The sequence below is a fragment of the Gilbertella persicaria genome (genome assembly GCF_025201335.1).
Source record: "Gilbertella persicaria strain CBS 190.32 chromosome Unknown B0P05scaffold_43, whole genome shotgun sequence".
NCBI classification, from domain to species: domain Eukaryota; kingdom Fungi; phylum Mucoromycota; class Mucoromycetes; order Mucorales; family Choanephoraceae; genus Gilbertella; species Gilbertella persicaria.
The window spans coordinates 1-230,082 of NW_026252004.1; the positions used below are offsets into that span (position 1 = coordinate 1).

Consider the following 230,082-nt stretch of genomic DNA (forward strand, 5'->3'; position numbering starts at 1 on the left):
CCATCGTACAGTGCTCCTAAGCGAGAATGGCGTAATCTCTTGTTGGAAATATCTACCCAATCATCATCTTGATTGCGGGAGACAAGCGATGTATTTCTTTTTGCTGGTTTTGTAGGTGTGCTGACTAAGTTGGCCATGTCGGGCTTCGAGGCGGCATGTTGATGTTTGCAACTCGATTGATTGCAGCAGTTGGCTGACTTTTCAATAGACATAGTTGTATCTGAGTGTCCCAAAGTACTTGAGGTTTCGTTGGGTGTGACTGAAAGAATAGGCATCGTATGCTTAAGATAGCAAAAAAGAAAAAAGAAAATAAGAAACAGAGATACTTGGATCTCATATCAGTGTGGCTTATCTGGATATCAAATCGCTATCTGGTCCAATTAAAAACCTTGCTTATTGTCGGACCAATAAACAATGCTTTACTTGTCTCTACATTTTGAATACAGACGATGTCAGTTTTTTGGACAAATCAGAATCAACTTTTAGATGATCAACCTACCTATTTTGAACGAAACCGAAAAGGAAATTTAGGCATAAAAGCGTTGTTATTTGGATGTGTATCTGTAATTATCTAAATGCCTCTGAGACGAATTGTGTAAGTTTCAGTGATATAAGTTTTCGAGCTGTCGCTGAAAAATAAGCAGACGTCCGCTACCTTTCCAAGTGGATAAAGCAGTTGTCATCACATCTTTCGCAGGAACGACCAACGGTACTTTGATTTCTCTTTCGGTATAAGCTAATGGTCTCCACTTATTTGATCTATTAAAAAGAAAAAACGACCTGATGATTGCTTTTTTGGTTCATTTCTTGTTGTGTTTGGAACATTTTCCACTCTTCTTTTTCTTTTTCTTTTTGCTCGATTATATTCTGAGCTACCATGAATTAGAATGTCCACTAGTCTTCGTTATAGCTGAAAGTAAACAACGGCTTATTTTATCTGAATTGTGCAAGTACATCCTAAATGCATGCTTTTTCTCATTTACTAATCGTTGCTCTATATATCGATGGTTTTGATCAGAAATATTTATCCTTGGAGTTGATGCTCTCTTGATGTTAACTTATTATTCCCATTATAATAAACTGGATGTCAAGAGCATAACTATAACGGACAGACTCAGATCTTTTGTCTCTTGATAGGAGATAGCTATGCCTGTGGATAATGCTTAAATATATTCTCCTGATGTTGTTTATTACGCTATCTTAGAGAGGAGCTACGTACCATTATACGCTCTTTTTTATTTGTCTGTCTGATTTTTTATGATTGAATAAAAAGTAATAATCGATATAGACAAAGAGAATACAGCGAGGCTGTTTAGAATGAGTTTATTATGTGAAAAGTAGAGATTTAACGATCAATATCTTTACATAGATATTCTATTAACAACTATTTATATTTTTTTCATGCCAAAACCCAATGTCATTATTGCTGTAGTTGTTGTATTAAATATATAATGTTATGTGCAAGTTACAAAACTTATTTATGGTAAGTAACCATATCCTTCATTTTTTTATAGAAATGGAAAGAGTCAAGGTTTTATACGCTTTCCTCAAATGTAGTAAGTAGCATCCAGTAGATACATCTGAAATTTCTGAAGAATATTGCTATCAATACATCTACAGAAGAAGTCCAAGATGGCCAAATTGTGCGTCAGATTGACAAGAAAATCAGCAATCGAGAACTAGAAAGAGGTTATTAAGATTAAGATTCCGATACTGACGTATTGGTGGTGGGCCCACTGTCCTAAGTAGCCTCTCTTTGTTGAAGCATTTCAAAAAACATTTAACAGAACGAGAAACAAAGCCATTGAAATCACTTAAATATAAGCTATCACATGCCTCACTAATTCTAGTCATCAACAATTCTTTTTCCAAAAACTTATTTCGTTTGACTTTACTCTTAACAACTGACCAGAACTGCTCAATTGGATTCAGTTCAGGGGAATATGGAGGAAGATATACATACTGATATCCTCGAGAGTGAATATATTCTACTATATTAGTTGAGCTATGGATAGGAGCATTATCCATGACAAGATAGTATCCCTTCATTTCTGGATACTTGTCCATTTCATCAAGAGTAGCCTTTAAAAAGCTTAGATAATGGCCTGTCACTGTTCCTGTGCTATAACCATCAGTCTCACGTCCAACCTTTCTCTTTTTGATACGCTTTGGAACTCGCAAGCTAATATTAATTAAGCCATTTGCAAATATTGCACCTAAAATCGATGTTGCGTTTGCTTTCGTTGTAGGCACTGTAACTATTGCAGGAGTGCCTTTCTTTGACCAAGCCATACCCCGTTTCAAATTAATGTGAAAGGCTGACTCATCAAGAAAGACGCAATTTGTTGTGAAATCCAAGACAGTTTGTTGCCACTTTTGAACCCAAGCGTACCTTTGCTGAATCTTTTCCTCGCTGTTCCTTTCTACAAGTTGAAACTGTGCTTGCTTAATGAATAGATTGCACTGAATTGTCATGAAGTTGTAAACAGTACTACGAGAAACGTTGAGACCTACAAAGCTCTGCAATAAATGTTCTACTACTTCAGTTAAAACAACAGAAGGATTCTCGTCAATGTAATTTAAAAGAAAATGCTCATGCTCTTCTCCTAGGATACGATGATGACCTGATTTTTTCTTTTCGAAAATGCTTTCGGGATCTTCGTGATAGCGTTTGACCCATCGCTGGGCTGCCCGAACATGAATACCTAATTGTCTTGCAGCAGCAGAAGCACTTAAGCACTTGCTAAAAATAAATGAAAAAATCTAGTTTTCTCGTCATCAGAGTAAAATGTGTATCGTCGCTTATTGCATAACTCCATATCAACATCTTAACTATTTCTTTCATCTGTAGCTGGATGCATTTTAGGAATAGGTCTTTCTAGAGGCTTATTCATTAGATATTGACTACGAGAACTTATTGTTTCGATAGAAAATAGCACTTCATCAACAACAAGGTCCATGGGGTTCAACTCCGTTCTCATCAACAACATGTCCTTGTCCATCTTCGTATAAAAATTGCATACTCATTTGAATATCTGTAATTTTAAGTTCAGGGTAATTTCCCGGAAACTGCCCACCGCCATATATCTTTATCAGATTGGAACTGTACCCAGTACTCTCTGTAGGCTGTGTAACTCGACAAGCGAAGACTTTGAACACTTTCTTGTTTCTTGCCCAAACAAGAACTCTGTTTGGTCCATGGTACTCAAATACCATTTCCCCACTTATCTGTTCTCCAATCGTGACATTCTAAATGCATTGCTCTCTATCAAGTCTCCCTTCCATCAAAAATCTAGCCTCTATCGATTTTTCTTGGTAATCGTTTCCACTACACAATTTTACATCTGGAGAGCTTACTGGCAACTCATTCTCTACAACATACCTTTTACTGCCGATACAATCCTCATAACTATCAATCGACAAATCCATATTCTTACGAATGGGATTCCCGATTAATTTTAATTTTATTATATTCTACCTTTCCTCTTTTCATAGCAAAAAACAAATATCAAGTTCCACCTTTAGGAGTATGTGTGACTAAACAAGTTAGCACAAATAAAAAAATATTTTGGCACAGGTTATTTGGCACAAAGAGTGCCAAACTTAAAGAGGTTCTTTCTTGAGACAAGTTCCAAGTTTTGAAGCTGAATACCTGCAAAAGCCTTTCAGATCGCTAAAGCGAATATCGTTGCAAGCATCCGATATTCTACTGGTGTGTGTCTCATTGTCTAAAAGATGCTCTCTTTTCAACTTGCTCTTGACAATTGACCAAAATTGTTCAATTGGATTGAGTTCAGGAGAGTAAGGTGGAAGATAAACACAACCATAGCCACAACTCTCAATATACTTTCGGAAATCATCCGCTGTATGAATTGGATCATTGTCCATTATAATATAATCACCTTTGAATTCTTCGTGCTTATCCAAAATGTCAAGAGTACAGGCAATAAAATTAAAATAATGGCCAGTAACCGTACCAACCGTCTTTTTGGCCTTCGAATTTTTTGCTTTTCTTTTCTTTGAAGGCGCTACTGGTCTTCTCACTTGAATATTAACAACGCCAAAAGGTGAAATAGCACCCAGAATCGTTGTTGTTTTAGCTCTTGTTGGTTGAACAACTTCTGCACGAGTCCCTTTCTTTGACCAGGCCATCGTTCTTTTCAAGTTGATGTGAAATGCTGACTCGTCAACGAAAATACAATTACTTTCGAAGTCCAGATCAGTTTCAATCCATCTCTGGACCCATTCGTAACGCTTGAGAATGCTTGAGGGTGAGTTCCTTTCTTTTGAATGAAAATAAGCTTTCTTAAATGACAAAGCGCACTTCTCAGTCATGAATTTATGGATTGAAGCCTTAGAGACTCTCAAATCTTTCAATTCATTTATCAGACTCTCCATAGCCGGATCTAAGGTTGCTGAAGGGAAATCCATAAACTATTTTTCTAAGAATCGCTGGTGCTCTTCGTTGAAATTGCTTGGCCGACCTGTCTTAGCTTTGATTTTCTCTTTTCCATCACTCTGCTCCTTCTGATCTTTCTCAAACCAGTTGTAAGCAGTACGTCGAGCGATATTAAGCTGCGTGGCTGCTTTACCAGATATCAGGCCTTTTTCATAGACTAAGTAGAAGAACCGCTCCTTGGTATCGCTACTGTGCTTAACATACGATTCTTTGCCAGAAGTTTCTGTTGCCTGGATTTTCTTTTTTTGTTCCTCTCGCTTTACTGCTTCGCGCTCAGGAGGGCTTTAGATCTAAGTATTGATCGAAGTTGGTGACGTTGTCCAAAGGATATTGTTTTTTATCAACTTTTATATCAATAGGCTCGTTTCCAAACTCATCAACAACATCGCCTCTTCCATTTTCATAGTATACTTGAATATTCATTTCAACATTTTAGAAAAATGTGCCAAAACTTGAAGTAGAGACGTGCCAAAATATTTTTTTATTTGTGCTGAACTTAAAAGAAAAAAGTGTGCCAATTTTTATCTCTAAGTGTGCCAATAGTTTTTACTGTTATTGACTGCCAAAATAACGAAAATCAAGTTATGTTTACAAGGACTAAATATTGGGTACATTAACCAATGTACATTTTAACGATTCCTTGCACTTGGCCTTTAATTCATGCAAAGGTGAATTTGGGTCTCTGATATCTGTTGAGTGATGAGAAGGCTGATCCATGGCTTTTTGATTCTCTTCTTTTGTTCCAAACTGCAACACAAACTCTTGTAACTGTGGTCCTATATGCTCTACGAACTCATTCAAGTATCGCTTGATTCTCCAGGTAGTTGCATCTTCAATATCTTCATATATTTCAACGCAATTAACTTGATGCCACAATGCCTTTGGTATCTGTGAAATCGATGTCAAGAAGCCCTCTGACTTCTTTTTCGGCACAGTAATCATGGACTTGTAAAACACAATGCGTTTTAGATTGGGCTGTGTACTAGCCAAGATATCAAACAGATGGGAAGATGGCAATACATTGTGTAGCACTACAGTGTCTAACGATACAGACCGAATAATGGGGTAGAGATACATGTCCCAATCTTTACTAGCACAACAAGGGCATCGCTGAATTGGATTATAGCCTATAAAATCAAGCCGACGAATACGGGTGAATGTTTTTAAAAGAGCTTTTTCTAACATGAGTGAAGTAGAGAGAATACGATTATTGTTGGTATCAACCAGCGAGGCAAATGCAGCATCACATACTATATCTAGGCGCTGTGTATTAGCCAATTGAATGAGTTGTAATACATCATCTAATGCGGAAGCATGATGCACTATGTAGTCAAATTGAGATGTCTCTTCTTTTTGACTATGCTTACCTTTTTTCTTAATCCATGTCAATCTTAATTTTTCTGGCTTGATGGTATCAAATGACGCAAAATCAATCATCAGGTGACGCACATGTTGAGCAAGAGCTACATTCATCTTTTGTGACTCTTGCAATAACTGAATCAATTTTGATCGAAAGGGAAAGTTCCGTTGATGACTGGCATAATTCAACAGTGATGGCCATGGCAACAGGAAAGTAGCTTGGTGTGACTGCATGGTTTCCATGGAAATCAGGTACCATGATTGACATACCATAGCAACATTCAACATATCAATTTGCCAGCATGTACAATGGCCATCTTCGCCGTACCGTAAGTGGCGAGTATTGGAAGTGTATCGGCATGCATCATGGCCATGTTGAAGTAGAATATAGCTAAATATTTCTCGAGTAATTTCGACAGGAAGTTGTTGAATGATGCTCATTGTAAGAAAAGAAAGAAATAAAGAAGCGGTATATTATCAAATTTGCATAACGGATACCAGGCAAAAATAAAAATGGGCCACATGTTAAAGGCTATGCTTACCATATGATCTAATTTGAGAGGAGTTCCTTTTTCAGGGCACGTTGGATTTGTACGATGACCCAAAATGGAAAGTGTCTCGAAAGGGCTTTGACTTGGCAAACTATTCATGACTAGATCTTGTTTATGCTCGGAATACATATACATTATTCTTTTGAAGGTTTAATGATCTATTTGCAAGCCCCCTGTTAATATGATCGAATTGATGCGTAAAAAATGGTTCGTATTCATGTGTTTAACGGAACAATGAGAGCAAAACTTCTTGAATTTAAAACCCAAATATTTGTTGATTAATATGTTGCATAAAAGATATTTTTTGTAAATCAATCCATATATCGATTCCAAGAAAACACAAAGAGAATCTATTTTCACTATTCTTTATGAGAAAAAATTGCCCTATGCGATTAATTATCATATCTTTTCGCGTTTTGGGAAATAAATGTCATGTCGAGTCAAGTAATCTCATCATTCACATATTGGTCTGTACGCACATTAGTCTATAGACATATCAAACAAGCATGGTGGCAAGCGAGTACTGTTCAAGCTCTTTCTGAATTCAAAATAATATATAATTCAAAAGAAACATAGAATTCATAAAGCATATATGTGCGAAACTCGATGTCGTTTTGTTAATAAAAACTATAGTTCTAACACTTAGAAGATACGGTAGAAAATACATATATCATCATTTCTGTACATAAAACAGTCTAAAGTGCTAAATTGACGGTTTTTTATTCATGTTTATAAACAATAATAGTCGATCATTGTAAACGCACTACAACTGTTTATCATAAACTTTTTTTTCACTAACGAATGCTGACTTGAGACAAACCAATCAACGTTTACATTATAACTGTCTTTATTTGTCTTTTATTTCTAGGCTAATCGTTTTGCATTATGCTAGATCTATATGTTGATTCAGAACCTTTTTTTTTATTAAAGCATACGAAAAACAAAACAAATACTAGTCTCGTTTAATGTCATATCCGTTATTCTTCATTCTCATCAAAAAAAAAAAAAAAAAAATGCGTGGCCTTACTTTGATTGCAATTGCCCTCTATGGTATAGGGTTTTCAAGTGCTACTGTTATTCCAGCTATGGAAAAGCATTCTCCTGATATCGGAAATGTGCCTGTATTGCAATGTGCTCCTGGCTCAAGAAGTGACATCTTAGAAACATGCACCCGGCCAACGGGAGTATTTAACAAGCGTTACATTGGTGCTAGTGTCAACGTTCCTTGTGAAGACAGTTTGGTCTACGGTTCTACACACGGTTTTGTACGTCCTTTTGACTTTAAGAAGCGTCACCTCGATTAATACTATTCAACCTAATTGCTTTTTTAGCTAATGTAAAAGCTAAATAATAGGGGAATCTTCTATAGGGTTGCCTCAGAGACTTTATTATTTTAAGTACAATCAATATGAAATACAACTCTCTTGTGTGGTTAAAGCAGCGTAGATAGTGAGTTAAGAATAATATTTGTGGCTGCAGTATTCAATTCCTTTCAAAACGACTGATGAGATTGCTAATACTGGAGTTATCTTTTTAGTTGACGAGACATAAATCTTGAGGATATTATTGTAATGAAGAGAGACAATAGTGTTTATAGATCACACTTTTTATAAACAAACTGTTTATTCAAATAGTTTAGGTGCCATTATTTGTTTTACTTAATCTACAAGTTGATAGTACAAGAGCTTTTTATGAAAGTGTTCTTGTTATGCCCATTGATAACATTCTAGGGACTCAATATATATATACAAAGACGAAGCATGTCACTATTTTACTTTTAAAATCAAAAGAAACGATATCCGAGAGAGCGCGACCATATGAATGCCTAGTTACACAACCAATGTTTATCTTAGACCGTATTATATTTACAAGTCGCTCTATTACAAGGTCACGGTGGTTTGTACTACTTTTTGTGGATCCATTACAAGCACAGGCCTAAATTCATTAAAGATCTCTTGATGCAGATACATATTGATAAACTCAATCGAATCAAACACAATATGAACTGTCAGGTATTCTTGTTCAAATCCTTGAGATTCTGGTATTTCTTCCAGGCTTAAATAATCCAAAGCAACACGATAATAGCGAGTGTTGGTTGTCGTTACCTTAAGTATGAAATAAGCATCGGCAAACGCCATTTGCTTGGTCAGTAATTTCCCTGTTTGTACACGGACAGGCGTGACATCCAAATGAAGCCGTTCCAGCTTTGTCTGAGGCATATAGATGACAAATGCTTTTTGAGCGCTCTCCCAAACCCCACTGCAAAACCAAAGTGAGAGATACTTGAGGGAAACAAACGTTTGGGACATTTGCCTAAATGTCTCTGGGTGTATCCAAAGTGCATGACCAGCAGATACCTCTAGTTTCATCACCTGAGGATAGACTGTATTATTGTCCATGAGAGTATCGTCGTAGCAACAATGCCTAGGCAGTAAAATAACTACTTTCTCCACCTTTACTAGTTGCTGCATCATTTGTTTAAAATGACTGGATATCATCTCTGTGTATTGATAGAGACCACCTAAGTTGAACGTGATGGTATCAATTGTGTAAGGCAAAACTTGTGTCAATAAAGAAATATCACTTTCTGTTTGAGGATCAAAGTAATGCGTCATTTGAGCTGTGCGTTCATTTATATTGGATGTCAGCTGAAGTAGAAATTTAGACGCATTCGCAGATGCATTGTTGTAGTCAAATCCAAACTCGGAATTGTTATTGTAAAGTACGATCGTCAAGTGCTTCTCAGCCGCTCTGTGAAAATGCTTCTCTAATATGGATCTTATATAGTCATTGTTGTTGTGATAGCTGATATTGATAGGACGAAGAAGGTAGTGTTGACGCAAGCATAAAAAATCTAAAAATTGACAAGCGAAAACAGTCCGTTGAATCTCTGTCCATTCGTCTATGTTGGCCACCACAAATCCAATCGTCCATGTCTGTAAACCAGTCATATAGCGTATAATAAACTCAATTGTATTGATACAGAAATGCGTCATGGTCAGCTTGAGTGACTGAATACCCATCCATCTCTCTTGTATCGCAAGTCGCTCATGCCATGGCTTTTTTTGTAGGTATCGCTCAACGAATCCATCTTCATCTTCTCGCTTTGTGTACATATCCAATGATACCAGGTGCTGACAACTTTCCATCACATCCAAGCATTTTTCCATGGTATCAATATTATCTTGAGGAATAATCTTGAGATGTTCCAGTCGTGAAAACCCGCTTAAAAATTGAGTAATACCGCCCATTTCACGTGTGATATAATCATGATCATATAGCGCTAATTCAGTTGTGCAATGCCGTAGTTTGTAAATCGTTTGCAGATATGTTTTTCGTTTCTCGGCCTGTAACAATACCCAGTCTACGCGAAACACATTGAGAGAAGGCCAATAAGCCAACATGGCATTGGTCATATCGTCTTTTCCAAAATACTCGAGATCGATACAGTTGCCCGAAATGACTAGTTGTTGAACATGAGGGAAATGAATAATCAAGTTCTTGACAATATCGCTTGCTAAAGAAAGTCGAGCTCGACTTGGCATGGTGTAGTTGTGACCAATGGTAAATTTCTTGACACAGCCAAATGAATGTGTGTTCACATGTGTCAAAAAACATTGAAGGAATTGTTCCACATCATATCGACTTTTTAAAAAGACATGTTCGAGAAAAACTCGCTGCGCAGGTAAATACCATGCTTTGCAAACCTTTTGACATTGAAATACGTTGTGTGAGGATAAGAATCGAAAGATATACTCCCATATTTCAGGTGGTATCAGTGAAAAATCGTAAGGTCGTTTGTTGGTCATTTAGAAAGAAAAGAGAAAGAAAATAGAAAATCATTACGCATAACTATTCTCATTGGCATTTTCAATAACCGCTTTGTGTCAGGTTGCCTGATTTAGTTACAGACATTCCGCACAAGAGATATACGACAGTTGGCATTCCAAAAAGTCTGTCTCGGGTGCGTCAAAACAAACAAACAGTTCAAAATTAGATCTTCAAAATGCATCAATATCGTCACTTTATCAAATAAGCAGGGAGTTTTATATACTTTTAATCCTCATCCCAATGGATTCTAAATTCTTGATTTCCTACCATGACTTTGCTTGGTATATAACCATGATCTAAAGGCTTAAATGGTCTCACACCGTCATCTTGAGACAAACGTTGTAACAAAAGTGTAGCATTAATAGTCTCTATGATATCTTTCTCACACGAAGTTTCAAAAGCAGGAGACGCAGGAAGAAGAGGAGGAGGTGACTTGGGCGACCAAGAGTCTGTTGAAGATGGGCTATAAATAGGTGTAATACGAGGCTCCGAAAACCTTCTCTCCAACTGAAAGATAGGAGGCAATAAGCTTTCTTCTTCAAATGAAAAACTGGGAACAAATGTGGGTGAGGGTGTTGTATTCGGTGATTCACTGAATCCATACTCTACATCATCATTCAGCAACCTTGAGAGCGACATGCTCGAGACAATTTTGCTTTTCTTCTTTCGCGGCAACTGGGCTCCTGCTTTATCCCGTGGGATTTTGGTACGCATCAACTCGCGCTTATAGGGGCGTTGAGAAGATTGTCGCATCGTTGCCGGTAAACTGTCTCGTCGATTGGAGGATTTGAAAGAAGGGGCATTCTTTGGGTTAAGTAAAAGGCAACCGTATTCGGGATGCGAAGGGTCAAGTGCATCTGTAATAAAGCGAGGACCAAATATGGCTGCTAAATCTTTACGAATAATCCATGCTGTTCTCTTACAGAGAATATAAGCAAACTCATAAGGGATCCTAACAATTGTGAGTATCATGGTTTTATTTGTCGGTTTTTACCAAGTGCCTTGAATCTTAAGAAAACCTCCTCGAATCTTTTTGACTCTCAACTCGGGATTAGAGTCGACCATTTTTACAATATCGGCTTTCGAGTTGCCAAGTGATTTCCAAATACCGGTAAAATGGACATATCCTTATTTAGATTACAACGAAATTTAGTACAAACAAAAACGGATTCATCAACGGACTTTACCCGATTCTCGATCCCACATAATAGGCTGCCCATTGATGGTATATTCATATACTGATCTTGTTGTTAGCCTATATTGAACAAGATACGCAGTTTATTACCTGGTATATAGCCTCTTGGGTCCAAAGAGGTAGAGTATTTAGCTTTTTTTACTTTAATTAAACGTTGTGTAGGAGATGCAAATGGCCTGAATCTCGGGCAATCATTCTCTGTAGCACAATTCATGTTGAGAAAATTCAAAGAAAGAAGAGAAAAAAAGAAATAAAGTAATGGTTAAAAAGAAAAGAAAAGAAGAAAGCTGGAAAGAGAAAGGAGCTTTTTTTTTTATGTGTGGATTTTTTTCTGCTAAATTTATTTGCTAGAGAGGGATCCGAGAAATGTTTAATTTATGCTCTTTTGGAGAATGTAATGCAGCATGATTTGTTTTGTCGATCATCATAAAAAATATACTTGTTACGAGTGGCATCATTTGACTCGCTTTTTTCTTTCTTTACATTAACATTCATTTTGACGAGTATCACTTTTCGTAATTTTGTTGTCTATTGGATATAAGCATTTAATAAGCTTTTTTTTTTTATTCATTTTTTCCAGGTCCATCACAGTGTAAATTCCAGTAAAGAAAAGAATGTTGCAAGTTGAAAAGCCACCTGCTATAAGCACCTTATTGTCATATTTGAGAAACACAGTAGACATCGGCTGTTGTTTTTAAGTAAGAAACTTTATTATCCTTTGTTTCCTGCTTGTGTTTGATAAATCTAATCGTCTTAGTTGAAAACCATTGTATAAAATAGTACAAAAAAAAAAGAAATAAGAAATCCAAAATGGACCAACTCTAAATGTTAATTCTACCTCGATAAAAATGACTCAACGATGCTAACGAAAATGAAAACAAATCTTGTTTACCTCTAAAGATCATGCCCCTTTTCACATCAATAAAGTTTATACTTCTTACTGACTATTGATTGCAAATGTGGGCCAATTGAGTAACTTGAATGCTTCAAAAACTTTATTATGGGTCCTTTAAATAGCTTCATGATCTAGAGATAACAAGAAGCATTTTCCCAGTTTCTTGGTAAGACACAGTAAATTCTACCCAAACTGCCTGACAGATCATGGATGGTTTTTTTTTTGTGTGAATCACTCAAAAACTCGAGAAAGAAAAAACAGTGATAGTAAATGTAGAGCGGTGTGCATATCTTTCAAAAATAGGCATTTGATATTATCTTTTGGACTGGAATTGATGCTATTCAGAAGCTTCTTTTTGATGCAAAGTTCCAGAACTCTTTTTTGAGACAAGAGAATTTGTCTCTTTGTGCAACCAATGCATCGAAAGCACAATGTCAATAAAAAAAATGAAATGATATGTCAATGACAAACAGTTTCATACTTAAATATTTTGTCACATGATACTTCTACCTAAAATGATGCCCCTTGAGCGTTTACATTTTGCATTTATCGTCAGACAACACAAACATCGCAAGTAACTTTTTATTTAACTACAAATAACTAAATGAGATGATGTATACTATATCCGGAAATGAGCAGGGTGTTATCAAATCTAAGCTCAGAGTACGTTACAAAGTTCTAAAGAAAAAGGTTACAGGCAAACCAAAGGGAAAAAAGAAAGTAGAAACTGTTCTTGACCTGACTTCGATTTCATTTTTTTTTTGAATTAACAATTATGTTTCTTATTTTGTATTCCTATGTCAACAAAGAGCCCATCTTAGACTGCAAAGTTATGCAATCTATAATTTCCAAGTGTATAATTTTAAATATGCTATTTTTATTGTTTACTGGTGCAATATAAATGTTTCTTTATGCAATCTATTCCTGGAAATGGTGTACAAGAGATTTAGTGATTGGAAGTAGGAGCAGTAAGATAATCGCCGTATTTGGCTTCTTGAACAGGCTGAAGTTTAGAATCGTTTTCTTTTGGTTCATCGTTGGTAAAGTAGTTTTCCAAGACTTCAGGTGATTTAGGAGCACTGATGGATTGTCGATTGATGTCGCTTGGCTTGATATGAGTCACCACAGCATCAGCTTCTTCGCGCAAGATTTCTCTAGCAGCAATAGTGGATACGCGACGACGAGACAAGGCTTCCAATTTTTCAGCTTCAGACAACTTTTCTTCTTCAGCTTCAATCATCTTCTTGAACAAGAAGTCTGGATCTGTCAAAGTGCCTAGTGCTCTTCTTAATTGTGTGCTAAGATACGTCAAACCCACTTCAAAGGAAGCGTTCATCCACCCAAATCCTTCACGAGACACAAACTTGAAATCAACACCTACGTTACCATATTCCACTTGAACTTGATGCGACAAGTTAACCACATCAAATTTCTCGGGCACCACACCATTAAAGTCCACAAACGACTTGGTGATGGTGTAAAGGAAACGGTACGCCAAACGAGCGGCAATATCATCCATGCCATAATTCTCAAAAGCAGCCCATGTCATGATTTGATGAGGAGCCCAACCAAAGGGGAAATCCCATTGACGATTAGGACGGTCTAGACTAATTTGGCCTCGCGATCGCTCAGTACCAGACACAATACCACCTTTGACTTCAAACTTGTAGAGACTCATGGCCAGTTTTTGAGCTTGATCTTGAGATGCACAGCCTGCCCACATCATCCAGTAAGCAGTAGCGCTTTCGTACGTCGTCATTTCTTCTTTGACAGTATCATAGTCATAGTAAAGATGTTCTTTTTCGTTCCACAAGTACTTGTCAATACGCTCTCTTCGTGCAGTAGCTCGGTCAGACCATACTTCTGATGTTTGCTTGTTACCGTCAAAGTCTTCCAAGTCGTCATCCAAAATATCTCGGATACAATCAGCAAGGTCGGTTTCGTACTTATACAAGAGAGCATTCAAGTCAACCGTAGCCAAGTTAGCACAGATACCATCAAAGCGATAGGTTGTATCATGGCCGGATTCTCGCACAGCGCGATCATGCAAAAAATATTCATCCAATTCGGGTTCTTTGACGTCGCCATTGTTGTACAAGGTATTGAATTCGGGAATCGAGACGTTGTATTTTTTAGCATATTTTAAAACGACATGATCGAAATGAGAGGCTTCTGTCTCAGGAGGAATACCAAGTCCTTCAGGGCGGTAGCGAGAGAGCATGGTTTTTTTATCTAGACGAGGTTCAGCCATCCAAACAGTATGATATTCTTTGATAGCGGATTTTAAAATTTCTCTTAACCAAGCCTTGTTTTCTTTTTCTGTAGCAGGATCCATAGCTTCGTATACTAGAGAAAGAGTTAGACAGAAAAAAATGTTATACACACTTTACCTCGAATAGCAAGATCTGTTAAAAAGGGAGGTTGTGAGCGAGACAAGTAATAAGAGCGATTGGCATTCAGAATTTTTCCATAGTGCTTGATCTCATATGCAAAATTTTCTGCCATGCTTTTCGCCAATTCAATTCGGCCATCAGCCAACAAACCCAATGATTCAAAATACGAATCCCAACCATACATCTCATTGAATCGACCGCCAGGTACAGCAAAGGGAACACCACGAAAATCAACCTTGCCATCTTTATCCTGAACCTTATGCATCGCAAGTGCCAAAATACCAGGCTTGTCATTGATACTCTTGACATATTCAGGTGTAATCTCCTTGGGCAAGTACTGCACATCTAAATTAATATGTTTCTTTTCCTCTGAGACACGCTTATAGTAATCATAAATCTCAGTTTCATTATAAGGAATATAAATGCGATTGGTGATATCCAGTTGTCGGTTTTTGGGATCAGAGCAAATGAATTCCAGACCCTCGCCATCAATGCGTCGAGTGAGACTGTCCCAAAATAGATGGCGAATCATTTTGGATAGTCGGTCCACTGGGTTTTCATTTAAGCGGTCTTCATCCAATACAATGTATTTACGGCCATAGTCTTTAGCCAATGCGAGTTCTTGAAGCAAGTTGGATAACATATAGTTACCTCTGATATGGAAGCGTTTGTATCCACCAGAATCAGCTGTACCAAGAGAAAGCGTTTTGGGGCCAAGATCATTAATAGTAATTTGAAAATCACCATCCGTGTCTTCTTGTTCCAAAATTTGTGCAAGTGTTGAATCGACTTCAATCAAGAAACGACGGTTTTTTCCTTTATCCTCTATAATAAAGAATGAGTTATGCTTCATGTCTAATGCATGTTATTTACCATAAGATGCTCTTCGTTGAATGCCAGAGTTGGAAGGATCTCTTGAGTCACCAAAATTGAAACTTGATGTACCACCTCTCTAAAGAAAACAATCAATACAACCATGTCATATTTATTCCTTTCTATACATACTGTGTAAGTTCTTGTTCTATGTCTAGGTCCATTTCTGCCAGAAGTATAGTAAGTAGCAGCTGGGGCAGTAGGATCAACGGATTCTCTTCTATTATCAATCATTTGTTATATATTAAGAAAAGAAAAAAAGAATAAAATGTCTTGTTTTTCGTTATTCAATACCCTTGGAGATTATAAATAATTTATTGCTTTTAGTCTTGATCTTATCTAATTCATCTGGTTTTGCATAAAGTGTAATGACGATAGGCGTAAAACTTCTAGAAATTAAACGCCAGATTTCAAACCTGAGATAAGCTTTTTGGCCTTCAACTCAAACATGGCCTCTATAAAAACACGTATTGGTTTGAATGTCTATCATACCAATGATGTGTATATATGTACAGTAGGATTATGCCATCAGACCATAACATTGACACTTCATATTTTTGATTTTTATGTTCTCCTATTTGAGTATCCGCTAAACTACACAATGACGAAATAATTACTTGTACGATTTATGTCATTTTCTCTAGAGAATCTTTGTCTTTAGTGTATAAACTTTAATACTTCTTAATGTCTTATTATCAACATAATTCTATTTATCATATACACTGCTTTTGGATTTATTTACCTCCTTTGGCAAATGCTGGCAAATCTAGACTGTAAAGCTCTGGAATAGTACTTGATCATGCTATTCATTTGGCAGTCTATTGCTTCTCTGTAACCAAATAGTAGCAATTTTCAGAGAGATAGAGAGAAAAAGAGAAAGGATGTGTTGCTTTTATCAACACTGTGATCAGAATAAAAGCCTGAAGCTGAAAGAAGCAAGTTTTTGGCCAAGTTCAGGTGTACAAGTACCTTGAGTAATTAAAACAATGGTCTTGATTGAAATATGGAAGCATTCTTTATCTAAAATCAAAGTGATAAACATATATACCATTCAAAAATCTGTTGTTCCAGAGATATTTTGTAGTGAAGACTTTTGTCCAAGCCAGAAAGTATCATGAATAAACGCTGACCGTCTCAATATAACACAGGGAAACCTACTTTACATTTATCAGTGAATCGCATCTATGACAATGAAGATAGCCTACCAATGAAGAAGAGGGCTTTGGTACGCGTATTTTTTTTTGTATTAAGTGATTACTTTATTTATGGTGCGCGTAAACTTTAGTCTACTTTGGCTATATATTATTTAAACAACCGATTCAAGACGAATTGAGCAGATTGCATTTAAAGTTAAGGTTTTTAGCATTTAACTTGTCATCAAAATTAAAGAGAAAAAGGAAATGGCTCTATGTTTCCCATGAATGACTTTCTGATGCTATTCCCACATAAAAAAGAGTTCAATGTATTGACACTATCCTACACCAAATTGAGTGGCTTTGTACTACACACGTTTTCTTTAAAGACAGAAAAGAAATGAAAGACTTGTTTTTCCCCTTTTTCCATTATTATGTCTTACACAACACCTTTATCTGGTCATGTTGGCCATTTATCTGTCAAGGAAACAGACTTATTGAAACAATTATGGGCTCGTCTGTTTGAGTTATTTAAGCAACAAGGTACAGAATATAAGCCTAAACAAGAACAAGAACAACCCATTCAAACAAAGAAGAGTTGGTTTGGTAAAAAGGAAACATCCAGGGAAACCAAGGAATTGTTTATTGGTACAACCACAGATCCCTCATGGCTCAGTTTGCCTCTTGAAAAGGCCTTGCCTTTGATCCCTGGTGTGGATCTTCGTGGCACGTTTTGGAATATGGTCGCTACCGATAATCCAGATGCTGTTCTTTTGCGTTTCTTACGCGCTCGTAAATGGGACCTAGAGGCTGCTTATAACATGTTGGCCAACACCTTAAGATGGCGATTGGTGATGCGTATTGATGATATTGTGGCTCTGGGTGAAAGTGGTATGCGTGATGAACTTAATCGACTCAAGCCCGAATTGGGTGATTGTTTTGTAACTCAACTGAATTCCGGTAAAGCTTATCTTGGTGGACCTGATAAAGCCGGCCGTGGTATTTGGTAAGTGAACTGAAGTGAAAATGGTCTCCTAATAGGTGTTTAGTTTCATCAATGTCAACTCGCATCATAAAGACGATCAACCTCTTGAAGTGATCAAACTGTTGACAATGTACATTATGGAAACATCACGTGTCGTCGTGCACCAACCTATTGAATCAGCTTGTATTGTCTTCAACATGGACGGATTTACACTTAAAAACATGGTACATTGCTTAAAAAAAAAGCGAGAGAGAGAGGGGGGGGAGTATGTGTCACTATGGACTGATAAAAAAAATAGGATTTTGATTTTGTGAAATTCTTGGTCACTTGTTTCGAAGCCTATTATCCCGAAACGCTTGGCTCATGTTTGATTCACAAAGCACCTTGGGTTTTCTCTACTGTTTGGAACTTGATCACGCCTCTTTTGGATCCTGTTGTGGCCAGCAAGATTCATTTCACAAAGGATTGCGATGAATTAACAAACTATGTGAGTTTGGCTGCTTTGCCCGGTAACATTTCTGGTGACAAAGAGAAAAAGACATTGGATGAATCTGTCAAGGTGGGGCCTGTTGCTCCCGGATCTTTAGCCAAGCCTACTACACCTGCTTATCAAGAATATCAAGCCATGATTCAGAAATACGAAACCGAGACAGCTGCATGGGCCAAGACAACTACATCGGAGGAAGAGAGCAAGGATTATAGTGCTCGTCATGAAGTTGCTAGACAATATCGTGTTGCCCGTTTCAAGGCTGAATTAGATATTCGTGGTCCTACTAGCTACCAAGCCAAGGGATTAGTGACTATCAACCCTGAAGGTCGCATTATCCTTAACTATGGTAGCGAAGGATTTATTCCCTTAGATATTACTGAAACTGTTTAAGATCTCTTTCTCTCTCTCTCTTTTGGAAAAGGAATGTACAGTTTTCATACCCTCTTCTACTTTTATTAATATAAAATATACTTAATATGTTACAATCAATGACGAACACTTTGAAGTGATCTGAGCAATGTATGACTTGAGTCATCCATTTCCAGAGACCAGATCATGGCACCACCTAGTTTCTGACTTTTGACATAATTTACTTTCGCTTGAAGTGATTTCACGTTATCAAAGGTTAAAAATTTCTTATCATTGGCATGGAAAGCATAAGGTGTGACGGATCTGCTGTCCCAGTATGTCTTCCATCCATCCTTGTTACTTTGAATACCATTAGCATGGATTGATCTCCATTGATAACCACCAGTATAACTCTTGGCAGCACCAGGACAAGGATCAGCAGCATATTCGTCGTATTTATCACCCTTGATGGCGTTGTTGTTTGCCAATTTGACATAAAGACCAGCAGCATGCACTTTGGATTGTGTCTTAAGTACAGTACCATAGAATGGTACACCTAATGTTAATTTAGTTTTGGGAATACCAGCGTTATACCAAGCGGTGATGGCTTGGGTTACACTGGTTTCATAATACCGAGCACTAGCAGGTTTGAGAGGTGCATTAGGACCTGCTTGTACCATCCAACTACCACTGATATCATAAGCCTATCCAACATGAGTTATCTTCAAAATCATTGTTTGACCTACCATGACATAGAAAGTATCGACAGTCTTGGACCAGTCTTGATCGAGTTTCTTGATCGAATGTCCCTTTTCATCATTGAAGGGTCGAGTAGTGACAGCAAGTGTGATTATTTTATGGATCTTGGGATATTTAGCATCAAGTTCTTTACGTAAATGTTTAATAAACAAGAGATAATTAGCAGTATCTTTTTGTCTCTGTTACAGTTGTTAGTCAAACGTCTTTATGTATCTTTCTCTCACCTTTGATTACAAGACATGCCATTAGGATCATTTGGATATTCTGTTTTGTATGAGTAAATTCATAGTGATACTTTGTCTTCACTTACCCCAGTCAAGATTGACACCATCAAGATTATATTCAGCGACTAGTTTGACGATATTATTGACAAATGTCTTACGTTTAGCTTCAGTCTTGACCAAAGAACTTAGGTATCTAGATCCACTCCATCTAATTCAAGATGGTAAGTCTATGTGTCACCTTGTTTAATAAACTCACCCCCCTACACTGATACTCACACCCACATGATGTTGATGTGCTGTCTTTGTAACTTGAATTGAAATAAGTAAACTCGTATTTTTTTGACATTAATGTCCTTACATGATTTCAATGAACTACTGGTGATTTCTTTCAAATTGCCATGTACATCAGGTTCAGCAAATGCATAGACGACATGATCCATTAGACTCCAATTGATGGATTTAGGTATTTCCCAATCAACGACATAAGACACTAATCGATGTTTTCCATATGTTTTTTTGGTTGTAGAGGCACAGACAAGTGAAAAAAAGATCAACAATAACAAATAAAGACGCATTGCGATGTAAAATGACAAAGAAAGGGGGAAAAAAAGAAAAAGTAAGACAGGTCCGTATTTATAGCCTGTGTAAGGAAATTAATTTCTTTAATATATTGGCAACATCAGAAATAAATTGAGCATAAACATTAGGTAATGCACTAAAGAGCAAAAGGAGAAGGAGAAGAAGAAGAAAAAACAGTGCCAATGGCTTGAACAATATCTTCATTTCGTCGATTGAATATCATACTAAAATAACTAAAGTATTTCTCTTTATTCACAAGATATCCATTCAAATTGAATGAGGTTTGATGCTTCTTTGTCTCTAACAATAAACCAAATACATTGTTAGTCTGCTGATCTCCGCTTGAACGGCAAATGCTTTCTGTCTTTGGCTTGGTTCTTCTTACGGCGTTTCTCAAGAATACGATCCACGCTTTTAGCACCCAATTTCTCGTATCTATCCATGAGGTCCAATTTGCGTTTTTCAGCTAGATTAAATTTGATTAATATAAAAATTATAGACGGTGTTACCAACTTACATCGCTTAAGGAAATAAGGCGTCTTGCCTTGTTTGACCAATTCTGCTTCCTGCTTCTTTCTTTCACGCAACAAGGCTTGTTTTCTTTTCTTTTCTTGTTCTTGTTTTTCTTTCGAAACCTAAGTGACATGCTTCAGTTTTAAACATACATCTATATGTTGTATATACCATTTTAGTCAGCAATGCCTTTAGTTTTTCTTGCTCTTCAGGATCCTTTTCTTTCTTTAAACGTTGTTTTAACATGTCCATTTCTGATTTTTTATAATCATTCAAGAAACCATAGGATTTTTCAAATAAATCCTGATTTAATTGACCTGATAATTTATCAAAACGAGGATCACGTCGTTTCTATCCATGTCAGCCAAGATGTTTGCTATCTAAATCTTACCTCTGCTTGGATTGGCACTACTTCTCTAAAGCGACCCACAGCACGCTTTGATGATATTTCCATAGGTCTATATGATTACGTTTGTGTCAATTTAACGCTACAGGCAAGCTATGTCTTACCTATGCTTATTTTCACGCTTCATTTCTTCTTTTGATAATTTAGATTTAGGTTTCTTTATTTTACTAGCTGCACCCTTCAGATCTTGAAGAATTTGAGCTTTGGATATCTTTTTCTTTTCATGGTTAGGCTCCATTTTGCCCTTGATTTCAGTCAACTGTTCAAATGAGACATGAGCAAGATCTATAGCATGTCAGATCGTGTTCAATTACAAAATGTGTGTTGTACCTCGTTTGATTTTTGCCATTTGAGCTGCTTTGTCTTCTTCTTCATCTTCGAGTTCTGATTCCTCGAGATCCTCTTGTTCTGATGCATCAAGATCTTCTTCGGATGGATCTTCCTAAAATAAATGAATAATGGTTGTTTTTTTTTAAAGAAAAAAGACTTGATCAACTTTACTTGTTCTTCTTGACTATCATAGTCGTAGCCATAGTCTTCTTCTTCCGATTCAGACTCGATAGGTTGCTTCTTTCTAATGGACATAATAATAATAATAAAAAAAAAGAAAAAAAAAGAAAAAGCCACTCTTTTTTATTCCGCATAGAAATCATTTTATGCACAATGCTAAAAAAAAAAGGACTGTGTGTATTCAACAAGTCCAACTTTATTTACATTATGCTGCTTTTTGCAATCTTCGCTTGACAAAGCTCTTTACACTCTCATGACCACTAGAAAAGAATTGAGTCAGTTTCTATGATTGATAGACAAACTAAAATTACCTTTCAGAGATTGTCATCTTGCGCTTAGAAGGATTAGACCATAACAATACACCTAAATCCTTTGCATATTTCTCAGCCGCATCAAAATCAGCTTGAACATTGAATTCATGGTAAAGATAGGCTATTAGAATATCAGTATACACAGCACAATGAAATGCATAGTACTTTACATGCAGTAGGCTTCAATCTGTTCCTCTCCATTTCCCATAAACGGATTTGATCTATAACCGTAAGAGGCAAAATAGGTACCTTTTTTCTCATTTGGGGATGGGCATGCGACTGCATATAATAAATGATCTAGTACAAATGTTAACTAGACTATGGTTTTACCTTCTATCTCACCTGTTCTGCAGTAATGCCTTTCATAAGAGCATTTCGAATACTATCTCTTGTGATTACACCTGTTACCATGTTCCTGAATCGAGACTGCAATTGAACAAACAAGTTCAAGACAGCAATTTGAAGCGGTGAATCTATAGCGATGTGAGTACAATAAAGTGTACCTCTATCCTATTACCAGTGTAAGCATAAATCTTGTAATTAGTTTCCAAGATAATGAATCCTTGATCTGCTTGTTCAGCATCATTGGTAGCTGCAGTTTTGATAGGATCATTTGTATTGACAATGGTTGTACCAGCAAGTGCAGCATTGCCCGAAGTTAACGTGGTGGCTAATCGCGTAGGATAGTATCTTTTGGACACTTTCTATAGAAACATAGAGATCAGACAACTTTTAGTTTGCTTTAGACATTACCTTTCTTTGGTACACAATGCCATAATCACGTAAATCTTCCAACATTTGAAGTTGCGTTTGTGTCAAGGTCTCAACAGAATAGTTCTATAGGATCTGCCCTCAATTGTAAATTCTTGCCTAATTTTTTGTTTACTGCATTGCATTACCTCTCCTAACTCCAATGATCCAAGTTGAAACAGAAAGTTAAGGACTTCAACCAGATCCATTTGAAGTACTTCAGCCATGTCCAAGTATTGCAACAAAAATGCCCATACTTGTGTATTGACATCCTGAAGTAAGAACTGAAAGCCTTTGTTAGTAATCTGTAGCTGGCCTGTCTCTGAGCTAAGGACATGTGAGTCAAATAGTCTATGTTTGATAGCATACCTTGTCTGCATCAGTTTACTTCGTTCCAGTAGATTCAAGACACCTCGACTAGGTTTCTTTGTAAGTGAAGTGCCTACCATGTAGTGAAGAATAGCTTCCCATTGTGTAGTAGCATAATTGTCCAAAAAATGGACATCGACTGCATGCTTATCAGGAGAAGCATAAGGTAAGCCAAATGATTGTTGTGTGCCACTAGGTTACATGAGTATTCAATACATAATGAAAGCTTTATTTACCCTCCTGTCAAAGCATTTTGAAATTCTTGTCGAAAAGTGTTGTTCATGATTAATACTTGATCCTTTTGTTCAAGGATACGAAGTCTTGAGAGCTTTAGAAGGGATTCAGTCAACTTTCTAACAAAGTCATGAGTCATACGTAGTAGGATGCCGTAGCACTTACCTTTGACCTTCTTTGTTGACCCATGTATGTATATCCACAACGGGCATGGGCATCTCCATATACAACAAAGACATGACAATCTGTCTTCCTAGACTTGGTAACAATCTATCATCGTGTCAATAAGAAAGCAAGGACAACATGGTAAATTATACCTAAAGATAGCTAGACACGTAGCAGGCTTTTCAAATAGCCGCATAAACGTAATGGTAGGTAGAGTCTCAAGATACTCATAGATGTTGGTCTTGAAATTATCCACAGACATTGTTTTATGCTTTTGGTACGGAAAGAAGAGACAGCTTCTGTCTATAAAATCTTTTTAACGCGTTTAGCGGAGATTAGATTCGCTTGAGCAGAGGGTCACATCCATTTCTGGATATTGCAGTATTTACTATATATACTTGATCGTTATGCTTATTAAACAAAGCTCTCGCATCCGCCAATTTTCTAGTTATTGAACTAGTTAGTCTTGGTGAGTTCTTGAGCAATATGTTGTTCCCGCATCCACAGCTTGACACACACACTCAGAAGACGACCAAAAGAGAGAAACAGAAACCGTTAGTATATGTTGTTGGAAAAAATAGTAAATAACCCGGCCATTTCTCACATGGTATAAAAACATGATCCATCAATTTTTACATTCACTTACACAGCTTGAAGTTTAATTGTTTCTACGTTGGCTTGTAGAAAATATTGTGTCGTGTCAACTAACAATCGGTGGGCCAATGTATTTGTAAGCCTAATTAGTTTATACCATATATCAGTTTTACTACGCTCGGCCCTCATATACATTTGTGTAGGCTTATTTTAAAGAAAAGAATTTCTTCTAGTATATATAGCTGACTCTATGGGTAGCAACTCTTGGTGAATGACTGGATGGTATGGCTATATGAGTGCTATGTGGTATTTTTTTAGTAAGAGATGATGTTGATCATGATATCCTTTCTCTAACAATCTATACAAGAGTGTTAAAGGTATTCAAGTGTGTGGTTTATTAGTATGAGGGGTAATATCTAAATGAATTATGTGCAAACAATTCATGTTATGCTATAGCTATACTTGTACTCCTGCTCTTATTTAATAGTCAGGTCTATTTTCTCTTGCTGAATGCTGTCTTCAAAGTTGAGTTGCTGGTATGCATTGTATATATTTCTTTTCTGTTGCTCTCTTTTTTTATCGCCTTTCAATAATGTTTGGATACAATAGTATATGATTGGATTCATGTAACCAATCATAGAAGCGTATACAATATATTATGTAATGCATTAATATATAGGAACAACCAATCTCTAGTCTTCAAATTGGTTGCTTTACTTCTAATACTGTCCCTTTTACTGCCGACGTGCGGCCTCAGTGATTACATAATACTGATTCTAGTTGGACAAGTTCCTCTGAAATTGAGTTGATCTCATTGTTGATACGTTTGGTTTTCTTGTCAATTGTTACCTAGACATCAATATAGAAAAAAATATAAATATTAACTCAACCGCACTCTAATCAAGTGGCACCAATTTCCTGCAAAAGTATGCTGCTCTTAGCACTAAAGAGTACACCATGCCTTTTTTGTATGTTTCGTGCCTTTTGAAGACAAAACGCTTTGACTAAAAAAAAAACATAGTAATAGCACTTTTTTATTTTGAGTACCTCTTGAACTGCGTTTTGATTAAAAACAAGAAATTGTCTAAAATAATGCCCTAAATCCAAAAATGCAAGAAAAACGCGTTGTTTATCAAGCCCTTTGATGATCAAACGCGTAAAATAGTCTATGTTGTTTCGTACGCGTGGAGAATATCTTTCATAAGACTCTTTTGGATTTAACACTTGGAATATGTCTAGTAATATAAACTATTTTTTTTTTCATAATTCTATAGAAATAATTGCTTGTGCTAAAGGTGGATTTTTATTTTTGATACAAAATTGTAAGGGTATCATAAGGCATGATAGGCCCAGTTTTTTTTTTATGCTTTAATACTTCAAGTATGTCTGTTAATAACCACTGATGCTAAAAATCATATTTCGTAAATTCCTTGTAACTCGATTCGTTTAAAAGGCTGTTTTTTTTTCACTGAAAAACCTAGCATTATTTCCAACATAGTAGAAAACACATACGCACACCAGCTGGAACAGAGTGTAACTTGAATATGGTCATGTGTATATGCAAACAAGAGCTTTTCGTGGAAGAACTGCCTCACAAAGGTAAGAGAAGCTGTACTAAAGGGTTCAAGACAAATGTTTTTGAGTAAAATCCAAATTGACCCCAATATGCTGACGAGAAAAAAAACATGTCTGCTTTACTAATGATCTCAAGCGAGGATATTCTTGTTTGCTAAACGGAACATTTCGACACGAGTATGAGCAATCAGGCATAATGAGCTTATTTAGGTGGTCCTACACAAGAAGAAAGACGAAGCAAAACGACTCGGTATGTTGGCGAGTAAATTGTAGAAGAAGAGTCATGACGCCAAGTACTGAATGAGCGGGAAACTCAAGTATATCGCTGGATGTAAATCGTCTACGAAAATCATATCCTTCCAGTTGTAAATGAGAGATAAGGCGTATCTAATAGAAATACAGCTCTAATATTCCTTTTCTTCCTGTTTGGTTACTGATTGTTGTCAGCAATAGATGAACTAGGTACACGTTCCAGTAAGCATTGATGAATAAGTTTATAGTACTACTTGCGATTGAACATACAAATTAGCATCCGTCTTGGAGAACCATTGCTCTCTACAATTGCAACATTTTGCTGCTCATCCACTTTAACATGCCCATGGCAAATTGCTTGCATATCCTATATCATACTTTGGGATAGTAAATGCGTTACAGGGTGTCACTGTGTTCTCTTATTATATTCATTGTCGTTCTCTTAAGAGAAAGCCATGACTTTAAAAGTTTAAAAGAAAGTATGACTCTTGCAATACTTTGCTTTACCCTTTGCGATAGATAAAGAAAGTAATTTCTATATCTAACTACATAAAATATCAAAATAAACCCCATTCATGAGATTGAAACAGAAAGATCCGTTCTAAACAACAAAAGATATTCATCAAGAGTGTTCTTTTATACAGGCATCATTTATGACTGAATGAGTCGTAAATAGATCAAGACACAAAGGTATGTTTGAAGTCGACTCCATGTAAAGAGAGATAAGCTTTTCGCAGCATAAAACATTGCTAAGGAGGAGATCCGCACTCTTTTTTTTTTTTTTTTTTTTTTTATTTTTCATCCGAAATTTTATCTTGTATAAGTTGTTATCGTCTTGTCAAATGATATCATACCAAAAAATCAACAAGGAACGGATTTCATGCCACGTAATCAGGGTCCTATTTCGGGATAAACTAAAATGGCTTCTATCTTTTTGAGAAGAGAGAATAATTCCTTTTCGATAAACTTGTTTTTTTTTTGTACCATCATTTCCCGTATTCCAAGCTTTTTCCAAAAAGATTATATAATCGTGCTTTATGAAGCATCATTCAGTCTAATATTCTTGTCATACAACAATGAGTAAAACGATGCTTAATGGAGAATTTTCGCAAAAAAAAAAATTACCTACTTCCATTACCACCCGCTCGGGAAAGCGAAAAAAAGGAGATCCGCAACGTGCAAACAATGACGATGAACGACATGTCGCATAAGTAAACAAAGGCGTCCTATAGACTGAAAGCACCTCATTTCTTATTGGACAAATTCATTTTTTTGTTTTTTTTTTAAATTTCCGAGTGAGGGATGTGGATACGGAAAATTAATAGAAAAACCCTGTAAAACTTTGAATTTTTGGACAGCTCGATGTATTGACTTTTTCCTCGGTAATGTAAACAGAAAGGAGACAATAAGGAATTTTTTTTCGATTTTGTAATGGCTAGTACAGAAACAGTAGTTTTTTTGTTTATAGACTCACTTGATTCTCTATGGTTCTTTATTTTATTGTGTGAAGGAAGTTCAAGGTAAACTTTGAGAAAAGGAGGGGAACACAAACAAAAACTACAAATGTGGGGTAAACGGTATGATTGGTATACATCGGAACACACGGAGTTTCAATCTTAAAATGGAATGTCCGCTTAAAGCAAAGAAATAAAGCAAAGTTAAAGCTGGTAAACGATCATTATGCAATAACCAGAAAAAATGATCAAACATTCGATCGAGTCATTCTGATGCTTTTCATTCTAATTCTTTCTTGTCATAGACAATCTGACAAGCGAGAACAGACTAGTTTAAGCTATTCTGTGTGGACCAACATTGATTTTGGATTTAAGCTGACAAGCAAAGCAACATTATCAACTGGGTGCCATTCAATTGTGGCCCTGGGAAATGTTTGACATTCCCAGATTTTAGATTCCCGAGGGCCACATCGAGAGAAAAAAAAAGCTAGAATAAATCTTTAAGCGTATAAATAAATAAAAAAAGGTGCACCTTTTCTCTTTTTCTTTTCTCCTTTTTCTTTCTAATTTCTAGGGGGGTTGTTATTTTAAGAGATTGTTTTATGAAAGAGCGAATATGAATATTCAAAAATTGACATCTACAAAATCATACAATAATAATAATAGTCAGACAAACACTAACAATCAACTGGACAGTGCTTATTCATCGGGATCATTACCTTATTCTTCTAATTCATTAAACATCTCAACTTACTCAAAAACAAGTTCTACCACTATGAATCCATCTGTTTATACAGGCCAACCCTCTTTTTCTTATATGTGTTCTACTCAGCCACCTTTCCAACAACAACAACAACAACAACAACAACAACAACAGCAGCAACCACCACCACCACCACCACCACCACCACAACAACAACAACAACAACAACAACAACAACAACAACAAACACAGCAGTCAACTGATCTTCAATCAGTTATTACAAAATACCACACAAACCCAGAACTACTTAAGCTCATATTGGCCAGCAAAGTAGAGGAAGATAAACGAAGAACAGAAGAAGCAAAGCTCAAAGCAAAAGAACTTGACTTGTATCTTAAAAACCAAGAATTATCTACGAAAGACAAGAACCAAGGAGATCGCAGACGCTCTTCAGAAAGTAACAGCAGCAGTACAAGTAGTCTAGGTAGTCCTACCAACAGCACCTTAACAACAAATGATACGCTAATGCATCGACGCATTGCGCCTTATGCTATCTCGAGACCAGGTGTCATGTCCCCTCGACGCAATTCCTCTTCTCTTCTCTCGATGAACCAATTATCAATCAGTGGACAACCTGATATGTTGTCAACATCAGCACCTAACCCTTCACCTCAATATTTATATCCTTTGCCATCCTTAAGTAGTAATAGTCAAAAGTAAGTATGACAATATCTCAAAAATGGGCCCTAACATGTTGATAGTCATTATAAAACAACGACACCAATCAAAGTCTCACGTCGAAGAAAATCAATGCAAGCCATTACAAAAATTGTTGAAACTACTGAGTTTCCTTATGATGATCATTACTTTTGGAAGAATAATGGCAATACTGTACAAAAAAAGACTGGTTGTAGAAGTGTGTATTATAAATGTGCTAATAGCTGTAAGGTAAAGTACATAAAAAAAATCCACTACTCGGATAAAGTCGGATTCTATTGGCGTCCTTTCCGATCAAATAACACATGAAATTCATGCTTTCTGTTTTTTTTAGGGTTGTCCTGTCAATAAAACGGTTGTTGAACAGCCAGACGGAAGCTATGTAATCAAATACAGAGGGGATCATATACCTGAATGTACCAAAGTAGAACATATTAGAGACTTGTAAATAAATAAAAAATAAAAAAAAAGAGAGAGATCAATGCACATAAACTTGACGTATTTGACCGAAAAAATGTCTTGTGTTTATTTAGCGTGTTCCTATATATATAAAAAAAAAGGTGGATATAAAAATGATTTAATTTCTTCATTTTCGCTTCTTTACTTTTCATTTTATTTTCAAAATGACATTCTCTTTTGCTCTTCCAAGATTCTCTGGATCTACATTAGAACCACAATCAGAACCTATTATGCTATATGAACCACAATACTATCAGAAAGGCGCAGGAAGAGCAATGCATCTCCAATTAGTGCCTACACGGCCTACTCCACCTTTAAAACGGGCACTTAAACCACCTCACATTGTCATCCCACCACCCAATTTCGACCATATGTATATAGACGATCAAGTATTCTCAGCGTGGTCTTATGAAGAGGGATCAACAGCGGCATTGTGGGATTCGCCTTGATGCTCTGTATTTTTCTCACGATTTTGTACTACTACTACTACTTCTATTGCTATCATTCTGTAAATATAATAATAAACCATATTGTTTTTTACTTTTTTAATTTCTATTTTTTACGTTCAAAATAATCTGAATTGTTCATAAAAGTAATACTGTTATCAATAGCCCATTCTCCAACATGAAGATATTTTTCAACATATTTACGGATCTCCTCACTTTCAATTTTATCTGTCGCTGGTCTATTTTAGACTTTAGAATTTATCAGATTGTTTTAAAGCTTACTGTAGACCAGTATTACGCTTAATACCGGCAAGAACAGTGGATACAAGAACAGCATCGGCTGTAAAATGGAATAAACGGCCCCACATAATCAAATAGACACGAATACAATGGAAAGAGAGAAAGAGAGAGAAAGAAAAAAAATGAAGAGGGGAAACTATCTCTTTTTTATGTAATACAAGCTTCCCGAGTCACGTTCTTGATACCATTATGAAATTCCTTAATGACAAACAACAATGAGTCAGTTACTAAAGCTACCTCAGTTCAGGAAGTAAACTCACTCTATGTTTATACTGAATTGAAGCACTTTTATCTTCATACCCTATGATAGCATTGCGTAGATACTGACAACTTGACTTTTAATAGGTATCATTTTTGAAGGAGGGGAATGGCCTCACTTTGATAGCATGAATAGATATACTAATATCCTCTCTTTTTCTGCATTTATGTTTAGTGGACATTGTCTTTATCAGCCGCCTTTTGTAAACTCTGTTTCAACATCATATTTAGCCATACTATCCTCATCCCTCTCCTTTGTACAGGTCTATATAAAATAGACTCACTTCGTATTGTGAATCATTTTCCTATCATAACTAAACATTGTGTTATTCAAGTACACATCAGGTTGCTGGTTTACTTCATTCTCTCATGCATACACAGATCACATCAAGGGACTGCATAAATCTTTAGACTGGATTTCTTTCATAAGCCACCGCACATAAACACACTTTGTGTCTCTCTCATTAAGCATCACTTGATAAAACCTATTTGTTTACTATGACTCCCAACTTGAAAAGAAAAGCACCTGAAGAGGAAGACAAGCCTCTTAAGAGAGCCAACTCTACTGTTCAAGACCATGGTTCTGATGAAGAAGATTCTGATGACGGTCTTCAAGTAAGTCATGACATCAACACGTCGTATTTATGGTATAGGATATTGTCGATGTCGATTTCGACTTTTATAACCCTGATGATATTGATTATCATGCACTCAAGAAACTGCTAACACAACTCTTTTCTTCTGATGCCGAGTTACTTAACTTGGGTGACTTTGCTGATATTATGATTGAAGAGAATCAAGTCGGTACTACTGTGAAAGTGGATGATCAAAAGTCTGATCCTTATGCTATCTTGAGCATGATCAACATGACCCAACAAAAGGTAAACATACCTCTTTCTCTTCCTATTACTCAACAAGCCGACACGATAGGACAAAGAAGGCATTCGACAACTATGCACCTACCTTATCAACAAGTGTCCTAAAAAGAATGAATCCCTTTCAAAAGCTGTCAAGGACATTTTGTCTCTTGAGTCAGGAGATAAGCATGTAGGTTGGGTTGTTTCTGAACGATTTATCAACATGCCTGTTGAAATCATGGCTCCCATGTACACTATGCTTCAAGAAGAACTAAAGAAGGCTGTTGAAGAGGTAATGGATTGTGGTTAGTACGTGTAAACTGACGCATCTATAGAAAGAACCTTATGTGTTCGAGTGGTACATGTTCATTAGCAAGACATACAAAGAAGTAGTCTCAACAGTAGATGAAGATGAAGAACCTCAACAAAAGAAAGCCAAATCCAGTATGGATTCAGAAACCTTTTATTTCCAATCTGAAGATGAGATCATTGCCAAATACGCTGAGCACCAGTTTGATTTCAAGTTTACAAACAGTGACAAAGAACAAGCTGCTGATTCAAGACGTGCCTTTTCTGACTTTGGTATTGCTCCTTCTCGTAAACTGTTTCTTGTACACAAGTCTAAATACGATGATCTTGTGAATGAGATCATCAAGACATGTTCATCTACACCTTCTGCTTAAATTATGTAATAAACTCTTTATTAAGACATTTTGTATTCACACACTTCACGTACTTGACCATGAGTAGCAGATGATTTAAAGTCAATCACAATGTCAAGGTCTCTAGGATTGGATTTGTTGGGAGCACAACTCAATTCACCTTCAATAGTTTCACCCTTCTTTAAGGTCAAGGCTTCAGGTGTATAGAACACAGTTTGTTTCCAGTGAGTGTACTTGGAAAAGGGGCCCGTAGAGAATTCAACAGGCTTGTGACAATGGGTAAAAGCAATATCGAACCAGGCAATGAAAGCATGAGCATAATCATCGCGTTGAGCAGTAATCTTGAAGGGTGCCTTGAATGTCAAGTCTTCTTTGGTCACAGTGGCAATATCAATCTCTTTGAATGCGCATGTGTCACTCATCACACAACGAGGTTCAACAATATCAACCAAAGGTTCTTTAATCGCAATCTTCTTGATAGAAGAATAGTCAAAGCCATAGACATTATCCCAGTAACCAATCTTTTCTTCCTTGTAATCACCATCTTCAATGGCAGCAATGCACATCACAGCCTTGTCAGGGAAGATCATGCCTCCAGGAGCCAAGTACTTGTCTCTGGCAACAAGGACAGTGTCCAACATGGATTCGTATAACAAAAAGTAGCCCATCCATTCAGAAATGATGATATCGACCTTGTCTACAGGTAAAACGACTTCTTCCATTTTACCTTGAATAAGAGTCACTTTATCCTCTAAGCCATTATCTTTCACAATCACACGGGCTTGGTGAATAATGTTGGACATATCAATCTAGACAAGTATTAGGGAACACAGACAATAGAACAGACCATTCAACTTACACCATAGACATGTTTAGCACCAGATTTGGCAGCAAACATGGAAAGAATACCAGTACCACAACCTACATCAAGCACAATCTTGTCCTTGAATAGGTGCTTATTGTTATACATCGAGTTACGGTAAGACAAAGTACGGACTTCATCCTTTAACATTTCCTATACAAAAATAAACGTCAGTTGTGGATCTAGAGTGACTTGATCTATTGGATCTTACTTCATGAATACCTAGAAATAGAAAGATACACAGTCAGTCATAGTGTTTATATCTATAGACAAGAACTTACCAAAGTGAGCATAAGAATCAAAGTAGTAATCCTTGCTAGTCATACTAGCATCAGTGGTAGTAGGAGCAGACATGATTCAAGAAAGAAAGGGATAAAGCAAAAAAATTTTTGGACTGGCTTGACCCATTTTATAGAGAAACTCCGATGTCAATAGAATGAATTTGATTGGTTAAAGCAATTCAAGGCTTATTTTTTTTTATTATTATTATTAGAATTAACGACGATTGATACCATTTCTAACTTCAGGGAACTTTAAGGGCACAACCAGAGTAGCCTTCTTAGCCATCTTGTTGTTTGCTTCGCGACATTCTTCCGCACTGGCTTTGTCTACTTTACAACCCAAACTTCTAAATAATGTGGTGACTTTGGTAGGCTTAAGTAAAAGATCTTTACAGATATCATCAATCACAACACTATATCCAGATACTGAAAGAATGAGAGTAAACATGTATAGAAGGATCTTGTCAGTCATAAGAGGAGTACGGCTAAAGTATGTCAGTCTATCATATAAACCAATAAACAAACTTACTGGTTGGATTCAGTATATCTTTCAGCAAGACCATCAAGAACAATGCTTGAGGGACTCTTTAAAGCTGCCTCTACCTTTCTACGGTTCTTTAGATCTCCAGGACGAACACGAAGATAATATCCCATAAGCAAGTTAATGTACATCAGTGTACGAACACGCTTACGGTCTTTCTTTCCAGAAGATCCCAAGATAGCCATCAAACGATCATTGATAAACTTGGAATCATGATAAGCCAACAAACTCTTGACACCCTCCAAAGATGTCTGCTTCAAGAGTTCCTTATAATTCAAACTCTGGAGTTCTTCTTCAGTTACAATAGATGAAAGATCGTAGACTTGATCAGGAGATTCAGCTTCAAGACTGTGTTTGGGTACTGGTAAAGAAGTCTCCATGGATTTCTTGATTTCGTCTTTCTTTGGTATGCTGACAGTGGCCTTATTGATTTCGCTGTGTAAATGGTCCATTTCTTCCATGATATCATCACCCTTGACCATGTTTCTTTCATCGCTCTTTAATTGTTGCTTGGCCTTGGCTGTACCGAATGCTAGACCAAGCGCAGTACGAGCCATTTGACCACGAGCAATAGCACTAGGGTTTATGCTGTCGCTAGATAATGCCTTGACGGTACGTGACATCTTCATCACAGGCGCATTGCTGATACTCAATGTGTTCTTTTTTTTGTTGTACACACCGACAATATATCTAATTAGGATTAAAACGCATCCGTATGCCAATGGATCTGACTTACTTGCATTGGTTGTTACGGACAGCATCAGGACCAAAGTTGATGGCATTAAAACTGACTTTATCGGTCTCACCGGAAACAACACGGTGATCTGCTCTTTTGGAGGAGGAAGTATTCTCTGGTTTGTATGCTGTAAAGAGGGTGTCTGAAGGAGGCTTTGTGCCGGGAAATGTGGCTATATATATAAAAAAAAAGATATTAAAAAAAGAATCGAGCATGATGAATGGATTACCCAAATAAGGTGTTTCTACATCGGCTTGTTTCTCAATAATCTCAACCTTCACATGACGCGATGAATTGTGGTCGATAGAGTTCTTTCTTTTGCCCATAGTGATATTGTTTTAAAAAAAACGATTTTTTTAGTTTTTTTTCTGGGCACTTGTCAAAGTGGCTTACTAGCTTAATAGTCACAAAAAAGTCATGCAGAAAGAGAGGGAGGGAGGGGAAAGATCATTTGGGGCTAATTGGCATGGACTTTTGCATTGAAGATAGCTTGAGCTCAAGGCCATTGAAACCATATTTCTCATAAACGATTGTAGTTTGGTATTGACAAGAACAAATGAGAGTGTAATGTTCATATCAAATACAACAGCAAGAAATGCAGTGACTATCCGAAGCGACAATCAGTGAGAACTGCAGATTTAGTGTGAAACATCAGGCTTTATGGATAGCAGTTTATCATAATAGAATGACTCACACGTATGAGAATACCTTATGATAAATACTGTGGAATCATATACTCCATTGATGAAATGAAGAATATCTCATTATACAGGTGTGCCATAAGACTTGCAAAGTCTACATCAAATAAACCTGATTTGATCCAGAATTGGTTATAAAAATGAAGCCTAGCTTTGAAACTCGTCTTTAGGAAAGTAAGATACTTGATGAAGAATGAAAGTTATACAAGCTTAGGAATTGAATAAAAACAACACGTTAGATAATGATGAAATGTACGTACATTGTGAATCCCAATTGTTATGATATCTTTGCAAATCAAAATGTGAACAAGTATAAAAGGCTTTTCATTAAATTAAGCGAAAAGTAGTTGTGTGCATGGGTCAAATCAGAGGAGGAAAAGAAGAGTGAAGAAGTTATGAAGGTGCTTGTGCAGTGAAATATATCCATGAGTGGCTATATACAATATTTATGCAGAATACAAACAATTTAGTCGCATTAATGAACTGCTAATTCTCTCTGGCATAGCATACCATGCATTTGTGTAATTAATCAAGTTTTTTTTTTCTATCAAAAGATTGATTCTATGCATTTGTATCAATAAACCTTTTATCTATAAACAAACACATTCTTCATATGTTAACATTTCCTTTGGATTCAGAGGATTAGGTATCTCTTCCATTATATATTCTATTGAAATAACCTATTCAGTAGCACTTTGCCTGCTTGGATGATAGAGACACCAGGTAAACAACTGCTTCAACGATGAAACAGACAACAATTCATTCAAATTTTGTTCTTTTTCTTGAGCATATAAAGGTAGCATAAAACCTGTCTATACACGTATGAATGCTCTAAATACTTACAAACAGTGCGTACTAACATCTAAGGTATCTTTGATGTTGATTTCGACCAAAAAAGCGACTTGTAAGATTTGACCAAGAATTTCCCAAAAATAAAGAGTATTACTCATGGAAAAACTCGAGTTGACAACTCTTTGAGCTTCTTTTTGACGCTACAAGACAAAAAATAGAGTTATCGACAAGCTTAAATACTCAAAATAAGCGCAAGGCGCTGTAATTTTTGGTAAATGTGCTTGTTTGCTAATTGTACTATGAAAATAATGAGATATGAGCAAAAGACCTTGTAAACGTTTTTGTCTATTTGCTCAATATTTTAGCAGCAAAGTTGCTATGTTTTTTACATCAGTAGATTTAGAAAGCAGAAACCTCCGACTTTCATCACTGTGTCTTTGTGCAGTTGCAAGCAAAAGCTTGATTTTTGATGCGGCTGGATAAAGTATTGAGGTTGTTCTCTGGCTTCAATCTCTGATACATGACAATCTGGCTAAATCGAATGTTCTCGTATCTTATCTTGATTGAAAAGAGAAAAAGGAACATAAGTTTTGTAGCAAACAAAAAGAAAAGTTATGAATTTTTTTAGGGTCTGCTTTCAGGGAAAAGAACGATTGTTGGCCGATTTAAAATGACTATCTTTATGTGTATGCATGGATCTACGGACATAGATATGCTTCAAATGAAAAGAGATACGAAAAGAGATACGAAAAGAGATACGAAAAGAGATACGAAAAGAGATACGAAAAGAGACAATATCTTTTTTTATTTTTTTTTCTTATTTTTATTTTTATTCTGATATCCAAGTAAAAAACGCTTTGTGTTATTTCAGGTGGTTCCCAAAATGGAAAAGAAGGAGGTGAATGTCATAGTAGTCTAAAGTTCTCTGTTCCGAGGCAAATTCCTCATCTGTCCATGTCATAATTGCCACCTTTATCTGTTGTACAGCCGAGAACTCTGATTTGAACCCTATTGAAACTTTGTATGCACAAATGCAAGTGCGGTACCCACATTCTACAACAATTAGACAATGTGTTGAGCTATAAATTGGAACATGTTAATTCTCAATACATAATAGATATGTAGTCACTAATAGAGCTAATTTAGGCACAGTAGATATCGATTTTTTTGTTAATTTTACAATGAAGCATCGCCTTAACATGTATATACTTCCCAGTATCTTCCTTTTTTAATTTAATAAAATCATTTTTGGGTTCCCACTATAGATTAGATATGCATGCACACCCAATTATTAAGCAAACATACATACTCATATAGTAACGCTTTATGTCTTGTGTAACAGTTTTTGTTTACAAACACTCATGAAACGCAGTGTTTCTACTATCGCAGGTTATTTGGCTATTGATATAGCTCATTAATTGACCGCCAAAGAAAAACCCTTTTTAATCTCATACAATCCTTTGCTCTCTTCTTTCCTGCTATTTTAATCTTCTATTTGTCCCAAATTCCTATTATCTTATTATATTTTTATTGCTTAATCAATCCAATTTAAGTCTCTATCGGGAAAAATTACACATATGTTAGCTTCCTTTATCTTTCTCTCTATCTATATTCAAGGTGGAATTTATGAAAGACTATATGGCTAAAAGTAATAAAGCCAAACCAGAATCTCAAACGTATCCCAAGAAAATGATTCTGATATTGAAAAAATTAACAACAATGTTACTAAGGGTATCGCATTAAAGGGTTATTGGTCTGATGTTGTCAATGGTTTGAAAAAAGCGGGTCTTACTACAGAGGTAAAGTGCATAATATTTTTCTCAATTTATCAGCATGACTGATGGCTATCACTCTGTATATATTGTTTATGGTTTGTGCCTCATTGACTTTAAAAAATATGATTTAAAGAGATAGTTGGTAAGTGATGTAATAGTCATAATTTACTTTATCCTGTGTAATAACATAAATACATCTGTTAGCATGAAAAAAAAAAAAAGAAAATCGCGAAGTCGATTGTAATTGTGTCTTTTGATGCTGAGGCGGGTTTCTCAATGATCTGCATTTCTCTTCTAGTTTTTATCAGTTTTCTTCTCTGCTTTTGTATAGCTGCCATTTGTTTTTGTTTTGATCTTTTCTTATTTTGGTGATTTGACTAAAGCACTGTATTCATATCGTTAATTGTTTCTCAGGTTTATTCATAAAATCATGACCCTTAGATTCTCCAGGATTTCTTGGTCTTCGCCTTCGCTCCGAATCTGGTCTCAAAAGAGAAACGCATGCGTTCTCTTCCCACTCTTTTTTCTCCATTTGACTTTTTCAAATTCACCTCAACAACAAACTTGTTAAGCTCACACTGTGTAGAATATGTCAGTACACTGCCGCTATAACTAATTTTATTTTTTATTTATTTATTTATTTTTTTTTTGTAATCAATACTTTAACAGAGTAAAAAGCTTCAACAATTGAGGGCAAATTTACCAACTGGTGCATTCTTTCAATCAGGCTGAAGTCCTTAATTGCTGTAGGCACATAAACTCCATCAGCAAGAATCATCATTTGGAAAAGAGTACAATGGAGCCCTATTAGAATTCTTATGTTAAATAGCTGATTTCTCTATTTTGGACATGACAGACAAACGAGGACATACCTTCAACTAAAAGACCAAGAGACAAAGGGTTTGTCACACCTAAACAAAGTTGCTGGTCCGCAGAGTTTTTCATATGCTTCATCAGCTTTACAAAGTCGCTTTCGGGCTGGCATTTGCTTACTGTGTCTGGTCTTTTGACTTCAACAAAGAAAAAATAGCGTTCTTTTCCCTTGACCTTTGTGCCGATCATGAAACCAGGCTTTTTGCCATTTTCGTTCGGTTTGTCAATGCTATTCATGAGTATTTAATATAGGTGAATTTGCACTCACATTGCATAGCAGAGGTCATCAGTTTCATCTTGAAGCAAGAGTCTTCGAATTGCTGGCATTATATGCTTTTCAGTAAAGGATGCTTCCGAATTATATGCAATACAAGCACGGAATCGACTTTCGTATTCAGCTAGGTCTTTAACCATGCTCATCATGTCTTCTTCTTCTTTCTCATCAGCTTTCTATCTACAAATATTGTTAGAGAGAGCTGTTTTTCTGAAATGACTCAACCTAAGTCAGCCATGTTCTTGCAATACACCACTGCTTTAGAAGGTGTACGGCTTAACTTGGACTTCATGCGGATGGCCATTGACCTGAAAGCTTTACGAGTGCCGCTTTCAAAGTATTTTGCAACACATCTTTCATCATTAAACACATTGAAGGGGAAGATATGAGAGAGAGCGCTAAAGTGAGGATATTTGGTCCGATTGAAGTCAATATGTGAAAAGAAAGAGGAAGTATAGCTTTTGGATACTTACAGGATTCTTAAGCAGTTGATGTCATTATTTTTTTAGACCTCGCTTATTGAGCGCTCTCTGAATCTCTTAAAAGCCTTAGTCAAGAAACTGTGGTCAGACAAAAACAGGTTAAATGGCGCTTCAGGGCGCCATAGCTCCTTATCAAATACGCATTTGTAATGGTATCACCAGAGCACAGTTGAACCATTTCCTAATATCTTCAATGTCTTTGAGGGCAGGAGCTTATTGGATTCATCTGACAGCAAAGTAAATACAAACCACAAATCAATGGGAGTTTGAAGTTGAATAAAAGTCAATATTTGTTGCCAGTATGTCCATCTTACTGGGCAATCCACAAAAAGGTGAAAGATGCTTTCATCTACCATACCACAAATGTGACAATCAGACGAAGTAAACGTGGTAGCCCTCCAAGAGTTGACCTTGCCTCCATCGGCAACGCTATCATGCAGGAGTCGCCACCAGGGAGTAAAAGCTTTTGTGTTCATTTCCAGTGACTAAAAGAGCTTCCATTGTGAAGATGATAGGCGCCGGGTGGAAGGTGTACGGTAAGGAATATAAATTTCAACCGGGTCGCGTTGATCATTCCAATATCTTCTAACAGATCCAGAAGTAGATTCAAGGACTATCTTGGGTTGTCGACAGCCGGAAGGCAGCGCCTAATGGTCAAGCGATGGAAGATAACTGTTTCTATAAGGATATTGTGACGAAGAAGGCACCACAGGGCTAGGAGGGAAAAAGTTACATTTAGCTTGAAGTGCTGTATGCAAAATGCAACTGATAGTGTCAGATAGAGAAAGAGAAAAAAAGGGCATCAAAAATCCGCATCAGAGGTACGCCTGTACTTGATAAATGAGCGATGAGCTTCAAACGGACCAGTGGTAACATTGTAACACAATATATCTGACACTAAGAAGGGCCATTTGACGGTGGGGAGTGGTAGTGCAGAGTTTGTTTTGGCTTGTAATACTAACAATACGGACAAGTCCAAAAACCAATGTGCAGGCCATGATGAAGACAGCTCCAAAGGTGGCAAACGCTCCAGGAACCTCAGTAGTTGCAGCATGGGTGTAAAAAGCTTGAAAATTGTACGAAACAGGGTGGGAGCTACCAGTAGAGGCAAAATTGAAGCATGGTCGGTATTGATTTGTACAAAACGAACCAACTAAGGGGTTAGGAAATCGGTACTAACATGGCCTTGGGACAATTTTTTCAAGTAAATCATATGAAGTATCATAGCCTGATTTTCCAAATCGACTAATACAACACCACCTTGTTTTTTTTGGCTTGCATATCGCTGCCCAATTAGGCTTAGGCCAAAACGACATAGCTAAATCTTGGATTAGTCGTTTGATTGATGTTAGCCAAAGGAAAGGTTAATACAATGACTCGCATAATATGCCATAATTGACTCAGGATTAGCACGTCGACCGCCACAGCCATACCACGTACAGATAGATACATTTTCCTTAGATTGTCTGTGTGCTGAAAGATTTTCAAACGCAATTCCTTAAGAAAGGCGTCAAATTGAGCAGGACTGGAATAGAGAGGATAGACTAACAAAGTAGCAGCAGTATCGGATGTTTGATCATGCCATGATATACCAAATGAATTGCAGATCGACATCGATTCTGTAAAAGGGAGGCCACTCAAAGAGACCATCATCGTTTTAGAAGCATTCGTCTTCGCATTGGAGGCTTTGGAGTATAAATCAAGAATGTGTAAAAGGTGAGGCCATTCAGCAGGCAAGGACAAAAAAATTTTCAAGTCATTAGCATAAGCAAGTAATTTGATGGGAGTCGAAGAAACTAAACGATCAGACATATTCAAAGGAGCAAGTGGGTGTCGATTGCCTATGCCCAAGGTCGGTATGAAGAGGCCTTTAATACTCGAATTGGCTAGAATATATTGCAATAAAGGCTCATAGGCTAAATTGGATAGCAAAGGTGAGAGAGGATCACCTCGACGTATCCCACATGCTTGTAAAATTGAAGTGCCAGTCATTTATAGAAATTTTGCTTTTGGTCTCAAAAAACAATCTAGTCAGGCTGTCAATGAAGACGAATAGAAAATCAAATCTTTCAAGGACTAGTTGCAGATATTGCGAGTGTACTCGATCATAGGTTTTCTTAGCGTCCAACAGAACTGCAACCTCAGGATCCAAAGACTTGTTTTCACGAAGAGTTGTCATGAGCATATGGTTAATTCATCCATTATCTGATATTAGTCGGCCAGGAAAAAAACAGTTTGATATGGATTTATCAGTTTGGGCAACAGCTCATTGAGACGATTGGCCATTAGCTTGGTAAAAATCTTAGCATCTACATTTATCAGTGATAAAAGTCGCCAATTCTTCAGTAGAGTAATATTTCCTTTTTTGAACAGCAATATCAATCTTGTATGTTGCCAAGAGGATGGAAAAGATCCATGAAAAGCATTCGGTATGATAGTCAATAGAAGATATGAAAATTTCTTAGATCGAGGGCAAAGATACTTGTACAATTCGAATGGCAGACCATCGAGCCCTGGGCTTTTAGATAGAGGACTATGTTTAATAATGGTCATTAGCTCGTCTATTGTTGGCGGCTTCATGAGTGACTCTTGGTCGATAGCAGAAAGAGTACTAACTCTGGGAGTTGATTGGACCAACTGAGTAGCTGCATTGTAATCTATTGGGTCTGGCGTATACAAGGAGGAATAGAACTGATGAGCTTCTTGCAGTATATCCTCTATGTCGTGAACCATTGTACCACTGTCAGATTTTTGTAAACATGTAATTGTTTGTTGTGTTTGGTGAGATTTCAAAACTTGAAAGAAATACTTATTGCTTATTTCCTCTTGTGTATGCCAGCGAGTGACTGTTCGCAACATTGGGCAGCTTCCGTATCAGTCAATTGCTCAATCTGTTTGTCAATGACAGATAGTTCATTCAACAAGGATGGAGTAGAGTTCTCACTAGTAACCATCGGCTTAGCTGATAAGAGTTGTGTTCGTCTGTTCTGGGGTTGTTTCAGTAGGTGCTTGGATCTAACGTTTGAATTGCTCGAATACGATTGTGCTAATTTGCGTATCATAAATTTCAAAGCCTCCCTTGTCCTCTGTCGCAGAGTGGCTAGCTCTGGATCAAAATTCAATTGAGTTGAATCGGGAGGTAGAGGGTTATTCGTATCTGGAATCGCAAGTTGAAGCATATCTACATTTGTTTGAGAGAAAAAAGTGGTCATCGTACAATCCAATAACTTGAGAAAGTGGTTGTTAAGCAGCAGAGTTGAATTGAAGCACCAAGGTCCAAGGCCAATAGATATCTTTGACACCAATAAATCGACAGTCAGAAGACTACGATCAGTCCAAGCATAAGGGAAATGGTGGAGCTGCGAATTAGTGATTTTTGGTGGTTGACTAGTATTTACATAAACATAGTCGATTGTGATGCAAATGTTTATGTGAGAGGCACTAGTAAAAGTAGGCAAACCTTCTGGGAAACAATCTGAGTAATTGATCCTTAAGCCATCAAACCATGGAGCAACGAGTGGCTTCCTGACAAAGGTGTGATCGCGGAAGTTGGTGTTAAAATCCCCTAGGATAAAAGTTAGTTAAGCATCTTCATAAGATGGTTGGAAAAAAGGGATCTCTGTGACTAAAGAGTCGTAGAAGAGGCCGAGCTTCCTCCACCGCTGACGCATATAAGTTAACCACAGAACAAACAAAGTTGTCGTTCCAGTCATATATATTCGCAAAAAATACACTGTCCATCTAGATAAGTAGTTGCATCTCTGATGGAAAGCTGCGCATTAATGTAAACTATAGCGCAATATTGAGTAACATAGATAGAGAATCGAGGAAAAATGAAATTGGTGAACTTGTGAATATGTGAATCAGTGACTGGGGAGCCTCTACTGGCAAAATCATCTTGAATACAAAGAATATCGATTTTTAAGGAGCGTGATTTGAGGTGTGATAGAAACTCCTTACGGAGTTTTGGTGATGACTCTTTGAAAATGCTGTGAACATTTAAAGAGCCTATTCTAATGTGGTTACTATTTATTAGGCCTCTGGCCATCAGCACTGGGTTTGTGTGCCGCATCTGACTCAGTACTGTTGCGCTCTCCTTCAAGTGAATCCAACTCCATTCCTCGAGACTCGATCTCCTCCTCAATGTGTTCCTCCTCTTCTGTATGATGATCCTGAGAAACAACCACAGGAGAATCTAAATTCATATGAACTGCCACTGTATCTGAGGCCTATTGAGAGCGAGACGAACCATCAGGACGGAAAACCGGCACAGACGGTTTCTCTCCAAGGGCTAGTTGTGCCTTGCGACGGGCTGCCTTATCCTTGACTGCTTCATATTCAGCCAACAAGGTAGAATCATCTTTCGAGCCTGAGTCTGCCTTGCAAAATCGTCGAGTATAACCCTTATCGTCACATTCAAAACACGCCTGTGCCTGCAAAGTAGGGCAATTGCGACGAACATGTCCTGCTTGGCGACAGTGGTAACAAATTGGTGCAGCACCCTTAAAAGAGGCTGGCGCATGCTTATACCAGTAACTGAGGTGCAGTTGTTGAGTCAAATCCTTAGTATCGATGGCGTTGCCAACCTTATCCTAGGAGTGTAGCCACAGATGCTGGAATCCTTCCACTTTGCCAAAAGTGTCCTGAATTGCTTTATAAGCCGCAATACGGTTGACAAAAATACCAGGAGGGAAGAAGAACAAAACAGGGCCGGTAGTAAGTGGTTGACTTACAATACTAGCTGCTTTACGATTCGACATCTCGGATTCAAAACTATGCGATTTGAAGATGACTTCAGGCATACACTTGATTGCGTTGTTTTGGGAGCTGATTCTCGGTGTATGAGGAATGCGCGGTCTGTTGACAATCTCGGCGACCTTATTTCAAGATATTTTGCCAGATACTGTCATAGCTGGATAAAATAAAGAATTTTGTTTTAAGGTTTTACATGATGAACAATGAAGATAGTGTACAGAAGCATCTGATATATGATGAATAATGAATGTCATGTAAAGAGGAGGTCATGTATTTCAAATTCCGTTCTCCGTTTCTTTTCCTTGCGTCCAACCTGCTGCTCTCTGCTCTGACGATCGTTCTTTTTCTCTTTATTAATACTGGCAATGACTGTTTTATCAATTTGGTAGGAAGAAGAAGTCGAAACGAAAATTTTGGCAAAAAGACTCCAGGTACACAAAAGTAACGCATAGTGTTGTAGTGTGTTGAAGACAGCATCATGTAAAGCGAGAAAGTGTACTATGCTCTCAATAAAAGAACCAGTAACTTAAAGGAGTGGGGCCCACAAACATAAGTAATGGGAGACTGTCCAAAAATTTGACATCTATATTGCAAATTCAAACGAATTGGCCACATTTAAACATGTACCTTTTTGCCTGAACAAAAGTTGGTCAGGTTTTCGAATAATAACTGGACACCCGAAAATAACTAAGCTTTTATTCTCAAATGCACAAGCACCAAAAACAAAAACACGCAAACGTACTGTTAAAGTAAAGAATGATTGTCTTCAGTCATCCTTAAACGTCTATCTCAATCTTTCTATATGCGAAACTCATTTCCTTTTTGAAAAGGGTAATCAATTTTCTTTAAAACCCGACAACAAATGGATCATCTTTCTTTTCCCTTTTTTTTTTATTCTTCCTCTCTTTCTTCTCTTATACATTTTAGACTATGGCCAAGGTACTTAGCATGCGCTTAATGCTAGAACTCATTGTGTTTGTCTTTATATACGTATAGAAACTATTGGGAAAGAAAGGCGAAAAGAAAATTATTAAAGCCAACCGTCCTGCACGAGCAGACTGGAAGGAAGGCGTAAAAAAGAAGCAAGTGGGTGTGTCTGATATGACCTTGCTTACGAAAATTACAAATGAGGCTATCAATGAAAATTTGCAAAAGAGATGGCAGAATGCCGAGATTTATGTAAACTTGTCTCCTTTTCTTGATGGGCACTTTTTAACTCATTTCTATATGTAGACTTATATTGGTCATGTATTGATTAGTGTTAACCCTTTTCGAGATTTGGGTATTTATACAGATGATGTTCTTACAAGTTACAAGGGCAAGAATTTACTTGAAGTATGATATCATTTTTGGAGACAAAAAAAAACCAGTAGCTGATATACTATATTTAGATGCCTCCTCATGTTTTTGCTATTGCTGAATCTAGTTATCACCATATGAATAGTTACAAGGAGAACCAATGTATCATTATCAGTGGTGAATCGGGTGCTGGTAAGACAGAAGCTGCCAAGAGAATTATGCAGTATATTGCCGCTGTTTCCGGTGACGGACAAAATTCGTCCATTAAAGAAATTAAGGAAATGGTCTTGGCAACCAATCCTTTGCTTGAAAGTTTTGGGTGTGCAAAAACACTGAGAAACGATAATTCAAGTCGCCATGTAAGCCAAACTTGAGTAAACAAACATAGACATATTTATGGGTTATGATAGGGTAAATATTTGGAAATCCAATTCAATGCTCAAGGTGAGCCTGTGGGTGCTGTCATTACAAACTATTTGTTGGAAAAGGTAAGCATATAGAAACTATACGTTGATTGACGCATTTCTTAGAACCGTGTGGTTGGTCAAATTGAAAATGAAAGAAACTTTCATATCTTTTATCAACTCACAAAGGGTGCTACCCCTGAATATCAACGTAAGGTTTCTCCACGCTTCATTGTTTGTTGTTGACGTTTTTCTATATAGAATCCTTTGGTCTCCAAGGACCTGAAAGCTTTTTATATACAAGTAGAAGTGGTTGTTTGGATGTACCTGGTATTAATGATGTTCAAGACTTTCAAGATACTTTGGTAAGGACAAATAGGTCATTATACGGTTTTGTTTAACTGTGTATAGAATGCTATGAATGTGATTGGTTTAGAGAAGCATGAACAAGATGAAATCTTTAAGATGTTGGCTACCATCTTGTGGTTGGGTAATGTTGTATTTGTAGAAGATGATAATGGGAATGCCATGATTTCAGATGCTGATGGTAAAAGTGCACGATACAGGATATACATTTACTTATATTGTGTATAGTGGCCAATTTCATTGCTTATCTTATGGAAGTGGATGCTGAATCACTCTCAAAAGCGCTTACAAGCCGTGTTATGGAAACAACGCGTGGAGGCAGAAGAGGCAGTGTGTACGAAGTGCCTCTCAATATTGTTCAGGCAACAGCTGTACGTGATGCCCTTTCTAAAGCCATTTATGAACGCCTGTTTGAATGGATTGTGACCCGTGTCAATGTGTCGCTTCAAGCACGTACTGCTCATCAATATACCATTGGTGTCTTGGATATTTATGGTTTCGAAATCTTTGAGGAAAACAGCTTTGAACAACTCTGTATCAACTATGTGAACGAAAAACTCCAACAAATCTTTATTGAATTGACATTAAAGGCAGAACAAGAAGAATATGTGCGTGAACAAATTCAATGGACACCCATCAAGTTCTTTAACAACAAGATTGTGTGTGATCTTATTGAAGAAAAGCGACCTCCAGGATTATTTGCTGCTCTCAATGATGCTTGTGCTACTGCTCATGCTGACTCAGGTGCTGCTGATAATTCGTTTGTGCAACGTCTTGGTTTCTTGTCTTCTAATCCTCACTTTGAATCCAGAGGCTCCAAGTTTTTAATTCGTCATTATGCCGGTGATGTGCTTTATAATGTAGAAGGTATGACTGACAAGAACAAGGACTCTCTCTTAAAAGATTTGCTCAACTTGGCCACTGGTTCTTCCAACCAGTTCATTGCCAACACTTTGTTCCCTGAACGTATTGACCCTAATTCCAAAAAGAGACCTCCTACTGCTGGTGACAAAATCAAGATGTCATGTAACACTTTGGTGACCAAACTGATGCAATGCCATCCCAGTTATATTCGTACTATCAAATCCAACGATAACCGTAGTCCTTCTGAATATGATGAGAAGCGTGTATTGCATCAAATTCAATATTTGGGTCTCTGTGAAAATATCCGTGTACGTCGTGCTGGTTTTGCGTACAGAACAACATTTGAAAAGTTTGTGGAGCGATTCTATCTATTGTGTCCTACAACCGGCTATGCCGGTGAATATATCTGGAACAGAGATGCACAAAGCGGTGCTCTAGAAATCCTAAAGCACAACAATATTCCTGCGGAAGAATGGCAATTGGGTACGACCAAGGTCTTTATTCGTCATCCTGAGACCATTTTTGCCTTGGAGAATCTGCGTGATAAGTATTGGCACAACATGGCCACTCGTATCCAACGTGCCTGGAGAGCTTATGTGAGATACAAGATTGAATGTGCTAAAAAGATTCAACGCTTCTGGAAGCAAAACAAGTACAATATTGGGTATCTTCAATTACGCGAATATGGACATCAAATCCTTGATGGTCAAAAGGAAAGACGTCGATACTCTCTTGTCAGTATGAGACGATTCACAGGTGATTATTTGGATATCAAACAAGGCTCTGGTCTATCCACCATGATTCGAAATGCTATTAGCTTTAAGGGTAATGAAGATGTCGTGTTTAGTATGCGTGGTAATACTCTGGTTCCTCGTGCCATGCGTTCTAGTGTGCCCAGTCCAAGAACATTTGTTTTAGTAAGTCAATCAGAATCAAGAAGTATATATTTATCATCCCCTAGACAAATCAAAACCTACATATTGTAGTGGCCACTAAGAACGGTAAGGTATTGTCCATGGTCGATGAGAAGGTTATTAGCTTGAATGTGATAAGTGGTATCAGTGTTTCTACACTTCAAGATGACTGGGTTGTGCTGCATGTAGACTCTTCCCCTGATGGCGATACAATCCTCTCTTGTACTTTTAAGACTGAAATGTTGGCACATATCTTACAACAAACAGGCGGTCGTATCAAGGTTTCAGTGGTGCCTCAGATTCAATACAAAAAGAAGGGAGGAAAAGCAGTGACTATGAAGTTTGTCAAAGATGAAGCTGCCAAGGGTGATGGTGTTTATAAAAGTCATGTTGTCAAAATTTGTTCAGGTTCTCCAGCTGGAAGTCGTATGTAGAGTCTATCTATAATGTCTTTGTACTCAATTTTTTTATAGAATCTGATCCTCCTTGTGCTGTCAAAGCAAGACCCACACAAAGTACAACTCGATCTGCACCTCGTAATAATGGACGTCAGAAACCTGCACCCAATACAACGCATGCTGCACCTACTGCAAACCGCTCTGTACCACCACCACCTGCTCCTCCAGTCGCATCCAACGCTTCTCCACCTCCACCAGCTACACCTTCTTTGCCTCAATACAAAGCTATCTATCCTTTCCAATCGCAAGAAGCAGGTGAAATTGCGTTCGTCAAGGACGATATTTTAGAAATCTTAGAAAAGGACGAGAATGGATGGTGGTTAGCACGTCATAATGGGATTGAAGGTTGGGTACCTAGTAATTATCTGGAAGAGTATGTGCCACCTGTTGTCAGATCCACACCTCCTCCCCCTCCTCCTCCAGCACGAAGAGCACCTCCTTCTGCACCCGCTGCACCCGCTGCACCCGTTGTACCCGCTGCGCCCGTTGTACCCGCTGCACCAAGTGCCAGTGTACCTGCTTGGAAACAAGAGTTAGAAGCACGTAAATCGGCTGCTGCCAATAATCCTAGTGCGCCTGTGCCTGTTGCAAGAAGAGTACCACCTGCACCAGGACCTAAGCCTGTCATTCCTGCCAAACCTAGTAGCATGAGTAAACCTGCTATTCCTTCTCGACCTGGTGGAGCACCTACACCAGCTCCCAGAGCACCTCCTCGCAATGCCAATGGCACGCCTTCTAATGCGGCTGCTTCTTTAGCTGATGCTGTAAGTAGAATTGCTTTTATCTATTTCATACTCATCTTTTATTATAGCTCCGTGCACGTAGACAACAAGCACCTTCCCATCATGATGATGATGACGACGAGTGGTAAAAAAAACAAATAAGGAATAAATTAGAGAAATGTACACATTCTTTATTTGTTTTGTTTATACAGGGCTAAAGGCACATCATCGTCTTTTCTATTCTCTTCATCACTTTCATCTTCCTCTTCCTCTTCGTCTTCAGAAGAGGAACTATCACTGATTTGCTGTCTATTTGGACGTTGATCAAGCTTTGTATATAAACTTTTTGTAGCCTGTGTGGGTGCTTTGATAGGTCGAGCATTCTTTTGAGGATTGAGATAATTATCAGGTACAACAAACCCTGTGGGTTCTGTCTTGAGACCATTTGTAGGTGACATGAATGTGGTATGTTTAGCACCTTTTTTAGGTTGAGGGGCAGAAAGAGGTCTCTTGACCAGTCGCTTCTTTCTCTTTCTCTCTTCACTCGGATATGGATTTGTATTGTTGTTGTTGTTGTTGTTGTTGTTGTTGTTGGCAATGACTGATAGATACCAAAACATTTGATTTGAAATTAAGACTTGTTCATGAAGTGGTCGACGAGGATTGGCTAATTTGATATGTGATAGTTTATAAATCGCTCGTTCAACATGTAAAGGTAATCGTGTCATGTACATTGGATTCAATTGAAGATCTTGTTTATCGTCTTTTTGTGCAAGATTGGCTGTTGCTTGGTCAATGTTAGGAGTATAGTTGTGCTTTGGTTTTCGAGAAAACAGAGAAGAAAGTGTGAATCGTCGGTTTGTAGTGGATGGTTCTGCAGGTATTTTGGTATCTTCTTGTTCATGTGTAGTAACGGGATCAACCTTGTTCTTTTTTGATTTTTCATCTGACCAAAATGCCCAAGACCAAGCACTTTTACGATGTGGTGTAGATGTAGATACAGACCGTGTGATGACAAAAGGTGTAGGAGGAGAAGTATCTTCTTCTTCTGGAATAGGTTCTCTTGTCGCAATGCTTAAATCGCGCACTTGTTGAACTGGTTCTTCTATAACTAGATTATCAGATAGTGTAATGCCACCCTCAGTGACATGATAGTCTGATTCACTCTTTCGTTTCACTAAAGGAGGTCGTTGTTGATTGACTGGTGTGACAGACGAATTTCTTTTGAAATTAGTTCGTGCACCTCTTCTTAATAAAGGTCGATCGCCTTTTGGAACAAGTGCTCTTGATTGATCCAAGGGGGATGAATTTCGATCAAATATCAAGAAATCAGGCACATTTCGATATTCTATAGGCTATAAGCTACAGAGTTATTTTTATGTGACATTTACCTCCTGCAGGCGGAAACTGTAGACTCACACTTCTTCTGAGCGTCTTGTTTTTCCTTGCTTCTTCTTCCATGAGTTTCTGTTGGTCATTCGCTGTAAAATACTCGGATAAAATAGACTGTCTTCGTCTTGTGCTCTTTCTTCGAATCATGAGTCCATGTGCCTCTACGTATTTCTCGAATTCAGTAGGTGCAATTTCTGGATGTTGTGATGCTGGCACCCTATCAATATGGTTATTTATCTATCACACTTGTGCGATAGACTTACCAAAACAAATGAGAAGGGTTTGAAGTAAGTATATTGATCACTTCTTTTCGTACTTGTTCTTTTTCTGCAGAATGACTGAGCTGTCGAGTCAAGGAAGGTGCGCGAGTGAGTCCAGTATGATGTTCTGTCTCTGTTGTGGTGGGTGTAGGTGGTGTGTGTTCTTGTTTGAGTTCTTGTGGTTCTTTTAGCAAGTCCCACTCATCTTGTTGAGAAGGGCTGATTTCAGGTAAAGCGATCAAGGTATTAGTAGACATAAGGGAAAAAAAGAAGCAGATAGAAAAGAAAATAGGTATATATTGATATTTAAAAAAAGGAGGGGGAAGTTGACTTTCTTATGCAAATTGTATGTATGTAGTGTATTCAGGGGTAGTTTATAACATATAGAAAATAAAAAAGAACAATGATGATCAGTACAAAACAAAAAAAAAGAGTGAAAAAGGGAAGGAAGCAAATAGAAATCGAGGTTTTTTTTATGGTTCTACAATACGCTTTTTTTGGTCATGATAGGAGAAATCATATACGCACAGGTAAGAATTTCACATATAAATTCGATCCTTAGTCTATGACTACAGCTTTAATAATTTCGGTCATTCAATATCACACTAAAAAAACTGCAAATAGAATTATGTACGTTTATTCACACTAGAGAATATAAGGCAAGAACAATATGGATATTAGTTGTTTTTATTGTTCTCTTTTTTTTTTTTTAAGTAGAAGCCCAATGCACAATCATGCTTATCCAACATGAATGAAAATATGACATAGTTAAATGTCCGCATCTGCAAGAAGGTATGAAGGGTGTTGTCTAAGGGTCAACATTGAATATCCTTGATTCTTGTTTATGCTATTAGCAATGTATTGGTCATAATGACTGTTGCGTGTTTCAACACTTGTCTTATGAGGTCCTTTTTGAGTTTGTCCTTTTCTCAATGTCCTTTTTATCAATTGTTTAGTATACCAAACACCGCTTCTGATATCAGCATGAATGGTTACACGCGCCAAACAGCCTAATGCTGAGTTGATCTATAATTGTCAATGTAAATTAATATCATAAAAAAGGAGCTAAACAATTATCATAGACTTGAAACACTAGGATTTTATTCAAATGGTCAAAATCAATTATGTCTGTAAATATATATATATATATTGTCAAGCAGTAATTTGATTTCCTTTGTATGCGTTGATGGTGTTTGGTATTCTTGTCTCTTTCTCTCTATATAAACCCTATGATCCTCATTAGCTATATTATATGAGTCATATATAATGATGAATGACAATATCGTACAGCCATAACTATAGCATTCATGGTATTTGATTAAGAACACTTTGCTTTAATTCAATAAGAAGTATTGTCATTGCGAGGACTCTTCAAATCTTTAGAATGGACTTATGTACGCTAATGAATAAGGTTGAAACATGACAATATTTTTGATAAAGTATTTTTAACTTTTTCAAATAATGGTTCTAATATGAAAACTGTAACTTAAAGACTAGCTCAGAATAGCACTAATATCCATTTGAAGAATCTTTGAAGGGTTTTGCCAATTGATCAAACCCCAAAATGACTTTCTATAAAAGATGGAGAGGTTCTTTAATCAAAAGCTCATTTTTAGTTTGTATAGAGCAAATGTGTCAAAAAGTAGCATTTATGCAATTAGAAATTTTCTGTATGCCAAATTTTTACATGCTGAAATGAGTAAAGATTAACCGATACAGTCACGAAGCATAGCAAGATAGAAAAAAAAAACTATCAAAATATGTACTAATTACGTCGTTTTCTTGTTTTCTTTCTGTTTGTTATGTTGAGACGTACTTTTTTGTTATTTATACTATTTTATGCTGCATTTGTGTTTGCATCAGACGGTGATGAAAAACCAGTTTTCGTACATTGTGTCAAAAAATGCATCAATTCAACATGCCCAACACAACTTGACTTTACTTTACGTCTATTAAAATGGACATGTAGGGTAGTGTATTTACATAAAATACATAATAACATATTCTATAGGTCCTGAAAACTGTCGTTATACATGCATGCAGAACATCACTGATAAGGCTATTGCAAACCATACCACTGTTTACCAATACTATGGTAAATGGCCATTTTATCGCTTTTTCGGCATTCAAGAGCCCGCTTCCGTTTTATTCTCAATTGGTAACGGACTTGTTCAAGGCTATTATTTTTTCCAGCTTCACCGCCATACACCCTCCAATTATGCTTTGCGGCCGTTGCTCCTCTTGTATACACTTATTGGTATGAATGCTTGGGTCTGGAGCACCATATTTCACTCAAGAGACAAAAGACTGACTACCTTGATGGACTATTTCTCTGCTGCTCTTTATGTTTTGTATTCATTGTATTTTGCCATAGTCCGTGTATGTCGGATTCAGAAAAAGAGCACAATGATTGCGCTGGCCGTAGTCTGTAGTTGCTTTTACGCAGCCCATATTATCTACTTGACCTGTTATGAATTTGACTACGTATACAATATGATGGCCAATGTGATGGTGGGTACACTGCAAGTCCTTGTTTGGGTATGCTGGTATGTGCTACAGAAATTAGACTGTCATGCAATTGATCGTCCTTATGCTTATCTGGCTGTCATGTCAGGTATGGGTGTTTCACTTGCGCTGAGTCTTGAACTGTTTGATTTCCCTCCTTTATGGCGTGTTTTTGATGCCCACAGTCTATGGCATTTTTCTACTATTCCATTGACTATTATTTGGTATCGGTTTTTGATGGAGGATATGACATTTGAAACAAGTGGTAAACCTTATCAAATGAAACTCTTGCCATCCTAAACATGATCAAATGAACTTTTTCACACACACACACACATACACATACGTAGAGATTTTAAACATAAACATAATTTTTAATAATAAAATAATCGCTTTAAGCAAGATCAAGAGGGCTACCAGTGGCACGACTACCAGCACCGGTGCCTTCTCTGTAAAGTTGTTGATCCCACAAATAGACACCAAGACCTTCACCGACACGATTGAGTTGTGTAACCATATCAGCCAACTTCTTAATAGCTTCAACTTGTTCACCCAAATAATAAGCTTCAATAAAGTCACACATTTGTGGATCGTTTTGGCTATCGGCAATCTTGTGCAAGTTTAAGAGAGACTTGTTGACATCTAAAGAACATGTTAGTCTACACCAAAAAGAAAAAATAGCTTGCCTTTTTCAAGTTGAAGGGCGGATTCAACAGCATTTTTAGCAGACTTCCAATCAGTCTAGACACAAAAAAAGTTGTCAGATACATGAAATCTCACGCATGTGCACGCGTAGTCAATCATTGGATGCTTACCTCAGGAGCTTGCAAAGCGCGCAAGACAACTCTTCCACCTCTGGTGTTGACATAGTCTAAAAGGTAACTTGATCAATCACCATGAAAACAAAAAAAGGCTTACTTACCAATTAAACGTTGAGCATGTTCTCTTTCTTCTTTAGCAGATTCGCGAAAGTATTTTTCCAAACCTAGATCATATCAGAATACTGCGTAACAGAATGATCAATATACCTGGTAACGCAACAGAAGAATGTTGAGCCCAAGCAGCCATGGACAAATAGACTTGAGAGGCTTGCAGTTCAGTATTGATTTGTTGGTTCAATCCTTCTTCAGATTGAGTAGCAAAGTTTTGTTTGGCAAGAGACATTTTTTAAAGAATAAAAAGATGGGGGGTGACAATTAATATAAGAAGTTTTGTAAAGAAAAAAAAGCAAAAAAATAAAAACTGAGATTTTATAGTTGAAGGTTTTTAGCATTATTGTGTTTTGTTACACACATGTTCACACTACTATACAGACGCGTTGGTAATACGTATTGAATTTTATTTTTCATGCAACTTGAAAGGCGGTCAACTTCGGTAGCTATGTCCGGCCTTAAAGTGACATTAGTAAAAAAAAAAAAAAAAAAAAAAAATTAAAATGTCAAAAAAAAATGCTTTCTTCATTTTCCAATTTTTGGATAGGATTTCGTTTGCCTTTCTGTGTAGTTTGAAAAAGCGCTTTTGTCAAACATCAATTGTTTGTTGTTCTTGCAACAATCGCCGCTCCTAACGTAACACATACTCGTAATTGTTCCAGGTATCTTTTTTATGAAAACAAAGCTGTGATATAAGTTTTATAACGAATGCTGCAGGACAAGCGATTCAGCTTGAAAAGACAAAGGATACGATTTGATTTCTTTTTCTTTTCTTTTTTTTTAGAAAGATGCATGATGCGGGCTGAATAGTCTCTGTTTAAAATGTTGGGAATTGATTATTTGACATGTCCTCTTAATTTCTCAGGTTTTTAGATGAGTCAGAATTTTCATAATCATCCAGGAAAACCTTGTTTGAAAAGTGTAAAAGAGACAATAGAAATCAGAAGACAAGCGATTCAAAGTACTTGTTTATAGCAAAAACATTAAATACTTTCTATACATCATCTTGATCTTTCAATGCATGCTGGATGTTGTTCTTTTGTCTCAAAAATCCACATCCCTCTATATGATAAATAAAAACTTTATTGCTTGCTTTGCATAAACATTTTACAAAAAAAAATAGATGTAACACAAAACTGAATACGATCTGGTACTATTCTTTGGCTGTAAATTTTCGAATGACGCGCTCAATATGATCCAATCCAAGCTTGAGTTGATCCATAGGTGGACCAAAACTCAAACGAACAAAATGATGGCAAGGGGATTCAAACAATTCACGACGATGCGAAGGCTAAAAAAAAATGAGGATGTCTCATCAACAACAAAATATGCTTACATTCACATCAAAAAAGATACCAGGTACAACGATACTATAGCAAATGTTTAGATAACACCAGATGGTTTGTTCCACTTACACTTTTTCCTTAAGACATTCTTCAAAGAAGCAAAGACCAATGTTAATGGGTTCTGGTAAATGCGATAAATCAAGCCAGACATAAAAGGTGGCATTAGGTGGTACTTTGACATGAAGTCCCATTTCATCTAATCGTTTCAGCACATAATCTTTTTTTGTCTAAAATGACGTTGAAGTGCCTTGGCTTCATTTCGAAACTTTTCAGGGTCCAAGAAAGGAATGGCTGCTAATTGAAGGGGATGGTTTGCACCACCTTCTAAAAACGACCCTGCCATTTCCATTGCTGTAATAACTGATTTGGGTCCTACAATCCAGCAAACACGCCAGCCAGGCATCTAAAAACAAAAAATTGTTCAACATGAATCCAACCAAATCCTATGCACTTACACGAAAGTTCTTTGTAAGACCATCTACCACAATAACAGCATCTTTATTCACGTCTTCCACAAACTCTGTGATACTGACAGTCTTGCCTTCTTTTTGGTTGTAAATATAGGCGGAGTAAAATTCGTCCATGACAAATGTTGCGTGTCGTTCTCTGGCAATATCAACCAGCTCAGCCAATTCTTCATCTTTAATGACTTGACCAGTAGGATTACGAGGATTTGAGGCTACAATGACGCCTAAACCACGCCCAGCGATCTCTTTTCGGATAGTTTCGGGGTCAATATGATAATTTGATTCTTCATCTAAGGTAGCAGGAATAGGCACAAATCGTTTGAATACAGAAAGCATTTGTTCATACGCTGTGTATTCAGGCAAGAAGTAGCCTACATTCACATTACCAATCACAGAAGCAATACGAGATAGACCTGCACGACCACCAGGAACGATACAGACATTTTCGTGCGTATATTTGGATTCCTTGCCTTGACGATAGATTTCGTTGTATAAATTAGCCACTGCTGTTCTTAATTCAGTGGTACCGCTTGTAGGTGCATATTCATACGCATCGTGTGGTATGTCAATCGTTTCTGGTCTATCCATACAGCCCTCAATAGGACCCACTATACGGTATTAGCCTCTCCTTCTCTGTATGTGTGTATACACTTTTACCTTCAGGTGCGCCTTGACCAAAGTTGGACCATTCTGTGTTTGTCGAAGTATATCCATTCTTTGTAGCACGATCCATAACGTAAATAACACCCGTGGATCCAGGGTGTTCAATACCATACACATTCCCTTTGTCTTGGGCTGAATGAGCTTTATTTTCATTACCTGGCGAATTTCTTAACAATTGATGTGCATCAGAATCATGTTCTGCAAGACTAAAAACAATTAATTCAAGCCCAAGTTACATTTACATTTACATTTTGTTTCGAATCTTTTCTGCGATATCTTTCAAATGAAAGCGAGGTTTATGTTCTTCTGTTGACATGATCTGTGTAAGGAAAAGAAGAAAGAGAATAGAGCGTCTTAACCCTTGTTTTTTTATAGTCTTACATATCAATCATGATGCGATTTTTTCGTCATTTATATTCATTTCACTATCCACAAACTCGGTGTGAGCATGCTTGGCAAATTTGTTCGTGTAACTTTTCATGATATCATTCATAGCCAACAATCTCAAATGACATGTAGCTTGTTAAAACCACCCCTTTTTGATTTCTCTATTGCTCACGTTGTCGATCGACGACACAAAAATTGTTCGTAGCAGTTTGAAGCGAGATTTTTCTATGGCGTTTTGTATTGCTATCAGCTAGTTTGAGAGTAAAGAAACAATAGACATAAGAAATTTTAACTATAGACTATTTATATAGAGAAAGAAAAAAGAAATCAAGACTCTAGTCATCAAGGACATGTTCTTCAATTTTTTCTAAGGTTGTCTTCATCAATTCCTTCATCTGGGTAACTTCAAACGCGCCAGGAGAAAAAGAGTCAACTGTGGTGGTGTCAGGTATTTTAGTTTCTCTGTAAAAATAGCGGTTGGCAGTGAGCATATCAAGGGTAATGGAAACCAATTAGTTTTGTAACGCACAAAATCAACAAAAGTTGATTGTTTTGAAAAACGGAGTCCATGGTCATAAGTATCAAGGAGACGGATTAACCTGGTGATGCTGTACATCTACGCTACTAACACGGCTATATAGGCTAAATAAACACAACTTGCGCCACCATGCTTTCGCTAAGGGGTGCTAGAAGGACGCCATGAAAACACATCATGCACACTACACCTTCAGAGAAGATGCAACATTCCATAGCTCCTGTAACGACCTAAGATAAGTTATGCGATTCCTACATCTTTAACACGGCTCGTTCTTGAATTATCTTGTTCATTAAATGTGTGAATAAAAAACCCTTGTAATGAAAATTCTATTGTGCTCTTGGTGTTTGAGAATCGATGCCGTATAATTTGGGTGTGTCCGGAGATTGAATATTCGATAAAGTAAAAGCCATCACAGACCTTCTATAAAGATAGAAGCCGTCATCAGTGAATATTTGCAAAGCACCAAATCTCTAAACTTTAATGATTTTGTTACAAAGAAAGAACGAGATGTTATTAACCTATCCACCACGACTAACTCAACGAACGTGTTCAAGCTGATGACACTATAGATAAACAAGTATAATAAGACTGTCAGAAAGATTCGTCCAACAGCCCATGTGCAAAAGAAGTGAGTAGATTTCGCAGAACGTAAAGCGCATTCTACAGATCTAACTTCTAAATTTATAGGCTCAATAAGACCACGATAGCTTTCAAAAAAATCTATGCCGTTATGTGTGCCCAAGTGAGTGATTGATTGATTGAAGAAGAAAAAAACTACTTAACCAACAGTTGACGTTATAAACTGCAAAAGAAAATCGCAGAAGTAGATTCTTACAAGACTTCCGCTGCGTATATTCTCAAGACGAACAAAGCTTTGCGCGATTCAATAAATAACGACCTATTAGATAACAATGTAAAGCAGCCTTCAGCAATATAGGACAATGAACCTAATTATAATGAAGACAAGGATGAAAAAAATGAAGAACAAGATGAAGAAGGCACTGAAGTTGTTTAGTTAAAGACAATTACCACACAAAATTTCTATAAATATTCATGGGCGACTTATAGAATCACTTACCAACAGACTGAATGGGAAAGTCTTTGATCCTGTAGCTTATATTGCCCAACACAAAAACAATCTAAGTGCGCCGTTGAGTATGTACACTATTCTCCAAAGAGAACCAAAACAACCAGAGAAAATTAATTTGTGGGACAATTCTTCACTGTAAAATATAAGCAAAACCAAGTAGTTATTTGTGAGCATGTGTTGCATAAAATCTGTTAAAAGTAATACCAATTGAGGATTATGATACTGTCGACGAAACAAGGTTGGGCCAATAAAAAAAATTGGTCATTTCCAAATTAAATTGGGACACGGAAGCGAAAATGGGACAAGGATATGAAAATGGGACGACAATGTTAGTATTTTTCATACAAATCAAAATTGATTTTTGAGAAGAACTCCTGCCTGTAGAATCCTTAAGCCCTCGCTAATCAAAACTCAGGCATCACATTCGAGGTGGCGCTTTGTTGGGTGAACATGGTAGGGCGTCCTTGGCCGTTCCAAATAGATTGAGCGATTGTGAACATATTCTTTGAAGCCATAACGTCTCGATCCCAAAAAAAAAATATTGCAGTTTTTGCAAACTAATACTTGATGAATCTTCCGTTTTTCGATACCACTTCCTTGCGTAATATGCTCCAATTTATTTCAAGGCACGAATCGCAAGTCTTTATAATACAGAAGTGTCAATATTCAAATTATGACCAAGTAAACATTACATACCTTGGATGTCTTATACTCGTCTATATCCAGAAGTAACAACTCTCCGTGTGATGTTTGGGTTGTTAAATGAAAATAGAATAGAACAATAAAGAAAACAAAGAAATACAGTGAGACTGTTCAGTACTTCTTTATTACAAAAATAATTTGATTGTTCTCTAAAATATATCTTTTCCAGGTTGTCTTTTATACTACCTGATTTATTGACTAATTATGATTACTGATTATTGATTACTTAACACTTTGACAGCTTGTGCCTGGGAGTTGACTATGTAAATTCTGCTTTCATTCTCCTGGTTATCTAAAAGGTACAATCATGGTTTTCTTATTTGTAAATATCCATATTATCCCAATTACCGTTATTTACTGTCATTATACAATGCTTACTTTATATTTATGATGTATAGTGCTATAAGTGATTATTCATTTATAAGATGAAAGACTATTTATTATATTTTGTATTGAAAGTGCTCAGATCACCACAGAGGGTATAATGATCAGCTGCATTTATTTTACAAGGTATTTGATTTTAAACCGCTTAGAATCAAGTTGTAAGTACATAGTAGTAAAAAATGTTTTTATATAATGGTCATTTAAAATATGTTTATTACCAGGATTGAATCTTTATTACCCACTGGAACAAATAAGAGGCTCTTTGGTAACCTGATCAGATCAGACGGTTTTTCTGTTGATTTTGTTTTTAACAAACGAACAATCACAGAAAAACGTTTAACCAAGCAAATCAATCAAGCTGATCTGATCCTGGATGGTTTTGAGCAGCATAAAGTTGGCAGCCACTATTTACCAATAGGCATAGATCCAGGAAGAAAAAGGGTTTTCACTGCATTTGTTGGTTCAAGTGATAATATTAACAACTTCAGACAATGTTCCATCAATGAATATTACCACTTGACAGGCTCTACAAGATTCTCAGCAGAGCAAGAGAAGAAAAAGAAAGCATGCGGTATCAAGACGATTGAAACAAATATACCCACCAATAAGACTGCCAATGAATCACTGTATATAGAGTATGCCATTTATATGCTCGAAAACATTGGTCGTATTTTCAGCTTTTACAATCAAGAAACTGCAAAAGAAGCCTTTTTCTTATACCAGGGTCGTCAAAGAGCACCGGAGCAAATGGTAAAAATGTTGTTAGATGGTACAAAGAAATACAACAAGAAGTCAAGAGGAAACAAACGAAAAAGAGCAAAGAACAAAGGGAAGCGGAAAAAGAAGGGGGATAAGTCTGGAAAGAAGGATAAAGGAAAGAGAAAAATGGCACTGAAAACAACAGAAACAAGGTAAAAAGCTACTTGGGCATGGCTACGATAATTTTTATACTCATAAGTTTATGATACTTAGAGAAATCAATTTCTTTCAGTACAAACAGAAGGTACCACTGATAGTATTTGGTAGTGGCATGTTTGGGAAGGACCATGTGGAGATGAAAACGGTCCGGACTGGTGTCACTAGTCTTCTATACAGAACGTTGAAAAGAAGAGAGGACTGGTGACTTACTCGTTGTGGACATTGATGAATATTTGACGTCCCAAATATGTTCCAAATGTGAAAGTAGGACTTTGGGTGGTATTAGTGGTGCCCGCGGTAATAGTGTTCTCGTTTGCAAGACGTGCAGAACATTATGGCAGCGTGGCATCAACGCTAGTTTGAATATGATAAACATTGCCAAGTCAATTTGGAAGGATGAAGGCCGTGCAGAACGATTCAAGAGAAATTAAAAAGAGAAGCAATGATCGCCATAATAAACACGGTATTTCCTTCGGGAATTAAGATTGTTATAGGTAAAATCATCTAACATGCTATTGTACCTTCTCTAATAATTCTTCTCTTTCTGTTTAATTTCCATTCTTATTTCGTCCAAAATAGGTAAGAAGAGCATCTAAAAATTAATTTTGATTCGTCCAGAAAAAAACTAACATCGTTTGAATTCAAAGTAGAAATACTGTAAATTGAAATGAACATTTTTTTTTCTCTTATGGAAGCACTTTGTCTAAATCTATCTTTAGATGCCACCTTTTCTTTATTTTATTCTACATTGTTCTTTCTTGATGCAAACAAGTGCTTTTTCTTTTTATTTTTTTTTTATCGATGGCGAATATGGGTATTGCCTAGTTTATCTATAACTTCTTCTAAGTCTGACCCTTCATTGTCTTCTTCATTGTCTTCTTCATTGTCTTCTTCAGTGTCTTCCTCACTTTCTTCTTCAGTGTCATCAAAGGCAGTAAAAGCATTATCTCTATTATGATTTTGAAATAAATCATCATCTTCGCTATCATCTAAATCGTCTTTCTCTGCCTTTTGTTTCTTTGACTTTTCATCTTGTTCCAATTGTGCAAGGTATTCATTTTGTACAGCAATCACTTCAGTTGAATCTTTACATTTAGCATAACGCGAAAGCAATCCACTACCCAATATCAGCATACATTTTCCTTATTTTTCTTCCTCACCCATTCACGTTTTTAAAGGCATGTCCCCACTTAAACTTTGACATCAATTCATCTCCATGTTCAGGGAAACCGGTAATATGGAAAATAGCAGCCAATGCTTCAGCACAGTTTAGTTTCCAAGGCTTACCGTAATTTACTGGATTAGTAGCCACTAAATAAGGCAAGAGACGATCCGTAGGGCCTCTGATCTTACTGAAAGGTACTTCGTCAATGCGTGCCCAGGAACAATCGACTACACCTGCACCATAAAGTTCAACAATTTTTCTATCTGCTGGCGAAACTGCCTTTTCTCCAACAGGGCTAAAAAATATAGAAGTATGAGCCCCATGTATAGATATAATTAGATTTTTACCTTGCTACAATACCACGGAAACGCTGTGTTAATTTCAGAGTCTTGAGCATATCGCATCGAGCTAGTTTGACACCAGAACAACGCTTAGGATCGCAATGCTTAAAATCCTACCAGTGACTGTCAGTAACATGCTAGAGGCACGCTTTAAAGGGTTCTCCTTTACCCACATAACAACTGGCATAGGAATACTAGAACCCGAGTCTTCTTCCACTACAGTATGAATGCATTAGTATTCTCTCCTTGAGTACTATATCAGATTACCTAGGCCTTCTTGTTCTCCGAGTACACTCAAACTTGCACCTGCATATCGATCGTATTTGTTTCCTTTTCCAGATCTAGTGATGTATAAGACAAATGACAGTTCTGCGCTCATTACCCTGCATGAGGCCTTCCATGACTTCTTGTGTTTGATTTGTTTGATTTAGAAGCACTCTTTTTTTGATAATCTTCTGAATTCTTTTTACCCATCCTACACTTTACTGAAAAAAAAAAAACTTTTTTTCGTAGCCTTAAAAGGAATTCGAAACCACTGAAAAATAAATAGCGGTCCCCCTCCCCTCTCACACTATCATTTTATCATTCTATGTAAACATGCTTCGTTCTACACGTCATGCCCTTTTCTTTCGTACCATGTCAAAGCGCAAACTCGCTACTTATCATGCTGCCCCTGTTGTGAGCCGCCCATTAACTCCAGAAGAACATAAAGTGATTGAACCCATGATTCGTGTTGATCAAGCTGGCGAAGTAGGTGCTTATTACATCTACAAAGGACAGATTGCTGTCTTGGGAAAAGACAAGAAACTGAAGCCTATTCTTCAAGAAATGTGGGACCAAGAGAAATTACATTTAGCCAAATTTGATGCCTTAGTAGGCCATCATAGAATAAGACCTAGTTTCTTGCGTCCTGTTTGGGAAGTGGCCGGTTATACTGTAGGATTCGGAACTGCTTTAATAGGTAAAGAAGCAGCGATGGCATGTACAGAGGCGGTAGAGACTGTGATTGGTAATCATTACGATGATCAACTGCGTGAACTGGTAGCTATTAAAGACCATAATCAAGAACTTGCTGACCTTAGCCAGGTAAGAAAACAAATTGTATTTAATGCCTATTCATTTTATTACCATAGACTGTAGCCAAATTCAGAGATGAAGAATTAGAACACCATGATATTGCTATTGCTCATGATGCTCAACAAGCACCTTTGCATTCTTTACTCAAACATGTCATTATGCAGGGTTGTAAGACTGCTATCTGGATTGCTTCCCGCGTGTAAATGTTACTTGCATTATAAACTGACATTAAAAAATTCTTGCTTATGAGGTTTTCATATGAATGTCTCTCTATTGACTAGAAGCGTGATGCATGGGAATATATGTAAAGACCCGTTTAAATTCCGCAATTCAATTCCTATTTAACGCGTTTATTTTTCTCTTTTTCTTTTTTCTTTTGTTCGCAATGTCTGATATCAAAACACCTGGTTTCCAAAGTTCTGAAGTCTTGAATTCTGTCAAGCAATCCGTAGATGTTCTTCCTGCTGAAGAAAAGGCTAAGCTCATTAAGCAAGTCAATGGTATCTTTGAATTCGTGATTAAGAATGGTGAAGGAAAGACAGAAACATTCACTATTGACCTCAAGAAGAATGGAGATGTTTTTAAAGGAAAGGGCCCAAACAAGGCTGATGCTATTATCAACATTGGTGATGCTGATTTCATCCAGTTGGCTACTGGTAAATTGAATGGTAAGTAGTAGTTATTTTATGATGAGCAATCTGACTGACATGTGATTCTTTAGGCCAAAAAGCTTACATGTCTGGTAAACTCAAGATTAAGGGTCAAATGATGTTGGCTACTAAGCTTGATACTGTCTTCAAGAAGCTTGCTGGTGGACAATCAAAATTGTAGATAACAATCATAAATAAAGCATACGTAAGCCATTTTCTTTATTTTCATGTGATATTCTGATGAGCATCACAACATAATGCCGTTCGTTTTTTTCCACTCTAAGACAAAATCAATTGAATTCACTGTCAGTTTGTTCCACAAGCAGCATGTATTGAGCCAATGACGCGTATTGGCTTTTTTTTTTTTTCCTTTCTTTCTCTCTAATCTTGACAATGTCTTCACTTGATGGCTTATCACTCGGACAACTGTTTCTTTCAGGTCAATCAATCCTTACCCAACTGGAGGACTCAACACTCTCAAGCACTGATCCTCAATATCAATCTCAAGTGAAAGATGCCATTCAACGTCTAACACGAGCAGATGAATTAATTACTCAACTTCATATTTTCAGTGATAACGAGATCCTCGAGGACATGAATACCAATGATCTCAAATTCTTATTGACAACCGCTTATTTAGGTGACTTGACCTTGAAATTATCAGGTAAAGATCTCGATCGAAGTACTGTCCTGAACCAGTCCAAGGTATATAACTCATTTGATGAGTCTAACGTATTGACATGTGTGTACAATAGGAATACATTCAACGCTTTCTCTGTGCTTGTCAAGATCATGAGCTTCTGAACAAAGAAGATGTCACTCTCATGCAACGCTTATCTCATAATGGCAAAGCACCTTCTGTTCCTGCAGCACAACAACGCGAACAAAAGATTGCTCGGTTTAAGCGTGAAAAGGCCATTAAACAGCAAATTCAACAACTTCGACAACATATTGACCAAGCCAATGAGAAACAAGACGATGAGGATCGAGACATTGATGAAACAGAGCGTGAATGGATCTTGGCTTTGATCCAACTTGAAATTGTAGGATCTTTAGAGAATTGGCATGCTATTGAACAAGAATTGGTGATGGTGAAAGAAATGGAAATTATGCGGGAAATGATGGAAAAAACAGGACGTAGTATGTTCCTAGAAAAACCTGTCAATACAAGAGCCAATTGGGGTAACGATAAACCTCTGCTAAACAAAGAAGGTAGACCACTTCAGCCTTTTGTGATTACAAACCAACGCGAACAGATCAAATCCAAAGTGTTTGGTTATGGACATAATCTACCTACCATGACCATTGATGAGTACTTGGAGCAAGAAATGGCTAGAGGAAATATCATTCAAGGAGGGTAAGTCACATAAAATCAAGTTTATGTAACTTATTCAGGTAGTGGTGAGCCACCTGAAAAACAACCTATTGATGATAATGACTATGAAGCTCAAGATGCGGAGACGATGAAAAAGAGGGAATGGGATGAATTCGTAGAAGCAAATCCAAGAGGTGCTGGCAACAGAGGAAACAAAGGATAATAAAATTATATATGCTATTTTGCAAAAGGATGATAAGCATATTGTATCACTTTTGATAACCCCTTTTTTTTTTTTTTTTTTTTTCCTAAATGGGCACAGTCACATTATTATAAAAGAAAAATATAAATTTTTTTTTTATTTCCTTCTTTCTTTCTTTAACACCATGACCAACTACGACATTGAACGTATCAAGAACTTGCTCGGTACACATGAAGACTTCCCTAAGAAGGTATATTGAAAATGAAATAAAAACATTTTTTTTTCTAATTTAAAGAATAAAATAAAAAGGGCATTGTATTCAAGGATATGTTCCCTGTCTTCCAAGACCCCACAGCTGTTGAAGCTCTTATTTCCAATATCGTTCAACACATCAACTCTACTTATAAGGAAAAGATTGATGCCGTTGTTGGTAATATACACGATACATGATGAAATGATGTTAATGCATAAATTTAAAGGTCTTGATGCCCGTGGTTTCTTGTTTGGCCCCTTGATTGCTCTTCGCTTGGGTGCTGCTTTTGTTCCCGTTCGTAAGCAAGGTAAATTGCCTGGTGAATGTGTTCAGGCTACTTATGTTAAGGAATATGGAGAAGTAAGTAGAGAGGAGTCATTTGCTTGATATTGATTCTTGTACTAGGATGTATTTGAGTTGCAAAAGTCTTCTCTCAAGGAAGGTGCTTGTGTTATTGTTGTTGATGATTTAATTGCCACCGGCGGTTCTGCTGCTGCTGCTGGTGAGTTGATTAAGAAGTGTAATGCTAAGACTATCGAGTACGTCTTTGTTATGGAACTTGATTTTTTGAATGGTTCTAAGGTTTTGGATGCACCCGTTTACTCGTTGATTCATTTGTAATTTTTGTCAAAAAAGAAATAAAACTCTGTTAGTTTATATGTACTTGCTTCTCTGTTGGAGAGAAAATGACTGTCTAATAACACCATTTAACTAGGGCTGATGCATTCATTTATTTATTACAGTGGCCAAAAATTATCTTTGTTGTGAGATGAAGAGAGAATAGATATTCAATAAGAGAAAAGGTAAGAACACAGAGAAAGTCCGTTAGAACTTGTATAGGTTTTTTTATTTCTCTAAGAAATGTTATCTCTTTCAATTGCTATAAAATGTCAAGGTATTTATACTTTTTCTTCTCGTTCAAAATATTGTTTTGGGTTAGCTTCTTGACTACGGATTGATTTGTTAGATCAGGAGCAATTAAGAGAAATGCCTCTAGGGGAAGTTGTCAGCTCAGCCAATAGTGCATGATCTGACCTGAACTTGAATAAACTACTACATATTTGTTAAATGCCAATGCTAATGTATTTGTCAGCTCTAACTGTCACTTAATGGGGGCCATTGGTAATAATAGAGTCACTAGGTCAATAATCTCTGGCTATGAGGATGATGTAGTACTTCTAGTGGAATGAGTGAATGTCAGTGACTATAGATCCATTGCAATTGCCATAGATGTAATCTGGTCTTTTGCCATGATCATCATTTATTGATTTATACATATGAATTCATATATGTTCACAACAAGTACGAACAATGCACATTGACTGCTCCCATTTTGAGTGAGAGGGTATATGCATTGAAAGACGGCAACTGGGTGACAGGAAAAGGACAGGAAGGAGAGACAAGAGCAGAGACACCACCAGAGCCACGGTTGTTTGCACCAACTACCTTTGATCCATATAGATGGTATTGCGACCAATCTATAGGAAGATAGCCGGCGGTGAGCCAAGTTTCGGTGATAAATAGGATATTTGTACAGAGAGCATGTGAAATAACATCGTGGATGGTCGTGGTTTTTAAGCCATTCGCATTCCAGATGCTAATGGAGAAGGAGCGGAGAGGGTTGGTTGATTCTTGTGGATTTGATGGAATATTCATTAATATTCCATTTCAGACTCATTGTCTGAAGCACCAGATGACTTGAACAAGAAAGCAGCCGATTTAGGGTCTTGTTTCTCCAAACGAGCACGAGCAGCAGAGAGAACAGTCTTGAGATCATCGTGATCAATCCAACCCAACTCCATGAAAGAGCGGGCAAGAGGACCAACAACGACAGGGCGAACAAAAGAGAGAGTATCAAGTGCACGATCATGCACAAGAGAGTGCATTTGTTGAGCACGATCATCAACAGAGAGAGCAGAAAACTTTGGATCAGCAAGGTGCTTAGGATCCAAAGGATCGAAGCCACCGATCAATTCAGCACCTACCTTTTGCATGATAGCAGTGAATTGCTCCACATACTGCACATGCATCAGGAGGCCAAGCACACCAGACGCAGGGAAAGAGACATCAAGGATACGTCCTGTATCCACACCAGAACGACGAAGATGAGAACGGACTTCAGCTCTATTGATCTTGCGAGAGCGACCAAGGTACACATATGTAAAGCCCTGTGGGCCTTTAGCAGCAGGGCTCACAAAGGCACGGGCAGCAGCAACTCGTTTCTTCTGCGAAACGCGGGCAGGACGGGCAGGGAGAGAGGCAGGCTTAGCAGCCTTGGCTGCCCAAGAGGAAGCATGGATGGATGAATCACCACTGCCTGGGTGTGTGGCAGTGGGAGTAGGGGGAGAGACAGGAGAAGAGACCTGAGCGTCGCCCCAGACAGTGAAAAATTGGACTCGAGAGTCCAGACACAAGAAAGGAGCTTGGTGTTTTCTGATTCCAAGAAAAATTTTTCCTGCTCAAGGATGGAAACTTTTTCTTTCAGAGCTATGAGTTCTGAAAAAACAGTTTCGTGTTGTTGTACCTGTTGTGCTAGGGTCAGCACAAGTTGATGCAACTGCTGGATGTCCAGGTGAGTTGCCATTTTGATGGATGGATGGTTGTTTTGGACGGATGAATGGTTTTGTGGACGGATGGATGATGTTTTAGACGGATGCACTAACGGATGGATAGGATGCAGCGTTGGATTTTTTGACAGAATGATCGAATCTAATTGGTCAAAACCAAAAAAAGTGATTGAAAAGCGAAAGAAAAGTGCCTGGCTGCTCGTTTAGCTCTGGTTAAAGATTATGTTTTATTGAATAAACAATTATATGGGCTACTCTATGGAATTGTATGAACAATTTTCAAGAGAGAAAAGGAGAGAGAGCGAAAAAAAAACCTGACAGAAACAGACAACAGGAAAAAAGAAGTGGAGACAGAAAGAGTAATGCATTGATGCTGTTGTGAGCATATAGAATCTCATGGTTCTTTCACATAAAAAACAGACCCATACCATGACCCCTCGAACACGGAGCATCGTCAACCTGAAAACAATACAAAGACCTGGTCACAAGCTGCTGCTCGAAACACTGTGTCCTGGCGTAGCCCTTCGCCTAGCACGAACACTCCATCAGCCACTAACTACACAACCTCCTCATCTAACTCTCGATGGGCATCAGCCTTAGATGTTACTTTTATCAGCACTCACACCTTTTATTGTTGGGCTGGAACAAGACAGTATCTTGATCGACATCACCAACATCCGAGATGTTAACCGCAAACACCTATCATTTTTTCGGCACCCTGCTTGTAGAGCGAAAGTACTTGCAACGCAGATTCATCGAAACTTGCTGGGACCTTGAGTCCTCCATATGTCAGGCATTATTGAACGAAGGGTTGGCTCTTGATGATAAAACAGTAATTAAAGGTTATCGCAGTCTTCCAACAGACGCAAAGATTGTCAGAGTAAAAGTTGAGCGCCTTCCTTTGATTCATCCCCTACGTTTGCGTGAATAAATGGTAGAACGTTTTTCCCATTTTGGTGAAGTCTTGGATGCTGGGCTTCACATGGATGGTAGTGTCTTTTTCGGACAAGGCTATGTAGTCCTTAACCTGAACAAGCCCCATCCTACCGATCCTCAAGCTCTTAGCAGAGTTATTGACTGGGTTAATAAAGAGAGAGATATTCTTCTTACTTGGGACGAAATGCCCCCCCCTTTTGTCGTTTCTGTCAAAAGTATGACCACTGCCGAGCTGATTGCGTTGAATTGACCAACAGCCGCCAATGTTTCAATTGCAGCGAGCGTGGCTATATAAGCAGGGATTGTCCTCGTAGAAGTCATGGCAATGGGCTTCCACACAATAAACGTGTTGGAACAAGCGCCACTAAAGCAGCTACTTCAATAACTGCTCCTACTCCTCAGCAGTCAAGCGACGCACCTGCTGCAAGAACAACTGCCTTTTTAAAGAAAGACAAAGCGAAAGAGAATGCAGTTGTCTCGGCCAATGGCAAGCAGAAACAAACGTTATTACCCATTTTGAAAAAGCAGGAAATTGAACAAACCAGGGATGAGAGTGATGACGATGTGGAAATTGACGTTGATGGGGGTGATGAAGAAAGCAAAGTTGAGGAAGCTATAGCTGTAGTGATCGGCAATTCCCTAATGAGACCCGATCAAATTTTTAACACTAAGCGAAGTAATCAACCGGTACAAAAGGACAAAATGGGTTTAGGCAATCCTCCTAGTAATTCTCCAGGAGATGAAACTTACACCCAACACTAATTTAAAAAATATGACTCAAAAACAGCTACAGATAGCCACACTTAACTGTCGTGGCCTCATCAAAGCGCATGATTCAATAAAACGTTCCTTATTCTTTCGATTTATACGCTCTACTCAATATGACATATTTTGCTTCCAAGAGACCCATGCCAATTCCTTAAGATCTAAATCTATACTCGATACAATGCTTCAGGCGAAATCCAGTATATGGACTGAACATTGCGGTATTGTATCATTCAATCCCAACTATGCTATTCAACAACATGAAGAGATCACTGCTCAAGGCAATAGATGCATCCTTGCTTCTGTCTCTGGCACTCAAGATCCTTCTTCTCCTATAATGTACATCGTTAATATTTATGCCCCTGCTGAGAGAACCGGTAGACTCCACTTCTTTAGAAATTTAGCTGCCAACTAAGCTCTTATGACCCAATTACGTTCTTCCACCGTCCCAACCATCATCGTTGGTGATTTCAATTATGACATTCACAAACAATCAAACATAGACGCAGATTGGACCACTCTACTGTCTGCACTATACCATAATTGTTTTGAACATGAACTGCTACCTACCTTTGTTGGCACCATCGGGAATCGTAGCCATATTGATTACATTTTCTGTTCATCACCACATGCATCCAATATCAAATATATGTCACAATCCTTTGTTAAGTACAGTTGGACGGATCATGCTTTACTGACGATCCATTATCAGCTTTCTTCAGCCGCAATGGGAAAGGGATCCTGGAAGGGTAATCCATTTTTGGCAAAATTGGCTGCTTTTCGAGAGGGTCTTACGGATCACATAGCAAAACATATTGAGCAAGAAAACCTACTTGATCCAAACTCTGGTAAATCCGTTCAGGACATTTGGGATTAATTAAAAGCACAAGTCAAGTTATACACTCGAAGTTTTCAGTTAGATAGGCTCAATTGGAGAACGAAAACCATTAAGCGTTTACAATCGAAACGAAACAGAATTCTTCGAGAGTATAAAAATACATCTATATTGTCGTCTTTGTTACCTTCGGTAGAATCCTTACTTAGTACACTACAAGAAGAGATGGCTGCAATTGATCAGTTGAAAGCAGGCAAAGTCTGGCGTGAAAAAGGAAAAAAATCTGCTGGCTATCTTAAACGATTGGCTACTACTCGTTCTTCTCAAAGGTCAATTCTTGCACTTCGAGACCCTCAGACTCAGACTCTTGTCTCCACTACTGCAAGCCTAACTGCTGTCATGGTTGACTTTTACAAGACTTTGTACGAGCCTGACCGCATCAAGTTAAGGGATGTACGATTACTATTGAGTTCTACCTACCAGGAAATCACTACTGAGCAAGCATCAACATTGATCAATCCGTTCACTTGGGATGAAATATTAGATGCAAGCAAACGCTCTCCTCGAAAAAGTAGTGCTGGTAGTGATGGTTTGCCTTATGAAATTCTTGGTATTGTCCTTCGCATCCCTTGCCTAAAGCCTCTAATACCTCAAGTATGCAACAATGATTTGTCCCAGTCTCTTTTTCCTGACTCTTGGCTAATATCATTGATGACATTGCTTCCGAAAAAGGGTGACTTAACATCTGCAAGCAACTATAGGCCAATACAATTGGTTAACACTGATAACAAAATCTTTACCAGAATTCTTAATCAGCGCATCATGTCGATAGCATCCCCCATGATCAATCGACACCAGCTAGGGTTTATGCCTGGAAGGTTCATTGCTGAACATGGTATGTTGACTCAAATAATCATGGAAAATGCTGCCTACAACTATAAGGAAGAAGATCAAGACTTAGGGCTACTACTAGACCAAGAAAAGGCTTACGATCGGGTTAATTTAGAATACCTATCTCTCGTACTACGGCACCTTGGTTTTCCTGAAACATTAGTCGATTGCCTATACTTTCTCTTCCAGCAAAACAAGATTCGTATCAACATGAATGGTTGGCTATCATCTACTCTAGTACCCAAACACCGTGGTTTGAAGCAAGGTGATCCAATCTCTTGTATTCTTTACAACTTCACCCTTGAACCTCTACTACAAACTATACTTATGGATGATTATCTTACTGGGTATCGCTTCAAATCTAATTTGACTGATATTCAGCCAATTCTGCCACCTATCAAGCTTCTAAGCTATGCGGATGATACTATGGTGTTCCTACACGATGTTGACGATTTGTTCAGACTACAAGTGCATTTGCGTACCTACTGTGATGCTTCCAACTCCAAAATCAACTTCAATAAAGTTCGAGCTCTTTCTCTATCAGGTAGAGATATGAATGACAAGTGGATATCCGTATTAGAAGACCTTGAAATCAGCAAAATTTGGGATTCCAGCGATACTGATCCCATTATTTACTTGGGCTTCCCTCTGATACAATCATCCACTCAGCGAACATCCTTCTTCTCCTCGTTTATTGGATCTTTAAAAGCAGCCGCTGATTCTTATGCCAGCCGCAACCTTTCAGTTTTAGGACGCGCTACTGTAGCAAATACGCTCATTCTGTCAAAATGTTAGTATCTGCTAGGAGTCACACCCGTAACAAAAGCCATTGTTCAGTCGATCAAAAGTGTAATCACATCATTTGTCACTCATGGTATTTTTCCTCGCCTAAGTTGGAAACTGATGACTACACCTAGAAGATTTGGTGGTTTAGGTGCCTTGGACCTTGAGACACAGCAAAGCTCATTGTACTTCCGTTGGGTTCATCCGCTCATTCACCCAACAGCAGAACGTAGTCTAGTGCATGATTTCGCTCTCCATCATTGCTGCCAACTACTTCAAACGGACAATCTTTTGCTTCACTTACTTTTCTCTCGAGCTCGTCCACATTCGTTTAGATTCATGGCTACCAACACCGTCACAATAATCTGTCGAACTATGGACTTTATTCCACGCAATAATTACACATACATGCCTAGCTCGATTGACTGTCTTCTGCTACCTCTCTCTGTAATTGTTCCCCTCTCTGCCTCTAGTATTTTGTCTCCAAAACTACGGTCTCTTCCTGTTTCTGCTCTATATGCCTATCATCCTCAAGGACATTTCCTCCGACCCATTGTAGAGGGCTAATATCTCTGGAGATCTATTCTTTGTCAACCGAAAGTTTCTTAGAGCGGTGAATGATGGTAGATGCCAACTGGAACCCTTTTTCCAACAATGCCTTGCCTCCTCTTCCCTTGACCTTTACAATCCTGTCTACGTACCAACAATCAAGCGCTCTACTGGATTTTGTTCTTTTATTCATGCCTTGCACCTACCAATTACAGATCCTCAAAATGATACCTTTCAATATGCTCGACGTTCTTTTAAAGCCGCATTGGTAAAAGCATCTATGCAGGGATTTGTTGGTCAATCTTCTGTCTCTCCTTCTGCTTGGAAGCTCTTTTGGTGCATGACTTTTACCAGCGTATAGCGTAACACTATTTACTGTTTGCTAACTGGGAAAGTCCTTACCAAATCCCTTCTCTTCAACATGTCTCTTTCCACTGCTCCTACCCCACTTTGTTCCTTTTGTCAAGAAGTTGAAACTGACTTCTACTTTCTCTTTCGATGCCCCCAGAAATTCATCTTCTGGGATATTGTTATTCGTGAATTTCTTTGGCCTGGTACCTCTATCGATGATATCTCCTCAGCTCTTCAATCCCTAGATTTCAACAAAATCAATTTCAACAATTCTTGTCCGATTGAAGTCGAAACTTTACTTGTCATTGCTCTCTCAGAACTTTGGAAAGCTCATTGGGCTCATATACATCGAAGAGAGCCCTTCCTTGCAAGTATAGCATTCAGTCAAACCCTCCGGGCAGTTGGCCGCCACGCTGCTGAAGAGACAAATTGTCTCGACTGATTCCTTCATCTCTCCTTCTTCGTTTCATCATTGTTTCGCTTAGTTTAAACTTTTATATAGTCCTTGTCTCATTTTTAATTTTATTTTATCTCTTTTAACTTTATAATATCTCATTGTCGAGCACCTCTTTTTTGTAGCCCTATCGCGCTACAAAATATAGAATCTGTATACATACTACAAATAAATATCAGACTTTATTATCACGTACAGATATTCATGGCTAAGTGACCAGAATACAGATACATTAGCTGTAATAGATCGTATGCTCGCTTCATCTATTCATCCTAGTATCGTCATCATTATCTTTGTCGACGTTGATCTCTGTCTGGCCAAAGTTGCTACTTTTGACTTCAATACTGCTTTGCCCTTCAGGCTTGGATGCTTCTTTTCTTGGTTGGGTGGTCTTTCCAAGAGCTGATCTTTCTCTCTTTGAACGCTTGCTGGGCGTCATAGACTGTTTCTTAGGACATTCAAACGAGCGGTGTCCTAATTGATGGCACGCATAACATATAATTCTAGCTTTCGACTTCTCACATTCAAACTTTGTGTGTCCAGTTTGGTGGCAATACCTGCACCAAGTGGACATATTGTTCCAGGTTGCGTGGAATATTTGATTTTCGCTTTCGCACCAACGATTGTTATGCTCCAAAGGCTGATACTTGGGGTTGTCTGTTGATTCTGAGGGACCAGAAGGAATACCAATGACAGCATATTCTGCGCCCATAAACCATCCGGTGGTGGTTTCTGTATTGATTCCTACATCAATTACCTTTCCAAATGGAGCTAAACTCAAGAACTACCTTTTTGGGACGTAAAGGTAATTCGGATAATTTCACAGTAACAAATCAGAGTGTGGCATCTGCTGTCCTGCAAGAGAAAATTCGCAATTTTGACTTTTTAAAGACTACACCATGCTCCATAAGATCGTTGTCATCATCATCTTTTTCGATATACAATTCCAGGTACTGAGTTGGACCGTCTCTCAAGATGGAGCAAGCGTAGATCTTTGGGCGTTGAGCGCTGATTTCCTGCATACACTGGAGACCAGTGTATTCTTTCTTAACTGGAGTAATGTCGAGTAAGAAAGCATCCTCATGGCTAGCTGCTCAATAAGTTCTCGACTGAAATTCTCGCAAAGGTGAGTCTGCATCTTTGTTAGGTTCAACGATGCCTTGGTGCATGAGTGATACTCGAGTTCTAGCTGCTACACTAGCATATGATCTTAGTTGTTGGGTGGCTTTTAGGTTTGGAGATTTGTCAATCCCCGCAACCGACTAAAAGTGTTAAGAGTTGGTAAGAGCCATGTACTTTTTAGCTTGTGTTACTTCGCCAACTTAACATAAAACGCTTATTTAATGCGTGTAACGCTTCAACATTTAACTTGGCACAGGTCCACTTACAATTCGAATTGAGGCATTTCTTGTCTCAAACAATGTTTCATTTAAACGTTCCTTGTCAACGTATCAGTAAGATACGAAACGAATATAAATAGCCATAAGAAAATAAGGTATCGCACTCAAAAACCAGTAAAAAAATAAAATGTCTTATGCTGCTATTATGTGAGACTATGTCTTCAAGCCTAAATCAAATAAACTTCGCTTCATTCTTTTTTTTTTTGTATTGATACTAGTCATAAGATATGGAGAATTTCAAATAATATTATCAATCATTTCACTCATATCAACATAAGTCTTTTGAATTATTGTTGTAGCCTCATATTGTCCAAATACGGAATAAAAAATATGTAAAAAAGACTTCAGAAAATTGAATGCAACTTTGTCAAACTTTCATATATAAACACAGTTCTCTGCATATTACTTCAACAGAGATTTTAAATGCACGCTGATAGAATAATAAGGCGTTGATTTTTAATAAGGGTATTAATATTAAGAATGAGGTTAAAAATGTCGAAAATTTATGTGATTCAAGCTTTGTATATTTAGTATATTCATAATAGGTTGGTTTGATGCCTATATTCCCCTTGATATTGAAAAGATATACAAACGTTCAATCTTAATTACTAGAAATACGATGAATATAAACTCTTTGTCAACAAGTCTATTTCTAAATATAAACCTACAATGTTGAAATAGAGCTTTAAAGATAAAACGCTTCACTCTGAAGAGAATTGTAGCCATTGGTTGCAGATAATCTAGCTTTGGCTTCGACAGAGAACGGCCAGATTTTAAAACTGACTCTTGGCTAGCGACGTCTAGGGAAGCCAAGAAGAGAGCTGCATAGTATTTGAAGAAAATCAAAGAAGTCAAATCAAATTACAGTAGAAACAAAAAAAAAAAAGGTTACGGGAACTTGTTACTAAACTGCACTTGATCAACCAGCAACAGTTCAAAGTGAAAGCCCTATTTGGCTACATCACAACACTGCGACAGCAGATAAAACCGGTATACTGAATCGGTGTACCCGAAGTTTGAAAATAGGGGTAATGTTAATCTTTTTAGGATTGCCCCTTCTCTAACTACAATTGTATGAACCATACTTAAATGTTTGTTTATTGTTGCTACTCAATTTTTAGGATAGCTCATCCTGGTTTATTTGTTTCAAACTTTGTCACCAAGTTTAATACTCTAAGCTAACAAAAAAAAAAGATTTATTAATTCTTCTAATCATTATGTAGAAGTTTACCTATAATCGCTGACATTTGTATCATTGAGATTTCCTATACAATAAAAACAAATCGATAGATATAGGACAAGCTAACCAGATGTTATCTAAGATCCTTGATGCATTGCTTGATTTAGATGATTTACATTTCAGATAAATGACTATATATGGATAGAACTGTATATAAATATATCATTGTAACTGATTCCGGACGACTGCTTTGGCTATTGGCTAACTGGGATGACACTCATAGCGGTCACAATCTGATGTTTGTGCTTACACAAAAGCAACGAGTAATATGGAGAAGAACAATATCACTAGCAAATTAGAAATAGATGTAGCAAACACCAGATTTTAACGTTATGAATTATGAATACATTTGCTCGAGAATTGTATTAGGAGATAATACAATCGGTTTGATTCAAGAACAACAGAATGCTCTATTGATTGAAATAATCATTGACAAGAAAAACTATTTATATGAACTGAATCTATAATATTATTGTTTTATATGTATTTCACTACAGCTATGGTCTGTTTGCTTGCAATTGACATCTTCACAAATAAAGTGCTCTTTATAGATTAAAGACTTTTGTCACATTGTGTTGTCGCTGTATGAAGACAACGGATGCTGCCATCCTGAATGTAGTGAGTCCGCAATAAAACTATGAGCTTCAAGAGATTACTGCTTCCAAGCACCACAATTGGATGATGAAGGCAAAGAACAAGTTGCTTTCGATTTTTGAGTATCATGTACTCTATGCAGAGTGAAAAGAACAAGCCTTGAGTCACCAAATAGCCAACATAAGAGAACAAACATATCCAGCCCTTCAGCTGGAATAAGGCTAGCTTCTTACAAAGTAAACATTTGGAGCTGCACGTAGCTACTTTGCTTGCCAAGACTCTGAACGAACCAGATGTCGGCCAGAACCAGTCAAAGCAATGGCAAACAAAGGGGTCAAAAGGTTACTACAGAGCGCATGTCAGAGTCCGAACTTTTTTAGTTCTGTGATCTCTCACAGCCCATAAGACGCCACTCCCGCGGACAGTTCCTCCATAGCACTAACTTTTCTTCCGTGCCCTTGCAAGTAAGGGAACCCTGCTACTGTGCCAATTTGTAGGATCAGTAAGGATAAGCCTAAGCAAACATGGTATGTAATTAGTATCAGTCAAAAAAAAATTTTTCTTATCACTTCCCTGGTATCGACATCAGTAAGTCCAAGTTGCACGTAGCTACTTTGCTTGCCAAGACTCTGAACGAACCAGATGTCGGCCAGAACCAGTCAAAGCAATGGCAAACAAAGGGGTCAAAAGGTTACTACAGAGCGCATGTCAGAGTCCGAACTTTTTTAGTTCTGTGATCTCTCACAGCCCATAAGACGCCACTCCCGCGGACAGTTCCTCCATAGCACTAACTTTTCTTCCGTGCCCTTGCAAGTAAGGGAACCCTGCTACTGTGCCAATTTGTAGGATCAGTAAGGATAAGCCTAAGCAAACATGGTATGTAATTAGTATCAGTCAAAAAAAAATTTTTCTTATCACTTCCCTGGTATCGACATCAGTAAGTCCAAGTTGCACGTAGCTACTTTGCTTGCCAAGACTCTGAACGAACCAGATGTCGGCCGGAACCAGTCAAAGCAATGGCAAACAAAGGGGTCAAAAGGTTACTACAGAGCGCATGTCAGAGTCCGAACTTTTTTAGTTCTGCGATTTCTCACAGCCCATAAGACGCCACTCCCGCGGACAGTTCCTCCATAGCACTAACTTTTCTTCCGTGCCCTTGCAAGTAAGGGAACCCTGCTACTGTGCTGCGGAATATATCAAAAGAAAAAGAGTTTTTTTTCCCTTGGCGTATAAAACTGGTGTACTCGGACTTTGAATACGGTTAAGTAAGCCACTAGGGTACCAATTACGTTCTACACTTTTTGGTCCCTTTGCACCGTGTTTTTTAAAAACTTCTTTTTGTGATAGTTGGCAGACAGTGAATATCGTAAACAAAACTACTTCAAGGTTCGGTTTCCTGAAGGTAATCACACCGAGGCTTTCGATATTCAGTCTTATCATGGAAAGAAAAGATATTCTCGAATTGTAATAATTCAATGATTATGATATTTCGCATTACTTTGAGTGATCCGCACTAAATGAAGTAGTTCCTCCTTACTTGGTACATTTGCACTAGAGAGCAACTAGAACATAAACTGGTATGCCATAAAACAACAAGAGCAGTCAACTCTCATAAACAGTCGCTTACGTTGTAAAAGACCTTCATGCCAATACACTCACTGCTTAAAGGATGATAAAGAAACATAAGATTTAAACTAAATATAGAGTTGCTGACAGTAAAAAATGCAAAGTATTTTTCGGAATTCGACATGTGTATAATACTGTCTCATATTGAATCACTATAACAATAGCCTAGATTACCTTTCCCCTGTTTGTGTCTATATATTTTTTTTGTCTGTTTATTACATCCTCCTTCTGTTCAAATAAATGTTAATTTACAATGTATATAAAAAATGCGATATGTATAGAAATGATTAAAGAGCACGAGCAGGAAGTTGAGTAGGCAAAATCTTGAATCTCTTCTTAATAGTGACACGTTGACGAGAGAACTTGTCATCGGGAGAGAAACGTGCAGGATGAGCAGACTTGGTGGGCATACCCTTAGGATCAGTTTTCTATAACCGAGATCAGTATAAAAACCTATGTTCATATGACTTACCTTGAGAGTATAGATACGCTCTCCTTGGTCGTTTAAATAATACATCAAATACATCTTTGCCAATAGTCTTTAAAGAAAAAAGAGACAAAACAAGAAAAGGCTCTCCAAAAAAAAAAAGAAAAAAAAAAAGTCTCTTTGAGGTTTGTGACTGGCAGTTCTTAAAAGCCACGACATTGGTTCATGCACACTTTTGTTTCTTTCATTTTGATAAACAATGAAATTACAATGTCTCGACCATAAAGGCTCTACACCTAATACTTTTCTATGTAAAATAAATCAACATACAGTGCTTATCAATTGTCCTCTTGAGACACGGACGATATCAAAACCTGAGTCTTCATCGCCTGTTGAACCAACTACCCATGATCTCGCGTCAATATTAGCTACGTTCAGTACTCAAGGAAAACGTACAATGGATACACAGTACTCGCTTCTTCAGACAAGCATGAATCACTGTGACCATCTCAGCGTATTTCGTACACCTGACTTTAGTTTAATCAATCTAGACAGTATTGACTTGGTACTGATAGCCAATAGTCAATGCATGTTGGGGTTGCCTTATTTGACCGAATATTTAGGCTATCAAGGCAGAATTATTGCAACTGAACCCACCATTGAATATGCCAAGTAAGTCGAATGATGCACCTCTATCTATGTGTGAGGCTGATACAGGGATAGACAACGTATGGAAGAATTAGTCATTTACCATGGACAGACAGCCACTCAGACAGAACCTTCTTCCTCCACTCATTTCTCACAACTCGGCGATATGTTTCAACAAGCCATTCCAGAAGGCTGGCGATCCATCTATACATCCAAAGACATCGTGTCCTGCATAGAGAAAATCCAGCCTGTCCGATACACCGAAACACTCTCGCTTTTCTCGACATTGAACGTTATCCCTTACAGCTCGGGATACTCACTTGGCAGCGCTAACTGGCTTTTAGAGACCAGTTTTAAACGTATTGCTTTTCTGTCGACCTCGTCTGTCTATACACACCTTCATCCAGCACCGTTTGATGATGATATCCTGAAAGACACAGATGTGGTTGTTGTGGCTGGACTCACACAACCCTCAGAAAAAGACGCGTCGTTTGAACGAGCCAAGTCACGTCTGTTGGTCCAATTAGCACGGACCATTCAATCGCTGCATAATGTCGTGCTTGTCTGTCCAGCATCTGGCATCCTGTTTGATTTAATAGGCGACATTGAGGCTTATTTTCGGTCGCTGGGGAAAGAAATCGGACCTGAGCGACATCAGACGCCTATATATGTAGTCAATCCAATGGCAGATCAAAGTCTCAAATACGCTAATATCTGTGGTGAATGGATGAACAGTGGTCGACATGACCTGTTGTATTTGCCTCAAATGCCATTGACGCATGGTGAATTGATGAACACTGGTGCTGTACAGTCCATTACATCGTTAGAGGCAGCCTTGTTGTCTAAAAAGACCATACGTGAACCATGTATTGTGTTTACTGGTGATTCAGCGTGTATCACAAAGGGGTTTCTATCTTGGTTCCTAGAGCATTGGGGAGCATCTGAATTAAATACGTGTATATTTATAGGTAACATTTGCCCCTTTTTAAATAGACTCTGTTGACATTTAATTAGACCCTGATACACCTCATCCTATTCAACAACACATACCTCCACAGTGCAAAATGAACTGTATTCGTTTACCTTTAGATACACGCTTAAAACTAGAAGATGTGCCTTCTATTCTACATACGCATTGGCAAACCCATGCCAGTGCAAAGCATTTGCTATTGCCTAAAATGAAAGGGTCTGGTCTGATTAAAGAACAAGTGTCTGATACGCAAGTCTCTATTTATGAACCTGGGCAAGTGATTCGTATTGATCTCCAGCGTGATTGGGAGCGCATCTCTGTCAGTGAGAAATTAGCCAAGTCGATTGAACCCAACATGATGCCAGCGACAGTCAATGGTATCTCTACTGTATGGGCACCTATCCATGGTACTTTAAACTATTACAACAATCGGCTTGAGATCCAACCCAGTACAAGTGTAAGAGATGATCAACTGTTTATCCATCGATATACAAAGATCAATACGGATTTGAATATTATCATTAAGCGATTTGAAGAGGTACGTTGTGCTCAGCTAAACCATAGCTTAACGCACTTGATAGCATGCTATACCCATACAGATTACAAAAGACATCAATGGCATTACTACCATTCATTTACCAAAAGATATGGATGCAAAAGTGATTATGAATGGTTCAAGTACGACTGTGGTGACGAATAATGATCAAGTCAGAGCTTTATTACGAAAGATGACAGTAATTGAATAACCTATTGTCCGGAATAAACAAAGCCATGCTATACTCATCCGGCTTGGACTTGACAATGCTTTCTCTCCTTATTATCTATTTGTTCATTATCATGTTTGTTGTAACTCTTGTTTTTCCGAGCATAAGATACGAGATCCATGTTTGCTCTCTTTCTTTCTCTCTTTAACCATGAACGAAAAAAGAACTTCACCACCACCACCTAAATATGAACATATCATAAAAACATCGCCTCCTCCTCCCAGCTACATTCAGTCCACAGTGCGACTACAGTACAAGAACCAACCGTATATTACTGATCTAGATCAAGTCGCATTTCGATCCCAGTATCTGGAATTCCGTCCTACAGATACCATGTCCGATATAGCGCAATGGCCTTTGCGTCAACGTCTTGTCTTCTATCTCAAGACATGGGCAACGACAGCCTATGATGGTCGATTGATCTTCTTTGCGTTTTTTGTCGTGGGATCCTTAGTGACCATGGGACTTGTGGTCTCTTTTATTGCTCTTCCTAGTTTAATAAAGCATTGATGGAGCATGATGTATGAGCCAATGAAAATTATTTTTTTTAATAAGTAAAATGCAAATAAAAGGTATCTAGAATAAATAATGTAATTAGGGATATTATCGCTTAGGCTGAATAGATTCATAAGAAGGAGGACTAACGTCTGGACTTGAGGGTTGGTTTCGAAGTTTGATCCATTCTCGACGACTACAATGGCGCTTCTTTTGGTATTCTAAATAACAAGGACAGAGAAAGAAACCCGTTGGTTTCGAGGTAGCTACATCTTCATCAAGGACAGGATCAAATAACAAAGCTTCTTCATAGGTAGGAAGTGAGTTATAGTCTTCTTTTAAGCGACAGTCCAAGATGGTAATGGGTGTCTCTAAATGAATGTTGGTGCGTGTCACACTGTTGGTGTCATGACAGCTATAAGGGGATGTGAGTTCAATATGGAGTTTAAGGGTGTGCCGAATATCGATTTCGGAATACGTTGTCGAATGATTGAGATGCACACAGTTGGGCAGCGTGAATATTATTCGATGTTGAAAAGAACCATTGTTGAGAGAAATATGGGCATTCTTGACACCGAGGGCACGTTTGATTTCCTTGAGCGATAAGTGAGACACAGTGGAACCAAGGCCTGGATCGACCAAACTACTGACGGACAAGATGGGTACTTTAAAATCATGAACTTCAACCCGACGTGCTTGAAATTCAGGTAATCGATAGACTCTTTTCTCGGTCAAGATCACTGAGATACTCTCAATAAAGGCGTGTTTGATATTGGGTGAAATCGAGAGTGAAATAGGAAACTGAGTGCCGGAAGAGACGATGGATTTTTCAATACAGATAGTCGTATCACACACGTCCATGTGGCGTTCTGAAGTAATGGATGTCGTAGGTAGTGAATTGGCTGTCAATGCATTATCTGACCAATGAGGTGTTCGAAGCAACAGGATATCACGGCGTGATCGAAGCTTAGTTGCACCCACACCCACACGATGAACAGTGGCTGTCACATAATAAAACACTTTGGCCATCTCGTCTTCAATTGTCTCAATCAACTGGTTCAATAACAGGAACTGGAATGGCCAGCGATGAATACCCGGTGCTAATGTGCCTTCTTGCTTGGGACTATCGAGGAAAGATTGTAAGATGACGTTTTGCTCATGAATGATTTTTTCATGGTAGAGTTTGGTGCCTCTTGCGCCAATGCCTAGGTTGGGGTTGAATACACTGTCAGTATACTGTCTTAAAAGACTGGCTGGTCGTATACCTTCAGGCCATAAACTATGTGCCTTGCCAATGAATTGAATTACCACACGAGAAGCCAACACAGGCTTGGTAAGAACGATATTGACTTCGCCTTGAAGAACATGTGTGATTTTATCTTTGGCCCCACCACGAAGAATAACAACAGGCTCTGCGAGATCAATCGTGAGTTGCTTTGCTCCTGTAAAGAAAGGAACAACGACAGGCATATTAGGGGAGAGGGAGGGAAAAAATACAGAACATCAAGAAATTGTTCCTCTTGTATTTATACTCGAGAGCTGTCAATTCGAGTCCGAACGAACGGACAATTTTTATGGGACGATCAGACATGTGGAGGCTAGAAGCTTTCTAACACATCAAAAAATGACGAAATATAAGTATAGTACTACTTTAATTTTTTTTCTATTCTTTATACATTGGATATTTATGGTAGTAGTATATCTTGTTCCCTCTTTTTTATATGTTATTTTTTCTTCCTTTCTCCTTTTTTTTTTAATAGAATCCGTCGAAAAAATTTATACGAATGTGAATAAAACAATGCATGTTACACCACATTTTGTACGACAGACAATGTTCTTTTTGTCATTTTTCGCCTTTTGAGTTACACCCGTTTCCCTAAGCCACCAATGTTGCTTTCTTTTTTAGTCATCAGGGTTTATTTCAGGCACCATTCTCATGGATTAGATAATGCCCTTATCGTTATCAGATACCCACCATGCATCCTATGAAAAGATTCCTAAAGATCTCTAGAAAACTATAGCAATGTTTTCAACCCTCCTTTTCCTATCTATTTCATCAAGTTCCATCCTACAAACGGGACATTGGATGAGTGTGAATTCTTTGTGTTTTGATTGGTAAAGAGGAAGCAAACATGTTAAACATACTATAGAGTATTCGGTTAACATCGGATAAAGCCTGTCTCTATAGATTGACTTTGTGTTGGACGAAAACATGTTTCTATCGTTTTATTCAAGATACAAAGTTCTTTACTTGTTCATGACGAGGCACTAAACGTACACGGTAATCACAAGGAATCCATGTAGGTGCTCGAATATCTCGGGGGGTATTCACATCAATCAAGGCCTCAGACACTCGTTCAAACTTGAAACAAGAAAGTAACATGGAAGCAGCCATAAACAAACTACGTTCAGCTAAGTGAATGCCTACACACACACGACGTCCTGTCGAGAAACTCAGGTGGGGTCTGTCTTGCACACCTTGGGTGACGCGATGGTCTTGTTGTTCAACATAGGGCATATGGCGTTCAGGAAGAAAACTGTGAGGATTGGGGTATCGTTCAGCATTGGTATGAATAGCATACAAGTTCATCACAACCACCGTGTCTTCAGGAATTACCCAGTTCTTATAGACGTCTTCTTGGGTAGTCGAGTGAGGAATAGCAATGGGTGCAGGCGCGCGTAAACGTAATGTCTCTAAAATCACACATTGAAGGTAAGGCAAATTGTATTCTAGGGTACAGGTTACTACTATGTTTGTCTACAGAACGTGTCTTACCATCAGAAGCAGTCGGAAGTCGATCTAACCCCACATTGTGTTTGATTTCTTCAAATACTTTGTCTTGCACCTCAGGATGGTTGGCTAAAAAGGCAATCATCCACTCCAATGTCGCTGTGGTTGTGTCTGATCCAGCACCCACAAACAAGCCAACAAAATGCTGGATTTGAAGATCCGTCAGTTCCCCAGACTCCAGAATAGCCTTGACAAAACAGTCTTGCGTTTCGCCTTGACTCAACTTGACCTTAAAGTCCTTGAGAAGTGTACCATAGAAAGAAGTAAAGTCGTCACGCACCCGCAAGTATTTTCCACGTTGAATGGGCCATATCTTTTTCAAGACGGGAAAAAATTCTCTGATTTGGTCAGCGGGACTCATGGTACTGGCAGCGCGTTCTGTTAATGTAAAGGCGTTATGGAGCACAGGATCTCCAGGCTCAAAAGAGCACATATCGCCATAAGCAATCGTCAGGATACTGGTCATGGTGTAATGTTCAATCAGATGGGCAAGCGATACACCTTGATCGTTTGATTTGGTTTGACAAAGGTCGTACAGATAAGAAAGGAAAGTGGTGCGTCGATCGTCTAAAATGGGTTGATAGATATCAATTTTAGACTTGACAAGTCCACCATGCGCTATAGATATGAATAAACATCGATACACTACCACTTACCAATACGACGTAATCGACGCCAATTTGAACCATAAGGAAGAAAAGCAAATGAACCCCCTTCATCTATCCAAATCATCAACATCATCGCTTATCCCTTATGTTTATGTTTGTTTTTTACCTCCTTGCATAAGATCGTGAACCAGAGTGTCGGGTAGATTTCTTGAAGAATAAATCTTGCTTCGATCGACAATCAAGTCTTTAATGCTTTCTACACTGTTGAGCACAACCCATCGTTGTGTACCAAAATAACAAGTAAAGACAGGTCCCACTTCCATACTCCACTGACGAAACAGTTCATAGACAGGTACAGGGCGCAACACTTGTAATAAATGACCAATTACAGGTAAATAACCGGGTGCAGTGGGCGGTAATGGTACTGCTTGTCGTTTACGGTAAAATAGATAGATAGCACTTGCAATAGCTAATGTTCCACCCACAGAATTCATCATGATCACAAAAGAAAGAGAGAAAAAAAAATAGCATTTAAATGTCTTTTGTCACTCTTTTGTTCTACTAAAATGGATATTAGTAGGAGTTGTGACTGATTTCTTTCTTTTTCTTCTTTTTATTTATTTATTTCGAATGTTTAAAAAGATTACAAGCCAACAGAATGCAGTTGTAAAGCATTGGATAGCCTTAAGAGAAAAGAAACAATACAGATTAGATCAACAGCGGGTGGTTGTACAGGGCGCCAAAATAATCAAAGAACTCTATCAACAAGGCTGTCAAATTCGTTCACTCGCTATCACGACGGATAAAAAAGACAAGGACATTAAACATGCTGCACTGGACATGGTGCAACATCCATTACCAGCTGACGCTTATTATGAGACAGATATTCACCTTGCACGACGTATTTTAGGGACATCTTCCAGGCCTGGAAAACATGATGTTTTTGCAGAAATACCTGTACCCTCACACACACCCTCATTGAAGGACACTCGGCTACTCGTGTTTGATAAGATCAACGACCCTGGTAATCTAGGCACATTGGTTCGATCTGCTAGAGCCTTAGGATGGCAGTCAGGTCTGATCAGTGAGGGCACATGTGATTTGTACAATGATAAAGTCGTACGTGCCTCCAAAGGACTCTCAATTCTTTGGCCACATACATCTTATAAGCATATGCAGACCATGTTGACTGAACTCAAACAGCATCACTATACACCACTTGTTGCAGACATGTTACCAGCCACTTTACCTACCGATCTATGGTCTCCTGAAAATGCCCATCCAATAAAACCAGGAGCAGGTCTATGTTTATGGAATTTTCCTCAGACAATGAAAAGACAAGTACCTCAAAAAATAGCTCTTATCTTGAGTTCAGAACATCAAGGTGTACATCCAATATTAGACCAAGAAATCAAAGTATCTCTGCCCATGTATTCTCATGTTGAATCACTCAATGTGGCTAATGCGGGTAGTATCATTATGTTTGAATTAAATAAATGGCTCTAGTCTCTTTCTTTTTTCTTCTATAAAATATGGCTTATTCTGTTCGTTTGAGTGGCACTGTTTTGTCTTCCTTATTATATGAATGTGCCAATTCAGAAACAGATATAGTATGTTGTCCTAGAGTTGTCTATTGCTCATAATTATTCAGGAAGGCTTTCTTTTAGGTGTTCTGTCTCACAAAACAACACTGACTAACAGTGACTCATCAGAACCCATAGAGAAACGCCAAGATTACATCAGTATGTAAATAGAGTCATGACACACGGTTAACCTACAGTTAGTTATTCATGGATACCAAAGAGTACAAGAAAAACCTTATGATCACCATGGCAACCTAATCAAACATACGGTAGCGAAACAACAAAAAGACCTGTCTTCCTTGGTAGGTTATTTCAAGTTTCGAAGACAGACAGACACGTCTTTATCTGTACGTGATCAACTCTGGATGACTTCTTGGTCCAATACCATTCCTCATGGATGTATGGCTATTCTAACAGCCCATCCAAACGCATTGACGGACAAGTCTACACAGACATATGAATTTGCATTTTGGGATATGAAACACACAGACAAGTAAGTCACAGAATAGGGGAAGTCATTGTTCTTAGTGATAGTAAACTGCCTCTTGAGATCACCAACATGAAAGAAAGTACGACCGGATACAAGAATTTCATGTCCAATGCACCTTATCAGACAACAGCATCCTCAAGGTAAGAAGAAAAAAAAACAATGCGTGAACTACTTATTTAAAGAGCTTAGTAACAAACGATTGACTACCATGTCACCTTCTCAAATTATTATCCAGCAATTCGACAACATGTATCAAGAATCCTTTCAAGCATTACAGACATCCATTCAATCTGTCATGGACAAAGAAGCCGAGATAGAAAAACTAAAGCAGGAGATCGAGTTGCATAAATCTGAAATAAAAAAGTGACTTTTTGTGACTTGAAAAAAGTAGCTTTTTTTTTCTTTCCTTTTCTTTTCTCTGTCAGTATGAAGCGAGTCGTCGACTTTCAAGAGAAAGAACCAGCTACCGAGTTTGAGTTCAAGGATACACAACACAAAAAGCAAAAATCTAATAAATTTAATGCGACAACAAAGCGTCTGAACCATGCTGAATTTAAGCAGAAAAAAAAAGACATGTTGGCATTTCGAAAGCAACTGCCTATTTATTCAGGTAAACAACCCTCCTCACTCCTTGAAGTGTCTCGGCTGACAATCAGACAGGCAGAGAAGCGATTATCGAAACACTGAAAGCCAACGATACAGTGATTGTCATGGGTGAAACAGGGTCTGGCAAGACGACTCGTATGTATCTATACTTGTGATTGCGTTGTTGCTTATATAGGATTGAATAGAAATCCCTCAGTTTCTTATTGAAGCAGGCATTGCATCCAAAGATTTGGGTGGTGTGGCAGTCACTCAACCGAGACGAGTAGCTGCTGTCAATTTAGCCAAACGTGTAGCTGAAGAAACCATGAGTCAATTAGGTGGTAAAGTAGGTTACACCGTCCGTTTTGACGATACATCCAGCCCCCACACCATCATTAAGTACTTGACCGATGGTATGCTGCTACGTGAAATTCTAGCTGACGAACTCTTGTTGAGATACAAAGTGGTGGTGTTGGATGAAGCGCACGAACGCACACTCAGAACAGACATGTTGTTTGGTATGATCAAGACCATTCAGCGTAAACGAGCCGAAAAGGAAGGCGTACATCCACTCAAGATTGTGATCATGAGTGCTACGTTGGATGCAGAAAAGTTTAGCGAATTTTTCAACCAGGCCAAGATTTTGTATGTCTCAGGTCGATTGTATCCTGTAGACACGATGTTTACAATCGAACCTCAGGCAGATTATTTGGATGCTGCCTTGGTCTCTATCTTTCAGATTCATGTCAATAATCCCAAGGGGGATATCTTGGTGTTCTTGCCTGGTCAAGAAGCCATTGAGAGCTTGACTTCGCTTGTGAATGAATATGCAGCACAGTTACGCCCTCATCAACAAAAGTTACTAGCCTGTCCCTTATTTGCTGCCTTACCCCCTTCACAGCAACAAAAAGTGTTTGATCCAGCACCCACCAACACACGCAAAGTGATCTTATCGACTAATATTGCAGAAACCAGTATTACCATTCCGGGCATCAAGTATGTGATTGATACAGGCTTGGCCAAGTTACGTGGGTTTAATCCCAAGATTGGTGTCGAGTCACTCTTGCTACACCCCATCTCCAAGAGTTCAGCATGGCAAAGAACAGGGCGTGCAGGAAGAGAAGCAGCAGGCGTGTGTTATCGATTGTATACCGAATCTGCATTTAGAGAATTAGAAGATGATACGGTACCTGAAATTAGACGGTGTAATTTAGCAGCTGCTGTGCTTGCTTTAAAGGCCACAGGGATCGATAATGTACTTGAATTTGATTATATGGATAGACCTTCAAGGGCATCCCTTGTCCGTGCCTTGGAAGAGCTGTATGCTTTAGGAGCCATGGATGATAAAGGACACTTGTCTGAGATGGGAAAGCAAATGGCAGAGTTTCCTTTAGACCCTACATTTTCCAAAGTCTTGATTCAGTCTAGAGAATATGAATGTACCCTGGAAGCCATTGCAATCATTTCACTTTTGTCTGTAGATACTATTTTCTTTACACCCTCAGATAAACGAGACCAAGCTGCTGAAGCAAGAAAGAAGTTTTTGCATCCTGATGGCGATCATTTAACACTCTTGAATGTCCTTAAATCGTACTGGGAAGTCAAGGGAGATATTGAATGGTGTAAAGAAAACTTTATTAATAATAGAAATGTCAAAATTGCCATGGTAATCCCAGTGATTCCCATCTCATTCATACATTAACTGACGTTTTTATAGCAAGTACGGGATCAATTGATTCGATTCTGTGAACGGATAGGCATGGATACCAATGCCAGTTGTGGTTCTGATACTGACAGAGTACTCAAGTGCTTTTTGACTGGTTTCTTTCAAAATACAGCATTGTTACAGCCTGATGGTTCTTACAAGAGTGTGGCAGGTAGTCAATTAGTCAAGATTCATCCTGGATCAGCCATGTTTGGTAAACGAGTTGAAGGCATTCTATACAATGAACTTGTGTTTACTACAAAGCATTATGTGCGTGGTGTGTCTGCTATTCAGTCTGCTTGGCTACCATTAGCAGCACCTAAATACTTTAATAATGTTACATTGTAATAAAAACATACCAATTTTTTTTATAGAAAAGATTTTTCCCTCTTTTTATTTGCTATGCAGAATAACCAACTACCTCCACACATGATGCAACAATTCTCGCATCCTCAACCACGCTTATTTCATCCACAGGTGGCTTACCCTCTCATGGCCAACATACAACCTTCTGAACGAACACAAGGTGCCTTTTCCACCTATGCCTCACGATTAAAACAATCAGATAACAACGCGCTTTTACTACCCGAATCCTACGTGACAAAGAAATCGCGTTTCGATTCAGAAGACGAGTTTGATGAATTTGAATCTGAAGATGATTCAGACCAAGGCACGACACGAGAAGGCAACGAAAATGAGGAACAGAAAAAGAAGCAAGAAAGACCAGACGCTTTACAGAAACAAAAAGAACTGGTCGCTGTGCCTCCACCTGCGCCTGAATGGCAAAAGATCATTCGAAGAAAGAACGATTTTACATTTACCAATCAGGATCTAGAGACGATCGCAGAGATAGAGGAAGTGTTGGTACCGGTTCGCTTAGATATTGATGTGGACGCTATCAAATTACGTGATCGTTTTTTATGGAACATGAATGGTAAGTAATCCCATAGAGGATTTTTTGTTTATTCGCGACTTGATTAGAGCAATACTTGACACCTGAAAAGTTTGCAGAAATGTTGTGTGTGGATTTACAACTCTCGCCTCATCGATTTGTTCAGCCTATTGCAGACTCCATTCGTGCTCAAGTGCTTGATTTTGAAAGCTTTAATCAAGTCAAATTGCCTTCTGAATACACGCGTGTGGTGATCAATGTAAGATCAAATGTGCATGTATGTGTTTATGCTTTTTTACTTATTGATGGTAGCTTGATTTGCAAGTGGGTAAAGTCAATTATCGTGATCAGTTTGAATGGGAACTCAAGGAAGAAAACACAAATGCACCTGAAGTATTCAGTCGTCAATTAGCTTCTGAATTAGGTATTGGAGGTGAATATGTACCTATGATATCTCATGCCATTCGAGAGCAAATGTTTAAACACAAAAAGCAATATGCAGAAGAGGTAATGTCTATGTCCTTTTTTTTTTTCTTTGTCTAAAGTACCCTATAGCTTGTGATTGATGGTGAAATCAGAACTCAATTAGAAAGTGCATTTCGTCCTGTTGAAGAAGCTAAAGACTGGGTGCCTCGTATGGACATGTTATCGAACGATGAGCTAGAGAAACTGTTGATTGCACAAGAACGAAACATTAGACGCATGCGAAGAGAAACACGTTTCAAGCGTTCAAATCGTCGTAATTAAATAAAACCATTTATTGCATCTTTTTCTTTTTTTTAATGGTGATCATCGTGGTCGCCATGGTGATCCCAAGGATGTCTCAAACCCTACAAATAGAATGATGAATAAAAACAAATGTATAATAAACATCTTACCAAAAGAACAGGACCATCTTGTTTGGCACGGTACATCATCCAGAACCACATTGTGGCACCTAAAGCCTTGCCAACAAAACGATGAGTGAAACCAGCCATGTGTGGGTGAAAACCAAAGCCTCCTGCAGCAGAACCAGCCATGTTAATAGAGTGTGTTATTGTAAGTGAAGAGAGAAAAAATAACAAAGTATTGCCTTTGAGCGGGGAAGGTAAGGGGGGCACGTCATCCTTAAGCGGAGTGCGGACCGGAAAATGAAGGTGGCATGCTGCGCGGATGGCAAGCCAAGTCCATTGTAAATTCTTGCTTGAAGCCTAAGGGGAAAAGATCCTCCTCTTCCAGCATCACTAAGAAGGTAATGCATCATCTATTCATTCATCCATCCACTTGATACAATAAGGAACACACACACATGATGGCAGTATAGGATGGACATTTGCATGAAGATACACTACCCTACAGCTTTTTTATTTTTATTTGGAAACCGAGTTTATAGTCATAGCCAAATAGAAGAGCAGCACACCACGATAAATAAACCAAAGTAGAGAGAAAGCAAAAACGAAAAAGAAAAGAAAAGAAACGATGTAACCGAGAGAAAAAAACAACATAAATAGAGACCAGCATCTTATGTGTGTGTGATTTTACCTTATTGTTCAAGTGGTGGTTATGTTGGATTACTTTATTAACATTCTGTGATAGCTTTCAACATGGTCACTCCTGCCGTAAAGCACACTATCGTGAAGAAGCGTACTGCTACCTTCAAGCGTCACCAATCTAACCGTTTCATGCGTGTTGGTGTAAGTATCTGACGAGTAACCAAATTGTTATTCACAAGTGATGATAGGAATCCTGGAGAAAGCCCAAGGGTATCGATTGTAACATGCGTAGACGTTTCAAGGGTCAAGCTCCTATGCCCAAGATCGGTTACGGTTCCGCCAAGAAGACCCGTAACTTGTTGCCCAATGGTTTCCGCAAGTTCGTTGTCTCTAACGTCCGTGAACTCAACTTGTTGTTGATGCACAACCGCACTTACGCTGCTGAAATTGCCCACAACGTTTCTTCCAAGAAGCGTGTTGCTCTTTTGGAACGCGCTGCTCAATTGAACGTCAAGGTTATCAATGCTGGTGCTCGTCTCAGATCTCAAGAGTAAAAATAATACTATAAAAAAAACTTTTTTTATTATTATTATTAAAGTGAACCACATTGCGTGATGGTGATGACTTGTTGTGGACTTTCTTTTACTTGTAATACACGGTTGATTTGATCCAGTACCTCAAGTCCTTGAATGACTTGACCAAAAATCACATATTTACCTTGGATCTTTTCAAATTGAGGGTGGTTGTCACTGAGTGTAATGAAGAATTGAGATGTGTTTGAGTTTTTGCCTGAATTGGCCATGGCCACTAGTCCTGCCTTGTTGAATTTTTTGGCAAGGCCGGGTTTTTCATCATTGAATTTACCGTTGTAGATGCTATCACCACCAGAACCATCGCCTATACATTGATTAATCCCTTTGTTTAGCTATTCATGACTTGCCTCGCGTCACATCGCCTCCTTGCACCATAAAGTCATTGACAAGACGAAACATGCGTGTGTTCTTGTAATGCAATGGTTTTTTGGAACTTTTGCCAACCTTGCCTCCTTCACAAAGACTGATGAAGTTATCACATGTCTTGGGACATTCCTTGTCATTCAACTCAATAATCACCTTGCCGCCTGCTAAAGGTGTAGGCGCATCGATAAGCCAGTTCTCGCTGGTTGCTGTAGGGTCATTGGAGAGAATATCGCGTGCTGTCTCCTTGTCTTCAGCACCCAGTTGATCGAGATCATCTGTAGCGAAACCATACGTGGATGCCCATTGCTTGACCCAGGACTTGACACTCATATAGCGTGCATGGGCATCCTCATAGGCTGCAACATCGCCAATCTTGATCTCGAGAAAAACTTGACGTGTCATAAAAAAGGTAAAAAAAAAAAAAAAAAAAAAAAGAACCATTGTCTCTTTATTACACTGGATCAAACCAAGGCAGTTGCTCGACTTGATCTAATCGAACTCGCTTATCTGGATGTCGAACTAATATCTTTTGAACTACTTCTTTGGCTTCTAAACTAATGTTATCATCCACAGGCCATTTGACTTGTGCCATCACAATACGATGAAATAAATGAGAAATCTTTTCTCCCTTATGAGGGTCATACGTAAATGGTAAATAGCCCACCAGTAAGGCATAAATAATAATACCAATTGACCATGTATCTGTTAAACGGCCATCATAGCCTAAACTCTGTACAATTTCAGGTGCTGCGTACTCTTCGCTGCCACAACGGGTGGTCAGAATAGGTTTGATAGGATCCATTACACGAGCCAGACCAAAGTCAGTAATTTTGATATGAGGTTCACCTGTTTTTTCATCAAAATAGACAAGAATGTCTACAATAGATCAATAACACAATAGTCAGCACTTGCTATCTTACTTTCTAACTTTAAATCTCGATGAACAATATTGATTTGATGCAACCAAGAGACGACTTGGATGATCTCCAAAGCCAGCCGCTTAATTAGTATTTCATCAATGCTTGAAGGAACCAACACTTGATGAAGATTGTTATGTATATGCTTCACAAAATCAAATAATTCGCCTCCTTTGACATATTCCAGCACAATGCATAAATGTTGTTCGGTTTCCATGGTGGCCTCCAACTGAACAATACGTTCATGATTAAGGCACTACGATTGGGTAAGCATAGCATGCATCAACAGGGTGTCTATACCTTAAGAACACCTACTTCTCTTTCAATACTCGACTTGACACGCAAATCTTGATACATGCGTTCTTTATTAATCACCTTGACAGCCACATGGCCTCCTTCTTCTAAATTCTCTGCTAAAAACACTCGAGAAAAAGCCCCTTCGCCTAATAATTTTTTGATGCGGAACTTCCAAATGTGCTTGCCTAAAATACGCACATCTTCATGAAGCCCATGTGGGTGAGGCGAAGGGTATTTGTATTCGCGCAGAATACCGGTCTCTTCCATATCGCCCAACATAGGTTCTTCCTGTAAAGAAGGAATGACATTTGTCTGACTCGTTGAAAATGTAGGCGAGAGTGAGACCAAAGGAATAGCCGATGTGGGCGGTGGCGATGACATGCATGCGTCGTCAAGTATCACTTTGTCTTGCTGTATTGCTTCGATGTCGTTGTCTTGAAGGGCCAAAGAAGGTGTGGAGGGCGGTAATTGGGGCGGTGTGGCCAGTGTAGGCGTAAGGATATTATGTCTTGTAAATGTGTTTGTTCTTGCTAAAGAAGGCTGCGCAGGACTAGGTAAAGGAACGATCTCTTCTTCTGGAAACAGGGTGGTTGGAGGTGTGGTGCTGCCATCATCGCTGGTACTACTGTTACTCATACGTCTCTGCAGTGTCGCTGGAGGTCTGCTCGAGAGGGGTGTGGCCGCGGCGGTTTTTCTATTGGCCAAGACAATGGCCCGTATGCGATCGGCAAAGGTAGGCGTAGCATGAGGTGTGGGTTCGTTTTTATTGGATAGGGAATAACTTGTTTTGATGTCTTTACGGCTATTACTTTGGATGGAAGGCGGCGGTCTTACTTGGCTTGTGGTCGTGTCAAAGAACTGGTTGTTTTTAGAAAAGATCACTGATTCTTCTTGTGGGGTAAAATCAACAGCATGTGTTACAATGCCTAAGCCAATGGAGGGTTGTCGCTTATGACTCTGATGGGGACTTTTATTTATAAAGGAAACATTGAGCGTCGTACTCATGATACAAAAGTGAAAGAAGAAAGAGAGATAAGTCCCGACAAGTTTTATGCATTGCTTTGATATTATTATTTTTTCTTTTCGGGTATTATCTGTTTACAAGTATGTAAATGCTGTCCATGCAAGAACGCATGTCACTACAATGTCTACCATTTGAGCCACAATGTACAACGTCACTAATTTACCCAAGCTTCGAATATTTTGCTTCATGTCACTGATCTGTAGTCCCATACCGATACTGACAAACGACAAGGTCGAGAACCATTCAGAGACATAGAAACAAAACGAATTGACCAATGATCTTGTATCCGCCGTATCAATGGTAGTATTAAACAAGACAGCTGTGATAATAAACCCAATCACGAATTTAGGAAACCGTTTCCAGAGCAAGACATAGGCGCTTTCTTTGGGTCGCGAAGGAGCATGGATGTTTCGTGGGTGCTTGACAGATGGGGTATTGATCCCTTCCGTTTCTGTAGGTTCATCTAGTTGTGATTGGACAATGGCGTCATCTGGATTTTCATTTCGACCAAGCAGTTCTTCTTCACGTTTATAAGCAGCCTGAAGTTCGTAACGAGACCATGCCCAGGCCATGACGACAGACAATGGACCAATCAAGACATTCTGCATCATCTTAACTACAGCCGACGTATTGATCGCATCATGGTCGCCATAAATACTCGCTGCAGCAATCACAGCACCTGTGGAATCCACACAGCCACCAAACCAAGCGCCACTGACCGTGGCTGACAACGCTAAACGTTTAGCAACGTAAGGTAACGCAATGATGCTAGGAATGGTAAAGATAGAAATGATGGCAATCGGCATTTCTGTCTTGTGAGGCACGCCCATGCTGGAACCCAAAGCAATCGCGGCAGAGGAACCGCAGATAAATGTAGCACCAGACATGATAATGGCCGTCTGTGTGTCAATCTGGAGGACTTGCCATCCGAAATAAGCAATCACAATGAACAAGGTAGGTGTATCAATCCAGCTGACAAACAAGGCACGCGGTGCCAAGGGACGCAAGACACTAATATCAATACAGAGCAAGACTAAACTTATAGCAATGTACAGTTCTGTCTGTTGAGCTACTTTAAGCCACGGAGGTAAAATGTTGGACTTTGTAAAATAAGACAGTGTATTTCGGACGAAACAACCGAAAATAATGGCCCAGATAGAATCACCGATACTCGCCTTTTTCAGGACAACTTGCAATTCAAGAGTGAGTAGCCGATATGAAATGAATGAACTTACCATTATTCGCCAGTATCTTGCTAACAAGTGCAATGAAAAAGACACAAATATAGCCTATAGGAAATCTTCTCCAGTTGGGAGCATTGATGGCCCACATGGCAATCCAAAGCAACAAGCCCATCATGACACTAATGACAATCAAGCCAAAGTTGTCCGTATTAGCAAACGTATGAAAAGGGTTATTGTCCCAGAGTAAGAACTCAGGTGAGGGTATATCATGCTTGACAGCTGAAGTAATACATCCAAAGAAAATCAGACCAATCCAACACGACCACCATTCTTCTGAATTCCACCACATCAGTAAGGTTCGATACTTGACAAACAGGGATTCTTTTTGGTTTGGTTCAGTGAGAGAAGTAGCTAATGTTTCTGTGGAAGTGTCATTTGATTTTGATTGGGAAATTTCTCTTAATTCTAATGCATCTAAACTAGCTATGTCAATAGAACCTCGTTTATGAACCATCATGTCTATAGAAAGAAAAAAGAAAAAAAAAAAAAGAATCTGTCTGAATTTTCTTTTTTTTTTTTGTGACTGATGAGATGAGTCATTTATAGTAGAACAAGAAACAACATGAACAATCCAACATGTATAGCTAATATTCGTCTATTACAGAAAAATAGTGTTTATTGTCGATATACATGTATTTACTATACTTCTTTAACAAGGCATAAAACTATAAAATAAAAAAGAAAAAGGAAAAAGAGAAAAGTGTCAAAAAGGAAAACAATGTTTCTCCCCTATTTATACGAATGTTTTGCATAAATTTATGTCGATCATTTGTTTATGGATTCTGTTAAATGTGTTTATTTCATTTGGTAAAAATGGCGAGCTTGATAGCGACGATGACGAATTCATTTTCAAGGAATTCTGTTGGTCAAACAAGTACTGAGAGAGCGAATGATAAGACGTTCTGGTTACTGAGGACAAACTAGTGAGTAACACGAATGTTTTCTGTTTCACGTTGCTAAAAAAAAACAAAGGCCTTTTTTTCTTATTTGAATAAAATTTCTGCTTGTGGCTTTCAACTTCTTGTTCAAGTAAGAGAGATGTCAATGAAAAAGTCTTTCTATCTGTCGTTTAGAATGTCTGGTAAAGGTAGATAGAATTATAGCAGGTATGGAACCATTGGTTTGACGCCTGTCAAATATTCATTTCTTGATCCATGGAGGGTTCGTGGGACAAGCAGAAAAAGCGAGGGCGAATAATGGTTTGGGTGTACATGAAGTTTCAAACATCGCCTTAGGAAAAGCGATATGATGCTTTCTCAGTAGTGATAAACATCTTAGGAGATAAACAAAATGCCAATAAGAAAAAACTAGATTTCTTCTGGATAATACATAGCAAAACAGAGTCATGTTGAGCGCTTTTTTAAGCTCTGTAGGATAATCTTCATCACTATAAGCATCGGCCAGTTTTTGAACAGTTTGTCTATATAAAAGCATGAATCTTTGCCTTGTCGAGTCAGGCATTTGCCTACAAATAGAAAATGGCTATCTATTCAGGTCCAAGAATGAAGTCTTGAACATAAAATGCATTGTTGTGATAGTCCCTTTTCGGTCACATATTTGACTTTGAAAGTAAGGCTGACAAATGCTTTCTTTCAGGTTGCCATCCTTCTCCAATTTATTATTGTCAAAGTTTTTTTGTATCAGCAATGAAAGTGAAAGAAAAAGACACTTTTTGTGAGATATCGTTGCCTTTGAAAGCATACTTTTGACTATACATATTGCAATGAAGATGCTAGTGTTGAGTTTCATCGGAGTCGTGCATTGATCTTTACCTTCATCTGAATACGTTTATAGACAGTGCACGCATGAAAATCTTCATAATCAGGATATCGTGTATTCTTGCTAAGACTACTTATATTAAAGCAATTATCACTTTGACTTGACATTTTTTATATTTTAAACCATTTTTACAAAGAATAGGTTACTGCTTTTCGATCATTTCTAAGGTGCTTTCAGGCCCCAATTCTTTTTCGAAGGAAGAATGAGCCTCATTTCTGCAAAAAGCAGCACCAATACATAATTCAAAGAGGATAAATTAACCCTTTACTATCTTTTTGAGCCTTTGTTCAAAGTCTAGCCAATATTAACATTACATTTCATGAAAACGTCAAATTATTTATTGTATGATTCGAAAGTATAATTGTCTGAATGATACCCATCCGCTTATTGCGCTCCAAAGTATTTTTTTAATACTATTATTGGTATTGGATGACATTTCGTATGATGAAAGGATAGAAAGAGTACAGCTTAGCAGTTTCAAAAGTAAAAATTGTGATTTCCACCTAGGTAGCTTAAAGTTACAACTAAAGCTCAAACCATTTCACCCAAATTATCTGGCACCCAGGTACTTGAGCACAACTCAAAGAAAAAAAAACACAAGAGGGAATCCCTTTTTTTAAGGCTTTTTTTTCTATAATTTTCTTTTTTGTAATTCTCAAAAGCTAAAAGTGTCTTTGGCCCGAAATTCAAGTATAGGTCACCCTCAATTCACTGTCAGTTTTGCCTTGATTGACAAAGAAGGCAATTATCCTAAAATCACAATTTCCGTTACCATGAGGGGTAAAAGATACATAGATATCTTTTCAACGGGAGCTATATCTTTGAGCAAAATTGCTGATAGCAGTTCTGCTTCTTTTGCTTGGAACGAGTTGCTTGTCATATATATATACATAGGTATTCAACATCTTTTAAAATATTAGAAGAATAAACAGACTAGAGTGTTTCTTGGAAGGAGGGAGTATTATACTGAATAATGGATCCAGTAATGATTGCGGGTATTGAATTACTCTTTAAATCACTGATTCATGACTCTTAGAATTTTTTCTCTTTTTTCTTTTTTTTTTCTTGTGTATGGATATGTCTTGGTTATAAAAGAAAAAGAGAGACAGAGAGATGCCTGAACAACAACAACAACAACAACAACAAAACTCACCATCAGATCAAAAAGATCAGACTGAAGATAACCAACAAAATCAAGATAACAAAAAGAAACGTACAGGACCTAAACGAAGAAAAGTAACGCATGGTAAGAGAAGATACGCGCGTATATGTACTTATGTCTATTGGAGCTTGTGTCTATTGTAGACGCTCACACATGACTTGTGATGAAGGTAAATCAAGATAGATGACACCAGATGCTCATTCATAAATTAGGTCGACCTTGTCAGCGTTGTATTAAACGTAGTATTGGTCATTTGTGTCATGATGAAGTCAAACAACCCTCTAATTCTTCACAACAACAACAACAACAACAACAGCAACAACAACAGCAACAACAACAGCATCAACAACAACAACAACAACAACAACAACAACAACAACAACAACAACAAATCCATGGTAGACAAGATAGTATGAGTCAACAAGGCTTAAATGGTGGTAATTACCCTCATTTATCTACAGTAGCCAATGGTAAGCCCTTCCCCCCCTTTCCACAAATAGACATATACTGATTAATACAAAGCACCCCTTGGATCCAATAGTAATTTAGGCGGATTACCACTTCAGTTTTATGGTCAGATGGGCGCTGGTCAGCTTACGTTTGCTAGTGAACAAATGGGAAATGAAATCTCTGTTATCAGTGACTTTTTAGATTCATTAGGTGCTAGTCCTACCAATACAGACACGCAGCGAGGCATCTATACACCTCCTGCTACCAACACAACAACCACAGCCGTCAATACCACCGAACGCTTCTTTTTGACAGCAGCTGATCCATCCGATGGTAAGCTCGAAGATCGTTTAACAGAAGTCATCAATGCCAAATATGAAGCTGGGTTCTTGAAACCTTATAATTATGTCAATGGTTATGCTCGATTGCAGAAATACATGGATAACAAGTAAGTTCACTTATCCAGAAGATAATATGGCTGATTTCCTTGGCCAAGTATGTCAGCCTCAAGTCGACAACGCATCTTGAATGTCATGGGCACCTTTCGTCCTGCTTTTCGTTCTGTAGCACAGTCATTAACAGACATTGATTTGATTTTGGTGGAAGAAGCCTTTGAACGCCTGTTGTTGGTAAACGCAACCCAGTTCTTGTCTGCATCTATTCACACAACTGTTAGGATTATGATCGTGTGTTTAGTTCGATGGGTATACCTGCTTGTCTATGGCGTCGTACAGGTGAAATCTACAAGGGCAACAAAGAATTTGCTGCTCTTGTGAATGTGCCTATTGAGAACTTGAGGGAAGGCCGTCTGTGTATTTATGAATTGATGGCAGAAGAATCTGCTGTGAATTATTGGGAGGTAAAAGGAATACATCGACTATGTCTATGACTGACATCTGAAATTAGAAATATGGTAATATTGCTTTTGATCCAGGACAAAAGGCTGTCTTGACCTCTTGTTTACTAAGAAGTCCCAATCCTGAAAACACCAGTGTGATTTCATGTTGCTTTTCTTTTACTATTAGACGAGACAAATATAATATTCCAGTAAGTCTATAGCCCTACTTGACAGTATAATTAATGATGTTTAGACAGTGATTGTAGGCAACTTTTTGCCTATCCAGTTACAATAAATCTTTATTTAAATTCGATATATACATGTAATTTGCCATGCTTATTCAATCCCATCTTGGTTGTCAGATCAGTCCAGGTATCCAGAGGGTGTCCTTGACATGCAGAGCTAAAATCAATCTTGGCTTCACCAATAGTATCTTTACCAATGATGTCCTTGTCAAAGACCTTGAAATGGATTTTATGGTCATTGCCTTCCAGAGGAAATGTGAATGTTTGATTCCAAAGTGGATTATCATTGTTCTTGATCACTCGTGTCTTTTGTTTATAGCGTTCATCAATCCATAGTTCAACATAAGGATCGTTCTTTCCAATCATATCTTTACCAGTCAAATTACTGGCTTCAATCACAGTGACATACAGAATACCTTGATAGGACATGAGAAGAGAAAGAAAGATAGAAAGAAAGAAAGAGATGCCTGAGTTTATATAGACATCAAGTGACGTCAAACTGGCATACTTTGTATATGAACAAAACGCCCAAACTATAAATAATCTTTTGGCCGAGTCAAGAGTGTTACAAGAAAAGTTTTTTTTTTTTTTTCTTTGATCATGGCAAATTCGAAATTTGAATATGTTCGTCATTTCGAACTTGCTGATAATCTACTACCCAACACTTGGCTTGTTGTTCGTATTGATGGTCGTGGATTTCATAGGTAACATACAGTGACACGATAATGTATTGATCATTAGATTCTCTCAAACCCATCAATTCGCTAAACCCAATGATAAACGAGCTATTGATCTGATGAATCAATGTGCTATTGAAGTCATGAAAGACATCAAGGACATTGTGTTGGCTTATGGGCAGAGTGATGAGTATAGGTAAGTCTATTGTTGAGATGCCATGCGATTGACTGATTAGTTTTGTGATCTCCAAGACATCCAATCTGTATTCCCGTCGATCAAGGTAAATCACAGTAGCTAGACATAGGACTTGACGCGTTTTAGTAAAATATGCTCTACCATTGTCAGTCTATTTGCTTCTAATTTTGTCTATCATTGGTCCACTTATTTTGAAGACAAGTTACAGTATCCACCATGCTTTGATTCAAGAACCATTTGTTACCCGAATGATCAAGTCTTGAGAGACTATCTCAGTTGGAGACAAGCCGATTGTCATATCAACAACTTGTTTAATACGACATTTTGGACACTAGTTCAATCTGCTGGTATGACAGAAACAGAAGCAGAGAAGCATTTAAGGGTAAATGACTATCTTTAAGGGGGGGGAGGAATGACTTCATTCATGTTGTATATAGGGTTCATTTGCCAAGGATAAAAACGAAATCTTATTCAACCACGGTATCAATTATAACAATATCTCGCCTGTCTATCGAAAAGGATCCATCATCATTCGCCAAAAGACACAAGTGACTTCCATTTCCCCTCGAGATGGTCAATCTGTGCAGCGTATCAAACTGATACCGACAGCCATCCATGAAGATCTGATTGGACAAGCATTTTGGGACCAACATCCTGAGCTATTGTTTATTAAATAAATGAGGCGGTGTATTATACATCATATACTGCAGTTTAGAAGAATCGAAAATCATTTGTCCAAACAAAGCAGAGTCATTCAGGAATTCGCAGCTATTGAAATCAATATCTGTGGGTTGTGTGGTGTAAGGCATTGCCATGTAATTCACATGGTTGGCTGGTATGGAAGGTGTGTCTGTTGTAGAGATCGAAGCCATGGATTCAGGACTTTGGGTGATCTTGAGTGGGATCGGCATCCGATGATTGGCTTCAATCTCATATAGGCGAGAATGCGTAGAGAGCATGTCACGTGTTGTCAAGGCCAAGCGTTCACTCATAGGCCAATAAGGACCCAAGATCTAGAGAGCAGTGTGAACAAAACAACCTATACATATATGTATATATATATATATGCTCTTTACCTTGATGGTATCAAACAAAATAGCAAGACCTAAACTACTTTTTGTATAAGCAACAGGGTCAGAAGAAAACACAGAGGTCATCAAGACAGTCGAAAAGATATAAGCACAATAGCCCATATAAGGCAATACATTACACCCACACGTATCTCTCAAACATCGAAAGACTTCTGTGGCTGTCTCGACTTGTTCTTTACAACAGGCAACACTGGCTTGGATCTGTTTATAAACATCTGATGGTAACTCAGATGGTCCGAGATCACTATAGGCTAAACTACCTCGATGGAGTGCTAACATGCCTGTACAGTACATCGCATGAGCACAGATCCAGAAATTCAGATAGTTTTGTGTGGCTGTCTCTCGGTACTTGGCCACCATCGCTGCCGAGAATCTGAAATGGTCTGGCAAGCTCTCTTTCCAGACACGCATGGAGGTATCCAACTGACTGAACTCAGCAATGGGTGGCCATGTCACTTGAGACCCATCTGTCTTGGCCCGACTCATGTATTTACAGATCTCACCAAACCTTTCCAAGACACCAACATAATGAGGCACGACATCCATCAAAGGGTCATTGGTGACTACTCTTCGATCGACAGTAAAGTTCTGGAGTGGGTCAAGCAACAGACTACTTTCTGTGCGTGTGGGGTATTGAACATCATAATCGCCGACTTCAAATCCTTGAGGACGGTTTGTACTTGTGCTTGCGAATTTATCAATACAGAGACAACTCCAAAAGATACGTCGCCTGAGTGCCATGGCGACATAATCCACTGTTCCCTCCGATAGAATGGGTGTCCTAAGCACCGATTCTTTATTCAGACCTAACTCTTGACAGATACGGACAGCAATACCTCCGTAGGTCCATGCTCTACACTAGAGTTGAGTGCTACCATCATGATCTGTCACTTACTTTGAACCTGAGGCTCTACCGTATTCTAAGCAAGACATGATACCCCAGAATTGTAGGTTGGGTATGGTAGGTTCTAAAAGAGAAGCATTGATGGACTGAGTGGCTTTGGTAGCAAACTTTTCACCTGCCCAATAAGGAGGATCTGTCTTGATGCTTGGATGATCTGAAAATCTATAGACAACATCAATACTATGGATGAATCTTGTTTAGCTGTACCTTGCTGCAATAGCCATCAATGCCCATAAAAGAGGTTTAGACACTGTTCCATCTTGAATGGATTGTCTTAATCGACCACGATGAACAAGAGGAAAGACTGAATTGACATACTGAAAGAACAGTTCAATCAGATGAGTCACAATAGCACTGGGTGGTAAATCATCCTCTTCTTTTTCCTCTCCTCCTCCTCCTTCTTCTTCTTTGGGTTTATCTACCAATGATTTCAGTCAATGGCCTGTTTATCCTGCTTACCTTTGGTTGGCAGAGGAGGTGGTAATTCCATGCCTGTATTCACTAGTTTTCGCTCAAGTTGAGCTAGCCGTTCTTCTAATAATCGAACATAACCCTTATGAGGTCCTCTCTTTTTATATTCTGTATATTGACATGACAAGTTGGCTTCTTTACAATGAAGACATTCAGGTTTAGCACCATCACACTTTATCTATAGATGACTAAGTATATGCTGATCAACGCCATCGTATTACTTTTTTCTTCCGACACAAAATACAAGCTTGTGTGATTCTTCTTTTAATTTCTCGTTTTGTATCCATAAAGAAAAAGATAAGAAAAATGTTTTTTTTTTTTTATTCTTCGGGAAAAAGTTTAATGTTGCACCCGATGATGATCTGGAGGAGAAGCAAAATCCAACTGCCAAAATCCAGGTGGTGTTGTTGCTCTTTGCTTAAATCTATGTCGAGAATGAAGTTGAATACGGTCCTGACAAGTTATTTGGACAGGTTGACCATCTACGTGTGTGGTCAAGGGATCACCCGCATAGAAGTCAGCACATCCTTTGCATGTTTCCCCTTGTAAATGAGCTCGATCATGACGGTGGCGTGTATTAGTAACAGAAGCGAGAGGGCGGCTTGCATTCGATTCATGGGTAGGCTTTACTTTAGGAAATGATGTAGTATTGGATGATGCACTATTTACAGATGATATATTCTCAGTGTGTGTAGAACGGGTGGAGGATGTCAAACTATTATGGTCAGTACTACTCGCAGAGATGGGCACCGTAGCACGTATAGACTGTTCAATAGGCTCCAGTTTAATTTTGATTTGTTTATGAGGTCGTGGATGGGTATCTACAGTATCAGAGGCTCTCTTTTTTATCCATTGCTCATTCAGTACTGTATTGATCGATGTTTGTTTTAGTTCAGGTTTCTTTATGAATTTGGTTGCTTTTGTCGTGGTCTTTTGGGTTGCACCAAGACTATATTCATGTCAATAAGCAGGATAGAGACTTTTACTTACAGTTCATTCAGTTGCCTTGTCTTTTTCACAAGTTCTGCTTTTTCTGATCGTAAGCTCTTAACTTCAGATTCAAGTTCTTGAATACGATCTTGTTTTTGTTGCACAGTCGCATTCAATTCGGTCAATTTGATCTGAAGTGTTGTGTTCTTGGCTTGTTCATCATTCAGTGTGTGTCGCAAATCTATCGGGTGAATACACATAGAGGCAAATCAAACTTACCTTTGATCTCATTTAGATGAGACAAGATGTCTGCTTGTTGTATAGTGACTGTCTCCCTCAAACTAGAGATCGTAGTGTTCTTTGCATCTCTTAAAGCTTGATACTGCGCATCCTTCAGATGGAGATCCTCTTGTAAATCTTGATTCTTGGCTTGTAATGCATGTTCTTTGTCTTGCTGCTCTTCTAATTGTTGCTTGTATTCCTTGATTTTCGATTGTAATGTCTTGGTGGTCTGTTGATTCTGTTGAAAGTTGGCAATCATCTGAATATGATTGTCTTCCCATAACTTGAGTTTGTCATTGGTAGATTGATAGGTTGCTTGCAGTGTGTCGTAAGCATCTTCCTTGCGTCGCATGTCCTTTTTTAACTTGATGTGTTCGACATGGAGTAAACCCATCGTCGTGCGCAGATTGTTATAGAGTTCCATGGCAAGTCGTTTACTTGTTCGATAGCCATTGATACGTTTAACGAGTTCCTGTGTGTATTCTGATCAACTGTATTAATAACTTGTTATAGATATAAAACGTACCTTTTTCTTTGTCTCTTGAAGGTGGCATGGACAAAAAAAAAAAAAAAGGAAAAATGCCTAGTATTTAAATGTGACATTCTTTATATATATATGTATATTTTTACTTTTTCTTTATGAGTATGAATCAAGACATTACGTTTCAACAATACCAATCGGAATCGCAATTACCTGATATTATTCACTTGATTGAAAACGATCTTTCAGAACCTTATTCAGTCTATACCTATCGTTATTTTATTCATAACTGGCCTAATCTATGTTTTCTTGTAAGTGTCGAGATGCATCTCTGATGTTCATTTGCGTTTAGGCTATGCATCAAGATAGATATGTCGGTGTGATTATATGTAAATTAGATAGACATAAAGATAGATTACGTGGCTATATTGCTATGTTGGCAGTAGCAAAAGAATACCGTAAATTATCGATTGGTTCCAACTTGGTGAAAAAGGCATTAGAGGCCATGAAGACAATGCATGCAGACGAGGCAAGCAAACCCCCTTTTTTTTTCTTAAAAGACTTTATTATATATACATATATATGTGTGTGTGTGTGCTTATTTGATATCTATACAGGTTGTATTAGAAACAGAATATACCAATCTAGGTGCACTAGGTCTCTATCAAAAACTAGGCTTCATCAAAGACAAACGACTTTACAGATACTATCTCAATGGTGTAGATGCCTTTCGACTTAAACTATTCTGTAACATGATTCATTAAAAACTCTTCTGCTACCACTGGATCCAACATGAGTTGAGTCGCTAATGTAAAGACCGTAAAGACGCCTTCCCGCATCCCTTCTGAAACACGCTTCATGCGTGCCTCAAACTGTTCAAGTTTAGTCAACAAAGGCACGGCTGGATCAGACACATTGGCTTGCTCTTCAGGCACTTCAGTCTGAGCCATGGCGTCCATGGCTAGTTGAGAATTTGAGGGTTCTTTACGAAGCAAGGATTCTCGAGACAGAAATTTACGTAGACTGGCATAATACGAGTCTGTGTTGCGGGATGTTTGGTCTGCATGCATGGCACGTTCTGAAGTGACATCATGGATAAAGATCTTGATGATCTGGTCCGGGAATTCATGATAGATGTGTTGATAACTAAGCCATGTTAGTCTTTTAAGTATCATGTATATGGCTGGCTTACATTTCAGGGTCTATTTCACCTGAATCACCCACCAAGATAAACTTGCGATGAGGGAAATCACGCAGGATACGAGGGATCACTTGTAATTTGTGTTTGCCGGGTTTACCACGGATCAATTCCCCTGTACTCACGGCTCGCAAGTGCATACTTCCCTGAGGAAATGCGTGTTGATTGATGAACTCAGCCAAGGCAGGGTAGACTTGCCATGGTGAATTGGATACATAATGTACATGAGCACCTTCTGCAGCCCATGCCTGGTAGACTTCATTCATATGAGGCACTTGTCTTGCTGTACGGAAAAAAGTGTTTTGTAAAATGGCGTCTTTGCCATCCAGAATATCAGTGATTTTGATAGTATCGTCAATATCAGAAATAATCGAAATCCCATAAGGATCAATGATATCAATGAAACCAGAAAAAGTAGATGCTATAGAGTTAGATAAGTCATGGCTGGCATCATTTATTTACCATGATCAGCAAAACAAGCTTCGACAGTCAAGATGGATGGTGTCTGATGTGCCAGATCAAGCTGGATTTCCTGATAGAATCGACCTGTGTTGCCTGTATTTACAACAGCAGCAGCCATGTCTCTTATTTTCTCTTGTTGGTTGAGGGATAAATGATGTTGACGATGTAAAATTGAGTCTGCAATGATATCAGGCAGCTGTAATCGAATGTCTGTCATACGCATCGTTTGTGATCGAAACTGGTTCAATAAGGCCGAGAAATGATCATCTTCAGCTGAATTTCTTGTGACTCTTCCATACGTTCTTCCTGCAGCTATCATGTGGAGTGAATATTCAAACTGATGCGTTTAAAGACACCTACCTAATAGCCATCGATTCAGTCGATTGGAAGTGGGTTTGGTGAATGCCCATCCCGCTAATATGACTCTGTAATGTGATCCTTTGGGTTCTACTCGACATGCATACGTAGGAAACAACATGCATTGAGGTTGAACTACTTCGGGTGTGTCATCTTGTAAAATAGCATCGAATTCTTGTGTCTCTGATCGTTGTACTTGAGGAAGTGATGTGGAGGAAAGTGAACGCGATGATCCGTTGTTTTCATAATAACGATTCATTTCTTGTCGAAGTGTGTTTGTTTTTGACTGTACAAATGACAAGAGTTGATCTCGTTTACGTGGTCTTTGGGATGGGTTCATAATTACAAAAAAAAAAAAAAAATGAAGGCATTGAGTGTGACACAATATGATCTTCCTCTTATTCCTTACAGCCAATTGTTTCTCCCCTAAAGAAATATTCAGGAGTAAGCAATGTGTTTAAACTCAATTGACATTTTAAAAGAGACATAGATAACCTATCCAGGTTGATAAACACAACTGTGAACTGAGAACCTTATTTTTCATTAAGGCATACAAAATAGACTTTCTTGGTTCTTTGTTAGAACCTGCTGAATCTGTTTGTTTGGATTTTCATTAATGCATAAGAAATAACAAACAAAAAGTCAATATAAAAAGACTCGTTTTTTTTTCTCTCTTATCAAAAAACAAAACAATATAATGATGCGCGGCCTTACTTTGATTACAATGGTTCTCTTTGGTATGAGTCTCTCAAGTGCTACTGTTATTCCAGCTGAAGCTATGGAAAAGCGTTCTCCTGCCATTATAAATGCGCCTAACCGATCATGTCCTTATGGGTACCAAAGTGATGCTTATGGACGTTGCCGTCCAGTCTACGCCAAGCGTTCTCCTGCCGTTATATCTGTACCAGAATTGCCTTGTCCTCCTGGGGAAATGAGAGATCCAAATGGAGTTTGCCGCGTCGTCTATCACAAGCGTACTTTTCAAACGGATGATGATTGATATATGAATTGCATACTTTAAATAAAAGCAACATGGCATGAATAAACATGTGTGTGTGTGTGTCTTGTCCATTTAACTTGGATTAAATTATCAGGTAAAGAACATGTATGCATTATCATTTTAGCCGTTCAATTGGTATAACAGGCTTGGCAAGCTCAAAACTATACATTGTTGATGAAAAGCTTTGAGGGATACGAAACAAGAGAAAACAGATGCATGAAAAGCTTCTTAGTGATATCCTCTCCCCCCTTTTTTTTTGGCAGTTTACAGTAACCAACCAAAAAATATATGTTTGTCCTGACTTTTACTCGAAAGCCAAACTAAACCGAAACAGGTATCAAGAGTTGTATCTAATTATGTAAGGAGTATGCAACTCTATTGTAGAATTCTATAACCATGAATAAACTTTACTACTTTCTAGTGTTTGTATAAAGTCCTTTATTCTGAGTAGCTAATCGTCTGTTTTTTCTTGATTTTTGAATGACATAGATGTTTACATGATCCTTATTATAAAGCAATAGAGGAACTCGTCTTCCTTGACCTGCGCCAGATCACTCTGGCAAATACTCTTAAGGTAGAAAACTATGTTGATACCTTATTTGGAATATTTTATCGCTCTATCTTTATCTGTTCTCGTTTAATAAGGTGCAGAAATTAAGGGTGTTTGATATATTTGATATAGATATAAAATGGAAAAACAAACACTTCCTCCTCTTGCCCTTGTCTTGTCCTTGTCATATGATCTTTTGGCGTCCCTGAATGCTAAAAAATCATAAACTATTATGGCATCAAAAAGTGAAAAGTTTAAACATAAGCATAGAGAATGTCAACTGCTTACAGTGATAAGAAAAGAGATTTACCTTAGCATGTTACATGAAAACATTTTTCTATCGTATGAAAAACGTTTGGAAGACGCCTCAATAACTTTATTGAACACTTACCATTGTCTTGTGAATCTCAACCCTGGAGCGTACGCTTCATTTAAAAATGAGTAAAAGAAACTGTAGCCATTTGGAAAAATTCTTCAAGCCTGTATTGTTATCAGAAAAAAAAAAAGGCTTTTTTCTCCTTTTCATCCAACGCTACTGAACAATATACTGTTAATAACAACCGCAATAAAAAAAAGATCAGAAACGTGTTGTTGGCCATATGGCAGCCAAGTAGTACTTCAAAAAAAACAATGAGTATTCTTTGGCATTATTGATTCAATTTGGAGAAAGTGTACATTTAGCCACAATAATCGATTTTTTCTCTTGAGATTAAGAGATACAGGGCAACTATAGCTCAAAGTCTAGCTATGATAAACCAGCCATGCTACTAGATATTCTTTATCAAGCTGAGCACTCATAAAGTGTTTGCATGCAGATTTTACTTGTAGAAAAAGGTAAGCATACGAACCTACAATTTACATAAAAACCTCAAGGAAAGTGCCAATTTTCGCATGCTTTCATGTCAAGTTATGAGAAGCTTTGTCTAAATACTCTGCTCGAAAGTAAAAAACGGATTGCAATTTTTTGTGGATCAGAAAGAGCATATTTCTTCATGCAAAACATGTATTTCTTTCCATACTTAGAATACATTAAGGACATCCTTTTTTTATCAACTCTTTTCTAAAAGAATACTCTATGTTTGCTGCTTGTCTCCATTTCCACAGGAGTTCTGTAGAAACAAACTTTTGGATAGACCTAAGCATATTGCTATCCTAAGTACGTTACATTTCTTTTCGTTCCAAATTTTTTTTTTGTTGGAGAAACATGCTAATTGCCAATCTCTATGCATGCACATATGACGAAACGATTTGCAGCCCTAAGCGTTATGCAGCGCCGCAAAAAAGGGAATGCATGTATTGATGGGAGCTCTTTTTTTTTACACTGCATTCAATTTTAAGTTTTCTGCATTTGTTTCATGGATACATAAAGACGTTCCAAAAATAAAAATAAAAAAGTATTCCCAATTTGAAACAAAAGTATGCGCGGTCTTACTTTGTTTGCAATGACTGTCTTTGGTATTGGTCTCTTTTCTGCTGCTGCTGCTCCTGCTGAAGAAAGCCATGTTCAAGTGAGCCACAAAGGTTCTGAAGTCCTTCTCGAGCGTCGACAATACCAGCATCACTTTAAGGAATGTGGTGATGCTATGCTGAAAATGGAGAATAATGCAATGTATTGTTCTGATGGCTCTACTCCTGTGGGTCTTCCTGATATACCTTGTAAAGACACAAAAAGAATTTATACTTATCACTATGGCTGTATCAGTAGAGCACATAGTATGTTATACCAAGCGCCAAAGAACATAGCCTATTAGAGAAGTAGGTCTTTTATAATGTAAATATAAGATAAATGAGCACAGGACATACAGATTGGCATGTGTTGAAGATCGAAACTAGAGGGCAACCTCAATTCTGTATCCAGCAGCATCAAAAATCAAGCGTTTGCTTGTAACTGCATAAAGAGGCTGTTATTGGGCTTTGGTGAAGTGTTGAATGTTGGAGATTTCTGCTTTCTGAGTCTACTGATCTAAGCAACACAGCAACTTTGCTGCTAAAATATTGAGCAAATGACAAAGACGTTTACAAGGTTTTTTGTTCATATCTCATCGTTTCCATAGTACAGTTAGCAAACAAGCACATTTGACAAAAACTAACGCCTTTGACGCACATTTTGAGTATTTAAGTTTGTCGACACCTCTATTTTTTGTCTTGTAGCGTCAAAAAGAAGATCTTTTTTTAAAATGTGTTTATTGATTGAGCCGCGTACACTAAGAGTAATAGTCAAAGTGAAGAGGCGGGTGCAATTAAAATGAAAGTTAATAAAATAAAACGAAATATACTAGACAAAATAAAACAAACTAAAATAAAATAGATAGATAGAAAAAAAAAAGTTACATGATTGAATGGCATTGATCCTCTTCAATAGTCTGACGAATATTGAATCGGATGCTTGCTAATATGGCCGTGGGTACAGTGGGGGTCTTGTCAAAGATAAATCTCATATGAGCAAGCCAGATTTGTGAAAGAGTAATTATGACAAAAAGAAAATCAAAAAGTTGTCAACTTGAGTATTTCCATGAGTAGTACCCTTTAGATTAGAGCGATTTTTAGCCATTTTTTACAAGTCGCTTTTTTTAGTGCAAATCAACTCCAAAGGTATCATGGGTGTTAGTAAACATGGTTTGAAGACTCTTATTGCATTTATGCGCGTATAAATAAGCTCCATATCACCTTCATATGCTCAAGAAAAAGAACAAGCTTTGCATTGATTGTTGTCTTTTTTCATTGTCAAGGCATTTAATTGCCTAGTATCTTTATTACCCAAGTAAGCATAATACTATCGAATTGGTTCTTTGAATAAATCATCCTATGGAAGGCTCACCTGCTCTACCTAAATCAAAGAAAGGAATGTTTGCTTATGAAAAAATGTCAAAGCATTATAAAATTGCATGATGTGTGATATATGAAGGCAGTCTTTAACGCACACATTAAACATAGCATAAACTACCCTATAGGTTATAAATCCAACTTTATAGACTCCTTTTTTTACATTCAACTCAAAAGACAAAATGTCATTTGCATGATCTAATGAAATCAGTAAGATATGGTCTAGAAAAAAAAGGCCCCTCCCCTAAACATCATCTATAAGCCTAATCTAGATCGTTTCTGTGCTGTTCATACACGTCTTTCAGATCATTTGTTTGGCTAATGTCTCTGCTTTGACTATTATGTCCATTAGAATTCATATGTATATTATCTGTTTTTGGTTTTGCTTATCCGCTTTATTTATTTCTCTGTGCGTTTTGAGAGAGGCATTCTGTACTAACATTTATTTGTTTTCTTGTTTGTTCGTTTTGAAGTAATAAATCGCATCTTTTGTTCGTTCTTTGGCACATTTTTTTTTTTTTTTTTGGTTTGTAAATGCAAAAACCAACAAGTATCTACAAGTATCTACAAGTAGGTTTATGAAAATTAATCTAGCAAACTTGAACGTAAAGCTGGCTTTTCCGTCATAAATCGATGCGCAACAAGCGATTTTATGATAAATCTGATAAGGAAGCAATGCAAATACGTTACCTATCAAGCTCAAAAAGGATTATCCATGTAAATTTAGGTTTATCTGAGTCTTGTAGTCAAGCAAAAAACCATGTTGTTTAATCATCCAAAGCAACAATTGTACTTGTTGAAAAGATAGGTTTTGGTGAAACAAATGGTTTTTTTTTTCGGGAAATCACATCACAGAAGCATGTTGTACAACGAAAAAATAGCCTAACAATGATCATCGTCGCATTCATTAGAGCAGAATAGAATAGATTCGCAGCTTATAGAATGTGTTTTATATATCCATTGTTATTCAAAATCTATAAAAGAATTCTTTCGTTCAGGCTAATTTTTACCTACCAATCTTTGATCTAGCCGCAGGCCTTTATTTGCGTGTAACACTGATTACATATGACTGGTTTCCAACATTTCCATTTTTTTTTTCGTTCTTTTCTTTTTCTTTTTCATCCTAAATTATATGAATGACATTGATAGCTTGTTTCAAGAACAGCAGGACTTGGAGGACGAGATTGACTTGAAATTCATGTTGATCCAAATAGGCATCACTTTGGGATTTATTATTACTGCTATCTCCTTTTTTAGCTGTCTAAGACCGAGATTTCCTATTATTTATTCACCTAAAACAGCACTCTCAAAGACCGAGTAAGCATGACTAATAAGTCATACTAGTATCTCATACGTGTATGTAGTAATCGACGACCTATGCCACTGGGCGCTGGCTGGTTCGATTGGATCAAGCCTGTCATTAAAATCAAAGACAATACATTATTAGAAACCATTGGGTTTGATGGATTTGTGTTTATTTATTTTACAAGAACACTTCGGCGTTTAGTGATTGTCATCACTGGTTTTTCGATGACTGTCTTTCTTCCTATCAATATCATCGCTGCTTACAACACAGAGTGAGTTTGTACAACATATCCTATGTAGTTAACCTTCATAAGTTTTGGTCATTGGCCACCTAATCCAGGACTCAATTTCATGTCTATTTCAGCCATGAATTATGAATACGGCAAAAAAAGTCATTTAGCCAATTTACATTGGTATTGGTCACCTACCATAGCCACTTGTATATTTACGGGTATTGTGCTGATTGAAATGATTCGATCTTCAGAAACTTTGATTCAATGTCGAAATAGATATATAGCACGATGTCAAAAAACACCTTTAGACCCAGATCAGGAGCTTATGTCAAGAACATTGCTTGTTCAATGCGACACTCTTATCTCATCACAGATAAATACAAAGAAACAACAGCACTTAATTGTGCCTCATGCAGCTATGAAACAATGCGTGGATAGCATTGCACCTTGTCAACATGCTTTGGTCGGAAAATACAACCCTAAACTATACGATCTTATTAAAGAATACAACCATATTGCTCAATCTCTGGAAAAGAACCTCTATGACTATCTCACTCAATTAAGCCAAGGTAAATAGGAAGCACGCAGTATTAGCCTTACGGACATGCGAGTAGATTCACATGCGAAAAGACCCGTTGTGCGTCTTAATTGGAAGTTGACAGCAGATGCAATTGATCATTATACAGAAAAAGCCGTTGCTTTAGACGCACTCATCAAGCGAAACAGAATGCGATTGCAAAACTGTCATTATGGCTGGGCCATTTATCCTACTCGATCTGCTGCTTATTCAGCCTATCGCTCACTACAAAAACATAATTCTATACGTGTTCAATTTGTACCTCAACCACAAGATATTATCTGGTCAAATATGAACATTGATCCTCATCAACGACAACTCAAACGTTGGTTTGGACATGGCTTGTTTTCCTCGATTGTGTCTATCTGGGCTATTCCTATTGCAGCACTGGCTGTCTGTTCCAACTTGATCAATTTCATTCGCTTGTTTCCTCAATCCAAAAAGAAGATTGATGATTGTCAATTAGCTATGGGTCTCTTTCAATCGTATTTTACACCTTGTCTCATGGTCGTATTTCATGTTGGTCTGCCTCGTATCATGAGCTATATTTCTCGACAACAAGCTTATAAGACAGAGACGATGGTAGAGCGTAAAACTCTCGGTAAACTCTATTTGTTCTTTATTGTGAACAATATGATCATTTTCACCTTGGTCAATATGATGATTGGTATCGCAGGTCAGATTGCTGCTTTGATGGTCTTAGGTAGTTCTCAAAAATACTCGGATTATTTAATGCAGATTGCCAAAAACATGACAGATGTATCTACCTTTTGGATTAACTATGTCTGTATACGATCAGCAGGAGCCTTGTTTGATTTGTTGCAATTGCCTTCGTTGTATGCGTTGCTCAAGAAGAGGAAACTAGAATCACCACCCGTATTTTGTTTTGCTAAAAACTATAGTCTTGTCCTCTCGTTTTTTACGGCTACTTTGGCGTTTTCTGTGGCATCACCTATTGTACTTCCTTTTGGCTTGTTGTATTTCTGTTTGGCCACTACCACTTTTAAATACAAGATGACATACATTTATGTGACCAAGACAGAGACAGGAGGTTTGACTTGGCCTTTATTGTATCGTATTGTGATACTGTCCTTGCTTGTATTTCAAATCATTATGATCTTGATCCTTAGTTTAATGGAAGGTAAAGATCAACTCTATGGGCTGATTCCATTGCCCTTTGTCACATTGGTAGTGGGTGCTCTGTATATTTGTCGATTATATCGTAAGATGGATATCAAGACATGGACTTGTGCTTCTCAGCCTATTCAAGATGAAGTGGCTCTGTTAAATACTGTGTATGCTGATCCTAGTCTATCTCAACCTCTTATTAAACCTAGTATACCAAAGCATCTTGAACACCTTGTTCAACAAGTGTATCGACATCATGCACAATATGACAAAATCATCAAGACATTGTTTACTCCACCTCTTCCCAAAAGTACTGCCCAAAAAGAGCCACAAGAAGAGTCAGAAGAACTGATTATTATACCCACATCCCCTTCATCCGAACAAGTGAATGTTTTGTCTTCTGTTGATCATTATCATGAAAAGACAGAGAAAGCTATACAACCCTATCCTCATGAACCAAGTACTAGTTATCATGATCCTAACGTATTCTATACACCTATTGAACCCTCTGCCCCCATACTCGAACATATCGTTCCTCCTCCTACTTATACAGATGTAGTCATTACACCTCGTATCAATCAAATTCAAACCATGCCTCAACAAAAGAGACGCCATTCTGCATAATACCATGTTATACCCCCTTCACTTTAAAAATCATTATTTTATTCTTGTTTAAGACGTTTAACAAAATATTCATCATCTTCTTCATCTTCAGACTCTTCTTCATTGTCTTGATATAATACAGAAGATTGGGCTTTTAAAGAGTGTACAAGATCAAACGATTTTTTTCTAAGTGAAGCCGAGGCTTCTTCATTCGTTTGAATTTGATGTTGTATCAACACACGCTCCAGAAACAAAATAGCTGGATCTGCATACACGGACCGAGCATGGCGTAAAATCCGCCGCGTTCGGATCAAATTGATTCGACAGACTGTCCGAATATCTGGATTAGATGTGCTTTGTTCAATCAAGAGATAGAGATGCAGTGTAAGTGTGACACCGTAGACAGGGCTATGATGACATCCAATCGCATCTTGTGCAGTCAATGCTTCCAAAATAAGGGTATATTTGTTGAGTGTCTCTAAACAATGCACAATGCAATAGAATTCCAATGAAGGGTTGTATTCGGTAATAAAGGTAATTTGGGTAGGATGAGAACGTATAAAAGGTGAAGGTGAAGGTGAAGGTGTACTGTCATTCAATCGAATAATACGTTGATAGATATCTTCCAGATTAGCATATCGAAATCCTTCTTGCTCTGCCATAAAGGACTCGAAATACCTTTTGGGTAAAAAGGGTAGTAGAGACACAATATGTGTATGACAATAGAGTTCATGCAGTAATAATGACTCAATATCGGATTTACTACTCCACGATGGATTAGGTTCATGCCATGTCAGCTGAAATGTATCTGGGGTATTTAAATAGGTTTGGAATAGTTTTTGATCCAAGCCTACGGCTAATGCTTTGGGTGATTTGATTGAGATCAAATGGATTGATTTGAACAAGTCAAGTTTACGAATCATGATAATACGACAATACTGACTAAAGAATTCAATTCGTCTCGGGCGCTGTTCTCCAGGTAAGGTTTGTGGGAAATCAACATGCCAATTCGTTACATCAATAAGCCCTGTTTTGCCGCTTGTATTGTGTTCTGCATAATAATCTGCACAGAGTAACATCCATGCCAGTCGTCTTAGTTTCTCTTTTTGGTCTGATTCTTTATCATGTTGTGTATCCAGTTGATGAAGATCCATGGCCAATGCCATACGAATAGCCATGGTTAATAAGGGAGAAGGTATTCGTTGCGGTGAAAATAGATGCATATGGCCCTGAGGAAACAAAGACAATAGAAACATAGACTGTACTACAGAGACATGGTGCACATCAAATAATTCCTCTAATAATTGACGTGCTTGTGTATGATAGTGATGCATTAGTGCACTGGCTGCTGTCATATCCCCTCGACGGTGAATAGTACCATGGCGTATCATCAATGCTGAAATACTCAAAATCAACAATGCTTCTACACGATGTTCTTTGACAGCATCAGGCTGAGACACAATCATTTCTGTATTGGCCAAGACACTAGGTATATCTAAAAAGAATCCAAACCCACATTCAATAAAATTTTGCACACAATACCGCAACATTTGCATTGCACTGTACAGTTGTAGTGGATCTGACCGAGGTATAGTCGTGATTTGAGATAGTTGAAGCACAGGATAAATAATGGCTCTAAACAGATCCATGTCGAATGAATGGGCTGGATTGAGTTTTCTTCTTTGAAAACGCGGTGGAGGTGGGTTGACATTGATTCTAATCAATTCAAGTACTTTTTCAAGCCCTGATATTGTCAAAATACTGGTGTTTAAGGTCATCATAGTCGGTGTCAAGTTGAGTTGCCAAGTTACAGATTCATTAGTGTCGTGTGGTATGTCGTCGTTTGATAGTTGATCACAAAAAGTTTCGTCAGCGTGTTTTAGAATCTGGAGTGCATCTTTGAGGAACTGGTCGATCAAGACAGAGTTGAACCCATTTTCCTTTTTTGAGAACGATAGTGGTAGAAAGGGTTCTTGAGTTATCATAGTCGAAGAAAGAAAAAAAAAGCCTCCCCCCTTCACAATAAGTATACGGCTTCTCTTCTTTAGAGTTTAAACTCAGTTCCAAATGTCAATGCTCAACTATTCAAGATCATCTTCCTTTCGTCAAGAACTTTTTAGTACGTTAGTCTAGTCACTCTTGTTAGTGCTCCAGATTCTATAGCCCCTTGTGGGAGTATATCTCTTAGGTATCAACAATCGTGTCAAGTGCCAAGTAATTGAAGACATTTTGGAATGGTGTCTTTTACTTGTGTTGGCATTGCCATCTGTAGCATTGAACAAGACAAGATATAAAGAGTACTGACTCTAAGGAATAATGAACGAAGAATTTAATATATTCTTTTTAGGAAAGATTAAGGAGCAGCACAGATGAGTGCTTACGAACAGGGACACAGCCTTAAAAAAGACGATATACTGTGCCTTCTAGATAACCATCGGAGTCTATATCAGACAATTGACGCTTGTGAAGAGCTTCAGAGCCTTCATAGTCTGCTTGAGCAGAGCTACCTTCAGCAGGAGTAAGCAAAAGCGGAAGGGAAACCAATACCAAAGACAGCCATTGCAAGCAAAGTAAGACCACGCATATTTCTAATCTAAAATGAGAATAACGATAATGTTCTTTTCTACTTTTGAATGCATTTATGTAAATAATATGGATTGAAGCTACATCCAGTGTAAAGGAGAAACGATGTTCGTTAGAACTTACCAGTGCTCCTTTCTCTCTACAGCTTTGTATACCACTTAGATCTAGAAGTCGTTTTATGATATTTACTGATCAGTGGTACTTTTTTTTGGGAGAAACAAAGATGGTAGTTTCAATCTTCAACACTTGCCAATCTGTATGTCCTGTGCTCATTTATCTCATATTTACATTATAAAAGACCTATTTTTCTAATAGGCTATGTTCTTTGGCGCTTGGTATAACATACTATGTGCTCTACTGATACAGCCATAGTGATAAGTATAAATTCTTTTTGTGTCTTTACAAGGTATATCAGGAAGACCCACAGGAGTAGAGCCATCAGAACAATATATTATGCTTATCAAATCAATTCAATTACGTTTATTTAGTGATTTGATTTTACAATGTTATTGTAGACACACTAGAAAGAAAACTGTTGTTCATTCTTTTATATATGAATTTTGGGAAAGCGATAGGAGTCTATTACAGAAGAAATGGCAGATTGTCCTTGTATCTGACTTAGTAGAAGAGAGACATGTCGATCTGTTATATAAAGACATATCCCGCAAAGCATCTTAAATAATCATTAGCAATCTATAAAGTGACACGTATTGAAAAGCTGTTCTTCATAAAAAAAACAGCAGTTTAATGTTTCTTTTGATCGAAACCTTGTCAGCGAAAACACAAGTGTCTCGATATGACAGCAAGCCGCTTTTTCATGCAAGCCTGGGCTTTTTTGCTTCTAGTATTTGTTTCATATAAATTTAGCTTGCATATAAACCTTTTAAAATTCTTTAGCGTAACAAATAGCATTTAGATACTTAAATGGTTCGCTAGCATTTGTTGATTTTAACTTTGCCGGTCTTGATTGTCTTGTTTCTCTCAGTTTCAGGGGGAGGGGGATGTAGTCAGAATAATAACTAGATGTGCGCTCTTATGTCTTATTCTAATAAACACTACTGAAAAGATTTTTATTTATAAAGTTTACTCACAAATAGCTTCGTATTATATAACTAATAATACTCTTCTGAACCTTTCTTTACTATGTATGCATGACTGAGCAACTGTAGATGAAACGGGATGAAAGAAAAAGTCTTGCTACTAAGAGCAACATAGTGATACAGACTTATGCTAGATTATTGTAGTTATTTAGTTATCACTAAATTAAGCATGTAAATATCACTGCACCTCTAAAAATTAGCCAATATGTATTACAAACAAATCCTTGTCGTTCTTTTAGAACACTTGTTATGCATCTTGATACATCTTTTATCACAGTAGACAATTGACATTCTTATTTCAAATGCTTTAAAGAAAAAAGTGTGTTAAAAAATGGTAGTCATCCATCATCAAAAGAAATATGTCATCATGATAGGATCTGGACGAGGGATCGCATGAACAAAGAAATGTAATATGGAAGCATTTCGTCTCATTAAAGCCCCTCTCTCTTCCCCTAATTTAATTCATCTGTTTTATTCGACATGTTGAATATGTAGTTTATGCTAACCCTAATTTTGATGGCAAACTTGATACCGCTTCTTCTAGGCTTTGAATATGAAACTGTTTTGTATAGAAATACTTGTATTTTTGTAACACTTGCGTTACACAATCACATCATGCATGCTTATTTTTGTCTTTCGAAAGCCTTTTCCTTGCTTTTAACAGCTGTTTAGAAACAATCCTTTCTGTGTTTTTTTCAACTATGGTTTTATCATAAAAAAAAGTATGAGAATGTTTTATTCTATGAATAATGCGAATGTTAAAAATATATAATGAATCTTATTAAATAGCAACAAGTAAACCAAACAAGGCAGCCACAAAGAGGGGACCGTTCAAATAATGTGTGGTAGCATCTGACTTGGCTGTAGAAGAAGCACCAGGAATCACACCAGAACCAGTAGCCGTGCTGGCATTTTGGTTCACACTGGCATCAAAACTAGGGTACGTGATACTTTGCTCGAGGTAAGGATGAGCAATGTTTTGACAGGTGGCGACATCCACAACATGTTTGTAGTTCTTTTTAATCTCAGGGTAATGGTTGACAAAGAAGTCCATGGTCATGTTGTTGATTTCGTGAGAGAGGACAATGTTACCAGAGTTTTGGAAGGTACCGTTGCTGCCCATCTTGATAAAGTCTTGATATCTTTGGTTGACAGTATCGGCAGTAATGCCGTTGCTACCAGCAGCCTAGAGGTCGTCTTAGGATAAGCCTCATTGATCACTTGTTACTTACCCAGTCATCTGTATCCAAGTTCCAAAGAACAGCCGTCATATTGAGTTGAGTAGCAATCCAACGAACACGATCATCCAAATCACCAAGGGCCTATACAGAAATAAGTATACATACAAATGACTCTATGTATTGACTTACAGGACGCCAATGTAAAGGAGTCACACCAGTAACGTATTTCACAGCCTTTGCCGTGTAGTAAAGTTCAGCAAGCACTTCTTGGTTTGTCAAAGTTGTCATCATCTTATGAGACCAAGTGTGACCACAAAGATGGTGGCCGTCTTTAAGACCACGAAGAGCGCCATAAGGCCAGTTAAGCACATTCGAACCAATATAAAACATAGAAGCTCTTTGATTGTTGGATTGAAGATAATCATAAAATGCATTATGAGAACAATTAGGTCCATCATCAAAAGTCTATGGATTAAGGAGTGAGTTACTTTTTTTTTTTTAGGGAGTAGAATCAATTAACTTACAAGACCCCATGTTTGTGGTTCAGGACAAGCATAGATATCAGGATTGATATCTTGTCTCTTGGGCTTCACACATTGAGTAGCAGACCACCAACAGTCAGGATCATTGGCCGTATCATAGCCGACCAAGTTAAGACCTCCTTGAGGCGTAAGAGAACGAACAGGAGCAGAAGGAGCCTTGGACCAGTCAATCGAGTTATAGACCTTTTGGAATTCTTCAGACGTGTTCATGTTGTTACTGGTAGCAATGTCCCAGATAGTAGGCCATTGCGTCTTGTCAATCGTGAAATTGGATTGATAGTATTGACATTCGGTTGCAATGTCATGAGAAGTGGTTTGTGGTATATTAGGGATGCTAATGTGAGTGGGATCCGTCTTGGTTGGAAATTGAGACATATCAACAGCAGCCAAAACAGCTGTGCTTGCCATAGAAATCAAAAATGCCTTTAACATGATGTACAGAATGAAAGAAAGAAAGAAAGAAAGAAAAAAGGAAAAAGAGGAAACCTTTGCTATAAATATTTTTTTTAGAAGGGAGAAGATGCTGTGGTTGATAGGGGATCGACTTAACTTTAAATGAAAATGTTCTTTCCCAAACAAAGTAATTGAATTATTTAAATTTATGGTAACTAATGCTGGACTTAAAATCCAATGAATAATGGGGCTTAAATCAGTTACTATATTTTGTTTGCTAATTATAGATAACACTTTTTTTTATGAAAAAAAAAGCCCTTGCATATATAATATATATATATATCGTTTTGCATATATTTATATTGAGTTAAGTAGTAATAAAATACGCTCCACTTTTTAAGGTACGTTTGAATAAACTAGATCCTTTGAAGCCACTATTTATGTTCTAGATGCTTGTAATACACAGGCTAAAAAGTTCGGGAACATATGCATCAAAATGATCTTCGCTCTTATTTTAAAAGACAGCCATTTTTTCTTTAGAATGATATCATGTTATTTATAGTGGCAAATAACACTTCATAGTTTTATCCAAAACCTGTCTAATCATGAAAGAAAAAAGAGGGAGATTTTTAACAATAAGACAACATGATAGAGACAAGAAAAGCACGGCTCCTTAGTTTATTTTCATATAAGTTGGCTGAAAATGTATTCAGTATTGACTAAAAATAGTCAACAAGTTTAGAACAAGCATTAATAATTTCTTTTTTTAATGAATCCAGGTTCATAGTTTATCCGGATCATATCACTATATGCTGTCAATGCTGTAGAGGAATGAAACAAATTAAGGAGGGATAATTCTTTTGTTGTATACAAAAAAAATATTAAACCAAAAAAAAAAAAAGATAGGATAATCAAGCTTTGTTGTGGTATGAATGCTCTATCCAACAAACTTGTTTGACATTCTTGTGTATATATAAAGCCTTTATTCAATTATCATGGTAGTCTTTTTTTTATTTTATTTTATATATATATATGTATACAAAACAAACGGTAATGTGCCATACTATATTCAGGTACTAGGAATATTCACTTATAGCTTGTCTTTAAACAAGATATTTTTTATTCACTAGTTTCTTAAGGATGAAATCAGACACAAACAATCCAAGACAGAAAGAGCATTGTGTTAAAAAGCAAGATGAACCACTTAAAAAAAAAGACGCTCACATCTCACCAAGAAATACAAACGAACACCTTTTTCTACAGAGATGCTTGAAAAAAAAAAAAAAGTTAAACAGAATGGCAAAAAGGGGTGACGTCGAAAAAAAAAAACTTCTTTCCCCCGCCTAAGAATATTGGGTGATTGTTTTACCAATCATACTTGTTCCCTTCCTTCCTTCTTTTCTTCTTATTCACTCCCCACTCTCATGGCTTCTTTAGCTCGTACTTCTACTCTTCGTCTTGCTCGTGGCTATGCTCCTGCCATGAAGCAATTCATTGGTCTCCATAAGCAAGAAGAACCAGGTAACTAAGGCAAGGCACAGTCACCACCCAAACTAATATCAGAGTAGCTCAAGTTCGTCATCACAGCACCACCAATGTGCCTGATTTCTCTAAATACAAAAAGACCAGAGCCAGTGGTGAAGCTAGTCGTAACTTTGCTTACATGATGATTGGTACTACAGGTTTGTTGTCTGCTGCTGGTGCTCAAGCTACCGTCAGTGACTTTTTAGCCAACATGTCTGCTTCTGCTGATGTGTTGGCTTTGGCTAAGGCTGAAGTGGACATGGCCTCTATTCCTGAAGGCAAGAATGTCACTATCAAGTGGAGAGGAAAGCCTGTCTTTATTCGTCACCGTACTCAAGCTGAAATTGCTGAAGCTAATGAAGTCAACATTACTGAATTGCGTGATCCTCAACAAGATTCTGAAAGAGTCAAGGATCCTAGCTGGCTTGTTATGTTGGGTGTCTGTACTCACTTGTAAGTTGGTTCAATACTAGTGGCATGAGATTGATTTCAAAAATTAGGGGTTGTGTGCCTATTGGTGAAGCTGGTGATTTCGGTGGTTGGTATTGTCCTTGCCATGGTTCTCACTATGATATCTCTGGTCGTATTCGTAAGGGTCCTGCTCCTCTCAACCTTGAAGTTCCCGGTAAGTTTCATGATCTCGATGGCGTAGCATAGAAACTGATTTTCTGAAACCTATAGAATACAGCTTTAGCGATGATAAACTCATCATTGGTTAGACAACTTTTAATAATAAAACATGATTTGAGACAACGCCTTAGATATTTTTTTTTTCTTCTTTTTATTCATTCTTACATTCATGTCTACATTGGGCACTGCACCAAGACCCTTTTTAAAGACGACACAAGCGTATCGCATCCTCACCAAAGTTCAGAACGTTTCTGCTCTTGCCTTTTCGACCTTCACTGCGATTCACGGCACTCAAATCTTGGCGGCTAATCTAGGTGGTGCTTCATTAGCCAACCACTTGATTTTGTTAGGTAGACCGTTTTACCAAGACGAGCACTTGGAAGGCGTGTTAGTCACAGGTGCTGCTACCGTTCATGTGCTTGCTGGTCTTGGCAAATGGGGCATACGTACCTATTGGGATCCATCCCGTGTCGAAACTCATCGTCTTCGATACGCAGGGTACGCACTTATCCCCTTGGTCGGCCTGCATTATTACCTTGTGCGTATGCTACCCATAGCTTATTATGGCGATTCCTCCTTTATTGATTTTGGTTATGTGGCATGGGGATTGCAGAACAAGCCTGCCTTGACCTACGGTCTTCATACAGCATTGATCCTTACCAGTTGTTACCATCTTGTCGGTGGTCTCAAGACGATCTTTCGTACCAAGCAAAAAAAAGTAACCCGTGTGCCTATGCATGGCCATAACATTGATCAAACCCCTCACTCTATCTCATCCATCATCACCACCACACTCAGTCTCGCTTTGATCTCTGGCATGATCATCATTGCCCGCGATACAACCAAAATACCACTCCGTCTTGATTTTGCAAACATGTATTTTTATTAAATAATAAAGAAAAAAAAAGCTTTTTTTTTTTATTGAGCCATCATGGCTTCTAATCCCATACCACCTTCCATTTGTTCCTTGGCAAACATTTCAAAGTATTGGAAAATAATGGTCACACACAACAAAATACCTGTGCCAGAACCAATGGCGCCGACCATATCAGCAATCACAGACACAGCACCTAAACAAGCACCACCAAAGGAAGCAGCAACAGGAATCACACGCTTGAGTTCTTTGTACATGGAAGTATCGCGGTATCCGGCAATCACGAGTTGTTGGTCCTTGAGTTGACGAGCGACATCGCGTGGAGAAGCACCTGAGATTTCGATCCATGTCTTGCTCAATAAGGCACAAGTGGTCAACATCAGACCGACATAGACCACGGTATGAATAGGGTCTAAAAGGGCGGCTGTCAAACTACGAGGAGCAGACAAGTAGTAAGCAATACCACCCACAGCGTTCAATTGAGAAGTACCGTCCAAAGCTTCCCAGGTACCTAACAAACGCACCAAGAAGTTATCAGTGAATCGCTTATACAGCATTTGAGAGATCATGAAGATATTAGAGGTCAAGGTCGATTGAAGCATGATGGGCATGTTGGATGTATAGAACAACTTGATGGGATAAGAACCACGTTGGCCACGAAGACGGTTGGACTTGACAGGCAATTCAACACGGAAACCTTGAAGGTAAATGACCAACAAGAAAATAGACAGTGTGGACAACAAACTCATGACGTTGGGCATGTTGGCACGGTAAAAGGCTTCTTTTAAAGCACGGGTCTTGTCTTTACGTGTCATGAGTAAATGAACCAAGGCAATCAAGGCACCTTCGAATTCATCGCCACGACCACTGTCCATGGTGGTAGGGGAAAGAGCCTTCCAGAAGATAGTTTCACAGATATTGGTAGCAATAAACAAGTTGATGCCTGAACCAAGACCATAGCCCTTTTGTAATAATTCGTCCAATAACATAGTGATCAATGAAGCTACGACCAGCTGAATAATCAAAATCAAGCAGACACCAGCACCAATATCACTAGGATTACCGTAAAGACCTGTCAAGACAGACACGGTAGCATGACCAAAAGCAATAATCATAGCAAACACTAGAGTAACCATCAGTATGTGTTTTCTTTAGACTATCACTTACATTTTTGTGCACCACTGAATAAAGCTCTGTCTTCTTTCAAACTATAGTCGACTTCAATGATATTGGCACCAGACAAGAGTTGCATAATCATGCCTGAAGTCACAATGGGTGTAATACCTAGTTCCATCAATGTACCACGATTAGAAGCAAGGATGACTCTCATCCAAAAGAGAGGATCTGCTGAATCAGAAGACATGATACCATATAAAGGTACTTGAGACATGACCAAGAAAATGAATAGTGTCACTGCAGTCCACATTACTTTTTGATTAAAAGGTACCTGGCTGAAGCATCAATCACACTGTTATGAAGATAGTGGCAACTTACTTTGCGATCAGGCGTGGCGATTTCTGGAAGAATAGCCATGAATGGCTGAACCAGATGTAATATCCTGACTGTGATATCTTAGCTTTGTTTGATTATGTATTCTCTCTACTTACAACCCATGCTATATACTATGTGTTTTTAAAAGAAAAGAAAAAAGAGAGAAAAGAAGAAAGAATCATTCTTAAAGTGTGTGTGTGTATGTGTCTATATAAATATGACAACCCTGAGTTTATTAAGATCACTTATAATCATCCAATCAGCATTTACCACCTTGAGTCGGTGTTTTATTTTCTTTTCGAATGATAAAAGGACAAGAATTCGCGTTTGTCAGTCAACGCGAGATTAGTCTTTCTTAGTTTGGCGAGATGACCAAGGGACGTCGTGAGGGCATCACTTAATTCACCCAAGGGTTCAAATGAAGCCAATTGTTTTACGATCAATGTGTTATGAAACTATCGTCATGAGTTATTTATACGCAACATCATCATGTACCTGAGAACAAAGACGAAACAAGTGCATCAAGAGACTGCCTACAGTGAATGTAGGCGACATGGTACCATACTCATATCTAACCTGTTAATGCAACACACAACCATTGTCTCACTCACTTAAAAGCCATGATATGATATCGACTGGCATCGATGTGGCAGTCTGTAAAGACAGGTGCAAACTTGAGTAAAGCACGGCCATTGGTCGTGGTGCCTTCAGGAAATACAACGACAGGACCCCACTTGTGTTGTTTGGCCTTGTTTGCTAGTTCTTCCAGTGTATATAATCCATGGCCACTCGATGCAGGTGATGTATGGGTCAATTGAATGGCTTCCCATAAAGAAATCATGCGCACCTTGTTTGTGTCGGTATAGATCTGTGTAAATACAGGATTGAATCTAGTTCCAACAATCAATGCTTTACCCATACCTATCTCTCTTCTACTTTACCTGTAGGCAAGATAGAGGATATCTACATAAGAAGTCCAATTGGCAATGATCACATCACCATGATGTACATGAGGTGATACTCCATGAGTTCGACTAATGCCCATCAGTTCATGTTATCCCATAACACGTTACCTTTTACGAATAGACACCGTTTCTTTCTTAATATAAAAGAACCCCATTAGGAACAAGATAAGTCGAATTAAAAGTGTCGAGTAAAGTGTGTGCCATGCTCGTTTCAAGGGACCAAGCGGCGTCTGCTATTTAGTCTTTTGTTGTTCATGTGTTTACTTACCAGCAACACACTCAATCCATTCAACAAGACATACACAACAGACACAAGACTGATCAAGATGAGTTTTATTGAACCTTGAAGAGGTCCAACTGTCCAATGAACAACATTGGACAGAGTGACAAGCAAACTTGCATCTGTTCGAGGAGGCTAAATGACATTTAGTTGGACATATTCATCTCTCATCCACATTACCACAGGAGGAAGAAAGGGTTGAATACCCGTACTTGCATCCTACTCAACATATTAATTCATGATGTTTCTTTCTCATCATCTTTACTCTCCAACGTGAATACTTTTCCATAATCAAAATAAAAAAAAAGGTATCGCTGCTGGGTTTTATTTTTTAAAAGGGGGGGTATAAACATTAATTTTTTTTGTCTGCAAGTATCTTGAAATCATCTGTCTTGATAAACACACCACGCTGAGGAAATGTCTGAAAATACCGTTTACCATCCACAGAACCATCATTATTACCCACTAATGTCACATAAGAATACCATTAAATAATAGTTAGGTTACTTACATCTTGACTCCAATTCAACACCTACCCAAGTGCCTTTAGCAAATTCAACAGGGCCAATATACTTGATGGTACCCAAGGTAGGCAAAGGTCTTCTTAATAACTCTACTTTTTGTCCTACAGCAGGCATGATCTCGTCATCACTACTATCACTGGTACTGTACCCCAAACTCCATCTGGATCGACCGGGTGACTTACTACGCTTGTTTTTCTTGACAGCCACTCTCTTTTGAGGTCGAATGCGACTCGGTGTCGTAGGCAATGAGAACCGAAGACGTGTCTGTCGAGGCTCCATGGGTCTGAGATCCAAAGCCAATAATTCGTCTGTCAAGTCATCACTGGTATGGCGTCGAAATGAACGAAATGTACTGTTGCGTCGTTGAAGCGAGACATCTTCTGTATCTGAATGAGATTGACTTGTCGTCATGGCATAAGGGCGTACATGAGCTTGTGTATCGTCTTGTGTCTGAAGTGGGAAAGAAAGTCGTTTGACCCCATCTTCTTTTTTTGCCTTACGTGGTTTAAAGCTAAAGATGGTCGAGATATCATTTTCCAGAGGTTTTGTCAGTGTACGCATAGGCACATTGATATCTATTGGTGTTCATTCCAGATCCAGTATCCATTTGTAGAGCAACTTACCTTCAGAAATCATCCGTAAATAGTCTTTTTCAATTGTTGCAAATCCATGTTCTGCCTTGACAGACATCCATCGTTTAGCCAGGTATTGAGCACATTTGAGACGGGCATCCATCAAGACACCATCCACAGCCACATTGCGTACCATCTCTTGTCGATTACCTAAATCGCGTACAATCCCCTGATACAGAATAGCAGCATTCCCATCATGTATGCCTTCATTCAACACATGTTGCAGCACAAAACTCAAGAAATCCACTGAGAATCCAAACCCAATACCATCCACACACGACAATAAAATAGGATATTCCACACAATAATAGTCAAAATGGTTGGCGATCATCTCCACATTGTAATGAAGGAACTGGTTCAGGATCTGAATCACCGGTTGAGACCAGGTAGGGAACGGATCAGCACCACGAAGGTACGAGAGGCACAAGTGAAGTGAGTGCAGGGACCGGACCGAATTGTGTTTGGTCATGTTGGACCATGTCCGTTGCGTGATGTCAGATATAACACTGTCTTCTGTCGGTGTGGTTGGTGTGGGTGTAGCAAAGATGTCTGAAAGTTGGGTCTCTTTGGCCTGGGGTTTCTGCAGTGCACTGACAAGGATCGCAAACGGTTTTTGAGACCAAAGAGGGGCTAATGAGTCCAAAGGATCCGCATAGAGCGCGATCAAGTTCGACCGTAGCTTGGGTACATGTTTCTGATGCTGATCCGCAAACACCAACATGGACGGCAACAAGGCTGCACATTCAGAACACACGCATTTGAATTGATGGCAAAGGACGGCCATCTTGAGCAAGACGGCTTTACAGATCGTGTCTGCATGACCCAAGAAATCAGCTGCTGGAAACACTTTTTGCAGGATACGCAGTTCGTGTTTCTTTTGGTTGAGACGGGTTGGCTGAGCATCCAACAGATCCGGTAAGATCAGTTGGTCTGTATACAAGTAATGAAGGATCACATCGAGTGTGGCGGCACTAAACAAGTCCGATGGCATATGGACAGACGACGTAGAGGCTTCACGAAACTCAGTACAAAAGACCGAATAAAAATAAGGTGATTGACTGGCCAACATGAATCGATGGGCTGGAAAAGACGACACTGGCTGAACATCTTGATAGACAGTAACATCCGTACAGATCTGCTGATCCAACATGCGGCTTAAATCAGCCACCCATTGTTGTTCTGGGTCGCCTTTAGGCAACATATCTACGCCCAACTTGATCTCTAAAGAAGAGATTTCTTGGTGCAGGTTGGATTCGACTTCGGATTGTAGGTTGGAAGAGGCTTCTGAAAGAGAGAGGCCGTGAATCGCAGACGATAAAAGTGAGGTTTCGTTAGGAGGTGGTGTAAATCGAGCGGTGTACCAGAAGCGGAGAAGTTGTCGCAGTGTTGTGTAAGGGATGACAGCGCTAATATCAAACTGTGTTTGGTCCGCAAGTTGAGGTAGATATTTTTGCTGAAATGAGGGTGGTACTCGTACCATCAATAAGGCTAAAACAATATTCAGTAATTTAAAAAGTAATCATACCAACGTACCTTTATGTGCCCATAGTTTTGTATGAGGGTATTTAAAATAAACATCAGCTACATAATCTTGTGCATTTTCTAGTACAGTAAAAAGGGAATGTTCAAGTGTCTTTTTTGGACGTTCAAACATGAAGAAAAAAAAAAAAAAAAGGGAGAAGGAGAGAGAGAAAAGAAAAATAAAATAAAAAAGGTATGGTGTTCTTTCTTTTATAGATGGCCCAGTTACACCAGTGGCGTGTGTGGCCAGTAAAAAGTGATGATGATGCATGTGAATAAGCCGCATTTTTTCATGGTTCACTGCCTCATTTGCCAATATACTCAAAGGATTCGGTTAAATAGGGGCTGTCATGCTGATAGACTATGTGGCGTCACTAGCTGTCATTGTGTAGAGCCAAGAGAGCCAATTTATTAATAGATCATGGCCTGAGTCGAAAGAACAGAATGGCTCCATGTCTCGTCATACAACAAGCCAATAGATATCTCGTATGCTTCAAGCCATGCTTCATTTATGGAGTGAACATCGTTTGACTATTTCACTGACTTTAAAGTCCGTTTATTTTATTTTCTTTTTTCTTTTCTTTCTCTCATTCGTATAGCATGGAAGACACATCAACGACGCGTCAACAAAAGCACCATACAAACAACAGACAACATAGCCCTAAAAAGAGCTTGGAGACAATGATTGGCAAAACGATCAAGATCAAGACAGCTTCTAATGAACAAATAGAAGGCTTCATCTATACATATGACCGTATTACCAACTGTTTAGTGATTGATATCCTTTTTATCCTATTAACCTACTTACTTATAACATGATTGTTCCTTAACCACTAATGTATACATTGTACAACTCATACTAAACAGTCTAATTTTCGTATCATCAAAATATCCTATATCAAAGAAATCATCTCTATCAGTGGAGAAGCCAAAAAGGACTATATGCCCATTCAGCCTATTCCAGTAGACCGCCTAAAGCACCGTGAATCAGAAACAGTCAAAGAATTTAAACACCAAGTCTCCAAGATTGGTGTAGGCGTCACAAAAGAAGCACAAGATATATTTAATGCATTAAGCAAAACGTAAGCCAATCGATACACTCAAGTATACTGATGTATTCTAGATTACCATGTCGATGGTCAAAAGATACCATTGTGGTGATGGATGAAATATTGATTTCACCTCCTTATGGTGTAGAAGATTGTAAAGCCAATGCGACATCAGCAGCATTACTTGCTCGAGTTAAAAAAGTGGTAAATAATCCTTTGTATATATGACTATACTCATGCTTCTTCTATCTTAGCTTGAAGGTGAAAGAAAGCGACTTTTAAAATAAATAGTTTTTCACATGATTTCTTTCTTTCTTTTTTCTCTCTTTCTTTCTTTTTCTTTATATGCCTCATTCTTTTTCAAATTGTCCTTTACGCTCTTGTTCTTTACTCATCACACAACATACTTCACAGTCTATCATTACAGCCACAGACGATGTATTGGATAGCTTGGGTTATTCACTGGCTGATCTAAAGGGACATTCGATCCATACACTTCATATCAAACTATCCTCCAATCTAACCACCAACATACCTGAATGTACACTTCAACATGCTAATGGAAATGCACTTGTATTTCAAGTCTGTGTTCATCAAAACCCTTTAGGATTCAATAGTCTAGATTATTGGTTACTGAGGTTACATACAGATCATGTGGAAACAAACCAGATGCATACAATCACTGTCTTACGGCTAAGTCCTTATGGTACTATTGAGCAGGCAAAACCCTATCAACATCAATGGATAGGTAGACCCATAATGGCCTTTGTTTATCAGGATGATGTACAGCCCTTATGTGCTCATCTATCTCAACTGTATCATAGGCCTGTTGTTGACCCACTCTTGATTCGATGGTCAGCTACCACAGAAGAAAGTCATGGCTGGATGGCATTGGCACTCACATCCACACGTATCAATTCAGCTTTGTATCCAGTGTGTCTGATGAGACCATTACAGATACCATTTGATGAAGAAACAAGTGCGTATCCTTGTTGGGTCACAAAGGCACAGGTCTACTGGACTGAATTCTATCAGTATATCATAGACAACTGGATAGATATGGTATGTTATGTAAAATACATCTTGAAAGAACATACCTCGATGCTTCAGTTAGGGATCAAATAAAGTCACATATCTATACGCGTTTTTCTTTCTTTTTTTTTTTGAATCTTTTCTTTATGGGTGAATTAACAGAACAAGAAAAACTAGAACGTCGTAGACAAAAGCGACAACAACGTATATTACAAGCAGGCGAAAGTCGTTTAAATAAAATCACAGGCACAGCATTTCGTAAGCTTATTTCATGTAGAACCAAGATAACTCATGTCGTTTAAGCCAATCGTGCTTCTCCTACACCCTCTCCTTCTAGTTCATCAAAGCCTGTGCGAAGAGCAAGTGAAGACCCCAGTGATGAATTAGGGGCACCACCACCTGTGATGGACACCATGATGCCACCTATGGCAAGTATGTTTGGACAACCTCCTTTAGGTGATCCTATGGAACAGTTATTCAGTCAACAGGGATTTAATCCCGCCAGTATGTTTGCCAATCTGGCGAATGAACAACCGCCTCCATTGGTGGACACCTCAGCTAAATATTGGAACCTGTTACATTTCGTGATGATGATCTCGCTGGGTGTTTATGCAGTCTACACCGAATGGACAAGGGCTGGATCAGAACGATTGGCTGCTTTATTGTATGACCCTGTTACGCGTTATCCTTCTGTGCATGTGGTAAGTCAATCAAGCAGTCTGATGAGAACTCATGCAATGTAGCCTTTGTTTTGGTATTTTGTGACATTGGAATTAGGCTTACAATCAGCCAGATTATTCTATCATCAAGGCACGATGCCTTCTCAGTCTACATTGGCTCAAATAGCCACTCAATTACCCCATCCGATTGGCACAGTGGCCACTGTGTTTTTACGTTATCGACTGATCTTTGCTTGTCTTGTACAAGATATATGCGTTTTGGTCTTTATTATTGGATTGGCTCAAGTTATTTCGAATGCGATTAACTATTAAACACTTGATCCACAATCACATTGGATTGAGTACGAGGAATAGCAATCTCTTTGGAAGTACCATTGGCTATAATAAAGACAATGGTTAGTGTGTATCCATGAAGATAATATGCCATACCATAATGAATAGAAACAGTAGGCTTCGTAGAAGCATCTAAGGATTTGTTGACCATGTATTCGACATGGGGATTGTTGTATTGAATACGAGGCAAGTTTTCATGTAAAAAGTGTCTAATCAAATCAGACCATGATGTCAATCCCAAACTTACTTTGCTCCTGCACTTTCGTTTTGACCCTTGATGGCCAATGTAAGTGAGATTTTGGTGATGCTCGAAGGTAATTTAGCAGCACCTGGGCCTGATGTCAACTGTTGAAGGATATCGCGTGTTGATTTAGCTGCTCTTAATGACATGTTGTTGTTGGAACAGGGGGATTGAATTTTTTTTCTGTTTTTTTTTTTTTTTTATATGGATGGGAATTCAAAGTCAGTGTGACACTCTTTTTTTTTTTTTCTAACATTGCATATCCTAAAGCACTTGAGCGTTATAGTTTATGACAAGTATGAGCAATGAAGCTGTAATAAAAATAAGTTAGAATTATAGACATAAAGTGTTTAAGAAATGAAAAACAAGAGAGAGAGAGAGAGAGAGTCATTTTCTAATGAGTGCATAAAAGTGATCAATCTTCGGACTGTCAACAAATATCCACCAACGAAATATTCCAAAGACATATAATTATACACTGATTAGAAATAAAAATTAGTAGTAGTAGTAGTAGTAGTAGTAGTAGTAGTAGTAGTAGTAGTAGTAGTAGTAGTAGTAGTAGTAGTAGTAGTAGTAGTAGTAGTAGTAGTAGTAGTAGTAATGTAATGAGTTGAAGCAATTATGCAATTGATAAGATTATTCAACTACTTTTTCGTATCTGTCAAAAGAACAAACATAATTTTTACAAGTCGCTTTTTTTTTTTAAGTCTAGATCAACTCCAAAGGTATTATGGATGTTAGGCACTAGGAGTACTTTTGAGTGTATAAACAGGCTTTATGCTAGCTTTACATGTCTATGGAGAATTATGTATCTGTTTTTTCTTTTGACAGATACAACCTTATTCATTTGACAAGAGAATGTCTATGTTAAAAGAAGCTGCACTGACTTTTCCTTTGCTTTAGTAAAAAATGATTAACTTGTCAGTAAACAGGAAAGAAAACCATAAAATCAACCTCAAGCAAAAGGTAAAAAATGTGCCTATGAAATGATCTTGAAGAGATGATACATGTATAGCGTATGAATGGGTTGCTAAAAACATAAATGACTTTTGATTGTTACAAGCGCACAGACATATCTTTTCTCCTTACTCCCTCAGAACTAGAGCCTTTTAAACGATTTGAAGCTAATTTTGAATGATAGAAATCAGGCGATGGTTGCTCATTAAATGAGAATAACTGCCTTTCATTTCATGATACTCTCTTCCTCTTTTCTTTCAATCTTGATGCAGGTCATTTGTTCTTGACTAAATTCATTTATTTTTTTTTAAGGCTGTATGGACACAAAAGAATACACCTAGGATCCTATTTCGAATAAATGGTGTTGTCATGGAATATGCATGTCAATTCTGACCAGTCATTCATTCTTTAATTTTTGCTTTTATTGCTAAAGAATGATCCTCTTTACCTTATTCTTCTTCTCCAAGATGAAAACACTTGTGCTTTTATCCTGTCTATCGCTTGTCTTTGCTATCCCCAATATCAACCAAGCCAAACCTGAATATAATTTCGTGCTTCCTGACGGATTATTTCCTGACGACGTTGTCCATGCAGCCTCCGTCCAGTCCGACTCAGTGGTGCCTATGATCGTCATGGACGAAAAGGACTTGCCTGCACCTTCTGTTCAACCCAATCTGCATCGCAACCAAGTCTCTCAGGGATACAAACACATGGGCATGGGCAACGGCTACATCAAAATTGCACCCCTCATGCCTGATGTTCAATACGACCTCTCGCTTCAACGACAACAATGGGCCCATTCTTTGTTGGACAAAGATGAGTCTAAACCAGGCGACACACCTGGTAGGAAATACAAGCAGTTGGTCGGCATGAGCGATAAGGGACAGACACAGAAAGTCAATGTACCTGCTTATGAGAACAAATCTGTGGTTGCTTCCTTAGCTCATAAACTGTCTCAAGAAATTGAGAAAATATATCCAGAAGGCGTCTCTGAACAAAGAATGGTGGGTGTGGATCAACATGGTATGATGCGATACTTGAATATACCTCATTATAGTCGTATGGCAAACCCTCATAAATAAAGCTTTATTATAATAAAAAATCTTGAGAAGATGCCCATGCGTTGGCTAGATTTGTTATCACCTTGGCTTGATCATCTGGTATTTCACAGTAAAGAATGGCACGAAGTATCTCTGTCTTTCTCTCTTGCCAACTTGAGCCTCGCATGGGCGTGTCTTCAAATAACAGGTTCGGATCCACTAATTCCAACGCAAAACGTTCAAATAAAACGATCATTTCAGGATAAGGTTCTTTGTCCTTCGTGTATGAATCCACATAAGGCAGCTGCACAAACCGAAATCCAATGTCTTTGGCAAACGGAAGTAAGCCATACACCACGCTGTTGAACTGGATCGGTAATTGTCGCATGTATTCTGTGATAAACAAGGTTTGACACCAAAGCGGGATTTCTCCTTGAATCACGACATCATGCATATGTTCATAAGGGTTTGTGTACCGTACACCCAATGTGTATGTAAATGGCGTGAATGTGGTTTTCATCGTTGTCTGTTCTGTCACTTGTCTGATCATGTCTTGACATAGTTCATCCATCGTTAATGTACCAATGTTGATGGGTCCCGTATTCAAACTGTAAGGATCAAGAAAATCAGACAGACTCGAATCAGGTGTGTCTGATACCCCTGCTTGCTGCACTAGAAAGATACCTCGAGAAAGACGTACACATGAGCGATTCAGATCTTTCTTTGTCAGGCTATGTGTTAACCGAAACATCAAATGCTCTGAGCGAGATCGTCGATAGTCAAATATGTCTCTGGTCGATAAGAATTCTGAATTAAAGCAATAGTTATTGGTACCCAACATCTCTTTTGCAGTAGGCATTTCTTGATTGTCTTTTTCTCGCTTTGTTCTTTCATAGGCAACGATATGTGTTGCGGGTGAGGATATGGTGGCTGCTGTTGTACACATGACTGATTTTCGTACTTGTTTAATAGCATAATTCCAGTGATCTTTAGAACAACAAGGAGCGATGCCCAACTCATGATCACGTATACTTGCACAAGTACAATGACTTATGTCCAAAGGAATACTTGCTTCCATAAGAAAAAATAAAATAAAGAAAAAGAAATGCGTTTATTTAAATATCTAATGGAATCTAAAAATACATGAATATCGGATTTCAAGTGATCTATGCAACTTACCGAATCATCATACCACCATACTTTGACTGTTTGGTCATCACTGCAACTGGCCAGCATACCTTGTTTAGCATTCCAAGCAACATCATACACAACACCCGCATGGCCTCTTAGTTTCTGTAGTACTTCACCTGTCTCTTGATCCCAGATATACACAATCCCGTCCTCACTTCCGCCTACAATCAGATTATTGTCTGCAAAATTGGCTCGGACGAAATTCTTGGACGTGTTCTGGTGTCCTTTCAGTTTACGAATCGGACGCACCATGCGTACATCCCATAAACGATTCGAATTGTCTTTTGAACTGCTGAGTAACAGTGTGCCACTTGCATTCATTTCAACTGAAGTCACTTCACCTAAATGAGAAGAAATGGTGCGAATACATAGACCAGACACAATATCCCAGAATTTGATCGTATTGTCTTTGGATCTAACAAAAGAGGAACATAAACAACCTCATACAAGACCATGACGTTCACTTACCCACTCACGACAAGATTGCCTAAAGGGTTAAAAATCGTCTTGGTCACAGCCAATTGATGGCCAGGAAATGACTTGACAATGGCACCTGTATTGACATCAAATAGCTTGACTGTTCTATCATAGCCCCCTGTTACTACATGCGTCTCATTGGGATGGTACCGAACAGAATAAACATCGCCTGCATGCCCATTCAAGGTGGTCGTACACTGGGCTTTCGCATTCTTAAGGTTCCAAATCTTGACAGTGGCATCACCACTGGCACTGGCAACAAAATCACCTGCATACGTAGTCGATAGATCCCATACACGCGACCGATGCCCCTCCAAGACATCTAGGCATTCCGATGTCTCTGTATCCCAAATACAGAGTGTATTGTCACTTGAACCGGACACAATACGTTTCCCTTCAGGACCAATGAATTCAAGGCACTTTACATTGCCTGAATGTCCTTCTAATGTAGCTTCAATGGCATTGGGTATCACAAAACTAGAATAATCGTCTAGCAATGTATTGACTGTCGGTGCAATCTTGGGATGATACCGAGAGAATTCGATTTGATAGGCAACTGCCTGTCGTAACAGAGTCAATAGACGATCTGGTGGAATATGACGGTGACCTGTTCGGTCTGCTGATTCAAACTCAAGCATGTTCTGTAACTGATCCACCAGGCTTTCTCTTGAGGCCATGATACCTTCCCAGTGCTTAAAACTAGGTGCTTCATGAATCGACTTGGCTGTCAAGAGATAACACATGTCTTTGAATTCGTTTGGTTTTGTCTGGAAATGTTCAAGTGGTTTTAAGCGTTTGTTGAGAAAAGTAAAAGCTTTTTGTATCTCTCTTCGCTCAAGATATTCGAGGTATTGTTGTTTATATACAGAATAAAGAAACGATCGGTGATTCTTTACTAATGGCTTTGTACATAGTTTTTCTACTTCTTGCCAGTCCCCGTCCAAAATGGCTTTCTTGAGTCTTTTGACTTCAAGTGTACGTTCTTCTCTTTCTTTCCGTTTCACATTGGCTTCATCGTACAGGACTGATTGAGCAGCATGGTAGCCTTCATCTTGCAAATATTGCATAATGATCGCTAATACATCCTAATCCATGTCAACACGAGACCAACACATTCACTTGTTACCTCTTTTATTCGAGGATCGTTGGAATTAAAGATATCATCAGTGGGTTGTATATGCGATGCTTGCATCCCAAAGTGTTGATTCAAAGTGGCCAAACTAAGATGATAAGTCTATTTTTCTCTAAAAGCATCCTTACTTGCGCTTATGTTTGGCATCTATACTATGCGAAATACTATTTCTAGACCAACTAAAAGGTTCATTTTCTATATGTGTGCCTTCTAAAGTGGCTGCAAGTTCTTTTTCAGTGGTATCTTCCATGGATAGAAAGAGAAAAAAATATTTTTTTTTTGTCTTTAGCAATGATTGGATCTTTTTTTTTTTTTTATCTATATCTGATTTTGTAAAGGACGCATGATGTATCTTAGATAGACGCCCCTATTGTTCTTTATGCTTTCATGCAAATTCGTAACAAGAGGCCTTTATCGTATTGAGTCTTGACATAATCCATGCCCTCTGTTGATGTCACGTGATACGTTCGATGACTCAGTACGCTACATGAGAATTTACCCATCATTGCGCACGAACCGGCTACACGGCTACTTTAAAATCCGGTCATATCATTCTGCAGGATAAACAATTGAACAATAAAAAAAAACGTGAACAATTTTTCTTCTTTCTTTCTTTCTTTTTTTTATACTTTTTCTTATACGCGTATGACAGCAGGTAGAGCCATAAAGACATCATTCTTTATCACTAATAACCTGTAGAATTATACAAGGTTTTATTTGATTATGAGACTGATAAGGACGATGAGCTTGCAGTTAAGGAAGGCGATACCATTCGTGTGACTAGCAAAGACAGTCCAGAATGGTGGTTTGCAGAAACATTGGATTCAAATGCATCAGGTTTAGTACCAAGCAATGTATGTCTTCCTATGTGATCCTTTGTCTCATCATCTTTTTTTTTTTTGGCTCTAGTTTATCGAGAAAATGAAGACAGAAGAAGGTACATAATCATGTATAGGATGTGTTATTGATACCATAGCTATAGGGCATTTGGCCATTGTGATTCAAGACTATACAGCTCAATCTTCAGATGAATTATCACTTCAGTCGAATGGGATCGTGACTGTTTTGGATACACATGCAGCTGAAGGTTGGTGGAAAGGTGATTTAAATGGTAAGAAAGGTGTATTTCCAGCCAGTGTAAGTGACAAAAAGAGTCTTCCTTTCTCATCTATATCTATATATCTATATCTATATATTTCATACTGTATTAGCATGTTCAATTACTAGAGGAAGAAGAGGATGGAAAATCAAAAAGTAAGTGCATGCCATGATCATCCTCTCATAAATAAGCATCAGATAATTTCAAATTGGCTGCTTATGGTGTTAAACAAGGTGGTATTGGTAGTATTTTAGCAGGTGGATTATCTTTGAAGAGATCATCTACCGTGGGTGGTCATCGTACTTCTATGAATGAGAAACGTACTTCACAAGCATCTGAATCTCAGGTAAGTTTTTATTCAAGTTTACTTTGATCTTATTGTGTCTCTCTCTATATATAAAGGTGCCAATGAAACCTCATCCTATTAAAATGGATAGCACGACGCCAGCCTCTAGTGTCAAAGGTAAAAAAAAAAAAGGGGGGGAGGAGGGAATGCCTCGTACATGAAATTGACCATCTTAGCTCTTTCTTGTTTAAAAGCCATGGTCATCCATGACTATAAACCTGAAAATCAAGGTAAGCCCATCCATTTCTTCTTCATGTTGACTCAATGGTCATTAGACGAGATTCAATTAATGCGAGGAGAATACGTGACGGTGATAGACAAGATGGAAAATGATGGATGGTGGAAAGGCACCAGTGAAAATGGTGCCACAGGCATCTTCCCTTCGAATTTCGTACAAGTCGTGGACGATGAGAAACCTACACGACCTGTGCGTGCCAGACCAGCCACGGTCAAGACAGAAACAAACGACAGTATGGCTAAACCACCTCCTGTCCCTGTAGGCACAAGACCTATGTCTTTACTCACGCAACGTGATACCATATCTCCTCCTTCGCGACCCACCACTTTGCCTCCTCGCCCCAACATCACATCATCCACACGTCGTCCGTCTGAAAAAAACGGTCATAAGCGGATTCCTTCTATCCCTCTCGTGTCACCTGACTTACCTCCTTTGTCTCCTATCTATGATCAACGACCTACACGGCCTATACCTCGTCCTACTTCGATGGATGCACCCACAAGTCCACCTCCTGCAAGACCTTTACCTAGCATGAGCCCTGAAGCGCATATGGCTAAACCCCCAAAAGTCAACTTGGCCAATTTAGCAGGACCGGTGGCTCCACCTCGATCACCATCCACAAGCCGGCCTTGCTCTCTTAACCATGAGGCAGTACCGCCTGTGCCTAAACGATCCATGCCACCCGTACCTGAAAACAAACCGACAGAGACGCCACACAATGACACCCAACCATCCCTACCGGATAATGTTCGACAGATGATCTTGATCGAAACAGAGAAAATCCGTGTTGAATTTGAAGCTAAATTAGAAGAAGAACGTATTCAACGCATGAAACTTCAGACTGAACTTGAAGAATTAAGAGCAAGATTAAATTAAAATAAAAATGAGTGTATTTTAAGTCATGGCTTTACACAAACAAGAGGAGGAGGATGACCAGCTTGGGTTGGTAGGAAGGAAACAAAAGGATAGTAAGTAATGACAGCTAATTTTTTTTTTTTTTTTTTTTTTTTTTTTTTTTTTTTTTTTTTTACTCATGCCATAGTCTTTGATTTATAAGTTTTAGCTAATCATGAAACTTTTTCTGTAATCAGAAGCAAGTTTTGTTACACTCATTTGTGTATGGGAAGAGGTCGATCTTCTTTCTTTCTGGTTTTTTTTTTTATAATGAGGAACTGTTTTCTTTTTCTGTTTTCTTATTTACTGTTCAGTCTACGACTACGTCTTTTGTTGTTGTTGTTGTTGTTGACTACACAACTGACATGTATCATGGTTTATTTGAACCATAAAAGAGAGCTTGATCCTATAGAACAGACATAGTTTATGACACTTGTTGAAACCAAAGTCATAAATATAACATAAGCAATGTTCACCGTGTATTTCCTAGATTGCACAGGTACGTGTATTACCAAAACAAATGCATCATCTCAGAATGGAAATGGCAAAAAGGGTTTAAATGATTTTATCAAGCTTGTAATACTCTAAATAATAACAATAATAAAAAAAAAAGACGACTTTTTTTTTTTTAATCTTTACTTCTTGATGTCTTTTCAAACGTACCTTGAACCACTGGTGGATCTTTATCAATCCCATATTTTACCTCGCTTCACGACCAAGCACAAAATCGTCGGTATCAGTACCGCCATCAGTCTCTCATTAGCTTATGTCTTGCATGACCGACTTTTTCGACCTCCTAAACACTTGCGCCATATTCCTTATTTTGGCTATTGGACACTGATTCGTTCTTATCTGGCAGGCGAATCGCAATGGGACTTTGATCATCGTGTCACATTGCCTATGATTGATGCTCAAGAAAGCAATGGCATTTATTTAGTAAGTCTTTGATTGTTTTAGTCAGCTCTTTCAACAAGAACCTTAGAGACCCACAGGTCTAGGCTGGACCGTTTTTCTAACTCGCCCAGATCATGCCAAAGTACTTTTTCTCAAGACAGGTAATAATAATCATAATCATAAAGAAACATACATATACTCATCCTACACCAAGACATGTTTCCTAAAGCTGTGCATTCCACTGCACAAAACAATTCGATTGTCGGTCGATTTGTGCTTGGACCCAACATAGCGTTTCTGAATGACCATCTATGGAAATCACAGCGCAAAATAGCCAATCCTGCATTTCATCGATCCATGCCTGTCCAGTTGTTTGGTGAACTCACGCTTCAATTGTTTGATGTGATGGAACAAACAGGTTCACGAGTCAATGTGTCGGATCTCATTCAACGCTGGACTTTAGATGCCATTGGCAAAGCAGGTTTTGGTAAGAGAAAAACATATATGTGTGTCTATGCTTAAGTTGCCTAGGATTTGATTTCAAGGCACTCGCTCAAAAAGACAATGTTTGGGTACGAAAGTATAAAACGATTGTTGAAGCCTCGCAGCAACTATGGTACGCCATCTTTCCTGTGTTCGATGACCGCACTTCCATCTGGTTTTGGCCTGGTCGTCGTGCGGTTCATCAGGACATGGACGAGTTCTTGAGCATGATCGATTGTGTCATTCAACACAAACGAGACCAAATCAAACGAGGCGAGTTCCAGAACGCTCATTTACAAGAAAACGAAAAAGATTTGTTGACGCTCATGATTGAAAGTGAACACAGAGGCGAAGGTGCCATGACAGATGAAGAACTCAGAGTAAGTGCTATGATTTACTATGGCTGATTGTCAGAGTAATATGTGTGTTTTCTTTTTAGCAGGCCATGATACGACATCGAATACAGTGGCTTATGCTGCGTATCATTTAGCCATGCATCCTGTAAGTCCTACTATCTCAAACACGTCATTCATGTCAAACAAACAGGAAATTCAACAAAAAGCAAGAGAAGAAGCACTGACTATCTTGGGCAATGAACCTGTGGATATTTTGCCTACTGTAGACCATACAAAGCAATTTGTGTATATCAATCAGGTCATTAAAGAGGTAAGTCAAAGATAGATGAGCTAAACTCATGATGGTAGACATTGCGTATCAACAGTCCTGCGCCTCGTATCAATGAACGTGAGGCTGTAGAAGATTTTCTTTTGTCAGGCACATGGATTCCAAAAGGCACTTCTGTCCTTGTGGATCTATTTAGTGTGCATCATAGCAAAAAGAACTGGAAAGACCCTGAAGTCTTTGATCCTGACCGATTTGATGAAGACAATGAGAACAATGGTCCTAGACCAGGCATGGCTTGGGTTCCCTTTAGTAGCGGTGCTCGTCAATGTATTGGCATGAATTTCAGTTTATATGAACAGCGCGTCTTGTTAGCTATGCTTTGTAAGTCATGAACCATATTGACATCAACATTAATACTGTATAATCATAGTGAGAAAGTACATTTGGACACTGCCTGAAGATTCTATCCATAAGCACGGTGTGATTAGCTCAGGCATCAACATTGTAGGTCCCGTTCATTTAGAACTTGAATTTCAAAAGCGATATTGAATAAACCATGTGTAACTTGCCCCCCCCCCTTTCCTTTCTCTTGCTCAATGAAAACAAACTATGTAGAACACTTGGCTTGGTTTGAACATACTGTCAGGCCCAAGATGATCACAGCTAGTTCACACAAGACACGATGTTGGTATGGCAGTATAAGAAAACAACCTTTGCCTTATGAGTTGATGAGCGGTTATTCAAGTAAATTGATCGCGTTGGTATCCTCTCTTATTAATATGTATCCTAGAAAACTCAACTATGAGAAAGAGACCTCGCATCGAACCAGATGACTTGCCTCACAATGACTTCATATTATGTGATGCCAAGGTAACAAGGATAGACAGATGATGCATGTTGACTCATCAAGATTAGTCACCCACCCATCATTTAAAACGATCCTCAAGTGACATGACCATCTATTATGATGCACAGACGGAATGGGATTCGCTTGAGAGTCAAGTCGAGAGCCTGTTCAAGTCCAAGTTCTATGATTGCCCTTTTGTACCTAACCAACTTGAGTCCATGATAGCAGCCATTGATGGTCATGATGTATTTCTTGTCTTACCCCTGGGTCCATTACGCCATGTATGCTATCAGTTACCTGCAGTCTATCAGGCACAGAAGACCACTGTGGTCATTGTGCCTACCTTGGTATTTCTACAAGACTATCCATTGAATACAGAAGCCATCTTTGTGTCCGACATCGACAAGAAAGGATACGTTCCTTTGGATCAGCTTGAACACCGACTTTTTCATGATCCCCCTAGGCTTCTGTACATCACACATCATGATTTTCGTCTATCCAAACAGCTCATGTATGACCTGTACAGACGCAACCGACTGGCTCGCTTTGTGATTGAGGAAGCTCATTGTATCTCGCCATGGTGGACTACAGATGATTTCTCACTTCATTATTCTCGTTTAGCCCAGTCCTTAAGAGAGACCTATGTCAGCCTACCGATCACTGCACTAACAGCCATTCCCAATACGCGCATCCAACATGACATCCTGACAAGACTCGGTATGCATGATTGTCGCATCTTTAAAAAGAGTATTTTATTATAAACCATGTCTTTCACGGTTCATGACTTCCATCATGACCTGATTACACATTTTAGCATAAGGGTTTTCATTCACAGCCACATGACGTGCTAAAGGGTTGCCCAGTTTAGCACCCATCTCAAAGTCTTGCCTTGATCCTACTAAATCGCCTTGGTGTCGTTTTAGAATCGCACGCTGTGTATAGGCTTGTCGTAAAATCTTGGGTTGTCCTTGTCCTGCTTCCTGAATCACAAAATTGAGGTCATTGGTTGCTTTATCGAGTTCATTGTTCATACGATACAATTGAGCTCTAATTTATCAGTCATTGTGTGCCTATGTATCATTACCTGTTATTGTAGGCAGATGCATAGTTGGGTTCCATATCAATGCATTGGTTTAACAAGTCCAAGGCTTTTTCTGTATTTTGGTCTCTTTCAACAGCCTGAATGGCTTCTTTTTCCATGGCTTCCAATTGAGCTATTCTTTCAGATGAAAAAGTGTATTCTAAGAACACTTGGTTACCAATAATAAAAAAAAAAAAAAAAAAAAAAAAAGACTTACTTGGTTTTGTGTCGACTGTGTGTGAAATAGCATCCAAAGGTAATCCTTGACTCTCTAATCGACATGAGATAATATCTATGTTTATGACTACTTACCAGGATTAAAAAGGAATTCTAATACGGCATCATCAGAAGCAGACATGGTTGAGAAGAGAGAGAAAAAATAAAATAAAAAAAAGGAGTGCATTTATTTATATGCTGCAGGACAAGGCGTGAGAATCAATCGATGGCATTCAGGATGTAAGCGGGAGATGAACAATAGACATATGGATTTTCATTTCCATAAAATATACATACTTAAGGTTGACTTCTTTAGGGTCCTTCTTGAATCATCAAATCAAATTCTACTATCCTAACTAAACTTATCTTTTTATGTTATGTCTATATCCTTCTTTTACTACACTTGAAGAAAATAAAATAAAATAAAAAAACTCTCTTTTTTTATATCTTTGCTAAAGTCATGTATTACTCAAGAAACGGATCATGACACAGAACGGCACCTCATCCAGATTAGATTTCAATGGCAGCTCTTCATTATTAAACTCTAAATTTTTTTTTTCTCTCTTCTCTCTTTTCCTTTCATCATCTCATCATGACTACTGGTACTGTATCCACTCAACACTCTGAAGATATTGCTTTTGCTCGCGCACTTCATGGTGAAAAAGTCAAATCTGGTTTATTAGCCAATTTGTCTTCTAAGAATGCTGATGTTCATAACGTGGCTACTGATACTTACCTCAAGATGTGGAAGAAGCCTGAAGCTGAAACAAAAGAAGATGAAGATAAGCGTCTGGATGGCTATACATCGCTTGTAAACTCGTATTATAACTTGGCTACTGATTTCTATGAATACGGTAAGTGTAGACATACATGGATATAAGGATGATACTGATGGGCTCCTCTTTTTATAGGTTGGGGTTCTAGTTTCCACTTTTGTCGTTATTATGTAGGTGAAGAATTCAACCGTGCCATTGCTCGTCATGAACACTATTTGGCTTCCAACATTGGTATCAAGAGCCATATGCGTGTCCTTGATGTAGGTTGTGGTGTAGGTGGTCCTGCGCGTGAAATTGCTCATTTCACTGGTGCTCACGTGACTGGTTTAAACAACAATGCCTATCAATTACAACGTGCTAGACACTATGCTGCTAAAGAACTCTTGCAAGACCAAACTGAATTCATCAAGGTAAGCTGAACTCATTCGATTGTTTGATTAATAATAATAACAACAACAACAAAAAGGGTAACTTTATGGAAATGCCTTTTGAAGATAATTCATTTGATGCTGTATATGCTATTGAAGCTACATGTCATGCTCCTGTCTTTGAAGGTGTCTATGGTGAAATCTACCGTGTTTTGAAGCCCGGAGGCAGTTTTGGTTGTTATGAATGGTGCATGACAGAACACTACGATGAGTCCAACCCTGAACACCGCGAAATCGCTCACCGTATCGAAATCGGTAATGGTATTCCCAAGATGCGCCGTACAGATGTCTGCTTAAACGCACTCAAGAATGTTGGATTTGATGTGCTCATGAACCAAGATTTAGCTGACATGGGTGATGCTATTCAATGGTATTATCCTCTTGAAGGTGATATTCGTAAATGTCAAACTGTCAAGGATGTCTTTACCACTTTGGCCATGACCAAGTTGGGTCGTTTCACAACCACTAATTTGGTGCGTGTGTTGGAGAAAGTCGGATTGGCTCCTCAAGGCACAGTAGAGACTCAAAAGTTCTTGGAAACAGCTGCTGATGCTTTAGTTGAAGGTGCTCGCAAGAATCTATTTACACCCATGTTTTTCTTTGTTGCCAAGAAGCCTGAATAAATGGATCATATCATGTTTATTTTATAACAACAATAATAATAATAATAATAATAATAATAATAATAAAGCATATATCTATTTATATATATATATATATATATATTTATATTTACGAAGGGCATAGATAATAAAAAATAAAAAATATTTACATATGGAGAGACTATAAACATATATACTACAATGGACTGCATAAAAAAATAAGGGGAGAAGGAGAGACAGAGAGAGAGAGCATGCATCAAACCCTTAGGTGTTCCATGGATACATAGTGGGCATAAGTGGGTCATAGAAGGCTTCTTCTAAAGAATGCCATGATAATCGATTATCAACAGAGACAGGAGAACATAGAGGTGAAGTCAGATTAGAATGCCACATCCATTCTGTATCTATCGTGGTCGTCTTTTTGCAACTATTGGATCGACTGACTGGACGTGACCGGTTATGTGTCTTTTTATGCTGAGCCAGATTGTCTGTTCTTGAAAAGTTCTTGCCACACATGTCGCATGAATAAGGTCTTTCCATCGTATGAGTACGGAAATGGCGTTTTAAATGTTCCAATCGTTTAAAGAGTCGAGCACATTGAGGTAAAGGACAAGCAAAAGTCTTTTCTTCTGGCTGTTGTTGTTTCAATACTTGGCATAGAGTAGAAGGATGAATAATGTCATAAGGAGGGCAATCAAAAGGGGAATGAGAGAATGTTCTTCTTCTTTGTCGTTGCTTGTAAGTAGGCGAACCCTCAAAGAGACTAAAGGCACCAAAGATCGTTTGTTGCTTTTCATCTTGAGGAAAGTATTCAAAGGGTGTTGACGGTAATTGGGGTGAAGTACCAGCAGAGTAACTTGTGGGTGGATTGGATTTCAAGTAAGACCAGTCATTCGTATCAGTATCTAATAATAATAATAATAAAGTGTCAACATACAATCATGAAAAAAGAATTGAATAATATAAAAAAAAAAAACTTTTATTAGGAAGATGCATTACCTGCTAAACAAGCATGTGAAGAAATAGTAGGAGAAGAAGCACAGCTATCAACTAAATTTTCATCCAAAACATGAGCCACCGCCACAGCAGACAACGACATACTCTTCCTAAGCTGATCAAACAATTCTTGTGTGGTATCCAATGACAAGGACGTGGCTGGTTCAGCAATCGCCACACTCGTAGGTTCTAATCCCATCTTTTCTCGCTTCAAGTCTCTTTCAAGTGCGTCCAGAAACAATCGATCATGAGGCACAGAGAACCAAAAAAAGACCTTTTGTTTCTTTTGTGTACGAATGCAGTTGTGTTTATAGAGCATGTCGAGGAATTCGGATTTAGGTTCTTCAAGCGAAGCATCCATGCCGGGTTTTAAATTGCGTAGATCGGAAAAGATGCCTTCTTCAAATTTCTTCAGGTTCGTGACGGGTCTGCCAAACAGATGGAATCGGTACAATAAGCAGCGGACAATGTCAGTGCCTGTCACGTGAAATAGGTCGTTCCAAAACACACACGATAGGTGTTCACCTGTGGGCAAAGGGAATGCATTGACTTGACGAGAAGGATCCCAATCATGCGTAGCTGTACTTAGAAAGTATTTGAGTTGATCAATTTGTTCAAGTCGTTCTGTTGTATTATCATTGGTAGGTGGGGCGAGTTTAAGTGTAAATGTGTTTTCGTCCATGATGAAGTGATAAAGAGAAGAGAAAGAAATGAAAAAAAAAAAGAATTGGGAATTATGTGTATATATATATATATATATATATATTCAGATTTGAAGCGTGACTAAATAGGAAAATAAGGGGAGGCAATAGCTATGTTGGTACCTGAGGATCGTATCTATTTAGGTTGTCATTTTGAAATGATGTTAAAGTGCATATACCTTTCCTTTTTAAGTCAGCAAATAGGAGTGAAGCCTGGACTGAAGATGACGTCAAATAATCAAAAACGATTGGTACGTCATGGACACGTTTTTTGATTAAATTAATCAAAAGTTTATTTATAATGAATCAACATGGTATATTCAAATTACCGTATGATTTGATAGCCAATGTGAGTCTATATTTGGATTTATGCTCTAATACGAGTTTAATGGATACATGTCAACATTTTCGATATCTTTATTTGAGTGCCAATTATGTATGGAAACATATCTGGTTTGATCCTCATAGTGATCTACATCGTGTCTATTCTTCATTGCGTAAACTAGACGACCAGAATGGACTAAGGCAGCATATTCGACAAGTAAGAGAAATAACAAAAAAAAAGAGAGACTGACTTGCATAGGTCTCGATGGATGACTGTGATGATCCCAACTTTTCACCGATCATTATGATCATCAAGTTTCCTCATTTACGCTATTTGAGTGCCAAGAACAGACTCGAGAATACCAATCTAGAAGTGGACATCAAATTACTACAAGAAATGCTCAAGTTCGCATCTGTTCAACCCCATAGTTTACCTATTCAATATGTACATGTCTATCATTATCAAATGGATGTCGAACCTCATTTACAAGCCTATCAAAAGACATGGAATAAGCTATCTCAACATGGCCATGTCCAACTCGATATTCGTATCTGTGACCATATGGATGCACTGACACATCAGCCATGTCAACGTATTGTGTGTACCACAGCGCAATGTTGGTCTTGTGGATATCATTTCAACCATTGTTGGAAGTGTGTGTCTATCTGTGATGGCTGTAAAATCAAACGTATTCCTCCTTTGGCAAATGACAATCAAGCCAAGCTAAAGCATCAACGTAAGAGGATAGAACAAGAGACAGATGAATTCAGTGTGTTTGCATAACCCTATAGTAAATGAATAAAATTTTAAAAGGACGTGTCTTTTTTTATTTCTTTTTTGTATATTATTCATCATGTCAATTCGGTGGGGTACATTCCTACTTGTGTTGAGTGTATTGTATGTATGGCCTATATGGGCTATGTATGAACATCAAGCAGGCGTATTTGACTGGTAAGATGACTTGTGAGAACTTTGTTGATGATTAGGCATCATATGTGGGTAGGTCATCCGCGTGAAGCAGTCCAGATGGATCAGCAGATTATCGTGTATTCTGAAAGAAACGTACTTGCCTCTCTTGATGCAGACACGGGTGAAGTGGGTAAGTTGACTATAGGTTATTGAATGGTCACTCACATCAACAGTGTGGAGACAAGTGCTCGAGAATCAACTTGAACAGTTTGCTACCAGTGAAGCAGGTAAACATAAATACTTATGCGCCATGAGCTAATCATACAAAGGTATCTTGACTTTATCGAGTGGTCCTGAACGCGCTCAGTTCTGGAACAAGACCAACGGACAGTTAATATGGGAATATACGCCTCAGGATGCCTTTGGTAGTACGCAACCCCTCTTAACGCAAGACGGACAAGCACTTGTCATGTTGGACTCTACTCGTCTGGTCAAACTCGACCAAGGATCACCTGTCTGGACATGGACGCGCAAAGCCAATGAAAAGTAAGTTGGTTCATCATAGCTTGATCTCATTCGCACCTTAGCCAAGTGTTTGAAAAGATGCAATTGATCCAGCATGGTCATGCGATTTATGTGGTAGCTGAACCTGATGAAGATGCTGGTTCGCCTTATTTCTTTATTCATCGCATTGACAGCGCTACGGGTGAGACGTTGTCTTCGTTTAAAGTACCTTGTGGTACTGAGTATGCAGAAGTCAATGTGATTGGCCATGCTTTGTTTTGGCAGGAAAACGATATCTTTAAATGGACACCTTTGGATCAAAAGCAAGTCAAAACTGTCTCAATTGCCGTAAGTGATGATAGACACATGTCGATGAATGGATTGACATTGGTTGTATAGTCTTTAGTGAAATCATTGCCTACAGCAGACAGTTTTACACCCAATGATATTCGTTTGATTGGCCATGTTGATCATACATCGTTTATCTTGACGGCCAATGTAGAAGAAGAAGAAGGGTCGACGTCTGTCTCTGTCATGGTTCATATGGAACAAGATGGTCTTGTGCTTGGTAACTATTTTGGTGAGCAGGTAAGCACAATGAACTTGATATGCCATTGACTGATATGGATAGGCCTCCTTTGGTGCAGTTGATTTTGAGAAGGGTAAATTGACTCGTGTTGTCAAGACCTCACCTGAGGAATTGACTGTCTCTATTTGGCCTGATCAAAAGGAGTTTGAAATCAAGCATGATTTTAGTCTATCAGGCAGTATCAACTATGTTAAGCTACTTCAGTCGTCTCCTTTACGTTTCTTTGTCGTCACCGAAGGTTCCTCTGTATTTGTGTATAATGAAACCTCCGTGGTCTGGTCCAGGGAAGAAGCACTGAGCAACATTGCTGCTGCTGAATTTATCGATCTCCCTGAACAAAAACTCGAACAGCGCATTCAGGACCAACCTCCTTTGGCTCGGTATCTGTCTCGACTCACATACCACCTCTCTCAATTGCGTCATGTGCCTCGCTGGATCTTCCAATCCCATGCTCCCCCTAAACCCAACCTTATTTCTTCTCCTCAATCTTGCTGGGTCAATCAAAGTGTGTCTCCCATCCTTTACCGCGATCATTTTGGACTGCATAAGATCATTGTGTCTGCTACCAAGTCAGGCAAGATCATTGCTCAAGACAGCCAACAAGGACGTGTTGTCTGGACGCGGTATATTCGTGATGTCTCGTTTGACCAGGTCTATCTTGTTCGCGCTGCCAGCACCCGTGAACCCCCTTGGTAGTGGCTATCGGACAAACGTATGATGAGATGGAAGGACAGACAACCACAGGCTTTGTGCGCCTCAACGCCCTGACAGGCCAAGACTATGTCACTCAAATCCCCGCTATTCAAGACTACTTTGAAGCTGTCGTGAGCACCAACATTGGCGTGGACAAAGTCATGCCTTTACCGATCGAGGACCCTGATGAACGTACCCAGATCTTAGCCGTCTATGAAGCAGGCACAGGCCGAATCTACATTTATCCCGATACTCAGGGAGCTCGCCAACAAGCTGTGAAGTTCTTGCCCACATTTTATTTTACGCACCAATCGACTGGCTATCGTGTGGTCGAGAGTTATCGAGGTAGCTTAAGAGCCGAACCGATATGGAAATTAAGTCTGCCTGATGAGGAACAGGTGGTCACGACCAGTGTGTATCAACAGGGTAAGGTGGCTTCGTTGGGTCGAGCCCTCGGTAATCGTCATGTGCTCTACAAGTATTTGAATCCCCATGTAGTGGGTGTGGTGAGTCAGACACCAGAAGCGATCAAGGTGCGTTTGATGGACACGATCAAGGGTTCTATTCTGTATGAGACAGTGCATGAAGGTGCAGTGGCACCTGTGCATATCGTTCAAGCTGAACATTGGTTTGTCTATCATTTCTGGAGTCATCAAACCAAAAGTTATCAAGTGGCTGTACTAGAACTCTTTGAAGGGGCAGAACAAGACCAGCGTATTGAAAGGTAAGTCGTGCCCAGCTATCCTATTGACTGAGTTGTTCTAGTACACACTTCTCCTCATTTGAACATATTGAACCTCATGTGATTGCCTCTGCTTTTACTTTTCCTTATCCAGTTCATGCTATGGGCGTCACACATACCCGAAATGGCATTTCAACAAAAGACATTGTATTTGCTCTACCCAATCAACTTGTCGGTTTCAACAAACGCTTATTCGATCCCCGTCGTCCCCTCAAACCTACCAAAGAAGACCAAGAAGAACAATTGATCCCCTACGGTCCTATTCCTGATGAAAAACGCTTGTTTTTATCGTACCATCTACCTGTGATCGGTATCCAGTCGATCATGACCAGCCCCTCCTTGCTAGAATCGACCTCCTTGGTATTTGCATTTGGACTCGACAGTTTCTTTACCAAGGACACGCCTAGTAAACAATTCGATGTGCTGTCTGAAGATTTCAGTAAGGCTCAGTTATTACTAACCATGGCTGGCTTAGTGGTCGGTATCTTGATTGCTGGTCCCATGGTCCGTAAAAAACGTGTCAATGCCTTATGGAAATAAAATAAGGAGATACTTTTTTTTTTTATCTTGCATAAGGATCGTCCATGCCTTTATTTGATTGGTTCGTTCTTTTCTGTTCTTTTTATTAATTTTAATAACCGGAGTTTACTTTCATGCTCATTGTCTCCAAAAATAACAGAAGCAGAGAACTCAGGCACAAATAAAACAAAACTGTGCTTTTTTGTTCAGGAATGTTGCAACTCAAGCCCTTTTTTTTTTTTTTTTTTTTTTTTTTGAAAAATAAGATTTTTTGGCCAAGGATACAAAGAAAGCACACACAGAGTTCATTGTACAGAATAAAACACAATGAGTTTTCATGATTGTATGACAGATATTGCCACGTGGGCACAATTTGTTTCTATAAGCACTTTGACTGGCTTAGTGAAAAGCACTTTAAATAGCAGAGCAATTAAGAGCAATATATGTTCTGATTGGTTTAGATTAATTGCCAGAGAGAAAGAGAGAGAAAGACTATCATGGTATGATAAATTACTACTTTATTGAAAGTAAAAAGTCTATTGTATTCCTTGTTATTGACATGTATGAAATCTAGACACATACGTAATTATCTGATAATTTAAGCTTTTGTTAGCCAATGGCAACCAGTAATGAAATATAGACTACAACTCATACTGTATTCTTTATACTTTTGTTTTGATTTTGACGGTTTATTTCATAGCCAAACAAACACTCATTGTATCTCCCATAACAATAGTGTTGAGATTGTGAGTCAACTCGGTTACCAAAATAGCAAACCCCAGAAATAAATGCCGCTATTCAGGTCCTTGATTCGGAGATGAATCCATCAACAATAAGTTTAGTCTAAATTTAACAGAAATGACTCAAGAATATCTTTCTACCAAAAAAAAAAAAAAAAAAAAAAAAAAAAAAAAAAAAAAAAAAAAAAAAAAAAAAAGCATAGTTTTTCTCTTGAAAAAATTGTTAGTATGTTGTTTATTATATATCTTGTCAATAAGGATTTTGTCTATATGATTTAGCATTATCATCTGTGTAAAAAAAAAGAAAAAGAAAAAAAAATGTCAATAAACATTACATCTAAAATAGTCTGTGCTAAGCACTTTTGTAAAGAAATATCACGCGAGCAAAAAGGTGTAGTACAAAAGACATGAGAAAAACAGGGTCCTCGGGTGGTAATTGGAACATCTTCAGTGAACACTTTTGACCAAAACAAACCACGCTTTTCAAAATGTTCTATTTAAACAAAATGATTTCATTCGACACATATGAAAGTAAAGGTTTTTTTTTTTTACTAACTTATTTATGGTGCACAATTCATGGAGCTATAAAGCACTCATAACTGAATGACAAGATCAAACTATTCATCATCATCATTACCAAGCTTCAACAGGGTTACAGTCGGCTCAAATTCTTTGCAACTGTCTCTGTAGAGATACGGCTTTTCAATATCAGAAGTTGAAGCAATACTCTTGGCCATCATTTTCTAATAGAAATTAAATGTACCCTATTTCCGCCTTCACTATATCCTCTTACCTTATAATGAAACAAAGATTCTAATGAAACTGACATATGGCTAAAAGTTTTAGAGAGAGTGGGAAGAATCGAGTTTTTCAGAAGCCGAAAAGTATACTTTTTTGCGTTGTCAATTCCATCCTCGTTAGACGCTGTTAATTCTTGAGGCTTATATTCATGAACGAAATATTCAATATCATTGCCTATTTGTAAAAAAAGTCAATATAAGCCAAGCTTATATATTAGGAAAAAAAATAAATTCAGTATTTACCTGCAATCATGATAGCAAAAGTGATGAATTCTTTTTCACTCTTTGCAGCTAATATTCTTTTATGAAGCATTTTTTTGCTGATTTCCGCAAGTCGAACTCGATCTTCGTCAACTGTTTTGGAGGGAGTGTTGAATGGTTTGATCTCTACAACACCAATTTCAGTACCATCAATTGCTGTGAATTTAGCATCAGTAGTCTGTCTTTTTTGTATTTTCATGTTTGAGTTTGTATAAAGATTCAAAGGTGCGTCCCTGCACATAAAGGATGGATGAGAATTGTATCTTACACAAGAATAACTGCCGATAACAGAACAGCTTACCAATAGACAGTTAGTTTATCATGAACATCAAAAGCAGCATTCACAAACGGGACTACATATTTGATTTTATAGTCGTTCTCCATGTTTTTTAATTGTTCAGGTGCTTCATAATATTGGTAGCTGTATTGGCAAACGTCGTTTTCTTTACAGTTGTTAAAAAAGCTACAGTATCATAAAAAAAAAACAAGAACGGGTCATTATGATCAATGGTTCAATGCTTTAGATATTTTACCTTGTATTGAGTAGAGAAACAATGTTGATATGCTCAATTTTGGTCGGTAAAAGAAGCATGTCCTTTGTGTGGTATTCAATAGCCTATAAACATGTGTAAACAAACTCATTTGTCGTTGTTGCAAGATGAGACTTACGCGAATAAACTTATTTATCAAATTTATAACATCATTATCCAATGCGTCAGGTAAGAAACAAGCATTGTTGGTGCTGTCCACAAAATCAATACCAGATATGTTCCTAAAAAAAATAGTATATGCTTATTAGGTATCCTCTTGTAGCATAAGAATTGGTATGCCTACAATCTTTCAACCATTGGTAAATTGCTTGACATGTATGCCAGACTAAAAAGGTTTTCTTCAGTAATTGGGTATAACTCATCGAAACTAGTGATGTAAGCAAGAATTGGACTGTTGCTCTTGTCAACGGGGTCACTTCGATATTCGTATGTTCCGCCAGAAGTTGTCGTTATAAAAGAAATGTCTAAATGAGAAAAAGAAAAATGTTGCTTAGAAATGCTACTACTTCGAGCAGTTGTAGATTGACCAAACCATTATCATCTTCTGGTGCTGGTGACGCTGTTCTCGCTCTTGTTCTTCTTTGGTCTTCTTCCCCTACTACTTTTTCTTTGCCTTTTTCTCTTTTTCTTCTCGTTTCTTGAGATATTTGGCTTTGTAAATCGTCCTGGATTTCGAAGGAGCCTTTTTCAGCAGCAAGGTAGGCAATCATTTTTCCATTATGAAGCATTTTGGCTTTTTCTTCCTTTTCTTCTTCTTGTCTTCTGATTCTCTCGCTCTCTTTTTGCTTTGCATCTCTTGCTTTGGCATACTTGAATAAAAAACTGCTTTTTATCTTTGGGCTTAATAGATATGCTTTCATGCTTCGGCAATAATCCTTGAATAACTTTGCTTGAGGAACCATTATGACTGAATCATTAATCAAAACCAGGCGATCAGCACCACTTTTCTTTTGCTTTTTGTTGTTTTGATCAATCAATTTTAACTCGCTGAGATCATCGAGAGTACTAAGCATAGTGCTGAATAAATCATCTCCTTTGAAATTATAATCCTCAACATGTTCAAAGTAGCTATCAACAAGAAAACTTATATTACTCCAATTTCTTAGTTGCCCTACCAGCACCCCTTCATTTATGCCTAATGCTTCTCTAAGATCAGGCGAAATTACTGTAGATCCTTTGAGGGTGTTTAATGTAGGCTTTCTTGGCGGCTTCATTTTAAAACTATCAACGTGTAGTTGGGTTTCGACTTTAAAGTTGGTCTAGAGAAGTAGCAGTTTCTCAGGTGTAAGTTTGCTTGGTAAATAATGCTATATGGAAAAAAAGAGAGGATCTTTAATTATTTCTATTATGCCGCTTTGGTAACCGCATTGAGCAGCTGCTGTCTTTTAATGACGCGGTCATTCCATACGGACACGAAACACCTACGTTTGCTTTTTTTGCTAACACTTCTTCTATGTCTCCACCAGCTATCAGCTTCAATCCGACAAAAAAGATACAGGTTTTCGAAAAGTATGATTCTTAGAAGATCAGCTTCGCGCGTATTGGTGGTGTGAGGAATTATTTTGAGTGATGTCATTTGGTTGAGCTGTAAAGGCCGGCGTGTGCATTGCCGGATCAGATTTTTTTTTATTCTGCACTGAAAAATTCCTTCCTCCACAAATTTGACTAGGAAAATTTCGTAATCTGCCTCTCTTCTCTTGCATTCGTTTCTTCAAGTCCACTAGCATTCTATTTTGATAACGCATTACACTAGGTGTGTTTATTTACGTTATGAAGAAAGGCAATCCGAGCAGATGTGGTACTTGGGTTTTCTAGTAGTATCGATCACAGCCATACGTCAGTCTGATTCTCTTTTTATGCATTCAGTCCTCCAAGCCAACGGACAATGTATGATATGGTGGCAGCAGTAGGTGCATCTTGCTCTAAGCGCATATGTTTGTGTTATGGAGAAGGCAATCCGAGCAGATGTGGTGGTTTTGATGACTGAACAGCATCGCTGCGTACATACCAAGGTAAATGCTGGCGTATTTGCCTGTCCTAAAACATTGCCGACTTGATTTGACTAACTCCCCCTTTTTTTTTGTAGGCTTCTTAATAGTGGTTGAACAGCCAAGTACAGCCATACGTCAGTCTGATTCTCTTTTCATGCATTCAGTCCTCCAAGCCAACGGACAATGTGTGATATGGTGGCAGCAGTAGGTGCATCTTGCTCTAAGCGCATATGTTTGCGTTATGGAGAAGGCAATCCGAGCAGATGTGGTACTTGGGTTTTCTAGTAGTATCGATCACAGCCATACGTCAGTCTGATTCTCTTTTTATGCATTCAGTCCTCCAAGCCAACGGACAATGTATGATATGGTGGCAGCAGTAGGTGCATCTTGCTCTAAGCGCATATGTTTGTGTTATGGAGAAGGCAATCCGAGCAGATGTGGTGGTTTTGATGACTGAACAGCATCGCTGCGTACATACCAAGGTAAATGCTGGCGTATTTGCCTGTCCTAAAACATTGCCGACTTGATTTGACTAACTCCCCCTTTTTTTTTGTAGGCTTCTTAATAGTGGTTGAACAGCCAAGTACAGCCATACGTCAGTCTGATTCTCTTTTCATGCATTCAGTCCTCCAAGCCAACGGACAATGTGTGATATGGTGGCAGCAGTAGGTGCATCTTGCTCTAAGCGCATATGTTTGCGTTATGGAGAAGGCAATCCGAGCAGATGTGGTACTTGGGTTTTCTAATAGTATCGATCACAGTTATGTGATGAGCAAAAACCAGCTTCGATCGTTTATGCAGCTTCAGCTTTCACCAAATCAAAAAAAAAAATGAAAACAGCGTCTTTATGGTCAACAATCTCATGTTTGATTTGAAAGGGGTTTCTATCGTACTTGAAAAAAAAAAATTCAATCTGTCTTCTCCATGAAGACCAAAAAAAAAGAGAATACAAAGATGTAGTATCCATTCGAAATGCCCTTGGCTTAGTGTTTGGCATAAAAATTAGCTCGAATTTTAAAATAAAGTTTCTCCGTGATGATGCATCTAAACATACTTCAATTAAAAAATATCTAGCACTGTCAAAAGAAGCAAGTGTGGCCCTTATGCCAAACGCGAAGGAAGAAAATACTGGGTTATTTGGTGGTACCACGATGGTTTTTCTCTACGTGAGATTGTCGACAAGGTTGACACGCATCAAAGAATCAGAGACAACTTTGCCTCTTGCTCCTCCTGGGACATCTACCAAGATTGATGAGAGAAGATTGAGACGCCTCAATCAAATTGAGTTGAAGAGTGTTTTTTTTGAGTATTGACAGAGTAAAACTTGAGCTGCAACAATTCGGTGTCAACGTCTGCAGAGAAATCGTTGTCCATTCCCTTCGTGATCTGTGCTTCCGTTCATACCATGCAGCTCACAAACCTGCTCTTAAGGTCACTCACAAGAAGAATCACTTGGAGTGGGCTCCTGTCATCTGGTTAGATGAATCCCGCTACACTTTCGAAGGAGCTGACGGTGGTACTAGAGTTCTTCGAAGACAAGGTGAGCGTTACGAAGAAGGGCTCACAATCCCTACAACCAAGTGGGGAAAGAGCAGTGTTATAATTTGGGGCTGTTTCTGAAGAGGCGGTATTGACCCTCTTGTGGCTGTAGAAGGTTCTATGGATCAGGCTAGCTATATCGAGGTGTTGTCAGAGAAATTTCAGTTTTGGTTCATGGACATGCAAGTCTCAGAATGGCTTGCACTTCCTATTTCAAGAGGATGGGACAACATGCCATATTTGTGCTGTAGCTCGTAGTTGGAAGATGCAACGCATGATCAAAGGGTTTGAATACTGGCCTGTACAAAGTTCTGATTTAAATCCCATTGAACATCTGTGGTGGGCGCTTAAACAAAAGATCAAGAGCAGAAGACGCAGTATCAAAAATACAACTGTATTAAAGGAAGTGCTATTGAAGAAGTGGAGTAAGATCAGTAATGATTTGTTAATCCGTTTGGTTGACAGCATGAAAGACAGATGGCAGGCTATCATTGATGTCAAAGACGGTACCACACAGCACTGACTTTTTATTTTATTTATATTATCTTAGATATCTCAAAAAATCATCCACAAAGAACTGAGCGTGTTTAAGTATGATTTTGGCATATGAAAGGGCTCTTGGATTAGATTTCGAATGACAAAAAAAAACCAGGCTAATTTTTTATTTCGGGTCAGTGTATATGAACACTACCTGAAGATTCTATTCATAAACAAGGCATTATAAGTCAAAACATCGCTTCTGCTAATGTAGGATTTGATCTTTAAGAACAATACTGGACAGCCTTTTTATTTTCTTGAATCAGGAGCTAATAGAAACATAGATGTGTGTTCAACAAAACCATGACGCCTCAAGACAAAATTTAGTTTAGCATACAATCCCTTTTCACCTCGTAACAAATCCCAAATTAAAGGATGGATCCATGCTTGTTCTAATTCATAAACAGTGTCATTCAATGTCTTAATCGCATCCAATGTTGTTTCAGACATAGTGTCGAGTTGATCCACAACTAAATGAAGATACAAAGCAGTACTATACATAGCCATAAACACACTTTGTCTTGAGGAAATACCAAAAGGGCCATATTTCATAAACTAAAATAGATTCAATACAAACCACAAGAAATACAAATATACTCACATGCTCAGACAAACGCTTCAATTCTTGTAAAAAGGACACAAATGCTTGCGCTTTATCTTCCCACATCAAAGGCTTGAGTGTATGTTTCAATAACATGGTATCTAAATCCACATGAGCCCATTGAACATCCATTAAGTCCTCTTTGTAAATATTGGGGTTTTCTTTAGCAAACAACGCTTTTGAAGGATCTAATTCTTGTGCCAAGACTTGCTCTAGAGAAGACTAAGTATTTTGTTTTCTTCATGTTAATTTTGACTTACGAGTGATGGGATAATCAAGTACTTGAATAAGATCGGATTGAAGTCGGTCTGACTGACTAAACTGTTCAGCTAAGAATCGATAGACTAATTCTAGTGCACGTTCGTGATGCACAGGCGCAGATAACCCAAAAGCATTTGAGACAATAGCAGCTGTATCTTGACGTACATCCACATCATCATCTTGTAATAATTGAGTGATAGCCAAGCCAGCTGTGACGCGGGCATGGTCAATACCTTGCAATGGATCAAACACTTGCTTGGAGGTCAATTGTAATGACTTCACTACTGCTTCACGTAGAGGTAAAGTAATTTCTTTTTGGCTATATGTCGTGATATAATCACTCCATGTCACTAAGCATTGCTGGACCCAGTCATTGGATAAAGAGACTGAACCAAGGATCTATCGAGTATTAAGAAAAACAAAAGAGAGGGGGACAGAATAAAGATCAAACTTACTTGAGATAAAAGAGCACCGAGTAAAGGAAGAACGGATTCAGTTACTGACAAGGCGCGCTTTTGTTTGAACTGTAATACCAGTTGATTCCAATAAGATTCTAAAGAAAACGGCAGCGTTGTATCTAAATAAGGTTGTTTGGGATTGACAGCCATTAATAACTGGGCTGTCAAAACATAACAATTCAAATTCTCTTCGCCTTCATACGTTCTTGAGACAAGCAAGGTTTGTAATGCTTGTGTTCTATGGTATGTATTAGTTTTTTTTTTTTAAAAAAAGAAATAGCATTACCCTTGAGGTTGAGGTGTTGTCTTGTAAAAAGCCAGTAGTTTTTGCAAGACGACAAGACGTACTTCGTAATCACGGTCTTGTAACAAGTACAGAATACCATCTAATTGCACTTGAGGTTGCATCAAAGCATGATTGACAATGTGTGCCGCCATACTAGTACGCAACAAGTAAGCACCAATACCTGAAATATCCAACCCAATACGTTGCGTACAAAAACCGATAACAGCTTCGCGCATGGATGCAAAGCAAGTAGAAGCCAACTCATTTAGCGATGCATCTTTGATCCATGTTGTCTCCACACAAAATTCATAGAGAATGTCTAAGAAGAGAGCCGTATTCATGGGACACCATTCAGAACATTGCTTCAATGCCTGATGAAAGACAGAAGGCATGTGCTCTATAAATTGAGTATGCATATCTTTTGTATCCTTAGGCGAATAGAAATGACCGCGCAACAAAAACTGCACTTGAAGTAATCGACCATGGATTTCATTCTGTGTAGTGGATAGTACCAGTAACTCTTGAACTGTAGGCACAATATCTGATACAAGAGGTACAAGTGCTCTAGCAGCCATTTCGCGTGTCTTGTAGATCGCACTGGATGCACAGGGCATCACTAAAGGAATAAAAGGTGTCAAGACATGATCCTTGTCTTCTCCCATGGCAGGTTGCATACGAGACAAAAGTGTCAAAATGGGATACAGGCCTGGATGAACTTGGTGTGCTGCCTGTGTCAGTAACTGGTTGACGGCTACATCCAATTGATTCAACAGGTAAGGGTGCAAATCAGGAAAACGGACAAAGAATTCACGGCCTGTCAAGGTATTGACCTGGGCATGTTCATCCCGTGTCTTTTTTGTGCCTAGTGTACGTTGTAATAATGTCGAGAACAACATGACACTACAGTTACGAATAGCCCAACTGTGTGATGAAAATCCTTGGATGGCCAACGAGAAACCTTGGGAAGCATAGGAAAGCACATGATGTCCTAGTTTGGAGTCCATAAAAATGGTACGCATAATATTATAAGCATGGACTTGAGGTAGATCAATACGTTGGTCGGCATCAGGTGGAGGTGGATCACTAGCTAACTGGATCAAGAAGGCCATGGCATGGCGTAATAGTTTCTTAGCAGAAGGTTCACTACTCACAATAGCCAAAATACAGAGAGGCAAACCCGCACTACGACGTGTGATGGAGATATTGCTGGATACAAGACTATCCAAGTTCTCTTGAAGCCAAGCCATGGGCAGCTGAGTCAATTCAGCATTGCCTGAAGTCAATAATCGTGTATTTAAAGATACATAGGCTGGATAGACAGCAGAAAAGGCACCTCGGTGACGAATATGAGTCAACAAATGACGGAAAAGCATACCACTTTGAATCAAGTCCTGATGCGATAAACGGTCGAATCGAATCATCACTTGAAGCAAGGAACTAGCTTCTTTCACAGCACGCCAACAACAACTCAAGATGACTTGATGTTTAGGGCCTGTCATGTCGTCTTGATCCATATCGTCTTCCTCGTCCTGGTCATCATCGTCAAAACGCGAAGGCACATTACCTTCAGGTGAAGCATCAGACAGCACAGGCAAGGCGGTATCACAAGTCAATTGAATCAATCGCATAGCACGTTCAAATGTCTTTTGCCAAGCTTCTTCATGAGCATCTTTCAATTCACCTAAAACATACTGAAGTGCTAATAAAGTACCATGCATAGGATGTTGTTGAGCAGCTAGCATCAAGTTGGATTGTGCCACTTTCACTTGTTTCTCCAACATGTCCAACAACTGTTCTGTAAACACATGGGCAGCATGGCCTTCTTTTTGAGTCGCCTGTTGTTCAGGCACTAAAGGACATCCTAAATCCATCACGTATTTCGAAAAGACAAGACGGAAAATCATAGCACCACTATCACTTTCGCCTGCACGCGTGCTGACAACATGGTTTAGACCCCACCATAATAGATCTTGTGCTTCCTGTGGATCAATCCCAGGTAAAGGACTAGGAAATTGGCCCAAGATATCAAACGCTTGAACACGATTGAAATCATAAGGATTCAAAAATGTGTCCATCAATAACTTGGTCAATTTGGGGGTAGCGATAGAGATGATTTGAGTCGACTCGGTCACACCAAACACTTTGCAAACCGTAGACAAGATACGCAATGCAGTGGCAATACGTTGATAGGAAGCACCGGGATACAGGGATTGAGCTACATGGTCTAATAACCAAACCAACCATGCTTTGGATCGATGCATCATCACAAGACAATCGTGTGCATCTAACAAAGCGTTCTGTCGTTTCTCGTCTTGGTGCTTATCAGCATAAGTCAATAAAGAAGTATAGTTGCGATGTTGAGCATAAAAATGGCCCCGAAGACGCGTGAATAGTTTGCCTAGATAGGCACACATCTGTTGACGAAACTCAGGTGCTGTTGAGTTCATGTTCAGTGGGATGAATAGCTTGAGCATGTCTAGTTCTGTGGATGTGATTTCAGCCGTTGCTTTACGGGATTCACACAGTAAACCAAGCACGTCCAGACGCACTTGAGCATCTTGATGATAAATAGCACACGTCAAGGTGTTGATGGAGATAGAAGTGCCATACGCATGACCATCTACGATATCTAATCCACGACCTGCTTTCAAGACAGCAATAAAGGCATTCAGACGATAGCTAGTATCCATCTTTTGCCATACAGGATGATCTTCTTGTTGCAAGATGTCCATCATGTACCAAAAAGAACCAGTACTGATCTTGAGTAAAGGCGATAACAAAAATCCACTTGCATTCTTACGCAAGAGTTCAGACGAAGCTGTCAAGGCGTGCAAGGCAGGTAATGTCCATAATTGAATCCATGCCTCTGTGGCATTAGGGTCACTTCCAGGCTTGATTTTACCGTTATGACCATTGAATTTAGCATGACCAGGAATCGTGTCTTGAATGCGACGCGACAAGAAGCTCACAATAAAGAAAGAGATTTGAGGACACAAGATAAAGCTATCCATGGCTTGCATACATTTGTGTATTAAATCAGGTTCCATCGATAAAAATTGGCTGGTATCCATACGATCAACCATCATGTTCAGCAGTGCATATTTTACTTTACGGTGCCAGTCCATGGATAACAAACGACCCAATAAGTCCTTTGTAAAGCTGGTTTCGTCTTGTTGATAGTAGGCACATTTGCGTTGAAATGTAGACAAGACAAGTTCGAAAATAGAGCGCATTTTATGTTGAATTGAATCGGTAGGATCGTCCCAATGATCCCATACGTATTGCACCAACATGTTCATATTGTCTGTGGCAATAGGACGAGAGACAGCATCCATATGGTGAGCCATCATGGTCTGTGTTTGTTGGAGCCAAGTAGCCATGGATTCAAATGCAATTACTTTACAGGAAGGGTCTAGATCTGCTCTTGCACAAAACATATTGATACTAGCAAATAGGGCATCATTCAAGTTGTTCCATGTGCCACTAACAAAGGTATAAATCAACCATTTCAACCATGCTTTCTATTACCTTTCCTGTGTAGGGACATGAATAGAAGGACAAGTCAAAGTCAGGATTTCCTCGGAAAGACTCGAGACAAGTCCTCGAAGCACAAAAACCATGGGCGCATCACGTCCTTCCCAACTGATCTGAGGTCGAGACATGCCCAGGACAGACATCTCTGTCTGATGAAAAAACCAGGCTAGGACCCAATCACACGCATAAGCAGGTTCTGCTAAATTGATCATAGCGCCCATTGCCATGCCTCCTACTTGGTTGCATTCTTTAGGTGTAGTCGTATCCATACAGATCTGAATTAACAAATGCAAAATGCGGCCAAACAATGGATCTTGTTGCTTAAACATATCGACAGACACACCTAATTGACGAGACAAAAGCACAAGGAGCGTCTTGCTTGTAAATTGGATATCCAAAAGGGCTTCTTCAGTTGAGGCCAATAATGCTTTTTCTAATCCCTTCACAAGAAAAGCGAGTGTGTCTCGATAGTGTTGCGTGATGACAGCTTGGCCTAAAGGAAATTTAAGGGTGGCATAAATCGTCAATGCCTTCTGAGAAAGTGGCTTGTTGTTAAAACAGGCAATTCTGGAGTCGTTCGTGATATAAGCGAGATAGGCGTCGTTAAAATAACTGGTGTCTAATAGACGAGCAGCTTGTTCAACCAATGGCACAAAGGTACGTCGAGATAAGTTTTCGTTGGTAGCAAAATAGCCTACAGTAGCCATGGTATCTATCCATCGTACTTGGTCTACTTGATCATGTGTCTTTTGAAATAACTTGGCTAAAAGATAATTAAGACAAAAGCAGTGGATCTCGATGCCTACCTGCTTCTTTAATACAATTTACTCGACGATCATCAGATACGTTTTGACAAGATACAAGTTTTGCAAGAGCAGGTAATGACACTTGTTGTTGGCCTATAAGATCTCGCCAATAATCAAACAAAGCTTGAGGAAATTTGTCCTGTTTGCTCATGCTTTATAAAAGAAAGAGAAAAAAGAAAGTAGAGAAATTAAAGATTGTGGCTTATGTATTTATTCAGGAAGACATGCAGTGATTTGATCGCATGTTTCTTTAGCAACACCTGCATTACTCAACTTGAGTGCAAAACTAACCAATTTTGTGTCTGTAGTGCCATCTTCTTTTGTCTCTGTCTCAAAGCCTGCAAAACGAACAAATTTATCTTGCATCATGCAAACTTTCATGCCCTTGAATAATCCCAAATTGAGAATAAGACGATAGACAGAGTCTGTGCGCATCACAAGGCGTGCCTTGTCTTCCTTCATGTTGATACGAAAAGTGCCTACACCGCGTTCTTTCCAGTTGTTGTTATCCAAGACGAGTAACTTGGCTTTTGTTTGATAGATTGTCTGTTCATCCTCTTCTCCTGTTTTGACTAAAGAAAATGAGTGATGTGTACATAGATAACAAGTGTTACCTTCAGTGGGTTTAACACCAGGTACTTTGGTTTTGACAGACCCACCAAATCCAGTTGATCCTTCTTCTTCTTGTGTTTGTGGTTTATCAGTCGATAAGGCATTCACATTCACAGCAGCAGCCACATTAGCAAAAGGAGACACTGTTGTCTTTGCAAATGCACTAAAAGAGGGTTCTTTTTCCTGAGCCTCTTTCTTAAATCCACCAAAATTACCAAACCCACCTAAAGTAGACTATCATTGATCGAATCAGTCAATGGCCATCGTATGTATGGTTGACTTTACCTTGACGGGAACAGTTTGATGCGTCGTTGCCCAACCTTTAGAACCAAATCCAGAAGAAGCACCAAATGTGTATTTGGGCTTATCGTCTTGTTTGGGTTCTTCCTTCTTTTTTTCCTCTTCTTCGTCTTCTTCAGCAAATTCTCCCCAGTCATCGTCGTCTTGCTGTTTACCAGCAAATTTAGCAAATGCATGTGTGTTTTTGGGGGAGTTCTCTGTACTTGAGCTTTCTGACACGGTTTTATCGGTCGTGGACATGTCTTTCATGTTTTTACGAATGGTGCTGACAGTGGTTCCACTTTCTTCATCATCGCGTTTTCTATTTGGATTCAGTCATGAATTATTGTTCATCATTTGCTTACGTCTTTTTAGGCACAGTAGATAGAACAGGTTCTTGTGCCGTGTCCTAAAAAGATAAGTATCGCCATGTTCAACAGTGGTCGGTTACCTGACTAATAGGTTGATCAGCTGTAGGTTCAACGGATGTGGCTCTTCCTCTCTTTTTGTTTAAACCAGCATCATCTGAGGTAATTGTCAATAGAGGATCATATAAACAAGAAGGCATACCAATATCAGTAATGGAATCAGGTGGGGAAGACATGATGTACGAAATCTATAAGTGTGAAAAAAAAAATATTAAAAATTGGCATAGCTTTCTTAACCAAGGCCAACATCGATTTTAATACCCGCGACCTTTTTTTTTTTAATTTGTTTGCCCTGAAGAGAGACTCCTCTTTTTCTGTTTCAAAATGAAGTGGTTAAAGAGTAGGTTGATACCGTTTATCTTTACTGCTATTGGCATCTCGCTTGTTTTGTTGTCTTTTCAAACATTCTTTACCATCTCAAAACCATCGGCTCGAGTGACTCGAGATGCACCTGTCAAAGCGTGTATCGTAGTGCTTGTACGTAATAGTGAGCTCAACGGTATCTTGTCTACCATGCATCAACTCGAAAAGACCTACAATAGTAAATTCAACTACCCTTATGTCTTTTTGAACGACGATGACTTTACAGATGAATTCAAACAACAAACTTCGGCTATCACTAACGCAGAAACAAAATATGGCAAATTAGACCATCAAATGTGGGGATATCCTTCATTTATCAACCAAACGTATGCTGCTGAAACAAGAGCAGAGATGGCGCGTATGAATATTCCTTATGCTGAAAGTGAATCATATCGTCATATGTGCAGGTAAACTGTGGTCGATCCCAGTTGGTTGTTAAACAAAAACCTAGATTCCAAAGTGGCTTCTTTTTTAGACACCCTTTGTTGGATGAATATGATTATTATTGGCGTATTGAACCTGATGTAGACTATACTTGTGATATTGACTATGATGTCTTTAAGTTTATGCGGGACAACGATAAGAAATATGGTACACGCATTGCAAAATGACCTATCACTCATCATAGAATAGGATTTACAATTGCTTTTAGAGAGTACATTCAAACAGTTCCTTCTCTTTGGCAAACTGTCATGAATTTCAAAAAAGATTATCCTGATGTAGCAGCACGCTGGCCATCCAACAAAGAATCTTTGTTTGATTTTGTCACCAGTGATGGTGGACAATCGTACAACGGCTGTCATTTCTGGACCAATTTTGAGATTGCTTCTCTTGAACTATGGCGTAGTAATGATTATCTCAAACTGTTTAGTTATCTTGACCAGGCAGGTGGGTTCTTTTATGAACGATGGGGAGATGCACCTGTGCATAGTATTGCTGCTGCTTTGATGTTGAAAAAGGATGAATTTCATTTCTTTAATGATGTGGGCTATCGACACACAGCTTATACGCACTGTCCTTCTCAACCTGAATATCGCTCGAAATGCTCATGCGATCCCAAAATTAGTTTAGGTAAGCGTATAAGGAATATGCCATATTTATTGAATCTATATATTTATAGACCTGACAGACCCTATGTCTTGTTTACCTGAATATAATGCAGCTATGAAATAAAGAACTTAGCAAGTGGCGCAACAATGGTCCATGTATTTTAAGTCTAGTGTGTATCAGTCAAATCGATATGATGTAGTCTATGTTACCTGCTCTGTTACCCCACCAGGTAGGAAATGGAATGGATGTACCTGTGGCTCCTCCATAAAGAAACATGGCAATCATAAACACCATGAGAGAAGTACCTGAGTCCAAGGCTGTAGATACAAGGTAGTTATATTTGATAAACAAGGCACGATAGCGTCGCTTGATATAATATTGAGATACAACAGTAATAATGAATGAGACTGTGATCCAACTGGTGGCTGATCCTGGCACAATGGTTAACCCGACAAGTACCATAGGTATATTGACATAATTAAACCCTAGAGAGGGATAGTATTGATGCAATAACCAAAACGGAAGAGGCACAATAAAGCCAATCTATCACAGCTGTAGACAACCTTACTTTACCTAGATAACTTACCACAAATCCCCAGAGAATGATATAATAGTCTGTGCCTGGACCAAACATATGCATTGGTCCAATGGCACCCCAAGTAATAGCAGCAGCATTCACGGTCTATGAGAATAAGTGATTGCTTAAAAAAAGCACTTTAGTTTTGTATACTTGAGGTGAAGCACCATTCCATATATTATTGCCGATAGGATCCAACAAGACTTGTCTTTGAGTTTGAATGATACTCTATAAGGAATCAATAAAACAGTGCATTTCTTAAACTGTACTTGCATGATTCACAATATAGTTAAAAATACAGCCTATGGATGTACCCAAAAACTGGTTCAAGAAAATAGCTCTGGGTGGTATATTGAGATATTGACCGATCTTTAAATCTGTAGCCATCACACCTGCTTGATGGAGTGTATTATAACCCAATGTCTTAAAGTACATATTAGCCACTGATAGGGGTTAGTAGAGAATATATTTGTCTTTTTTTTTTTTTATCATACCAGGTAGACCAGGAAAGATAAACCCGCCAATCATTTCCGCAAACACATTCAAGCCAAATCCTGTGCCTGTAATAGCAGTGATCATATTTAAAGGTAAAGACAAGAAAGTAGACATAAAAATAGCAATCAAGACACCATACCAAGGTAATTGAGATTGATTGACATAAGCAACTAAAATATTAAGACCAATACCGCTTATATAGACCACATAATACCACCATGTAGGCACCTAAAAAAAAAAGAACAATTAAGAACAAGCTATCATTTGCATGATCTTTACTTGTGGATACACGGTGTCTAAAGATGGCCCTTTTTCTGCTACTTTGCCTCTACAGTGTTGATACCAGCCAAATCGAGAGAGACCTTGTTTAACAGATTGATAGATATCTTTGCCATGAAATAATCCTATATGAGTAATAGAGGCTGTCACGCCCACATTCATCATGACATATCCAAATGCAGCCACGGCAGAGAAATGAGGTCGACCAATCTGTTCTAGTGCTGTCTGGTTCAACGAGTTATCTGGATTCAAGACTTGATGTTGGGGATAAATAACAGACGTGCCATTGGCCAGCAATTGAAAAATCGAATTGGATAAGAAGGGAAAACTTTGTGCATGCCATACATTAAAATGGTACAGTAAAGGCGCAATGATCCATAACAATACAATGCCTATATAGATGTTCAGCTGAACATACAAAGGCAAGACCAAGGGACTCAAGTTAGACAGATAATTCCAGTCAAAACTGAGACTCAAGATACCCAATCCTTCATTCACTGCCAATCCACCAAACAGCCGTTGAATCCAGACAGCATTCGTATTGGCCAAGCAAGCAACAGAGACACCTCCCAGGATAGGCATCATATACTGAGGTATAAACTCATAAAAAAACACACCTGCGAATACCAGAAAAAAAAACCGAGTACGCCATCGCGACGCTTGTTGATTTAAAGTGACCAACAAACTTACCGTGGGTAAAGACGTAGGCCATATCATATGCGGTGGATCCACCAAAAACGTCTTGAGTTGTCCTGCGATACCATAACCTACCATTTGTGTGGCCATTAAGAGAAAAATCGCACCTGCAGGTCCAGGTGCATGATTGTAGTACAAGTCTTGGGCTGACAAGATATACGTGGCATAAGCAGAGGCATTGGCAGACGATACCAAGACGTAAATACATGCATGTTCTTTAAGGTTAAATGGACCTGGATTGAACCATGGATGAGGGGGTACCCATCGTGTCCATGCGTGGCAAAAGACATAAGCTAGCATGAGCATGAACGTATTGGTCAAAGGAAGTCCTACAGGTTTGAATGTCATCAATTGATAGACTGAGGACCCTAAACAAGCCAATACCTAAATCTATCAACAAACCTGTTTAATTACACCAAATCACTTACTATGCCGACCACAAGCGCACGTAACGTAAAACAAGGTAGTGAAGGATCATCTTGAATTGAAGCTAGTTCATTGACAATTTGAATATCAAGATCATCTTTTATCAATTCATCGTCTTTTTCTTTGATTACATAGTCTTCTTTTAAAACATGACTATCAGATGATTGTCGCTTCATGTTTGTAAATACAGAAAAAAAAAAAGAGGGAGAACAAAAAGAGAGGAAAAGGATAACAAATGCATAGCTTGATGCATTATAAAAAAGATCATATACACTGGATTTTCCCTCCCTCTTTTTTTTTTTCCTTTTTTATGTATCGTTTAGGAAAAAACCTATTATAGCCAGTATAGACTCGGTTATTGAGCTCGGTATAGGCTTATCGCAAATAAGGTTAAATTTCATGGTTTGGATAAATAGAGTATTTTTATTACTTTCAAGCACTTGATGGTATACTTTTCAAATCAATAAACATATGGACAAGCTACTCCTATCATTGCTCATATGCATCAAGCCAAAAATCATCAGTATCTGTTTTAAAGGCTACTTACTCATGCTTCATTGACTAAAATATTTTACCTATACTCTTAATTTTTTCTATCGTTACTAGGCAGCCAATGATATCAAGATCCTTATTGTTCCTGAAACCAAAACAGACAAAGTATTGATAATACGTTTAATTTAAGGACAAAAAAATCTTCTATGGTAATAACCAAAATGAATTAAGAGTAGCAGAACAGCCAGCCAAACCCATAGAGCCTATTCCTACTTGGTTTGATACCCTAGATTCATACGAGCTATGTCTACTAACATACACGGTACTTTTGGGGTTGATTTGCACTAAAAAAAAAAAGCGACTTGTAAAAAATGGCTAAAAATCACTCTAATCTAAAGGGTACTACTCATGGAAATACTCAAGTTGACAACTCTTTGATCTTCTTTTTGACGCTACAAGACAAAAAATAGAGGTGTCGACAAACTTAAATACTCAAAATGTGCATTAAAGGTGTTAGCTTTTGTCAAATGTATTTGTCTGTTAACTGTACTATGTAAATGATGAGATATGAACAAAAAACCTTGTAAACGTCTTTGTCCATTTGCTCAATATTTTAGCAGCAAAGTTGCTGTGTTGCTTAGATCAGTAGACTCAGAAAGCAGGAATCTCCAACTTTCATCACTGCACCAAAGCCCAATAACAGCCTCTTTATGCAGTTACAAGCAAACGCTTGATTTTTGATGCGGCTGGATACAGAATTGAGGTTGCCCTCTAGTTTCGATCTTCAACACATGCCAATCTGTACGTCCTATGCTCATTTATCCCATATTTACAATATAAAAGGCCTACTTTTTCGGCTATCCTATGTTCTTTAGCACTTGATATAACATAGGATGTCTTATAAAAGCCTATAAATGCCACATTTTATAAGTCATCTGGAGTAAAAATGTTCATAACACAGCTTAAACAAGCCAATCTTTGATGTGTCATTACTCGACAACCAGACTATTAAAACAGTCCGTTTTTTCATTTAAAACATCTTCTTTCCAGTCTAAAAATTGAATGGTACTACTGGTTTGGCGCTTGGGTAAAACTCATTTTTTGATCCATGGGGATCCACGAAGGTCTGTGAAGATGAAAAAAAAAAAAAAAAAAAAAAAAAAAAAAAAAAAAAAAAAAAAAACTCTATCGAGAATTTTTGGAATAACTCAATGTAGGTCTGATCCAACCGAAATCAGGTAAGACCATGTCTAGGTACTTCCGATGAAAAGAAAGCGAGTTTACTAAGACGAAACAGGCGATTTCATTTGAGCATTGGCTTCAAATCTGCGTTCAAAGCTCGTGGTACACTGTAATCAGTACAAAAGAGGTCTTTTTTAGTGAGTATCAGATATCAGACAAGGCTTTTTTTCTATATCATTCAATGCGCTTACTATAGAAGAGAGAGATATACTAAGGTAGTTGATTGTCTTGAGGTAAAAAGGACAACTTCGAACATAATGAAGTGTAAGTATTATGTAAAATGGGAGGTCCATAATTTAAAACACCGGCATTTTTTCCCCGCATACTCAAATCATACAAAATTACCTAGGCAGATAAGAGGGTGCAAAGCTACCAGGAATGCTAAAAGAGGCTTATTAAACAAAAGATTGGAGCATTAGATGGTGTGGAAAGAGAAATAAGTTTCCTATAGAAATATTGAGAAGAAAGCAAAAATGTCGTGTTATTCTCTGATGTTAGCATAACCTTTTCTATACCCTTTACAACATAAACACTTGGAATGCCTTTTACAGCTGTATACAAACATTCTTGTTATGAATTAGCTTAATAAGAAATTTTTATATCTTTGCTAAGTAAAGATAGTATAATTCTGAACAAAACGGCTCTACTCTCCCTTTTGAGGAACTTTCAGAATCAATTCAATCTCTGATTTGTCACTCATTCTGTATGCATGGCAGTATGATGCGCAAACTTAAACAGGGAACGAATATGTCTACTAGCAAAAAAGAAAAAGAAAATGCGAAAGCGCTCTTAGTAGAGAAAGAATCACAAAACTATCATAAGGATCGCACACACATAGCAAAAGCCTGTAGAACCATGGTTGTTTGCTTATTTACTCACATCTACATGATAAACGAACCCTACTCTTTGATACTGCAAATAGGATGCAGTTCTTTACTGCTATGATAGTAACCAAGACTCAAAAGATATTGTTTAAAGAAATTACCGACATTTTCATGTTTCAAGCTAATCCTAGAAAAGACATGATTCAAATGCTACAAATCGTACAAAACATTTGGGTCATCGCTCTCAGCCAAATTCATGATGGTTCATTACTGCACTTCATAAAATGTCAGTTTCCTTTTTTTTTAGTACTTTGCAGATATATCGTTGTTTGACTTAATAAAATACATTGATGCCAATGTTTCTTCTTTGCCAAGATTATGCTGATGATATCATGTTTTAAGGAATAACAGGAGCATTTGGCCGGTTAGAAATTCACGTTGATTGGTAGATTGTCCTTTTAATTGAATGTATCGAAAATAGTTTGACCGTCTCCACAGCGATGCTGATTCGTCAGTGGAACAGAGGCAGATCTGATTCGCGGAACAGGCTGTGCCGGCTATGTAAGTGTCTCCGTGGAATGGGCATACATGATTCGTGGACTCATAAAGCATAAAATAAACAAGAAAAGAAGTCATGATAGAAGGATTGCTTCATATGAACGCTATTAGAAGCTGTATCTAGTACAGTATATTAGAACAAACAGAAGACATATCAGCTTTACTTTGACATTTTCATTCAATTCAATACTTCAAGATTATGTAACACAAACGTATTCAAATTTCGTATAAAAACGTCAAACCAGTTGTCTCTCTTTTTTTCTTTTTTCTTTTCTGTTATGTCTCTTCAAACTCAACTCTCAGTTCAAAAACTACTTGATCTTTATCAAGCCTACATTGTGCCTCGCCTCACCCAAAAGAACAAGACAATTGGTATCAGTACTGCTGTTGCTCTGTCTTTAGTCTACTTTATTCGTAATCGTATCTTGAAACCACCCAAGTCATTGCGTCGTATTCCATATATTGGTTATTTTACCATCTTGGGCTCTTTTATACGAGGTGAATCTCAATGGGACTTTGATCATCGAGTCTTGTTTCCTATGCTTGAGTCTAAATGCAAAGACGGTATTTATATGGTAAGTTGCTTTATGTTTCATGCGATCATTCATCTTTTGTTGAATAGAAACCTACTGCACTTGGTTGGACTATCTTTGTTACTACACCTGAACATGCTAAAGTTGTCTTCCTCAAGACAGGTAAAGAAAAAAAAAGGAGGGGAATACATATTGATGGGCACCTAGCTAACTCATACTAGACATGTTTCCTAAAGCCCTACAGACGTCTAATCAACGCAGCACAGTCATGGGCAGATTTGTTAATGGCCCCAACCTCGTCTTTTTGAATGGTCCTCATTGGAAATCACAAAGAAAAGTAGCTAATCCTGCCTTTCATCGATCGATGCCGGTCAATTTGTTTGGCCAATTGACCTTGAAACTCTTTGATGTGATTGAAAAAGATGGCCCTAAGGTTGATTTCTCTGATTTGATGCAAAGATGGACATTGGATGCAATTGGCCAAGCAGGCTTTGGTAAAAAAAAAAAAAAAAAAAGCTTTTTATTGTCTAATATTTATTCTCCATAGGATTTAATTTCAATGCACTAGGTGATAAAGACAACGATTGGGTCAAGACATACAACACAATCAATGAAGGCTCCACTAGTATTCTTTACGGTGTCTTTCCTGGTCTTGATAATCGAAACTCGTTCTTCTTACCTCCTCGACGTCGTACAATTCACCGTGAACTAGATCGCTTTCTTGGTATGATCGACCAAGTCATCTTGAAAAAAAGAGAGCAAGTCGCCAAGGGCAACCTACAAAACGACGCACTTCAAGAAAACGAAAAAGACTTGTTGACATTGATGATTGAAAGTGAACAAAGAGGAGAAGGTGTCTTGTCAGACGAAGAACTTAAAGTAAACCATACCTTGTCTATGAAGTATTGTTCACCGTCCTTTTTATTTATTTAGAGCAATGTCTGTATTTTCTTTTTAGCTGGTCATGATACAACAGCAAACACATTGTGTGTGATTGTTCTTTATTTGGCTCTTTATCCAGTAAGTTGTCTTAAAAAGTAGAGCTCTTTGTTTATGTGTGATGTAGGAAATGCAACAAAAAGCAAGAGAAGAAGCCTTTCGCGTCTTGGGTGATGAGCCTAGAGATATCTTGCCTACCTTAGACCAAACCAAAGAATTAACATACATTAACCAAATCATGAAAGAGGTAAGAAACCTACTGGCAGAACATATGGCATAACAAATACATAGGCATTACGTATTCGTGGTCCTGCTCCCCGTGGTATCCCTCGTCAAGTCACTGAAGATATTGTCTTGTCTGACAAACCTATTCCCAAGAACTCTTTAATTTCAGTGGACCTGTTTGGTATTCATCACAACAAGCGTGTCTGGAAAGACCCTGAAGTCTTTGATCCTGACCGATTTGATGAAGACAATGAGAACAATGGTCCTAGACCAGGCATGGCTTGGGTTCCCTTTAGTAACGGTGCTCGTCAATGTATTGGCATGAATTTCAGTTTATATGAACAGCGCGTCTTGTTAGCTATGCTTTGTAAGTCATGAACCATATTAACATCAACGTTAATACTGTATAATCATAGTGAGAAAGTACATTTGGACACTGCCTGAAGATTCTATCCATAAGCATGGTATTATCAGTCAAGGTCATGGCATTGTTGGTCCTGCTCAAGTCAATATCAATTTTAAAAAGAGATTTTAGCCTGTATATTAAAATAAACGATTTTCTATAGTTAATTGATAGTCCTCAAACAATGAATCCAAGTGAGCTTATTGTCTAAAGAGGATATATATATATGTATCAAGAACATCAAAAAAAAATACTGTTTATTATGCTTGTTTCGTTTATTTTCTGCTTATTTAATTATAGTGTTTATGCTAGCGTCATTAATCCTATACAGAAGAAGAGTGTCCATGACCGGCTTATTGTCAATTCCACTCAAGGCTTTTATGATGATCCTAATCCTTCTCCTTCAAAAGACACCTCAATTTGGCTTCCTATTTTTCCTTGAGATGTCTTCATAATAAAGTCCGCTAATGATGACGTTAAATTCGGGGATTGTAAAAACGACGCGTATTTCTTACTGCAGATACAAAAAGCAAACGCAACATGCTATTTCTTTTTTTCTAATTGCTTTATATTATGTCTGGATACGATCGTGCCTTAACTGTATTTTCACCTGATGGTCACTTGTTTCAAGTAGAATATGCTTCTGAAGCTGTTAGAAAGGGTACCTGTGCTGTAAGTAGATGGATTCGTTACTTGGTTTCTAATGTCTTGCTAGGTGGGTGTTCGTGGCAAGAATGTCGTTGTTCTTGGTGTTGAAAAGAAATCAGTATTGAAATTACAAGATCCTCGAACTGTGCGTAAGATTTGTATGTTGGATGATCATATCTGTATGGCTTTTGCAGGTAAGAGAACACATAATGAGAGAATAGACCTCTCACTTTATTAGGTTTAACTGCTGATGCCCGTGTTCTTGTTAATAAGGCTAGAATTGAATGCCAAAGTCATCGTTTGACAGTTGAAGATCCTGCTTCTGTTGAATACATTACGCGTCATATTGCTCAAGTGCAACAAGTAGGTTAACTTTTGATAGGCTTTATGGCTCATTTTTTTTTTTTTTTTTTTTATAGAAATATACCCAAAGTGGTGGTGTTCGTCCTTTTGGTATCTCTACTCTTATTGTCGGTTTTGACAATAAGGAACCTAAGTTATACATGACTGAACCCTCTGGTATTTACACTGCCTGGAAGGTATGTGCCCTTATCTATCGATATTTTTATCTGATTAGCTATTAGGCCAATGCTATCGGTAGAAGTTCCAAGACAGTACGTGAATTTTTGGAAAAGAATTATAATGAAGATATGGATGAAAAAGAAACGATCAAACTAGCCATCAAGTCATTATTGGAAGTTGTGCAAACAGGTGCAAAGAACATTGAAATTGCTGTCATGACATCTGACAGTGTTGTTAAGGTAAGAAACAACTGTTGATATCGTATCTCATCCTCTCTATGTGATAGCATTTGGAGCAAGAAGAAGTTGAAAGTGTTGTTGCTGAAATTGAAAAGGAAAAGGAAGAAGAAGCTGAAAAGAAGAAGAAGCCTACTGTGACAAGTGCTTAAAAAATAATAAAAAAATGAAAAAAAGGACTGTACAACATGAGATCAAATTCAGCGTTGCATAATGTTATTTGATTTAGCCGGAGGGAAATCATTTTGCCATGAGTAAAATAATAATTTCTGTACCTGAATCATGAAAAAAAGCTGACAAACATAACATATGGGTTTTTCCATTTGTTTTACTCACAGCCATCAAAGTCACATTTCTATATAAAAAAACCCTTTATTTATTCAGCATTTTTCACTCGTTATCTTCTTTTTTTTTTTTAGTTGATTATGAAAGATACTTTACCTCCTGTTGGACATGCTGCTGCTGGTTCAGCTGGTGCCATGTTTGCCTTGTCATTGATATACCCACTTGACATGTAAGCCATTACTCTATAGACATTCAAGTATTCATGTTTTGTTTAGTATCAAGACAAGAATCCAAGTACAGACAAAGAATGAATCAGAACACTATGCATCTGCTTTGGACGGCATTAAACAGATCATTGAAAAAGAAGGCATTTCAGGACTCTATGCCGGTCTCGGTTCTTCATTGATCGGAACAGCATCGACCAATTTCACTTATTTCTATTGCTACAGTTTCCTCCGAGAGAACTACAATAAGCGATACAATCCTCGCGGGGGTACTCTTTCCACTGCTCTAGAACTTGTGTTGGGTGCAGCAGCAGGTGCCTTAACAACATTGATTACTACGCCTGTGTCTGTGATCACCACACGTCAACAGACACTACCACCTTCTGAACGACAAGGTGTCATGGATACTTGCAAAACTATCATTCAAGAAGAAGGCATTCAAGGACTATGGCGAGGTATTCAACCTTCTCTTGTGTTATGTGTCAATCCTGCTATTACTTATGGTAGTTTTGAAAAGATCAAGCAAATTGTTGTCCAAGTACTCAAGTTGCCCTTGACACCCGGTATGAATTTCTTAGTGGGTGCGCTCTCAAAGACATTAGCTACCATTATCACATACCCTTACATTATGGCTAAAGTACGTCTTCAATGGAGACCCTCCAAGGAAATGAAGGATAAAGTGGTTGCTTACAAAGGATCTGTGGATGTCTTGACTCGTGTGCTCAAGACAGAAGGATTCTTGGGTTGGTATAAGGGTATGAGTACACAAATCACAAAGGCTGTCTTGTCTCAAGCCTTGTTGTTTATGATGAAGGATATCTTTACCAACTATACGATGATTGCTTATGCGCTTATCAAAGCATCCCAAAAAGCAAAGTCAGCTTAGATTTTTTATTTTTTTTTGATAGAATTAAAAATTGTTCTTGTATGTTCATTGTTTGATTGTTTCTATGGGTATCTATTTTTCTTTACCCGGATGGCTTTGTTTAAAGTGATTGTGTCTAATTTGATCCTTGCTTTCTGTTTGCGTTATTTACAGCCTCATGTACTACAAGAAACTAATATGACAAAATGTAAAACGTATTTTTATTGGACAGTATTAACATTTTCATATAGCCTATCATATTGAATTCAGCAAAGTAGACCTTAGTATATTTCAACAAGATCCTTTTATATTTGACTTCCATAGGACGGGTGCTATACGTTTATCCAGTTGTGACACATTAACACCCGTCTTAAACACTTTTAGGTTTGTTCTGCTCAATCATACATTGCATATCTATGATCCAGAAAGTATGACAGATATTGTTCAACAGGTAGTTAAAGCCCATACTCTTTTAGCAGAAACAAGGCATGCCATAGCAGCCATCCACAAGACTCCAAACGTACTCCATTCAATAGATCCCAACCAAAAACCATTCAGAATGGCCTCTGTCCCATGGACTGAGTTCCCTGTACTTTTCATACGATTGGTATGGCATCATATTCAACCTAGTGAGTTTATGTTACTCGCTATCAGCCTAGCCATTTGCTCGGGCATCCACTGTTTTTATTCCGTTTATCGAATCCAAGATAATCAAATTTGCCTGTCAAATAAACCTATTCGACCAACACCGCACAATAAAAACAAACTAACTTTACCAGCAGAAAAGAAGGAAAACAAGATAGCCCATAACCCGATTTCCACAGCACAACGCAGTGAAAATGACATCGACAGTTCAGTCCGTCGTGTTTGGGTAGACATGTGGGGAAAACTAGGTGATAAACCCTCTTATGAATTTCCTCAGTCAATCTTTGGACCTTCTTTTAGACCATTACACATGTCTAAAAAAAGACTGAGCAAGATGCCAAAGCAAAAGTTTGAGAGAATCAAGTGGTATCTAGACTGTCTGCCAGAACCCCTGACTCCAAAGGATTATGCAGCAGCACAAACAAAAAGAAATGAAGCTTTGTTAAAAGACAAAGGTGTTCAAACAAGTCCTATTTATTACAAGTATTTTTATGCAAATGCATCTTCATAAGAAGCCTAATTTTTTTGTGTGTGTGTTTTCATCTAGACTTTGAGAATCATAGTAGCATAACTGATAAATCATGAAAGTCTTGTTCTTCTTTGTAGAAATAAAGTTTATTTTCTTTTCTTTCATTCAAAACAATGGCTATACCATTTGATTTACCAAGTGAGATACTATCGAGTATTTTTCAATATCTTGATACAAAGGATATTTTGCAATCCCAACTTGTATGCTACTATTGGAGCAAACCTGCTAAAATAGTCCTCTATGCAAATGTGAGTATGACTTACGTAAGTCAATTGCAATCATTTATTCATACAGTCACCACATCTTCCTATGGTACTTACACAAGACAATTGTATACGTTAGGCATGTATGAAAAAGACATGTCATATACGTTAGAGACAGAATCCATACTTTGCAAGTTGGCAAAAGCAACTCCTGCTCTTGAAAAGCTCAAGGTGTCTTTTGTCACTGATGTTTTTTGGATTTGGTTAAAGAAACAAGTACTGGAGGGACAATGGCAACACTTGAATACGATACCTTACCCAACCACACCATCGCAATTCATGGAGTACAGCCGTGTTGTATGGGCCATGCGAAACAGACTCAAAAACCTAAAGATATTTATCAGTTCACACTGTGAATTGGACCGTACAATCTACCAAGGCTATGAATTCTGGAGAAAAAAACTAGATGGATTTGCATGCTTGGAAAAACTCGTAATTGATAACCCAGCTTGGCGAACACTCTATGACTATGATAGTCTGATCGATGCCTGTCCATGTCTGAAAGAGTTCCAGTTAAGCTCGACTTTTCCTGTGGCTGTGATTCGTTCCAACCGAAAGATGCATTTGTGGACCCCAAATTACAGTGTGAATCGACTTGATTTGTTGATCTCGATTTGTTCCAAAAACGAAATCCTGTATATCATACAGAAATTCAAGGGATTAAAGCATTTGAGTGTTCATCATCCATTGTTGTATCCAATTACCTTTGAACAGGCAGTCAGGACTGACTTTGGAAACCAGGTAGCAGACCGGTTTATAATGTTTATTCATTCTTTGGAAAGCTTTCAATGCAACGGTGTATCTCCTCGTTATCTCTCATAAAATGGATGTAAAAGAGCCTTTTACGCTTTTTAATAATAATGATAAAACAAGGCGCTTGCCAAGCAGATCTTTTCCTCCCCCCCTTTTTTTTAACGCCTCATAATTTAATATAACAAACATCGCATGGTCATTGAGTGTTCTATAAAAAAGGAGGGTTGTCTGAATAACCAAACACTATTAGTTGATGGTTATAAAGCGATGGGCAACTTCTTTAATTTCTTGATTGATATTTGACTGTCTGCGGTATAACTAAAGCGTGTTCAGATCTTTTACAGATCCCTACAGGAGACAAAGAAGAAACAAACAAACTACTGCCTATAAAAGTGCGTGCCATGTTAGCTTTTTTTTTTCTTTTTTTCCCTTTGCATATCTTTAAGGGCGAACACTTTGCTTTCCGTTCTCTGTGTGGCTCTTGCCTTAATGGCACGTTCCTCATTTGTATATGCTCAAGACTGCAAAATATGTCCTTGTCCAGAAAAGTGTGACTCTTGTAATGAATGCCATCTTCATCCAAACGGAGCCTTATTGACTGTTAATTGCAAATTATGTAGAACTTACAGACAGATGTAAAAACTACTTTTGGATTCGTCTTTTCTTGTGACGATGGGAGTAAGTAATGTAGTTGTGGCGAAACGAAAATGGAAAGCGACAGACTTCGTTCTCTTCCATACAATGACACCAAATGCGATTTTGATCATGGTTTCAAATCCACACATGCGATAATGGTTTATGCCTGTGTACATGCAAAGGCTATGATTATGCTCGTTCAATATTCTATAATAAATATCGCACAAAATGTAGAAGAAACTATGCATACATATTTCTAGATGCAATATCTTCAAAAGGCTATTGCTTATGAACACATTTCAGTGGTTCCTTTTTTTTAAACATTAAAGAACAATAAATAGAGCTATTAAGACAAAGACAGAAAATCACACTTTCATGCATATTTAAGTAGAAGCTTCTTTCTAGTACATCTTTTTAAAATTTTATTCTTGGTTTGGCATGTTTGTTGTATACTATATAGAGTGAAAGGATAGAGACACAACATGCTTCATCACATGATGATCCAATACATTTAGCTGTCTCACAGGACAAATAGGTAATTGAAGAGACCAAACGGACAGAGAAACCAATTGGCATATAATAAGAAAGTTTATTATTAGAAGGTTTGACGTGTAGCTAGCAAGTGTATTTCTGAGCACACTTGCGCTTAATGAGACAAAAAAGGTCAAATCAATCTTTGGAAAATTGTAGAATAAAACAAGAAAGAGTATTTTAAAGCTCCCTAATACTACACTATCATAATCAGTGCATTTAATAATTATTTCTAAAGTGTTCCTTGAAAAAAAAATAGAATGGGATGAAAAGAAAAAAGAATGGCACGTTTTGAAGCTTGACATAGGTAGAGTGCTCCCTTAAGACAGAAGGAATGTTGATAAATACTCAAAAATTACCGCAATTACTCAGAAAGTATGACCAATTATAAAAGACAAGTTGCCACTTCCCATCCATATTGATAGTAACAGAACCATCATTAACCTTACGCACTCTTCGATTTAGAAACTGCTTGAAATCATCTTCAGTGTAGTATTGACTGAGTTTTATAGGAAAATGGGAGGAATGTTCGACCGAGCAAGATTGTAGAGACCAATCCCCAGGGCTGACAATCGGTCTAGTTGCTTTCTTATTCATTATAGAAATACAGTCCTTATACAAGCAATGGAAAGCACCTTTTACTGTTTTTGTTCCCTTCTCGGTTCTGTTCACTGAGTGTACTAATTTCTGGAAACAAAAGACACACGTCTGGGACGTATCATACTCGTTTGTGATGCATAGAATACTTGTGCTCACAAATAGTTTTTGCTTCCATACCGTCCATGTCCTTTTATTCCTGAGTCAATACCAAGGCCTTGATCTCCAACAAACAAACAAGCCTTTTTGATTTTTTAGGACCGAGTCAGAATGACACAAATAATACCGATCATGCGCCATCATGAGTAGTGATTACCTTCTTTCTGTATAAACTTCTTTTCTTGACTATAGATCCTTAGACGGACACGAGTATTCTGCAGTTCATTTCTTCTGATAACATTGGTTCTTTTACTAGAAGCATGAAAATCGCGTAATCCTTTTCTATGGCCTAAATGAACTTCATTCCTTTGTTTAAACTCTGCAGCATTTACAGGATATTGTAAGCTATTTTCAAAGAGAATACAACAGCTAGTTTGTTTTACAGGTCCACTATCGTTATAAATATCTCACGTTATGCTTTGATACGCATTGTTCGTAGCAAGGAGTGTGAGAAGGTATTCATTCACGTTTTGTTAACAGCTAGAAATCTCCCTAAGTAACTATACTTGTAGATCTAAATATCAATAGGCTTTCTTGGCTTGAAATCTACAGTACTCAGTTTTACGCGTCAAAAAGAAATAGATGAACCGCCTTCAATATCGAAGAAGACATAACTTTTGCTGACAGTAACTACTAAATTTTTTAGCATGTCAACGTTTGAATTAATATTCTCTTAATGAAAATTTGAATTCAAAAAAAAAAAAAAAAAAAAAAAATAGAATCTCAAGAAATGATGGACTAAAACCACCCAAAAACAAAGAGCTAGCAAAGAATCGTAATAACAAAGTTGATAGGAGTTAGCAAAACGTATTGAATTATGTAGAGAAACTAGTATGTATGCTAGTAAAATAGTGAGCTATTTCTTAAAACTTGTTTCATGTTTCTGAGCTATAGTGCTCACTTTATATGGTACTTTTACAAATCTAACACTTTGAGTATGTTTTATGGATCTAGAGAAGCAATTAGCACTAAGCCATGTTATGTTTAAAGTGTCTCTATCCCCCACAAATCGCAAAATAGTGAAAATTGAAGATTCTGTAAGAGTATTATAAGGGATTTATTACTTTTTCTGAATTCAAACATCAATAAACGACAAAACCACACAAAACAGTGACATTAGCACATTCAATACTAGCAGCAGCAACACTCATTGCAACACACTGCCTAAGTTGGTCCTCATCACCAAAATAAGAAATCTATAACTTGAATATCACTTATACTCAAAAGCCAACTAGCTTCCCGCAAAAACACTCGAAGTCTGATATGCTCTTAAACGAAGACAAAAAAAAGTTTAGAGAAATTAAAGCATTCAAACTAAAGACTAAAGTTACTACCAACACCCGAGATACTCCTGGTGTCCCTGACTCAATTCTCTCAGGCCTGAATTCTCAACTGGATCATGCCGCATCAATGTCTACCATTAACAACCAAGACCAATTATAATGAATGAAATTAATTCAAATAAAACTAGAATAGAATGATAAACGCTTTACCCAATTCGATCAGCATATGAAATTCTCTACACAAATTGACCGGCAGGAGGGATACTCTTCCCAATTGGAACAACTTATGCCTAACAACCAACAATTGGAAGCTGCTCTAGTAAGCGCCAGTATGAGAATTTGTTAATTGGAGACCCAATTGCAGCAAGCCTTAGAATCATAACAAGATATTGAAATGCTTACTACCCCAGCTCTCGATAACTCCGAAGTACTAGCTACTTTGGATTGGGAGCTGGACTCACCAGCCTCAAACTATGCCTCTGTAGCCGCATCCGGTCAGAAGCTAAATCCGACACCAAAGGAAGCTCAAGAGCTCTCTGTTAAATCCGCGTCCAAGACAAAAAACCCCTCCAAAAAACCCAAGAGGACTATTGGAAAACAGCGACAAGCAGCCACTAAAGTATTCACAGCACCCGCTGCATATGATCCGCTCTCATTCTCCGATGAAAATGGTAACTATGCTCCTAAATTTAAGTATATCTACCTTCCACAAATTGGACGCTGCATCTAGCCGCATTTTGGACATTCATTACCCAGCACGAGGAATTGTTGCGGTTTTCATTCATATCAGGTATTTTAATGAATTCAATATACTTTTAGACAAATGGAAGATTATGCCTCTCCATGATTTCAGTCCATTAGATCTTTGACAAGTGACGAAAAGCGTGCAACAAAATTGAAGGAGATCCACCAACAACGACTGGACCATGCTCTAGAATATATGTGAGAGCATGTTCGCCGACCAGTGGCTTTTGATTTTATTTTTCGAGGCTAGCTCACTGCAAGTAAGGCTCAATCAGCTTTCACTAATGGGGCCTTTCGCATAAAACAATAATTGCCCCGATAAAACATTCACAAGTGAAGAAAATATCTCTATACACCATTGTTTATGCTTCCTACCCTTTTTTCTATATTTTTCATAGCTTTATAGTTTTTTTTTTTTTTTTTTTTTTTTTTTTTTTTTTTTTTGCTCTTTTCTTTCTTTGAACTGATGGTTAGGTATTTAACCCATAAGGCCCAGTCTTCACAGCCATACAAATAGAAATATAAACTTTTACTGAGTATCATAAGGGTAAAATGACGATCTTTTTTACTTTTTCAAAACTTGCTATTTTTCTACACTAACATGTTCTTTGATGTATGCTCAACTATGGGAAACATGAAAAAGCGAATTGGAAGGTAGAAATTAGGACTAGTTTCGATAAAACACTCACAACTGTAGCGGGTTACCAATCCGCAGGTAGTACCAGTATGTTTGTCGGATGGATTCAAAAATAAACAATAAACAGAATTGGTTTATGTATCAAGACTACATCATATGTCGAATATTAGAAAAGGGTGCGCACTGAGGATTAGGAGCATATCCAAGTACATAATGTGCATGACTGTTTATATACATTGTAACTACCAAATTCCATTTGGTATGGTCAAAATAGATTGACTGCTGTCATCAAGAAAGAGGAACGCTTTGAATTATTCGAAAAAATCCTCGCTCAATCTCCCACGCTCGGCGCACGCATCAAGCATCTTAGTAATGAATTTCACTATTGCTTCTGTTTAAACAATCAAACTTACCCAAATTGATACCTAACCTAGAAATCCTTTATGCAGAAGAACCCGTTACCAATTTCTGAGGTTCCCTTAATGATGTCTTTGACAGAGATGAATGGTCACATCTTGTCTCATTCCCCAATTTTGATGAATGCACCCCTCATTCAAGCAAGCCTTATGAGATTTGCTAAGATCTAGTCTACCCTTGACGTGCCAAAATGAAGAAACTCAATATCTATATTGATTACCGTTACCGTGACGATGAGAACAGCATCATGGGCTATCCTTTCTGGTTCAAAATGATCACAGATTTTTCTCAGGTGGAAGAACTTACAGTCGATATCAGCGATCATAGAGATATAACAAATTACCATGACTTTATTGAGGTTTGCCCCAAGATCAAGGAACTCAGGTTGAGAATTGATCGTCATTATGTTCCTCGCAGTCAATACAAGAAACGCCGTTATTTTAGCTCATTGGTTCCAAACACAACTATCACTATACTTGAAGTACAACACAGTTTTCTTAGAAAACCTGATCTGAATTACAGCATGAAGAAGTTTAAAGAATTAAAGAGCTTATATATTATATAAGAGGAAAAAGATTATTACACGCTGGAAAGCTTACTTCACAAGGAGCTTGGTGCTGAAACTAGAGATCAATTCTATAGAATGACAAGCAAGCTGGATTGTTTTGAAGACATAAACAACTATGATTGTTAATAAACCCTATTTTACACTGTGAAAAGATTTTCATCCTCCCCCCCTTTTTTTCTCTCTCTCTCTCTCTTTATGTCTAACCCCCAGATCCACGCTTCAGTACTTAACTTCTTAATAGATCATGGTTATATGGAATCTGTCGAAGCCTTTAAGCGTGAAGCGAGGCAACACCTTGACTCTGCTTCTGGTGATGATCAACTCGCCTATGATCTATCTCAGCTTCATCTTGAAAGGTAAATTTGTAGTCTCGAATAGCGGACTCATCGAGTTAGATCCAATGAGTTGTTAGAAGGCGACAATGACTATTTCAATCAACTTAATGCAGATTACCCCTTGATTCATGACACCAACATTTTAGCTGTCGCATTTGAACCTCATACACGCGTCTTGGCGACAAGTTCAGTTGATAAATCAGTTAAAATTAGCACCATGTTAGCCAGCCAAGACTTGTATCCAAAAACCTACCGTCATCATCAAGCACCTGTACTTAGTATTGCTTTTCATCCTACATGCTCTGGACTCATGATGACGACATCTATGGATGGTACAGTAGCCTTGGTCAATACAGACCATGAGCCTGAATTTGGTGCTGATACAGAGAAAGAAGGTCTTCATCAACACTTTAAAGACCATCAGAAATATGTAGTTCAAGGCTTATTTTCCCTTGAAGATGGGCACTACATGGCCACGGCTTCGTATGATCGTACTGTCTGTCTCTATCAGTCAGACAGATCCACTCTACCTAATTATACCATGATCAAACGCCTTGGGCCTTTTATCGGTAATGTAGAAACCATTTGTTTTATGAAAAACCAACTGGTCGTGGGTGTCCGTGACGATAACTATTTACACTATACGCATCTTGACAGTCTTGCATCGTATCGTGTGAACATGAATGCCACAGGCGATGATTGGGTCTCTTTTTCACCTGTGTGTCTCTCTGCCAACCATGGCTTGTTGCTCTGTACGACAGATCATGCTAGTGGTCGTACCATCCTGTTTAAAGCTGGTTCGGATAAACAAGTTCAAAACTACTATATTTTTCCCAACGACAATACGTTTATTACACGCAAACATGTCTGGCATCCTTCCGGAAGGTATTTTTATGCGATTGGATCAAATGAACATGACATTGCTGTGGTGGAGGTCAAGACAGGGCAGATTGTTAATACTTTAAAGGGGCATCAAGGTATGGTGCGTTGTTTGGATGCTTATCACCAGGGTTTATTCAGTGCAGGCTATGATCACACAGTGAAACAATGGTCTAAACAAGAAACAGTTGCGCGTTAAAGTTTGCATGAATTCAATAAATAACTCCGCCTATTTAAACCACACCATATTTTTTTTTTTCTATCTGTTTTTTCTTTTTTTTTTCTTTACATTAAACACAATGGGTAAGTTGGTATTCTATCAAGTGATAAACTAACATGTCTTGTTTATAGTTGTAAGTATACAAAAGAAAGAGAGAAAAAATAGACTTAAAGAAACTAGAATTTTACAATTGAAGAAATTCGTGGATTGATGGACAAGGTGACCAATGTCCGTAACATGTCTGTGATTGCTCACGTTGATCATGGTAAATCTACCTTGACAGATTCCTTGGTCTCGAAAGCAGGTATCATCTCCAGTGGTCGTGCAGGTGAAGCTCGGTTCATGGACACCCGTAAAGATGAACAGGAACGAGGTATCACTATCAAATCCACAGCCATCTCCATGTACTTTCAAATGGAAAACGAACAAGACTTGAGCGAAATCAAGGGTCAAAAGACAGACGGGCGTGCTTTCTTGATCAACTTGATTGACTCGCCTGGTCATGTTGATTTCTCTTCCGAAGTCACTGCTGCGCTTCGTGTAACCGATGGTGCATTGGTCGTTGTTGACTGTATTGATGGTGTTTGTGTTCAGACAGAAACTGTCTTGAGACAAGCTTTGAATGAACGCATTAAGCCGGTCATTTGTCTGAACAAGGTGGATCGTGCTCTTTTAGAACTTCAGTTGGATAAAGAAGAACTCTATAATGTACAGTATACGCCTTTAAATATTTTTATTTACATCATATAGTCTTTTGCTCGTACGGTGGAATCTGTCAATGTGATCATTTCTACCTATGTGGATGAAGCCTTGGGTGATTGTCAAGTCTATCCTGAAAAGGGCACAGTGGCTTTTGCTTCTGGTCTTCATGGCTGGGGATTTACACTACGTCAGTTTGCTAACCGTTATGCAAAGAAATTCGGTGTCGACAAGAACAAGATGATGTCTAAACTCTGGGGTGAAAACTACTTTAATCCCAAAACCAAGAAATGGACTACCAAATCCGTCGATGCTGAAGGTAAACCACTTGAACGCGCCTTCAACATGTTTGTCTTGGACCCCATCTATCGTCTGTTCGATGCCATCATGAACTTCAAAAAAGACCAAACCTCTACACTGTTGGACAAACTCGAGATTTCTCTTGCGAATGACGAAAAGGACTTGGAAGGCAAATCGTTACTCAAGGTCGTGATGCGTAAATTCTTGCCTGCTGGTGACGCCTTGTTGGAAATGATCTGTATTCATCTACCTTCGCCTGTGACTTCACAAGCCTATCGCTGTGCTCAGCTGTATGAAGGTCCTATTGACGATGAATGCGCTGTGGGTATTCGTGCTTGTGATCCTCACGGTCCTCTGATGCTCTATGTCTCCAAGATGGTACCTACTTCTGACAAAGGTCGATTCTATGCCTTTGGTCGTGTCTTTTCCGGTACCGTTCGTGCAGGTATGAAGGTCCGTATTCAAGGTCCCAACTATGTCCCTGGTCAAAAGAATGATCTGGCCATCAAGTCCATTCAACGCACAGTGCTTATGATGGGTCGTAATGTCGAAGCCATTGATGATTGTCCTGCAGGCAACATTATTGGTCTTGTCGGTGTCGATCAATTCTTGGTTAAGTCAGGCACTATCACGACCTCTGAAACTGCGCATAACATGAAGGTCATGAAATTTTCTGTCTCGCCTGTCGTCCAAGTCGCTGTCGATGTCAAGAACGCTAATGACTTACCCAAGTTGGTCGAAGGTCTCAAACGGTTAGCCAAATCCGATCCTTGTGTTTTGACATTCACGTCGGATTCAGGCGAACACATTGTCGCTGGTGCGGGTGAACTTCATTTAGAGATTTGTCTGAAGGATCTGGAAGAAGATCATGCTCAAGTACCTCTCAAGACAGGTGATCCTGTGGTTCCTTACTGTGAAACGGTCACGGCTGAATCCAGCATTGACTGTCTAAGCAAGTCGCCTAATAAACACAACCGTATCTACATGCGCGCCTTGCCTCTGGACCCTGACCTGGCTAACGATATCGAAAGCGGTAAAGTCTCTGCCAAAGAAGACTTCAAGACCCGTGCTCGTGCGCTTGCTGATCAGTACGAATGGGATGTCACTGAAGCACGCAAGATTTGGTGTTTTGGTCCTGATGGCACAGGTCCTAATGTGATGGTCGATGTCACCAAGCAAGTACAATATCTAGGTGAAATTAAGGACTCCTGTGTCGCTGCTTTCCAGTGGGCTACTAAAGAAGGACCCTTGGCCGATGAAAACTTGCGTGGATGTCGATTCAATCTGTTGGATGTCACTTTACATGCCGATGCTATCCATCGTGGCGGTGGTCAGATCATTCCTACTTGTCGTCGTGTGATCTATGCGTCAGTCTTAACAGCCACACCGGGTATTCAAGAGCCCATGTATCTGGTCGAGATCCAGTGTCCTGAATCAGCCATCGGTGGCATCTACTCGTGTCTGAATCGTCGTCGTGGTACTGTCTTTTCAGAAGAACAAAAAATCGGTACACCCATGATGACCGTCAAGGCGCATTTACCTGTGAATGAATCGTTTGGTTTCACAGGCGATCTTCGTGCAGCCACATCAGGCCAAGCCTTTCCTCAAGCTGTGTTTGATCACTGGGCATCCATGTCAGGCAACCCTTTGGAACCAGGCAACAAGGTCTATGATATTATTCGAAATGTACGTATCCGAAAAGGATTGACGCCTGATATTCCTGGCTTGGATAAATATTATGATAAACTATAAATACTTTATTTTTAATAAACTACCAATGACTAGCTAACTGTGTATTCCACAAGACACTAGATTGAAGATGAGGGGGTATCTTTGCCCATTGATCATGCCATGATGCTTGATCTCGTTTGCGTTTCCCTAGGTTTGTTTCAAACAAACGCAAGGCGGCTTGGGAGGCAATCTTCTTTAAGCTCCAGACACGACTCGATAGAAACTCGTAAGCCAGTACGCGCTTTTTTGTAGAAACGTAAAGTAAAGTACCATCGCGAGACCATTGAAGACCGTTGATTTTAGCCAGAATACGAAGGCGTCGATTCTTTTCGCCTCGAAAAGACACCATGGTGATCTCATGTCTTGCAAGCAAATGACATGTATGATGGATTGTATCTGTGCCTTGAAGACAATGAGGATGGCATTCATGTTGGCTATGTTGATCTGATAATTTAAGGATGAGTTCGGGTTGATTTCGTAAGATACAAGTCTCTAGATCGACAGTATGAATATAACCATATCGATTTGAAAAGACCAAAACACCTTCTTGTTCAGGATGAAACTGGATTGCATACGTATATCCACCAGCATCAATGCGATAGACCATTTCCATCTTGGGCCTTGTTCTCCACACAATCACAGAGTTATGTGTATCTGAGGTATGAGCAAAAAACAAAGAAGACGCACTCCATGCCACATACTGAGATGAATACGTATAAGGACAAGACACATTGTACGGTGAGGGTGTGAATGACAACGACAAGATCTCTGGAGTCAAGCTGATCTTTTGAGGTGCACTCAATACAAATCCTGTCTGAACACTGAAATGAAAGATACACGCTTCATCACCCACACAAATCAAGTGTAGACCATCTGGACTGAGTCGAGCATCGTTGATAGGAACATGATCAAACCGAAGATGAGACTGTAGTGTAGGTGTAATTTGTCTGCATTGACGGTGATTGGGTAATCGATAAATTAAGACTCCAGCATCGTTCATGCAAGCAATCAAGTAATGGTCTGAACCATGCCTCACCATCTGAACAGCATTGGTCATCAACAGCACATTGTTCTTGCCCTTGAATTTAGTGCCCCAGATCTTGCAAGGTGGTCCCATACAACAATAGAGTTCAAATTCACCTTCGATACCACCAATAGCCATATAGCCATATTTTTCTGCTAGACACATGGGTTCAAACGAGAGAGCGAGAAATGCTTGAGGAGAAGGTGTGCGTTGAATGTATTTGGTATAAGGCATAAAGCCATTTGTATTTACAATAGGAATATAGGTGTGTTTGACAGGTATGGATGCATGTGTGCTGATGAACGTAGTATGGTCTGAACTGGTCTTGTTGTTGGCTGATTCATGGTCCAACAAGGTAGTCGTATTGGTCGTGGATATCTGTGTCTCTTGTGCGGCATGACCACATTCTATAATCCTGTCTCGATAGACTGCATGTAATTTCTCTTGTGTGCCATATTCAGAAGACACTAATGAGAGTGCATTGGCTGATTGATCATGATTTGTGGTTGAATTGGATGCAGGCAGTTGTCGAGGCCAGCCTTTTTCTTTTCTCCAAAATGAAGGCCATGGATAGAGTTCTTTTTGTCGTTTCTTGATAGACCCAGTCAGTCGCATATCATTGGATTGCCAAGTAAAGTCATTAGTGCTATAGGGGTCTTCATCCCACATATCGAAACCATCATGATAAGACCGAGCAGATAATTCTGAAGCATCAGAATCTGCATCATTCTCATTTCTATAGTTTGGTTGACGAGGTCCAAGGTACTCATAGTCTATTGAATAGTCAGAATCATCTTCATAATAGTCCATCCTTGTAAACAAAAAAAAAAAAGAGAGAGAGAGAGAGAGAGAGAAAAAGAGAGGGTGTGAAAAAGAAGAAGAAAAAGAAGCGAATTAATAATAAAAAAGAAGGTTCAGTCTCATATTCTGAATTCGAAAATGATCCACAAACAAATAAAGGAGTGAAAATGGGCCAGCATTCTGGATAACAGCGCATTGGATTGCTTCTTTATTCTTCTTTACTTGTTCTACAACACGCTCTTTCTGTTATGGTCTAGTTTACATGTATTGTAAAAAGAAAAAAACCTATAATGAGAGAGAAAGAGAAAGGGTCAAAGAGCTCCGCTCATTTCTTCTTTTTCTTGTCCTACCCACTCGTTTGGATTTAAGAAGGTTTTTTGTTTTTTCTTTTTTATACTGTCACTAGTGCTGCACTTGTCACTGGTTCGATTTGTGTCTCCTTCTATTGTCTTTTCTTTTTTCTTTTTTTTTTTTAGGAGGAGAGAGAAGGGTGCTTATATCGATACTCCTGACGAAAGCCACAGATTCAATTTTTTTCATTTTACTTCATTAGTTTTTGACATGTGGCGATATGCAACTCGGTTGATGCGATCGATCCATACCACACCTGTAGTACCTAAACGAGTGTCCAAGCTTAAACTGAGTGAGATGATGGTTGATCATACATCAGCACTTCCTCATGTCACATTACCCACTGGGTCAATTGTATTGGATACTGTTCGAGAATACACAAAAGCTTATCCACATTGTGTCTTGTTGGTACAAGTAGGTGACTTTTACGAGGTAAAAATGAACTTTATGAGACAAGCAGAAACTAATAGTCAGTTGTATGAATCCCATGCGACACATTATGCTGCTCAGCTCGACTTGAAACTCACAAAGAAAGCCATCAGTGCTGGTCATGTGGTTGATTTTGCTGGATTCCCTGTACGTGCACTCGATCGATACTTAGACATCTTGGTCAACCGACTTCAGTGCAAAGTAGCCTTATGCGAGCAACTGGGACCTGTGAGTCGACAAGATCAGTCTACGCTTGGCATGCAACGACGTATCACGCGTGTGTTGACACCAGGCACTGTGATTGAAGAACGGTTTCTTGAACCCAATCAATACAATTACCTTTTGGCTATTTATCCTCAAGATGAATGGGTAGGATTAGCATGGGTGGATGTATCTGTAGGTGAATTTGTGATGCAACAGACCGCCTTGAGTCGACTCAAAGATGATTTGGCCCGTATTCGTCCTCGAGAAGTGATTTTGCCTGAATCAATGCAGTTTCACAGTCTGGATCAAATGGATGATTTGACTCGTCTAGTGCTGAATGATGCCTCCATAACCATCAGTTATCAACCTGATAGTCAGTTCAATGCACAATTAGCAGCCAAGACACTCCATAGTATGTTTCATCATCGTCTGCCTGATTTCAGTCCTCAAGAACTAAGTGCCAGTAGAGCCTTGATGATGTATGTCAATCAGACACATGTCCACCGCAAACCCAAATGGCAAAGACCCACTCAATTCAGTCTGAGCGATAATGTGTTGATTGATAGTGCAGCCATGAATTCATTAGAACTCGTCAAAAGTCTTCAGGGCAAAAGAACAGACAGTCTATTGAGTGTGCTGGACAAGACATGTACAAGCGCAGGATCACGACTGTTGACACGATGGATATCTTCACCACTCACGCATGTAGTCGACATTCAGTCTCGACTCAACATAGTGGATTATTTTGTACAAGACAAGTTTTTGTTACAAGACATTCGGTCCTTGCTAAGATCAAGTACAGATGCACAAAGAGCCATTCAGCGACTCGCATTAAAAAAAGGTCATTATGCAGACCTGGTTCAAGTAGGCTATACATTGGATGTTATGCACCAAATACATCAAAAATTAGCATCTGTATTACCATTACAAGACGTGCTGAATGACATGGATCCCCATGTATTGATAGCAGAGTATATCAGTGGGGCATTAGACCATGACAAAATACAAGGCAACACAAAAGACTATGGCTATATCAACCACAATTTTCATCCTGACCTTGTCAGTCTACATCATCTCCTGTCTGAACTAGAACAACAAAAACTTGCGCTAGAGACTGAATTAAAAAGCATATGTGGTCCCTCCATTCAATTAGTGACAGAAGGGCCATTGAAGCATCTGATTGAAGTTAATGCTCGTCAAGCCAGACATCTACTCGATCGATTTACTGATGCAGTCCCATTAAACCATACCAAGGCCAAAAAGAGATTTGCAGTGGATACGTGGACTGATATAAGTATTCAGTTAGACAGTGTTCAATCTCAAATCATGCAAGTGGAAAGCCAAGTGTTTGACCAAATGGTGGACCATGTATTAGACCACAGTGCTAGCATCTTACTCAGTTGCCGACAATTGGCTCAACTAGATGTCTTGACTTGCTTTGCTCATCTAGCTATCGAACACAACTATGTTAAACCACGTATTACCCGGACTCATCGTACCCTGATTCAAGGCGGAAGACATCCTGTAGTGGAGGCCAACTTGGCTAAAAAGGGACAGTCCTTTATTCGTAATGACTGTGATATAGGCCATCCTTATCGTATTTGGTTATTGACAGGTCCTAATATGGGTGGCAAAAGCACTTTTTTAAGACAACATGCGATCATTGTAATTATGGCTCATATGGGATCCTTTGTGCCTGCAGATCGTGCATGGATAGGTGTGACAGATAAGGTCTTTAGCCGTGTAGGTGCAGCAGATAACTTGGCTCAGAATCAATCAACATTCATGGTGGAAATGAGTGAAGTAGCGACTATTCTTGATCAAGCGACTGCCAAATCTACTGTGATTATGGATGAAGTAGGCAGAGGCACATCAACCCAAGACGGATTCTCATTAGCCTATGGCATTCTGGACTATTTACATCAACACATTCAATGTCGCACACTGTTTGCTACACATTACCATGAATTAGCAGCAGCAATGGAAGATTATGCAAGTTTAGGATGCTATCATACAAGGCTTGAAGAGAATAAGCATGGATTTCGATTTGTACATCAAGTGGAGCCTGGTGTTTGTCGACAATCGCATGGTTTAAAAGTAGCACAGCTTGCAGGTAAAATGCGTTGGATGTGTACGCCTTGATACTGAATGATGTAATAGGACTACCTAAAACTGTTGTTCAGAAGGCACATATGATGTCTCATGTACTTAAAAAAACTCAAGTGCATATAACACCCCATCTCATGAAACAAATAGATTGTAAATAATGATATACCCCCTCTTTCTTGCCAAGCACTTTCAAGCACACTTTTAGGTTGAATTTAAATAAAATAAGAAAAAAACGCTTGTGGGATGACATTTAGCAAGAAATGAATGAGTTTGTTTCCCTAAAGAGGAATACTATACAAGCATCTTGTTTCATTAATGGATGCAAGCAACCAAGTAACTGTTGTATACATGGCTATCTACGTGACTATTCTCTAGAATGACTCGGTATCTTAGATTGCAGGTGTATTCAGGAGTGAAGTAGGCACTGAGCCTTGAATTTGTACTCTAGGTTATTCAGTCCCTTTATTTACCATCAGATTATCCATGGAAAGATACTCAGTTCATTCAAGGGATGCTATATTTTATATAAATAGAGAGAAACAACAGAGTGCAATAAAAGTCAACTTTCTTTTAGCCGTTTTCAGATCTTACTAATCACCCAGCGACTCAGTGAGTTCAATCGCGATCAAGCGACTGACTTGAAAAATTAACTTCTATTCATTGAACTTCGCCCAGTATCGCTCACCGGTTGAATTTCACCTGATAGTCTGATTTCGGGCGAACAGCACTCTGATCAGGTTTTACAGTGGATGTCAGGCTGTCGAGTGAAATTGACTTGATAACCGCTTACAGGTTAGTTTAGTTGATATCAGGTTGTTCAATTGAATTCAGTTATTGGTTGAATTCTACCTGATAGTTTGATATCGGTTGTCAATGATCGTTTTCAGGTCTTTTCAATTGATAAATATCTACATTTGATTCGCTCAATGTTTATTATAAAAACGTACAATTTATAATAGTTTTATTCCAATCATATTACTTTGTTTATTTACTTTTTAATACTATATGATTGGTTCTATTTCTACTAGCTACCAGATAATTTTTTTACGCCTGTATTGCTTGCTAACCCAATGTTTATCCTGTTGAGCCAGTAGTAATAGTACAGTCCAGTATACTTGCCTTCAGGTCCTCTTGCTGTTCACTTACCTTGTTGTATGATCACATTCTGTTTAGCATTAACATATATAGTCTTGGTCTATTTGCAGCAATGTATTATTTATGCTAGAGTTAGTAAAGAGATCTCAAAAATGTTCATTACTATAGTATAATACCTTTAAGCTGGTGAAATGACATTATATGAGAGAATTAAAGGCATTGGAATATAATCTAATCTTTTTCTTAGACCTTAATCGTATCTTTTTGAGTTGAAATAGTAGGATTAGGCAATTACCTTTAAGCAGTCAGTATGCACTCTGAAGTTTTAAAAAGATGTGCAGACTAGCTTAAGTTATTAGTAGGTCAACCATACGAATAACTCACCATTGAATAATCTTGAACTGCAAAGGAAGTAAGTAAGCTACTACTGTAAAGTCCTATTAAAAAAAAGAGAAAATGGCTGTATACCATATACGAGAACATATCTGCATCATAAAATAAGACATAATCACGCATAATCACTGATTAACAAAGAGACATGCAACAAAGAACCTAGAATTACTATATATTTTTTTAAAGTGTTTTATTTATTGCTCCACGTAGATGAATGTAAACCATTGTCAAGAGATGGGCGCAAATTAAAATGTTATAAAATAAAAAATTAAGAAAATAATTGAGGTAGAAATAGAAGAGGTCAAGTATGGGCTAGATGATTTGGGTCATCTAGTTTATCATCTATCTATTAAAGTCTTGAGTTTATGTGTTTCTCTGCTATCTGTGGCTGCAGACTAATACGAGTTTTTTGCAATAATCTTTGGGGATCAAATGGTATATGATCAAAGATGGATCTCCAGTGAGCCTTCCAAATTTCCATTAATGCAGTGAAAGCTACGTCTTGAACAGTCAGATTGCTATTTTGACAGTACTTGATAGGACGAAAGTCCAATGATTGTATTGCCATAATTGTATTGTCGATTGTAAATGTTGGCCACAGGAATTCAAAAATCAGCTCACGCCAAAAGAAAGCCTTGGGTGGACACATAAACAACAAATGGTTGTCATCTTCAGCATGGAGTGTACAAATTAGGCATATAGAAGACCGAAAGGTAGCTGGGATGAAGCGATTCAGGCGGACTCGAGTGGGCAATTTATGTAAAATAAATCGATATACCACGTTTCTTGTTACAGAAAGCAGCGGCATGGCCCAGAATTCAGGCCAGAACTGTGAGGACCGACTTTGCAGAATCGAAGGTAAAGGTTGAAGAGCAAGGTAGTTCAAACGGTATGCCTTTGCCGGTATGGACTTGATTGAGTTGGAACTATCAGGTAAATCTAGACAACTCACAAAAGACCGGAATGACAAAATGGCAGCATATGGAGGAGTACCTATCAAGTGTGGAGGAGCTTCTAAATGAGCAGCAAAAAAGGGGAAAGGTTCTACCTTATGTCTTTAGACAGCTTAGATTAACTTTTGTTGAGGGCCTCTCAGTTCTTCAGGGATATCATTGGCTGGCTTCCATTCTATGACTCGAGTAGAAGAGTTGAACGACATGAAACTACCAACAAGATGACGACTAGCAATTGGCAGATATGGACAATTTGGGACCACTGAGTGCATGACAGCGACAAATGGCAAGAGTAGACAAGCAGCAGGGTTTAATTGCATAAAGTCAAAGTCCCGAGGAATTCGATTCAAAGAAGCATATAAAAGATGTATTGTAGAGGTTCTTGTTTTAGGAGCAGAGACAAGCTTTATGAATCTCTTAGTGTTCGAAAACAGCAAAGGAACCTGAACATGTGTTGCCCCAGTTGTATTCTGTAAGTGAATCTGCAAAAGCTTTTTCCAGTGTGCAGCAGATGAATCTAGTAACAGATGCATTACCTACCGAGAATACAGATCATATCGTTGCAAATCTAGGTCTAGCACTCCTAGTCTACCAACATCTTTTGTCTGTGTACAAGTACTCCAAGAAATTTTCGGAAAAACATTTCTGTTCATGAAATGGCTTGCTAGCGATTGGATGCGAGAGAGTTCTGTCTTGGTAAACGGAACCACACGGAAAAGGTACCAACACTTAGAAAACATCAGGGCATTGATTACCGTTGTTCGTCTCAGTACTGGCAGATTGCGTAAAGAATGCACATTGAAGCGTTGTTCTAGTTTGGCCAGTAGTTCAGCAAAAAAGGTGGTTCTTTGTTATAGGGATTATAGCAAAGGAAAGCCAAGGTATATTGTTGGTTAACTATTTTCAATTGATATTACTCGTTCAATTTGAAGCGGCAAAAGGTGTCTAGACCAAAATTGAAAGGATTTTCTTCCTTATAGAGATACTGTGTCAGGAATAAGACAGACCGAAGAATACTTTGCAGGCAAAATGAGCTTATCAGTTGGCTAGAGAATATAGAGATGCTTATTATATTATAAGTTGATAATATAACTGACGAAGAAGTAACTCAACGGCAGAATATTTAGACTATTTATACTAATATTAAGGTAACATGGAATATAGGTGAGGAAAGGGCTAAGTCATAACATGACTAGTCTTGGCATTACGTTCTACCTCATGACCTGAGGACTGAGTCATTTGTACATGGAAAAGTGGCATTGTTTGTCTTGGCATTGTTACCTTAAAACTACGCCATGGATGCTGGTAACTAGATGCTGGTAACTTGATGCTTGAAACTAAGGGTTGGAACACTGAGACAAGCGTGCTAAGGCTAACTAAGCTTGCTTGGTTCATGACATCCTCGCTGGTAGGGTTATGAAGCAGAGTGAGAGCGACATGAACAAAGCTTTTGACCGTGCTTTCCCTGGTAGAAGTGTCCAAAAATGTACGTTCCCTAACGGTGATTCCAGTCGTTATAGCCTTCTGCTTGGAATCCTTAGATTCGAATCGTGCCTCGATCAACATATCCTGTTTGTTTGGATTGGGAGTGTAGCCACTTAGATGTTGAAATTCTGCAACTTTGCCAAAGGTATCCTGAATCGCTTTATAAGCCGCAATATGATTGACAAAGGTACCAGGAGGAAAGGTGAACAAAAAAGAGCCTGTAGTAAGTGATTGACTAACAATGCTAGCTGCTTTGCAATTCAACATCTCGGATTCAAAGCTACGCGATTTGAAGATGATTTCAGATACGTACTTAGTCGCGTTGTTTTGGGAGCTGATCCTCGGTGTATGAGGGATGCGCAGTTTGTTACCGATCTCGGCAACCTTAGTCCAAGGTATTTCACCAAAGACTGTCATAGTTGGATAGGACAAAGAAGTTTGTTTTTAAAGGTTTGTTTATTATCACTACTCAAATGGCACACTCAAACTTTCTATTAGTTATGAATATGCGAAAGAGCCTTATCCGCAGCTTCAATGGATGTCTTCCATCTTGGTTCAAACATGTTAAAGATCAGACCATCACATAATCACAAATTGACATTTGCATCAATACCAATGGTAGACGAGGTCTGTGCCCTGATCATGTACCCAGTTCTTGTGTACCTTAATCCATTCAACCGATTAGCTAGTGTATACACACTCAGTCCCAAATCAGGGATAATCAATTATCATACAAACAGTATAAATACAATACAAAATATAACCTTTAATAAAGCAGACTTCTTTTCGGCCGTTTTGGTTCTAATCGACTTATTGATTTGACCATTTTATTAGTGATTATATCACAATCCCTACAGTCCGCAATTTATTTTACGAGAGAGTCAACACTCTATTTTGGAGGTAAAAAGAATTTGTAGAGTCTGGCCAATGGCTAATTCAACACATCAGCTACAGGTTGAAGTCACAATGCCGTGTGTCTGATTTGTTTGTTGTTGCTTTTGGGTACTCTATTTTGTTGAATAGCTCTTGATCTGTATATGTAATTTGTCTTTTTGAAGGTGTTGTTCTATCAAGGAATGAAGTAGCTGTCGTTTGGTATAACTTTGGTAAGAATCGGGTCAGAACTGGTAGAGTTATGGCGGTTACAAGTTTGAGCCAATCGAAGTGCTTTAGTGATTCGACCAATCACAAGTATTGTAAGTTTCGCGAGACGTTCTGGGGAAATTCAAGAAAAAGATGCTCTGGGTATGAAATTTGATTGACAGATTGTATTTTCGCTCGACAAGTATTCTTTGATTACTTTAATTGTTTTATTATCCCTTCATTTGATTCTTTCTTTATTTTTGCTTGTTTTGTTTATTTTATCTTATTCGTTTATTTATTCATGTATTCTATCTTTGGTGTCACGATTGCTCTGTTGTTAATGGCTGTATAGTCTATTGTTCTGTTGTCAAACCTGTGTTCCCTCAAGAAAAGTTTATTTGGAAAAGCGATTAACTCAAAAAAGGCCGTACTTTGATATTCTTACGAAGTGATAAGTTATCAAGGCTGAATTAGTTGACTGTTCACATTGTGTCACTCTCATGGTTCGTATAGTTAGATGTAGATCTAAATGTGAGCACACTTTACTTAGAAAAAAAGAGATAAGTTAACTATTAATAAAGTTGAAAGACTTGTAAAATCATTCTCTTGCTTTGCTTTACTACATAATACGTGTTTTATTTCTTTTCTTTACAAACAAGATATTTACTACTGTTGCTATGAACTACTTTGATATCAAATATCTATCTTTTTCTTTTATTTGAGACCCTTTCCATCACAAACTCCTCCCAGTCATTGTACGTGATGATGTCCTCTTCCAGCTTCGTATTTTTTAGGACTGATAGTACTTCTTCTCTCAATATATAGTCAGTTTCATCATCGACCATCCAGTCATTATCTTCTTCAATATCCCAGCCAGCAGTGCTATCAGAACGTAATTGAGTTTCATCAATATCGTCATCAGTTGAGAACTTTGCCATCTCTATTTCGTAGCGATACTTTGTTTCTAAGGCGGCGTTGAGTTTCGAGTAATTTATCATGACAAGGCGCTTCAATGAAAGGACAGCTAACAGCAAACGGGCAAAAGAGGCAGCATGGGTTTCTTCTGCTGGAAAAGCGAACGTTCCTTTAATGTAAGTGATCATATTGTTCTTTGACACAAATTTCGTTCCATAAATGCTTAGTTTCAATCCTTCCCACTGACATGTTATTGCTTCAAACTGATCCATGACACCTAATTTCTGAAGGCATTTGGTCCATTTCTTTAGCATGCATTGTTGTAGTATCTTTCCTTTCTTCAAATCACTCTTCACACCTTTTAGGCCTGGCTTCTCCTCTACAGAAAGATAATCAACACCATCATTGATATTGCGAAGAATGAAATCGACACGTTGGTTAGGAATATTTTTTAATTCTTTTGTCATATTCGAATAGCAATCTGCTCGCTTTGAATTGAAATAATCATCGCATATGAAGGCATTGTCCCATACTGAGGTATACACATGCGAGCGGTACCAAGATTCATTATGTTCTTTTTTCAGAAGTTGTCGCGAACTCCAAAGTTCTACCGCATTTGCTGTAGCCAGCCTTATATAACGACACATGGGATTCAAGTCTTTTTTGGCGTAAAACTTACTCAAGATTGTATCAATGTCGTCCTTGTTTTTACATTTGGAGATATCAAGGAGCATTTGTCTTTCTTTTATTGTTGTCATTGGCTGTAGTTTAAAATTAAGTTGAATTTTCATATCACGCATATATGGCTCGAATCTCTTTGGTATTTTATCACTTGAAAGATCCAAATTCCCACCATTTCCTAACTTCTCGCAGAGATAAGCCATCTTGTTCATTGGGGTCATTTTATGGAAATCATCTTTCACTGCATGCTTTTGTCTGTCATCTTGTTGATCATCTTGTTCATCAACAGAACTCGTAATTGCACTGTTTTCAATATCATCCACAATTTGTTTTGAATACAATAGTTTTTTGATAGGTGTTGCAGTAGAGATTTCATAGATGCTTTCTTTTAATCCATGAATCTTCTCTTCTTCTCTTGTGTTAAGCTTTATGGTAATATCATTTATTTTTTGTTCTACTTCATCCAAATATATGCTTCCTAACTTCTTCAAGTTTGTTTCTGTTGGCCGCATAACAAAGTTGGCTTGTATCAGAGTCTTTACAGCATCTTCATACTTCCATTTTAGCATGACATGTTGATAGAGATATCTTGCTATTATCTCTCTTATTTCTTCTTCGTTTTCAGTTATATTCAGTCTTGTTGGGCTTAACATTGTTGAATAAATACAATGGTACAAAAGAAAAAAAAGTGTTGTAATAAAGCTTTTACTACGCGCAAAAGTTATCAAATCATACCCCGACGATGTCTCCATAAGACGTGCAGTGCTTCCAACAAGTAATGTCACAGCCAATCAAAATCTATACCACTGATCAATGAAAAATGATGTCATTGGTCAGCCAAATTAATATTATTAGCCAATCAATGAAGTTGTTGTGAACATATATGAATTCATATGCATAGATCGATAAATGATGATCATGGCAGAAAACCAGATCACATCTATGGCAATTGCAATGGATCTATAGTCAATGACGTTCACTCATTCTGCTAGAAGTACTACATCGTCTTCATAGTCAGAGATTATGAACCTATTGACTCTGTTATTATTAATGGCCCTCATAAAGTGACAGTTAGAGCTGACAAACACATTAGCATTGGCATTTGACAAATATGTAATAGTTTATTTAAGTTCAGGTCAGATCATGTACTATTGGCTGAGCTGACAACTTCCTCTAAAGGCATTTCTCTTAATTGCTCCTGATCTAACAAATCAATCCGTAGTCAAGAAGCTAACCCAAAACAATAGTTTGACCGAGAAGAAAAAGTATAAATACCTTGACATTTTATAGCAATTGAAGGATAACATTTTTCTTGGAGAAATAAAAACCTATACAAGTTCTAACGGACTTTGTGTTCTTACCTTTTCTCTTATTGAATATCTATTCTCTCTTCATCTCACAACAAAAGTCAACATTTTTAGAAATCACGTCGTGATTCTTGGCACCCGAGAAATATAAATAGAGAATGAGTGTCTTCTTTTGGTATTTTTTATTTTTCAATACTTTACAATTCAACATGAGTACATTATTTCTATATGAAGATGGACATGGCAATGTTATTGAAGAGAATGGTGGTCCTGAGCCCATAGACTACATTGTTGATCAGGATGAATTCATTGTTAAGACTATTGTTACTCATATAAAGTACTTGGGAAATGCAGTCCCCAGTGACTTGTCCAATGTTGTTAGAAAAGCCAAAAAATGAAAATATTCAAATTAAGGAGGCAAAACCAAAGCGAGAATATGTACGTTATAAAGTCCAGGATAAACTTACGATTTTCGATCTGAAGATTGAAAAGTGTATGGCTGCATCAGCTACAGCAAAGCAGTTAGGCATTCACCCTCGAACAGCTCATGGATGGGTTAGCCAGTATAATGCGTGCCCTGACAGTATTTTTGAGAGCTGTAAAAAACGTAGTTCGTAAGTGCATCTTAACTAAAGAACATAAAACGACTGTGATCAACTTCATTGATCCTAATTCCTCTGCTACTGTTGTTGAAGTGATCGAGCATTTATTGAAGGGATTTCATGATCTTAAAGTATTACGCAGCACTGCTAATAACTTTATGAGACGTGAATGCAACCTTTCGTTGAAAAAAAAGCAGATTTTCATTCTATTGAGAGAAACTAATGTAGTGGCCAGTGACAGTTCCTGAGCTTATATATCCTTCTTAAAAATGACTCTCGACGAAATGGACAAACATCCACATTTGAAAGGCCACTATATTGTTATGGATAATGCACCCATTCACACGCATGAAAGCATAAGGAAGTATATTGAGTATTGAGGATACAGATATGTGTATCTTCCTACTTACTCTCTTGAGCTTAATCCAATTGAACAATCCTGGACAGTGGCAAAGAGTAAGGTTAAGTGTCATAGGTTTTTTGCAGGAAGACACTTTGTCCAAGAGGATTACAGAAGCCTGCAACAATGTGAAGCAAAGTCATTTCGAAGGGTTCGTCTCGCATTCTTACCAGTGTTGGGATAAATGTCGAAACAGGCAAACTATGTAATGACCCCAACGAATATGCGATCACGGAGAACAATAAGTGGCAATCAGACAAAATCTACAAAGAAAAGCACCGTCTACACTCAAAATGTGCTGTCTACACTCATTAAATCGTTGATCATCAAGTTTGTTTTAATGGATGTATGTTATTCGATGCCAAGATGTTTATCCTTTAGACTGCCTTTATTGTAAGTTACCTCGTTTTATGAATCTGGATTGTGTGTTGAATGTCACTGGTGCTGATCGCGAAGTTGACCTTGGAGTATCAAAGCTCTACTCTTGTCCCCGTACAAACCATAACTGTTGTTTCCATTAGTGCTGCTTTGGCAAATAAGCTGCAAAATGAGGATATCCGTGATTTGTTTGACTACAAGACTGATTTCGATCAAAATGCACTAGACAATCAAGGTATTTACAAGGATGTTTTTTCTGGTAGTGTGTATCAACAGCACAGATGCAACAACATCATCCAGTACAGCTCCATCGTAATCAACTTGTATTTTGATGATTTTGTCAGCAAAAGTCAACAGAAGCCATTGCAAATGATCATTGCTACCATTCCGAATATTGATCCTATGCACCGCTATATGTTAGAAACACAATCACTTTGGGATTGACACCAGGCCCAAAGAAGTTGAAAGATGTTTGGTCTTTTTTGAAGGTTTATATCGACGAATTAAACGAACTATCACGTAATGGTATGATTGTAAAGAAAGATGGTAACGAAATATACAGTTGTCGCGTATATATTCATGATTTGGGTGGTGATTTGGGTGGTGATTTGGTGAAGCTTGGTGAGCTCACAGGAATTATTCGTACTGCTGAATTTGGGTGCAAGTTGTGCAATGTACGTGGTGTTCACCTTCAAGGTAGCTCATCTGGTGAACACTTCTTGTATAAAGGTTAACTGAGATCAATGCATGAGATGGTCAATGGCAACCCTGTAAGTACTAAACTGAATATCACTAGAATAGAACAAATACTAATTAGATCTTTCTTGTTTATAGGATATCAACATGCCTGCTATTCATCCTCTAATCACCAGTGAAATCTTGGGATTTTGTTCGGATTGGATTTTGAGATAGAATTTAACTAGTTTGTTATATTTTGTTGATAATATAGTAAAAGCTTTATTGATATAAGTATATGATGTAATTGATAATGTAATATTGAGTTATCTTACTTTTTCTAATTCTCGAGTAATGCTTGAGACAATATCCGAAGAAAAAATAAAGTGATAGGATAGATGATAATTATATAAAAAATTGAAGGATATGTGTAACAGGCACACAGCAAAAAAAGAAAAGGGAAGACAGAGACAACTCAAAGGTATACTAAGTACACACTATTTCGCAACCTTTCACCAGCCTTCCTACTTTTAGCGGTATCGACTTTTTCCTCTATGACGAACTGCATGGTATTGCTCGTGGTGTCAGTGAACTCTGCTTCAAGCTTCTTTCGTCCGAATACAATGAAAAGTTTCGTCCTATCGTTGGTGACAATGATTTATATACGTTCGATGTCAAGCTTAGAAATAAATCGCAGTTGGTTCCAATTCTTGTAAAAGAGATTCAAGCATCGCGACAATACATTCCCACTGTATTTGAAAGCTCTTGGGAAACTCTGAATGGCGACAACAGATTCATGGACTGGCTAGATTTCCTGTTGTATATGATTCCAACTTTAGTGCTCCATCGTCTCAAACATGAAGCTACCAAGAAGGCCTTCATGAACTTGATTACTGGCTGTGTTCTTGCATCGCAATGACAAGAAATAAGGGCCAATCGACTCAACGAGCGTGTGTTTACAGCCAACAATCATAACCTATGTCACCTCAAGCGTATTGTCAGCCGTAACGGTGTTATGAAGTCGATCAGTGCACGATCAATGGAAAGAGCAATCAACAAGTTCAAGAATTTGATCACTTCAAAAACACAAGCAGGTGTAAATGCTTCCAATGTCCTTCCTCTTCAAAATGGCTTTAACTCTTCTTCGACAATAAAAGCAATTGATGGATTGGAGACAATTCGCCAGTATAGCTCGGCTTCTTTTAGAGAAAACGCACAGCAATCTAGTGACTATGGTCAGCTTTGGGAGCATTTCTTGGTTGAGGATCTCTCATCAGATGCTGAAATATGTTCTGGAGTCCCAGCTTTCAAACTTGTAAAAGCATTCAAGTCGTTTTACTCTCGTTTTTCTGGTACTTCTAGTTCTTCTAATGTTGAATTGACAAGTCTCCTTTTTGAAAGTGCCGCTCGCTTATGGAAGGACAACTATGTATATTCTTCAGTAATGGATCGCCACAAGAAAAACCTGAAGAATCGTAAACAATATTCTTTTGTTTGAAGTAGCTGGTCAAAGAAGGTAAGATATAAAGAAAGGATTGTGTTGGTGGTGGTATTTACCTAAATATCATCTAGTGTATTTTGGTATGTCGGCTTCGTACATTGTTACTTGTCCCATGTGCAAGATGGGGTGCTGCACTTTTTGGCAATTGCAGAAGTCATGTGCATGCATGCAATCGAAGGTGAGACTGGGATTCCGGTTGTTGGTAGAAGTCGAAGGGCTTTAAGGGATAGAAAGTTTGTCGTGTTTTCTGTGGAGGGGGAGGTGCGGTCAGTTGAACTTGTTCAGTATTCGGCAAATGCTGACAAGTTCAAAATCATCTGGCCGTACATGAAGTACAAGAACTGTTTGTAAGGCAGAAAACCTGGTGATCTTCCACCGGTTTACTAGCTGACAAAAAATCAATACTACATATCACGTGGTTTTATCGTTTTAGGCCCAGCATACGTTATAATGGAGTAAGTTTATAGCCAATCATGAGTAACTTTTTTTCGACGTCACACATTCAGAACAAAAAAAAACTATTGCATCTGAACTCTTTTGCTTCGTAATCACCAAATACTATAAATGAATGTAGTTCTAAACTAAGATAAAGAGAGAGTGAGGTAATGACACGTATGCTTCAATCTAGTAACACCTTGTTCTATATGTGTATTAGGAGTGTCACTATCAATTGTATGGGCGACTAGAGCAGTATCAATAAGGCAGCCAACAAACACTACCTCTGGTTGTGCGTCTTTCTTTTCTCCTGATGGCTAGCAATGTTTGGAGTGTGGGCGAATAGAGCAGCACTCGTGGTTGTTGATATGGGCGACTAGAGCAGTATCAATAAGGCAGCCAACAAACACTACCTCTGGTTGTGCGTCTTTCTTTTCTCCTGATGGCTAGCAATGTTTGGAGTGTGGGCGAATAGAGCAGCACTCGTGGTTGTTGATATGGGCGACTAGAGCAGTATCAATAAGGCAGCCAACAAACACTACCTCTGGTTGTGCGTCTTTCTTTTCTCCTGATGGCTAGTAATGTTTGGAGTGTGGGCGAATAGAGCAGCACTCGTGGTTGTTGATATGGGCGACTAGAGCAGTATCAATAAGGCAGCCAACAAACACTACCTCTGGTTGTGCGTCTTTCTTTTCTCCTGATGGCTAGCAATGTTTGGAGTGTGGGCGAATAGAGCAGCACTCGTGGTTGTTGATATGGGCGACTAGAGCAGTATCAATAAGGCAGCCAACAAACACTACCTCTGGTTGTGCGTCTTTCTTTTCTCCTGATGGCTAGCAATGTTTGGAGTGTGGGCGAATAGAGCAGCACTCGTGGTTGTTGATATGGGCGACTAGAGCAGTATCAATAAGGCAGCCAACAAACACTACCTCTGGTTGTGCGTCTTTCTTTTCTCCTGATGGCTAGTAATGTTTGGAGTGTGGGCGAATAGAGCAGCACTCGTGGTTGTTGATATGGGCGACTAGAGCAGTATCAATAAGGCAGCCAACAAACACTACCTCTGGTTGTGCGTCTTTCTTTTCTCCTGATGGCTAGCAATGTTTGGAGTGTGGGCGAATAGAGCAGCACTCGTGGTTGTTGATATGGGCGACTAGAGCAGTATCAATAAGGCAGCCAACAAACACTACCTCTGGTTGTGCGTCTTTCTTTTCTCCTGATGGCTAGCAATGTTTGGAGTGTGGGCGAATAGAGCAGCACTCGTGGTTGTTGATATGGGCGACTAGAGCAGTATCAATAAGGCAGCCAACAAACACTACCTCTGGTTGTGCGTCTTTCTTTTCTCCTGATGGCTAGTAATGTTTGGAGTGTGGGCGAATAGAGCAGCACTCGTGGTTGTTGATATGGGCGACTAGAGCAGTATCAATAAGGCAGCCAACAAACACTACCTCTGGTTGTGTGTTTTTCTTTTAAAATTATACACATTGACCTAATCGCTGCTTATCCCATCAAAGTTTGGGCCTTTTTTTTTTCATCAAGTGAATACGCATTTAAAAAAGAATAGTTTTAATATAGAGCATAGCTAATATAGATATAAACAGGTAAATGAAGACAAGCAAAGAGAAAATTATTATTCAAATATTTTTAGAGAGGACAATATATAAACAAACGACAAAATGAGTGGATTCGTCATAGTTAAGTACAATAAAATAAAAGGTAGCATATAAAAGCGAATCGATACAGTAATGATCGTAATACAAGGCATAAGCATAGAAAAGTAGCACAAAAGGAATGCATTTGATAGAAGCTTAAATACAAGGAAAGGACTTGAAAGCATGAAAAAAGAAAAAGAAACGCTTAGATGTAGCCTAAGTTGCCGGGTCTTTCAGGTTCGAGATCTGAATCATACATGATGTATGGCCAGATCGCTTTGAATCTGTGCTGATTAGCAGAATACTGAACCAGATCAACAGAATAAATTATTTCTTTCACAAAAAACAATTTTTTTTCTTCTAGGGATTGAGTACTTCTTGTGACAATAGAGATCGAACATTGACCCATGTTTGGCCATCACCTCAACAACGGTAAGAAAGTGTACCTCATTATCTTGACTATGGGACATATAGCACTGCACAAAACTAACATACTACCAGGTGCTATAAAGACACAATCACTGGTCAATTCAAGTTCTTCACCTTTTTTCTCTTACCTTCTATACTGATCCACTTCAAACATCACAATGTTATTGGCTCTTGTTTCGTCTCTATTCATCACCGACGAGAATACATTGTTGTGCTTCCGAAGTCTACCAGCAGTTTCAACAACGGTTTTGGATAAATCAACAGATCTGCTTGCACTTCTTTAATAATAAGCCTTGAGGCCAGCAAGTATCTTAATGGCTGGCACACCCGCAATCTCCAAATGGGCAACGAATAGATTGTGGAATTCAAATGATTCCCAAAGTTGCGCGTATCCATCAGGCTTGGCAGGGTGTTTTCTAAAAGAGTCATACGAATACTGACGTGTGTTGGTCTGTTGAAGTCATATTTTCTTGACAGCAGGGGAGCTGAATCCAATTTACTGCTTTAGGACGTTTGACGCATTTGCATCAGCCTTTATCTTGGATGTGACCGATTGTTCTTTTCATAGCTCTACAAGAAATGGCCTTGACAACACCAATTCGAGATACAACATACTTAAGATGATATAAATTGTAGATGTTCATTGTGGAAGCATGCTTTGTCAACCTACCACCTTCGATTTCATCCCCAAAAAATTGCGCCATTGACAAAAATAACGGTCCATCTTGTTCAACTCAAAGCTAAGGCACATCCTCGAACTAGCGACGTGATGGCGTTTCTTGCTTCAACTTTCTCAATTCTTGTCAGCATCAAAGTGGGAATAACGTACAATAGCACGTCTTGCAAATCAACAAAGCTAAGAAAAGCTCAATGCATCCCATGCACCTTCAAATTGAGTTGGTATATATTGACGAGAGGCGATCATTTCTTTGGCGACTATACTGAAAATGCTGGTAGTGACGGCGAAGGAGTAGTTACTTGGATCAACAATGTAAGACTGATTTTTCTGTGGCGACAACATGTACAAGTAAAGAATAGATACATCACGGGCAATACCATGCAGCTCATTGTATAAAAAAAAGTCAACAGCGGTAAAAGTAGGTAAACGAGTGAAAAGAGGAGAAATAGCAGTAGTACCATTAGCCTATTGTTGGCTGATTAGTATATATTCAATAGCAGCAATTGATTTCACACAAATTACTTCGTTACCATGAATCATATCATCCTTTGTTTTAAGCTGGCGTTTTTCCAAAAAGTACATACCATTCGAGTTGCTCTCAGCATGGACACCACACACATCACAGAAGTTACATCCCAATTCAGCAGCATAATGGGTCTTGGTTAGTTCAGCAAGCTTCACCAAATCACAGTCAACACCATTCAAATATACTCTGCTTTGATAGACAGTCTCACCTTTTTTTTTCACGACCATACCATTGTGTGAAAGCAAGTTGATTTGATCGATATACGGCTTGATAAAAGACTTGACATCGTTGGGCTTCGATGGACCAGGAGTAAGACTCAAAGTCAACGTATTCTCGGCAAGGTAACGTCCAGAGGGGCTAATGTTCAGCAGTGTGGCAAAGACAATCATTTACGATAACCTTTGATGTAACTTGCTGACAATATACATCACCAAAAAACGCATCAGTATACACTTCTTCGATCTCATCCAGTTGATCATCAAACTCTTCCTTATACTTAAACAGCTCACGCTGATCATCATGTAACATATTTGCCAACAAATCACCAATTTTTCCAATAGTTATCTGTTGATATTATTGTTCAAGCTAATGCCGCTGGTAGTTGTACTCATAATGTTCATCAAATTTCTGTAGCGCAGTCTGGTATAATGAGTGTATGCAACAAGGTAAGCATCTTCGATATCGTAAAGCATGCATCCCTTTGGACAAACATGTTGACTGATTACTTCACTGGTAGTGGCGTTGATCACGAGTCTTTTATAGGTCTCAGGACTAGGGATAATACCCTCAAAGACTAGTCAATTTAACAGTAAGTGTGGTGATCTGAGCACTTTCAATACAAAATATAATAAATAATCTTTCATCATATAAATGAATAATCACTTATAGCACTATACATTATAAATATTGATTTGTGATGACCTGAATATTGAACTTTTGCAATCTGCACCTTTATTTTGAGATTCATTATTTTGTCATTATATAAATTTACGTGTAACCAAGAGTGTAATTCTTAATTACAACTCTTTCATTCACTTTCATTTCTCCCCATTTTTCTCTAAAACTCCTAAAAAACACACATACAACCTCAAGACTACTTTTATAATTATCACTTTTATTACCAGCATCACTTGGTTAGTTTTAATTATAATTTTCAATCATTAGTTACAAACTTATTAACAAACAAATAAAGTTGGTATTATTCTTTTAGTTAAAACAACAGTCCACAAATTATTTGGTGCCTTCTGCCAGAAAAGGTCGAGTTAGGGGAGGATATACCTCATTTTCTATATAATCCAAGCCTCGAAACGATCTCCTGGTACTATTACTGCCTCTAATATGTTTGAAATTCCTAAATTCAAGCCAAACTTCGATGACCCCGAGTTATGGCTTTATCGTTATAACAAGTCTAGTGATATGAACGAGTGGAAAGAAAATACTCGCCTTAAGTATGTCGATAATTGCTTCGATCAAGACCTTCAATTGTGGTATATGCAAGAAAATTTCAAAACTTGGAACCACTTCCAAGAAGCTTTCCTTAATAAGTTTGCTAAGAAGGTCAACTTCAGTAGAATCATTTCCGAGTTCACTAGATTTAAAATGATGCCCAATGAAGACATTTTAGAGTATATAAAAAGATTCGAACTTAAACGTACAATTTACAATTCCGAGATTAAGAAGAGGAATTCTTCAAAATCCGCTGAATTTACTAAAGGAAACCCTCAACCCTCAGACAAGGATAAGGAACAAAACGAAGAGATCGAAATAATGATTACCGAAGCAGGTCTGCTTAAATACTTCATCAAGGGTATAACCTCAACTGGTATCAAGAGACAAATCAGATCCGAAAAACCCAAATCCTTAGAAGAAGCTTACTCCATTATCAAGGACATCTATGATAGTGACGATTCTGAAGATGAATCTGATGAGTCCGTCCAAGAGGATACTAAGATAACTAGTGATATAGACACTAGACAAAAGGATATTGTTGCTCGACACCACAAGAACAAGCAAGATGAAACAATGAACCAATTGGTCAACGAGTTCAAGAACATATCTTTACTGGTCGCCAAATTAGTCAAATCCTCTAACAACAAAAGTTCTAAAACTACTAAACGAACTTGCTGGAACTGTAACTCTACGGACCATCTCACTAAGGATTGTCAAGCTCCTTGTAAATTATGTAAAGAAAACGGTCATCGTCACTACGAATGCAAGTTGTATAAATCTAACTCATCCCAAAGAACCAAAACCCAATCTGAAACTATGCTCATTGAAGAACTCTACCTTTCAGAGAAGCGAAGTGCTTCAGAAATGGATGTAGACCCCACCAACATTCGTAAGACTAGGTCGGGAACTCAATACGACACTCCAGGAAAGAAGAGAATGACTTCACCCAACAGATCAGTTTCTGTTGCTAACATGACTGTTCACAACTCCGCCAAAATTAAACCTAACAAGACTAGCAATGGTGTAGCAATCCAAAAGTCCCCACACCATCCGTTATTGCCTATGAATGACACCTCTATAGTTGAACAGCAAGTCAAGGACCGCGTTGATGAAATTGTACAATCTCTTCTCAATGATAAATGCCACTCACTCTCGTTACAGGACATTTCTATCCTGTCTCCTGTTGCTCGTACTCGTATAAAATCCAATATTACTAAGTCTCAAGAGAAGAAACCTACTCAAAAACAGAACAGTAGCGTTAATCACTCCATTGCCTTACTCGGAGAAACTGAGGATAACCTACCTAAGGGTAAAAGTGCGCCTCGTACGAATGGTACCCTTAACGGACACCCTGTTGAAGTCATCCTAGATGGTGGATGTACATCTTATATCATCAGTCTTAAAATGGCAAAAGAGATTGGTATCCGAGATGTCGAGCCATGCAATCACTCTGTCATGTTTGGTGATGGAAAGCACTATGATCCCATAGGGATAGCAAAGAATATTCGACTCCAAGTTGGTGATTCTGAAGCCGTTTTAATCAATGCCATGTGCTTTGACGTTGGTGATAAATACGGCTTTATTGTTGGTCGTGAAGGACTGCACGCCCTTAGAATCGGTACAGATTGGTCGTCACATTTCTGGTACATCAAGAATGACATGGGTACCGTACCTCTCAGTGTACATTACACTAAGAATGTGTCTAGAACCAACTTGAATTCAGATGATGAAGAATATCCCGATGATGATGATCTTGCGACTGACAATGATTATAATGAAGATTATATCGATCAAGATGATAACGAAGAAGGATATCTTATCGTCGAAGCATCCGATGATGAAGAGTGTCTAGAAGCTGAAGGCATTGATAAAAATTCCAATGGTGAAGATAATAGACTCGGTGGGCTTATTGACCGTATCGCCCTTTATGAAAACATTGATGACATTACCAAGGTCAAACTTATCCAACTGATTAACGAGTATAAGGACTGTTTTGGAACAGGCTATGAACATCTTTCCCAAACGAACCTTCTTAAATTTCATGTCGATACGGGAAATGCCAAACCCATTTATAAGCGACCGTACGCTTTCCTCTCTTTATCCGAAAAACAAATGCTCAAGAAGGACCTTGAACTTATGGTACAACAAGGAATCCTTATACCAAACACCCACGTCCCAGGTAATTCGTCTCAATCAGGCTGGTCATTCCCTTGCCGCTACGTGCCCAAAAAGACAGGTGATAAGAGACTAGTGATAAATTTTCGAGAACTAAATGCTGTTACGGTTAGAGACACTTGGCCTTTGCCTAACGTAATAGACGTTCTTGAAAGTCTTGCAGGTGCACACTGGTTCGGTATCTTGGATCTCCTAAAGGCTTTCCAGCAAATAGCTGTAGAAGAAGATTCTATACAAAAGCTCACAATCGCTACTCCTTGGGGAAATTACTCCTATCGATGCATGCCTTTTGGTGTTATCAATGGACCGTCTAGTTTCAGCCGTTGCGTATATCTCGCAATCCAACCATTTCTAGACGTATTCGCTACCAACTACTTGGACGATGTGACATTATACTCCAAATCTGAAGAAGATCACCTAGAACATATCAAATTGTTCCTCGAACGTATGCGTGAAGTCAACCTGAAACTTAATGCAGACAAGTGTGACTTTTTCCAGACATCAGTAACCTTACTTGGCTTTGAGGTTTCTCGTCGTGGTATCTCTCCTTCCCTATCCAAAATGGACAAGATAAGGAATTTTCCCCGCCCTCAAAATGAATCTGCTGTAAGAGGATTTGTCAACCTTTGCGGATTCTATAGAAGACACATACCTGGTTTTGCAGATATTGCAGCACCTATGAATAATTTACTCAAAAAAGAAATCCTTTCATCTGGAATAACGATTGCGAATCCTCATTCAATGGGTTGAAGGAAGCACTGATCAATGCCGCTACGTTGGTCATACCAGATCAAAACACTCAGTACCGATTATATTGCGATGCTTCTGAGGTTGGCATTGGTGCATGTTTAGCAACCATTGACGAAAATAACGAGGAAAGGCCTGTTCTTTTCCTATCTCGCAAACTACAACCTGCGGAAACGAGGTACCCCACTGTCGAAAAGGAACTACTAGCTGTCATTTATGCCTTTAAAAAGTTGCGCAAGTACTTGTTGGATCGTAAATTCATACTCTTCTGCGATAACTCGGCTGTCTGTTACCTTTTCAAAAAAAATGAACCATCCCAAAGACTACAAAGATGGATCATGTGCACACAAGAATTCTCGTTTGTTGTCAAGCATCTCCCATCGAACAAGAATAGTGTCGCAGACGCATTATCTAGGTTTCCTCCTCGAGAACATGAAGGTTCAGAAGATGGCGAAGACCATATAGATGCTCTTTTTGATCACTTGATGATTGAAGAACAATATAAGCCTGTAAACTTTGAAAATTGGCTTCAAGACTTAACACATTACTTCCTCTTCCCAGGAAATACTGGTACCACCCCCGCTACCAAAAGAACATCCTTGAAATATCACTTTGAAAATGATAACCTCTACCGAAGAGTGGGTCAGAGAATTGTTTTGGTACCCCCTATTCATGCCCGACAATCTATACTACATGAAGTCCACGAAGGACATGGTCATTTTGGTATTCACGCATCATGGGCAAGATTGTACAAGGACTACTGGTGGCCCAACTGCTATCAAGACTTAAGAAAACACATCAAAACATGCAAAGAATGTCAATTATTCTCCCACCCAATTACAAACGAACCTTTACAAAGGGTCCCTATCCATTACATGTTTGAACAATTTGCCTTAGATTTTGTTGGTCCCTTACCAAAAACTTCGAATGGTAATATGTATATATTAGTTGCTGTTGAAGCCTTTTCCAGATGGCCCGTGGCACTCGCCACTACCAACACTGAGGCCAAAACCGTGTCTAGCTTCCTATACAAACACATATTTTGTATGTTCGGTCCTCCCACTCATATTCTTACGGATAATGGTGCTTCGTTCGATAACGAAATCGTAGATAATTTCATCAATCTGGTCAATACTCATCACAAGTTCACTGCCCCATATCGCCCTTCTACCAATGGTCAAAACGAACAAATGAACGGTAACCTGATGCGTGCTTTGAAGAAATTGTGCATTGACAACCCCAATGACTGGGATGATCACTTGGATGCCGTATTATATGCTTACCGAACTAAGGCTCATTCCGTACTCAAGATATCACCCTTTGAGTTTATGTTTGGACTGTCACCACTCTCCGCTCGCCAAGATCCATTACAGATGATGGGACGCGCTATGGGAATGGAAAGGTTGACTGAGATATCTGATCGAAACAACCAAATTCAAGATTACAATGCCATGAAAGGCGAATATGACTTGCAACCCAGGTTTCGAAGGAAGTTCTTCCCTCCCGGAACTAAGGTCATCCGTGTGAGACACAACAAGTTTTCGAAAATGGACACCAATTTCAAACCCGAAGTTTTTACAGTAACAGCATCGTTCAATAACGGTACATGCCAACTTGCGGACGGTGTAGGTCGATTGCTCAAAAGACGTGTCAATATTAGCTCTTTGAGACAAATCCACCAACGTGGTTAATTTGTCTGAGGGGAGCATGATTTGTGATGACCTGAATATTGAACTTTTGCAATCTGCACCTTTATTTTGAGATTCTGTTGTATACACAGCATTATTCATCCCTTCTTACACTAGTTATGCCTTAAAAGAGCAAGTATTAATATCATGTATAAATATATCTTTCAATCACAGTTTTATCCGCAGCTTCGATGGATGTCTTCTATCTTAGTTTAAACATGTTAAAGATCAGACCATCACATAATCACAAATTGACTTCTGCATCAATACCAATGGTAGACGAGGTCTGTGCCCTGATCATGTACCCAGTTCTTGTGTACCTTAATCCATTCAACCGATTAGCTAGTGTATACACACTCAGTCCCAAATTAAGGATAATCAATTATCATACAAACAGTATAAATACAATACAAAATATAACCTTTAATAAAGAAGACTTCTTTTGGCCGTTTTGGTTCTAATCGACTTATTGATTTGACCATTTTATTAGTGATTATATCACATTTTTTTCGATTAAGAACGTATATTTATCTCTACTTTATACTACCTACCTTACTATGTCTTCTCCTACTTCTGATTCTCCCATGGATACTTGTCAAGACTATCCTGTCTCTTCTTCTGGTTTTTCTCGTACGGCTCTCCCAGCCACTTACTTGGAAACTCTCCAGCAAGCAGTCAAGGATCTGACAATTGAACTTGTCATCTTGGGAACTAAGGTTGCTAATCCTCCTGAGGGTTGTGATATCACTGTTTTGCGTTCAGATCTTGTTGCTCGTACTAGAGATCTTGACCTGATCAAGCAAGCTTTGGTAAAGGTTCAAGGCCCTGCTATTACTACTCTGTCTTCTTGGCCCTCTGCTCCTTCTTCTGTTCCTGTCTGCCCACCTAATTTACCCATTTTTCAATGGACAGGTGTGGTTCATGACCACCAAGCACCCATCTTTTTTGATGTTACGGCTTGCCTCGTCCGCTTTGAGGATGTTCTCTTTGCCAATGGTCTCAATCTTGATGATCATTATCGTCGCCTAATCCCACAACAATTACCAAACATTGTTAGGAAATGGTACGAACAGTTTGTTGCGGTTCATCCTATACAAAGTCCAACTTGGTGCGACTTTAAGGAGGCCATCACTCTTCGCTTTGGTCGTTCGACTGAACAAGATCGTGCTGACTGCGCACTCAAACTCGTCAACATCTCTATGAATCACGGTGAATCTTTTGCTGCCTTTGTCGATAGATTCCGCGATTTACGTCGTCGCTCTGCTGACCAGAGTTTGCCTGTTGCTGTACTCATTGACAAATTCTTCAAGGCCATGCCTGGAGCTCTCCGTGAGCGTGTTTCCCTTGCCCGTGCTACTTTGCCTGCTGAAAAACGCTTGAGCATTGATCACTTGATGCAAATGGCTCTCGACATTTCCAAGGACTTGCATGAGATGTCGTTCATGGGTAACAAACCTTCCTCTGGCTCTTCTGGCTCCTCTCCTTCTGTTTCTGTCATGTCTTCTAAACACGCTGTTAAGTCAGGAAAGATCACAAAGAAAGTCTTACCTACCAGCAGTGGCAAGTACTGTGAATTACATAAGGTCACCACTCATCAGACGAGTGAATGTAAAGCTTTGTCGTCAATCTCAGCCTCCTTGGCAAGCAAGCCTAGTTCTTCTTCTGTCGCTGTTACTGGTTTTTCCAAACCAAAAGGTGAAAAAGAAAAGACTTGTTTCCGCTGCGGGGCCCCCAACTGGTCCAAGAACCATGTGTGCAACTCCGCTGTACCATCTTCGAACCCTAGGTTTGCAATGATGAAAGCTATCGAGTCTGCTTCTTCGAATTTATCTTCAACAGATGATTCATTACTTGACACTTCCTCTTTGGCTGTGTACCCTCGCTCCGAGTTTGTCGCTGGCTCTTCAGCTGGTTTACCTGTTTCTTCTTCCTCCGCCGCTACATCAGCGATCGCTGATCCTATGGCCACCACTTCTCTTACTTCCGCTCCTGTTGCTCCTCTTTCTTCTGCTGAAGAAATGGAACTTGACGAGTGCTTGGCTACTGCTGCCCAAGATTGTAAGTACACAAAATTTTCTAAATTAACAGAGCAACGGTCTAACGCTCTACTTATTCCTATTGTTATAGAACATCATGCAGTTTATGCCATGGTTGACAGTGGAGCAACACTTAGTGTCATTCATCCCGAACTCTTTGCCTTGCTTGGTAAGCCTTCTTTGCCTTCTAGTGGTATTGTTCTTCTTGGTGATGCTAGTTGTAGTACTCCCAGTCTAGGAAAAAGAAATTTAGAACTTTTGTACAATAAACGATTTGTAACTCATACTTTCGAGATTTTTAATACATCTTCTATCAAAGATAATGTACCAGTCGTTATTGGAATAGACTTAATGCCTCGCTTAGGTTTATCTGTGCATGGTTTAGTTACTTCATGGTTTGACACCACTGGTCCTACATTACCTTCGCCTATCGATCCTGAACAGGTGAAAAATGAAGCCAATGATAGTCCAGTTGGTACACCATCTGAACGTGAAGCCTTGATGAAGACTTTACAACCTTTACTTGATGCCAATGCTAGCATTGATTTGAAGGCTACTTACTGCAGTTTGCCCAACGCAATTGTAGACCTTGAAACAAAACCTGGAATGAGTGCATTTAAGAAACCTTATCCAGTACCTTATGCGTACAAAGATGCAGTACTTGAACAATTCCGAGTTTGGCTTGAAGAAGGAGTTATCGAACGCTCTTTTGGTCACACGGATTTTAACGTACCAATTTTATGTGTTGCAAAGAAGGACGCTGATGGTGTCTATTCTATGAAAAAGCCTCGAGTTGTGGCTGATGTTCGTCAATTGAACAATATCCTTATCAGTAACGATGTGTTTCAACTTCCGTTGATTTCGGATATTCATCAAAGTATGGGTAATGCTACTATTATCTCTACGATTGACATTCGCTCTTGCTTCACTTCTTTTCTGGTTAATCCTAACCATCAACATAAGCTTAGCTTTATGTGCCCTTTTACCAATTTACGTTATCATTTTCGTAAGATGTGCTTTGGCATTACATTTATGAGTGGTTTTGTGCAGAATGTGTTGCAGAACTATTTCCATGACTTGCCTTTCGTTACCATTTATGTTGATGATATTACAGTGGCTACTTCAGACACTCTTGAACATCATTTCACTTGCCTTGGATTAGTTATCCAACGCCTCACTGATGCTAATCTCCAGATAAACGCATCAAAACTCGTTATTGCCATGAACTCAGTCAATCTTCTTGGTTGGACTATTCGTAATGGTCAGCTTTTACCAGATTATCGCAAGATATCTGCTACGTCCACTTGGGATGAAATCCCTGCTACTGGAAAAAAGCTTGCTTCGTACTTGGGCTTCTTGAACTATTTTCGTGGTTCTATTGCCAATTATGCTACTCTGGCTGCTCCTCTTGATGATCTTCGTTGTGAAAAGTCATTAACTGGTTTGTGGACAGAGAAACACACTGTTGCTTTTCGCCAGTTGAAAGCTGCTCTTGCTTCTGCAGTCGTCCTCTCGCCTTATGATCCTAGATATCGTCTTCACGTTGCCACTGACGCTTCTAAGACTGGTATTGGTGGTGTAGTCTACTACATCAAAGAAAACAAGGTGTATTATGTTGGCATGGCTAGCCGTAAGCTCAATCCCACTGAACAACGATATAGTACTACTAGACGTGAATTGCTTGGATTTTTATTTGTATGTACACGTTTTCATAAACTGTTGTATGGTATTAAATTCACTGCTCATGTTGATCATCGTTCGCTTGTATTTTTGAAAAGTCAAGCTGTACCTAATGCCATGATGTTGAACTACTACGATGCAATTTTTAGTTATGATTTTGATATCGTTCACATACCTGGCATCACCAACTGTTTGCCTGACGCACTCAGTCGCTTGTATGAGTCTGACTTGCTCACCGAGGAGGAGGGTGATCACTCGTACACGAGCTCAAATAACCAACATAACCATGTTGACAAAACAAAGCATCGTACTTTCTCTAGAACAGAAAAGAAAAAGAACAAACAGAAAAAGTTGCACTCTGTTTCTAAACGCGCATCCTTACATGCTCCCAAAACAAGTCACCAAGAAATGAATTATAATTATTCTGCATTTCCAACTAAACCTGCTAAGCCAGTAAAAGATGATGATTCCGTACCACAATCAGCTCTGATTTCGCGTGCATTACAATACACTGAATACATGACGCCTCCCAAAACAGACAGAATGTCTATCATCGAAAGCACACATCTACTGTTGGGACACACAGGAATTAATTCCATCGAAAAGGCTATCCATGCAGATAAATTGCACTGGACCAACTTGCGTTCGGACATTGAAAGAGTTGTAAAGAATTGCAATGCATGTCAAGCACACACTATCCATCGTGTAGGTTACCATCCACCTAGGCATGTATTACCAGATGGTGTATTCGATCATATTTGCATTGATCTGGGTACATTCAATGTAACATCTTCTCGAGGAAATAACTTCCTTCTCTTAGTCGTAGACATGTTTTCACGCTTCGTAATTCTACGAGCAATCCCTGACAAAAGTGCGTATACTATTGCACGCGAATTGTTGTCCATTTGGACGCTCTTTGGCTTTAGTCGCATTGTAAACCATGACCGGGGTAGTGAATTCACGAACGAGATTATTTCGCAACTTGTAGAGATGACTGGCATTGACCGACGCTTGTCATTACCTTACAATCCTGTAGGAAACTCCGTCTGTGAAAGATATATGGGTGTTTGCAAACAGTCCATTATCAAAGCCATTGCTGCAGATGCAAATGACCCTGAGTCATGGGATCTCTATGTGGATTTCGTGCAATATGGAGTCAATGTACAGTACAAACATTTGCATAAATCTCGCGCATTTACTGCCATGTTCTATAGACAACCCAATCATTTGGCTTACTATACCAAAGATAAACCATCTTTGACATTTGAAAGAAATGATCACAAGCGCATTAATGAACAATTAAAGTATGTGAAAGAAACTGTAGTCCCTTCACTGCATAAACACATCAAGGATCAACAAGCTTTAGATCATAAGAAATATCTTAAATCGCACAACATACTTGATGACAAGTATCCAATTCATTCTAAAGTAATGATTGTTAATGTCAATCGTACTTCAAAGATGCACCCTAGATATATTGGACCCTTTATTGTGAAAGGCTGGTCTCGTAGTGGTGCATACATCCTCGAAGATTTAACAGGTGCTCTATTATCTAGAGACGTACCTACACATCAGATCAAATTGATCCAAGCGGGTGACACACGATCCCAAAATGAATTAGATCAGAGGCATTACGAAGTACAAGCAATTGTTAACCATCGTGGTAGTGGTGACAATGTTGAATACTATGTGCATTGGCGTGGTTATGATGACCAAGAACGCTATAATACATGGGAAAGAGTCGAAGCATTTGACTCTCTTAAACCCATTCATGATTACTGGGCTAGAAGAAACGCAACCCAAGCAGTCAAAGAAAATACTCGCTTACCAGATACAGTCAACAAGCGTAATATATCTGTTCGTAATAGACACCATTACAACAAATCTAAGGCCCAACGTCGTGGTCAAGTTACAAGATCTCAACGATCATAACAGTCTTTTTTTGCCTATACATTTATTTTTCTCCCACTGGGTTTTTACAAAAGGTTTTTTTATTGACTTACATGAACGATCTTATTATCCATAACAAACTAAAGTTACAGTTTATGTATAAGCGATTAAGTACTTGAATACTCAACAAAACTTGAAACGAATATACTATGCAAACGCTAATGCAAACTTACTCAAGTTTATGCGATGGTCTCATCTGGTGGGGGGCAATGTTGTATACACAGCATTATTCATCCCTTCTTACACTAGTTATGCCTTAAAAGAGCAAGTATTAATATCATGTATAAATATATCTTTCAATCACAGTTTTATCCGCAGCTTCGATGGATGTCTTCTATCTTAGTTTAAACATGTTAAAGATCAGACCATCACATAATCACAAATTGACATCTGCATCAATACCAATGGTAGACGAGGTCTGTGCCCTGATCATGTACCCAGTTCTTGTGTACCTTAATCCATTCAACCGATTAGCTAGTGTATACACACTCAGTCCCAAATTAAGGATAATCAATTATCATACAAACAGTATAAATACAATACAAAATATAACCTTTAATAAAGAAGACTTCTTTTGGCCGTTTTGGTTCTAATCGACTTATTGATTTGACCATTTTATTAGTGATTATATCACAGATTCATTATTTTGTCATTATATAAATTTACGTGTAACCAAGAGTGTAATTCTTAATTACAACTCTTTCATTCACTTTCATTTCTCCCCATTTTTCTCTAAAACTCCTAAAAAACACACATACAACCTCAAGACTACTTTTATAATTATCACTTTTATTACCAGCATCACTTGGTTAGTTTTAATTATAATTTTCAATCATTAGTTACAAACTTATTAACAAACAAATAAAGTTGGTATTATTCTTTTAGTTAAAACAACAGTCCACAAATTAATATAAAGTAAGCACTGTATAATGACAGTAAATAACGGTAATTGGGATAATATGGATATTTACAAATAAAAAAACCATAATTGTACCTTTTAGGTAACAAGGAGCTGTCAAGGTGTTAAGTAATCAATAATCAGTAATCATAATTAGTCAATAAATCAGGTAGTATAAAAGACAACCTGGAAAAGATATATTTTAGAACAATCAAATTATTTTGTAATAAAGAAGTACTGAACAGTCTCACTGTATTTCTTTGTTTTCTTTATTGTTCTATTCTATTTTCATTCACAACCCAAACATCACATTTTTTACAGTGAATTCTGTTGCTACTATGTCCAACTTTGACTCTAACACTCCTGCTTCTTCCTCTCTCTCCTCTATGGATCTTTCCCTTGATAATGCCATGGAAGAAGTTCCAGAAAACACTATCTCTGATGTTGCTCTCAATTTAAATGAAGAATCTACCTCTGTTCATCTCTTGGATACTGCTAAGGAAAATCTGGATCGTTTGCGTTCTGGTTTTAAGGTTGCCTATGGCCACTATTTGTCGTGTCAAAAAATTCATCCTGGTGCTGAGAACACTCGTATTGCTTATCTCTCATACAAGGAAGCTGAAACTCTTTTCAAAGAAGCTGAAGAAGCCTACAAAGTCTTCTATGCTATGGAAAACCCGGTCAAGATGGAAAACAAGAGCACTTTGGTTCCTTCTGGACTGCCTTATCTTCAACTAAAAACGGATACTGACATTCCAAAAAAGCATATGGAGGTCTTTGACTCGGTGTATGATTTTTGCACTCAATTCAAGACCATTCTTGAGGCACATTCTCTCAACATGGATGATCACTGGGAACGTCTTTTGCCAATGTGTCTCAACAAGGAGGAGAAATCCTGGTTTGAAGAAAAATTGAAGAACAAATGTTTCTCTTGGTCTGAGGCTGAAGGAATGATACTGGATCACTATGACACTCCCTACAGAAAATTTTTGTTAATGTTTAAGGTATGGACCATGAAGCAAGGTCCCAATGAATCTACTCGTCTCTTTGCTGCCAAGTTTCAAACCCTCAGAAGACAGGCAGGTTTGCAAGATGGTCTCTCCTTGGTTTTGACGTTCTGGGCTGCCCTCCGTGAATCTGTTCGAAATGTTGCGTCTGTGGCTGTTTCTTCTCAGTACGGTACTAAGTTACCAAGTAAAGTCGAAGATATAATCGGCTTGGTACTTGCATCAACCAATGACACTGATGTATTCTCTTCCTCTTGGAGTTCTAGTCCTCCTTTGTTTAAGGGAAATGATGGTTATAAGCATGTCGAACGTACACGTAAACGTAGTGCACCATCAAGAGCTGGTAAAGACACTTGGTCTAGCAAAACTGTTTCTTCTTTCTCTTCTGCTCCTCATAAGAAGCCTTGCACGTATTGTAGTAAACCATGGTATCATGGTCATCGTTGCGAAGAATTCATGGAGGCAAAAGGTAATAAAAAGCAAAAAATATCAAGAATGGCGGTTCGTGGTAATGGTTCTCCTTACGAGACAAATGGGACTGCTTCTTCGGAAGATGAAGATAATGATATGATGATGGCACGCTTGGCCCTTGATTGTAAGTCAGAAAATAAAGACATCGTTAAAAGGGATTTTAAGAACGTTAGTGCTAACATTACTTTTCCCATTCTTGTCAATAATTCTATTAGAACAAAATCTTTGCTCGACTGCGGTGCGACCTTCTCTTCTGTGGACAAGCAATTTTGTTTAGAAAATAAAATAAACATTCATTATATCACACATATAAATAAAGACTTGGTTAATAAGGATAACATGCATAAGTACCTTATAAGACTTGCTGATAATAACTCATATGTAAAAAGAATTGGTACATGTATTCTGAGTGTCAGTTGTAACCAAAAGACCATAAAGCATCAATTTGAAGTCATGAATCTCACTAATACTAATGACTATACAATGAGCATTGGTACAGATTGTATGCACTCTTTAGCTATGGGAATTTATGGATTACCTGTCAAATATGATGACAGCGACACGAGTGAAGAATTAAGAGAAGCTGATAGACGCTTCAGTATTGAGTCGACTTTTTTTTTCCGAATAGCACGAGACTTTGTATACAGATAGACAATGCTAAAATCTTATTGTACAGTTTTTAGCAAATCAATTTGCGAGTACTTCCAGAAAAGTAATTGGCTCTCAAAGTTAGGGTGTACCTAGAAACTTCAATCTCCGATACATGTAATCTATTTATCCTGTACTTACCCTATCACAACACAGATGTCACTACCTTTTGGAATATTTTCCCGGTAATATCATTGGCTAGAGAGTAGTTTATTGTCACGTGACCCATATTAGTGCACACAAAGGTTAAGAAGATATTTACTGAACAGAGTAAAGTTTGGACGCTGGTCTAGTGGTATAAATTTGCTGCTCATTAGAAAAGGTCATGGGTTTGACTCCCATTGGTAAACTATTTTTGTCTACACATGCGACACTAATTTTTGCTGGTTTATTCAGCATATATATATAATTTTCATCCAATAAATACCACAAACGAGAGGTTTTTTCTTCTTTCCTTTTCTTTACGTACAAATAACTTATCAATATTCGACCGAGAAGAAAAAGTATAGATACTACAGCATTTTATAGCAACTGAAAAAGATAACATTTCTTTGGGAAATAAAAGCCTATACAAGTCTAAAACCTCAAATTTGAAGGAATATAATTTGGGGCTTTTGTGTCTCAGGACTTTCATCTTCTCAGGCTCATGCTTGCTATTTTCAATAAGTTTTTCAGAATCGTTCTTGATAAACTTTTCGTTATCGCCTGGCCTTTTTGCTTCAACGATCAATAGCTTGACTCCACTTTTTTTTTGTTGATATTCAATAGTCATGTCAGCTTTTTTCATACTTGATTTCTTTAGCTTGTCCTTTTAATAGTAGCTGCGAGCTCTGTTCAATAGTTATCGATTTCGCAATTGAATAGAAGCTTGAAAACCAGTTCACTACTTACCCTTCTACTGTAAACATATTTTTATTCAGGCTCTTAAGCGGTATTACTGTATTTATAGTCTTAAGCACAAAGTGATTGAAAAATCCATCTTCTTAGGCAAAAATCAGTTTGTCATGGTATACAGCGTATTGGGGTAAATGGTATAAAGGAACAAACAAAGACTTTCAGTGGCATTGCTTTGTTGCGAAAAGATATCAATCTCTTCCTTTTTTCTGATCAACATTGTTGTGAGATGAAGAGAGAGTAGATATTCAATAAGAGAAAAGGTAAGAACACAAAGTCCGTTAGAACTTGTATAGGTTTTTATTTCTCCAAGAAATGTTATCTTTCAATTGCTATAAAATGTCAAGGTATTTATACTTTTTCTTCTCGGTCAAACTATTGTTTTGGGTTAGCTTCTTGACTACGGATTGATTTGTTAGATCAGGAGCAATTAAGAGAAATGCCTTTAGAGGAAGTTGTCAGCTCAGCCAATAGTACATGATCTGACCTGAACTTAAATAAACTATTACATATTTGTCAAATGCCAATACTAATGTATTTGTCAGCTCTAACTGTCACTTTATGAGGGCCATTAATAATAACAGAGTCACTAGGTTCATAATCTCTGTCTATGAGGATGGTGTAGTACTTCTAGTAGAATGAGTGAATGTCAGTGACTATAGATCCATTGCAATTGCCATAGATGTGATCTGGTTTTTTGCCATGATCATCATTTATTGATCTATGCATATGAATTCATATATGTTCACAACACTCTCGTTTGTGGTATTTATTGGATGAAAATTATATATATATGCTGAATAAACCAGCAAAAATTAGTGTCGCATGTGTAGACAAAAATAGTTTACCAATGGGAGTCAAACCCATGACCTTTTCTAATGAGCAGCAAATTTATACCACTAGACCAGCGTCCAAACTTTACTCTGTTCAGTAAATATCTTCTTAACCTTTGTGTGCACTAATATGGGTCACGTGACAATAAACTACTCTCTAGCCAATGATATTACCGGGAAAATATTCCAAAAGGTAGTGACATCTGTGTTGTGATAGGGTAAGTACAGGATAAATAGATTACATGTATCGGAGATTGAAGTTTCTAGGTACACCCTAACTTTGAGAGCCAATTACTTTTCTGGAAGTACTCGCAAAATGATTTGGTGAAAATCTTACTATAGAAGGCTAGTATTCTCTATCTATATATCGGTTCTCATCCTATTCGCAATAACAAAGTCGGTGCTGTATTAGTAAAGTCAAACAACTAATCCGCCATAGTATCAGGAGAGCGCTGTTTAGGACAAGGAGACGAAAAGTGACCCTTATCGTCGCAGTAAAGACAGAGATTGTTATTAGTTCGATGTTGTCGCTCTTCAGCAGACAAAGAGCGGCCAGCAACACGAGACACGACACTAAGATCCATTGGGACCGGGGCAGGAGAGGCAGGAGAAGACAAAGAAGCAGGGCGAGAAAAACGGGGAACAAGACTTTTTTCTCTTTGTCGGTCTGACAATCGGTTATCGATATCAATGCCAGCTTTGGTGAGGTTGTCCAAATTATCAATAAATCACGACGAGCCAGTTCATCCTTGACGATATGTTTGAGATCTAACTTGAACCGAGATACCAAGGCGGCGTTATTCCAATCGACCAGAAGAGAGAGGCGACGAGGTTCAGTAGCATAAGCTACAACAGAGCCAATGTGCTTGAGAGCACGCAATTCATTCTCGACCGAACCAATGGGATTTGACTCCCCAAAGGCATCCATCAGTGTTTTACGAAACAAAACAAAATCGCAAAGAATGGGGGGTTTACCAGTACCGGAAACCAAACCGTGGAGATGGGATTGAATGTAGGCGAGGGCATTACCTTGTAAACAACCAAGGGCAAAAAAAACCTTAGCCTCATTATGGTGAAACCAAACTGGGTTGGCCAAAAAGACAACGGAGAGTTGCATGAAGAAGGACTTTATTTGTTTGACAGAGCCAGAAAAAGGAGTAGGAGGAATCTTAATAGAAGGGCTTGTCTGTGATTGGTTTGATTTACATATTGGAGCATTTCGGTACCCAGATTTTTGACTAGTTGATGAGTCTCATCCTTAGTAGCAACAGATTCCTTAAGAGACGCGAGTTCAGCGTTAAGAGAAGAGACCTGGGACAACAAAGACTTGATCACGTGATCTTCAGAGGACATAAGAGACCGGTAAGTGAAAAACAGGGAAAAAAGAGATGTTTGGCTTAATGGTTAATAAGGCAAGGTAACCGTTAAGACCTGAATTCAATTCTTGCAAAGGGACAGTAAATATGGATCGAGATTTCAGAATCTGTAGCACCAACAGAAAAGTTTTTTGGTCAGATATTATGTCACGAACGGAGCCCCAAATGATACTTACAGAAATTGATCCAAAAAGAATGATAATTTATTTTTGCAAGAAAAGATAAACAAAATACAGTGGTTACATTAAGTGTCCCATAAAACCTGTTTTTTTACCCTTCTCTACAAAAACTCCGTCGATCCTTCTGAAACTTGGCACATAGATTAATTAGACATTGACAATAATAATCACACTGCTAATTACTCCTAAATGCATCCAATAACAGCGCTTCATTTTCAAAAGAGAGAAAATTTGTGTTTCACCATAATTTATTCTTTATTTGAAATGCTCAAAATTTTGTATAACCGCCCTTTGCATTGATGACTGCTTCTATACGTTGAGGCATGCTGCTATAGTATGCCTCCATGTCACCTTTGCAAAATTTGTACTATTCTTTTTCGACCCTTGACCACAATTCGTCCAGATTTTTTGGTTTTGTATCATATCCGGCTAGCCTGCACTTTAACTGTTTCCAAAGATGCTCTATTGGGTTCAAGTCGGGCCTGTTAGGTGGCCAGTCAGCAATAAAGTGGGCTTTGTAGACTTTAAGCCAAGAAATGGTAGCCTTTGCTTTGTGTTTTGGGTCGTTGTCTTGTTGAAATATAGTTTTTGGTGGGTCCATACTATAATACTCCAATGTATCTAGGTATGACGACCCTAGAATTTCCAAATAGCAATCGGTATCCATTGTCTTTTGAAGCACTCGAGAGGCATATCCTACTCCGGAAGATGTCATGCACCCCCACATCATCAGAGAGCCACCTCCATGCTTGAGCAATAGCTTGTAGTTATGGGGCCTCGCTTTAAACCCTTGCTGTAACCAAGTGTATGTTGCACCATCTGATCCCCAAAGATTGATCTTTGTCTCGTCGGTAAAAACGACACTCTTCCACTCATTTGCGGACCAGTTACAATATTTTAAGGCCCATTTGTATCTCTTCGAAAGGTGAGAAACTCTCAGAAAAATTTTCTTCTGCTTGAGCTTTGAGTATAATTCTACCCTTTTCATCAGAGAGACTGTCCCACTATACGCCAAAGCAATACCCTGTCCAGACAACCAAGTTTGGACTTCTTTGACATTCTTCAATGCTCCAGTTCGGACTTTCATTCGTAGTAAACAAGCCGTAAGATGACCTACTCTTGATGGTCTACCGGTACCAGTGCAAGTTTTTATTTCTGGCAACTCTTTTCTAATACGAGAAACTGTTGATTTGGCAATACCTGTTAGTTTTGAGAACTGACGAATCGATTTGCCAGATATTGAGTCGATTTTTTTCTTGCGAATACGATGAAACTTTGTATACATATAGAAAAAGCCCATATCTTATAATACAGTTTTCAGCAAACCATTTTGCGAGTACTTCCCTATAATACAATAAAAGAAGGAGAGCGATAGCGGCAGGAGCATGGTGGATTGGTAAAATGCGTGTGTTAGGAAAAGGGAGGATCCGAGTTCGAGTCCTGACAAGGACGAGAACTATAAAGGAGAAACACTAGAGACACACCAAAAATTGAAAAAAGTAAAAAATGTTGAAAAAGTAACAATTTAAAACCCAACAAAAAATCAAACACAACAAAATATTTTGTACCAAAATATTTTGTAAGAAGGGAGAACAGGATAAGGGAATAAGAAGAAAAGACAACCAAGACCAAAGATAGGGTCAGGGTCAGGGTCAGGGTCAGGTCAGGTCAGGGTCAGGGT

The 230,082-nt window shown here is 38.4% G+C and overlaps 106 protein-coding genes across 106 annotated transcripts; 57 read left to right on the forward strand and 49 right to left on the reverse strand.

The window, feature by feature from the left end:
* The first annotated feature begins 539 nt into the window (after positions 1 to 539).
* B0P05DRAFT_555518 (uncharacterized protein) lies at positions 540 to 1,298 on the forward strand. Its single transcript, XM_051579801.1, has one exon. It carries the CDS (start codon positions 784 to 786, stop codon positions 1,012 to 1,014), a length of 231 nt encoding a protein of 76 aa, XP_051431549.1. The 5' UTR covers positions 540 to 783; the 3' UTR covers positions 1,015 to 1,298.
* Positions 1,299 to 3,048: 1,750 nt separating this feature from the next.
* On the forward strand, positions 3,049 to 3,456 carry B0P05DRAFT_476819 (uncharacterized protein; the record flags this gene model as incomplete). Its single annotated transcript, XM_051574930.1, has 1 exon — positions 3,049 to 3,456. A coding segment is annotated over one exon (408 nt), but the record flags the coding sequence as incomplete, so codon positions are not given.
* Positions 3,457 to 4,921: 1,465 nt separating this feature from the next.
* B0P05DRAFT_555523 (uncharacterized protein) lies at positions 4,922 to 6,312 on the reverse strand. The gene is made up of 2 exons (XM_051579802.1): positions 5,827 to 6,312; positions 4,922 to 5,781 (listed from the first exon to the last, which is right to left on the reverse strand). The coding sequence occupies exons 1-2, from the start codon at positions 6,257 to 6,259 to the stop codon at positions 5,057 to 5,059; spliced, it is 1,158 nt and encodes a 385-aa protein (XP_051431551.1). The 5' UTR covers positions 6,260 to 6,312; the 3' UTR covers positions 4,922 to 5,056.
* A 1,070-nt stretch (positions 6,313 to 7,382) lies between these two features.
* Positions 7,383 to 7,709, forward strand: B0P05DRAFT_590277 (uncharacterized protein; the record flags this gene model as incomplete). The annotated part of the gene is made up of 2 exons (XM_051582795.1): positions 7,383 to 7,634; positions 7,701 to 7,709. 2 exons carry the CDS (start codon positions 7,383 to 7,385, stop codon positions 7,707 to 7,709), a joined length of 261 nt encoding a protein of 86 aa, XP_051431552.1.
* A 267-nt stretch (positions 7,710 to 7,976) lies between these two features.
* On the reverse strand, positions 7,977 to 10,258 carry B0P05DRAFT_237622 (uncharacterized protein). The gene has a single exon (XM_051573301.1). It carries the CDS (start codon positions 10,176 to 10,178, stop codon positions 8,250 to 8,252), a length of 1,929 nt encoding a protein of 642 aa, XP_051431553.1. The 5' UTR covers positions 10,179 to 10,258; the 3' UTR covers positions 7,977 to 8,249.
* Positions 10,259 to 10,378: 120 nt separating this feature from the next.
* On the reverse strand, positions 10,379 to 11,725 carry B0P05DRAFT_555527 (transcription regulator HTH, apses-type DNA-binding domain-containing protein). Its single transcript, XM_051579803.1, has 4 exons — positions 11,486 to 11,725; positions 11,388 to 11,438; positions 11,195 to 11,327; positions 10,379 to 11,152 (listed from the first exon to the last, which is right to left on the reverse strand). The coding sequence occupies exons 1-4, from the start codon at positions 11,607 to 11,609 to the stop codon at positions 10,426 to 10,428; spliced, it is 1,035 nt and encodes a 344-aa protein (XP_051431554.1). The 5' UTR covers positions 11,610 to 11,725; the 3' UTR covers positions 10,379 to 10,425.
* A 1,422-nt stretch (positions 11,726 to 13,147) lies between these two features.
* On the reverse strand, positions 13,148 to 15,853 carry B0P05DRAFT_555529 (trehalase-domain-containing protein). Its single transcript, XM_051579804.1, has 4 exons — positions 15,689 to 15,853; positions 15,557 to 15,635; positions 14,681 to 15,508; positions 13,148 to 14,636 (listed from the first exon to the last, which is right to left on the reverse strand). The coding sequence occupies exons 1-4, from the start codon at positions 15,788 to 15,790 to the stop codon at positions 13,237 to 13,239; spliced, it is 2,409 nt and encodes an 802-aa protein (XP_051431555.1). The 5' UTR covers positions 15,791 to 15,853; the 3' UTR covers positions 13,148 to 13,236.
* Positions 15,854 to 17,118: 1,265 nt separating this feature from the next.
* On the forward strand, positions 17,119 to 18,641 carry B0P05DRAFT_555535 (CRAL-TRIO domain-containing protein). Its single transcript, XM_051579805.1, has 3 exons — positions 17,119 to 17,695; positions 17,739 to 17,898; positions 17,973 to 18,641. Exons 1-3 carry the CDS (start codon positions 17,124 to 17,126, stop codon positions 18,552 to 18,554), a joined length of 1,314 nt encoding a protein of 437 aa, XP_051431556.1. The 5' UTR covers positions 17,119 to 17,123; the 3' UTR covers positions 18,555 to 18,641.
* On the reverse strand, positions 18,642 to 20,227 carry B0P05DRAFT_555537 (glycoside hydrolase superfamily). The gene is made up of 7 exons (XM_051579806.1): positions 20,179 to 20,227; positions 19,854 to 20,120; positions 19,752 to 19,803; positions 19,582 to 19,703; positions 19,496 to 19,535; positions 19,259 to 19,448; positions 18,642 to 19,216 (listed from the first exon to the last, which is right to left on the reverse strand). The coding sequence occupies exons 2-7, from the start codon at positions 20,068 to 20,070 to the stop codon at positions 18,650 to 18,652; spliced, it is 1,188 nt and encodes a 395-aa protein (XP_051431557.1). The 5' UTR covers positions 20,071 to 20,120; positions 20,179 to 20,227; the 3' UTR covers positions 18,642 to 18,649.
* A 53-nt stretch (positions 20,228 to 20,280) lies between these two features.
* B0P05DRAFT_555538 (uncharacterized protein) lies at positions 20,281 to 21,602 on the reverse strand. Its single transcript, XM_051579807.1, has 6 exons — positions 21,324 to 21,602; positions 21,098 to 21,278; positions 20,979 to 21,045; positions 20,759 to 20,938; positions 20,592 to 20,709; positions 20,281 to 20,540 (listed from the first exon to the last, which is right to left on the reverse strand). Exons 1-6 carry the CDS (start codon positions 21,340 to 21,342, stop codon positions 20,398 to 20,400), a joined length of 708 nt encoding a protein of 235 aa, XP_051431558.1. The 5' UTR covers positions 21,343 to 21,602; the 3' UTR covers positions 20,281 to 20,397.
* A 106-nt stretch (positions 21,603 to 21,708) lies between these two features.
* On the reverse strand, positions 21,709 to 23,594 carry B0P05DRAFT_590284 (RNA polymerase II transcription factor B subunit 2; the record flags this gene model as incomplete). The annotated part of the gene is made up of 11 exons (XM_051582796.1): positions 21,709 to 21,763; positions 21,815 to 21,935; positions 21,985 to 22,111; positions 22,157 to 22,287; positions 22,332 to 22,518; positions 22,568 to 22,651; positions 22,714 to 22,891; positions 22,934 to 23,125; positions 23,170 to 23,286; positions 23,333 to 23,437; positions 23,485 to 23,594. 11 exons carry the CDS (start codon positions 23,592 to 23,594, stop codon positions 21,709 to 21,711), a joined length of 1,407 nt encoding a protein of 468 aa, XP_051431559.1.
* A 2,960-nt stretch (positions 23,595 to 26,554) lies between these two features.
* On the forward strand, positions 26,555 to 27,274 carry B0P05DRAFT_555547 (uncharacterized protein). Its single transcript, XM_051579808.1, has 2 exons — positions 26,555 to 26,815; positions 26,883 to 27,274. Exons 1-2 carry the CDS (start codon positions 26,673 to 26,675, stop codon positions 26,962 to 26,964), a joined length of 225 nt encoding a protein of 74 aa, XP_051431560.1. The 5' UTR covers positions 26,555 to 26,672; the 3' UTR covers positions 26,965 to 27,274.
* A 196-nt stretch (positions 27,275 to 27,470) lies between these two features.
* On the forward strand, positions 27,471 to 27,704 carry B0P05DRAFT_555548 (uncharacterized protein). Its single transcript, XM_051579809.1, has one exon. The coding sequence runs from the start codon at positions 27,481 to 27,483 to the stop codon at positions 27,643 to 27,645; it is 165 nt and encodes a 54-aa protein (XP_051431561.1). The 5' UTR covers positions 27,471 to 27,480; the 3' UTR covers positions 27,646 to 27,704.
* Positions 27,705 to 28,162: 458 nt separating this feature from the next.
* Positions 28,163 to 29,075, forward strand: B0P05DRAFT_459047 (uncharacterized protein; the record flags this gene model as incomplete). The annotated part of the gene is made up of 3 exons (XM_051573979.1): positions 28,163 to 28,626; positions 28,672 to 28,858; positions 28,962 to 29,075. Coding segments are annotated over 3 exons (765 nt in total), but the record flags the coding sequence as incomplete, so codon positions are not given.
* A 145-nt stretch (positions 29,076 to 29,220) lies between these two features.
* On the forward strand, positions 29,221 to 29,616 carry B0P05DRAFT_555551 (uncharacterized protein). The gene has a single exon (XM_051579810.1). The coding sequence runs from the start codon at positions 29,251 to 29,253 to the stop codon at positions 29,533 to 29,535; it is 285 nt and encodes a 94-aa protein (XP_051431563.1). The 5' UTR covers positions 29,221 to 29,250; the 3' UTR covers positions 29,536 to 29,616.
* Positions 29,617 to 30,015, reverse strand: B0P05DRAFT_555552 (uncharacterized protein). The gene is made up of 2 exons (XM_051579811.1): positions 29,815 to 30,015; positions 29,617 to 29,771 (listed from the first exon to the last, which is right to left on the reverse strand). Exons 1-2 carry the CDS (start codon positions 29,898 to 29,900, stop codon positions 29,639 to 29,641), a joined length of 219 nt encoding a protein of 72 aa, XP_051431564.1. The 5' UTR covers positions 29,901 to 30,015; the 3' UTR covers positions 29,617 to 29,638.
* Positions 30,016 to 30,588: 573 nt separating this feature from the next.
* B0P05DRAFT_590287 (p21-C-terminal region-binding protein-domain-containing protein) lies at positions 30,589 to 31,630 on the forward strand (the record flags this gene model as incomplete). The annotated part of the gene is made up of 4 exons (XM_051582797.1): positions 30,589 to 30,705; positions 30,744 to 30,971; positions 31,021 to 31,239; positions 31,283 to 31,630. The coding sequence occupies 4 exons, from the start codon at positions 30,589 to 30,591 to the stop codon at positions 31,628 to 31,630; spliced, it is 912 nt and encodes a 303-aa protein (XP_051431565.1).
* Positions 31,631 to 31,650: 20 nt separating this feature from the next.
* B0P05DRAFT_476776 (S-adenosyl-L-methionine-dependent methyltransferase) lies at positions 31,651 to 32,795 on the reverse strand (the record flags this gene model as incomplete). Its single annotated transcript, XM_051574926.1, has 4 exons — positions 31,651 to 32,418; positions 32,469 to 32,624; positions 32,683 to 32,693; positions 32,753 to 32,795. 4 exons carry the CDS (start codon positions 32,793 to 32,795, stop codon positions 31,651 to 31,653), a joined length of 978 nt encoding a protein of 325 aa, XP_051431566.1.
* A 124-nt stretch (positions 32,796 to 32,919) lies between these two features.
* B0P05DRAFT_555556 (RNA polymerase I associated factor, A49-like protein) lies at positions 32,920 to 34,377 on the reverse strand. The gene is made up of 4 exons (XM_051579812.1): positions 34,259 to 34,377; positions 34,030 to 34,201; positions 33,282 to 33,983; positions 32,920 to 33,237 (listed from the first exon to the last, which is right to left on the reverse strand). The coding sequence occupies exons 1-4, from the start codon at positions 34,353 to 34,355 to the stop codon at positions 32,967 to 32,969; spliced, it is 1,242 nt and encodes a 413-aa protein (XP_051431567.1). The 5' UTR covers positions 34,356 to 34,377; the 3' UTR covers positions 32,920 to 32,966.
* Positions 34,378 to 37,731: 3,354 nt separating this feature from the next.
* B0P05DRAFT_623423 (uncharacterized protein) lies at positions 37,732 to 38,954 on the reverse strand (the record flags this gene model as incomplete). The annotated part of the gene is made up of 4 exons (XM_051583452.1): positions 38,436 to 38,954; positions 38,167 to 38,396; positions 37,998 to 38,098; positions 37,732 to 37,872 (listed from the first exon to the last, which is right to left on the reverse strand). The coding sequence occupies exons 1-4, from the start codon at positions 38,588 to 38,590 to the stop codon at positions 37,732 to 37,734; spliced, it is 627 nt and encodes a 208-aa protein (XP_051431568.1). The 5' UTR covers positions 38,591 to 38,954.
* A 5,593-nt stretch (positions 38,955 to 44,547) lies between these two features.
* B0P05DRAFT_555587 (P-loop containing nucleoside triphosphate hydrolase protein) lies at positions 44,548 to 48,895 on the forward strand. The gene is made up of 12 exons (XM_051579813.1): positions 44,548 to 44,617; positions 44,675 to 44,857; positions 44,912 to 45,013; positions 45,070 to 45,336; positions 45,388 to 45,465; positions 45,508 to 45,592; positions 45,643 to 45,746; positions 45,793 to 45,928; positions 45,976 to 47,528; positions 47,573 to 47,951; positions 47,999 to 48,747; positions 48,795 to 48,895. Exons 1-12 carry the CDS (start codon positions 44,609 to 44,611, stop codon positions 48,852 to 48,854), a joined length of 3,705 nt encoding a protein of 1,234 aa, XP_051431569.1. The 5' UTR covers positions 44,548 to 44,608; the 3' UTR covers positions 48,855 to 48,895.
* Positions 48,876 to 50,793, reverse strand: B0P05DRAFT_599258 (uncharacterized protein). The gene is made up of 3 exons (XM_051583198.1): positions 50,361 to 50,793; positions 50,097 to 50,314; positions 48,876 to 50,053 (listed from the first exon to the last, which is right to left on the reverse strand). The coding sequence occupies exons 1-3, from the start codon at positions 50,612 to 50,614 to the stop codon at positions 48,897 to 48,899; spliced, it is 1,629 nt and encodes a 542-aa protein (XP_051431570.1). The 5' UTR covers positions 50,615 to 50,793; the 3' UTR covers positions 48,876 to 48,896.
* Positions 50,794 to 51,771: 978 nt separating this feature from the next.
* On the forward strand, positions 51,772 to 53,260 carry B0P05DRAFT_555591 (Mn2+ homeostasis protein-like protein Per1). The gene is made up of 2 exons (XM_051579814.1): positions 51,772 to 52,322; positions 52,369 to 53,260. The coding sequence occupies exons 1-2, from the start codon at positions 52,160 to 52,162 to the stop codon at positions 53,160 to 53,162; spliced, it is 957 nt and encodes a 318-aa protein (XP_051431571.1). The 5' UTR covers positions 51,772 to 52,159; the 3' UTR covers positions 53,163 to 53,260.
* Positions 53,216 to 54,077, reverse strand: B0P05DRAFT_555596 (ferritin-like superfamily). The gene is made up of 5 exons (XM_051579815.1): positions 53,891 to 54,077; positions 53,785 to 53,847; positions 53,678 to 53,733; positions 53,549 to 53,603; positions 53,216 to 53,504 (listed from the first exon to the last, which is right to left on the reverse strand). The coding sequence occupies exons 1-5, from the start codon at positions 54,024 to 54,026 to the stop codon at positions 53,257 to 53,259; spliced, it is 558 nt and encodes a 185-aa protein (XP_051431572.1). The 5' UTR covers positions 54,027 to 54,077; the 3' UTR covers positions 53,216 to 53,256.
* Positions 54,078 to 54,859: 782 nt separating this feature from the next.
* B0P05DRAFT_555600 (pyridoxal phosphate-dependent transferase) lies at positions 54,860 to 56,594 on the reverse strand. Its single transcript, XM_051579816.1, has 6 exons — positions 56,519 to 56,594; positions 56,265 to 56,476; positions 55,596 to 56,215; positions 55,353 to 55,543; positions 55,131 to 55,164; positions 54,860 to 55,085 (listed from the first exon to the last, which is right to left on the reverse strand). The coding sequence occupies exons 1-6, from the start codon at positions 56,584 to 56,586 to the stop codon at positions 54,948 to 54,950; spliced, it is 1,263 nt and encodes a 420-aa protein (XP_051431573.1). The 5' UTR covers positions 56,587 to 56,594; the 3' UTR covers positions 54,860 to 54,947.
* Positions 56,595 to 59,572: 2,978 nt separating this feature from the next.
* B0P05DRAFT_605597 (uncharacterized protein) lies at positions 59,573 to 60,731 on the forward strand. Its single transcript, XM_051583347.1, has one exon. The coding sequence runs from the start codon at positions 59,579 to 59,581 to the stop codon at positions 60,284 to 60,286; it is 708 nt and encodes a 235-aa protein (XP_051431574.1). The 5' UTR covers positions 59,573 to 59,578; the 3' UTR covers positions 60,287 to 60,731.
* B0P05DRAFT_555621 (uncharacterized protein) lies at positions 60,241 to 60,634 on the forward strand. Its single transcript, XM_051579817.1, has one exon. The coding sequence runs from the start codon at positions 60,333 to 60,335 to the stop codon at positions 60,492 to 60,494; it is 162 nt and encodes a 53-aa protein (XP_051431575.1). The 5' UTR covers positions 60,241 to 60,332; the 3' UTR covers positions 60,495 to 60,634.
* Positions 60,732 to 61,084: 353 nt separating the features above from the next.
* On the reverse strand, positions 61,085 to 61,982 carry B0P05DRAFT_581091 (uncharacterized protein; the record flags this gene model as incomplete). The annotated part of the gene is made up of 4 exons (XM_051582069.1): positions 61,085 to 61,406; positions 61,450 to 61,749; positions 61,802 to 61,908; positions 61,965 to 61,982. The coding sequence occupies 4 exons, from the start codon at positions 61,980 to 61,982 to the stop codon at positions 61,085 to 61,087; spliced, it is 747 nt and encodes a 248-aa protein (XP_051431576.1).
* Positions 61,983 to 62,431: 449 nt separating this feature from the next.
* B0P05DRAFT_476841 (ubiquinone biosynthesis protein Coq7) lies at positions 62,432 to 63,075 on the forward strand (the record flags this gene model as incomplete). Its single annotated transcript, XM_051574932.1, has 2 exons — positions 62,432 to 62,881; positions 62,929 to 63,075. 2 exons carry the CDS (start codon positions 62,432 to 62,434, stop codon positions 63,073 to 63,075), a joined length of 597 nt encoding a protein of 198 aa, XP_051431577.1.
* A 182-nt stretch (positions 63,076 to 63,257) lies between these two features.
* Positions 63,258 to 63,703, forward strand: B0P05DRAFT_476854 (SCP2 sterol-binding domain-containing protein; the record flags this gene model as incomplete). Its single annotated transcript, XM_051574934.1, has 2 exons — positions 63,258 to 63,540; positions 63,594 to 63,703. 2 exons carry the CDS (start codon positions 63,258 to 63,260, stop codon positions 63,701 to 63,703), a joined length of 393 nt encoding a protein of 130 aa, XP_051431578.1.
* Positions 63,704 to 63,876: 173 nt separating this feature from the next.
* On the forward strand, positions 63,877 to 65,127 carry B0P05DRAFT_555629 (TAP42-like protein). Its single transcript, XM_051579818.1, has 3 exons — positions 63,877 to 64,227; positions 64,278 to 64,879; positions 64,922 to 65,127. The coding sequence occupies exons 1-3, from the start codon at positions 63,916 to 63,918 to the stop codon at positions 65,058 to 65,060; spliced, it is 1,053 nt and encodes a 350-aa protein (XP_051431579.1). The 5' UTR covers positions 63,877 to 63,915; the 3' UTR covers positions 65,061 to 65,127.
* A 94-nt stretch (positions 65,128 to 65,221) lies between these two features.
* On the forward strand, positions 65,222 to 65,955 carry B0P05DRAFT_555632 (adenine phosphoribosyltransferase; the record flags this gene model as incomplete). Its single annotated transcript, XM_051579819.1, has 4 exons — positions 65,222 to 65,289; positions 65,349 to 65,469; positions 65,519 to 65,652; positions 65,698 to 65,955. Coding segments are annotated over 4 exons (539 nt in total), but the record flags the coding sequence as incomplete, so codon positions are not given.
* A 12,515-nt stretch (positions 65,956 to 78,470) lies between these two features.
* Positions 78,471 to 78,848, reverse strand: B0P05DRAFT_555652 (H/ACA ribonucleoprotein complex subunit 3). The gene is made up of 2 exons (XM_051579820.1): positions 78,756 to 78,848; positions 78,471 to 78,711 (listed from the first exon to the last, which is right to left on the reverse strand). The coding sequence occupies exons 1-2, from the start codon at positions 78,807 to 78,809 to the stop codon at positions 78,571 to 78,573; spliced, it is 195 nt and encodes a 64-aa protein (XP_051431581.1). The 5' UTR covers positions 78,810 to 78,848; the 3' UTR covers positions 78,471 to 78,570.
* Positions 78,849 to 79,440: 592 nt separating this feature from the next.
* B0P05DRAFT_581097 (beta-lactamase-like protein) lies at positions 79,441 to 81,074 on the forward strand (the record flags this gene model as incomplete). Its single annotated transcript, XM_051582070.1, has 3 exons — positions 79,441 to 80,326; positions 80,373 to 80,785; positions 80,928 to 81,074. The coding sequence occupies 3 exons, from the start codon at positions 79,441 to 79,443 to the stop codon at positions 81,072 to 81,074; spliced, it is 1,446 nt and encodes a 481-aa protein (XP_051431582.1).
* A 168-nt stretch (positions 81,075 to 81,242) lies between these two features.
* Positions 81,243 to 81,602, forward strand: B0P05DRAFT_590311 (uncharacterized protein; the record flags this gene model as incomplete). Its single annotated transcript, XM_051582798.1, has 1 exon — positions 81,243 to 81,602. One exon carries the CDS (start codon positions 81,243 to 81,245, stop codon positions 81,600 to 81,602), a length of 360 nt encoding a protein of 119 aa, XP_051431583.1.
* A 46-nt stretch (positions 81,603 to 81,648) lies between these two features.
* B0P05DRAFT_238759 (uncharacterized protein) lies at positions 81,649 to 83,075 on the reverse strand. The gene is made up of 2 exons (XM_051573305.1): positions 82,853 to 83,075; positions 81,649 to 82,792 (listed from the first exon to the last, which is right to left on the reverse strand). The coding sequence occupies exons 1-2, from the start codon at positions 83,055 to 83,057 to the stop codon at positions 81,696 to 81,698; spliced, it is 1,302 nt and encodes a 433-aa protein (XP_051431584.1). The 5' UTR covers positions 83,058 to 83,075; the 3' UTR covers positions 81,649 to 81,695.
* A 439-nt stretch (positions 83,076 to 83,514) lies between these two features.
* On the reverse strand, positions 83,515 to 85,502 carry B0P05DRAFT_555660 (cytochrome P450). Its single transcript, XM_051579821.1, has 6 exons — positions 85,474 to 85,502; positions 85,153 to 85,426; positions 85,035 to 85,097; positions 84,364 to 84,996; positions 83,763 to 84,317; positions 83,515 to 83,702 (listed from the first exon to the last, which is right to left on the reverse strand). The coding sequence occupies exons 2-5, from the start codon at positions 85,307 to 85,309 to the stop codon at positions 83,818 to 83,820; spliced, it is 1,353 nt and encodes a 450-aa protein (XP_051431585.1). The 5' UTR covers positions 85,310 to 85,426; positions 85,474 to 85,502; the 3' UTR covers positions 83,515 to 83,702; positions 83,763 to 83,817.
* Positions 85,503 to 85,587: 85 nt separating this feature from the next.
* On the forward strand, positions 85,588 to 86,493 carry B0P05DRAFT_555662 (Alpha/beta knot methyltransferase; the record flags this gene model as incomplete). The annotated part of the gene is made up of 1 exon (XM_051579822.1): positions 85,588 to 86,493. The coding sequence occupies exon 1, from the start codon at positions 85,617 to 85,619 to the stop codon at positions 86,490 to 86,492; it is 876 nt and encodes a 291-aa protein (XP_051431586.1). The 5' UTR covers positions 85,588 to 85,616.
* A 7-nt stretch (positions 86,494 to 86,500) lies between these two features.
* B0P05DRAFT_555663 (uncharacterized protein) lies at positions 86,501 to 87,446 on the forward strand. The gene is made up of 4 exons (XM_051579823.1): positions 86,501 to 86,728; positions 86,771 to 87,062; positions 87,104 to 87,199; positions 87,249 to 87,446. Exons 2-4 carry the CDS (start codon positions 86,935 to 86,937, stop codon positions 87,424 to 87,426), a joined length of 402 nt encoding a protein of 133 aa, XP_051431587.1. The 5' UTR covers positions 86,501 to 86,728; positions 86,771 to 86,934; the 3' UTR covers positions 87,427 to 87,446.
* Positions 87,447 to 87,470: 24 nt separating this feature from the next.
* Positions 87,471 to 89,727, forward strand: B0P05DRAFT_555668 (P-loop containing nucleoside triphosphate hydrolase protein). The gene is made up of 4 exons (XM_051579824.1): positions 87,471 to 87,669; positions 87,720 to 87,800; positions 87,851 to 89,310; positions 89,362 to 89,727. The coding sequence occupies exons 1-4, from the start codon at positions 87,486 to 87,488 to the stop codon at positions 89,695 to 89,697; spliced, it is 2,061 nt and encodes a 686-aa protein (XP_051431588.1). The 5' UTR covers positions 87,471 to 87,485; the 3' UTR covers positions 89,698 to 89,727.
* Positions 89,728 to 89,751: 24 nt separating this feature from the next.
* On the forward strand, positions 89,752 to 90,988 carry B0P05DRAFT_590316 (uncharacterized protein; the record flags this gene model as incomplete). The annotated part of the gene is made up of 4 exons (XM_051582799.1): positions 89,752 to 90,283; positions 90,331 to 90,500; positions 90,554 to 90,748; positions 90,797 to 90,988. The coding sequence occupies 4 exons, from the start codon at positions 89,752 to 89,754 to the stop codon at positions 90,986 to 90,988; spliced, it is 1,089 nt and encodes a 362-aa protein (XP_051431589.1).
* A 32-nt stretch (positions 90,989 to 91,020) lies between these two features.
* On the reverse strand, positions 91,021 to 91,260 carry B0P05DRAFT_581101 (uncharacterized protein; the record flags this gene model as incomplete). Its single annotated transcript, XM_051582071.1, has 2 exons — positions 91,021 to 91,071; positions 91,120 to 91,260. 2 exons carry the CDS (start codon positions 91,258 to 91,260, stop codon positions 91,021 to 91,023), a joined length of 192 nt encoding a protein of 63 aa, XP_051431590.1.
* Positions 91,261 to 91,979: 719 nt separating this feature from the next.
* Positions 91,980 to 92,267, forward strand: B0P05DRAFT_555674 (ribosomal protein L32e; the record flags this gene model as incomplete). The annotated part of the gene is made up of 1 exon (XM_051579825.1): positions 91,980 to 92,267. Exon 1 carries the CDS (start codon positions 91,998 to 92,000, stop codon positions 92,265 to 92,267), a length of 270 nt encoding a protein of 89 aa, XP_051431591.1. The 5' UTR covers positions 91,980 to 91,997.
* Positions 92,205 to 93,073, reverse strand: B0P05DRAFT_555677 (cyclophilin-like domain-containing protein). Its single transcript, XM_051579826.1, has 2 exons — positions 92,654 to 93,073; positions 92,205 to 92,610 (listed from the first exon to the last, which is right to left on the reverse strand). Exons 1-2 carry the CDS (start codon positions 93,000 to 93,002, stop codon positions 92,306 to 92,308), a joined length of 654 nt encoding a protein of 217 aa, XP_051431592.1. The 5' UTR covers positions 93,003 to 93,073; the 3' UTR covers positions 92,205 to 92,305.
* Positions 93,074 to 93,123: 50 nt separating this feature from the next.
* Positions 93,124 to 94,267, reverse strand: B0P05DRAFT_476808 (kinase-like domain-containing protein; the record flags this gene model as incomplete). Its single annotated transcript, XM_051574928.1, has 3 exons — positions 93,124 to 93,548; positions 93,593 to 93,760; positions 93,919 to 94,267. The coding sequence occupies 3 exons, from the start codon at positions 94,265 to 94,267 to the stop codon at positions 93,124 to 93,126; spliced, it is 942 nt and encodes a 313-aa protein (XP_051431593.1).
* Positions 94,268 to 94,984: 717 nt separating this feature from the next.
* B0P05DRAFT_581104 (uncharacterized protein) lies at positions 94,985 to 96,269 on the reverse strand (the record flags this gene model as incomplete). The annotated part of the gene is made up of 2 exons (XM_051582072.1): positions 94,985 to 96,099; positions 96,146 to 96,269. 2 exons carry the CDS (start codon positions 96,267 to 96,269, stop codon positions 94,985 to 94,987), a joined length of 1,239 nt encoding a protein of 412 aa, XP_051431594.1.
* A 2,777-nt stretch (positions 96,270 to 99,046) lies between these two features.
* Positions 99,047 to 100,678, forward strand: B0P05DRAFT_590321 (uncharacterized protein; the record flags this gene model as incomplete). The annotated part of the gene is made up of 8 exons (XM_051582800.1): positions 99,047 to 99,179; positions 99,223 to 99,264; positions 99,308 to 99,565; positions 99,618 to 99,993; positions 100,042 to 100,174; positions 100,222 to 100,404; positions 100,452 to 100,592; positions 100,637 to 100,678. 8 exons carry the CDS (start codon positions 99,047 to 99,049, stop codon positions 100,676 to 100,678), a joined length of 1,308 nt encoding a protein of 435 aa, XP_051431595.1.
* On the reverse strand, positions 100,660 to 101,057 carry B0P05DRAFT_640267 (C2 domain-containing protein; the record flags this gene model as incomplete). The annotated part of the gene is made up of 2 exons (XM_051583741.1): positions 100,660 to 100,733; positions 100,778 to 101,057. The coding sequence occupies 2 exons, from the start codon at positions 101,055 to 101,057 to the stop codon at positions 100,720 to 100,722; spliced, it is 294 nt and encodes a 97-aa protein (XP_051431596.1). The 3' UTR covers positions 100,660 to 100,719.
* Positions 101,058 to 101,173: 116 nt separating this feature from the next.
* Positions 101,174 to 102,153, forward strand: B0P05DRAFT_555697 (tRNAHis guanylyltransferase-domain-containing protein). The gene is made up of 4 exons (XM_051579827.1): positions 101,174 to 101,332; positions 101,370 to 101,501; positions 101,542 to 101,586; positions 101,628 to 102,153. The coding sequence occupies exons 1-4, from the start codon at positions 101,229 to 101,231 to the stop codon at positions 101,899 to 101,901; spliced, it is 555 nt and encodes a 184-aa protein (XP_051431597.1). The 5' UTR covers positions 101,174 to 101,228; the 3' UTR covers positions 101,902 to 102,153.
* Positions 102,154 to 104,289, reverse strand: B0P05DRAFT_555699 (fungal-specific transcription factor domain-containing protein). Its single transcript, XM_051579828.1, has 5 exons — positions 103,956 to 104,289; positions 103,704 to 103,914; positions 103,488 to 103,658; positions 102,578 to 103,445; positions 102,154 to 102,514 (listed from the first exon to the last, which is right to left on the reverse strand). The coding sequence occupies exons 1-5, from the start codon at positions 103,984 to 103,986 to the stop codon at positions 102,161 to 102,163; spliced, it is 1,635 nt and encodes a 544-aa protein (XP_051431598.1). The 5' UTR covers positions 103,987 to 104,289; the 3' UTR covers positions 102,154 to 102,160.
* B0P05DRAFT_555708 (uncharacterized protein) lies at positions 104,277 to 105,745 on the reverse strand. Its single transcript, XM_051579829.1, has 4 exons — positions 105,706 to 105,745; positions 105,177 to 105,662; positions 104,958 to 105,138; positions 104,277 to 104,916 (listed from the first exon to the last, which is right to left on the reverse strand). Exons 1-4 carry the CDS (start codon positions 105,731 to 105,733, stop codon positions 104,307 to 104,309), a joined length of 1,305 nt encoding a protein of 434 aa, XP_051431599.1. The 5' UTR covers positions 105,734 to 105,745; the 3' UTR covers positions 104,277 to 104,306.
* A 1-nt stretch (position 105,746) lies between these two features.
* B0P05DRAFT_239059 (acyl-CoA N-acyltransferase) lies at positions 105,747 to 106,636 on the forward strand. The gene is made up of 3 exons (XM_051573306.1): positions 105,747 to 105,971; positions 106,013 to 106,189; positions 106,278 to 106,636. The coding sequence occupies exons 1-3, from the start codon at positions 105,819 to 105,821 to the stop codon at positions 106,422 to 106,424; spliced, it is 477 nt and encodes a 158-aa protein (XP_051431600.1). The 5' UTR covers positions 105,747 to 105,818; the 3' UTR covers positions 106,425 to 106,636.
* On the reverse strand, positions 106,401 to 106,998 carry B0P05DRAFT_476853 (uncharacterized protein; the record flags this gene model as incomplete). The annotated part of the gene is made up of 2 exons (XM_051574933.1): positions 106,401 to 106,806; positions 106,853 to 106,998. 2 exons carry the CDS (start codon positions 106,996 to 106,998, stop codon positions 106,401 to 106,403), a joined length of 552 nt encoding a protein of 183 aa, XP_051431601.1.
* A 259-nt stretch (positions 106,999 to 107,257) lies between these two features.
* On the reverse strand, positions 107,258 to 108,044 carry B0P05DRAFT_555715 (uncharacterized protein; the record flags this gene model as incomplete). Its single annotated transcript, XM_051579830.1, has 2 exons — positions 107,681 to 108,044; positions 107,258 to 107,632 (listed from the first exon to the last, which is right to left on the reverse strand). Coding segments are annotated over exons 1-2 (653 nt in total), but the record flags the coding sequence as incomplete, so codon positions are not given.
* Positions 108,045 to 108,335: 291 nt separating this feature from the next.
* On the forward strand, positions 108,336 to 108,861 carry B0P05DRAFT_555716 (uncharacterized protein). Its single transcript, XM_051579831.1, has one exon. It carries the CDS (start codon positions 108,375 to 108,377, stop codon positions 108,675 to 108,677), a length of 303 nt encoding a protein of 100 aa, XP_051431603.1. The 5' UTR covers positions 108,336 to 108,374; the 3' UTR covers positions 108,678 to 108,861.
* A 1,808-nt stretch (positions 108,862 to 110,669) lies between these two features.
* B0P05DRAFT_590328 (uncharacterized protein) lies at positions 110,670 to 110,978 on the forward strand (the record flags this gene model as incomplete). The annotated part of the gene is made up of 1 exon (XM_051582801.1): positions 110,670 to 110,978. The coding sequence occupies one exon, from the start codon at positions 110,670 to 110,672 to the stop codon at positions 110,976 to 110,978; it is 309 nt and encodes a 102-aa protein (XP_051431604.1).
* A 2,204-nt stretch (positions 110,979 to 113,182) lies between these two features.
* Positions 113,183 to 115,917, forward strand: B0P05DRAFT_574322 (uncharacterized protein; the record flags this gene model as incomplete). The annotated part of the gene is made up of 4 exons (XM_051581554.1): positions 113,183 to 113,367; positions 113,415 to 113,627; positions 113,670 to 114,157; positions 114,203 to 115,917. 4 exons carry the CDS (start codon positions 113,183 to 113,185, stop codon positions 115,915 to 115,917), a joined length of 2,601 nt encoding a protein of 866 aa, XP_051431605.1.
* A 38-nt stretch (positions 115,918 to 115,955) lies between these two features.
* On the reverse strand, positions 115,956 to 117,881 carry B0P05DRAFT_590330 (uncharacterized protein; the record flags this gene model as incomplete). Its single annotated transcript, XM_051582802.1, has 1 exon — positions 115,956 to 117,881. One exon carries the CDS (start codon positions 117,879 to 117,881, stop codon positions 115,956 to 115,958), a length of 1,926 nt encoding a protein of 641 aa, XP_051431606.1.
* Positions 117,882 to 118,025: 144 nt separating this feature from the next.
* On the reverse strand, positions 118,026 to 118,480 carry B0P05DRAFT_590331 (uncharacterized protein; the record flags this gene model as incomplete). Its single annotated transcript, XM_051582803.1, has 3 exons — positions 118,026 to 118,202; positions 118,312 to 118,403; positions 118,444 to 118,480. The coding sequence occupies 3 exons, from the start codon at positions 118,478 to 118,480 to the stop codon at positions 118,026 to 118,028; spliced, it is 306 nt and encodes a 101-aa protein (XP_051431607.1).
* A 1,802-nt stretch (positions 118,481 to 120,282) lies between these two features.
* On the reverse strand, positions 120,283 to 122,086 carry B0P05DRAFT_515889 (uncharacterized protein). The gene is made up of 4 exons (XM_051575691.1): positions 121,285 to 122,086; positions 120,950 to 121,225; positions 120,812 to 120,901; positions 120,283 to 120,765 (listed from the first exon to the last, which is right to left on the reverse strand). Exons 1-4 carry the CDS (start codon positions 121,732 to 121,734, stop codon positions 120,361 to 120,363), a joined length of 1,221 nt encoding a protein of 406 aa, XP_051431608.1. The 5' UTR covers positions 121,735 to 122,086; the 3' UTR covers positions 120,283 to 120,360.
* Positions 122,087 to 123,119: 1,033 nt separating this feature from the next.
* Positions 123,120 to 123,938, forward strand: B0P05DRAFT_581111 (cytochrome b-c1 complex subunit Rieske; the record flags this gene model as incomplete). The annotated part of the gene is made up of 4 exons (XM_051582073.1): positions 123,120 to 123,216; positions 123,237 to 123,672; positions 123,720 to 123,844; positions 123,901 to 123,938. 4 exons carry the CDS (start codon positions 123,120 to 123,122, stop codon positions 123,936 to 123,938), a joined length of 696 nt encoding a protein of 231 aa, XP_051431609.1.
* Positions 123,939 to 123,985: 47 nt separating this feature from the next.
* On the forward strand, positions 123,986 to 124,738 carry B0P05DRAFT_515894 (uncharacterized protein; the record flags this gene model as incomplete). Its single annotated transcript, XM_051575692.1, has 1 exon — positions 123,986 to 124,738. The coding sequence occupies exon 1, from the start codon at positions 124,019 to 124,021 to the stop codon at positions 124,736 to 124,738; it is 720 nt and encodes a 239-aa protein (XP_051431610.1). The 5' UTR covers positions 123,986 to 124,018.
* Positions 124,727 to 126,384, reverse strand: B0P05DRAFT_555741 (SecY subunit domain-containing protein). Its single transcript, XM_051579832.1, has 4 exons — positions 126,331 to 126,384; positions 126,218 to 126,285; positions 125,891 to 126,170; positions 124,727 to 125,846 (listed from the first exon to the last, which is right to left on the reverse strand). Exons 1-4 carry the CDS (start codon positions 126,335 to 126,337, stop codon positions 124,768 to 124,770), a joined length of 1,434 nt encoding a protein of 477 aa, XP_051431611.1. The 5' UTR covers positions 126,338 to 126,384; the 3' UTR covers positions 124,727 to 124,767.
* Positions 126,385 to 126,410: 26 nt separating this feature from the next.
* On the reverse strand, positions 126,411 to 127,769 carry B0P05DRAFT_555745 (uncharacterized protein). Its single transcript, XM_051579833.1, has 8 exons — positions 127,725 to 127,769; positions 127,640 to 127,678; positions 127,448 to 127,594; positions 127,288 to 127,409; positions 127,156 to 127,248; positions 126,826 to 127,104; positions 126,710 to 126,785; positions 126,411 to 126,669 (listed from the first exon to the last, which is right to left on the reverse strand). Exons 1-8 carry the CDS (start codon positions 127,746 to 127,748, stop codon positions 126,502 to 126,504), a joined length of 948 nt encoding a protein of 315 aa, XP_051431612.1. The 5' UTR covers positions 127,749 to 127,769; the 3' UTR covers positions 126,411 to 126,501.
* B0P05DRAFT_555753 (uncharacterized protein) lies at positions 127,770 to 130,285 on the reverse strand. Its single transcript, XM_051579834.1, has 4 exons — positions 130,149 to 130,285; positions 128,607 to 130,103; positions 127,971 to 128,558; positions 127,770 to 127,924 (listed from the first exon to the last, which is right to left on the reverse strand). Exons 1-4 carry the CDS (start codon positions 130,267 to 130,269, stop codon positions 127,812 to 127,814), a joined length of 2,319 nt encoding a protein of 772 aa, XP_051431613.1. The 5' UTR covers positions 130,270 to 130,285; the 3' UTR covers positions 127,770 to 127,811.
* A 439-nt stretch (positions 130,286 to 130,724) lies between these two features.
* B0P05DRAFT_555757 (anticodon-binding domain-containing protein) lies at positions 130,725 to 131,568 on the forward strand. The gene is made up of 4 exons (XM_051579835.1): positions 130,725 to 130,914; positions 130,981 to 131,218; positions 131,260 to 131,389; positions 131,440 to 131,568. Exons 1-4 carry the CDS (start codon positions 130,737 to 130,739, stop codon positions 131,470 to 131,472), a joined length of 579 nt encoding a protein of 192 aa, XP_051431614.1. The 5' UTR covers positions 130,725 to 130,736; the 3' UTR covers positions 131,473 to 131,568.
* B0P05DRAFT_555760 (uncharacterized protein) lies at positions 131,450 to 132,330 on the forward strand. Its single transcript, XM_051579836.1, has one exon. The coding sequence runs from the start codon at positions 131,531 to 131,533 to the stop codon at positions 132,308 to 132,310; it is 780 nt and encodes a 259-aa protein (XP_051431615.1). The 5' UTR covers positions 131,450 to 131,530; the 3' UTR covers positions 132,311 to 132,330.
* Positions 132,331 to 133,630, forward strand: B0P05DRAFT_555762 (uncharacterized protein). The gene is made up of 3 exons (XM_051579837.1): positions 132,331 to 132,475; positions 132,521 to 132,918; positions 132,961 to 133,630. The coding sequence occupies exons 1-3, from the start codon at positions 132,364 to 132,366 to the stop codon at positions 133,207 to 133,209; spliced, it is 759 nt and encodes a 252-aa protein (XP_051431616.1). The 5' UTR covers positions 132,331 to 132,363; the 3' UTR covers positions 133,210 to 133,630.
* B0P05DRAFT_476932 (uncharacterized protein) lies at positions 133,199 to 133,620 on the reverse strand (the record flags this gene model as incomplete). Its single annotated transcript, XM_051574937.1, has 3 exons — positions 133,199 to 133,275; positions 133,327 to 133,439; positions 133,478 to 133,620. The coding sequence occupies 3 exons, from the start codon at positions 133,618 to 133,620 to the stop codon at positions 133,199 to 133,201; spliced, it is 333 nt and encodes a 110-aa protein (XP_051431617.1).
* A 1,232-nt stretch (positions 133,631 to 134,862) lies between the features above and the next one.
* On the forward strand, positions 134,863 to 135,510 carry B0P05DRAFT_574331 (uncharacterized protein; the record flags this gene model as incomplete). Its single annotated transcript, XM_051581555.1, has 1 exon — positions 134,863 to 135,510. The coding sequence occupies one exon, from the start codon at positions 134,863 to 134,865 to the stop codon at positions 135,508 to 135,510; it is 648 nt and encodes a 215-aa protein (XP_051431618.1).
* Positions 135,373 to 136,796, reverse strand: B0P05DRAFT_239653 (uncharacterized protein). Its single transcript, XM_051573307.1, has 2 exons — positions 136,648 to 136,796; positions 135,373 to 136,601 (listed from the first exon to the last, which is right to left on the reverse strand). The coding sequence occupies exon 2, from the start codon at positions 136,544 to 136,546 to the stop codon at positions 135,518 to 135,520; it is 1,029 nt and encodes a 342-aa protein (XP_051431619.1). The 5' UTR covers positions 136,547 to 136,601; positions 136,648 to 136,796; the 3' UTR covers positions 135,373 to 135,517.
* B0P05DRAFT_476881 (WD40-repeat-containing domain protein) lies at positions 136,519 to 138,328 on the reverse strand (the record flags this gene model as incomplete). The annotated part of the gene is made up of 3 exons (XM_051574936.1): positions 136,519 to 137,074; positions 137,128 to 138,221; positions 138,263 to 138,328. The coding sequence occupies 3 exons, from the start codon at positions 138,326 to 138,328 to the stop codon at positions 136,519 to 136,521; spliced, it is 1,716 nt and encodes a 571-aa protein (XP_051431620.1).
* A 570-nt stretch (positions 138,329 to 138,898) lies between these two features.
* B0P05DRAFT_555772 (SH3 domain-containing protein) lies at positions 138,899 to 141,042 on the forward strand. The gene is made up of 10 exons (XM_051579838.1): positions 138,899 to 138,923; positions 138,968 to 139,122; positions 139,178 to 139,205; positions 139,251 to 139,405; positions 139,480 to 139,522; positions 139,565 to 139,713; positions 139,770 to 139,830; positions 139,890 to 139,943; positions 139,989 to 140,919; positions 141,009 to 141,042. Exons 1-9 carry the CDS (start codon positions 138,914 to 138,916, stop codon positions 140,825 to 140,827), a joined length of 1,494 nt encoding a protein of 497 aa, XP_051431621.1. The 5' UTR covers positions 138,899 to 138,913; the 3' UTR covers positions 140,828 to 140,919; positions 141,009 to 141,042.
* Positions 141,043 to 141,491: 449 nt separating this feature from the next.
* On the forward strand, positions 141,492 to 143,422 carry B0P05DRAFT_555779 (cytochrome P-450 cyp509A1). The gene is made up of 7 exons (XM_051579839.1): positions 141,492 to 141,900; positions 141,954 to 142,226; positions 142,271 to 142,602; positions 142,637 to 142,723; positions 142,769 to 142,888; positions 142,927 to 143,227; positions 143,277 to 143,422. Exons 2-7 carry the CDS (start codon positions 141,956 to 141,958, stop codon positions 143,393 to 143,395), a joined length of 1,230 nt encoding a protein of 409 aa, XP_051431622.1. The 5' UTR covers positions 141,492 to 141,900; positions 141,954 to 141,955; the 3' UTR covers positions 143,396 to 143,422.
* Positions 143,055 to 144,614, forward strand: B0P05DRAFT_239820 (uncharacterized protein). The gene is made up of 5 exons (XM_051573308.1): positions 143,055 to 143,227; positions 143,277 to 143,406; positions 143,462 to 143,590; positions 143,637 to 143,716; positions 143,762 to 144,614. The coding sequence occupies exons 3-5, from the start codon at positions 143,500 to 143,502 to the stop codon at positions 144,452 to 144,454; spliced, it is 864 nt and encodes a 287-aa protein (XP_051431623.1). The 5' UTR covers positions 143,055 to 143,227; positions 143,277 to 143,406; positions 143,462 to 143,499; the 3' UTR covers positions 144,455 to 144,614.
* B0P05DRAFT_581117 (uncharacterized protein) lies at positions 144,449 to 145,132 on the reverse strand (the record flags this gene model as incomplete). The annotated part of the gene is made up of 4 exons (XM_051582074.1): positions 144,449 to 144,740; positions 144,778 to 144,934; positions 144,992 to 145,045; positions 145,087 to 145,132. The coding sequence occupies 4 exons, from the start codon at positions 145,130 to 145,132 to the stop codon at positions 144,449 to 144,451; spliced, it is 549 nt and encodes a 182-aa protein (XP_051431624.1).
* A 278-nt stretch (positions 145,133 to 145,410) lies between these two features.
* Positions 145,411 to 146,864, forward strand: B0P05DRAFT_555790 (sterol 24-C-methyltransferase). The gene is made up of 3 exons (XM_051579840.1): positions 145,411 to 145,844; positions 145,902 to 146,176; positions 146,233 to 146,864. The coding sequence occupies exons 1-3, from the start codon at positions 145,583 to 145,585 to the stop codon at positions 146,815 to 146,817; spliced, it is 1,122 nt and encodes a 373-aa protein (XP_051431625.1). The 5' UTR covers positions 145,411 to 145,582; the 3' UTR covers positions 146,818 to 146,864.
* Positions 146,865 to 147,060: 196 nt separating this feature from the next.
* B0P05DRAFT_590349 (STE like transcription factor-domain-containing protein) lies at positions 147,061 to 148,474 on the reverse strand (the record flags this gene model as incomplete). The annotated part of the gene is made up of 2 exons (XM_051582804.1): positions 147,061 to 147,701; positions 147,796 to 148,474. The coding sequence occupies 2 exons, from the start codon at positions 148,472 to 148,474 to the stop codon at positions 147,061 to 147,063; spliced, it is 1,320 nt and encodes a 439-aa protein (XP_051431626.1).
* Positions 148,475 to 148,756: 282 nt separating this feature from the next.
* Positions 148,757 to 149,653, forward strand: B0P05DRAFT_555793 (uncharacterized protein). Its single transcript, XM_051579841.1, has one exon. The coding sequence runs from the start codon at positions 149,083 to 149,085 to the stop codon at positions 149,599 to 149,601; it is 519 nt and encodes a 172-aa protein (XP_051431627.1). The 5' UTR covers positions 148,757 to 149,082; the 3' UTR covers positions 149,602 to 149,653.
* A 7-nt stretch (positions 149,654 to 149,660) lies between these two features.
* Positions 149,661 to 152,996, forward strand: B0P05DRAFT_555796 (uncharacterized protein). Its single transcript, XM_051579842.1, has 9 exons — positions 149,661 to 149,769; positions 149,805 to 149,917; positions 149,961 to 150,014; positions 150,057 to 150,273; positions 150,315 to 150,579; positions 150,631 to 150,819; positions 150,863 to 151,499; positions 151,550 to 152,237; positions 152,279 to 152,996. The coding sequence occupies exons 1-9, from the start codon at positions 149,672 to 149,674 to the stop codon at positions 152,793 to 152,795; spliced, it is 2,778 nt and encodes a 925-aa protein (XP_051431628.1). The 5' UTR covers positions 149,661 to 149,671; the 3' UTR covers positions 152,796 to 152,996.
* A 1,135-nt stretch (positions 152,997 to 154,131) lies between these two features.
* Positions 154,132 to 155,441, reverse strand: B0P05DRAFT_581120 (uncharacterized protein; the record flags this gene model as incomplete). Its single annotated transcript, XM_051582075.1, has 7 exons — positions 154,132 to 154,257; positions 154,308 to 154,489; positions 154,558 to 154,808; positions 154,877 to 155,038; positions 155,109 to 155,191; positions 155,245 to 155,347; positions 155,410 to 155,441. The coding sequence occupies 7 exons, from the start codon at positions 155,439 to 155,441 to the stop codon at positions 154,132 to 154,134; spliced, it is 939 nt and encodes a 312-aa protein (XP_051431629.1).
* Positions 155,230 to 156,618, reverse strand: B0P05DRAFT_240179 (uncharacterized protein). Its single transcript, XM_051573311.1, has one exon. It carries the CDS (start codon positions 156,338 to 156,340, stop codon positions 155,591 to 155,593), a length of 750 nt encoding a protein of 249 aa, XP_051431630.1. The 5' UTR covers positions 156,341 to 156,618; the 3' UTR covers positions 155,230 to 155,590.
* A 2,655-nt stretch (positions 156,619 to 159,273) lies between these two features.
* Positions 159,274 to 165,296, reverse strand: B0P05DRAFT_555828 (putative death-receptor fusion protein-domain-containing protein). Its single transcript, XM_051579843.1, has 6 exons — positions 165,140 to 165,296; positions 164,328 to 165,096; positions 160,800 to 164,282; positions 160,511 to 160,751; positions 160,055 to 160,454; positions 159,274 to 160,006 (listed from the first exon to the last, which is right to left on the reverse strand). The coding sequence occupies exons 1-6, from the start codon at positions 165,288 to 165,290 to the stop codon at positions 159,687 to 159,689; spliced, it is 5,364 nt and encodes a 1,787-aa protein (XP_051431631.1). The 5' UTR covers positions 165,291 to 165,296; the 3' UTR covers positions 159,274 to 159,686.
* A 17-nt stretch (positions 165,297 to 165,313) lies between these two features.
* B0P05DRAFT_240042 (uncharacterized protein) lies at positions 165,314 to 166,541 on the reverse strand. Its single transcript, XM_051573310.1, has 3 exons — positions 166,037 to 166,541; positions 165,754 to 165,985; positions 165,314 to 165,711 (listed from the first exon to the last, which is right to left on the reverse strand). Exons 1-3 carry the CDS (start codon positions 166,298 to 166,300, stop codon positions 165,350 to 165,352), a joined length of 858 nt encoding a protein of 285 aa, XP_051431632.1. The 5' UTR covers positions 166,301 to 166,541; the 3' UTR covers positions 165,314 to 165,349.
* Positions 166,518 to 168,023, forward strand: B0P05DRAFT_240021 (nucleotide-diphospho-sugar transferase). The gene is made up of 5 exons (XM_051573309.1): positions 166,518 to 166,637; positions 166,686 to 167,228; positions 167,273 to 167,412; positions 167,455 to 167,892; positions 167,942 to 168,023. The coding sequence occupies exons 2-5, from the start codon at positions 166,783 to 166,785 to the stop codon at positions 167,992 to 167,994; spliced, it is 1,077 nt and encodes a 358-aa protein (XP_051431633.1). The 5' UTR covers positions 166,518 to 166,637; positions 166,686 to 166,782; the 3' UTR covers positions 167,995 to 168,023.
* Positions 168,000 to 170,534, reverse strand: B0P05DRAFT_515927 (OPT family small oligopeptide transporter; the record flags this gene model as incomplete). The annotated part of the gene is made up of 8 exons (XM_051575693.1): positions 170,347 to 170,534; positions 169,223 to 170,302; positions 168,943 to 169,171; positions 168,713 to 168,891; positions 168,602 to 168,676; positions 168,458 to 168,553; positions 168,081 to 168,414; positions 168,000 to 168,037 (listed from the first exon to the last, which is right to left on the reverse strand). The coding sequence occupies exons 1-8, from the start codon at positions 170,518 to 170,520 to the stop codon at positions 168,000 to 168,002; spliced, it is 2,205 nt and encodes a 734-aa protein (XP_051431634.1). The 5' UTR covers positions 170,521 to 170,534.
* A 3,204-nt stretch (positions 170,535 to 173,738) lies between these two features.
* Positions 173,739 to 175,692, forward strand: B0P05DRAFT_476805 (cytochrome P450; the record flags this gene model as incomplete). Its single annotated transcript, XM_051574927.1, has 8 exons — positions 173,739 to 174,035; positions 174,083 to 174,155; positions 174,260 to 174,487; positions 174,541 to 174,872; positions 174,927 to 175,013; positions 175,060 to 175,179; positions 175,224 to 175,524; positions 175,574 to 175,692. 8 exons carry the CDS (start codon positions 173,739 to 173,741, stop codon positions 175,690 to 175,692), a joined length of 1,557 nt encoding a protein of 518 aa, XP_051431635.1.
* Positions 175,693 to 176,118: 426 nt separating this feature from the next.
* On the forward strand, positions 176,119 to 177,165 carry B0P05DRAFT_555861 (proteasome subunit alpha type-7). The gene is made up of 6 exons (XM_051579844.1): positions 176,119 to 176,232; positions 176,276 to 176,402; positions 176,447 to 176,571; positions 176,628 to 176,747; positions 176,793 to 176,969; positions 177,017 to 177,165. Exons 1-6 carry the CDS (start codon positions 176,134 to 176,136, stop codon positions 177,116 to 177,118), a joined length of 750 nt encoding a protein of 249 aa, XP_051431636.1. The 5' UTR covers positions 176,119 to 176,133; the 3' UTR covers positions 177,119 to 177,165.
* Positions 177,166 to 177,324: 159 nt separating this feature from the next.
* B0P05DRAFT_240454 (mitochondrial carrier domain-containing protein) lies at positions 177,325 to 178,770 on the forward strand. The gene is made up of 4 exons (XM_051573313.1): positions 177,325 to 177,480; positions 177,527 to 178,429; positions 178,515 to 178,548; positions 178,592 to 178,770. The coding sequence occupies exons 1-2, from the start codon at positions 177,392 to 177,394 to the stop codon at positions 178,359 to 178,361; spliced, it is 924 nt and encodes a 307-aa protein (XP_051431637.1). The 5' UTR covers positions 177,325 to 177,391; the 3' UTR covers positions 178,362 to 178,429; positions 178,515 to 178,548; positions 178,592 to 178,770.
* Positions 178,551 to 179,625, forward strand: B0P05DRAFT_555865 (uncharacterized protein). The gene has a single exon (XM_051579845.1). It carries the CDS (start codon positions 178,771 to 178,773, stop codon positions 179,494 to 179,496), a length of 726 nt encoding a protein of 241 aa, XP_051431638.1. The 5' UTR covers positions 178,551 to 178,770; the 3' UTR covers positions 179,497 to 179,625.
* Positions 179,626 to 179,627: 2 nt separating this feature from the next.
* B0P05DRAFT_574349 (uncharacterized protein) lies at positions 179,628 to 180,599 on the forward strand (the record flags this gene model as incomplete). The annotated part of the gene is made up of 1 exon (XM_051581556.1): positions 179,628 to 180,599. The coding sequence occupies one exon, from the start codon at positions 179,628 to 179,630 to the stop codon at positions 180,597 to 180,599; it is 972 nt and encodes a 323-aa protein (XP_051431639.1).
* Positions 180,600 to 182,300: 1,701 nt separating this feature from the next.
* B0P05DRAFT_459326 (uncharacterized protein) lies at positions 182,301 to 182,480 on the reverse strand (the record flags this gene model as incomplete). Its single annotated transcript, XM_051573985.1, has 1 exon — positions 182,301 to 182,480. A coding segment is annotated over one exon (180 nt), but the record flags the coding sequence as incomplete, so codon positions are not given.
* Positions 182,481 to 184,413: 1,933 nt separating this feature from the next.
* Positions 184,414 to 184,605, forward strand: B0P05DRAFT_623586 (uncharacterized protein; the record flags this gene model as incomplete). The annotated part of the gene is made up of 1 exon (XM_051583453.1): positions 184,414 to 184,605. The coding sequence occupies one exon, from the start codon at positions 184,414 to 184,416 to the stop codon at positions 184,603 to 184,605; it is 192 nt and encodes a 63-aa protein (XP_051431641.1).
* A 1,119-nt stretch (positions 184,606 to 185,724) lies between these two features.
* On the forward strand, positions 185,725 to 186,099 carry B0P05DRAFT_574351 (uncharacterized protein; the record flags this gene model as incomplete). Its single annotated transcript, XM_051581557.1, has 1 exon — positions 185,725 to 186,099. The coding sequence occupies one exon, from the start codon at positions 185,725 to 185,727 to the stop codon at positions 186,097 to 186,099; it is 375 nt and encodes a 124-aa protein (XP_051431642.1).
* A 133-nt stretch (positions 186,100 to 186,232) lies between these two features.
* B0P05DRAFT_555866 (WD40-repeat-containing domain protein) lies at positions 186,233 to 187,560 on the forward strand. The gene is made up of 2 exons (XM_051579846.1): positions 186,233 to 186,458; positions 186,498 to 187,560. Exons 1-2 carry the CDS (start codon positions 186,298 to 186,300, stop codon positions 187,513 to 187,515), a joined length of 1,179 nt encoding a protein of 392 aa, XP_051431643.1. The 5' UTR covers positions 186,233 to 186,297; the 3' UTR covers positions 187,516 to 187,560.
* A 186-nt stretch (positions 187,561 to 187,746) lies between these two features.
* Positions 187,747 to 190,287, forward strand: B0P05DRAFT_476831 (elongation factor 2; the record flags this gene model as incomplete). Its single annotated transcript, XM_051574931.1, has 2 exons — positions 187,747 to 188,244; positions 188,287 to 190,287. The coding sequence occupies 2 exons, from the start codon at positions 187,747 to 187,749 to the stop codon at positions 190,285 to 190,287; spliced, it is 2,499 nt and encodes an 832-aa protein (XP_051431644.1).
* A 19-nt stretch (positions 190,288 to 190,306) lies between these two features.
* B0P05DRAFT_581127 (uncharacterized protein) lies at positions 190,307 to 192,100 on the reverse strand (the record flags this gene model as incomplete). Its single annotated transcript, XM_051582076.1, has 3 exons — positions 190,307 to 190,966; positions 190,997 to 191,139; positions 191,407 to 192,100. 3 exons carry the CDS (start codon positions 192,098 to 192,100, stop codon positions 190,307 to 190,309), a joined length of 1,497 nt encoding a protein of 498 aa, XP_051431645.1.
* Positions 192,101 to 192,742: 642 nt separating this feature from the next.
* Positions 192,743 to 195,217, forward strand: B0P05DRAFT_476813 (DNA mismatch repair protein MutS; the record flags this gene model as incomplete). Its single annotated transcript, XM_051574929.1, has 2 exons — positions 192,743 to 192,874; positions 192,917 to 195,217. The coding sequence occupies 2 exons, from the start codon at positions 192,743 to 192,745 to the stop codon at positions 195,215 to 195,217; spliced, it is 2,433 nt and encodes an 810-aa protein (XP_051431646.1).
* A 3,776-nt stretch (positions 195,218 to 198,993) lies between these two features.
* Positions 198,994 to 199,509, reverse strand: B0P05DRAFT_459722 (uncharacterized protein; the record flags this gene model as incomplete). Its single annotated transcript, XM_051573994.1, has 1 exon — positions 198,994 to 199,509. A coding segment is annotated over one exon (516 nt), but the record flags the coding sequence as incomplete, so codon positions are not given.
* A 1,290-nt stretch (positions 199,510 to 200,799) lies between these two features.
* On the reverse strand, positions 200,800 to 201,833 carry B0P05DRAFT_555882 (uncharacterized protein). Its single transcript, XM_051579847.1, has one exon. The coding sequence runs from the start codon at positions 201,753 to 201,755 to the stop codon at positions 200,895 to 200,897; it is 861 nt and encodes a 286-aa protein (XP_051431648.1). The 5' UTR covers positions 201,756 to 201,833; the 3' UTR covers positions 200,800 to 200,894.
* Positions 201,834 to 203,304: 1,471 nt separating this feature from the next.
* B0P05DRAFT_555884 (uncharacterized protein) lies at positions 203,305 to 203,945 on the forward strand. Its single transcript, XM_051579848.1, has one exon. The coding sequence runs from the start codon at positions 203,445 to 203,447 to the stop codon at positions 203,712 to 203,714; it is 270 nt and encodes an 89-aa protein (XP_051431649.1). The 5' UTR covers positions 203,305 to 203,444; the 3' UTR covers positions 203,715 to 203,945.
* A 406-nt stretch (positions 203,946 to 204,351) lies between these two features.
* Positions 204,352 to 205,345, forward strand: B0P05DRAFT_240687 (uncharacterized protein). Its single transcript, XM_051573314.1, has 2 exons — positions 204,352 to 205,246; positions 205,311 to 205,345. Exon 1 carries the CDS (start codon positions 204,531 to 204,533, stop codon positions 204,918 to 204,920), a length of 390 nt encoding a protein of 129 aa, XP_051431650.1. The 5' UTR covers positions 204,352 to 204,530; the 3' UTR covers positions 204,921 to 205,246; positions 205,311 to 205,345.
* A 721-nt stretch (positions 205,346 to 206,066) lies between these two features.
* On the forward strand, positions 206,067 to 207,003 carry B0P05DRAFT_574359 (uncharacterized protein; the record flags this gene model as incomplete). Its single annotated transcript, XM_051581558.1, has 4 exons — positions 206,067 to 206,101; positions 206,154 to 206,626; positions 206,655 to 206,667; positions 206,724 to 207,003. 4 exons carry the CDS (start codon positions 206,067 to 206,069, stop codon positions 207,001 to 207,003), a joined length of 801 nt encoding a protein of 266 aa, XP_051431651.1.
* Positions 207,004 to 208,312: 1,309 nt separating this feature from the next.
* B0P05DRAFT_555895 (uncharacterized protein) lies at positions 208,313 to 209,080 on the reverse strand (the record flags this gene model as incomplete). Its single annotated transcript, XM_051579849.1, has 1 exon — positions 208,313 to 209,080. A coding segment is annotated over exon 1 (203 nt), but the record flags the coding sequence as incomplete, so codon positions are not given.
* A 1,049-nt stretch (positions 209,081 to 210,129) lies between these two features.
* On the reverse strand, positions 210,130 to 210,696 carry B0P05DRAFT_456396 (uncharacterized protein; the record flags this gene model as incomplete). The annotated part of the gene is made up of 2 exons (XM_051573949.1): positions 210,130 to 210,309; positions 210,367 to 210,696. Coding segments are annotated over 2 exons (510 nt in total), but the record flags the coding sequence as incomplete, so codon positions are not given.
* A 5,418-nt stretch (positions 210,697 to 216,114) lies between these two features.
* B0P05DRAFT_476862 (uncharacterized protein) lies at positions 216,115 to 216,432 on the forward strand (the record flags this gene model as incomplete). Its single annotated transcript, XM_051574935.1, has 1 exon — positions 216,115 to 216,432. The coding sequence occupies one exon, from the start codon at positions 216,115 to 216,117 to the stop codon at positions 216,430 to 216,432; it is 318 nt and encodes a 105-aa protein (XP_051431654.1).
* Between the last annotated feature and the right edge of the window lie 13,650 nt (positions 216,433 to 230,082).

Excerpts from the sequence above, each read along its gene's own strand:
- B0P05DRAFT_555518 (XM_051579801.1), top strand. The coding sequence starts at position 784 with ATGATTGCTTTTTTGGTTCATTTCTTGTTGTGTTTGGAACATTTTCCA.
- B0P05DRAFT_555523 (XM_051579802.1), bottom strand. The coding sequence starts at position 6,259 with ATGAGCATCATTCAACAACTTCCTGTCGAAATTACTCGAGAAATATTT. Across the intron at positions 5,782-5,826 it reads GACATGGATTAAGAAAAAAG|TGCATCATGCTTCCGCATTA; the intron begins GTAAGCATAGTC and ends TTGACTACATAG.
- B0P05DRAFT_237622 (XM_051573301.1), bottom strand. The coding sequence starts at position 10,178 with ATGACCAACAAACGACCTTACGATTTTTCACTGATACCACCTGAAATA.
- B0P05DRAFT_555527 (XM_051579803.1), bottom strand. The coding sequence starts at position 11,609 with ATGAATTGTGCTACAGAGAATGATTGCCCGAGATTCAGGCCATTTGCA. Across the intron at positions 11,439-11,485 it reads CCCAAGAGGCTATATACCAG|TATATGAATATACCATCAAT; the intron begins GTAATAAACTGC and ends CAACAAGATCAG. Across the intron at positions 11,153-11,194 it reads CTTAAGATTCAAGGCACTTG|GATCCCTTATGAGTTTGCTT; the intron begins GTAAAAACCGAC and ends CACAATTGTTAG.
- B0P05DRAFT_555529 (XM_051579804.1), bottom strand. The coding sequence starts at position 15,790 with ATGATTGATAATAGAAGAGAATCCGTTGATCCTACTGCCCCAGCTGCT. Across the intron at positions 15,636-15,688 it reads ATAGAACAAGAACTTACACA|AGAGGTGGTACATCAAGTTT; the intron begins GTATGTATAGAA and ends TGTTTTCTTTAG. Across the intron at positions 14,637-14,680 it reads AACAGATCTTGCTATTCGAG|TATACGAAGCTATGGATCCT; the intron begins GTAAAGTGTGTA and ends CTCTTTCTCTAG.
- B0P05DRAFT_555535 (XM_051579805.1), top strand. The coding sequence starts at position 17,124 with ATGTCTTACACAACACCTTTATCTGGTCATGTTGGCCATTTATCTGTC. Across the intron at positions 17,696-17,738 it reads AAAGCCGGCCGTGGTATTTG|TTTCATCAATGTCAACTCGC; the intron begins GTAAGTGAACTG and ends ATAGGTGTTTAG. Across the intron at positions 17,899-17,972 it reads GATTTACACTTAAAAACATG|GATTTTGATTTTGTGAAATT; the intron begins GTACATTGCTTA and ends TAAAAAAAATAG.
- B0P05DRAFT_555537 (XM_051579806.1), bottom strand. The coding sequence starts at position 20,070 with ATGCGTCTTTATTTGTTATTGTTGATCTTTTTTTCACTTGTCTGTGCC. Across the intron at positions 19,804-19,853 it reads CAGTAGTTCATTGAAATCAT|TTACAAAGACAGCACATCAA; the intron begins GTAAGGACATTA and ends TTTCAATTCAAG. Across the intron at positions 19,704-19,751 it reads GTGAGTATCAGTGTAGGGGG|ATGGAGTGGATCTAGATACC; the intron begins GTGAGTTTATTA and ends ATCTTGAATTAG.
- B0P05DRAFT_555538 (XM_051579807.1), bottom strand. Across the intron at positions 21,046-21,097 it reads AAGCGTGAAAATAAGCATAG|ACCTATGGAAATATCATCAA; the intron begins GTAAGACATAGC and ends GTAATCATATAG. Across the intron at positions 20,710-20,758 it reads AGGCATTGCTGACTAAAATG|GTTTCGAAAGAAAAACAAGA; the intron begins GTATATACAACA and ends CATGTCACTTAG.
- B0P05DRAFT_555547 (XM_051579808.1), top strand. The coding sequence starts at position 26,673 with ATGGCTTCTATCTTTTTGAGAAGAGAGAATAATTCCTTTTCGATAAAC. Across the intron at positions 26,816-26,882 it reads GCATCATTCAGTCTAATATT|TTCCATTACCACCCGCTCGG; the intron begins CTTGTCATACAA and ends AAAATTACCTAC.
- B0P05DRAFT_555548 (XM_051579809.1), top strand. The coding sequence starts at position 27,481 with ATGCTTTTCATTCTAATTCTTTCTTGTCATAGACAATCTGACAAGCGA.
- B0P05DRAFT_555551 (XM_051579810.1), top strand. The coding sequence starts at position 29,251 with ATGACATTCTCTTTTGCTCTTCCAAGATTCTCTGGATCTACATTAGAA.
- B0P05DRAFT_555552 (XM_051579811.1), bottom strand. The coding sequence starts at position 29,900 with ATGTGGGGCCGTTTATTCCATTTTACAGCCGATGCTGTTCTTGTATCC. Across the intron at positions 29,772-29,814 it reads AAGCGTAATACTGGTCTACA|ACCAGCGACAGATAAAATTG; the intron begins GTAAGCTTTAAA and ends AGTCTAAAATAG.
- B0P05DRAFT_555556 (XM_051579812.1), bottom strand. The coding sequence starts at position 34,355 with ATGGGCAAAAGAAAGAACTCTATCGACCACAATTCATCGCGTCATGTG. Across the intron at positions 33,984-34,029 it reads GTCCGTAACAACCAATGCAA|ATATATTGTCGGTGTGTACA; the intron begins GTAAGTCAGATC and ends AATCCTAATTAG. Across the intron at positions 33,238-33,281 it reads AGATATACTGAATCCAACCA|CCGTACTCCTCTTATGACTG; the intron begins GTAAGTTTGTTT and ends GACATACTTTAG.
- B0P05DRAFT_555587 (XM_051579813.1), top strand. Across the intron at positions 44,858-44,911 it reads GGCAGAATGCCGAGATTTAT|ACTTATATTGGTCATGTATT; the intron begins GTAAACTTGTCT and ends TTCTATATGTAG. Across the intron at positions 45,014-45,069 it reads AGGGCAAGAATTTACTTGAA|ATGCCTCCTCATGTTTTTGC; the intron begins GTATGATATCAT and ends TACTATATTTAG.
- B0P05DRAFT_599258 (XM_051583198.1), bottom strand. The coding sequence starts at position 50,614 with ATGTCTACTAATACCTTGATCGCTTTACCTGAAATCAGCCCTTCTCAA. Across the intron at positions 50,315-50,360 it reads AACCCTTCTCATTTGTTTTG|GGTGCCAGCATCACAACATC; the intron begins GTAAGTCTATCG and ends CCATATTGATAG. Across the intron at positions 50,054-50,096 it reads ACAGTTTCCGCCTGCAGGAG|AATATCGAAATGTGCCTGAT; the intron begins GTAAATGTCACA and ends TATAGCCTATAG.
- B0P05DRAFT_555591 (XM_051579814.1), top strand. The coding sequence starts at position 52,160 with ATGTTGAGACGTACTTTTTTGTTATTTATACTATTTTATGCTGCATTT. Across the intron at positions 52,323-52,368 it reads ACGTCTATTAAAATGGACAT|GTCCTGAAAACTGTCGTTAT; the intron begins GTAGGGTAGTGT and ends CATATTCTATAG.
- B0P05DRAFT_555596 (XM_051579815.1), bottom strand. The coding sequence starts at position 54,026 with ATGTCTCTTGCCAAACAAAACTTTGCTACTCAATCTGAAGAAGGATTG. Across the intron at positions 53,848-53,890 it reads TTCTTCTGTTGCGTTACCAG|GTTTGGAAAAATACTTTCGC; the intron begins GTATATTGATCA and ends GATATGATCTAG. Across the intron at positions 53,604-53,677 it reads GCGCTTTGCAAGCTCCTGAG|ACTGATTGGAAGTCTGCTAA; the intron begins GTAAGCATCCAA and ends TTTTGTGTCTAG.
- B0P05DRAFT_555600 (XM_051579816.1), bottom strand. The coding sequence starts at position 56,586 with ATGTCAACAGAAGAACATAAACCTCGCTTTCATTTGAAAGATATCGCA. Across the intron at positions 56,477-56,518 it reads GAAAAGATTCGAAACAAAAT|TCTTGCAGAACATGATTCTG; the intron begins GTAAATGTAAAT and ends AATTGTTTTTAG. Across the intron at positions 56,216-56,264 it reads TGGTCAAGGCGCACCTGAAG|TGGGTCCTATTGAGGGCTGT; the intron begins GTAAAAGTGTAT and ends AATACCGTATAG.
- B0P05DRAFT_605597 (XM_051583347.1), top strand. The coding sequence starts at position 59,579 with ATGTTTATTACCAGGATTGAATCTTTATTACCCACTGGAACAAATAAG.
- B0P05DRAFT_555621 (XM_051579817.1), top strand. The coding sequence starts at position 60,333 with ATGATACTTAGAGAAATCAATTTCTTTCAGTACAAACAGAAGGTACCA.
- B0P05DRAFT_555629 (XM_051579818.1), top strand. The coding sequence starts at position 63,916 with ATGTCTTCACTTGATGGCTTATCACTCGGACAACTGTTTCTTTCAGGT. Across the intron at positions 64,228-64,277 it reads CTGTCCTGAACCAGTCCAAG|GAATACATTCAACGCTTTCT; the intron begins GTATATAACTCA and ends TGTGTACAATAG. Across the intron at positions 64,880-64,921 it reads GGAAATATCATTCAAGGAGG|TGGTGAGCCACCTGAAAAAC; the intron begins GTAAGTCACATA and ends TTATTCAGGTAG.
- B0P05DRAFT_555652 (XM_051579820.1), bottom strand. The coding sequence starts at position 78,809 with ATGTATTTGATGTATTATTTAAACGACCAAGGAGAGCGTATCTATACT. Across the intron at positions 78,712-78,755 it reads AGCGTATCTATACTCTCAAG|AAAACTGATCCTAAGGGTAT; the intron begins GTAAGTCATATG and ends TCTCGGTTATAG.
- B0P05DRAFT_238759 (XM_051573305.1), bottom strand. The coding sequence starts at position 83,057 with ATGCCTGTCGTTGTTCCTTTCTTTACAGGAGCAAAGCAACTCACGATT. Across the intron at positions 82,793-82,852 it reads ACATAGTTTATGGCCTGAAG|GCATTGGCGCAAGAGGCACC; the intron begins GTATACGACCAG and ends ACCCCAACCTAG.
- B0P05DRAFT_555660 (XM_051579821.1), bottom strand. The coding sequence starts at position 85,309 with ATGGAAGTGGGACCTGTCTTTACTTGTTATTTTGGTACACAACGATGG. Across the intron at positions 84,997-85,034 it reads GCGTCGATTACGTCGTATTG|CGCATGGTGGACTTGTCAAG; the intron begins GTAAGTGGTAGT and ends TCATATCTATAG. Across the intron at positions 84,318-84,363 it reads ACTTCCGACTGCTTCTGATG|AATACAATTTGCCTTACCTT; the intron begins GTAAGACACGTT and ends CCTGTACCCTAG.
- B0P05DRAFT_555663 (XM_051579823.1), top strand. The coding sequence starts at position 86,935 with ATGACTTCTTGGTCCAATACCATTCCTCATGGATGTATGGCTATTCTA. Across the intron at positions 87,063-87,103 it reads GATATGAAACACACAGACAA|TAAACTGCCTCTTGAGATCA; the intron begins GTAAGTCACAGA and ends TCTTAGTGATAG. Across the intron at positions 87,200-87,248 it reads CAGACAACAGCATCCTCAAG|TAACAAACGATTGACTACCA; the intron begins GTAAGAAGAAAA and ends TAAAGAGCTTAG.
- B0P05DRAFT_555668 (XM_051579824.1), top strand. The coding sequence starts at position 87,486 with ATGAAGCGAGTCGTCGACTTTCAAGAGAAAGAACCAGCTACCGAGTTT. Across the intron at positions 87,670-87,719 it reads GCAACTGCCTATTTATTCAG|GCAGAGAAGCGATTATCGAA; the intron begins GTAAACAACCCT and ends ACAATCAGACAG. Across the intron at positions 87,801-87,850 it reads AGGGTCTGGCAAGACGACTC|AAATCCCTCAGTTTCTTATT; the intron begins GTATGTATCTAT and ends AGGATTGAATAG.
- B0P05DRAFT_555677 (XM_051579826.1), bottom strand. The coding sequence starts at position 93,002 with ATGAGTGTCAAGTCCTGGGTCAAGCAATGGGCATCCACGTATGGTTTC. Across the intron at positions 92,611-92,653 it reads AGGAGGCGATGTGACGCGAG|GCGATGGTTCTGGTGGTGAT; the intron begins GCAAGTCATGAA and ends ATCAATGTATAG.
- B0P05DRAFT_555697 (XM_051579827.1), top strand. The coding sequence starts at position 101,229 with ATGGCAAATTCGAAATTTGAATATGTTCGTCATTTCGAACTTGCTGAT. Across the intron at positions 101,333-101,369 it reads GATGGTCGTGGATTTCATAG|ATTCTCTCAAACCCATCAAT; the intron begins GTAACATACAGT and ends ATTGATCATTAG. Across the intron at positions 101,587-101,627 it reads CTGTATTCCCGTCGATCAAG|TAAAATATGCTCTACCATTG; the intron begins GTAAATCACAGT and ends GACGCGTTTTAG.
- B0P05DRAFT_555699 (XM_051579828.1), bottom strand. The coding sequence starts at position 103,986 with ATGGAATTACCACCTCCTCTGCCAACCAAAG. Across the intron at positions 103,446-103,487 it reads GGTAGAGCCTCAGGTTCAAA|AGCATGGACCTACGGAGGTA; the intron begins GTAAGTGACAGA and ends ACTCTAGTGTAG. Across the intron at positions 102,515-102,577 it reads TTTTGTTTGATACCATCAAG|ATCTTGGGTCCTTATTGGCC; the intron begins GTAAAGAGCATA and ends ACTGCTCTCTAG.
- B0P05DRAFT_555708 (XM_051579829.1), bottom strand. The coding sequence starts at position 105,733 with ATGCCACCTTCAAGAGACAAAGAAAAAG. Across the intron at positions 105,663-105,705 it reads TTCAAGAGACAAAGAAAAAG|AATACACACAGGAACTCGTT; the intron begins GTACGTTTTATA and ends ACAGTTGATCAG. Across the intron at positions 104,917-104,957 it reads ACAAGGCAACTGAATGAACT|TCTTGGTGCAACCCAAAAGA; the intron begins GTAAGTAAAAGT and ends ACATGAATATAG.
- B0P05DRAFT_239059 (XM_051573306.1), top strand. The coding sequence starts at position 105,819 with ATGAGTATGAATCAAGACATTACGTTTCAACAATACCAATCGGAATCG. Across the intron at positions 105,972-106,012 it reads GGCCTAATCTATGTTTTCTT|GCTATGCATCAAGATAGATA; the intron begins GTAAGTGTCGAG and ends ATTTGCGTTTAG. Across the intron at positions 106,190-106,277 it reads AGACAATGCATGCAGACGAG|GTTGTATTAGAAACAGAATA; the intron begins GCAAGCAAACCC and ends ATATCTATACAG.
- B0P05DRAFT_555716 (XM_051579831.1), top strand. The coding sequence starts at position 108,375 with ATGATGCGCGGCCTTACTTTGATTACAATGGTTCTCTTTGGTATGAGT.
- B0P05DRAFT_515889 (XM_051575691.1), bottom strand. The coding sequence starts at position 121,734 with ATGTTAAAGGCATTTTTGATTTCTATGGCAAGCACAGCTGTTTTGGCT. Across the intron at positions 120,902-120,949 it reads CTCCTTTACATTGGCGTCCT|GCCCTTGGTGATTTGGATGA; the intron begins GTAAGTCAATAC and ends ATTTCTGTATAG. Across the intron at positions 120,766-120,811 it reads ACTTGGATACAGATGACTGG|GCTGCTGGTAGCAACGGCAT; the intron begins GTAAGTAACAAG and ends GACGACCTCTAG.
- B0P05DRAFT_555741 (XM_051579832.1), bottom strand. Across the intron at positions 126,171-126,217 it reads TCGCCACGCCTGATCGCAAA|GTACCTTTTAATCAAAAAGT; the intron begins GTAAGTTGCCAC and ends TGCTTCAGCCAG. Across the intron at positions 125,847-125,890 it reads ATTCAGTGGTGCACAAAAAT|TGTTTGCTATGATTATTGCT; the intron begins GTAAGTGATAGT and ends TGGTTACTCTAG.
- B0P05DRAFT_555745 (XM_051579833.1), bottom strand. The coding sequence starts at position 127,748 with ATGGAAAAGTATTCACGTTGGAGA. Across the intron at positions 127,410-127,447 it reads ATGGATTGAGTGTGTTGCTG|ACGCCGCTTGGTCCCTTGAA; the intron begins GTAAGTAAACAC and ends ACTAAATAGCAG. Across the intron at positions 127,249-127,287 it reads ACGGTGTCTATTCGTAAAAG|TCGAACTCATGGAGTATCAC; the intron begins GTAACGTGTTAT and ends GATGGGCATTAG.
- B0P05DRAFT_555753 (XM_051579834.1), bottom strand. The coding sequence starts at position 130,269 with ATGTTTGAACGTCCAAAAAAGACACTTGAACATTCCCTTTTTACTGTA. Across the intron at positions 130,104-130,148 it reads AAAACTATGGGCACATAAAG|CCTTATTGATGGTACGAGTA; the intron begins GTACGTTGGTAT and ends ATATTGTTTTAG. Across the intron at positions 127,925-127,970 it reads TGTTGAATTGGAGTCAAGAT|TGGGTAATAATGATGGTTCT; the intron begins GTAAGTAACCTA and ends ATGTGACATTAG.
- B0P05DRAFT_555757 (XM_051579835.1), top strand. The coding sequence starts at position 130,737 with ATGGAAGACACATCAACGACGCGTCAACAAAAGCACCATACAAACAAC. Across the intron at positions 130,915-130,980 it reads TACCAACTGTTTAGTGATTG|ATTGTACAACTCATACTAAA; the intron begins ATATCCTTTTTA and ends ACTAATGTATAC. Across the intron at positions 131,219-131,259 it reads TTTAATGCATTAAGCAAAAC|ATTACCATGTCGATGGTCAA; the intron begins GTAAGCCAATCG and ends GATGTATTCTAG.
- B0P05DRAFT_555760 (XM_051579836.1), top strand. The coding sequence starts at position 131,531 with ATGCCTCATTCTTTTTCAAATTGTCCTTTACGCTCTTGTTCTTTACTC.
- B0P05DRAFT_555762 (XM_051579837.1), top strand. The coding sequence starts at position 132,364 with ATGGGTGAATTAACAGAACAAGAAAAACTAGAACGTCGTAGACAAAAG. Across the intron at positions 132,476-132,520 it reads AATCACAGGCACAGCATTTC|CCAATCGTGCTTCTCCTACA; the intron begins GTAAGCTTATTT and ends ATGTCGTTTAAG. Across the intron at positions 132,919-132,960 it reads GTTATCCTTCTGTGCATGTG|CCTTTGTTTTGGTATTTTGT; the intron begins GTAAGTCAATCA and ends CATGCAATGTAG.
- B0P05DRAFT_239653 (XM_051573307.1), bottom strand. The coding sequence starts at position 136,546 with ATGGAAGCAAGTATTCCTTTGGACATAAGTCATTGTACTTGTGCAAGT.
- B0P05DRAFT_555772 (XM_051579838.1), top strand. Across the intron at positions 139,123-139,177 it reads CAGGTTTAGTACCAAGCAAT|TTTATCGAGAAAATGAAGAC; the intron begins GTATGTCTTCCT and ends TTTTGGCTCTAG. Across the intron at positions 139,406-139,479 it reads AAGGTGTATTTCCAGCCAGT|CATGTTCAATTACTAGAGGA; the intron begins GTAAGTGACAAA and ends ATACTGTATTAG.
- B0P05DRAFT_555779 (XM_051579839.1), top strand. The coding sequence starts at position 141,956 with ATGTTTCCTAAAGCTGTGCATTCCACTGCACAAAACAATTCGATTGTC. Across the intron at positions 142,227-142,270 it reads CATTGGCAAAGCAGGTTTTG|GATTTGATTTCAAGGCACTC; the intron begins GTAAGAGAAAAA and ends TAAGTTGCCTAG. Across the intron at positions 143,228-143,276 it reads CGTCTTGTTAGCTATGCTTT|TGAGAAAGTACATTTGGACA; the intron begins GTAAGTCATGAA and ends GTATAATCATAG.
- B0P05DRAFT_239820 (XM_051573308.1), top strand. The coding sequence starts at position 143,500 with ATGATCACAGCTAGTTCACACAAGACACGATGTTGGTATGGCAGTATA. Across the intron at positions 143,591-143,636 it reads GTTGATGAGCGGTTATTCAA|AAAACTCAACTATGAGAAAG; the intron begins GTAAATTGATCG and ends TATGTATCCTAG. Across the intron at positions 143,717-143,761 it reads TCATATTATGTGATGCCAAG|TCACCCACCCATCATTTAAA; the intron begins GTAACAAGGATA and ends CATCAAGATTAG.
- B0P05DRAFT_555790 (XM_051579840.1), top strand. The coding sequence starts at position 145,583 with ATGACTACTGGTACTGTATCCACTCAACACTCTGAAGATATTGCTTTT. Across the intron at positions 145,845-145,901 it reads TACTGATTTCTATGAATACG|GTTGGGGTTCTAGTTTCCAC; the intron begins GTAAGTGTAGAC and ends CTCTTTTTATAG. Across the intron at positions 146,177-146,232 it reads ACCAAACTGAATTCATCAAG|GGTAACTTTATGGAAATGCC; the intron begins GTAAGCTGAACT and ends AACAACAAAAAG.
- B0P05DRAFT_555793 (XM_051579841.1), top strand. The coding sequence starts at position 149,083 with ATGGATGACTGTGATGATCCCAACTTTTCACCGATCATTATGATCATC.
- B0P05DRAFT_555796 (XM_051579842.1), top strand. The coding sequence starts at position 149,672 with ATGTCAATTCGGTGGGGTACATTCCTACTTGTGTTGAGTGTATTGTAT. Across the intron at positions 149,770-149,804 it reads CAAGCAGGCGTATTTGACTG|GCATCATATGTGGGTAGGTC; the intron begins GTAAGATGACTT and ends GTTGATGATTAG. Across the intron at positions 150,820-150,862 it reads GTAACTATTTTGGTGAGCAG|GCCTCCTTTGGTGCAGTTGA; the intron begins GTAAGCACAATG and ends TGATATGGATAG.
- B0P05DRAFT_240179 (XM_051573311.1), bottom strand. The coding sequence starts at position 156,340 with ATGAAGCCGCCAAGAAAGCCTACATTAAACACCCTCAAAGGATCTACA.
- B0P05DRAFT_555828 (XM_051579843.1), bottom strand. The coding sequence starts at position 165,290 with ATGAGCAAACAGGACAAATTTCCTCAAGCTTTGTTTGATTATTGGCGA. Across the intron at positions 164,283-164,327 it reads CATGTCCCTACACAGGAAAG|TGGCACATGGAACAACTTGA; the intron begins GTAATAGAAAGC and ends TACCTTTGTTAG. Across the intron at positions 160,752-160,799 it reads ACAACACCTCAACCTCAAGG|AACACAAGCATTACAAACCT; the intron begins GTAATGCTATTT and ends TACATACCATAG.
- B0P05DRAFT_240042 (XM_051573310.1), bottom strand. The coding sequence starts at position 166,300 with ATGAAAGACATGTCCACGACCGATAAAACCGTGTCAGAAAGCTCAAGT. Across the intron at positions 165,986-166,036 it reads ATCAAACTGTTCCCGTCAAG|TCTACTTTAGGTGGGTTTGG; the intron begins GTAAAGTCAACC and ends GATCAATGATAG. Across the intron at positions 165,712-165,753 it reads TGGTGTTAAACCCACTGAAG|TCAAAACAGGAGAAGAGGAT; the intron begins GTAACACTTGTT and ends CATTTTCTTTAG.
- B0P05DRAFT_240021 (XM_051573309.1), top strand. The coding sequence starts at position 166,783 with ATGAAGTGGTTAAAGAGTAGGTTGATACCGTTTATCTTTACTGCTATT. Across the intron at positions 167,413-167,454 it reads GGACAACGATAAGAAATATG|GATTTACAATTGCTTTTAGA; the intron begins GTACACGCATTG and ends ATCATAGAATAG. Across the intron at positions 167,893-167,941 it reads CGATCCCAAAATTAGTTTAG|ACCTGACAGACCCTATGTCT; the intron begins GTAAGCGTATAA and ends ATATATTTATAG.
- B0P05DRAFT_555861 (XM_051579844.1), top strand. The coding sequence starts at position 176,134 with ATGTCTGGATACGATCGTGCCTTAACTGTATTTTCACCTGATGGTCAC. Across the intron at positions 176,233-176,275 it reads TTAGAAAGGGTACCTGTGCT|GTGGGTGTTCGTGGCAAGAA; the intron begins GTAAGTAGATGG and ends ATGTCTTGCTAG. Across the intron at positions 176,403-176,446 it reads TATCTGTATGGCTTTTGCAG|GTTTAACTGCTGATGCCCGT; the intron begins GTAAGAGAACAC and ends TCACTTTATTAG.
- B0P05DRAFT_240454 (XM_051573313.1), top strand. The coding sequence starts at position 177,392 with ATGAAAGATACTTTACCTCCTGTTGGACATGCTGCTGCTGGTTCAGCT. Across the intron at positions 177,481-177,526 it reads TTGATATACCCACTTGACAT|TATCAAGACAAGAATCCAAG; the intron begins GTAAGCCATTAC and ends TGTTTTGTTTAG.
- B0P05DRAFT_555865 (XM_051579845.1), top strand. The coding sequence starts at position 178,771 with ATGACAGATATTGTTCAACAGGTAGTTAAAGCCCATACTCTTTTAGCA.
- B0P05DRAFT_555866 (XM_051579846.1), top strand. The coding sequence starts at position 186,298 with ATGTCTAACCCCCAGATCCACGCTTCAGTACTTAACTTCTTAATAGAT. Across the intron at positions 186,459-186,497 it reads TCTCAGCTTCATCTTGAAAG|ATCCAATGAGTTGTTAGAAG; the intron begins GTAAATTTGTAG and ends TCATCGAGTTAG.
- B0P05DRAFT_555882 (XM_051579847.1), bottom strand. The coding sequence starts at position 201,755 with ATGTGTCGTTATATAAGGCTGGCTACAGCAAATGCGGTAGAACTTTGG.
- B0P05DRAFT_555884 (XM_051579848.1), top strand. The coding sequence starts at position 203,445 with ATGCAGTCCCCAGTGACTTGTCCAATGTTGTTAGAAAAGCCAAAAAAT.
- B0P05DRAFT_240687 (XM_051573314.1), top strand. The coding sequence starts at position 204,531 with ATGTCACTGGTGCTGATCGCGAAGTTGACCTTGGAGTATCAAAGCTCT.